Genomic DNA, 223,574 nt, shown 5'->3' on the forward strand with positions numbered 1-223,574 from the left:
TGGAGCTTTCCAACAGGGAAATCAAGAGCATACTGGAGAAGATTGTGGTACTAAGAGGAAGACTGGTCAGACAAGCTTGATGATGCACTTTGGGCTTATAGGACAGCATACAAGACTCCCTTAGGCACCACACCTTTTCAACCTTGTCTATGGAAAAGCTTGCCATCTACCAGTTGAGCTTGAGTATAAGGCAATGTGGGCTGTGAAACTGTTGAACTTTGACATCAGAGTGCCAAGGAGAAGAGAATGTTTCAGCTACATGAGCTTGATGAGATAGATGGATGCTTTTGAGAGCTCAAGGATCTACAAGAAAAGACAAAGCTTTTCATGACAAGGGCATTTTGAAGAGAGAGTTCAAGGTTGGAGATCAGGTTCTCCTCTACAACTCTAGGCTGAAATTGTTTCCGGGAAGCTCAAGTCAAGATGGTCCGACCTTTCAAAATCAAGGAAGTGAGACACAATGGGGGCAATTGTGCTATGGAATAAGAATGGAGGGGAGTTCACAGTCAATGGACAAAGAGTCAAGTTATACATGGCTACTACACCAGAGGAAGATGGATTTCGGTTCCACTTTCTGATCCCACCCCAACCTAGTCCTAAAGGAAGCAAAGTCAAGCTAGAGACTTAAACAAGCTCACTTGGAGGAAGTCCCATGTCTATCCTTTACATATTCCTTTAGGATTTTCTTTTTTCTAGCCCTTTTGATAAGTGGAGTCAGTGTGGTTTGCTGAGCACATTCCGAGTTGTGAGAAAAATGGAAGCTATAGCTGCACAGCGGGTACTCAGAGCGGGGTTTGAGGTCGTTTTCAATATAGGCGGGGTAGCGACGCGGGGTCATGAGGGTCGCTCCAGCCAAAGAGCGGGGATACTGCAGCGAGAGTATCATGGGCGCTCGGTGTTTACGACGAGTTGGACAAAAAAACGACGCAGCGGGGTCTCACCGCGGGGACACGACACCGCTCCACGCCCAGGTAGTGTTTCTTTTCCCTTTAACCGGATTTAACCGGTTCGAAACCGCTTAAATCGAACCGGATCGTCAAAACCCTGCACCTCCCCACTCGATTTCATCCCTCTCTTTTCATTCTTCTCCTCACAACTCTTACACTCTCTCAACTCCTCTTCACCCAAAATCTCTCAACTCACTCAAATCCCCACCAAATCTCTCCATTCTTCTTTCTAATCCGAGCTTTAGCCCCTGTAATCTATTTTTAAGCTTCATTTCGCCATTTCCTTTTCGCCTAGAGCAAGGTATTGATTTAAAATTTGATTTTCGTGGGTTCATGAACCCTAATTTTTCAAAGTTCAATTTTGATTAATTTCTTGCTTGATTAGGCTTCAAATAGATTTGGTAAAGCTTATATATGTGTGTGTGGGTTGTTGATTTCGTGGTGGAATTGAGTTGGATTGAGTTTGAGAAATTAGGGTTCTTGAGAATTGGGGATATTCGAAATGGTGTATAATTGAGTCATGTTGGAGTTTGTTTAAGCTTAGTTTAAATGTTCTAAAGCTTGTGTGAGCTCTTTTGTTCAATAGATTGCTAAGTTGATAAGCTTGCTCTCATTTCTTCAAGCTTTTATCTTTTTGACTCTTGCCAATACTAAGTTTTCTTCAGGTTTAATTTGAAGGTACAATGGTGAGGATAACCCAGGCCCAGAGAAAAGAAAAAGAGCAAGCAGCTGCAGCAAAAGAACTGCCTTGAGAGGAAAAGCTCTAACTTCCATACCTACTGGAGGATCATCTCGACAGCAAGCTTTGGCAGCTAAGAAAGCAAGCGACCTAGAGAAGAAAAAGGGGAAGATGCCAGCATCCTCTACCAGAGACGAAAGCGATGATGACAGTGAGGACGAGCCAGCTCCACCAAGAAAGCTAAGAAGTCTACTGATCACGGAGAATGCCATATGCCGACAGAGATAGAGAAAAGAAGCCAACCCCTGCAGTGTTTCTGGACTTCTTGAAGAGAGGTGTGACATGGTCTCCTACACGGTTTGGTGACACTGAGCTGATGGAGGAGATTGGTATCGATGATGACATCAAGGCCATGCTAGGCAACATGCACATGTCAGACTTCTACTCCTTGGCCTATCCCACCTACAAAGATCTGGCTAGTGAGTTCTTGGCTTCATTGAGGGTGACTTACCATCAATCTGTGCATGTGAGGCAAGGATGGGGAAAGATTACATTCACAGTCGAAGGCAGACCTACAACATAACCTTCAAGAACATTGGGCGCTCTTGGTCTCAAGGATGCAGGAACTTTCGTCTCCCCAAGCTCAGAGGACTCGCAAAGGAGGCAACATCCCGGCAAAGGTGTGGAACTTAATTACTGGTACACGCCACAGCTCTGGTGGAGACAAGAGCTCAGCCATTAGGAACCCAGCTATTCGCTACCTTCATAGGATGCTGGAACATGCTTTCTTCCCAAGAAAAGAGCCCGGCAATGTGATGAAGAGGACTTGAAACTCCTTTGCCTGGCTCTGAAGCGTTTTGCGCCAAAAGACATCCCCTTTGATGTTGATGAGCTCTACAAAGACTTCGGAATGGTAGGGTTCTTCATGACGCGCCTTGAGTATTATAGGGATTGGGCTTGGTCTTCTTCTGATTCAGAGCTTACGATTGGAATTGGTGGCATGATTACACCATTGCTTCAGTTGGCGTATATAGACTTAAAGCGTGATGCAGCAGGACCTACTTTCCTTGATGCCACTCATATGAAGGTTGCTCAATACTTCAGTGGGAGATACTTTGGTTCATGTGTCTACTTGTACAAGAATCAAGGCAATCCTGTTGAGTTAATCCTCCCCAACAAGAGTATCACATGTCTAGAAATTCCAGGAGCTGTCAGCTTTGCTATTGGAGAAGAGCATTTCCTTGGACCTCATGGAAAGTTAGGCCCCATGGCTTTAAGCAAGAGGAAGCAGAGTATGTCAGCAGCTCAATATGCACGCTTGCACAAAGATGAGATTTCTGAGGACACCACTGAAGTAGTCTATGGTCCTCGTCGATACCACTTTCAGCCGTATGCTGGAGCCTTAGCCCCCGGTCCCCTCCGTGACGCTCACGAGCACATTGGAAAGCTTGAGCGATGGAACAAGCATCAGGATAGAACAATCTTCAAGCTCAAGACCAAATGCAAGGAGCTCAGCAAAGCCATGAAGAGGCAAGCACAAGCTTCTGCTAGGTTCATGAAGAAAGTGACTGAAGTCCTAACTAGAGGAGCAATAGCTGGCTGCAGTGCAGCAGACTTCGACCTTGGAGACACTTCAGCTCCTCAACCTCATCCTGGTCCCCTAGCCCTCAGCCTCCCTTTCACAGCCAGACAGATCAGGAGACGGAACAGAAACCCAGACATCCTCCCCTCTAGTTCAGGAAACAAATCTCCATCTCTAAACTCTACTGACGGTGGAGAAGACTCCGAGGAAGAGGCCACCGCCTCTACTCACACTCCATAGAGGTACGCCTACACTCTTTCTTTGTATATATCAGTTTTTCTTTGCATTTAGCTTTGTCTTTGGGTATCTCCTTCAGCTTAATAACACAGAGACTGTGTGATTTAAGTTTGGGGGAGGTACCAAGCATTTGATCATGTTTGCTTTGTTGTCATTGCATTGATGCCATGCATTGTACATATCTATTTACATATAAAAAAAAAAAAAAAAAAAAAAAAAAAAGAAAACCAAAAAAAAAAATAAGCATGTAGTTGCATTAGCATCCTTTAAGATTGAGTCTAGAAGCATTCATATAGATTGCATCCGTCTGCATAGGGAGCGGTGATTTAAAATGCCTTGCAAAGGGCTTGTTTAGCACTCAAAGTGACGCCCTAGTTAAGCATATCAAGTAGCCTAAGCATCTCTTTAAATCCTTGCACGCTTCGAGCCTTGAAAACTCTTCTTGAAACATGTTGCTTGCTTGATATTGACATTGCTCTTGAAAGCCAACTCCAATTTGAACTTGAACTTAATGAACTTAATCTCTCTTGCATATGGGCACTTGCATACTTGATCATGGATCTCATACACATTTGGGTTATCTTATTCCATTCATTATCCTTTGTTAACCCAAATGGAACTCTCCTACCCTAAACCCTTAGCCATTCTTTGAGACCAACATTGATTTGCTTGAGTGAGGCCTCCTTTTGATAGCTTGTCATGTGCAAAATCTTGAGAGTATTGGGAGCGACATAGATTTGTTCTCATCTCTTGCTAGCATAGGATCCTCGTTTGAGTTAGCATCTAGGATGGTTAGTGGGTTTGTTTAATCTAAAGTTTGTTATCTTGGGTTTGGGAGATAAGAAAGATGAGAAAAATGATCAAAAAGTTGAGAAAGAAGCCACTAAGGATCAAAAAATAAGAAATCTCTAGAATTAATCTATTTGAACCTTCCCAAAAAAAAAAAAAAAAAAAAAAAAAAAAAAGAAAAAAAAAAAATGATGAATCAATAAGATGGTGGGAAGGTAGATAGAGCTAAGAGTTGTGGAAAGTTAATAAAAAGATCCTTAGATGGTTAAGTTAAAGAGTTCATGAGGTGAGTGTGATAAAGTGGGTTACTTTGGGTATTGGGATGAATATGAAAAGGGGTGAAGCTTGTTATATCACTTGGGAAAGGGTAGAATGATGAGAATGGATCTATGTATGCATAAATTGCTCCTGGTCTTAGATAAATTTTGCATAATGATCAAGCTCCTTGTTCTTGAGTGATTGCCACTTTGACATGATTTATTTGAGCCATTGTTTTCATTCACATTTGACCACTTTGTTCACCAAGCCAAATGATTAGGATCATGTGCCCATTTGCAAGTATTCACCTTATGTGTTTGTATAAATGAATGTGAGAGTTGGTCTAAAGAGCTTGTTGATGGATAAGCATTGCAACTTGTGTAGAGGTATAGGGGTATTGATAGGCCTAGAGAAGCTAGAGTATAATATGATAGTGTGCTTTTGCTACTTGCTATGTTTCTTTAGGATGTTAAGTTGAGTGTTAGGAAGTTTCTCTTTTGGCTATGAGCTCCCAACTTCAAACCTCTCTCCCTATGAGTTCTTGCAAGTTCACTTGAGGACAAGTAAAGAACAAGTTTGGGGGAGTTGATATCTTGTGCATTTGCATGTTTTTAGCTTTGATATCTTGCACATTTTGATCATTTAGAATAGGATTTAGGCTTCTTTAGCTTGCATTTTGCATGCATAAGTCCTTGTCAGGTGTTGGAGCATGCTATGGAGTTTTTGGAGGTGTTTGAGATGAGTTATGGATCAAAAGAGGTGAAAGGTGGGGATTGTGCAAATTAGCGTCTGGAGCGGGGTGTTTGGAGCGGGTTCGCAGGTCCGCTGTGATCCAGAGCGAGGTCGGAACGAGTACTTGGAGCGGCGTAAGTAACACCGCTCGGGTTTACGACGAGAAACGGTGTGAAGTGGCTGGAGCGGGGTCTTGGAGCGGAGTCACGACACCGGTGTGAGGTCCGGAGCGGGGTTGAGCAGCCATACGGAGCGGAGTCACCAAGGCCGCTCGGGTTTACCACAGGAGACGAAGCAAAATGGCCGGAGCGGGGTTAGCCAGCGGGGTTGCGACTCCGCTGCGTGTTTTTACTTATGCGACTTGTAATGCTTTTAAGGGCTTTTTAGACCTTTTATTATCAACCATTAGGGTTTGGAAGGATCATATAAATACTTTTTAGACCCAAATGATGGGATTATCTTATGATCTCTGAAGAAAACACAAACCTTTTGGTGATAAAGTTCTTTCCTTTGAATCAAATCATCATTTTGTTCTTGTGTTCTTGAGTTATTTTGAGTTCTTATTTTCTTTCTTTTCATGATTAAGCTTGAATCTCTTATGGGTTTGAGAAGGATCATGGTGATTAGTGAGTAGTCCTCTTAGGATTCATGGGTTAGGGAGATCAAGGGTGATTAAGCTAGATCTAAAGGGTTTTATGTTCTATCTATCTATTTCCTTGCTATTAGAGTAGTCTTATTGCTTCTTTTGAGTTGGCCTCTCAAAGGTTGATCTCTAGACATTTCACACCCGGAAGGTGTTTGATGAAATGTCTGAGTCAACTCTTCTAAGCTCTTAACACACTTTGCCAAAGGAATTTGTTGTTAAAGGTGTTAAGATGGCTAGTAGGCTTGTTTTTAATGATTGCTTTAGCAATATTCAACCAAAGGAATTTGATGCTTGAGTTGCTTTAGCAAATGAACATTCATCTAGGGATAGAGCTTGTTTAGCATTGTGTCTAGGCCTAAGATTGCTAGATTGATTGAAAGTCATCCCCTTTAGTTCAAAACTTGATCACCCAAGATCTAATCCCTATTCCCATGAGTTCTCCCATCTCATAATCAAAGAAAGTTTACAGTTTTACTGCATTTTAGTATTACTCTAGTTTAAAACTCATCTCACTTTTGGTTGCGCTTAGATTAAGCATGGATTTGTATTCTCAGTGCATTGAAATCACCTAGGATTGGTTCGACAACCTTTTATACTACTGCATTTGATAGGGACCCGAAAAGTCCTGTTATCATCATGTTGTAGGGACTGCAATGTCACATGCCATCAACCCATGATCTCTTCAGTTTTGAGTTTTGGGTTTGAACTTCAAATTTCGTTTAGCTATTGCTCAGTATTCTATGGTTCCCACTAATCTGTCCCACTTGGGTTTTAGGTGAATGAAGAATATCAGGTTGTAAATGTGTCTCTCAAGAGTGAGACAATGATCACCGAGGTTAGTACATCTTATTTCCAAAATAATATCCTCAATGAGCTGTTGACTTTTGAATGTTTAAATAGAACTGGTATATTTCATTGTTGTTTTGCAAACTGATCTCTGCTATTGTCTTCAATGGCATAGATAAAATAAAATCACAATGACATCGATATGGCTTGTACCTATTGTGGTCATCAAGGCTGAACTGTAGAATAGTGTCCTGGCTTATATAGGTGTCAAACCTGCTAGTAGTAGAAATGGTGCTATAGTATACTCTGTCTTTGTAGTTTTTCCAAATTGATGATTATTCTTAGCAAAGCTTTCTAAATGTAATTGTAAAATAATAAAATCAGATTAATGAGGACGACCTTAACGTAAGGAATGAAACATACTTTTTCTCGTAAGTTTTTTTTTTCTTTTTCTCGTAAGTTGTCTGGCCTATTATGTTGACTTTACTTATCTTACTCGCATTTGGGTGCCAATCTTACGTAAACCATTAAAAATTTACAACATATAGCAGTACAAAGAAATCTAGACGTAAGAGGCAGAAGAGTCAGGTAGGGAGTTCAAGGCAGGGGTTCATCTTGGACTAGGCTGCGAGGTGCTAGTAAGACTGACGGTATGTTTGATTGTAATGAATCTTATTTGGATTTTTAGTTTTGGGATCCTGTTTAATTTTATATTTATGACTAATTTACTTTCTTATGTGCATTAGACAACTTTGGATCATTTCAGTTGTCAATTTAACTCATTTTGCTTTAGTGTTTAATTTGACAAGTGTGTCAGAGAAGAAAGTGGGTTTGCTGATATATTTGAGTATTTGTGTAGGTGTTGGAGAATGTTTATGGTGAAACTGTGGAACCATGGCCTTCTTTACGGCCTAACCATGACAAATGTAATGTCTTTTTCGAATAGCTTCCAAATTGAAGACCCCAGAAACCCTTATTTTAAATAAAAGTAAACAATACTCATAAGAACGAAATGAGAGAAGACGAGTTTAGCGTTTTAAGTACTTTTGATCCTTTTCGTATTGGGTTTGATTTACACTATTTCTTTTACGTTCTGAGTGCTATTGATTTACATTTTATTTAGGAATTGTTAATTTGCTTTACATAACCGGGACGAGTTAGTCTGGTTCTATACCGCTTGCAGCTGCACGTACGGCCCCGGGTTCGACTCGCAATAGTCACCAAGACTTTCACTTGGTTTTTTCGGCCTGAGAAGACCAACACGTTGCCTGATCCATAATACTCGTAAATATTAGAGCATCTGTAGAAGAAAGCTCTCAAGACAAAAAAAAAAGAAACAATAACAAAAAGAAAAAGAGAAAGGAGGAATGTAGTTTCTCGTGTAAGAGATTTTTTTTTTGGTTCAACTCGTGGAAGAGATTCAACGATAACATTTCTTCACTTGTTCTTATATAAATAGCTCTGCCAATTTTGTAAACATAAGTCATGCTACTGAATCTTTTCATTTCTTTACGACTATTTTTCCCGAAAAAGTTAGTTGAGTCTTCTCAATGTTGATGATGCTCTTAAAATTTTCGGAAATATAATTAAGGTTATTTGTCCATCAGTTTTGTGACTTTTCCATCAGTTCTGTCGAGCGATTGGAGTAAATGGTTTACCTGATCTCTTAAAGAATGAGGAGGATTCACCCTCTTTTTTTTTGCCAAAATGTGAATATTTATATTAATGAAACTGGTTTGTAAGAGTTACAAATGAATGATTCTAGCTAGTATTAACCTTCCCGAAAAAGAATAAAAACCATGTTAGGACCAGATTTTGGAATGAAGCTGATGATGATGATAAGTCAAACGCCCTCAAACGTCATACGTAAGCCATGATTGCATCAAGTGTTGGAATCTCTTTTCTTTTCTTTTTCCCAGGATTGTATCCCTGACCACAGGATCAATGTATTTAAAGAGGCAGGTACCGCTCTTGGATTCACTCTTGGTTTCATGTTCGTGTTCCCCGTTCTTGGTGACATTTGAGAGATTGTTAAACAGGTGTTGGACATCTTCATGCAAGAATGTGTAATTTCGTTTTCTTTCATGAAAGTGCTATATTAAGTCTGCATAACCAAAATATCGATTAGATAAATGAATATGTTATCCCAAACAGCCGGTGATTTCTTAGTTTAAGGTTTAAATCATTCACTTTTTCTTATTTGTTCTGATTTCCGTTCATTCATTTTGTTTTCTTTTAATACTTGACTAGGTGATCACCCGCACCCTGTGCGGGGCGAACGGACCAAAAGAAATTATAAATTTTAATTATAGATATTAAAAACATAAAAATGACATATGGTATAATTAGCATAAGTAATGTTGATATACAGATTAATGTAAAAAAAACCAATTTGGAATTAGAGGTTTATTGAATTTTTCAATCAACAAAAAATTTATTGAAGTATCCGGATAATGATAATTTTATTATGGTTGACAAACGTAATTGTCTTATTATCGAAGTTAAATCGTTATATTTCATTAAAATCATATTGATTTTGAAGTACATAAAAGTTGTAAGAAGAATATAAATAAATTGAAGTAAATTTAGTGGGTTTATTAGAACTCAAAATTGTAAAAGAGACCATTATCGAACCTTAATATCCATTATGACTCAAAATACGTATGAGTTTCTTTTGATTTATCTTTTATTTATAAAGAGTTTTTTTACTAAAAATCTTGATGAGACATGAGATCATGGGCTACGGTTCGGATGTTGGATTCGATCTCTTTTCTCATCAGCTGATATATTTAGATATTGCCACAAAGTAATGTTGTAAATTCCTAATTGTTCTTTGATTTCTAGACAGTTATATAAAGTATTATATGTATAGAGCGAAAATTAAGGAAGTCCACATTAAAAATGATGTTTTTCTTAAATTTAATCGGAAATAATTATATGAATTTCCAAATTTAATGTCTGTAACCATTTATGATAATTTAGTAAAAACATTTATTGCACAAAACTAAGAGATTGGAAGAAATTTAATACGAAATTCTTTTTTGAAATGTATTTTATAATATTTCAAGACTGCTCAAAAAAATTTATATACAAAATTTTGATTTTACAATATAAAACAGTTTATATTATCTCAAAATAAATGTCATGTATCCCATAAAATACAAAAAAATATTAATAAAAATAAAAGTCACATACCAAAGTTTTATAATCATAGTTTCCAGTCCCTAAAGAATGTTATGAATCATAAAGAAATTAAATATTATAAAAATATGAATCGTATATATATAGTCAAAACTCTATCAGTTGTGACTAATATATAAACTATCCTATTAATTTCGTTTAGGATTATAATTTTAGATTTCAAGATAATAATAGAAATTATTATAAACATATGGCGAAAACTAAGGAATTACACATTAAAAATGGGTTGTTCTTTAAATTTAGTCGAAAAGAATTATATAAATTTACAAACTAAATGTCTATCACCATTTATGATAATTTTGTAATCAACAGTATTATTGCAAAATTTAAGGGAATGCAAAAAAATTAATATGGAATTCCTTTTTGAATGTAAGCTCATAATGTTTTATATACGACTTTGATTTTACAATATAAAGCAGTTTGTATTGTCCAATCCCAAAATAAATATCATGTATCTCATAAACTAAAAAATATTATTCAAAATAAATGTCGTGTACTAAATATTTATAGAAGAACATAATTATGATTCTTGTATATTTTCTAATCTCTTAAAAGATGTCATGTATCATTTATTAATCGTAAAGAAGTTAAATATTATAATAATATGAATTGTATATATAGTCAAAACTCTATCAGTTGTGACTATATATATTAGACTATCCTATTAATTTTGTATATGATTATAATCAGAGATTTTCAGATAATCATAGAAAGTGTTATATGTATATAGCATAAATTAAGGAAGTCCACATTAAAGATTGATATTTGCCTTAAATTTAATCGAAAAGAATTATATAAATTTCCATTTTCAATATATATGTCATCATTTATGATAATTTTGTAATCAAAAAGTATTTTTGCAAAAAATTAGGGATTGCAATAAATTTAATATAGAATTCATTTTTGAATGTATTTTATAATTTTCAAGATTGCTCATAAATTTTTATATACGACATTTTGATATTATAATATAAAACAATTTATATTGTCTATCTCAAAATAAATGTCATGTATCCCATAAAATACAAAAAAATATTCATCAAAATAAATGTCATGTACTAAAGTTTTATAGAAAAAGTATGAATTATTTATATTTCCAGTCCCTGAAAAATATCATTTATAATTTAGAGTCGTAAAGAAATATAATATTATAAAAATATAAATCATATATATAGTCAAAACCCTATTAATTGTGACTATATATATCATTTACTATCATATTAGTTTCGTATAACATTATAAAAACCCTACCGGATTTGATATTATCGTCCATATCAATGCACATAACCAATTAATATCAATTAATATGACTAAAACATTATGTTAAGCTACTATTAATTCACAATGGCAAAAAATTTAATAAGTCTAGTAAGAAGAGGATTTTTACACAAAGAGGTTGAGAAGGAATATGGTGTTGCCACATAGGAAATGACATTCTTGTTAATAACACATGAACATAAGGCTAGTCTCTAAAAGTGCTTCTATTTTAATATATAAGGGATTAAAATAGAGAATCCAATTATTGCTGCCATAAAAAAACAAAACGTAGACATTATAATAATAAATTATGAAAAGTAGAACTTAAAAAAAAAGTTTCGCAGAAAATCAATCAATAACAACAACTGATGTGAAAAGTATCTTCAAAACTCTCCGTTTGTAATCCTATAAAGAACATAACAAAGAATATAAACTTATCAAATTACAAAGAATTATAAATGGGAAGTAATTAAGTGAAATATATTACCTCTTTCTGAAAGCATCAATTTCTAGAACATCATTAGGCTCAAATGTTAGTCAAATTCTTGAATCGACCTTATCATGATAAAAAAAATTTTAAAAAAATATACAGATAATATTATCTCAACCGGTTTTAAAAAATATAATAAATTACCTTTTCCCCAATTAATTTGCCGAAACTGTAAAACAAAAAGTACGTTAACATTTGTCGAATTCCATAAATTTTAGAAAACATGAGTAAGTGTTCCATAAGCAACACACTTAATGACGACATTACTGTAAGTTTTGAAAAAAATGAATTAAATCAGTAATCAATCGCATATTTTTTTTTTAATTTTGAAAATTTATTAGGTTACTATCATGTATCACAATCAATCCTTATATTTTCATCTAAAATTGGTAAGAATATAATAGACTACCATAATTGAAATACCGAATATAATTGATTGATAAAAATTACTTTACTGTGAAAGCTTGTCATAATGTTGCTGTTGTTATTGTGATCATTTTCAGCATGTGATTTACGTTTCTACATCAGTCTAGCTCTAAAATAGGAAAGAATACAATATAGACTAAACATAATTGAAATCTCATATATGATTGATTGACTCAAATTTTATGACTAATATTTGACTTGACATCAAGATTTACTTCATTAAGTTTATTTTTGATTCACGTAAATATAATTCATTGACTCAAACATAATTGAAATCCCGAAAAGTGGCTGACGATTATAAATGTTAATAATTTACGAATATTATTTTAGTTTTAAAGTTATCTTTGTAATCATGGTTCTGAAAACATTATACATTGACTTAACATTTTATAAAATAGTGTAAACTCAAACTCTCAACGATTAGAGTACTCAAAATATTGTATATAATATAAACAATAAATTTCACGTTTCGGAAATCGATCCAAAGTTTCCATTGTCTTAAAACATTTTTTGAAAGAAACAGAAAAGACACCCACAACTAATTCATTTTGTTTTATTGATCTCGAGTATCCAATTTTTTTTAAAAAATGGTTAAATAATAACCGAAGAATATAATTACTGACAATATTGATATTTTCCTGATTTAGCAACTCATTAAATTTCATTGTTTGTCTTTAGTGAATATGCATAAAATGAAACATATACTATATATTAATTGTAATGGCATGATATGTAATTAGCCTAGATTGAAGAGGGTTTTTTCAAAAAAGTTGTGAGGTGAATTGTGGTTGTGACATCTAAGAAATAGCACACTTGTAAATCCCACATGAGATAAAGGTTTATTGTCAAATGGTCTCCTCAAATAATAAGAAGGGGATTTGATACTTCATGAACAAAAAAAAAATTGAATTACCAATCAGAATATGAGGATTATGCGATCCATCTAGAATATTTTTGAAAGGCACAAAACAAAAGACATCCATTTTTGTTGGGTATGAACGAAATGTGAGAAAGAGTGTTTATAAGAAAACATAAGACATAATTTACTCACCTGTCTTTCCTTTTATAACAAATTTGACAAAGATTTTTTTAATTATGGTAACATCAAATAATTGTTAATGACGAAATGATGGATGTTAATTTTTTTTATAAATATGGTAACCTCAAAAATGAAACATTAAAAGAAATATCACTAATCATATCAATCATGCTTTGCGAGATTTCATATTCAGGAAAATCAAGAAACATAAATCAATAATAATGTACGATCTGATTATGGACTTAACATAAACCAATCATAACCGAGATTTCATATCCAAAAATGACATTTATTGTATCATTTAATCCCTCTAAATTATGCCTTCATTGTATTATAACAAAATACAAAAGTAAAAAAATTAATTTTCACGAAATGATGGATGAGTATGAAAATATGAGCATTATATTAACAATATATATATTCTAGGATCAAAATATATATATATATATATATGTATGTAATATAAATATATAAGTTCTAGGATCAAATGTATATATATATATATATGTTCTTGGATCGAATATTTTATAAACATAAAAAAATTTAATATATATATGTTCTTGGATGGAAGTTATAATGCTGATACTAACATAATATATATATATATATATATATACATAAAAAATGATGGATGTTACATTATTTCTTATAAATATGGTAACCTCAAATATGAAACATTAAAATTAAAATCGCTAATCATATCAATCATGCTTTATCATATCAATCAAGAAACATAAATCAATAATAATGTACGATCTGATTACGGACTTAACATAAATCAATCATAACCAAAACGTTCATATTCAATAATGACATTTATTGTATCATTTAATCCCTCTACATTATGCCTTCATTGTATTATAACAATACAAAAGTATAAAAATTAGTTTTTTTCACGAAATGATGGATGTGTATGAAAATATGAGCATTATTTTTTTTTATATATATATATATATATATGTTCTTGGATCAAAAATATAAATATATATGTTCTAGGATCAATATATATATATATATATATATATATGTTCTTGGATCGAATATTTTATAAACATACAAAAGTTTAATATATATATATGTTCTTGGATAGAAGTTATAATGCTGATACTAACATAAAATTTATATATATACATAAAAAGCATTGGGTATAATATATATATACATAAAAAAGCATTGGGTATAATATAAAAGTTATAATACGTAGAACATTTTCTGCGAGCAAGAATTTATAAACATAAAAAAGTTTAATATAAGAGAAAATATGTTCGACATTAACTATATGCACATCACGTATAGCACATCAAAAGCATTGATTATAACATATGTGCACTACAATGACATGAGATGTAAATGTTCTAGGTAAGGATGGGCTTTTGAAAAATTGGTGTGAGATGAAATGTGGAGATGCCACATAGGAAATGGCACACATGTAATAAACACATGGGCAAAAGGTTATTTTCATAAGTGGTCTCCTCAAATAATAGTAAGGGGATAAGCTGACAAGTCTTTATATCTTAATATTAATACATCTTATACAAGTAAAATAGATGGTATGGTCTACAGTCAATGATGATATCTAAACATATCATTACGATCTATATATGAATTAAAAACCATGATTTATAGTTGACGATCAATGATATTATTATGTTGCTTATGAATATAGACTCTAAAGATGGATTGTGCAACGGTACAAGGTTACTCTAAATATAGAATCAGTGATCTTGTTATGTTGCTTAGAAAATTGTTGGTCATATTTGTTTTTTTTTTGTCGACAAGATTACAGACTCATGATGACTCTGTAAACCAAACTGGTAGCTCTGTATCCATATGGACAGTAAACGACGTTTGTTGCCTCACACCACGTGCTAAGCTATCCGCCTTGTTGTTTTGCTTCCTTGATATATGAATAATCTCCGAGCTGTGAAAACTTCTCTTAAAACTTCTGTTGGTCATATTGTATAAAGAGGGTTTCCAGAATACTTGCACTACGTATGTATTTTCGGGATTTTAGACAATAAAATATATATATTTGATGAACAATAATTTATTAGAGAACTTATTATGTTCAGGGCTGATTATGTTGGCTTTTGAATCAATAATCTAATAAATATTTGCAAGGGTTCTTTTCTATATTTTTATTTTAACGAAAAGATGTTTAAAAGTATATACTTGATCAAATACCTACCAATTTTTAATAAATAATATTTGGTCGATAAATAAATTAAAATCAATCACAAAAATACAGTTTGGGTATTATAAAACAAGCTAAGTAAACATATATTATTTAAGTAGTAAAATGAGAAAAAGTTGTTTTCAAGATATTATTAGCATTTTTAGATTATATATGATACTTTATTATATTTGACCAAAAGAAAAAAAGATAATTTTCTATAAAGAAAAATATACTTTGAATTTACTAACACATTTCTTTATTGCTACAAATACAGTGTTCTCAAGTTAGTGTTCTTGCGTCCTTTCGTTCTTCTATATTAGAGGTTTTTGTGGGTTAACTGTGATATTGACCTTGTAGCGAGAATGCCAGACACTCCTCTCATCATTCGTAAAACCTCTTCGTATGTTTTCTTCCACTTATAATTCATTTCGCCTCCATTTGATTAAAAGCTTAATAAGGCTTTACATCTTTAAGTAAAATTTAGACAACTTTTAAATTCATGAGTATGCTTATGGATTTGATCGTCGGTGTAATAGTTGAAGACTATTTATTGAAATTATTTTTGAGTTTCTGTTTTGACATTTTTGGTGGCGTATGAACTGCAGACGTTGTTCCAGAATGATAGATCAGATGCACAATGAATACTTCCGTGCACATATGTCGGAAGAGGAGAAGATTGCTGCTGAAGAGAGCTTCAACGCATATTTCTATCCTACTCAACTCTACACGAGACTTCAAGATCGTGCTGAAAAGAATGTATGTGTTTCTTTAGCTGTTACCTTTCCATAGAGAGGAATGTGTGTAATAATGAGTGACACAAACATTGGTTTTTCTTTTGACATAGAAAATTCCCATGGCTGTTTATCTTGTTTTGCAGTTGAGTCTAACTGTTTTCTCTTATCTTTACCGTGTAGCCTTTGTTTCTTCAGCGAAGTTTGAATTATCAGATTGAAGCCAAACATCAAAGGAGGTAAAGTTTATTTTCTTTGTTTCAGAATCTCCATTAGTTTTGCGTAATTATAATTAGTATACAACTGAACCAATAATTGGGAACCTGAATGCTAAGTGCTTGTTTGGGAAGAAGTTTCAAAGACTTTACCCCCTCGTGAATAGTAATCTAATCAATATTTTATGATGTGCAGAATACAAATGAGTTTGTTACTTTCCGGCAGTATAGATGCTGCTGGTATACAAACTCAAAAACTGTTTCCTCTTATTATTATGCTGGCAAAACTTGTTTCTTCTAAGCCTACTGCAGAGGTAGGCTTTTCAACCTCAGACATAATTGGATTGATCTTTGCCTAATTATGTCACTTGTCATTTCATCGCCTAACATATTTTTAACTCTCAAAATTATAGGATTCTGCAGTATATAAGTTCAGTCGTACATGTAGCATAACTGGAGTTGATGGACAAGCCAACTTTCTTCTCCCTGATATGGGCAGACTCGCTTTGAAGTCAAGATCCCTTGTTATCTTATTTATCAGCTTTGGTGAGTAAGAGTGATTGTTGTGTACTAATTTATGTATATATACAGTATTCAAGATAAACTGATCAAATTATTTTCTTTCTTGTAGCTGGTGCGCGAAATTCTCAATTTGTCATTGATTCAAGCAAGATTCATTCAGGTATTTCCAGTTATAAATGTTTTTAAATGTCTCTTTCTTCTATAAATCAATCATTATGAGAGGTTCTATTTACTTTGTTCTGGCAGGAGGACAATGCCTATGGAGCAAAATACACCTGGAATCTCTCTATTCGTCGTGGCAGAAATATCCAAATATGGACTTGGGAGAGAAAGCCACTTCAGTCTCTCTTGTTGAAATGCAGCCTTGCTTTTTACAGGTAATCTCGTCTTAACCGTTTTCTTAAATTAACTTAGGTTTTATTGTTTCCATTTTCATATTCTTTAATTTGTTCCCTACAATGGAATGCGGACTCTCTGGATTTAACTTCTTTCATGTAACTTGAAATGTAAAATAGGAAACACTTGCTAATGTGAATTTTGTTATAGTTTACTATATTCAGTTATTCACCATTACTATGGAAACATTATACTTGTATGACTTGTCTATTTCTGCAGCCAATGTCTATGAGTCAGAAGTGTGTCGTGATTCAGGTTCCCAGCAATCCTCTCACCTCGGTAACTTTTCACACTTGGAACACTTCCATAATTTTAATTGTGTTAAAGTATCTTATAATTCTTGTACTTTTTTTTCAAGAGCTCACCGCAGCAAGTCCAAGTCACCATATCTGCACAAGAGGTTGGAGCAACGGAAAATCTTCCTTATAGTTCTTCATTTTCATTGAAGGACATCCCTTCCTCTTCAGTAGTGTTGTCCATTAAGCGGTAACTTCAGTTAAATTTACAATTCCTTTCCCTTAATTTTATAGTTGTCAGTTTTCCTTGAATTTTGGCTTCCCCTTACTATTAATAGCAAGTGTTACCTACAACTTGATAAGTTATAATGTCCACCTCTTCATGTCGACTCTAAATCACTCCTCTACATCCATTGCTTAGGTTGAGAAAAGGACAAGTAGCTTTCAGTTACAAATACTATAACAACAAATTACAGAAATCTCAAGGTATACTTGTGTAATCATTAACCTTTTACATACTCATATATATATATATATATATATATATATTATATATATGTGTGTGTGTATCATAAATTACATTTTGGATTTTATTTTTTCTCAGTAACTGGAGACTTTACTTGTCCATTCTGCCTCGCAAAATGTGTCAGTTTTAAGGTGGACTTTCATTTCTACTCTCATTCATACCTCTAAGTAAAATATACGAGTGGACTATATTCTATGTAGTGATGCAATCTTTTCTTTTGTTCCTAATCATACTTTAGGGCCTGGAATGTCACATGCCATCAACCCATGATCTCTTCAATTACGAATTTTGGGTTTGTAACTTCAAAACTCATTTAGCTATTGCTCAGTATTCTTTATGGTTCAACACTAATCTGCTCCTCTTGTGTTTTAGGTAAATGAAACATATCCGGTTGTAAATGTGTCTCTCAAGAGTGAGACAATGATCAACGAGGTTAGTACATCTTATTTCCAAAATAATATCCTCAAAGAGCTGTTGACATTTGAGTCTTTAAATAGGAGAACTATCCTTGTTATTTGCAACACTATGATATCTGCTATTGTCTTCGATGGCATACAAAAATTAAAATCACAATAGTGTCAAACCTTCTAGTAGCTAGTAGAAATAGTGCTCATAATATATTCGATGTCTTTTGTAGTTTTCCAATGTTCATAAAAAAGAAGTTCAAATTAATGAGGGCGACCGTAATGCAAGGCTGGAACCATACCCTTCCTCGTAAGTTGTCTGGCCAATTATGTTGAATTTACTTATCTTGCTCGCATTTAGGGTCAATCTTACTTAAACCATGAAAAAAAATTACAATAACAGTTCAAAGAAATCCGGACGTAGGAAGCAGAAGACTCCATTAAGGAACTCAATGCCGGGGCCTCTTAAGATCACTGACGGTATGATGTGTTTGATTGTAATGAATCTTATTTGGATTTTTAGTTTTGGGAACCTGTTTAGTTTTATATTTATGACTAATTTACTTTCTTATGTGCATTAGACAACATTGGATCATTTTATCTTAATTTTTTTTTATCTTCAGATGCTGACTCTGTTAAAAGTGAGAAGAGCCAAATACCACCTGGGGGTGCTGAGTCGTCTACTCAATTAGTTCCTCCTAGAAGTCCTGCAGAATTGCAAATGATGCAAATGTGGAAATCTTATGTGAAGGAGCGCCGGTATATGCCTTCTCTCTTTTCAGTACATGTGATTTCTAGTCACATGTGTTTGATCCTGCCAACTTTTTACATATAAAAAGATAATGATAGCTTGACACTAGTTGTTCACACTATGCAGAATAGTCGAAAATGGTCGCATCTCATTGGGATGTGAGGCGTTCTCGAAACTACACGGACCCCTCATGGCCCGAAATCCGGACTTGCGCTGGTAATTTAACTCTCGTTTTCCTTTTATCTGACAAGTGTTTCAGAGAAGAAAGTGGTTTTTATTGATAAGTGTGAGTACTTGTGTAGGTGCTGGACAAAGTATATCTGGACACTGAAGATTTACGGCCATATTGACGACCGAACCGTGAAGAACTGTACTTTGTTTATCGAACATGTTGCTAAGTGAAGGACCTAGCTAGAAGCCTTTATTTATGTTTTAAGAAAAACTCTAAACAATAGGAAAAGGAAATGAGAGTAGATTTTAACTACTTTTGGACCCCTTTATTATCCTTTTTCGTGTTGGATGTTATTATCTTACATTATTCCTTTTCCGTTTGAGTGTTGTTATTAGAGTACTTTTATTCTGTTTTGGAGTTATTAATTTGGTTTACAGAAAATTGTTATATTACATTTGTCTGAAATGAATTTATTCTAGGATTATTTAATTTAATATTTTTTTTTCTTCTTCTTTGGTTTAGTTTGAGGTTTTACTTTTACCCCATTCATTCTTCTGTATTCATTGACCATTGATATAGTCGTCCCCAGCTCTTAACCTACATAAGATCCCAAGCTCTCTCCATACCAGCTTTTTTTTCGACGACCATGCCAACTTAACTCTTTCTAACTTATACGCTACGAAACCAACTTAACTATCCTGTTAGGCGCGCAGTGAAACCCATCTTTTGATGGTTCTTAACAAGCGTCCGTACGTGCCACTTAATTAAATCAGTGGTGTTTAATTTATGTTCTTTGGATATGTTTACTTCTCTGACAAGACCAAATATATTCGGAACACATTCAATAAGTTTTTTAATTGATATAAGATGGTGAATAGGGTAGTAGAGATCAACTGACCATAACACTTTACATGAATGTAAATTCCACCCGAGACCGAATCAAGAAGATTCACCACAACCAAATCATCTTTTACTAAAAGATACACATAAAGGTATATAAACATTGTAGGTTTAATGCCTTGTATAAATGTATCATCAAATTGTTCAAGAATAACTCATAATTTTTCTTCCTCGCTATGATTATCATCATTCTTCTCCTGCTCTGTGTCATTAGTAAGACCTCCGTGACTTTCCTTATTGATATTTTCATGTGGTCTGTGCCTCCCCAGCACTACTCCAGTAGAGTTGGGGGCCATCAAGGGAAGCTAAATTTACAGAGAGAGATTAATTCAGGCTAGTTTTGAGATTATAGTTAATTTGTCCGAAAATTTTCAGAAGAATCAGTTGCAGGGATCAGATTTATTACTGGTGGTTTCTCCAATTATGTTTCAAAGTGCGCTGGTTAAAAAAAGGCCACGAGTATGATCAAGCTAAATCTTGAAAGTTAAAATTGCTTCTGCAGATTGCTTGGAGCTTTTCATTTGATTAAACGTCGAAATTCTCAACAAGTTAAAAGTGCTCCTGAAGGTCTCGCTTGAAGCTTGATCCAGAAGCTATGTCAATGGAGCTTCTCAAGGTCTTCACTAAGGAGGAGATGAGGCCTGATCCAGAGGTACTAGAGACTGTTGTGGAAACTATATATATCACCCAAGTATCACATCAGATTTTATTTTTCAAGAAGATGAACACTGCAATCTCTCTCCAGAACCCAAAATGTTGCACAGTACGGAGAGACAAGGCAGCGCTGAGTTCATATATTGAATTAGTAACGTTTACATACATTGAATCCCTTTTAGAATGATATTATTGCCATCTCCATTATCATACTTAATTATCTAGTTTCAGTCTCATATAAGGTTCCACTTAGGTCCGACCATAGTCACATGCATGTTTGTTATACCTCGGGACCAGAGGCGAACAGAGGTATAAGACCACGCAAGACTTGAGCTGATAAATGGTGAGCCTCAAAGATCTCTCCATCCAAGTTCCACACACTCTCTGCTTCCCCAATCGAAGTAAACGTGAACGCTCGTGTCTGCATACATTCCCCCCAATACATTTGAGCTAGAGATGATCAGAAACAGACATGGGGATCTGAAAAATAAAATGTCTTTCAAAACAAAACAAACCTTGTGATATTCCACAAACTCAAAGTTTAAAGGTTCCCCGCCTTTCTTCGCAAGCTCAGTGAGGTGCCTGCAACCATAAAGAAACCCATAAGGAAAAGAAGAAGCAAAAGAAAGATGAGAAGGCATTTATTACCATAAGTACTTGGGGCGTGAACAATCTTTGATGAGTATGAGATGAAGGAAACCGTCAGAGAGGTGTGCATCCACGACAAGACCGTCAGGTGCTCTTTCATTTCGGTTTGACATCACTGCCGCACCTATACTCAGAAACCGCCCTTTCGTTCTACACCATCTTGTTTTTTCTTGACGCGCACGTATGATATTCCCATCCTCTGCCTTGCTGCTGCTACAAACGCTGCATTTTGCGCGACATAGTATCTTCTCTGTTCTTGTTGTACTTCGAAATGGCCATGTCTTACTCCGCGTGAGTGGTGAAACTTTAGCGTTCTCTGCTTCTTCAAACATCACCTCTGCCTCATATGTTCTTGCATTTAACATATAAACCACCATTGTTCAGCACATCTTGGCAGCGTAAATTGTTAAATATGTTAAGGAAAATACCTGTGCTTCAAGAATACTTTAGTTCCAACATAATCATAGCGTTTAGGACCCATCCACCGATACTTTTCACTTTCTGAAATGACATCACCGTAAAACCCGTATCTGAACTAATCAATTGTACAGAAAACTCTGTTAGAGATCAGAACAATCCATTAAAGACAGTAGAGGTGATTCATTAAACAAATGAGAATGATTGACACCAACATCAAGGATGAAAAGTTAGAGCTTCATGACATAAATGCAAAGCATTTCACTAAAAGGATTTAGTCATTACCCAGCAAACGAGGCTGCATAACGAATAAAAGGTTCAATCGCTGATGTTGGTGTCGTTTTCCACCGCACGACCTGCATTGCATCAAGGAAGAGCTTTCTACCTAGAATGATATGCAGCGCAGATGTTACAGGATCACGCGCTCCTGTGGTGCTGTAACTCGACAGCATAAACAGTAGTTTTAAAACTTTAAGCTAACACAACTGATGCATCTTCTAATATATGGCACAAGATCAACTTTTGCTAGTAGAAGGAAGGATTAGAATTAATACACGATGGTAAGAAAACGTACCAAATAACTATGGCATCGGTTGAACCTGCCGGGATGAGGCCAAATCTAGGCCTTTCACCACTGAAGGGATGATCAGAATCTTCAGTTCCTGCAAATTGTTAAGAAAAGGAGCAAGACAAATAGAAAATAAGAGGATAAAATAAGAAACGGAGGAGATACTTGGCTAACTGAATGTCTTGTAGGGAATAAAACTCACTGACCTTGACATGAGCCATTGACTGTCCCTGTAAGGATAACAGTAACACCAAAAGATTACAACTAGTTAAGAGTCTTACAGCCAATTTGAAAAAAAAAAGATGAGATAAAGTTGATTCAAATACATACTGAAATTCATGACCTCTTGAACTGAATCATGAAGAAGAGGGAAGTGTTCCTTTTGGTCACTCTCATGAACGGCATCTCCTGATTCTGGAACTGAGGAGCTACCTCTACTTTGGACAGTACTAAAGGAATCAGAAGGACTTGGTGGAAGAGGGACTTTAAGCCTTGACAAAAGATATCCATTGAGGACCTCGTTGAAGAAACCGTCTCCACCCTGTACGTAGATCGAATTTTCCAAGATATCAAAATAGTGACAATCGTTTAACAAGAAAACAGATATATGATCCACAAGTAAGCCTCATGAGGAAGAAAATGTGACAACAGGAGGGGAGAAGTTTCATCAACTTTTACTAAACCATAACTTGACTCATAAATGTATTAAATTGAAGGTTATGTTATGTCACACCACTAAAGTATTTCACAGATGCACTTAGCGAATCAATCACTCAAATTATTGTTGAAAGATCTACAACTTACAACAGCTATGATGCCATCATATGAACGGAGTTCTTTGTTTTGGATAGATGCCATTACATCAAATGCATGTCCTGCTCGTTCTGTTACAATCACCTGATTTCAATGGCAAATCAAGAATATCAAACTAAGGAAAGCTATAGTATGCACAGTGAGCAAAACACGTATGTCTTTCTGTATGAGAGAGTTATATGAACACAAGAAACTACGCAAAATGTTGTAGAGACAAAGAAGGTCTCATTTGGCCAACACAACATTTCTCAACTAGCAAAAACTGTGGAAGTGATTGCTGCAATGTCTACTAAAACAATACATATACACATTACTACTCACTTTGCTGCAGGTATAAAATGTGACTACAGAATAAACAACAAGTAACTATTGATCTTGACAAACCACAACGAATCAAATACAATAATTGGTAACAACATTTCCCCTAATCCTCTGCCGTAGTACACAATCAAAACCGCAAGAAGTAATATCCCAATGCCTTTCTCCATCAAAGATTAACCTATAACAACTCTCATAAAGGCAATTACTAGATGATCATTCTACTAGTAATGTGATGAATAAAAAAACAGACCTTAGTATTAACTTTAGCGCGGATGAAAATCTTGGAAACAGTTTCCCATATCTTAAGACCACTTGCTTTGCCACTTCTCGGATGTACGAATACCTAAAGAGGTTGCAAGAAAATCATTCATAAGAATAAGAGCAACAAAGTGCACACAAAAAAATATATATATATAAATACCAATAGATTTCTTGGTCTTTCAACTTCCTTGATCAAAGAGTAATTCAACTGATCCATCCAGCTCTGGCACGTCTCCAAATCCATATGCCCAAAAGTGAATGCGGCGAGTTTCCAAAGGCAAGGCTCCTTGGGTGAAGTTTGAAACCCGTGGACAGTGAACCGATACATCTAACATCAAAAGCAAAACTCTCATTACATTGTAGTCTCTACAAGAAGAGAGAAGAAAGAAAAAGGTAAGAAAGAAAGAAAGAAAACCTGTTGAGTAGAAGTTAACAAGCGTTGTTTCCGGAAACATTCTTTGGCATGTCCAAGGCCTGACTTGGGACTATGCACCAAGCCATAGCTATCAAACTCCACAGCATATATATCAGAGAATCTGATCTCTGTTTCAGTGTTCTCCCAACTTCCAATTCCCAAACAAGCCGTTCCTTCCTGAACACACACAAAAAAAAAAACTAAATTTAAGAACGTTATCATCTATTATATATGACATGAATTTGGAAAGAGCATAAAAATATAAAAGTCAACGAAGAGAGTCGTCTCTCTGATTTAATCTTGAGGAAAGAGATAAAACACATATAAATCAATTGACGAATCTTACGCAATCTGAAGAATCCAAACATTTCCAGGACAAACCATGTTGATTCCGTGTAAGCAAAACATCTCCGACATGATCCAAGTGAAAACATCCGCTCATTACCGACAATTCACAATCCCGATCCACATTGCTGCCGGAATCTTCGTGCCCATCGTCCATTGTACTCGAGCTATAAAATCGAATCGATGTTTGCTTCAGCTTTCAAGATTAAAAGTACACAATTCGTCAATGAATTTGATTTTTTTTTGTCTGTTTACGACGATGATCGTCAACGGTCGTCGTTGTACGAGGAAAGAATATGTTGAGCATCAGAGAATTTCTAGATCTGAATGGGCCATTATGGGCTAATTGCATAGTTGGGCCTCTCTTTTATAATGGGCTCATTTTTTAGAAACATATAAAAGAATACTAGATTATGACCCGCGCTTTAGAAGCGCGGAATATTTTACGATGAAAATTTTTCACTAATAACTTAACAAATATTTTGGTAACTTTTAAAGAGTGTATTTAAAATATTCTTGCATTTAAATCAGTGTTTCTAAATTTAACCGATTATGATTATACCGGTTAATCCGGAGATCTGACAATTCAATTTAGGTTTTTAAAATATTCATATTAACAAAAATCACTAAAATCCGAGACTAACCGATTGAACTGATTGATGACCAATATGTAATCTAATTTGATTTAAATTGTAATAGTTTCATAATTTGTAATCTTATAATCCAAATTTTGAAGTTCATTATTTTGCAATTTATGAAATTATGATGTTTTTATAAAATTTTAAAGAGAAAATGATAAATATAAAATATTAAGATTAATTATTGTATTGTTTGAAAACATTGATAGTAGTATAAAAATATATTGTTTGGAAACATTGATAGTAGTATAAAGAAATAAGTATATTGTTTGGAAACATGGATAGTAGTATAAAGAAAGGAACATTAGTGATTTAATGTAGGTTTAACTATAAAGTATAAAGGTGTATTTAATTTAAAAACTTACAAAATAAATGTTAGGTCCAAAAGAATGTTTCTGTTTTAATAAGATAGACTAGATTTTGACCCGCGCTTTTGAATCGCGGGATATTTTACGATGAAAAATTTCACTAATAATTTAACAAATATTTTGGTTATTTTTAAAGAGTGTGTATTTAAAATATTTTTGAATTTAAATCAGTATTTTTAAATTCAATCTGATTGTGATTATACCGGTTAATCCGGAGATCTGACAATTCAATTTATGTTTTTAAAATATTCATATTAAAAAATCACTAAAACCCGAGACTAACCGATTGAACTGATGGATGACCGATATGTAATCTAATTGGATTTAAATTGTAATAGTTTCATAATTTGTAATCTTATAATCGAAATTTTAAAGTTCACTATTTTGCAATTTATGAAATTATGACGTTTCTACAAAATTTTAAAGAGAAAATGATAGATATAAAATAACTAAGATTAATTATTGTATTATTTGGAAAAATTGATAGTAGTATAAAAAATATATTGTTTGGAAACATTGATAGTAGTATAAAGAAATAAGTATATTGTTTGGAAACATGGATAGTAGTATAAAGAAAGGAACATTAATGACTTAATGTATGTTTAACTATAAAGTATAAAGGTGTATATAATTTAAAAACTTACAAAATAAATGTTAGGTCCAACAGAATGTTTCTGTTTTAATAAGATAGATGTTGAGCATCAGAGAATTTCTAGATCTGAATGGGCCATATGGGCTAATTGCATAGTTGGGCCTCTCTTTTATATGTTTCTCATTTTTTTCAAACAGCTCGTATATAATTGTATAGAGTTAATTAGCTTGCTGTAAGTTAAGTTAAATTACGCGTTTAAGTTCACCTGTCATCTAATTAGTGTACTCTTTGTTTTGATAATAATTACTAATATCTATGAGAAAAACTTTGCATCTGAGAGCCGATCCGATGTGTTAGCAAATGGATAAATAAATTATAAATAGTATCTAAAATCCAATCTAAAATATTTTTAACCTTCTATGCAAGATCAGTGTTTAAAATAATAATAATTAGATATCAGAAAATTTCTTGTTCTCTAAAGAAATGTATGTGTTCTTCCGAAACAACGCCTTCACTTAACAAAAGATACAGTAACACCGTTGGCTCAGACAGAGGTTTCCGGTTTGCCAATGGCAACGAACTGGACAAAAACGGATGCGCAACTTCCTCCATACGAATATGTTCCCATGAGAATATCCCTACTATCATCACACCACTTACCAAAATTGTTAACGTGAGCGCACACAATTAAAACATTGGTTTCTATGGTCAGTCTGCACCTAACTTATTAAAAAAGCTTTCTATCACACAAAAAAAAAGTTCAAATGATCCAAAGATGTATCAGGAACTAGATATGATATGTCGACATATGATATGTCGACACCAATACCACCAAAAGTTTCGAATCCCAAACTGAAAAAGTACAGAAAATAAATTATTATCAGTAAATAAAATATCTTATGGCATTTATGAAGGAAACAGTGTGAACTGGGAGCTTCCAGCCTGAATCTCTGCATATTTCACAACAGCATAGCAAGGGGTTAAGACGTGAGTCCCAAACTTCCAACAAGAAAGATGTAAGATAATCACGGTACAAAAGGAGGCTCCAAGAAACATCACACCTGTAAAAAAGTTAAGACAATAGAAGAAAACAAAAGGTTCATGTCAATAAAAAATAAGAGGGACAAACTTCTGGAACCTATGCTACTGGTACTATAGATCTTGTCACATGGAAACGAAACTGAAAACAAATGCGGGCCAGAAAACACGTTAGGAGTTACTGAATAAACAAAGAAGACGAAAAATAATAGAGATTGAAAAAAAATCAGATTGGTAAAATATTTTTGATCATCCAACTAGCAAATTCTATGAATTAGAGTCGAATACCAGAACAGATGCTCCTTTAGCCGTGGGACTGCTCACAAACACAACAGTAACCAGATTAAATGAGCTTACATCAATTAGTTAACATCTTACAAAACTATAAACAGAGAATTACATAAAAAACGAACATAAAAGGAGAAAAACTTTCGAAAAAGGCAGTATCACACAACATACTCAACTTGGTTCATCCTGCAACTGCAAGTCTAAAAATGATAATTCCGGAAAAAAACATTTCTAAAACGTATAACTTTTCAGGATGAAAACTTTTATCATATGTTTAAAGCCAAAATGACCAGTTTCAAATTCCAAAATTTAAAACCCGTTAGCCAAAAAATATCAAATGAGGATATCTTACCTCTCCACTAAGGAGTTTATCCTTAGAACACCACATGCTACTTCATCTCAGCCATGAACTTCTCATACTCAGAATCTCCAACAGTGGATGGATTCTCTGCAGGTGGCTGAACTGGAGGCTTGGGAGCCCAGGGTGCGTTCCCCATGCTCTGGGGATATCCAACAGAAGGTGGCAGAGGAGGATTAGGTGCCCAAGGTGCATTACCTAGACCTTGCGAGTGATCAGATGACGGCATAGGAGGATTGTTCGCCCACGGCATATTACCCATGCTTTGGGAATGATCAGCAGACGAGGTCGGCACTGGAGGTGGAGGTGGAGGTGGAACAGCAGTGTAATAAGATGGATAACTCATATACGGAGGCTGTCCAGGCACACCTGAAAGCGAACCACCATAGACATTTGGTGGCACAGATGAAGGAGGAGTACCACTCTCTGCTTGTACTCCTGGTGGGAAGCTTTGCTGGCTTTCACTAGTAGTAGTGCCAGGTGGAGGAGCTTGTGTCACATGAGGAGGTGGTGGTGGTGGTGGGTAGTGCATTCCATAAGGAGACATATGTTGACCAGGGACGGGATGGTAAGAACCAGGAGGAGGCGGAGGAGCATATTGAGAATAGGAAGGAACAGGAGGACCCCAAGGAACTGGAGCCGGTGAATATGAAGGATTTGGCAGTTGCCCACCAGCGCCATATGGTTGTGATGGTGGAGGAGGATAAGATTGAGTAGGTGGGGGAGGTGCCGGGGGCCCAGGAGGCGGTGCCGGTTTACCAGCAATCCTGACAGCAAGTGTTTTACCTTCTAACCGATAACCATTCATTGCCTGTATCGCCGAATTGGCCATCTGGACATCTGCGTACTTAACAAAACCATAGCCTCTGCTCAGACCAGAAATATGGTCCTTGATTACCTTTGCCATCACAATTTCACCAAAGGGTGAAAAAAGATTAATCAAACCATCGTCCTCAAGCATCGTAGGTAAGAACCCAATGTAGAGATTTTTTTCATCATATTCTTTGGAGGGTTTGGCTGGATTTGACCCTAAGCCAGGATGCGCACTTGCCCCACTGCCCCCATTGCTAGCCCATGGAGGATTACTTCCCCCCGAACTTCCCGGTCCAAGAGCCAAGGTATTAGTACTCTGTTTGAGAGAAGATTCAGGGAGAGTTCCTCCTAACTCAGCCAAAAAGTTCTGATATTCATCATCCATTTTCTTCCCATTAGTATCCTTCACGGGGCAATCAATAGTAGGGTGTCCACCATCACCACAAATCTTGCAAAGCACATCACTTTTAAAGGTATTCAAACGAGATGGACACGCGAACTGCCTATGTCCAGGCTCACCACACAGCCTACAGAATTCTTCATCCCTTATAGTACCATTCAAGGTAGCAAGCTCCCTCAGCTGTTGCCTCTTGTGTTCGTTCAGCACCTCATCAACAGGCTGAAGAAGCTTCTCGACCATACTAGCAGCAGCTTCAAGTGCCTCCTGAGTCTCAGCCTCAACCAAAACATGCAAATCCTCATTTTCAGCAGGGTCGTACTTCATATCCTTCTTCTGCAGCCTACCTTCCTTCATAGACCCTTTACCCCTAATCACAATCTTAGCACCAGTCTCCCTCTCCATCCTCTTCTGAGTATTCCCCCTGGGACCAATAATAAGACCAATGAAATTATAACCGGGATAATCCTTCATCGGAATGAACAGCTTCTTCTGGAGCTTGGGAGGCCTGTAATCCGCCGGTGGTTTAAAAGCAGGATTCTTTTTAATAATCTGAGATATAATCTCTTGCCTCTCTCTATTCAACCTCTCCCTCGCTCTGTACTCCCTAGTGTTGATCCTAATCCCCATGTTATCATACACAGGCTCTGGGGAAGGCGACCTCTGCCCCTCGGGTCTATCATCCAAAGCCATACCAGACTGAAGCAGCCTACTGATATCAAGCAACCTGCTGTTCAAAACCTGAATCTCGGGATCGAACTCGATACCTCCGACGATCTCCTTGATGTAATCGGGCAGCTGAATCGTCGGCTTCGGCTCGTCGTCAGCCCATCTCGACTTACGCTTCCTAGTACCGGAATCGCCGCCGCCACCATCGGCGCTCGTGTTGTTAACCGACTCGGAAGGAGGAGGATCCCACCTGCTCCGACGCTTCCTCCGGGTTGTGGTGTCCTCGGATTGGTTCTTGTCGTCACCGGTAACGCCGTTAGAGGAGCCGTTGGTAGCTTCGGGAGCAGGAATCTGATCGGGGGCGAGGGAAGCAGAGTTATCGTCCTTGAGAGAAGCTACGGTTTCAGAGGAAGCAGGAGGAGAAGGTTGATCGAGGGGATGAGAAGAAGGATTCAATTCGACGGAATCCATGGCGAGGTCGAGAACTAGGGTTTCGGATTTGGGAGAAAGCAAAGAGATGAAAGAGGGCTATGTGTGTAGGTTTAAGTTATGACGAAGGTCAAGTTGCAATTTTAGATAGGCGACAAAAGTAGAAACGAGGCTCGGAGATTAACAGAGGCGGCTTTAGCTCTGTTGGGCTGGTACCAGACTTAGGCCCATTTTAAGCCCAGATTATTATTTAACGACACTATATTTGATCAAGTGGGTGGGGACGGGTTCGGATTCAGTTTGGTTCGGATAGATGGTTTTAGGTTTTTGGGGTCAGATTTCAGGGTATTTCTAAATTTCTGTACAAATCTTTGTGAGTTCGGTTTGAATTCGAATAACCCATTTAAATTATTTTAAATTGGTTATATATTTTAAATTTTTGAAAATCAATAAACAAAATATTGCATATATATTTGAATAGCATATGTCAAAATATCTAAATTTAACAGTGTCGATCGACACGGGATGAACAGTACGCATAATGAACAGTGTCGTTCGACGCGTAATGAACAGTGTCGAAATGAACAGTCCCGGGATGAATAGTGTTTTCTGACACAGAATGAATAGTATCGTTCGATGATTAGTTCACATTGTCGATCGCTGTGCTTGGAGAGTGTCAATCGGCTCTAGAAGATCAGCGTCATTCGATACCTAGATTTCTACGCTATTGATTGCTACTTTGAGGCTATCCTCTTATACTTATGGATCACGCATACTGGATCATGTGGCTCTACTAGTAAGAGCGTTATCTCATCGTTAAGGTTTTTTTTTTTTAAATGTTAAGATTTTCTAGCTAAATTTTTATTGATGTTTTTTTCAAATATGAAAACCTAAAATAGGTAAACCATATAAATGCATAACCAATTGAGCAAAATACAATAAATAACAATTTAATCCGTAAAATTTAATGAATATCTAAGTAATAAAATAAAAAATTGAGAAGAGAGACAAAAAAATAATATTTTATTTAAGATATAATGAGATATCCATTAAGGCTTTTAATTAAAGTTAAATTACTATATTTTAAAGATTGAAATTAAACTAATTAAATTTTTATTAAAATAATAATCTTATTTGATTTAGAACCTCTTTTTAGGTACTAGAGTAATGAGGTTGCACTTATATATTTTTATATATATAGTCTCTATCGTACATCCCTAGGAAATACAACCATCAAGTAGCAAACTAACAAATCGTTTATTAGAAGAGTATTACGATAATGTTATCATCATATGTTACTATCATATGCCTCATCATGATTTCTCTCGTTCCTCTACATCAAAGTATGTACAATGCAAGGATTCATATACAAAAGATATTCAATTTTCAATAATTTATATCATGATATGCATTGCAACTATGCATATACTATTAGATTCTCATTTTTAATCCTAGTTTTTTATGCAGTGGCAAACGCAGCTGATTTAGAATTCGAGAGAAAGTGCGTCCATATTCGTTGGTGTAAAGGAAAACGTTGTATTTGCTGTGACAACGCAACGGAAATATTAAAATGTTATGATACGCTAGCAGCATGCATGCCTCATTGTACGAATCCAACTATTTGAGTGGCTTAAGAAAGTTTTAGAAAATATAATATAATCATGTGGAATATCTTAATAAGATAATATATATATATATATATATATATATATATATATATATATTATAAAATAAAGATATTAATGAACTATTGCTTTGGGTATTATATATATCATCTACTTTATAATATACATATGATTAAGAATAATACAAGTTTATGCAAGAGAAAATCTTCCTTGTGGTATAAGAATAATAAAATGTCCCCTAAAATAGAATATATCAAATACACACTGCAAATAGAAACAAAAAGAACTGATCAAGAAGATAAATTGCAAAGATAAAAAGAGAAAAAGGTGAATGTAGAAGATTTTCAATGCTATTGAACACAATGTCATAATCATTTAATCTTTTAAAGAATCCCAAAGTAAATGACGATTCAGAGTTCCAACAAGGAGAAGTCTACAGAAGTTCACATGTCGATGACACGTTTTCTACAGTCTCTTCAACGACAATTCGTTGATAGACAATTGCATCAACGACTGAAAGATGATTTGATTCAATATATATGGCATAGATTTGAACATGACGAAGACAACAATTGATCTCCGAAGTTTCTTTCAAATAAATCTTGTTAATTTTAATGATCTTTGTTTCATGTTTTTATTTAAAAATATATGTTTAAAATGTTATCTTTATTATATTTTATTTAATAAAAAAAATTTAATTTTAATAATAATGTTTAATATTATTTTATTTTTAAATAATCCTAAAATAAGAATTAGCAATGGAGACATCAAAATCTCAAGGTTTTTCACTAAGGAGGTGTTATTCGATTGAGAGTTTAGTGAATTGAAAATAACCGTAATTAGGATTCTTTTAATGGATTTGAGTGGATTCTTTAAAAGATGAGAAGGATTTAAATAAAATGGTTTGTAATGCATTTTGATTTCTGTGAAGGATTTCAATGGAATACGTTTCCGCAATTATTATGGGTTCCCTTTGAAAAAATACTGCTAGATTAGAAGATAGTGGCTGCATATATTACAAAATAACTTACTTCAGTTTGCAGGGTGATTTTTTCTTTATAAATTGCATGTTGGTTTGGTTGTGTTTTACGCTAGTTGCTGTAATCTAGGTAAGCAAAGTATGTTCAGTCAACAACTCAACCATAATCTGTGGAGAAGATTTTGAAAGGAACGGAAACTTGTTTCCTACTGTTTAAAGCTCAACGGCTTTTGATTTTCCTTTGCTAGATTTTGCTACTTGATTGCAGCAACCTCTTTGATTCTTTCCTCAAATGTATCAGAGAATGGTTCACGTCATGCAAGAGCTGGCCAATTAATAACCAAAGCGCTTGAAGAGTATAGGAACCATCATGTCCTAGTTAACCCATCTCTCTCAAAATCACTCCTCAGCTTCTTCATCTTCTGGCTCACCACACTCTCCACCGATGTACCACTAAACGTAACCACGCCGTATTTTCTCCCTCCTGCCTCCTTAATCACTACTCTCTCGTCCATTGGACGCGGTGCATCCTCCGCCTTCTTGTACATCTCCGACAACAGAAACTGCATGTCACCGTCTTCTTCTTCTCTCCTCCTTCTTCGTTGGTCACAGCCGGAGCAGTTTGCCGACGCCCAGGTACTTGGCCAAGAGGCCCAAGACCATAAAGCCGCCGTCTTTGTTGCCGAATTCAGAAGGATCATAGATTCTGGTGAAGAAGGATGATATTTGAATTCATAAGGATCATAGATTATGGTGAAGGAAGGATGATAAAAAAAGGAATGGTGGTGCAGGAAGAATTTGAAATCCACGTAAAAAAAGCTAGGATTTGTTTCCTCTTGTTTTTTATTAAAAAGTCCATCAAAATCTATTATAACTGATTTCTCAAGAAATCTATTGGGATATTGAATAACAGGGGAATTTAATTCTTTCTAAATTCTATTTGACAAATCCTCAATCCAATAACACTGGATTTTAATTCACTTTGTGCAATTCCACAATGAATAACACTGGATTTCATGTGAGACTTAAATTCCATCAAACTCCATTAAACTACCAAATTCAATAACACCTCCTAAGTCTCTTCAACATCTTTATTCTTTAAAATTTATTAAAATTTGATCAAGAAACTCTTAATGGGTATGTGGGATAAACATGCTGTAAGGGTCCATACTTCCTTTACTGATGAACATTGTATGAGAGGGTTAATATTTTTAGTTAGCGTGTTGATTTATAAGCTTAATAGAGATTTTGAAGCGTATACTTCACAAAATGAAATATGAATGAACATTCCCTTGTAGAACGTCCGACTTAAGAGCAGAAGCCATACCAAGGAACTAAAAAATTGACTATTTGACCCCACTTTAGAGTTTAGAGCAGCTACAACACGGGTTGTTAATGCAATCCTTAGGTATAATTCTTAAGCTTAGGGGATTTAAAAACAATATAACACGCGGATGAGCTACGGAACAGTCCTTAATTAAGAGGATTAAGAGCACCTCTAATGGTGTTACCCACCATTGGAGTCCTTAGAAATAGAATATTGTTTTTTTTAATAGTTAAGAATTTTTATCATAATTTTATGTTTAATAGTGTTATCCATTATGGTGTTTTTAGATTTTTTTTTTTACCATTGGACATACAATTATGATAAGATTTTTAACTATTAAAAAAATAATTTATTTTAAGAACTCCAGTGGTAGGTAACACCATTGGAGATGCTGTTAGAAACTATTAACGTTCATTTAGAAATAGTAAACTATAAACATATTCCCAGCTTTTCACACAATCTCCAATAGATGGTTTAATAATTGAGTAATAGTGGGTGTTTATATTCTAACAAGTAACAAGTAAGTAGCATTATTGTTTAGAGTTAAATCGTAGAATATGGAAACCACATTAATAGGCAGCTAAACTGCCGTTGTTTAGGGAGTGTGTGCACAAGTGGGAAACCTGAAATTAGGGTATCTGTTACCGACAGCAACATGTATCTGTCTTACTGGATTAATCTTAAAAAAAAAATTTTTGCCACCTGAAATATATAAATTAAAAAGTGTAAATTACAAAGGCCCAAAACCAGGCCTAAATAAACACACCAGACTACAAGCCTCCGAAACAAAGCAAAAGCTCAAGTCCAAAAGAAAAAAACCCGAGCCCAACAACCACCGCTCAGCCCAGCTCATCCCCCACGTGGAGAAACCACAGATCCACGGGGAGACGCGTGTCAGACGCCGGGACCTTGTCATCTCGATCGGCTAGAACTTGCCGTCGGGGCCGCAACCGCACCTTCACCGGATTTTCAAATCACCAACTCCATCCCAACGGAGATCGACGCTGACGTAAACGGAACCAAACCACCGGAATCACCGGGAGAATACCAAAGACCTCTGATTCCACCTCCAACGACAAATATTAGAGGTAAAGGAATCATCGGCATGCAACCTGGACTCGATCTTCAGAGAGTTTCCACCGGCACCGCCGAGAACTCCTCCGAATTCAGCCCCAACCACCATAACAAATCACCTCACTCTCAGCCCGAACACATCCTTGGGAGACAGAAACCGACAACCAATACCAAAGGCGAGAATGGTACGGCCCCAGAGGCATACGCCGACGACAAACGGAGCGTGAGCTTCCGTGTTCCGGGAAACCGACGGCGGACCACCATCTAAGAAGAGAGGACATGGCCGCAAACTAAGACAAGACAAAAAAAAAAAAAAAACTAAAGCTGATGCCGGACCGGCGGCGGCTAGAGAAACCAGAGCCGCCGGCCGGAGACGAAGTCGCAAAACGAAGGTGGTTGAAGAGAGAAGGCAGAGGAAAAGTTTAGAAAGAAAAAGCTTTTATAAAATCTGGATTAAACTAATTTGATACTGTGTTTCCATTAAATTCTAATTTATTCAGTGACGTAGTCGTTTATTTAGTACTATGTTTATTGTTTAAGTGCATATTGCAATATCCTCTCTAATTCATAAATTATTTTGCTTTGAATTTTGTTTGATATTTCAACTTGTAATTTTTTTATACGTTCAAGATTAATTTAATCTTATTAAACTTATATGTATTTTATTGCTTTTAATTATTCGTGTTATTTTTAATAACATTTTCTGACATTTTATAAAATATGTCTTAATTCTTATTGGCAATATAGTGATTGTAGGAATGGTAAAATATGTTTTTGTAATGAATGAAATTACATGTAATTAGTCACTAGTGACTATTCCAAGAAATTATCAACTAATTGGCAAAAAAAATTGATTCCACGTATTCATGTGAGATAAATAAAAAAAAATATGTTGACAAAAATATAAAAATTATAAATCAAATTAAAATCATTTTATAATTAAAAAGAATGGATGGAATAAGATAATTTAATAAGACAAATACATATACTAATTTCATTCAAATAATCATATTTCATTCTTTTGATTTTAATTCCATCTATTACATATAAGTCACCAGCCTTAATGTTTAAGGATAGTTAATTAAGTGGAGTGGACCCCTTTAGATAGTGGGGAGATGTGCACAAGACTTATCTATTGTCTTATTCTCTCACAGTCAACTCTAATCCCAGCGTGATACCCATTAACTGCTTGCTCCTTCATTTTACCCCAAAAATAAAAATAAAATAAAATTCGAAACCTCTTCTCTCTTTCTTATCTCTCCGGAAACATCTCTTTCCAAGTATCCGTTGTAACAGTTCGTGTAAACACAAAAAATCGCCACTCAGAATTAAGAAGCAGAGTCGAAAGAAAGAATCGAATCGAAGTTTCGAAGAAAACGATGTCGTTTCGGGAGAAGATGCCGACGAGTCCCAAATCGCCTCTACGGAGGAGACGCGCGAGCTGGACCGGGTCATGGCTCAACCACCCAACGACGTCGTTCAAGGAAGTCGTCTCCGCCGTGATCCAGGCCCAGTCACCGAGATCCACCTCTAAACCCCGAAACTCAGATTTCAATTTCGACTTCGATTTCGATTCCGATTCCGATTCCTTCAAGTTCGTCGTCGATCGAACGCTCTCCTTACCCGACTCCCTCCTCCTCAGAATCCTCCAGAAGCTCCCCGATTTCCAGAACAACAACGACGTCTCCCTCGTCTGCAAACGGTGGCTGAATCTCCAGGGACGCCGTCAACGCGCTCTCAAGCTCCTCGATTGGGACTTCCTCTCGTCAGGGAAGCTCGCCTATCGGTTCCCGAAGCTCACCGCCGTCGATCTGACCAACGCGTGTATGAATCACCCAAACTCCGGCGTCCTCCTCTGCCACAGATCGATCTCGTTTCGCGTATCTTCCGATTCGTCGAATTGGGAAGAGAATCTGTTACCGAGCGAAGTGATCGACGCAGGGCTTAGGGTTTTAGGAAGAGGAAGCTGCGATTTGCTAAAACTCGCGGTGATCAACGCTACTGAGTTAGGTTTACTCGGTTTAGCTGAGCACTGTTCCGATCTGCAGGAGCTTGAGCTGCACAGGTGTAACGATAATATCTTACGTGGCATCGCTGCTTTCGAGAGTTTAAGAGTGTTGAGACTGGTGGGAAGCGTTGGAGGGTTGTATACTTCGTCTGTTTCTGATATTGGTTTGACGATATTAGCGCAGGGGTGTAAGAAGCTGGTGAAGCTTGAGCTTAGCGGCTGTGAAGGTAGCTTTGATGGGATTAAAGCCATTGGGCAGTGCTGTGAAGTGCTTGAGGAGCTTACGGTTTGTGACCATAGGATGGATGATGGCGGTTGGATATCTGGGCTTTCGTATTTCGGGAGTTTGAAGAGGCTGAGAGTGTTGTCTTGCGGGAAGATTGATCCTTGTCCTGGGCCGGAGAAGATGCTTAGGTCTTGTCCGGGTCTGGAGAGTTTGGAGATCGAGAGGTCTTGTTTGAGTGATAAAGAAGGGGTGAGAGCTTTGTTTAAGGTGTGTGATGGAGTGAAGAAAGTTTGTATTCGGGATTGCAGGGGGTTGGATGGTGATTCTTTCAGCTTGGCTAAAGCTTTCAGGTATCCCTTGCAATGATATTAACTATTCTGCTAGTTTTTTTACTTCGGCTTTAGATCATCTTTTTTTTTGTTTGTTTGTAGGAAGGTGAGGTTGCTGTCGCTGGAAGGATGCTCAGTACTAACAACAGGGGGTTTAGAGTCGGTCATTTTGCACTGGGAAGAGCTCGAGAGCATGAGAGTAGTGTCGTGTAAGAATATAAAAGACAGCGAGATTTCACCGGCACTCTCGTCTTTGTTCTCCCTTCTCAAAGAACTGACGTGGAGACCAGACACAAGGTCTCATCTCTCGTCCAAGCTCGAAGGTGCTGGAATTGGAAAGAGAGGCGGCAAATTCTTCAAGAAGAGATGATGTATCTTATTTGCCCACAAAATTCTTTAGTTATCTTCTTCCTGGGACGGTATTACTCTGTTTGTATAATCTTTCTTTAGTAACAAATATGCAGTCAATGTTGAAAACTCTTGTGTATTGCAATTGTTCTATTATGTATAATAATTATTAAAAAAAACTATTCACGTCCATATAGCATCAAATTTCAAAGATTATTATGGCTTTTCATTCAAATTGGGGAAATTAGTATCAAAGAGCCATTGAAGGTCTTGGTCCCAAATGAATTCAGAAACTGCAAGTCTACAACTTCACAGGATTACAAGAACTGCCCAAGTGCGGTTGATTGAAAGGTAGGAGAGAGAATTTAAAAGGGCAGAAGAGATGCATCTATTGCAAAATGGACCATTGAACAAGATACAAGTGAACGAGGATCTAACCATCGTAACTTTTATTGTAACTTTACCAAATTTTATTCAATCATCACGCAGATCCATCCAGTCTGTGTCCTGTATTTGCAGAGACTCCTTTGTAAAATAAAGTCTTTTTTGGTTGCAAGCAAAGACTCCAGAAAATAATAGCTAACCCCAAAAAGCTTATTCTTCCTCCTGCGTATGTATACACCTAAGTGTAGACACAGAACTCGAAGAATAAACAAAATTACTGAACCCAACTTCTAATAAAGAAACTTCTGTTTCGTATAAATTTGTTACCTCAATTAGGCATCTGTCATTCGAGCCCACTAGATTCTGTAGTCTTTGAATCAGAATCAAACCACAAGGTAGAATAAAAGAAAGCTATAGCATCTCCAATGTCGAGAAATACAATGAAAAACGTAAAAAAGGTTATACAGGTTTTACCTACCTCAACGCTTTTGACCTCTTAACAAATAACCGATGGAGGTTGGATAAAGGTCTTAAACTCTTACAATAGCTGTCTGAACGGGTAGAAAGACAATATTTTATCCTTCAAATTTTAACAAGTTCCAAATAAAAGAAAACACACATGCCAATGAAACTTAGGGAGAAGACACAAGTTCTACCTCATGAGTTTGCAAAGTTCTCTCAAACTAGTACTGGCGAACCGGACTTCTCGACGCCCTTCTGCGACCAGACCTTCCATGAGGAGAACGAGACCTGCTTCGGTCACGACCATCTCTCCCACTCCTGGGTCTCCTGTCATAATGCTTTCTATGATTTCTACCATGATCTCTGTGTCTGTCCCTATCTCTATCATTATCACGGTATCTCTCTCTATCACTAGAACCACTCCTCCTACTCTCGCTTTCCCTCTCCCTCGGTTTCCTCTTATCATCTGCTTCTTTCCCTCTGACTAGCCTTTCTTCTTCCCTTCCTTTATCTTTAGCAGCCTGCATTTAAAAAAAAAATTATAGATCTTACAAGGAGCAAGGGATTCAAATATTAATTCAGACTTACCTTTTGTTCAGCAAGAAAATCTCGGACCATGCCATAGCCAACATGCTGCTTCCCAGTGACATGAGACTGGGTCCTTTCTACAGCATCATTAGAGACAAGGAATGAACCACAAACATCACACAGTGCCATCTTCTTCTCCTGTACCATCGCTAGCACCTTGTCATTTGGTCGCTGTATCAACATTGCCTTCTCCGTATTAAGCCCTTCCACCTACAAAAATTACAAAAAAGATTTAGTTAAATGTGTCAGATAGAGAGTAACTACAAACAGGAAGGAATCAAGCAGATCACACAATTTTACCCAAAAAAAAAAAAACTCAACATCACAAAAGAAGAGTACCTTTCTCATTAGGGCTTCAGCTTCATCCACCTTGCCTTCTTCACCAAGTGCTTCCACTTGCTCAAGAAGGTTCTTAATCTTCTCCTCCAAAACAGAGAGCTGCTCAGCTTTCTCACCAGACAGAGAAGGTGGTGGAGGAGGTTCAAGCTCTTGCGCAAGGCGCTCTTGTCCACGCCTTACCTTCCTGTCAAGATCATTCACCTGTGTAACCAATTCCAAATCTATAAGCATACAGAAGAAACCGATACTAACGAGAAAAGTAATCATTAGGCACCAGCTTCTCGCAGAATTGAACAAGCTCAGCCTCGAACTTAGGAACATACGAATCATGCCTCGGAGAGTTCTCAAAGCTGAAACAATCAAATCCAAAAACACCAAAACTTAAAGACTTATTGAATCGAATCGAATCGAATCAAATCAAATAACAAAAAACGATTCAGATTCGGGAAAAAAATCACGAAATCAAATCAAATCAACACAGTTGGAGATTGTTTTTGAATCGAGAGACTCACCTCTCTTTGAGCTTGGGATCATGAATCCTCGAGCACGCACCGAGATCGCTCTTGGTGTTGACGAAGAGGTCATGAGGGCAAAATCGAACCATGTAGAATGCGCAGACCTCTCTGTCATCCCACTTGATCTCTTTGAATCCTCTCCTCTCTTCGTCCGTCAGATCACGAGCTGCGACAATTCGTTTTCGTTAATTGGCTAATTCAAAACACACAAAATCTACTTTAGATTGATTGATTGATTGCTATTCGTGAAAAACAAAACTCACCTGCGCCCATAAGTTCGTCCAGCAGAGCTCGTTGAGCATCCATGGCGGATTACGAAGAATCGAATTCGAGAGAGTGATGATTATTAGGGTTTCGTTCGCCACGAGATTGGCTAAAGGGCGTCGTCGTCTGTCTACCGTTGAATCTATGTATTGGCAGAAACTGAACCAAAATCAATCTAAACCGACTTGAAAACCGGTTTTCAATCGGTCCAAAACTTCAATCTACACACCCAGATCTGGGCCCACATGTTATGGTCCGTGCAGAAAATATCGCTTCGTATATTTTTTTTTGTTAACTTGGCAACCACGTACTTCTAGAACGATCCTTAAAACAGAACGACCACTTTCTACGCTAGGGTAGCTTCTTCTTCGCCTTGCTATATAAATCCTCTCTTCACTTTCACTCAAAAAAAATATAAAAAAAAAATCAAATCGAGTTTTGTTCTCATTTACAAAAAAAAAAATGGCGTCGTCAACATCGCTAGCTCTGAGGAGACTCGTCTCTTCCCCTCGCACCTTTCGTCCGGCGGTTTCTTCTCGCCTCCTCAGTACCAACGCAGCAGCTAAGAGCTATGAAGAGGGAGATGAAGGCGTCGTCAATATGCTCCATCGCTCTAACTGGACAGTTACTTCTCCCCGCGCGCGGTGGATATGTCTTTTCAGGTATTCTTCGTCGTCTCATCTACGATTCGTTCAGTTAGATTAAAATGATAATTCATTTTTAATCACAGACGCGTTCGATCGGAGGAGATACTTGAACCAGTATAATTTCAAGGATCAGTGGTGGCAAACGCCGACTCGGGGGGGACGCGAAAGAGAGAGACGATGCGTTGCACCTGTCGTTCGATATGCCGGGGCTGAGCAGAGAAGATGTGAAAGTTGCTATTGAACAGAACACTGTGCTCGTGATCAAAGGCTAAGTTGGGGGTGGTAGTGGTGATGAAGATGAAGAAGTTGGACGGAAGTTTTCGATCAGGAGAGATTTGCCTGAGAACGTGTACAAGACGGATGAGATAAAGGCGGAGATGAAGAACGGCGTGTTGAAACTCGTTGTTCCCAAGTTGAAAGAGGAGGAGCGTAGCAATGTTCGCCACATCCACGTTGATTAGGAGTTAGTTTGTGGACGTGTGTTTTTTTTCAGTTTGTTGCCCCCGCGTAGGAGGCAACTCGGTGTTATCCAAAAAGATTTTCTTCAAATCCGATTTATACAGTTTATACTATTAAATTGGTTTAAACGGTTCAAAATCGGTTTAAATTGGTTAAATTGATTTAAATTTATTTAAATATGCTAAATTAAACAACAATATTATTATATATTTACAAATTTGTCTAGTTTTTTTTTTGAATGTCTGAATCGGTTACTATCGATAATTATGCTATTACAACGATGAGAATATTACAAAGACGATTTTACAGCCGACAATTCTACCATTCTATGAGAATATACGCCTGACTGCACCACTCTGAGCTGTCCTATGAGATCCATGTTCAATGGTACGCCATACACCAAGCTGAAGATCTTCTGTAACATGTTTCTCCATAATTTGAACCCCAGACCTGCGGATGTAGAAGCAATTGAACCCTTAGTCAAACTACTGGACCAAGGGGGCTTCCACCAAATTTGTCTAGTTTCTTATATTTTGTACATCTAATTTTGATAATTCATTACAATAATTTTATAGTTAAACATAAAAACTAAAATATATCATATAAATGTATAATATATATAAAATAAATCAATAATTTATTAATATCTAGGTTTCACCTATGCCTTTGCTTAGTAGCTACTCCTCTATCAAACGCCTAGTAAGGGCCTAACGATTTTTAGAACATTAGTCATGGGTACACATGAGTGATGCGCATAGTTTATCGTGAAAGCTGTGTAGGTTTATGATCTAGTACAAAGCATAAGCTTTAGTATGTTGTGAGAGCGCATATGTTGCGCATAGTTTGTGGCACTATTATACTTGTTGTTACTTTCTGATCCATGCAATGTAGCTGTTGAGATCTTGAAGGTACATGATTAAGATTAGTTGTATTCGTTGCCCTTATTTGCAACCATGCCTAACAAAACAGAGGAAATTTCTTTTTTTTTAAAGGTGTGGTGTTCACCTTTTCTCATGTCATATAGGAATTCAGGTCTGGATCCAAGCTGGTTGCAAACACGGTCAGATCAGGGTGTTGATGAGGCATCTTGCATCTGCTGAGGCAGGTAATGCTCAGACTGCACTTGATGATGCTTCTTGGGGTCTTTTGCCGCCTTCTCAATTATCAAATTCGTTTATAAATGTTCCTCCTAGTGCTGGTGGGAAGAACAGGTGAGACAGCTTCTGAGAACTGTCTCTCACCAGACAACATTGCAAGTACATAATCCTTGGCAGTTGGCCCAGACGGTCAGGGAAGTCCTTCCACATGTACCCAACGAACTAATTTTCCAGGTAAAATATTCGTCGCAGTCAGTATATCTGTTTACTTTGATGAACAATCGTCATTTCTGGTTAAATTGGTAGGTTATTTAGTTTTTTTTTGCTGCATCAAAGGAAAGGAAATCATTTGCATATACGTATCTGTGAAGCAGAGTTTTCATCAAGAACCGATGGATTCAATTTGCGTGAATCTAATGGCATTTGTTATTTACTTGTTAACCAATAATATGATATCCTTGTTGGATAAATAATTCTCTGATATTTGCAGAGCCTTGGGGGTCTTTTAAAATATCATGTTGCAGTCTGATGATGTGCTCTGGAGGTAGTAACCAGTCTTATGTGAATGCACTTTTGGACTGATGCTAACTCCACTTGTATGAGAACGTGTAACTTTACAATAAATAAATAAAGAACTTTACTATAGAATGTACTGTCATTGTTCCAAATAGATCTTCTCCGGTGTAATCAAATGCTCAACTGTTTGCAGTCTGACTGTTTGTTTCCTTAAAGATGGGTCATCTCTGTCTACTCTGTTCCAGTTTGATTAGCTTGAGTTTGCTGGTTTCTTGGCTTCTTGGAGCAGAGGAAATATATTATCGGGGAACATTCTTGGTCCAGATGTTTGGTTCTTGAAGCTCTTTTACTTTGTAACTAACATGTATTATTTGTTTAGAAACATGCATGATTTGAGCAATTCAAGATGACTTTTTGAAGACAAAATGTCTCGTGGATTGTGTCAAATCTCAAAAAGTGGTGTTACTTAAATCCGTTAAAGAGGCAGACGATAGTCATCGTCAACCTCCTAACCACTCTAGAGGCAGACAAAAACCATTGAGGTAATTAAAGTAATGCCTTCAAAAAGTGCTTTTAAGTTTTTCATACATTATATAATAATAATAAACTAGAAACCATGGACCGTGGTGGTCGGTAAGTTTTGGAGACTGCTCAAAATGAGACAAGAAGTAGTAAATCGCTCGTTTTTCACCGAGGTTTAAATGTCCTTTTCCTTTTGTTTTTATTCTCTCCTCTTTGACTCACCTTTGGCTTTTCCCATGAGCTTTACCAGCACGTTCATCTGGATTGATAAAATAAAAAATCTTTATTTATTCTGTGTTTTTTTTCTTGGTTTGGAATTTTTCAAATACTTATGTGTGAACTTTTCACATATTATATAGTGACTACTACTTGCTAAGAGTCCTTACACGTTGAATAATCGTTAAGCCTTGTGAGTGTTGACCGTTTTTCTTTTGTGACACAATGAGCTCAGTTCATGCCGTTTCGGTCCTTCTCTTGTTTCTGCTGTTCTTGCATCTTTCTGATTCTCGCCACCTCGACAACGTTCACATCACAGATTCTCAGTTTTCACTTGACAAGGTTCGTGATTTACACCAGCTTTGAATATTTACTTCTTCCAATTAGCGGAATGTGTCTTTCACCTTTCTCTAAACGGCTTTCTTTATGTTTTCCTGTGGTAGGATCAAAATGGTGTCCCCGGTTTGACATCTAAAGAACCGGTTAGAGTTTCTAGGATTGTTCTGGGCGTAAAGAAGAACCACCATCGTCGGCAGTCGCTCTTATTTGCAGATTATCCAAAGCCGTCCACTCGGCCTCCACGCCATAACTGAAACCTCTCTCTTTTGTTTTTCAACTTTAGAAGTTTTTTTTGTATGTGAGAGAGTAAATAGGTCGTCCGTAATAGTTCCATTGTGGAGTATATTTTTTGAAGTATAGATTCATGTAATCAGAGCTGACAAAATCTATCTATTTTCAGTAAGTTTCCCAAAAGAGACGCATCTATTTAGCTACGTCATAAATTTGACGATCTGGTCCATTCAATGTCCAACCAATATTGGTCCATTTACTATCTCTCTATCAGTTTTATTTCCAGTATTTCAGACTATCTTTAATTCTTTACCCTGATTGTCCACGACATGGTCACATACTCACATGGATGATTAGATTGTTACTAATTTTTTTTTTTTTGACATCTGTTACTAATCTTTTCTTATGAATATATATATATATCCTATAAGAAGGCATAAATGATGTATATAGCCAAAAACAAGATAGTTTAACTAAGTTCAACAATTCAGATCTAACATTCAAATTTTATCTTGTCAAGAAACAAAACAATCGAAATCCAACAAAATTTTGGAATAACAAACAAGATTGACACAACACAACTATTATATTAATTAACTGCTTGGGTCATGACAAATTGATGTAGCCTAACAGAAGATATACTTAAATATATTGTTATGATTCATCACACATCAAAGAGGTAGAGACTCAAGAATGAGGTGGATCGAGCCACTCAGTAATGTTATATTTCTAGATTGTGGAATGTGTAACACCACCAAAAAGGTGGAACTCTTGGTTTTGGTGTGGGTTATGTAAGCATGATGGTCATTGGGTATACTAATGTGGTCTTTGAAAGAGACAATGCTACTTCAACCTTGGTTTTAAAAATCGACTCCCTCCCTCGCCATGGCCCTTGGCGAGGTGTATTGTGCTCATCGCATTACCACCGCAAAACCATGTGAAGCACATATGGCGCTCGCTATTAAGAGCATTACTATTAGTTCTAATGTCCCTCTAGTGACGACCATTGATTCTTTTTAAACCAACTTTGTTTTTACGTATCTAGGTTACTAACCAATTTTGGTTAACTCATAAGCTGTGCCATCTAATATAATCTATCAGCAAAATCTAATCGAGTCTACTATATTATAGTTATACAACTCCTAAATTTTTCACCAGCTCTTTCTTTTGTTCTTCTTCTTTCCTTTTACTGGTTAGTTCTATGTTCTCGTATACTATATTTTCTTATCAAGCAAAACTTTGAATCACAATGTGGAGTTTCAGGTTTTCTAGTTCTGCTCTGTTAGATTTTACTACTTTTGAATTGTTTTTTTTGTTTTATACTATTTATAGAATTGTTGTTTTGGTTTTCTTTTTACTGTCTTTATCAATGGCATAGCATAACTTAATAGTTAGAAATAGATCATTAGTTCATTCCCATTTTGCATGTGTCTTACACATGGCGATCAACTTGCCTCGCCATGGCGCTTGGCGAGAGTCGAGCACCTTATCGCATTTGTTCGCCACAAGCTATTTAAAACCCAGCTATCAACACCATACTAATAACCTCAAGCTTCAACATTTCAGATACACTTCAAGAGGCTGACAATCTATGTTCATCCCAACCATGTTTGCACAAAGAAAACAATCAACCAACAAATGTGCTGATTTCTTAGCCAGGAAAGCTATCATTTTCAAACTCAATGAAGTTTGTTTCATCATTTTCCTAGTAAGTTTTGTGGTTATGGACTTTTGTAATCGGAAACATATCATATTATGTGTGGGTAAAGCTGTCGCCACTGGTTTTATTAGAACTTTCCTGGATACAAAAATGGATATAAGACCTACTGAAAGACTGAGAACCAAGTAGAAACAAGACTAATGGTTGAGGGCAACTTCCTCTGAGATCTTGATAGTAAATCCAACCTGCTCCTAAGAAACAACTAAATTCTATCAAAGATGATGCAGGTCTGCAAACCTGAGTATGGAGCCGAGATTGCGTTCTTTCCGTAGAGCATTATGAGAATAATTAAGAGAAACAGTTTGGTTCTCAGCAAGAGGATACTAAACATTCGGGGCATACCTTTTTTAATAATTTTTTCATTCTTTGAAGTCTTTAAAAACAAAGTCACGATTATTGTCAAAAAAATGTCTTTATCTGAAGAATTTTAATATTCACTCAGAAAAACAAAATTAATTAAAGGTCGAATACTGGATTTGATGTTTTACAAGATCCAATCTGCACTATGCATGCTCAAATTTTAATTTGAGTGGTGATGCAACGACAATAGTACCAGTAAACTACATGTTATGGTCTAAATTCAATTTATTTGATTGTACAATCTTAATTTATATAGAGATGTCGTTGGATAGTTAGACATAGCAATTCTATCAAAAGATCTTCAAATAATAAGTTTTCTTCACCAAAGAACACACCCTAAAAATGATCAAAAGAGATTTCATTATAAAGTTAAAAAAAAATCTATTTTTATTCTATAGATATATAAATATAAATGATTATTTAAAAATAAACAAGAAAATTATTATTTTGAATAATACATTTTTAATTCAAACTTTTTACATTTTCGATCTTTTATCAAATTTTTATTTTGAAATCCGAGAATTCTTTTTTCAAAATATTTATTTTAAAATTTTAAGTATTTCTTAATTTATTTTAAAAATCTTAATCTGAACCCCCATAACCACACCCCTTAAATTTAAACCTAAAATTTAGATTAGCTAACCTTAAAATATGAAGTAGCAATTATAAAAATGTAAAATGTGCAATAAATAGTAACTAGACAGTATATAATTCTGAGCATTTGACTACGTAGCAGTTAGTTAATCCTAGGTGATAACATTAAATTGTTTAAGTGTAATAATCCGGATTAACGAGGTGTAGATCCATTTTTCAAGGATTATCGAGATTTTCTACATGGGAAACTGCATATATTTCAAATTACTACATTTACATGTGTGGAGTGTGAATTGGAGTGGAGAAGCGTGCATTCGTTCAAACTTGCTCCTTACGTAAAGGTAGGTCATATGTAGAGCTGCATGGGGACTTGATTAATTAATACTCCCTCCGTTTCAATATAGTTGATGTTTTAGGGGGAATTTTCAAAAATACCACTTTCAATGTACCATTATTCATCTTTACCACCACTAAAGACACATTTTCAATAATACCTTATTTATTAAAATGGTAAAGACTTTTATATCTTTGTTTTTATATGTTTTTCAAAATTCTAATCCCAAATTCTAATTCCTAAACCTCCAATTCTAAACCCTAAACTCAAAATCTTCAACTCTAAACCCTAAACCCTAAACTATATACCCTAAATTCAATATCCTAAACCCTAAACCCTAAAGTCTAAACTATAAACCCTAAATCCTTAACTCTAAACCCTAAATCTTAAACTCTAAACCCTAAACTATATACCTTAAACCCTAAAACATCAAATCTAAACCCTAAATCCTAAACCTTTAAATCTAGACCCTTCATTAAAAGTAGTGGTAAAAGTGGTTAGTGTAAACATGAAAAGTGGTACTATGAAAATGGTATTTTTGGCAATTTCTCATGTTTTAGAATGATAATTTTGTTTCAAATTAGATGAAGTTTTGAGATTTTAAGGTTAATTTTAACTTTATTGGAAACTGTTCAACCAATTAGATTTTACTGTTTTTTTATTATTAGTTAATTGATTCTAAAATACTCCTTCTGTTCCAAAATAAGTTGAAGTTTTAGGCTATGCACAATTATTAAGAAATTTGTTATTTATTTTAAAAAGTGTGATTAAAATATAAATTTAAAATTATTTAGCCAATTACAAAAGACACTGTTGAGTATGATTGGTTACACAGTTTTTAATAAAGTAAAAAGTAACATTGAAAGTTGAAAACATCATGTATTTTGAAACATCAAAACTTCCTAAAACTTCATCTATTGTGAAACAGAGGGAGTAATTCTTTAAAAATAATTTTTTTTGAAAAATCTAGTTTCTTAATCTTTGTGCAATAATGCAAAACATCAAGTATTATGAAACAGAGGGAGTAAATAGTAAAAATTACTCCATCTATTTTTAAAAGATCTATATTCTAAGATTTTCACACATATTAAGAAAGTATATTAAATTTACATAGTTTTTTGTAATTATCTTTTTCCATAGTTTTAAGTCAATAAAAATCTAATAAGTGCAATTAAATTTTTTGAAATTTACAATTATTTAATAAAATGCATTGAAAATGTAAAAAATAAATCTTTTAGAAACAAAAATTTTCTCTAGAATAGATCTTTTAGAAACGGAGGGAGTAAAAACAAAAATTCGTACAGATTCCCTACGGTATTTTCCAATCTCACTCAATCTTTTACTTAAAATGGAGAAAAATAAATTACAAAGAAAAAAGTTCAACCTTATTTCATTTCTTATTCTACACTGAAGTTTACTCCATTTATGAAATTTCTTATTATATGATGAAGTTTACTCTATTTATGAAATAACCTATTTTTGTTTATTCATTATTCCATTATAAATGAGAAATAAAATAGCTAAATAGGATTAAAATACTTGTACTCTAAATTTTATTTTATTCAGTTTTGAAGAAAAAATTGAAGTTTTATATTAGAGATGTTCTCAACATATTTTCAGAGTTGTTTCACACGTTTTCCTAGGATCTAACTAACTTTTTGTATAGTTTAGTCAAACAAATCAAATCGTTATTCCCGCTTGAGATTTTATAATGTACCATATGAAGTATTTTAGTAAACGTTAAACATGCTTCGATCACAATCTATCAACTTGTAATTTTTATACTTTACATGGGTTTGTAAAATTAACATTTGAATATACATAGCTATTATCTTCTCTGACGTGAAAACCCGGGAAGTTATGAAGTAAGAACTATTATAGTCGACGTGTGGTTAATGTTATGACTTATGTGTAAATTTTGAAAGATCCAATATTAGAAAAAAAAATTAAAAAATAAGATAATAGTCAGTATTTAAGAAGGCCCATGCCATGTTTGCATGATGCCATTGACGTGAATAAGATCAGAGTTCTCGAGTTTCAAATTGGCTGATAACGCCATATAAAGAGAAGGTTTGTTTTTGTTTTTACAGACAGACAATATCAATATGTCAATATTCATGCCATGACTCTATTATGCTGAGCGTTTAACTAACTAGATAATTTTACTCTATTGCTAATTTGCTGTCTGATGACTTATTTGATTTCAGGAGAACTAAGAGACAACTAAATATGAGTATGTGGTCTGATCTCAGCGACAAATTAGACGAGAAGGTTTTGGAAGACTTGACGTCTAATGTGAAGCAAATACAAGACGATGTATTAAGGGAGATACTCACACTTGCTAACACTGAGTGTCTTAGGCCTTTTCTCAATGGGAGTTCTGATAAAGATGCTTTTAAAAAGAATGTTCCCGTGACGACCTACGACGATGTGAAGCTTTTCATCGATCGTGTCGCAAATGGAGAGCCCTTTGATGTAATTTCAGGCACACCTATTACCGGATTCTCACTAAGGTATACACTTTAAGTCTCTTCAATTAGTTTGTTTTTCCCTTATTGATTACTATTTGATCGAAATTATTGCTCTAAAATTGTTTTTTTTTGTTCTATTGTAGTTCCGGAACTTCCGGAGGAATACGGAAGAGGTTTCCATGTACCAAGGAATACTTGGAAAACTTGAACTTCATCTATTGTTACCGCTCACTCGTTATAAGCAAGTAATGATTAAAAAATGTTTTTTATTTTGTTTTAGTAAAACAATTGTGTATTTGTAAAGTAATGATCAGAGTCTCTTTTTGTTTCATAGACATTTTGATGGTCTTGAGCATGGAAAGGGAATGGTGTTTAACTTTTGTGTTCCAGAGCACATAACTCCCTCTGGGTTGCCAGTTTCAGCTGCCACGACGCTCTTCTTTAAGAGTGATTACTTCAAGAACCGACCATCATATTGGCATTGGTCATTCACAAGTCCTGATGAAGTCATATTGTGTTCAGACAACAAACAGAGTATGTATTGTCATCTTCTCTGTGGAATAGTTCAAAGAGACGAGGTTGTGAAGGTTGGTACAGCCTTTGTTTCTACATTGCTTCGTGTAATTACATTTCTTGAAAAACATTGGAAAGAAATCTGCACTAATATTCGTTATGGTCGTCTTAGCGAGTGGATCACTGATGTAAGTTGTAGGGACTCTGTTTCAAAGATCCTTGGAGAACCTAATCCTGAGTTGGCTGATCTCATAGAAAATGAATGCGACCAAAAGTCATGGGAAGGTATAATTCAAAGACTTTGGCCTAAAACCAAATTCATCGAAAGCATTGCAACTGGCCAAATGGCTCAACACATCCCGACGTTGGAGTTTTACTCTAACAAGCTGCCTTTGATTTCTTCGAGTTACGTTTCTTCGGAAACAATGTTTGGGATTAATATGAATCCTCTATGCAAACCACAAGATGTGTCATACACGTTTATGCCCCACTTTTCATATTTCGAGTTTCTACTTGTTGATGCTGGTGATGAAGTCGAAATTGTTGATCTTGTGGATGTCAAGCTAGGGTGCCATTACGAGCCTTTGGTCACAAATCACTCCGGTGAGTTAAACTTTTTACTTGACAAAAAAATTGCATATCTGTATTCTCAACTAATCGATTGGTATTTTTATTCTTTTTGTTAGGCCTACACCGATATAAGATGGGTGATATTGTACAAGTGACTGGATTTTACAATAGTGCACCACAGTTTAGATTTGCCCGTAGAGGAAATTTGGTTCTAAGTGTTCATATGGAGACAACTACGGATCAAGATCTTTTAAATGCGGTGACACGTGCAAAGACGGTTCTTGAATCATCAAATTTGATGTTGTTGGACTTCACAGGCTATGCTGATATTTCTTCCATTCCAGGTCACTATGTTCTTTATTGGGAACTCAAAGGAAAATATAACAATAATGACATTGCTGAAATTGATAACAAGATTTTAGTAGAATGTTGTTACGTGGTGGAGGAATCCCTGGAGAATTTTTACAAAGAATATAGGAGAAACGGATGGATTGGACCTCTAGAGATAAGAGTGGTGTACCCAGGAACTTTTGATTCTCTCATGGAGTTTTTCATCAGTCAAGGTGCTTCTTCAACTCAATACAAGACACCCATTTGCATCAAATCTACAGAGGCCATAGCAATCTTAGAAGAAAAGGTTCATGCTCGATTCTTTACCGGAAAGTCCCTTTCTTTGAAGTTTTCATCTTAATAATCATATTTGTATGCATTTGAAGCAAAAAATCGCAATAAGAGGAGACAAAAACTCAAGCTTTTCAATCTTTGTTTTTAAGTTAATCTTTACTTGAAGATATGCAATTTGGTTTTTACTAGTGTGGCTGTGTACTATTTTCTCTAATGCTACTTTCAAGGATTAATGTCCTTGCCAACCACCTTTTTAAGATGAAAAAAAAATTGTTGAGCATGGAGCCTGCTGCTGTTTTATTCAGAAAATCATAAAAGTTAGGCCCCACGATTGTACAAAGGAAAAGAAATGAAGAAAGTAGAAATTATATTTGAAAATTAAGCGATCTGGTACCGATTGCTTGCTCGAATCTCTCTTAACTATAGCGGATTGCTATTGATCTAGACGTAGGATCCTGCAACTCCAGATAAAACCACTCTGGATTTTGAACAAAATAAACAAGATTTCCATTAAGCGAGACCTTGAATGGATCGACTTATACGTAGATCGTTACTTCAAAATCTTGTTTATTTTGTTTATAAGTTGGACACACATCATTGCGGAGACATCATTGCAATAAGAAGACTCAAAAGCTGTTTCAGATTAAGATAAGGAAGTAGCATCGTAGTTGTACGTAAAAGGAACGAAAAACTGTGTAGTTGAAATCGTCGTGTATGAAAATTTCTTTAAAAACATAATTCAATATCGATTGTTAGTAATATTGGACTACTTAGATTAAACGAAACTATGTTGTAAGTTGTCATTATATGATTATGTCGGTGATATCTAAGCCCTTGTCATCTTAACGTTTATAATTGGATGGGAGAAACCATTCAGCATTTCTTCTTGGTATTTCTAAACATTGTTTGGTTTTAAATTTGGTACCAATCTAGATACCAAAATCTAATTAAGATCTTAATAAATGTATATAGAGCTCTATAATTGTTGGTTATAGTACTCTTATTCACTATATATGATTCAATATCGGAGAAAATATATAAAGAGAAGATGATTAATAAGATAATATTATCATATCTTAAACATAACTAAGACACAATAAGAAGCAAAAGATTACAAAGTAACATGGCAAACTTTTCAACGACCAAATAAAAACCAGACAAACTAGGACACGCTGAGGTCAACGTAGATAGACCCTCTTTTATTTATGCTAGACCATACTGTTCATCTTCACGATTATATATGAGTTCCCACTTCACTTGACGCTGCAACATTACAAACGACCAAGACAGTAAGTTAGGCTCATTAAGAAAGAAGTATGTCAGGGTCTATCTATATCGAGTAATTAATCACGTAAAAAAATAAAACAAAAAAATTTAGCCAAAAAAAAGGAATGTGAAATTGCACTACACAAAAAGAGAACAACAAGCTTACGTGTCGCAGTTAGTGTTCATGGAGATGGGATAGGGAATGCTAACACGGCACTTTCCAGGAAGGCTAGAGGCTAGACTTGGATTGATGCCCTTTGCAGCGGCCTTTAGGCATTTACATGCTTGTTGACGGTCCGGTGTGGTTTTAGCCATACTGTTCAATTTTGAAACTCCGGCGCAGCATGGAGCTGGCACCGCCCCGCCGTTCACTAGGTAGCCGGCACATGGAGCCAAGCTACTCCCCACTGTGCCACATGAGATTGCTGCATCAACTGATGCAACTATGCACACCGTTAAAACAAGGCATGTGAAGAACTTCAGAGCCGAAGCCATTGTCTTTTGCTTTTTTTTTGGTGAGAAGAAGATAAGAAGGAGACTTAGTTGCTTTGTGTCTTTAAGCTTGTGTTTTGCTGTTGGATGTGAGAAAAGTGTGAGTTGATGATGGGTTTATATAGGGATTTCAGATGGGGGAAAAGGATGACTAACTACTAACTACAATATGTTAGACTGTTATTAGTTGGATTTGCATTTAATTCATTTCATTCCTTCTAGTAGTTTTGTCTACTGACGAGAAGAATTTGTTTCTTTTTCACAGTTTTTATGTACATGTATATTAGTCTATCAGAGACTTTTTTTTTATCAACATCTGCCAGGGGTTACGTACGTAAATATCTGATATTATACTTTTGAGAATTTATTAGTTTGTAAAACTTTGGTCATTTTTAGAAAACAGTAGGTTTAAGCGATATTACAAGATTTACAGTAATCGTATATTCATATTTATTTATTTTCTGTCTTAACATTGACAAAAAAAGTTTTTAAAAAGATATATAGCGATATAGTAAAATTATGAATAAAGAAAATGCAAAAATTGTAAATTACATTAAATAATTATTTTGGCTTCGCATAATAAGTCAATAATTTATCAACTATTCGTAGTTCGTACTGTGCGAATTAAATTTGAATACCGTCCAATTAAATAGAGGGTCTAGCAGACGGACACGCGTATCCAACAGCAAACATCAGGACTCTCTCCCAACTAGCCCCATCACATTCTCCAATTACATTTCGCCACCTTTATGTTTTCCCATTAATTAACTAAGAAAAAACTAGAACGATATATGGCCATTAGATAGTACTATACCGACAAAACAATTTTGCCCAATTTTTTTTTTAAAGATACTTTCTCTATTTTATAATATTTGTCGTTCTAGGTTTATTCACATATATTAAAAAAATATCTAATTTTACATATTTTCAAAATAAAATACTATTACCAATACACCTAACCATATATCAACTAATAAAAAAATAAAATAAAAAATATTGTCAATAAATTTTGCATTAAAAACTGAAAACGACACTTATTTTAAAACGAAAATTCTACTATAAAATGACAAATAATTCGAAACGGAGAAAGTACAACACATATACTAAGCTATGGACCCAAGTTGTTTTGCCCAAAAACGTAAAATAATAAAAACTATATTCTACCTGCATCACAGAAGAAAAATTATACAACCTTGAAGAGTTTTTACTTTACGCATCAATATCGTTTCCCATCATACAGCGGGAAAATAGGTTTGGTTCTCCAAGCATCTCTATTCGGTAAATCTATCGCTCTCAAGATAGTCTTCTACTTATAAGTTAATTGTGCAAATTATGGTTGAAAATGTCAATCGCTAAATAATTAACGGAAAATTTCTACCAATAAACATAGTCACAGTTTTATGCTAAATTTAGGTATAACAACATATTTAATTATTTGCAATCAACAGATTTGTTTTTTTTAATTGTACATAAAGTACTTCAAATTAAAGCTAGTATGTGCACAATCTTTTGATCACATAAGTTTTTTTTTAAACCTTGTGATCATAAACATAGGTTCACAAAACAGATAAACTGATACATAAATTCAAGTTGATACACAAAGTCACACATAATGTCGTTCAAATATACACACTAAACAAATATTGTTATTTTAAACAGTTAATTTTTTAATATTTAAATGCCAAATAAATCGTATTTTATGCTGTTTAGTTTTGAATTATTATATCTTTTAAAAAAAAAATTAAATTACCTTATAACATTATTATTTTTTAAAATTACTTTGGTATCTAGAAGTCTTCGAAAGAGATCCAACCAAATGCACCAATGCCTAATGACCATATACTAGAGTTAAGTCGAGGAATCCGCCAAAAGTATCCAAATAAGCCACTTTTTCACCACATTTTAATTGATGATGTCCGTGATTCAAATCTAAATGGCGAAAATCACAGCCGTAATTCTTTTACCACCAACCATAAACGCCCGATTATATAATATTATTTTATGATTATATAAATTATTTGATCGCCTGTTTTTATTAAAAATATGATGGAAAATGAAAATACAATAGTTAGGAATTATTAGTGATTAATAGGCCTGAGCATTCGCGGTCCCGATCAGATTTTGGTTTTGTTCAATCGGGTTTCAGTTTTTCGAGTTTATCAAAATCAGTCACATTTGGTTATATTAAAGTTCGGTTCGGGAACGGTTCATGTTATATCAGGTTCGGGTCGAAGTTAGTAAATCTTCAAAAAAACTGTTATAACTCGATGTATTTTCAGGTTCGGATCTCAATCAGTTCTTCGGTTTAAAATACCTAACTATATCTCGACCCGCACAACCGTGCGAATATTTATTTTCAAGTTTATATATATATATATATATATATTGTTTTTATATAATTAGTATATATTTTGAAGGTTACTTATATATTTAAATGTGTATATAATTTTTTAAATACAATAATTTTATTTTTTTATGCTGCAAATTAATTAATTATTTCAAATAATAACATATATATATAATATTTTTATTGTTTAAGTTTGTTTTATTGATATTTTGGGTTTATAGTCGAAATTTAATTTGACTATATCTTATACCATATGTGATAAATCGATTTTAACAAAAAGATACACCAATTACATTTTTTTAAATGGTTAAAGCAAGTAGATATAAAATATAATGATTAGTATTAAGTTAGTTACTAGATTTTGATCCACGCTTTCAAAGCGCGGATTTATTTCCTTTATTTTTTTTTAAATTGACAAATATTTAGGAAATGTCATATTTTCATATATTTGTTTTTTTTATAAAAAACTTAAGCTTTTTATCTTTCTTTATCGTGTTTCATTTTAAAAGAGTATAGGCATGAGCACAATATCCGGACCCGAAGAACCAACCCGAAACCGACCCAAAAATCAGGGTCCCGAACCCGAACAGACCCAGGGTAAATATTCGAATGAGTTCTAAATTACTATATCCGAAGAACCGGTCCCGAGCCCGATCCGAACCGAGAACCGAATGAGTACCAGAAAATATTCGAAATGTGAATATATATCTAAAAATATATGTTATAATTATATTTATAATTATTTTAACATTTTAATTTAATATTATAAGTTAACTATAGTAGTTATTTTCGGTACTTTGAGTATTTTTGGATAAAATATGATAGTTTGAATAATAGTTTACCCAAAAAACTGTATAGAATGGATATTTTTGGTTATTTTTGTTACTTTTGAGTAATTTGGATACAAAAATTTAAACCGAATCAGATACTTTGGTTACTTTGAGTACAAATAACCGAACCCGTTTTAGATACTTTGGTTATTTGATTATTTTTCAGGTTCTTATGCATGAGAACCGAATCCACCCGGACCCGAAATTTTATAATACCCGAATGGGGTTTAATTTCAAAACCCGAAAAACCCGATACCCGAAAGAACCAATCCGTACCCGAATGTGTATCCGAACGTCCAGGTCTAATGAGTATTTATGTTTAGAAAATTAAACTTTAATGAATTAAGTTAGTATAACTCTGATAAATTAGTCTTATTATGTGCTTAATCTTTTAATAAAAAATTATATACTTTTAATAAAGATTTATACTTTTCAATAAAAAAATCAAATTTTTATGAATGCTTAAATTATATTAAAAATAAAAATATAATAATTAATTGATTAATTTTTGTTCATTACACAAAATATTAAGAATGATTGAAAATAAATTATTTGAACTTGGAGAAAAAAATAAGAATTGAATCTGATTTCTTAATTGGCCCAAATGGCCCAAGAGAGATGATGTGGCAGTGGGCTGGATCCAAAAAAAAGACCCAACATAGATGTGTTATTAATATTAGTTGATTGCCCTAATGAAATATGTAATGTTAGTAAATAAAAGGGTATTTTTAGTAAAAAGATCAATATGATCCTGCTTTAATAGTATAGATAATTTGATTAGAAAAATGAATAATAAGGGAACAAACACTTCCTAAATTTAATGATGAGAATAAATAAGGGAACTGAAAATATTGTTAGGATATTATTATGCAAAAACAAAAAGTAATGTAAATAAAATTTTAGAAGAAGGTCCATTTTAAAATATCACACATGAAAGAAGTCATGACTTCTCATTTAATATAATAGATTTGTACCTACTTTTTAACCAAAATATAAGTAAAATCGGTTATTCGATTTTAAAATATCTGATTAGTGTGTATTTTGTAACCAAAGCATAAGTAACATTGATTCAAAAATAATAAAGAAACATCAATCGTGATCATTCAAAATCAAATGAAAAGTAAATATATTTATTCATAGAAAGAAAACCAAATAAATGAAAGCATAAAAAAATTCTGATGAAATGAGAAATATTGTTAAATGAAAACAAGACCAAAATCTAAAAACTTCAAATTCAACCGCCACCTTTAAACCATCAACATTCATGTAATAGCTTGGCTTCATGTAATAGATTAGTTCAAATTCATTTTTACCGAATCGGGTTTGGTTTGGATTTTCGGTTCGATTTATTGTCCAGCCCTGATAATTAACGCGTATAATTATTTGTTTCATCTATTGAAAACGATAAATAATTTTACAACTGAATAAAATCACTTTAATTTACATTAATGTTTTAGTAAATAACATAAATAAAGAGAGAGAAAAAACTTACTTCTTTTACCAAAAAAAAAAACTTACTTGTCCAGTTAAGTGCTATGGGATAGGAAATGCTAACACCGCACTTTCCAGGAAGTATATCTATTTTTTCTCATAGTTTATTTTTAGATACCACATGATCAATGTTCTATTGGAATTGCTCTAACACAGAACTTGTGTAGTTGAGGAAAGTTTATGGATATTTTAAAATGATTAAGTGTAGGTTTCATGGGTATTTTAAAAAGATTTAGGCATTCAATAGCGCGACCAAAAGGAACAAAAAGAAAGATGAATTTTTCTTTCCTCTTTAAAATTACAGAATATATAAAAAATATTTTAAAAGATTTTTTATTATAGCCAACTATTTTTAAAGATTTTTTTTGTTATAGCCAACTATTTTTAGTACCTTTAAACTAATAGTAATTCTATAAACTAAATTGTTTTTGACATTTACAATTTCTCATTAAAGTAATTTTTAAAATAGAGGAAGTAGTTATTACATTTTCAAATATCAACTAAAATGCTTTATTTGTTATGTTTTGATTGTATTGTAAATTGTTAGTTTTAACTTCTAACAACAACAGAAAAAGGAGTTTTTGAAAAATGATTTACATCAAACGGGGAAATGCTATACTCCCTCTGTTTTTTAAAGATCCATGTTCTAGAAAAAAAATTGTTTAAAAAGATATATTTTTTACTTTTTAATGTATTATTTAATGAAAATCGGTTAACTTCAAGAAAATTAATTGTGTTTATTGGATTTTTATTGGTTAAAGATTATGGAAAATTGTTATTCACAAAAATCAATGCATTTTTAATGTGATTTCTTAATATATATGAAAAGTCTAGAATATGTATCTTTGAAAAACAGAGGGAGTATAGCATTTCCCCGTTGTGAGTTTTAAGTTTAAGAATTCTAAAGGAGTTTTAAAATTTTGAGAATCCACTATTATTGGTTTATAGATTTTAAAAGTCTTATCAAAATCCATTGTTATTAGTTTGATGATTTCTAAATTTCACTCAAATCCTTTGTTATTCATAAAGTTTAGTTATTATGGATTTTACTATTCCATTAAATTCTATTGTTATTGGAAGGTGGATTCCTTATATTTTTACTCATGAGACTAGATTTTGAAAATATCACCTATATTCATAAAATTTCTGACATCTGTGAAGTGAGAAAAACATACACATATTGAATATTTATCAACGTAAACACACTAAACCAAACTCAATAATGGTGAAGCAACCAAACTCACATGATCTGTAATTCATTATATTTTTTTATAGTTTCATATTTGACAAAACAACTGTTTGATTTAATAATGGTGAAGAAATATAACTCATACGATAACTAGAATAGTGTTTTGAGAAAATCACAAAAGTCAAAGAAAACAAGACTGATTATTATCACAAGAAAACCAATAAGAAGAGGAACTCACCAAACATAAGGAAAATGAGAAATGTGTATCATTGTATCAGTTGATGTTTATATATATATATGGTTTTTCGAGATTTTATTTTTGGAAAAGTTCTAAAGAGATTGTATACATTGCTTTATAACGAGAAATATTTTGAAAAAATATATTATGCAAATCCATGATAATTAATAAAATATGTTGAAATCAATACAAAGTATTTGATATAAATTTGTCAACTCTACTTAACTTCTAAAAATCTGTCAACTTTTAAAATCACTAAACTCCTTACAAATTCTGATTCCAATAACCCCTCCTTAATAAGTAAGAATCCTCTTACAATTCCAAAAAAACACTAATTAATGGTTAGAAAAATGGAAGCTTAGTCAACTGATAGCAATTTACACAACACGGTAGGTAATCAGTAGAAAGAATCATTGCGTTTTGAGCAAGTATCCAATTCACAAAAGTTGACAACCACTTACATAATAGTGCACGGATCAATTTAAATTTCGAAAACCGATAAATCAGCATCCGAGCAACTACAATTTAAAAAAGAACCGGTTAACTCGGTAAACCAGTAAAATTAATAAATAAATAAATAGAGAATAAAACCTTCCACATTCTCCACCTCCTCTTCGTCAGAGAAGAAGTTTCGAAAACACCCCCACACACACACTCTCACACTTTACACTCTTCTTCTTCTTCTTCTTCTTCTTCGATTCAGACTCATTAATGTCGTTTTCGTAAAAGGAAAGGAGAATCGATACAATGGCGTCGCGGTTATCTATCTTCGTCTTCTTCTTCGCCGCTCTTCTCTCCGGATTCTCTCTCGCCGAGGATCCTTCCGTCTTCCACGTCTACGAACTCTCTTACATCACAGCTTCTCCTCTCGGCGTTCCTCAACAGGTTTTTCGTTTCTCTGTAATCCGATCCTTCTTTTCAGGCGTCCATGTAACTGATTCTCAAGCTCGTGTATCGATTCCGTTTGATCTGATTCTGTTCGATGCAGGTTATAGCAGTCAACGGAATATTCCCAGGCCCCGTTGTAACCGCCACAACAAACTACAACGTCGAAGTCAACGTGTTCAACCGTTTAGACGAGCCTCTTCTACTCACGTGGTGTGTGATGATCATCATCATCTTTTTTTACCTCACTGTGATTTAATAATTTTACCGACACTAACTTTCTGAAAATAAATAAAAGGAACGGGATCGAGATGCGGCGTAACTCGTGGCAAGACGGCGTTCTCGGCACCAACTGCCCCATCCCTCCCCAGTGGAACTTCACTTACAGCTTCCAAGTCAAAGATCAGATCGGGAGCTTCTTCTACTTCCCTTCCCTCAACTTCCAGAGAGCCTCCGGTGGTTTCGGTCCGATCGTAATCGATAACCAGGATCGTATCCCTCTCCCCTTCGCTAACCCTGACGGCGAGATCACCTTCATGATTGGTGATTGGTATACTCACAACCATACCGTAAGTAGTGTGTAACTTGTTGAGGTCGTCTTTTGGTGTTTGTTTATTATATAAGTGAAAAGTTTGTTGCGTTTTTTTTTTAATTAGGTGTTAAGGAGGAGACTTGACTCTGGTGAAGAGCTAGGGATGCCTGATGGAGTCCTTATCAACGGGAAGGGTCCTTACAAGTACGACGCCACCGTACCTGATGGGATTCAATACGAAACTGTCAATGTTCATCCAGGGAGAACATACAGGATCCGTGTTCACAATGTTGGTACCTCGACGAGCTTGAACTTGAGGATTCAGAACCACAAGCTGCTCTTAGTCGAAACCGAGGGTCGTTACACCTCGCAGACGAACTTCTCGGATTTCGATATCCACGTGGGACAGTCTTACTCTTTCTTGGTCACCATGGACCAGAACGCCTCGAGTGACTACTACGTCGTTGCGAGTGCTAGGTTCGTGAACGAGACGGTGTGGCGGAGAGTCACGGGTGTTGGCATTCTCCGTTATTCTAACTCCAAAGGTCCTGCTTCTGGTCCTCTCCCGGTTCCTTCGACCGATGTTTCTCACCCTTGGTCTGTGATGCAACAACAGAGAGCCATAAAGTAATAATGTCTACAAAACTCTTTAACCAAGTGTATAATATACTTAAACGTATTAATTGTAATCTTCTTCATGTGTGAGCAGGCAAAACACATCTTCGAGTGGAGCTCGTCCAAATCCTCAGGGATCCTATCACTACGGACAGATAAATATCACAGGCACGTACATTTTCAGAAGCACTCCTCCGACAATGATAAATGGGTCGCTTCGTGCTACGCTTAACGGGATTTCGTTTCTGAATCCAAGCACACCTATGAGGCTTGCGGATAAGCATGGGGTCAAAGGAGTTTATAAGATGGATTTCCCATCCAGACCTGTTGACAAGAGACCTCCCCGTTTGGATAGTTCCATCATCAACGCAACGTACAGGAGCTTTGTTCAAGTTATATTCCAGAACAGTGACACCAAAGTACAGAGCTTCCATATTGATGGATACTCTTTCTACGTCGTTGCGTAAGATTATCTTCTTTATTTGCATTTTGATCTGTTTCTCTGGTCTGACATGGAAATTTCAAAAAAATGTGATGTAGAATGGACTTTGGTAACTGGACTGAAGACAGGAAAGGTTCTTATAACAACTGGGATGCAATATCAAGAAGCACAATAGAGGTTGATTCACATGTCATCTCTTATACACAGTATTTGGTTGTTTACTTTGTTTTTGTTTTTTGATGTTTGCTTTCAGGTATACCCAGGGGCATGGACTGCTGTACTAATGTCACTAGATAACGCCGGCGTTTGGAATATCCGAGTTGAGAATCTTGACAGATGGTATCTTGGTAGGGAAACATACATCCGAATCGTAAACCCCGAGGAGAACGGTAAAACAGAAATGGGTCCGCCCAAAAATGTTCTTTACTGTGGTGCTCTCAAGAGCTTGCAGAAGTGAGCCTTAGAAACTTCACTCATCTCTCCTTCCCTCTCATATCACCTTTTTGATGATGTGTGAAAATTTTGAGACTTTTTTTGTTTTTGATTTCGTGCAGGCAACAAGTCCATAGCTCTGCATCATCAATGGTTAATGGAAATTTGATTCGAATTTTCAGCTTCGTGATGGTTCTGCTCGCCTCACTCTGCTGAGTCACTTTCTGATCTCCCATTGGTTAGGTCGTATAACTGTAGGACTCTCTTATTTTCTTCTTCTTTGATTTCATTAATTAGTTGTTTCTGTAGTCAGATCTTTTTCTTCATAACAACTTTAGTTCGTGGGGGTTGTTGGTTTGTGTCTCAAGCATTGTAAACAACTAAATGTTTTTTTATGGGTCTTCCACATATTCCTCATTTTCCTTTATTTTATTCACGTTTGTTCATCCATAGTTATAACTTTATTTTATATTTAAAGAGTCGTAGAATTTTATATCGTTGTAGTTTAAGCACGATAAGGAGAAAACAAACCCATAGATAGCCTTAGAGTCCAGAATTGAAGGGTACACCGGTTCCTGGGAGCCATGAGGTACCGGCGATGAAGCTTCCAACGGTGAAAGCATATGCATCGGAAGCTCTATTCAACACATGAAACCCTTTCCAACGAACACGCCCGCTAGTGGACGAAGCTGGTCCGATATTATTATACTCAGCGTAGAACAGCGTGTCTAAACCGAAATCCGAACCTCTTAGCCACGGCGACCAACCTAACGGACTCACAACGCTATCCAAATACGTCTCAAGAACCACGGTGCGCGAGTACTTCATCCACGGCCTACCCATGTACGTCTTAACGGTACCGATCACCGGTATTAGATCAGGAGCCGGTAGGATAGTTGAGTTATGAATAGAGATTCCAGTGTTCTGAAACGGATCTGCACGAGCTTGCGCGGTTATTACGTTGGCTTGACCCTTGAGCGGGCGTCGAGGGAGGATGAGACAGCTTTGGAAAACGGCGGCCGCGTTTCCAAATATGAAATCTACGGTTCCGTAAATGTAGCAGTCACGATAAAACTGGCGTTGGGAGTGGACCAACAATGTGTCTTGGTATCCTTCAATTGAGCATTGGTAGAAGATAGATAGGTCTGAGGATGACCGGAGTGCCACTGCCTGGCCCTTTGCTGGACCTGCCGTGTTCTGGAATGTTAGGCCTTTGGCTATGAAGCGAAGTCCCTCGATACCTGGATCACACGCAGTGGAGCCAGTTGTTAAGTAGCGAGTAAAAAAATGAAACAAAATTTTCAAATGGTAACGCTTACTTATTTTGCGGGAAATAAAGCACCCGTTACATTTTTATTTCTTTTCTTTTTTTGCTAGTGCTAATAATTGAAACCGATCGCAATGTATGATTTAACTTGAAAATCCAATACGTACGAAAATATTCGGATTTATTTTAGACATAATAGAAACTTTGTTATGTAAAAAACTAGAAATTTTGTTAGATCCATTCGATTGATAAATAAGAAAAAAAATAAAATAAAATAAAATAAAGGAGAATTAATAAATTTATTTACTAGCAGTGGCGGAATTGAAAGTGGTGTAACCATCTTTGACACTACGATCACCGGTGATAATCGTGGATCCTATCCCATCTCCGATCAACATTACGTCATCGTTATTGCGACGTACGTTTATGTTTTCTTGATATACTCCTCTCTTCACATATATAACGAACTTCCCTGACGCCACCTTTCTCCTTCTCGCCACGTCGATAGCCGCTTGCACCGTCGTGACGTGTCCCGATCCGTCTTTGGCCACCACGAGGTTAGCTCGGACAGCACGCTCAGACTGCAACTGTAGAAGTCTTCTCTCTCTCCCGGAAAACCACGTCGGAAAACCCTTCCGATCAGCCGTGCTTGTGGGGGTGGTGGTACCATTATTGTTTGGGAGGGCTCCGTTGACGGCTAAGCAGTTGCTTATGAGATTGGATATTTTGGTGTCTGAAACGATAGGTGTGATGAAATCGGAGACGTTGAAATCTGTTGTGCCGTGTCGGCAGGTCTCGGTGTTTGTAAGTGCGGTGCTCAGCCACGTCTGAGCATCGAAGTCGGTGCAGTACTGTCTTCCGGACACGCCCTGTAGCGTCCGGTTCAGCTGCATGATAGTGTCTTCGTAGAGGTGGATGCAGTCGGCGAAAACGGCTTGTTTCTTCTGGCAATCAGTAGTACAGTTAAGGAGGGAATCAGCCAGCGCGTCTCGAGCAGATATCGCCCGATGCATGGCTGCTTCAACCACTACAAGAAATCAATGTCAACGCCGACGACATTTACCGACTACATCTCTCCTCGGTAAATTTATGATGGGTTTCTGATCAATTTCCGAGAACATATGATTATTCTCGGAATATTATCGGGACTTTGCGATAAATCAATATTCTCGGTGTTTTGTCATAAACTAAAGTCGGTAAGTTGTCGGAAAGAAAAGAAAATAGCGAGGAGCTTGTTTTCTCGGAAAGTTCCTAGAATATGTTGTCGGTATCTTCTCAGGCCATTCAAGATCCCGACGATTAATTTTCTTCTCGGTACGTCGTCACAAAAACTGACAAAAATTCGTCGGAGTTCTCTTGGTTTGGCAACTGAACTGTTTCCTACCATTTATCGATTTAGTTGAGATCCCACATCTCTATTTTTCCCAATTCGATTTCTCTTGATATCTTCAAAGACGGTATAAAATTAAAAACACGTGGCTTACCCAGATGTGTTGTTGGAAAAAAGGAAGGGTCTGGATGCAGAGCTTGAAACTTTTGTGGAGATCGTAAAGTAAGAAAAAGATATAGTATTTAATTTTTCTATTTTTTCCCTATTTCTTTTACTTAGAATAGATCTGTCACTGTGACAAAAAAAAAAGAATAGATCTGTCAAAGAATAGATCTTCCCTTACGCAACGGTGTAAAGCGACTCTTCACGAGCTTCGGTTTCGTGTCTTCGGCTGGCCCCCTAGCAGTTGCTCTGTCTAGTGATCTCTGCCGCCGGTTTAGTTTCCGTTCTGGACAGGGAGTTGGAGGAAATGGTGATGCTGCTTGTACTGATTCTTCCAGTTTGGCCCCGGTTAGTGTTCTCTGTCTAGTATAATTGTTTTCTCCTTTCTCCTTCTCTCCTCTTTCCTTCTTCCCCTTCTCTGTTTATTTTAGTGCTTTCAGATTTGTTTTTTCTTTGAAGAAACTCTACCTAAGACCTCTTTACACCACCGCCTAAACTCCTTACACTGCCATCGTCACCGCCAACTCCCTCCACCGCTATTTCTGCTACCCCACCGTTACCGGCACCTTCGCATCCTACACCAACACCGTCGCATCTACACCAATTATTAATAGGTTTATTTTTATTTCATTTAGTTTTTGTAGACTTCTAAATTTAATTTGTTTATTTTTTATTTCGTTTAATTGTTTTAGACTTTTAAATTTAATTTGTTTATTTGTAATAAATATTTGATATTTAATATTATTGTGAGGTTTTTTATATTTCATTATTTGTTTTTTTTTATTAAAAAATATTGATTTCTCGGAAGCTCATCGCCAATATTTCTCGGAAATTCAACGGTATCTTCCGATCACTTCCCGATATATAATCCCGAGAATATTTGTTAACGGAACGTACAGATAAACTTCCGAGAACCCGAGATTTCCGAGACCCAAACTCCGACTAAAGTTTCATTGTCGGGAAATTATAGGAAACGAATGTTACCGACCAACTTGCGATTAATACGTCCGTCGGAGTATGAACTGTATTCTTGTAGTGAACAAGCATTACTCGAAAATCCGATGGTTGTGTGGGAAGTCGAAAACCGTTACGGTCTATAAAGTAGCATTTGCATGGATCAGGGTAAGGAGTTTTGTCGCACCACTGGTCAATGCCGGATACAGTGGTGAGAAGATGGAAAGAGAATAGAAATGGCAATAGTAAACGTAGAAGATAATATATTTTGTGCATCATCTTATGATCCTAGCTAGCTTCCTTTGTTACCTGATTTTGGGTTGAGGAATTGATTGTAATTCAGAGTAAACTGCTTAAAGACTAGAGGATGGGAACATGAATCCAATCTATATTTGATGTATTGTGGTGGTGTTAACATAATAAAGCAAGCAAAATTTATATTGCAAGGTCATGACTCATGAGTGAGAGATCTACATTTGCGTCAATATTGTTTAGCTCGACGGCTGTTTTCTTGTTACGTGAACGTTTGTATCACTATTAATTTTTGGGATTGTCTTTTAATATACCGGTAGATTTTTCTATAAATACTGGTAGAAATACGAATACCCATTTAAGTTATTTCTTTTTGACGTTGGATAGTTATGTTTATTATAAACTATAAAAAATATTACAAATGATTTTACAACTGATAATTCTATTTCCCGTAATGAAGATTCATATTTTGACTACATCACATGAGCTATTCTATCAAATCCACATTTAACAATATTTCTTGTCTTGTGCTGTAAATCTCTTGTAAATATTTTTTCTACTGATTCATATAATTTCGTTTTCTCTAAAATTCGAAACTCAGACTTCCTGATATAAATCTATTAACGAACAAACAGTTAAACCATTGGACAAATGATTTCTCGAAAAATCTTATTAGAGAAACTATTCTTTTTTCTTTCCTATTTTTCTTTTATTTTTTTATTTATTTTTAAATATCTAGATATGCAAAAAATATCCCCTATTAGAGGTGTTCTTACAAAATGAGGTTTTATCAACATATTAAAAATTTATAAAAATGAATACAACATTTTGCTTTAGTAATTATGAAATTTTGATATTACTTTCGTTAAAAAATAGGCTTTCCAAATATACGATAGCAAATATTTCTAAAAATAAATATTTTGAAATATTGCACGATGAAATTCAACAATACATTGTCAAAGAAAGATCGGTAAATTATCAAAGAACCAATTGCTCCAACATGGGCTAAATATCTTCGGACCATCCTCAAACTTTGGTCATTTTCATTGCGTTATGTTAAACTCTAAACGCCCTGCCGTTTTCATGCATATAAAACAGCACGATTTCACGGTAGCACAGAGCTTTTTTGTCCCCTACCAAAACCTTGAAGTCCCCTCCTCCCTCCCTCCGTCACAAGCCGCCACACAAAGAAGCAGAGAATGTGGAAGCTGACGTCACGATTCCGGCCACATATCAATTCGAACCAATGGTTGATTCGACACTTCAGCAGTGGAGAGGCCACCGGTCTCTACGGCTTCGAACACCTTAAAACAGCCGATGGGTTTCAACGTTTCGTCGCTGATGCCATTGAAAGGTTTTATCTCTCTCTTCAATAGGGACAGTGTTGTTATGTTATTTTAGTTACCGAAGAAATCTTGTTTTCTTCTCAGGTCAGGGGAGTTAGTGAGCTACATATCAGGAATGCCTTCCTCTCCAGAGATTATTAAAGCCATGGATGAGATTTCAAACACTGTAGGTTTTATGTTTCTTATTACAATCTCTCTTTGCGTTCTTGTAGTGATTATTGCTGTCTTATGAAAATCTTTTGTAGGTTTGCTGTGTTGTTGACTCTGCTGAACTCTGTAGACAAACCCATCCTGACAGGTCTTTATTCTCTCTATCTCTCAGTACTTGGTTGGTTTAAGTTGTATTCATTTTTCCTTTAAACCGGGTTACTTTGCTCCCCATCTAATAGGGAATTTGTGGAGGCAGCTCACCAAGCAGCAATTGATATGAATGACTATCTACATGTGAGGTGACCAATGATTTTACTCATTTACCATTGTTCTTATTAAGACATGATTGAACTTAACCTTTTTCTAATCAGCTTTTGACCATTGTTCTTGTTAAGAAATGAGTATATGTAGCTGTCTGAAAAGATCTGCAATTTTGTTCTTGGGATTAGCTTAACCTTTTTTCTTTTGTATTGTTTGATTTTAACAGCAACTTAACACAAATCATACTTTGTATGCGGCGGTGAGAAAAGCAGAGCAAGAATCCAACTTGCTTACAGAAGAAGCAAGTAGGACAGCTCATCACCTCCGTATGGACTTTGAACGCGGTGGCATTCATCTAGACCCTGGTTCGTTATCTATATTTTTAACCCTTTTATTATGTATGTGCCTTTTTTTTTGTAATTTACATTCCTTTTTGCAGAGAAGCTAGATAAAGTGAATAACTTAACAACCAACATTTTTCAGCTGTGCAGCGAGTGAGTACCCCCATGAATGAATATAAACACAATTATTGAGTGATTCTTTGTGCTGTTAGTACTAACATCCTTTATGATTTAATATTCAGGTTCAGCCAAAACATTGCTAATTATCCAGGATATGTTGATATATTTCCAGTATCACGCATCCCTCGACACCTCCATCATCTTCTCACCCCTGCCTTCGGAGCGGGTCTAAAAGGGTCTAAAAAATCAGCTCATGACTGGAAACAGAGGGGATTCCATATACCTACTGATCAACGAACCCTTTCTTCCATTTTGCAATGGACACCAGACGAAGAGGTTGTCTCTCTTACATTTTACCTTTACTGATACACAAATGTCATTTTTTAAATTACTTTTTTTTTTTCAGGTTAGAAAAAAGGTGTATATTAAAGGGAACTCTGTTCCTCACACAAATCACAGTGTTCTTGAGAAGCTGATTGCTTCACGCCATGAGCTTGCTCAGGTTAGTGCTTATTTTAATCTGTGTGACTGTATTCCACTTACTGTAACTTTTTTCTTTCTTTCCTTTTTTTTGTGGTTGATGTCTCAGATGATGGGGTGTAATTCTTACGCTGACTTCATGGTAGAGACAAGCCTAGCAAAATCGCCAAAGGTTGTAACATCGTTCCTACAAGAACTGAGCGAGACAGTCAAACCAAAGGCGGACCAAGTAAGCTCTGGCATTTTTTGTATGATATATTCTCGTCATGTTAAAATTATAGTTTCTAAATAATATGTTCCAATCTCCTTGTAGGAGTTCATTGCAATTAGAGACTTTAAACGAGAGAAAAGTGGTGATAAATCAGCAGAACTAGAGCCATGGGATGAAACTTATTACACTTCAATGATGAAATCCTCTGTCAATGATCTAGACACTTCTGTAAGTTTGTTTCTCCTATTTGGTTTCTCTCTAATGTGTTGTCTTATCATTGCTCTGTTTTAAATTATTTACTTTTTACAGGTTGTGTCATCATATTTTCCTCTGCCTCAGTGTATTGAAGGACTAAAAGTGCTTGTTGAATCATTATTTGGTGCAACGTTTCATACCCTTCCTATGGCTCCAGGCGAATCCTGGCACCCAGATGTGATTAAAATGTCTCTTCATCACCCTGATGAGGTGGGCCCATCTTTTTTCCATAAGCATACCATCTTTTGGTGGCCTCAAATTCTCACAAATGTCGTCTCCTTTAGGGTGATCTAGGGTATCTTTACCTTGACTTGTACTCAAGAAAAGGCAAGTACCCTGGCTGTGCTAGCTTCGCAATCAAAGGAGGTCGCAAGATTTCTGATACAGAATATCAACTTCCTGTATGTATCTTGGATCACATTTCATTGTTAAACCATATTCTTCTTTACAACTCTGCGTTTGCTGATGATCTGATTCTCTATTGCAGGTTTTGGCTCTTGTTTGCAATTTTTCTCGACCTCGTGATTCATCAGCGGTGGTGAAGCTTAATCACTCTGAAGTCGAAGTTCTGTTCCACGAGTTCGGCCATGCTCTGCACTCTCTTCTCTCACGAACGGTGCTTGCTCAAAAACTTATTAGTCTGTCTTAATCCTTACTTAACTGATTGTGCTGTGTGTTCTGTGGATGTTGCAGGAGTACCAACACTTCTCCGGTACCCGGGTGGCTCTTGACTTAGCAGAAATGCCTTCAAATCTATTTGAGTGAGTTAACAACTCTCAACTATTCTATAGAACTGTTGTGTTGCAAAAACCTTCTAATGAATGTTCTCTTCCTCAGGTACTATGCATGGGACTATCGCCTCCTGAAGAGATTTGCTCGGCATTACTCAACCGGTGAGACAATACCCGAGAAGTTGGTGAGCTCTTTACAAGGTGCCAGGAACATGTTTGCTGCAACTGACATGCAACGCCAGGTCTTATTATTTGATTCAACCCTCAAATATATATATCAATATTCAAGAAATGGCTCAGAACAGAGTACCAGCATCCGTTTGTTTGTTTTTTGGTAGGTGTTTTATGCGTTGATAGACCAAAAGCTATTTGGGGAACAACCAGAGACATCAAGAAACTTGAGTAAACTCGTGGCTAAACTGAAACGAGAACACAGTAGCTGGAACCATGTCGAAGGAACACATTGGCATATACGATTCAGTCACCTACTCAACTATGGAGCAGGTCTCTCTCTCTCTAACATAAAATAAATGCATCATCCCAAGTGTTTTTTTCTATTTTTTCCTGTAACGTTGTTGGTGTGTCTATGTGCGGCAGGGTACTATAGCTACATTTACGCCAAGTGCTTCGCGTCGACCATATGGCAATCAGTATGCGAAGAGGATCCGCTTTCGTTGAGCACGGGAACGTTGCTGAGAGAGAAGTTCTTTAAACATGGAGGAGCTAAAGATCCAGGGGAGCTGCTCGAGGATCTTGCGGGGAAAGAGATCATCAGTGTTCATGGTGAATGCATAGTTCCTGCAACCACATGCCTATTAAATGAGCTGAAACTGTGAAACAAGAGATAAAATAGTGGAAAAGAGAAGTATGTTGTATTCACATGGCAATTATCCTCATTGTTAATGGTTATGTGAGAAACCATCGTCGTCACTTGTGAATTTTGAATTTTGAATTTTATATTTTCCATTTTTTTTAAAAAAATTGTGAACTTTTTATTTAGTTATTTTCTATTTAAATTTAATTTTATTTATTATTAATTTTTAATATATTTATTTAATTTTCTAAAATTTTTATTTTTTTTAATTTTTTTTGATTTTTTAAAAATTTTATTAAAAATTTTCGATTTTTATTTATTTTTTGGATTTTTATTTATTTATTTCGTTTATTTTATTAATTAAATAATTATTTTTGAAAAATTACCTGCTGAACTGGTCAATTTTTTTATTTAGAGATTTTTTATGATACAAATATCACTTTGAAGGTTAAAAGTGTTAGTGAAAAAACTTCAAGGTTTAAAGTGCTAGTAAGTGACACTTTAAGGGTTTTTTATGCGATTTTCCCTATATTTATTTACAATCTTTTTTTTTTTTTTGGCAACGATTTATTTATTTATTTACAATCCTATTAATGGGTCTCGACGTCTCGTACTCTATTATTTTATACAAGTTTTCTGCTTTCAAAAGTTTTATATATTTGGCAATAAAGTTTTTGGTTTGTGTTTTGATCCACAACCATAAAACACTTATAAAATCTACTTAAATTCAGAATATTATTAACCAAAACCTGATCTGAACATATAAAGATCAAAGATAATATAAGAGGCTAAACCCGAAAATCCTAAATCCGAGCATGTTTAATATCGACTAAACATAATAAACAAAGACAAAAAACAAGCGAAATTTGAACTGAACCTCAAACAGTCAAACCCATGTTAACACATTTAGGCAAACCTTAAATGACGTGTAGTGTTTCCTTGTGAAGCGAAAATGAAATGTAGTTTTTAAGAAACGGCGCGCACTGTGGGTTATTGTACGGTTTATACGACGCCGTTTAGGGTTAGGCTGTAGAAACAATATCCTCCTCAATTATCCGACCGCAAAACAAACCAACTGACAAGAAAATGGCGCTACAAATCCACTCTTCGTGTTCCTCCTTCTCCGCGAGACCCTATCATCTCCACCACCTCTCCACGAGCAGAAACCCTAGATTCGCAATCAAATGTCAGAACTCCCAAACCGAAACCGAGACGACGGAGGATCCGTCGCAACCCAGGAAACCGAGCTCCTCCGGGGTTGGATTCGGGTCGCCGGCTCCTCCGTCTTCTCCGGCCAAGAAAGGGAAAGGAAAGAAAGAGGTGATCAGGCGATCTCCCGTGGAGAAACCGGTGTTCATCAGCGAAGAAGGAGCGGCCAAGGTAGAGGAGCTGAGACGGAACGAGAATGCTTTTCTTCTTGCTTGGCTTGGCCTCGGTGGCGTCATCCTCGTCCAAGGCCTTCTTCTAGCTGCTTCAGGTACCCTATTTTCTTTAATCTTGGTTTGGTTTAATTGGTATAAAAATGTTTGGGCAAGAACAATAGAAGAGTGAAGTTTTGTCTGAATTTCGACAAGATTTATGTCCCTTGTCTCTTGAATTTCCAAAGTGTATAGACTTACAGTTTATAGCCGAGCTTTGTTCCTTCATTTGTTGTTTATTGTCTTATCCATCTGTTAGATGTGTTGTATTTTCCCTGTAAGTATAGTTTGTAATGTCAGAGAGATCGGTCTGAATAACACCATCTACTTGTGTTCCTGTTGCAGGCTTTCTTCCAGAAGAGTTGGATAAGTTGTTTGTGAAGTACGTGTATCCGGTGTTCACTCCTTCTGTTGGATTATTTGTGGCTGGAACTACTGCATATGGAGTTCTTAAGTACTTACAAAATGAGAAACTCAAGGATCAAAAGTGATACACACACACACACACCTTTGGATATTTTGAGCTAGCCTGTGATTGTGAGAGGTTGGTTGTTCAATGGTTTAGGGTAAGTGTGTTTGTGTGTTGATCTGATCTTTGTTCTTGTATATGCAAAGAGATGGTTATGTTAAATTAAAAAAATATGTTGGGAGATATATTCAGGTGCTATTATCATTTTATCCTAAACAAAAATCAGACTCAAACTATCTTGTGCCATAAAACTAGAAAAAGAAAACTCACGCCTAACCTACATCAACTGATATTATAAACTGTGTGGCAGTAGGCCAAATACCCTGGAACTGATCTCATCGCTATATACTCAAGTTGAAAACTGCTTAGTTCATAGTCTGTGAGCTTCTGCAGTCGGATTTTGCTATGATTCAAATATCCAGCATCAACAAATGCCTTTTCTTAAAATTAACATAAAGTCTTTATGAATTTTTGCAACCACATCGACCTAACACCCAAAGAATGATGTATTTCACATTCTGAGACTAATATGCAAACTTAAATTAGATATTTTAAAATACAACTACAAATTATATTAATATTTCAGTTGATTTTTTTTTTAAAAGGTAAACTTTGTGATAAATCTTAAAAAGGATAATTTAGTGTTAAATTTTGTGTTTACTATTTACAAAAAAAATTAATACAGATTTTTAAAATTCAAAAATTTATTTAATTAGATATTAATATAATTTATGACAGAGAGTGAGTATAATTGAAAAGTTATTGCCCAACAAAACCACATGGGCTCAAATCGTGCTCTGATATATGGGCTCAAAAAAATCTAAAAGGCCCATTAAGGAGTACGCCAAAGGAAAACCTAGTTTAGTTTCCGTGTCTCTTAGTTTATAAGCCAACACCATCTGTCTTCTACAAAGTTGTCGCCCAGTTTCTTCATCAACTCAGCGGCTCCTATCTTCTGTCTTCTCTGGTAAAACCTCCTTTTAAGGATCTAATACAGTCTTAACTCTCTGTAGGCTTGTTTGAATCGAACTGTTATGTGGAAATGGTTTCTGAAACGAATATTTTTTGTCTATAATTTGGTTTCGATTTGATATACAATAATTTTGTTTTGGTTTTGGATGTGTATGATGTTTAGCTTAAGGAACTTGAAAAGAAAAGTAGAAGATAGCTATGGCATACGCACCACCAATGAAGCAAGGAAAGGCAGGATTTGAGGAGACACAAGAGCAGATTCACAAGATCAGAATCACTCTCTCCTCCAAGAATGTCAAAAACCTTGAGAAGGGTTAGATTCCTTTTTTTTACTTTAGATTTTTTAAAGGGTTTATCTGCAATATGTATATATAGCAGTACTGGAACTGATTTTGGTCATTAGCAATACACTGAAACTTAAATCATTACTTATGGATGTGTTTGTGTTTTTTGATGGGGGTAGTGTGCACTGACTTGGTCCGTGGAGCAAAAGACAAGAGGTTGAGAGTCAAAGGACCAGTGAGGATGCCAACTAAAGTTCTCAAGATTACCACCAGGAAAGCTCCTTGTGGTGAAGGTCAGTGCAATCAAATCTCTCTTCTCTTTTTCAGTTGCATTGCTGTGTAAATGCTAGCTAGATTGTGGATGCTATTCAGAACTGTCTTCTCCCTGAGTTTGATATTTGGTTGCAGTTAGAAATGCAGTAGATTTTCACATGATTAGCAGTATTATACCTCTCTGTAACAATGGAAGAACCTATATTTATGTAATACTCTCTTGTGCTTTGTATTTGTAGGAACCAACACATGGGACAGATTTGAGCTCCGTGTGCACAAGCGTGTGATTGATCTGTTCAGCTCTCCTGATGTGGTGAAGCAGATCACTTCCATCACCATTGAGCCTGGTGTTGAGGTCGAGGTCACCATTGCTGATTCTTAGATTCATGCTTTTTTTTAATCTACAAAACTTGTCTTTGAATTCCAGCGACTTCTCAGCTTTTTGTTTGTTTCAGACTTTTGTTTTGTTCCTATATATGTTATCCTTTTGAGTTTATTTTTGTTGAACATCTTATTCTGTTTTGCTAAATCCTTGGGCCTTAATATTATTTAGACATTTGAATTATAACTGAGGATTCATTCTTAAAGGTTAGGGAAATGCAATTCATCATTAAAGCTAGTTATGTGCACATTTATACGGAACTGAAAAACCGAACCAAAACTTGTGTTTGGTTTGGGGGTTTGGATCTTGTGAAATATACTGTTAGATCCTACATTTTTTTTTTTGGTCAGAAAAATTGAAACCGAATTGGAATTAAACTTATCATATTAAGTTTATAATTTTTAAAAATTTCTCATTTTAATCATCAAAATTAGCAGAGATTGTGATTGCCTCAGACTATAGATAATTAGTGGTCCTCCTCAAATTTCTTCACTCAAGCTATGATTCACTACTACTACTTTTCAGGTAGAAAATGTAGTGAAAAATTAAATAGTTCGAGACACTGCCAAGAGTGTGTTCTTCTGAATGGTCGGTTTCAATCATATTTGGCGTGGTTACATGATCGTCTCCTCAAATTTCTTCACTCAAGCAATGCTTCATCGAACATTGCCTTTCGTTCATTTTATTAATCACAGACGTTCCCTAAAAAACCATCATATTATGTTGACTATACCGTTTTGGATAGACTAAAACTTAAATCTACTGTAAAATAAATTCAATACGTAAAATGAATTTCAAACTTGTATTAGATATTTTTTGAAATATAAAATTCAAATCATATTAACATTTCAATTTATTTTTTCATAAGTTCAAATTTGTGATAGACTTTGTAAAAGATCATTTGGTACGAAATTTTTAATTTTATGTTTAATCATTACAAAATATTTTGGTACAGAATTTTAAAGGTTTAGAAATTTCTCTTTATTAAATATCAAATATTATTTTGTGACAGAGACTGAATATATAAATTCAAACAATATAGTCCAACAAAAAAGCACAGGGCTAAATCTTGTTCTGAAATATCGGCTCGAGTAAAAAACTAAAAGGCCCATTAAGGATTAGCAAAAGAAAAACCTAGTTCAGTTTTGTGTCTCTCTGTTTATAAGCTTACAACAAAGTTTGTCGCCCAGTTTCTTCATCAACTTAGCGGCTCCCATCTTCCGTCTTCTCTGGTAAAACCTCCTTTTAAGGATTTATACAGTCTTTAACTCTCTCTGTAGGCTCGTTTGAATCGAACTGCTGTCTAGAAATGATTTTTGAAACTTAGTATTTCCTCTTATATTTTATGGTTTCGAATTGATTTTAAGAAGCTTGTTTTGTTTTGGATGTATGATGTTTAGCTTAAGGAACTAGAAAGAAAAAAGTTGAAGAAAAGCTATGGCGTACGCACCACCGATGAAGCAAGGAAAGGCAGGATTTGAGGAGACACAAGAGCAGATTCACAAGATCAGAATCACTCTCTCCTCTAAGAACGTCAAGAACCTTGAGAAGGGTGAGATTCGTTGTAATAGCGTAATAGAACTTGATGTTGGTCATTAGTATTAGCATTACACTGAAACTTTAATCATTACTGATGGATGTGTTTGTGTTTTTGATGGGGGGTAGTGTGCACTGACTTGGTCCGCGGAGCTAAAGACAAGAGATTGAGAGTCAAAGGACCAGTGAGGATGCCAACTAAGGTTCTCAAGATCACCACCAGAAAAGCTCCTTGTGGTGAAGGTCAGTAATCGAATCTCCCTTCTCTGTTCTCATAATTAGTGTGTTGTGTATATGTGATTCAGAACCGACTTTACTCTTATTTTGTCATTTAGTTGCAAAAAAACTGCAGTAGTTTGTGTGGACGTTTTCTGTAGTATCATGCTTTGCTAGAAAAGCCTAACATGTTTTGTTTTTATGGATATGTAGGAACAAACACATGGGACAGATTTGAGCTCCGTGTGCACAAGCGTGTGATCGATCTCTTCAGCTCTCCTGATGTGGTGAAGCAGATCACTTCCATCACCATCGAGCCTGGTGTTGAGGTCGAGGTCACCATCGCTGATTCTTAGATGCTTGCAATTTAATTTACAAAACTTTTGTCTTTGAATTCCAGCTACTTCTCGCTTTCCTTTTTTGTTGCAAGGTTCAGACTTCTTGTTCTCTTCCTTATATATGTTATCCTTTGGAGTTTTACTTTTTGTTGAACATGCGACTTCTGGTTCTGTTTTGCTAAAGCTTTTGGGCCTTAATATTACAATCCTAAGAAACCAAACATGAAAAATTGATCGAAGTCTCATATGGATGCTTTTACATCATAATAGTGTTGTCCGAAAAAAAAAATCACGTATTGAAGTTGATAATCGTCACAAAAACACAAAGTAATTGGTCAAAAGTTTTTTATTTTTAATTGCCGACTAGTCAAAAGGATTGATTAATCCTTCCCACTGGGATTTTGATTAATCAGACATCGAAATATCTTCAATAATGGTGACGTGGACACTGTTACAGCTAATAAATCGGTCAGTGATCGTATCCGTCCATTACTTCTAAACCGCTTGATCGAACAGCCCCAAAACAACGTTGATTCCTCCGTAACAAGAACGGACACGATATAATAATAATAATATTTGACAAAGAAAAAGAAAAAAGCGAATCGTATAATAAAATAATAAACACGAGAATCGGTCTAAAAGGTTGAAACTTCTTCTGGATCAATCAAGGGATGGGGAATACGAATTGCATACTGGGAGGTTGCATCGATCAAGCGAGCGTGGGTGTGGTAGAACGCTGGGGACGATTCGAGCACATAGCCGAGCCTGGATGCCACTTCTTCAACCCTCTCGCCGGTCAGTGGCTCGCCGGTGTCCTCTCCACGAGGATCAACTCTCTCGAGGTCAAAATCGAGACCAAAACCAAGGTAAGGTTTCAATTTCCGTGTTCCTCCTTCCCGCTGCGATGCGATGATCACAAGCAAGAGAGAGATCTTGGAAGTTTTTATAAATGTTTTTGTTTTGGTTTTGGTAGGATAATGTGTTTGTGCAGCTGATATGCTCGATTCAGTACCGTGTGGTGAAAGCTAACGCTGATGATGCTTTTTACGAGCTTCAGAACCCTAGAGAGCAGATCCAAGCTTACGTTTTTGATGGTGTTACTTATCTTCCTTTTTGTCTTTTTGAATTATTGAATTATTGATTTTAATTCTATGTTTTGTTTTCCATATATATCATTAACAGTGGTTAGAGCTTTGGTTCCAATGATGACGCTAGACGCTCTTTTTGAACAAAAGGGAGAAGTCGCCAAGTCTGTTCTTGAAGAACTCGAGAAGGTTTGTTATAATATTATATAATCCCTTCATTATCTCATTATATTGTTTGTTTGGTTTTGGATTGCATAGAGAAAAGTAGTAGCATGCTTTCAAGTGTGAGGTTTTGTTAATGTTCATGAATCATAGATTGTGATTTTTCTCTCTTCAGGTGATGGGTGCTTATGGATACAGCATTGAACACATTCTCATGGTTGACATTATTCCTGATCCTTCTGTTCGCAAGGCCATGAATGAAATCAATGCAGGTTTAAGCTTTATATTCCTTTTATTGCGGCGAATTAGTTTCTCAGACTTTTCATGGCTATCTATAACTATGCATAGAATGTTGAGATTTATGGGACACTTGGTATGTCCTTGTGAAGAGTTTTGTCTTGATTTGGTAGCTGTTTTCATCACCTCATGGGAAAAGTTTTGTACTTTTAATGATGGGGCTCCGTTTCTCATTAGTGTCTCAAACCCCAATTTATTTGAAAAAAATGCAGCACAAAGGCTCCAGCTCGCGAGTGTTTACAAAGGAGAAGCAGAGAAGATTCTCCAAGTGAAGAGAGCGGAAGCAGAGGCGGAAGCCAAGTACCTGGGCGGTGTGGGTGTCGCTAGACAGAGGCAAGCGATCACAGACGGACTGAGGGAGAACATAATGAACTTCTCTAGCAAAGTAGAAGGCACTTCGTCCAAAGATATCATGGACTTGATCATGATCACGCAGTACTTTGACACCATGAGAGACCTCGGAAGCTCATCTAAGAACACAACCGTGTTTCTTCCTCACGGTCCGGGGCACGTGAGGGATATCAGCGACCAGATTCGTAACGGTTTGATGGAGGCGTCCAGTGCTCGTGTCGGCGACGAGGTTTAAAGTGAGATTCACTTGGGGTTGTGAATCTATTTATATTCGTGGGTTTTGCTTTCTTTGATTATGGTTTAAATTACAGTTTAGCACTTGGGTATGTGTGAATTTATTTGGATGTTGCTTCCTTTTATGTTTATGGTTTTAATTTATTAATGATATAAATAATAACCCAAAGTACTTTGAACTCTTATTGTAATTAATATATTCTGATTTTGTTAAAAACGGTGATGCATAAAGAGAGCTTATAGTGATCTTAAATAAATTTTGAGGATCACAAGAAAAAGAAGGACAAAACATGTGTGAAAACAATTGGTTGAAACATTTAAGTAGTGAGAGGTTTTTACAACGAACATTCTTTTGCATGTTTTACCATATGTCTAATAATGGAGATTATAACAGCAACCACCATGGAAGGGATGCAACGGTTGTTGAAGATTGAATTAAATAATGATCCATGAGAAGTTGGATCGAGTTTAAGAAGATATACAGCAAAGGCAATCACAAAATTGGCATTACCTGTTTTTTTTTTGTAGAGTAAAACCAAATGAAACAAATGGGTTATTTTAGTACAATTCGTGGTGATCACTCATTGTCATTGATAGAAACCCGAAGGGGACATGACGGTCAAGTCCACGTCTGTTCCCCCTTTCTTTGTGTTTGCGGGGATATGACGTGGTCTTGCCGTGATTTATGAATGTTGTGGAAGCATCGTGGTCTAGTGGTCAAGGTTTAAAGGTTTCTATACCCAAATCTGGGATTCGAATCCCAGGCGACGCAATTTCTACACCAAGAAGTTTGGGTTTCAATTCCCAGAGAAGGCAAATTATGCAGAATATTGGAAACAAGTCTTACAAGGGATTTTCAGCATGGCGCAATAAATACCGTCAAGAATGGATCTCATAGGACGGCTCAGGGTGATGCAGTCAGACATGAATTCTCATAAAGCAGGTAGAATGATCAGCTGTAATATCGTCTATGTAATGTTTCTCGTTGTTTCTAATAGCATAATAAACCCGACAAAAAAAAAAACCCGAAGGGGACTACCACGTAAAGGAATCTGATCCACACAATCGTGCTTTTAAATAATATAAGAAACCCTCTGTCTCACAGGAAAGGTTTGGGAGCTCAGATTTCATTATTGAAAAATGTTGCATTGGTTACTTGAATTAACAAAGACCCATGTGTCTTAAAAGACTTAGATGTTATAGTTGCATATACTATTGTACAACTTAGCTGGCAAGGAGTTTCTTCTTTGGTAATAGTTCACTTGTTTAAATTTAATAATTTATGCATCTAAAGTTTGAACTACTTTATTCACCAGTCGTTGTCAACTACTACTTGTCTAAGAAGTATCGTCTTCTATTTAAAGAGTCTCTCAAAGCTATCTCTTTCGCACAAACAACAACTTTTCTTCTTCTTTCTCTCTCCTCTCTCCACTCTCTCTCTCTCATTGCGAAGATGATAGATTCTACCTTGGAGTTCGTCAACAAAACCACTTCCAATTCTTTATTCATGTTTCTCTTCTGCAACGTGATCATCATCTTAATCCTCATGGGAAACTCTAAACCGGGTTCAGAAGACAAGCTCGGTTCGAAGGAACCCATGCTGGTATCTGAATCGGTTCTCTCTTCCAAGTCCATGTTGTTATCTGAGTCGAGGACCCTCAACTCAAAGGCCGATTTTAAGAAACCCGTGCTGATACCTGAATCGGTTCTGTCCTCCAAACCCGTGCTAGTGTCTGAATCGGTTCTCTCTTCCAAACCCGGTTTGGAGAAACCAGAGTTAATATCTGATTCTACTCTCCCGTTAAATCCCGGTTTACAAGAACCGGGAACGATATCAAAGTCGGTTCGCTCCTCCAAACCTGTGGGTTCTGATCAATCGTTGACTTCTAAATCCGGTTTGAATGTAATATCTTCGGGGTTGAAACTCGGTTCAGACTGTTTAGAGAAGGATGACGAGAGAGGGAGAATGAGAAAGAAAGAGAGCTTGGAAGTAGAGAATGAGAGCCTGGAAGTGGAGTGTGTGCTTAGAAGACGAGCTGAAGAATTTATCCGTAAAGTTAATACTCAATGGAAATTAGAGAATACTTGTCTCCGATACTAATCAGAGTTTTGTTTGTAATTATCGAAATGCTCTTTTTCAAAAACAAAATGTTTTTATGGAAATACTTTTTTAAAAACAACTAAATTTAGATATGTGTTTCAACCGCACAGATTTTTTTTTGAATTGTATACAAAATTTGTGAATTAATGTTTTGAAATTGTTATAAATTATTACGTTATAAAATCATATGATGTCGAAGAAGATAAAATTTTAATTATATAATTCATGAATTAGTGTTGACAAAAAAAAATCATGGATTGAGTTTATTTATGATTTTGTATATACATGTTTTTATATAACTCTTTTTAGACATGAAATTTACCAAATCCGAAAAAAATCAAACGGAAATATACCATGTGGTTTGTATCCAGGTCAGGGTAGTGTCCATTTTCAATTTTTTGGGACTCTCATGTTTCTTTTCGATTCAAGATTATATCCGAAACATGTCGGATAATATTTTGTGTATATTAGATACATTTGAGTATTTTACATATGTTTTTGGTATTACAAATACTTTTTAAGTTCTGAGTTCAGTTTTTCGATTTCAGTTTAGAGTTTCGAGTAAAATTTCAATTTTAAAAAATAATTTCGGATATTCGTAAAATTGGTTTTCGATCTCTCGGATCAGAACGAATCAGTTCATTTTGGATATTTCAATATTTTCGAGTTGTTTGGGTTTTGGGATACTTTCATGTTTCAATATTTTTTTGGGTTTTAGGTATTTCGAGTATTTTTGGTCCAAAATAATAAAATTAATTTGGATCCATTACATAATCAAATATTACAAAATTTTTATAAATATTTGAATTATGGATTTGAATCAATTCGGTTCCGAAAAGAACCAACCCAAACTTAAACCACAAATTTTCAAATATCTAGGTATATTCAAATATTGAAATCCAAAATGAAACGATTCGTATCTGAGCCAAAATTTTGATGCTTATGCTTACTCTCTTATATTATATTTGGTGTGTATTTTATGAAAATTATATTTGTTGAGTTGATAGACTTAAGATCTAGTTGACATAATTTGTCTAATTTAATAATATCTTAAACACAATTTTTTTATAAATACTTTTTATAAAAAAAACATTTTTAGGATAGGAAGAGGACGACTATAAATCCACTGTCTCAAATAACTTGTCAAATGTTTACATAATGAGGAAGATTGGTCATCTCGAGTATCCGAACTGGACAAATACGATAATAGCCCGATTAGTTTCTTTGACGCATTTCTTAGAAGCTGCGGCAACGATGAGCGACTACAAGGAACAAACGATGGTAAATAACAGTCGTTGGTAACTGACGCCGATGCTCTTTCATCCATTTTAATGGACGCGGTAAAAAACATCTTCAATCGATCTGTTTGCTAACGTGGCCTTTGATATTTTTGATCGCACGTTATTGTTGCCGCGTTAACGAACATGGCTAATATACCATTTTTTGTAAAAGAAAAGAGGGTTGGAAGAAAATACAATATACTTAAAAATATAATTCTTCATTTTTTTTTTATGTTTTCCGTTCTTTAAATTTTTTTGGGGGAACTGCCCATATTAAAAGAGCCTGTTTACGCGAGATAAAGTTTTTTTTTCCGTGTAAAACTATGAAGATACAAATTGACTAGCTCATAAAGCTTGCCTAGCTAAACCAAATTAGCAATAATATATGTTGTCTGATGTAAGAAAAATCAAATTAACTAAATTTATGTATCGAAACTAGATCACATCATATCACGTTTTAATTTATAAGTGTTTACATAATTATCTTGCTATAAAGCTAAAGTTACAAAATAAACAAGCAAAATGACGCTGATGCCAACACACAGAATCAAGTCAGAAAGCATATCATATATTTCCTGATCCGATTCAAAAAAAATTTGTGTGAATAAAGTGCAGCAGCCATAGTGTTCTCCGTTAAAATAAAATCAGATTAGGATTAAGCTCTTACACAGCTAACAAAAAAAATTTGGACGAGAGAAATAAAAAATACATTATCCATGAGTCGCATAAATTTGGACAGGTAGTTTAGTTTGGTTGGTGGAAACTGCATTTTATATTTAAGGTTTGTTCGATAGAGAGGAGAAAAAGCATCTTTCTAGTTCATCAAATCCATAAGTCAATAGAAAAATAAAGTTAACAGATGAATCAATCCGAAAAAATAAGATATGATTTCCTGACCAGATTGATTTACACAGATCACATTAAAACGCTTGCCAACTAGAGATAGTATCAAACTTTACAATTGTTTACTTGAAAATTGATACTTCTGTTGATTAATCCGTGTCATCATTGTCTCTAAACTATACATATTTGAGCTAAATCATCTTTGGGTACTTAAAAAGCAACCTACAAAATATAGTCATTCACTTGTTTAACAAAACAAATATGAGTGCACCTCATATTTTAGCAAAACTGAACCAAACTGAGATGGTAGTTGTTGATTATGGTTCGGTTACTTAAGGCTAAGCGATCAACTACATGTCAAAATCATTTCAGTTATTAGTTCGGTTCGGCTGAACTAATCGCCTATCCACTGTTTACATTAATGGGATCTTTGGTTGCTCGTTCACCATATTATAAATTCAATGAGAAAAAACATGTTTATAAATCAGGTAGTTATAATATAATGCAGGTATGATTCTCTGAAGACGAACCAATAAAAGTCACTTGATTTGTCAAAATGAAAAGTCATTAACGAGCAAACTGAATGAGAGACGGAGAGAGAGCAGACATAAGTACGAGCAAACTGAATGAGAGACAGAGAGAGAGCAGACATAAGTTTCGCAATTCTACAACAACAACCACTTGGGGTAGAAACCAAGTCAAAAGAACCCTAAAGATATTACAGATCCTCTCTCTAATAAACCCTAACTCTTTAGTGAGAGACATCTCTGTTTAATAAAATACAACTAAAATCTGAAGAGAATGAAAAACCCATTAAGACTGTAAAGAATCCCAAAGAACAAAACGCAGCAGGAGCTCAAGATCAAGAACCATCGAATGTTGTTCGGATTCACTCTCTCAAATCTCAAATAATCATCAGCTTGGAACCTCGTTGTCGGATTCAGTGTGGCCTCCAAATTCCCCATCGTCTTCACCTTCTAAGTTCTCATCATCTTCTTCGTCGTCATCCTCTCCTGGGAGAGAAGAGAAGAGATCCCTGATATGGTCAGCAGCAGTGTTGTTTCTGTAGTAACCTTGGACCGCGTTAGTAGTGCTCGGCTCATGCTGAAAGGACATAGGTGGTGGTGCGGACACTGGTGGTGGCTGGACAACAACAGGCTTGTTTGGGACGCCGTTGTATCTAGCCTTTGGATCTTCAGCTGAGCCACCACCGAATGAGATGTTGGAACCTTGCGTTGTTATGGGGATCCCGAGTCTTTCTCTTCTTTGCTTCTTTATCTGCTGCTGCTGCGATTCCTCCTTCTGACCCCCGGCAACAAAAGTCCCTACCATTACCTGAAAAAACAGATAAAAATGCTTCAAAACAAGAAGGCTCTAACTGGTAACCAAAAGAATGATTAGGAATGGCTAATTACTCTTTATTCCTTACACTTGACACCATTTATAAGGAATGAGAATAACCAATTCCTTTTCGTTCCTTAAATCCGACACCATTTATAGGGAATATTTTTTTTCTGTATTCCTTCTCATTCCTTTTAATTTAAGGAATCAAAGAAGAAATATGTTCCTTATGAAATCCGAGAAGGAACAGTAGGAAACAATATTCCTATTATTTTTTTCCTTTTTATTCTTTTCCTCGTTGTTCCTCTGATTCCTTACTGGTCACCAGTTAGAGCCGAAGAAAAAAAAAAACCTCGAGTCACCATTAGAAGGATCAATAGTTACCTGAACAGGACCAGCGGCAATAAAGAGACCAGCGAGACCACCACCAAAGACACGACCATCAGGTCCTGCAAGAGACACACTCATCCCTCCAGCTCTGCTTCGGGTTCCTCCACTCTCGCTTGGTATAAACGAACCCGTCAAAGAAAGAATCTCAAAATGACCCTGACCGAACACAAAATTGTTATTATTTAGAAAAGATTTAAATGAATCTAAGAGAGAGAGAGAGAGAGAGAGAGAGAGAGAGATCTTTAACCTCATAAGTGAGAGTGCCACCAGAAGTGGTAGATTGGCGAAGTGTAACATTTGAAATGGGACCGTTTGCGGAAAGAACGCAGATGGCAAGAGAGCCTTCTTGCTGAGAGAATGTCATTATCTTCATTGTCACATCCTAGTAATCAACCATTGTGCCCAAAAAAAAAGAGAGTTACAAATCATAGTGAATCATCATCATAATACTTAATAAACATTCAGTAAAAAAGTACATTACCTCGCCAGCATTTACTGTGAGCACATGAGGAGTAAAACTTGCACTAGTAACAACTTCTCCAGTTCCCACAACTGCAATTAGTAAACAAACAAACAAACAAATGACACATTGCTACTTACAAATTCATTACGCATCTTAATCACACAATACGGCATAAAGATCCGTTAAAACGCAGCGTATTGATTGTAAAATGTACAAAGATTCATCCATGTAATAATAATTGAATAGAATAGAAATGAGATGTGTAGACATTACCAGTAGGAGAACTGTTGTCGAATTCGAACATCCGAGGATGCTTGGCCCAATTGTTGTTGTTGTAGGGCTGCTGCTCTACACGTCCGCCGCGACCTCGTCCTCCTCTTCCTCTTCCACGCCCTCTTCCTCGTTGCCCAGTTGCCAACGGAACGGAGGAGGAGATTGGCATCGGAGAAAGAGTCACGGCGAGTGAGCCGTCGGGGTTATACTTTCTCGGTCTCCCTCTCTTCTTCTTCGCCAGCTCAGAAGAGGAATTCTCCACCGGCATTGTTAAGCTGAAAGGAGGAGCAGCAGCAGCAGCATTCTCAGTAGCTTTAACCGCCACGGCGGAGACGGAGGCAGATGCGGCGGTGGTGTTGGGTAGTAGCCCCACCGGAAAAAAGTTAGGGTTTTCGGACCGTGGTGGGTCCATTTGGTAGACACCAGTACTAGGAGGATGAGGAGGAGGAGCTACGTGTTGTTTCAGACCAAAACTGGTTAAGATGTTGTTGCTGGTTCCTTCTCTCTCCTCCATCGAAAGATCCGACAGTTAAAAAGGAGAAGTAAAGACAGTTGAATGAATCTTGCTGACCACGACAGGTTTCAAGCTTCTGAGACAAAAAGACTTTATAAAGTACAGAACAATAGAGAAAAAAAAAGAAGAGATCTAGAGAACGTAAGATTCAGAAGATCAAAGCAAAAAAAGAAAAAGAGAGACAAAGATGCAGTTGAAATTAAGTAAAACTTAGTGAAGATGAAAGATCAGAGCTTCCATGGCCGAACCTTAATTTCACTTGTATTTCTCCTAAACCATTCTTAATTAACCTGCACAAAGAGAAAAAAAAAGGAAAAGTTTTGTCTCTTTTTTTTCTTCTATGGATTGGGTTAAGTTTATGGGGAAATTTCTTTTACAGATGTGAGAAATTAGGGTTTTGAGAAAGAAAATGGGAAAGATAAATAATAAAAATAAATAAATAAGAGGAGCGGATATTTTATTACATTATTACATTTTGATATTTTAAATTAAAATAGGGAAAAATGGGAGAGAGACCAGAAAAGAGAAAAGTGTAATTCAAAAAAAAAATTGTAATAATGGGATTAATTAGAAAATTTTCGAAAAAAGTTACACGCCACTCTTTAACAGTCTTGGAATTTGGGATACAGCTAAAGCTAAATTAATTTAATAAAATGCGTAGGGGACAATTTTTTAATTATATACAGTTGGATTTGGTTTTTGAGATCTAACTCTATACTAAAAGGAGAATAACAAAGCCTATGAGTGTGTCCACGTTGGATAGAAAAATTAGCCAGTAATATTGCAGTTTACGTCCATGTCATCATCGATTTTATTTGGGTTTAGTGTGGGCTTCAGTTTCTGATGTGTTTTAACATTGCCATTTTCAGCCCCTATCTTCTTCCCGTTTTGAGATCCGTTTGAGTGTGGTTCATCTTCGGGCGAGTCGTTTTTTATTCTCGATCTCTTCGATTCCTCAACCGATCTAAACGGACGAAACGACTCATCTTCACCTAAAGCGTTCTCCATCCTCCTATATGTATATAGAGGTCCTGTCTCCTAGATTTTCTCCTCGGAAGAACTGCTCAGTCAGTTGTTACTGGCCTTATCCTTATCCGTTTCTGGGAAGATCTCAATGTCACTCATAAACTCTTTTTTTCTTTCTCTCAGCCACAGTATCACCGGAGATTACGCCGGAACGGCGAATGCGGCGTCGATTGGCGCATAGTTCAATCCAATATTCCAGAGTCGGGTCATTGGAATCATCACTCCCTCTCGACTCATGAGCAAGCACACATGCAAATCATAGGCAAACCCATGATAAGGTTCCTCCTTTAGCTTATTCTTTCCATCAATTCCGTCTCTACTGAATACATATAAATATTTCTATGGCGCTTTCGTTTATTTCTATAATGCCAAGTTTGTAATTCACGTTTCAAAATAATCACTAATGCCAAGTTTGTAATTCACGTTTCAAAATAATCACTTTTTAAAATTATTTCTTGAACAGAGAATCTGGAAGATAAGGTTAGTAATATTGTTCAGCTCTGTACTCTTTTTGGTTCTATACATAAGAAAGCTGGGTGCTTTGTGGATCAAAAATCTTTTTTTTTTCCTATCAAGATGATTGATTTGCTGTTGTTTTAAAATTTTATTGGTTATCATTCAGATAAGAAGATTAACTGGAAGATGGACATGAGGCGTAAGAGCAACACCAGCGTAGAAGATCTGAATAAAGTTTCCATGGCCACCACTTCTGTCATTTATGACTCAGCAAACTTCTCCACCTTATTTGTGACTTTTTACCTATCTTTACTTTTTGCCTCCTTGGAGGTCGTTTCATCATAGTGGCTGCTCATTTGAACGCTACGGTTGACCTCTGCGGCAATAGACACTGCGAGTAGTTCCCAGTAGCAAGAACTGAAGAAAGTTGCGGAGTATTCAGTGAAATATCTTTTGGGCGTAGGCTGCTGTCACAGACTAACAGGTTTGAATTTTCTGATCTTGCATATCATTTCCTTCCGTGAAGAAGATGACATCTACCAAAGATATCAAATTTCTTGACATTAGAACTTGAGAAATTTTTATGTTCTGACTACACAACAAACATGGAATCATTCTTTCATATTTGTTCAAAATTTGATTGTTATAGTATTACTTACATGTTTAATTTTGTCCCTTTTTCTTTACCAGGAGCATTTAGATCACATAAGATTCAATGCTACATATGGAAGCTTAGGAACGTTTCCGTGAGAAGATCAAGGTAATGATGTCACCTGCATAGCTGCTAAAACTAACTTTTGTCTGCTTTCTAACCAAAAAGAGTATTAGTCCTATTATATATGTTGTTGTTTGATTTTAATGCCCAGATACAGTGGTCCTTGCAATTACAGATTGAAAACATGGCGGTACCTAGAAATGGTGTTTGAGAGTACAACAAAAGTTACAAGAGAGACCCGGACCTCTTCCTCAATGACATCACCAAAGCAATGCAATGGCACATTTGCGACATCCAAATTTGGTTTCAAGACACAAAATTTTGAACCAAACCGTATCTGCTGTTGGTGTCCATGAAACTCCATTCAACTTTTTTTTTTCAATTCGAGTACAATTAAGGAAATGTTTTATTCTGGAAATGAACCTATGTATTTTAGATGTGTGTAGAAGCGATATTGAGCACAAAAGTTAAAATGTGTTAAAGTTTCAATTAGACAAACTTTTGTCTAAACAGTGAAGAGACGACTACAAAAAGAATACAAAAATAACAAAGCACCACATACCCAGGGAAGTTTAGTAGATTGACATTCAAGGTTGATTTCGTTTGGCTATTTGGTGGAAAATAATTTAGGTAGTTTGTTTCTCAGAGATACAAAAATTCCAATTGTGTTATAAGAAAAGTATCTTCTCCTTGCTTCGAAGTTCGAAGGTTCTGTAACACAACTGAAGTAGCGAAGATGATAGCCAACTGAACAGAAACTTTATATTTATTATGAATATTAGAATAAGTCATTGTTTTATTTTAAACATTATGACACGTATATTTAAAATTATAAATAATATTAGCTTCATATATCATACTAGGTAATTTTGACAGTGGGTGTAAATATTTATAAAGTAAGCACACTACAACAATTCATTAATAATATTTTTACTTAGTTATAAATTCTTTTGTAATATTTGACTGTGCGTGTAAATATGATTTACTTCAAACAATATTATTTTATTTTAATTGGTCATGTCGATATAAAGTATCTGGATAGTGTATATATATATCAGATTGTATATACTTTTCTGAATTCACTCATAACATTATTATTTTAATTTTTATTAGTTTTTAATGTGTTTAGTTTGTTGTCTTAGATTCATAAATTTTATTCTAGATAAATATATGATTTGATAAATATTGTATTCAGATTTTTTAAAAATAAAATATTGATCAATTTGAAGTTTAAAAGCTCATGCACACATATTTAAATTTTCAAAGTAGTTTAATCATAACAGTTAGTTAAAATTATAGTTTCATTTATTAATATATCTTGAGTTTCTGTAATTTATATGTATAATAACAAATACAATTATTACAAGTAACAATATTTTGTTTGTTTTAGTTAAATTTTGATTTTAGTATAAGAATTTAGAATTGTTCGGTTATAAGTTTCAAGATATATTAACTTACATATAGTTTCTGTAAACTGAATTAAAATATTTCTAATTTTAATTAGCTAAAAACGGATCTACTTTTATTCATTGCATTTGGTTAGGTTCTTTATCTAAGATAAGTAACTATACTTTCATAAATTTTTGTGAAGTTTTTTACGTTTACATATATTCTGATATAATTATAAGAAAAATGTACATCAACTTTTCTTTTTGAAAATTTATATGAAAAGTAAGTAAGTATGTTCAATAATTAATTATATAATTAGATACAAATCAAAGAATTTATTTATATTTTATAAAAATAAACATTTTAATAGACGCATATAAGATAATGAGTTAATATATTATATTTATATTTTATAAAAACTGTAAATTTATTATGCTTTCGATAAAAACTAATTAAAAGTAACCAATAAATTAAATTATAATGTAAATTATTTTGTTGTATTTTAGATAATTTCAAAGCACAAAAACTCGCAAAAATGAAGTTGTCTTAGCCAGAAGCATTAAACCATAAATTATCAAAAGTAAAACATGTATTATTTCAAAACAGAGAGAGTATTATTTTGAAATGAATGGAATATAATTTATTTCTCATTTAATCCTATTCAAAATGATTAACGCTAAATTTACCATAGCATTATGTGCAGAGTAGTACTTATATACATGAATTTAGTGTTATAAATACAATTTGCACCAAAATGAGATCATCAGCAAAACATTAACAAATGGACAACAAAATCTTATCATACTTCAAATAATCCAACTATCAACAACATATATTCATATTCATCTTAAAAATAACATAAATATATAATCCGCGCGTAGCGCGGACACGAATCTAGTTTGGATAGTATTAAAATATGAGAAAGAGAAAAGATGTGAGTCTTTTTTTTTTTGTTCGAGTCATAACGCCATTTTGGCATTTTAAAATATTTACTTGTTTCTTTTTTTCCAGTCTACTGTCTACCCACTTTGACTATTAACCAAAACCAATTGTCAGCTACGTCCGATATATCTGATCTTGCGACTCTCGTCCTTGCCATTAGGTGTTGCATGCGACTCTTGTCCTGCGTGGTATAGTTCCAAAAGATCAATGATGCTTTTTAAGCTTTTTAGCTTTTTTGGCTCTAAGGGTAGAAGTACATACTTTGACAAAAATAACATAACCCAAGAAACCAAACAAGAACCAAACTGAAATATCCGAAATACATGGCCAACTTAACAAAACATAAAACACGGTCTGGAGGTTTAGTCTCTAACAAAAATAACGTTGCATTCACCCTCTTCATAGTTTGGAACATACTGTAACTCTGTTTCCAGGTTCTGTCTAACAAGTTTCCCCCAGTCCCCACTATGCTACTAGCTCTGAAACCAAGAAATAATGCTAGTTACCTAACTTGACCAGAAGCCAATTTATGTTTAATAAATATATCCATGTGTTTAGGCCCAAATCTAGTCCAGGAGAGATATTTCGGCCCATAAATGTTATAGCGAGTTTCAAACCACCGGAAAACCGCAAGTGTTGGGCAACAATAATGTCCAGAGCCGGATTACAATTTGCAAGTATAGAGTTCACACCAAACGACGACGTATAAAGTTTAAAACTGTAAATTACAAAATACTCCCAACATATATTTCATAACTTCGCTTCCACCCTCAGCTCGAAGATCGTCGCAGGAAAGGAAACTGGTCGGAAGTACTCTGTTCGCATCACACGATCTCTCTCCATATCATCCGTCACTCAAAAACCTCTCCGTCCAATCCTCCTCCGATCCGCCACTAGCTATGGCGGTAAGCATCGCCGGATCTCCAAGATTCGAATCCAAATCACCTTAATTCCATTTTCCTCTTTTTTTTTTTTTAATTTACAGGAATCGTCTGGTAAGACGCTGATGGATCTGATCTCGGCGGATCCAACCCCAGTTCCAGCACAATCTACTTCTTCTTCATCCACGCCGTCACAGCCGTCCCCCGCAGCAGCCGTATCATCGGCGAATATGCCAATGTCGACGAAGACGACGCTGGGAGAGAAGAAATCGAAGAGAGCGACATTGATGCAGATCCAGAGCGATACTATCTCTGTTGCCAAAGCTGCTCTGAATCCTGTTAAGGCCAATATCATGCCTCAAAGGCAGAGACAGAGAAAGAAGGTACTGTTTATCATATTTGATTGTGAGTATAGATTGGAACACTGTTAATAGGAGGAATAGAACTGTGAATAGCTTGAGGGGATAAGATCTACTTTTGGATGTAGTTTAACAAGGTTTTTTTGTATGTTTGAAATGACTTTGAACAGCCAGTTTCATATACGCAACTTGCAAGGAGCATTCACGAGTTAGCTGCCACCTTGGACCAGGTTTAGCTTTTGCGCTTATACTCTTGCCTTCTTCTGGTGAAAAAATAGTATCTGAATGTTTTCTTTTTTTCTCTCGGGTGAGCAGAAAAGTTCCCAGAAGCAACTAGTGAATCACGTGTTCCCTAAGCTTGCTGTGTACAACTCCGTTGATCCTTCTCTGGCCCCATCTCTTCTTATGGTATATAGCGGTTCATGCTGGTATCATTTTGTTTTTTTTTAACTTTATAATGGAGCTTTTAAAAATGATTCGTTCGGTTGGACTTCTTTTTACCCATTAATGTTACATGAATTTTCAAGGGTTTGCGTTTCGAAAGCTTATCTGTCTAGTAGAAGTATCATGTTTTTGCCATTCTTTTCTTCTTTGTGATTGATACAGCTTAATCAGCAATGTGAAGACCGGAATGTGCTACGCTATGTCTATTATTACTTAGCTAGAATTTTGTCCGATACGGGGCTGAGTCCAGGGGGTGGTATCCCCACTCCTAACTGGGATGCTCTAGCAGATATTGATGCTGGTGGAGGAGTCACAAGAGCTGATGTTGTTCCTCGGATAGTGAATCAGCTAACATCGGAAGCTTCTAATTCTGAAGTTGAATGTGAGTTTCACTTAGCCGTTGGTTTGGTTTCAAGCTTTCTTATATATAGAAATTCTGCCTTATGGTTGAAATGTTGTTTTAGTAGAACCGTGAGGACTGTCCTTATCTGATTTATTTTATAATGATATAGCTTGTTTAATCCTTCTTAATGAATATCCGAATAGCCTTATAATCTTCTTTTTGATGGAGATGATTAGAAATAATGAGAGCACTTTGTAGCATTCTCTTGCAACTTTCCTTCTGTGATGTGACTGGGGATGATTTTCTAACCTTAGCATTTGTTGTTTTTCAGTTCATGCTCGACGACTGCAAGCTTTAAAAGCTCTGACATATTCACCGTCAGAAAATTCTGAGCTTTTGTCAAAGTTGTATGTGATTGTATTTGACTTGCTTAATAAGGTTTGTCTTTCTACTAATGCTCTCTGTGGTTTAACAAGATACTTTGCTTATTTTCTAGAAGTCCTGGCGTAGTTGCATTCCTTTTTTTTTTTCTTATCAGTAACGTGGGGTTCATTTTAAAGAATATTTCTCCGTTCCATGCAGAAGCACTGATTGTATTTCATGTTGCTTTCAGGTTGCTGATGTTCCGCATAAACGAAAGAAAGGCGTCTTTGGGACAAAAGGGGGTGATAAGGAGGTATCTTTCTCAACTCTTAGGTTCCTCCAGTAAAAGGCTTAAGGGTTCTAATAAGTCATGTTTCCTGCATTTAATAGTTTTGTTTTCATTAGCTTGAGCGTTCTGTCGTCTTTTTTTTTTGCTAGTCAATCATTCGGAGTAACTTGCAATATGCTGCTATGAGTGCACTAAGAAGACTTCCTCTTGATCCAGGAAATCCAGTTTTTCTGCACCGTGCAGCCCAGGGGTAAGACTTTTTTCTGTTCTTTTACCTTCTACTGAAGTGATAAGAGTATTGGAATATTATAGTTTTAGGTGACTTTTCAACTCTTCACAGGAGCAACTTTTTTTTTAAGTTATGCATGGATTGAAAACTTAGTCTGGTATCCATACTATTTGCAGTGTTTCATTTGCTGATCCTGTTGCGGTGAGGCATTCGCTGGAAATTCTAGCTGAATTAGCTGCAAGAGACCCCTATACAGTTGCAATGACATTAGGTAAATAAGTTATTCAGCCAATTCCGCCTTCAATTTTTTTTGCCATTCTATATCTGTGTAGACACATAATTGTTAATCCTTCAAAATTTGATTTGTCTCGATCTTTGCTGCAGAAAAGCTTGCATCTCCAGCAGGTATGCTTTACAGGCCTAATCTCTTATTCATTTACTTGTCTGATTATAAAGAAGTCTTTGGAACACGAGTTTTTAATGCATTCTACGAATTGATTTGCTTTTGAGATGTACTCTCGATTCTAGTGACAAGCCAACTCTTCTTAACATAATCATACAAGAAAGTTAGAACGAATGTGGGTTAGTTGATTTACCTTTCTTGGCTGCACTAAATTAGGGGCTTTGCAAGATATCCTACATTTGCATGATGTGCTTGCTAGGGTTGCCCTGGCTAGGTTGTGCCACGGTATAACCAGAGCTCGAGCTTTAGATGGTAAGCATATCAAGCTCTTTATCTCACTACTGCATGTCCTCGTTAGCTGTTATTTACAAGTTAGTAGTTTCCTTTCCATTTTCCTACAGAGAGACCTGATATTAGAGCTCAGTTCAACTCAATTCTCTACCAGCTACTCCTAGATCCAAGCGAAAGGGTATGCTATGAGGCGATTTTGTGCATTCTAGGAAAATACGATAACACAGAAAGGCATGGGTTCTATGACTTTGCTTTCTCTTGATTGATTCTTTCGAGGTCTTGATTGACCAAAATTTACTGCATCATTTAGGATGGATGAGCGTGCTAGTGGATGGTACCGCTTGACCAGGGAGATCATGAAGCTGCCTGAAGCGACATCCAAGGATAAATCTAATAAAACCAAGCGACCACAGCCCCTTATTAAGCTTGTAATGAGAAGGTAGCCTAGCTCGATGGAAGATTGTGTTTAGAATTGTAGATCTTATGGATTCCCTTTCTTCGCTAGAATGTTTATTTAAATTGTATGATTGTGTTTCCTGTCAAAGAACTTTACTAATTGATCATGTCCTTTCAGGTTAGAGAGCTCATTTCGCAGTTTCTCAAGACCAGTACTTCATGCAGCAGCAAGGGTTGTGCAAGAAATGGGAAAGAGCAGAGCTGCAGCGTTTGCTATGGGATTAGAGGACATTGATGAATCAGTTCATGTAAATGCATTTTCTGACGCTTTGGATGATGCTGAAACAAATGACAGTTCTCACCCAGAAGGTACATTATCGTCATGTTTTTGTTACAAATAGAATTTCGGAAAACTATTTTTATAGCTAGTACAACTGAACTACAAATTCCTGGAGATGTTGATAGTGAAGCTTCTCCCACTTCCTCTTACAAACCACCAACATGTCTATATAAACCCTTCCCCAACTCTCTCAGACATTATGTAGTTAGAGACTAAAGAGCCAAAGTTGAGAGTAACCACAGTACATCTCAGTTACCCTATAATAGTTAGATCGCAGTAATAGAGCCTTCCTTAAAAATCTAAAACCACTGCTTCTTTTAGTTTGGTATATTTATTTAGTTAGATGTATACAGATGCATTTTGATAAAAAAAAAAGATGTATACAGATGCACAAATATCTTTCTAAATTTATATGGAGTATCAAAGTTCATGCAAGTTTTCGGTCACTTAATTGATTTAATACAGTTGATGGTCGCCAACCAGAAATATAAATTAAGTAATTGCATCTATGCTCTGATGGTGCATCAATATTATTATCTGACTGTTTTGTTGTACCTCGAATCGTCACAAAACTGAAAATGTGAGTGAACTCAGTGCTGTAATAAAATGCTATTATGGTTTACCAGTCTTCTTTGTAAACCTAAACAAAGGAACATGTTCTTCCTATCACTTTGATTTTCATTTACATAATTATTTGAATATGGAGGGTATCTCATAATCTTTTGAGCTGTAACATGTCCTATATCACTTTGTATTTACCTTCTGTCATCTCTGTTGTTATATACCCTTACTATAATCATTTTAATTATTGGACTGACTTTACAGGGATACGGAGAACATCATCTATCTCCGCAGGGCCTGGTCGCAATGAGACAATCGCAAGTTTGCTCGCTTCATTAATGGAGGTGGTTCGAACAACAGTAGCATGCGAGTGCGTGTATGTGCGGGCAATGGTTGTCAAAGCATTGATATGGATGCAAAGTCCACATGAATCGTTGGATGAATTGAAATCAATCATTGCCTCAGAGCTTTCCGATCCTGCCTGGCCTGCAGCTCTAGTTAATGATGTTTTGCTTACTTTGCATGCTCGTTTTAAGGTAAGTACGATATCTTCTTCTTTTGCAATGGGACTTGTGACAGATTTCATCTGTGAAACTGAAGGCATAATTAAACAAATTCGTTGAAGAGTCATGTGAACTGTTTTTTTTCTCTAGCTAACTTTATTTATTTGTCTTTCACAGGCAACTCCAGATATGGCTGTTATTCTTCTCGAAATTGCCAGAATTTTTGCTACCAAAGTCCCTGGGAAAATTGACGCTGATGTCTTACAACTGCTCTGGAAGGTATTCTCTTCTCTCTAACGTAACCTTAAAGTTATTATAATTTACTTAATCTGTTTATTGTATACTATAATCTTCCTGTTATGCTGAAATTTTATTATCTCAAGTAGTTTATTTTACATTATTTACTTATTTATCAACTTCTAGACATGTCTTGTTGGAGCTGGTCCTGATGGTAAACACACAGCTCTGGAAGCAGTGACGATCGTACTCGACCTACCACCCCCACAGCCAGGATCCATGTCAGGACTGACATCAATTGATAGGGTCTCTGCATCAGATCCGAAGTCGGCTCTGGCGCTGCAGAAATTGGTGCAAGCCGCTGTAAGCATTCCTCAGAAGGGTTTACATGCATTTGGTAACGGTTTCAACAGACTAACTTAGAACGAATACTGTGGCGTGGCAGGTATGGTTCCTTGGAGAAAATGCAAATTACGCTGCTTCAGAATATGCATGGGAATCTGCAACTCCACCAGGCACTGCACTTATGATGTTGGATGCAGATAAAATGGTTGCTGCTGCCAGTTCTCGCAATCCTACTCTAGCTGGTGCATTAACTCGCCTCCAGAGGTGTGCCTTTAGTGGTAGCTGGGAGGTATACCATTATATTTTGTTAAACTATATGAGTATTACTTGTAGGATTTCCTGCCTAAGTGTTTATGTTCTGTGGATAAACAGGTCCGAATTGTTGCAATTCAAGCTCTTACGACAATAGCCATTAGATCTGGTGAACCTTTCAGGCTGCAGATATACGAGTTTTTGCACACTTTGGCTGAGGGTGGTGTACAGTCTCAACTTTCTGAAATGCACCTTAGTAATGGGGAAGACCAAGGAGTTAGTGGTACAGGACTTGGAGTCTTAATAACTCCGATGTTAAAAGTTCTGGATGAAATGTATCTAGGACAAGACGAATTAATCAAGTAAGGAAGAAATTTCCTTCTGTAATACATGCATGTAAGTTACTTGTATATGATTTATAGCTGATATGTGATTTTTCTTGACAAGGGAAATTCGCCATCATGATAATGCAAACAAAGAATGGAAGGACGAGGAGCTGAAAAAACTCTACGAAACACACGAGAGGCTGCTGGATTTTGTTTCCTTGTTTTGCTATATTCCAAGAGCCAAGTATTTACCCCTGGGTCCGATAAGGTACATTCTGAGTTCTGCACCCATTTTATTAATCAGTGACGGTTACTTAGGATACTAATCCTGGATAGAGCACAGGGAGGCAATCATAGGGAAAATCAAACCCTTTTTATTGTTTTCGAGAGACTTTTTGCGTTAGCTTTTTATGTTATATGCATACCTAGTTCAACACAACCTCAATCCTGACATAAAAGGACTGTATTAATTAACAGAAAAATTAGATTCTTAATTCATGTTTGGTGATCTTGCTGTGGACCTTTCTTGTATGCATTACATGCTTGTGTCCCCTTTCCCGGGTTTCTTTATGTGATTAAGTGCTTTTCTGTCTCTAGTGCCGTTTTATATGAAGATTCTGATTGTTCTTTTGTTTTTCTTCCACCTAACCTATGAAGTGCAAAGCTCATTGATACATACCGGACAAAGCACAATATCACAGCATCTTCTGGGTCAACCGATCCAACTGTTGTTGCTACTGGTATTTCGGACTTAATATATGAGTCCACTCAGCCTGCCCCTGCTGCGTCAAACTCCAGTGGTTTGGATGATGATCTGGTGAATGCTTGGGCTGCAAACCTTGGTGATGATGGCCTACTCGGAAACAACGCCCCAGCTATGAGCAGGGTCAGTTGCCATCTTTATCTCAGTATTCAGTCGTACATGATTACATTATAGATGGTACCTATTTTTCTGTGTCTCCAAATGAATCTCGGACCTATATAATACTTTTCAGGTTAATGAGTTCATTGCTGGAGTTGGAACAGATGCACCAGACGTTGATGAGGAGAATGTCTTCTCTAGACCTTCAGTTGGGTATGATGACATGTGGGCTAAGACTCTCTTAGAAACTAACGACCAGGAGGTATAAACTAGCGGCTTTCTTCAAGTTGACTGGAATAAACTGTTTCTTAGTTTTAGGGATACTAAATAAATGATTTTCATTTGCATTTACAGGAAGATGATGTGAGATCAGGTTCATCGTCTCCAGATTCTACTGGATCAGTTGAAAGCTCTATATCCTCTCATTTTGGTGGAATGAATTACCCATCACTGTTCAGTTCAAAGCCTTCCTCACAGCCAACGGTAGGATACACCCACACTCTTCCTTGTTACCTAGTATGCTATTTCTGAAAACTACCGGCCATAGAGTTTCATGCAGTTATACAATGCTATAGTTGTAGAATATCATCATTGAGATGGATTATTATGTCTTTAAGCTCCTAAGTCTGAGTTACAATGAAAACTGATAACAAAAAGACCGTTTTAAAAGGTAAAGGCATGTTCATAGGTTCAGCATAAAGAAGCTTGAACTCTATATGAATCATCATAACAACTTTTGAATGATCTGTGCTTGTATGGGATGCAATCCAGCTCTCAGCTAATTGAACTTATATTATGATGAAATTGCAAACTCAAATAGGGAAAAACGGGTGGAAGCAAATACCAGTCCACATACGAAGGCTATGGTTCCCCGGTAAGCTGATATTCTGTTTACGTGTCTTGTGTGTATGTTATGCGCTGACACGAGCTGATGATTCCTTATTCTTCTTTTTCAGATAAGGGAAGAGCCTCCTCCACCTTACTCATATTCTGAGCCACAAAGTCGTGAATCGTTTGAGAACCCAATGGCAGCAGGGTCTGGATCTCGAAGTTACGAATCAGATGATGAAGAACCGAGGAAATCTACTGGTACAAGATTTGGAACAGCGCTCTATGACTTCACCGCAGGAGGAGATGATGAGGTAAACTTTTGCTATTTTCATTTTCTTTGGTATGTTCTGAGAATATGGATGTGATTCAGTCAAAGCATATCCTTCTTCATTGGGCTTCTTCAATGTTTATACGGTAATCTTGTTTCTGAAAAACAACTCTGTTATGATTAAATGCATGTTGGTTTGTGTTGCAGCTAAACTTGACGGCAGAAGAGGAACTGGAGATAGAATATGAAGTTGATGGCTGGTTTTACGTAAGTTTCAAATGACAAACGCATGTCTTTTTTTTTTAGGGGAATAATTTTTTTTTTCCAAAACTAAGCCTAACTGGGATGTGTAACTTATAATCGGACAGGTCAAGAAGAAGCGACCTGGCAGAGATGGGAAGATGGCTGGACTTGTACCCGTTCTTTACGTTAACCAGTCTTAAATTTTTGTCGAAGCCGATGGTGAGTACTTAGATATATGCCCAGCAAGTTCTGATCCATAATTTCTTTGAAAGATAATGCTAAATCAGTGTACATGAATGAATGTATTTGTTTGGTTATGATGTGTACGTGTATGTCTTTGGTTTTTTTTTTTTTGAACAACACGTGTATGTCTTTGGCTATTTATTGTTCCAAAATGCTTTTGATTTGTTAACTTTGGTTTTTGCTCAAGTTTTACTCAAGTTATTGTTACTATTGCTATATTGGAATTCAAGAAACAGCCAAATTCATACATGGATTATGTCAAACAGGAACTATAGTCACGCAAATTCATAATTGAGTTATGAAAGTAATATACATTTCTAACATGGTTAGTCAAACCATTAGATATGTTAAGTAGAAGTCAGAGAACTAGGCATTACTGGTTTATATTTATAAGATGGCAGTTTACTCTGGCGTCGAGGCGAGGTTTCGGAGTCATGGATCAAGGTGGAGTTGGATTTTTCAGGCGACAGTTGGGTCTTGCGTTTTTCAGATCGTGGTTCAAAATGTGGTTTTCTCTAGAATAATCTGTTTTAGATTTTACTTGTTTTATACATTTTGAACTCATTCATTGTCATATTTTGTATTTAACTTTCTTTTTTGTTTTCTTGGTTATTTTTGTTCATATATATATATATATATATATATTCCTTAAGTTATTTATATAATTATATTTTCTGAATAGATTTATAACTATACAATATTGTTTATCATGTTCATAAATAGCTTAAAAATACTGAATATATAATGTATTATATATTTTGTTGCTATAACAATTATATATGTCACAAAAACATATCTTGTTATAAATTTACGACATTATAAAATATAAATTAAAGGTTCAAATAAAATACGATATCAGGTATTGCCTTAGGCCCTGAAAATCCAGAACGCGGCACTGATCAAGATCTGGATGGTTCAGTAAGCTTCTTGATCCGTCCCATGACCATTGGTATGTCTTCATCAGCTAAAGCGGTGAAACAACACCTGAACCATCCTGGTTCCACACAATAAAAAGCTGTTCCCGGAGTGGCATTAATCTTAGCAACACTCAACAGCCTCTCAAACAAGTCGAGCTCTCCTTTCTCGCTGTAAGACGTCAGCAAACCGCTCATGTCAACCCAGCAATACAACCCGCCACCACTCTCAGCACATGGAATCCCTAGCCGCTTCAGACCATCCACAAACCGAACATGCTTATCCCTGATTCTTTCCCTGTGAGCCGCCAGGTATTCCTCGACGAACCTCGTATCCGACAGCAGAGAGACAAGTATCCTCTGGACAGGAACTGGCACCGATGAAAACCTCACCAGCTTCTTTGCCGCGCTCACGACGTCTTGATGAAACGAATAGATGACAGCAGCTCTAAAACCGGGAAGCGAGAAATCTTTCGACAGGCCGTAGATGATATGAACCCTACTCTTGTCGCATTCCGAACTATTAGCTACCTCGGCCATGCTAACGAACTCTTTGTCCCCGTAAACAGAACCGGCGAATATTTCGTCGGATATGATGTGGATGTTCTTCTCTTGAGCAAATTTCAAGATGTCATGTAACGTCTCTCTTGACATTATGTTACCGACGGGGTTCGACGGGTTTGAGAAGAGGATGGCTGAGACTTTTCTTCCACGTTTGCTAGCTTCGTTCAAAGCTTGCTCCAGCGCGGAAACCGTTACAGTGAAATTTTCCGAGCTCCGGGTATGTACTGGTATAAGCTCGACTCCTGTCCGAAACTTTATATCCCTATCAAAGCTGCAATGCAAAGTAAGGCCATCCTCATCGGTTAGTAATTTTTTATTTATTTAAATAATAGAAAAGGATGAAAAGAAAATTAACGTAGAAAGAAGAAAAGACAGAATAATCTTATTGTTTGAGATCAAACCTTTTTTATTATTATTTTTGTGGAGTTTTGTTGTATAATTAGTTTTTTTTCTCTAATATTTGATCAATAATCAAGTGTTATTCGTGAATGGAATTCTACAAATGAAATATAGTTCTTACCTTTTTCTCTTTTTTTTTTCTTCTAATTGTTTAATTGTTAAAAAATCCTACCTCTGTAAGTGCATTTCTAAGGGTTATGTAAACGTCAAAATCATTTCTTAATCAGAAAACTCTTGACATGTTTTTAGGAAACTATATCTATACATGGCTAATTTGTACTGGTTTGAATATACTGTAAATTTTAAAATCAATTATTACCAATATATTAAGAATAAATTAACAATATAAATCTAGGAAGAAACTCTCAATGAAAGACTCAAAGCTAATCATGCTCTTAGTGTTGGAGGTGCTTTTAGAAAAGAAACAATGACAGTTTTAGAGAGACCCTAAACACAAATGCCATGTTTAAGTGGCTCATTTTTGTTTATAAAAAGTTAATTAAAAATAAAGTATAATCCAGCATAATAATATTATATTTTTCAGAAACCATGACGAGTTTCTCCATGCATTAATGATAATACACTGTGGAGAAGTATGTGTTACCCTGAATAATACGGCGACGGGACTAGAATAGCATTTCCATGATCTACCAAGCTGAAAGCTAACACTTCGATAGCAGGATTCCCACCAGCTATTATCACCATGTTCGAGGGATCAAAGTAAACGTTACCTCCCATTATTCGTGACATGAAATCAGCAAAAGCCTACAAATTCCAATACTGTGTGATTCATAACCAAACATTAATTTTATTTTTTCTCCTTAGAAAAAGAAAAAAAAGTTTATCATTACCACTTTGAGTTCCCATAATCCTTCGAAAGGTTGATACATGGCGATGCGCCTGATGTCGAACTCACCCTCATTAATTTTCATCATCAACGAATCCATCAGATTATCAGACATCCATCTCGTGAGCAAGTCGAAGCACATCTAGACAAAGATTCAAAGAAAGCAAGAATCAGACAGAAACACACAATTCACAAAGGACGAAGTTCATCAAAATCTCACCGTACTCTCCGCCAACCCTAGCTGTATAATCCCATCCTTGTTACTGATTCGATCGTACGGATCCGTTTTGGCCCTCTCTAACCCGATGTAATACTGCGAAACTAGAGGTTCCGTTAGTGGAACCGCACGAGGGGACAGTCCAACAGGTGAAGCTGTTGACGGCGAAGACGTCCTCGGTGAGTCTGAATCGGGAGGAGGAGGAGGAGAACGGCGTTTGAGGTAAAGCTGGAGACAGTAGAAGATACAGCAAGGGATAAGTGAGCCAACGAATAGGCCTCCACGGCCTTGGACGACTCCACGGAGAGGTACTATCAGCCTCATTGTTAACTCCGGCCTGAAGAGTTTCTTGCCTGCCTTTGAGATTAACGAAAATAACAGATACATGCACATATTTATCATATTGATTTTTGTTGGAGGGAATATTACATTTTGACATTTTCTGAGGGATGAACCTATAGGAATTCATTATTTCATATCTAATATCTTTTAAAAAAGGTAACAAAATATTGTCAAATTATTTATGTTTTTTAAATAAAAATATACTCGTTGTAATAGCATAATTTCTCGTAGAAACCCCCTTGGTCCAGTGGTTTGACTAAGGGTTCAATTGCTTCTACACCCGGAGGTCTGGGGTTCAAACCCCAGAAAATACCAAATTATGCAGATTATGGAGAAACATGTTACATGAGATCTTCAGCTTGGTGCAGGGCGTACCATCGGACATGGATATCATAGGACGACTCAGAGTGGTGCAGTCAGACGTATATTCTCACATGGTGGTAGAATTGTCGGCTGTAAAATCGTCTTTGTAATATTCTCATCGTTGTAATAGCATAATTTCTCGATAATAATCGATTCAGACGTTAAAAAAAATATAATAATTAAATAAAAATAATAGTAGTTACAAAAAATGTTTAAAATAAATTTAATACTGTCAGCAAAATACTAAATCTTAAACCATAAACTAGAGTTTAAAGTTTACTTTAGATTTAGGATTTTAAAGTTTAAGATTTAGTGTGTAGAAAAAATATTAAAAATATATTTTTTAAACATTTTTTTTGTAACTACTATTATTTTTATTTAATTTTTTTACCTTTTTATTTAAATATATAATATAATATAATAATATTTTATTTTTTAAAAAAAATATTAAATATGAAATAACGAATTTATATTGATAAGTGAACATACCAGTTCACCTAGATTTAAACACAAGAATAACTCTTTCTTCTTGTGAACAAAAAAAGTAATATTTCTTTTACCTCTCCCTTATTCTCAGTCATTTTATCTCGTTACAATTTTGTGGGTTTTGATTGTAGCAACAAAAATCATATAGCTTATACCTTTATTCAAATTCATTTTTTCTTCTTAAATGAATAGTTTTTAATTCCTTTTATTCAGTTTGAAATTGTTTTATGGAATGTTCATAGTAAGAAAAAGGACAACGACGCTGCACAATTTCAATGTTATTGAATTTTTTTAATAGGTTTTTGGTTTATATGGATATTATACAGAAGAGAGACTGCTCATCTTTGCTATCGAGAATAATATATATACATTTTCTTGATATATATATATTATTATATCAAAAAATCATAAAATTTACAAAATAAACACCCCTATTAATTACAATATTACGTATTACCTTAAATTTTTTCAGACACATCACCACCGATGTGTTATGACTTTTATGCATATATAAAGGAACACTCTCAACATCTCTCGACACTCAGGGATAGAAGGAAACAATTTATATGGGACTAGTACATATTTAACTCAAAAATATAGTTACAAAATACATGTTAAAATTATATGTTAATTTCTTATAAAATTAAAGAATTTTACCCGTACGCAGTACTGAACACTAGTATATAACAAAGTGCAAGTCGTTTGGTAGATAAAAAACTGATATGTGGAATTTTTTTTAAAATATATATAATATTGACCAGAAAAACGTTTTTCGATTCTGATATTTCTAAAATTCCAATAATCATTCCTAAAATTTCTCACATTATCACCACTCACTATTTAAAAGTTGAAACTGTTTAGCTTTTATAAATTTTTATCTATTTATTTTATTCTCTATTTTTTTTTTTTTTTTTTTGAAACTGATTTTATTCTCTATTCTCGCCTCTCTCCTTTCTTTTTCTCTCTTCCATGTCCTCCATTTCTTTTTCTTTTGAGTTCTTGGACTGGAAAAAAAACATACAAATTTATGATTATTTTGATTTAGATTCATTTTCCTCTTATTCTCAATTAATAATCTATTAATTTTTTTATCTCTTAATTTTTATCTCAGTTAAAAACAAATGATATATTTAGTTCTTCTCATATGTTTTTTTTTTGCAACTTTTTTAGTTCTTCTCATATGTTACCCTTTAAAGATAGTTATTTCTGTTTTTGTAGCTTTAAAGAAATTATATATCGTGGGGTAACAAACTATGATGCCATTATACCAAGTAAAACGAATATTGATGCAAATTAATTATTTACAAATTTGTTTGTTATGGTTTGACTGTTTTCAAAAACCTATTTTTATAACAAATCATATCGATTTACAATTCATTTTTTGAAAGCTATTATAAAGTCAAATTTGATTAACAAAACAACAGATGAAGAACACAAATTTTATTTTCTTTAAGAATTTAAATGCAGGCACAAACTGATCCGTTCAAGAAGAATCGACCTGGCAGAGATGGGAAGATGGCTGGACTTGTACCCGTTCTGTATGTTAACCAGTCTTAAGTTTTTGTCGAAGCCGATGGTGAGTACTTAGATCTATGCCCCAGTAAGTTCTGATCCATGAAAGATAATGCTAAATCAGTGTACATCAATGAATGTATTTGTTTGGTTTTGATGTGTACGTGTATGTCTTTGGTTATTTATTGTTCCAAATGCTTTTGATTTGTTAACTTGGTTTTTGCTTAAGTTTTACTCCTGTTATCATTACTACTGCTATATTTGAATTCAAGAATTAAATTTTATATGGAAAAACAGTTCACACAGATTATACAGTCACACAAATTCATGGATGAAGTATTTTAATCATTCTATTGACTGAATCATGAAAGTAATATACATTAATTTTAACATGGTTTAAGATGAGACTGGCAAGTATTATTATCGGTTATATATTTAACTTCACAATGTTAAATGTCATCCTTCCATACACACCTTAGTTTATTTGCAACATCAATTATGAGAGAGTTTGGGATACTCTCTGATCTGATAAAAAAAAGACTAGAAGAAGGTTGAAAACTTCAAAAAAGACCAATCGCTCTGATAAAAGCAGAACCAAACTAAGATTTGTTGTGTGCATTTGTTCAAGGTCGGGGAAAATTGAAACAACAAAAACAGAAGAGTATTACATAGACATGGACATAATCTGTCGAGCGATGCCAGGTTCTTGCTGCAACAGCTCCCTCAAGCTGTTCTCCACCTCTGCAATCTTCTTCTCCAAGTTCTCCTTCGATGTCTGACATTAATCATCATTTCAATTCTCCCTCTTACTATAACTTATCAGAAGTCTTTAAATCCTCCAAGAAAAAGAAAAAAACACAAGATTTGTATCTCATGTTACCTGAAGAGAAGCAATTGTAGCCTCGCTATCCTTGAACTTCTGCTCTTGTTCAGCCTCTAGTACACTCTTGGGCTCTAGAAGAAACCTGTTCAACCCATGTAATGAAGCAACAAAACTCTTTTAAAATCAGCCTTTGGAAAAATTCTTCTCCCAATAGCCTAAGTTGGACGGGGGAAATATTAAGTAAACCACTCACGTTCTTCCTGAAAAAAAAAAAACAGAACACAACAAGTCAGACGAAAATGAAAAAAAAAAAAGCTACTTGTCCTTATGAAACAAGAGAAAGAGGGTAAATCAATTTAACCTATAGACTTGAAAGTGTTAGTATCTTCAGGCAAAGGGCGTAGCTCCTCCAAGGTTAAGTAAGCACGTTTTCTATCTCCCTCTTTGTTCCGCATCTGTGTCTGCACCTAAAAGAGAAAAAAAACGCAATAATACACATTCAGACATATATTTCTATCAGTTTGATAACCATATGGCAAGTCCTAGGAAACCAAACTACAACTATAATAAATCTAACACTCATTCCAATTTCAAAACTACTGTTATAAACAGGTGGTCCTAACGACAGAATCCAGTATTATTGTACATTGTCTCTCAAACGAACAAACCTTTGTAATAACAAAATAAAATTAAAAGAAGAAGGAGAATGATTGATTGATTTACACCTGCTTGAGCTTGCCGGTGAGATCGATCATGCTTGCTTGAATCTCTAGAAATGCCTGTAAACATAATTGATTGATTAGAATCCCCACTCGGGAGCCAGCCACTTAACAAATTGAGCTGACCTATTAGATCGTTAGAGAGAGATACTTACAGTTCGGGTTGCTTCGTCCGCCATATCTGCAGATCTTTAGCTCTTCCCACTGCAGAAAATAAATAAAAGGTCTTTCTTCTTTCTCGTTTTAGGGTTATAGCAAAAGAAAAAGAAACAGACAACTTTCGGTTGCAGTCCCTTATTGTTGGCGAAAATGTCAATTGAACCCTCAAGTATTTAAAATCGCAAAAATAAACCCCAAAGATTTTGTTCTAAACTAGTCTGATAAGCGAAAATGATGACACAAGTTAATAAATGCAGAGCATGAAAATGAATGACATGACACCAAATGGTTTGTGTGATTATTCATGTGAGGGGATGCCTTGGGCACTCTCAGATGGAGTATTTGTTTCTCGCATTCTCTCTTACACACCACAATTGTATACTTCATGTTCATAGGTAAATTCAGTTGGTATTGTTGACAATTGCCTTTGGTAAACTAGCAAAAATTGACGAACTATATATGGAGCGAAGCCTCTTTCTGTCGGGCATCAAAATGATACATGGACTAGAAGTGCCAAAAATGCTAAAATGGGGATTCCAGAGGCAAGGGAGTTGGCACGGAAATGGGCTTGTTGACTTTAGGAAATGACGTGGGCCTTGGTGACTTTGTTGAGCCCATTTCCGATTGTTGATGTTGCTCCAGTTTTAGAGGACATGACAAACAAAAAACAATTTCTAAAAGATGTAAAGTGATGTCAAAAAAAAAAAGATGTAAAGTAGTGGATAATACTTAAAAGAGCGGTCAAATGAGTGTTCAAATGTTTCAAAATGAAAATTAGATTTGATGTGAATGTGATCATATAAATAATTGGTTTATTGTTTTTTTTTTTTTTTTTTTTTCCTCAAAAGTAAAATTGATATATCGAAGATTGTAAAACCTTTTACATAACCTATTTACAATACCAGGAGATGACAAACTCCCTTCGTATACCAAAAAATGATAAGCGACTAAGCCAAAAGTACAACAGAGATGTTAAAGTTTCTCAGCCGATAGTAAGCTAGATATCCAAAGTGGTGCACCTGAAGCTACATATGATTGGTACCACCTATCCTGCACAGCACTATCTGCAATGAGAAAAGCACATCTATTCGCACTTCTTGATTCAACTTTGCTTTTCCAGCAACCAAACTTGCACAAAAAAATTTCCAGTTTTTGGGAGAGAGATGTAAAGGAAGGCCAAGCTTTTGGTCTCTCCATTACTTTCAGAAGTAGTGGATCTTCACCTGCAATAATCACATTATCCACCTGATGAATAACCAGACACTGCAGAGTCCATTGAAGTGCTTGTTCCTTAGCCTCTTCCAACGTCTCAATTCCAACAAAAGATCTTCGACTATGTAATAGGGATTCACCATTACTGTCCCTAATAAGCCAAGCAACTCCTGCCACCTTCTTCTTCTTTAACCACTTCACCCCATAGTTTTTTTTTTAATTGGTTTATTGTTTTAAAACGACAAATAATTATCTATTAAAAACGAGAATGAAGTAAGAATGAGGGTGAAGTAAATATTGTAGCTTCCAGTAGTTTCTACTTTTAGAATTCCAATTTGCAAAAAAAAAATGAGAATGAGGTAAAGGTAGCTTCCAGTAGCTTCTACTTTTAGAAAATCCAAAAACGAAGCAAGAAGATCTGTGATGTAAAAGGGGCAAGTCCAATGCCTCTTGGTTTCCGTTTAGGGCTTAGGCGGTGAATTGCAGCTAGGAAAGCTGCCATACGACCACGTTAATGTATTTCAAGATAAGTTTCTCATCTCCTCCTCTTAAACTGAATATTCTTTTATTATTAAATTTATTTATAGAAAAGGTTGTTTACAAACGTATGACCTCATCTTTATATCTGGATAATACGATATTTGGAAGATCTAAAATGATAATTTTTTTTAGAAGATAGATAAAAATTCATTAGAACTAATTCAGTATAGAGAGATTGAGTGTAAAGTTTGATTCAATACAAATGGGATGGTGCCATATATTCCACAAAATTATAGTTTTGAAGAATCCCACATCTTAAGTTTTGATACTTTCTGCATGATATATGAATTATGGATATTCTCAATTCAGTTCATCGGATATAGATAGACCTAAATTGACAACTTAGAGAAATTTCAACTTGTGGAAAGAGTAAACTATATAAGAATAGAGTTGTCTTTCATTCAGAAGTAGAAATATTACGATGGATGATGAAGAGTATATTTCAACATTCGACATGTTAAATTTTTCAAACATATTATAAAGACTTAATTTTTATAATTAAAATTTTTCATATTTGATCAATTTTTGCAACAAAACTGAGAGGATAAATTCTGCAGATACGTTTTTCAGATTTCAAGATAATTCATATTCGACGAACGCAAAACACGATTTCAAATTCTTTAGTTAAGACTACGAATTTTCCATCGAAAATTTTATTTTATTGATTGTTTTATTATCTTCTAGTTATCTAAACTATACAAAATTCGAATAATAGAATAGACGTTAGTTGTAAAAAACAAAAACAGCTTATGGCCTCATTGCTTAATCCAAGGTAACAAATATGAAGAAATTTGGTGCAGTCTACTATCATTAGATCATTTGTTTGGAAGAGTATTTTGCTGGGATTCTCTTTTTTGTTTTGCTGGGATTCGTTTGCTGTGTAAATGCAAAGACTGATTTATTTTTATAAAAAAAACAGAACTTGTTTAGCTTCGGTAATGTGGACGGATTTATTAGTTGTTGATATAATATGCGGTTCTGGGCTTTATGCTATACTTTTCCCTCCTTTACAAAATATTTTAGAGGACTGTGTTCAAAAAGAAAATTATATAGAATTTTAGCTTGATATGATTTTGAGAATTTTCATTTTTAAAATGTACGTACTATTATGTATGGGTTGATTTCATCTAGATATATTATAATGATATTATATATGTATTGACACTGAAATGTCGTACTCTTAATATGCTATACCAAAAATTTAAAACACTAAAAAGAAAGTATATAAATATAATGAATTTGTAAGAGATTTCATATCGATGAGGCAATACCACGTATCAAATATAGTCTAACCAAAAAAAAAGTCTTAACCCAAAGAAAATAATTTCGAATATTTAATATGTCAACAAAATAACGAAAAAAAACAATCTAGGAACATCAAGTTTTTTTCAAAGATTTCCATATATTGAGATCATAATAAAGCTATGTAACCACACAAGTGTGTTCGAGTTTCGAAAGATGTTAAACACTAGAGATTTGAAATTTACCAAACTCAGAGTTATCCATTTGTGTGGTCAGATGACATAAATATCTAATTTTCGTTTCGAGCAATCGGATCTGTCTAACACGGTTAAACAGATTTTTGGAATTAATCGGTGGGTCTCGGTTCACCGAATAACCCTAAATTATCAAAAAGAAAAGAAAATAAAGCTACGTACTACATAGGCGTCAAACTGAATTATGAAAGGACGAAGAGAGGATTAGTTATGCATCGGGCCAAAAGAATAATCCAGAGCGCAAGATGAACCGAGAGGAAAAAAACGCACCATTTTTCGAGAAGTAGAAAAAAAATTTCTATTTTTTTTTTTTATAATCCTAGAGTTCTTCATTTCGTGGGTTATTCCTCAGGGTCCGGTCAGACAGCGGTCCACTTTACCTGAAAAAGTATTACTTGGGCTGAGGACAAGGCCCAACACCCAGTACCGCTAGTGACACGGAAGAGTAGTTCCTCCGCCTGGCGTCGAACCCGGGAAACTATTATTTAATTATTATGTCGTTTTTTACACCTATATTGTTTTTTCTGTTAAAACAATCATATTGATCGACGTGCATAAGCAGTTAACATTTATCTCTCTCTTCGACACCGCTCTAACTTCTCTCTAAGAACAACCGCCGAGATCTGTGTTCTCCGGCCGACGGGTGGGTTTTCATAGCCACCGTCGGTCCGACTTTCTCTTTCCTCGCCTTATGTTTTTTTTTTTTGCGCCTTAGATGGCAAAAAAAAAAGCAGTTAACATTTTTTATACACCAGTGTTTTTATAAATTATTAAGATATTTCAGCTTCAACCCACTTCAAATTCAGCATTTCTAAGAATGTTGAAATACTGACTACTCTTAATTAATTTTTGAGTAGTCAAATAACCATTACATGTATGATTCCTCTTTTAACCTTAGAAAAAGAGATATACTACACATTGCGCCGCTTTTCTTCCTCTCTAGGAAACCAATTAAAGATTGATAATATGGCTTTGACGACGGAGTGAACTGGCATAGCTATGCCACGTGTTTCCACTGGTACAAGTTGCACAACCTGAGGAATCGAGATGTTTTAGTTAATCAACATGTGTAGCACCGAAAAAGAGTGACTAGTGTGACTGACGATCCATAAACTTTTCTCTCCCACGGTTTGGGTTGAGCAGAAAACCTTGCTCGAGATTTGGAACATCATTCGACATTTAAAACTTTCTCTATGTTTGTAAAATTATTTTTTTAGATTTTACCTTTATATTTTAAAAACTGATATTTTAAACTAATTAGTATATTTAATTTTAAACTAAGACATAAACTAAAATCTAAAAATATGATAGAAAAATCTCATAAATACCACTATTTTCATTATAGTTACAAAAATAAGAGTAAACAATCTTTGAAGTAGCATTATTCATCAATAAAAACACTAAACTATCCTACATCCTAAACTCTAACCCTAATTCCATCTCCCAAATTCAAAGCTTAAGCCCTAGTCATCAAACCATAAACTCAAATATATAAATGTTAATTTATATATCTTCTAATGAATGATATTTAAAAGGTTTTTTGTGTACTATTTTCAATAAAACTTGATTTATTTTTATTGGAAGATATTTTCAATATGACTGGTAATATTTTATAAGGAAACTAGTAAATATAAAAAACTAATAAAATATGTATTTAAGTTTTATTAATGTGTACAAATCGTAGAACATCACTCTTTTAAATAAGGAGGAAACATAACCAATAATTTTTACATTGACATGAGGTGGAATAGAGTTAAGAATGTTGATTTATGTTGATGACTACTTGTTTACAGCAGTAATTTTTATTATCTGAAGATTTGATGAATACCTTAAAAGAAATTTACAGGAATGATCTGGGAAAGTGTTAGTATATTCTTGGTTTGGAGTTCTTTTTGTTGTTGATAGTTCATTATTACTTGATTAGAAGGTATCTACTTGTTTAATGTAATGATGCATGAGGTATATTGTTGTCAAAATAGTCACCAATGGCAACGGTTCAGCATCACTGGCGAGGCTTGATGAAGAGTCTACTTCTTTTTGCAACCTAATTATAGACGTCTAGTTGCACATCTCATTTATCTTACGATCATGAGATCAGGCTTTTGCTTATTGAGTTCATATTTTCATTAAGTTTGCATAATCTGTCTAAATGATATTGGAATCTCCATCGAAATATATCTCAAACGGATGTTTATTCAGGAAATTTTGTGAAGTTCTAAACTGGATTTGCAATTTGATATATATGTGATTGACTGGACTGCATGTCCTATCAAAGGGGCGAAGCTAGGGATTTTTTTATCTGGGTGCAAAATAATTAATAGGAGGGAATCGAACCTAGGTTATTAGGAAATTGTGGGTGCACTTTAACCAAATCACCACATTTTCCTTATATGCGGTGATTATAGCCATTAATGTAACACATATTTTTGAAATATATGTTAGGAGTTCTTTTAATAGGATCCAAAACAAAAGCTCAAATGCAAAAGTGATTTATGATTTTTTGGAATTTTTATTTGATATGTTCATCACAAAAATTTGGGTTATTCATAAAAATGATTTTTTTTGAAGATGTTTATTTTATTGGGAAATTTGGAAAAAAAAACAAAATAACTATTCTTTTGCCCCTTTGGAATTAAAACCGAAAACATTTTCTCTATAATTATAACATTGTTATTGTCATCAATTCACCACTACTATAAACAACCAATTTCAAATTCTAACTACACATAAAATAAACATCTTCATGTTACTAATTTCATACACATACAATTTTTTTCCATTTTACTTCCTCTCTTATTCTATCCCAAAATCCCAACTTTTATATTTCAATATTTATTAATTTGTTAGAGTTATTCAAGTTCATGATTTTTAGTTAGGAAAGAGTGAATAAATTTTGTTAAGAATTATATGTACTTGGAAAAACTAAACATGAATCTCATCGGATCAAAGAATGATCTTTGACTTTTTCAGATCTGTTTCGTGAAGATTTTTTTTTTGGAAATCTTCTGTTGAATGCATATATTAGTCTTGAAATTAATTTTATGTGTTTTTTAGAATATATTTTCTGAAAGTCTTCCAACTTTTATTTGTTAATGAAAATAAGTAGACTTTCATGAAATTTGTTTTTCGAATAAACAGATAAGTTTTGCAGTTGACAAAATTGTATCAGAAATTTTCTTTATATAGAAGATTTCCTTGGATGTTCTCATTGTCAGTGGAAGACTATGAGGATCAGTTTTATAATTGAAAATTAAAACTTAAACATTTAATTTTACTTAGAAGATTTTCAGGGAATTCTTCGTTCCATACTTTTATTATGTGATTCTGGTCAAACATTTGGTTATGATAGAATATTTTCATGGAAGTCTTCCGTCAATCTTCTCTTGAAAAATCAAATATGGTCAATTGAAAAAGTAACTTACATAGACTTCCACCATGAAATCTACTAAAAAAAAATTCAAATATCTTCAAAATTTTGGTCAATTGCAAAAATTATCTTTTTATCCAAGAAGAGTTTTAGGAAAGTTTTTTTCTAACTTTTAGAAAATTTTGAAATACAAAAGTAAGCTAATATTTTAAAAAGAAGAATTCTTAAGAAACTAGTCTGCTATAGAACATATTTCTATGAAAGTCTTCTTTTGTAAGTCTGCAATTGCAAAAACTAAATTGTTTATCCGAATTCTTTTTTAGTGAAATCTTCTCTAATATTTTGAGAATTTTTCAAATACAAAAGTAAATCAATATTTAGAAGAAAAAAAAACCTTCTTAAGAAGTCAGTCTGATGTAGAGCAGACTTTTCTTTTGTAAATTTGCAATTGAAAAATGACTTAAATGGTAGATTTTCTAGAAGTCTTCTAACAGAAGATTTATGTAAAAGTCTTCTAAGTCAATGTTTAATAAATTTTCATTTTTTCTAAAATTAAAAACATTTTAAATATTTTCTTGTTAATTCATGTATATTAGTCAATATTTGAACTATTAAATAAAACTGATAACTTAATTGGTGATAATTATTAGGTTACCAACATTCGTACTTTATTAATGTTTATTGCTAATGTGAAAAAACTTCTTAATAAGACTGTTAGTTTTTGTAAAACTTGTATTTTCAAGAGTGTTAAGTAACTTCATGAAATGTTTTCAACTTTCAAAAGCATTATGTAATTTCAAAAATATAAAATCACGTGGTTTAGTGTGTCTTCTTATATATAAGATATACCTTTATAACTTTCATAAGATTTGAATTCCAGTTTTCACATAAAATTTAACTTTCTTGTTTAAAATTTAATTTTCAGCTTAATTTTTAATTTTTCGCTTAAAATTTTCTGCTTTAATTTAAGTCTTCCAAGAACAGAGACTTTCAGGAAGACTTCTGAAACTGTTATATGTTCTCAAATTTATATAATGTTTGAATTTTACTAAGGTTTTTAAGTATTTGTTTTCCTTAATTTTAGTAAATTTGACTAAAATTTTGTGTTACTATGTTTTGTTATTAAAATTGTTTTAATAAATTCAATAATGTCAAGTACTTTTGGAAAGATAATATTGTAGACATGAACATATTTATCAAATTCATTTCATTAATATTTTTAAAAATTAACAAAAAAAATCACAACTAAAAAAAGTCACATACAAATCACAAAACATATCGTAAAAACTATTACATTTGGATTTAAATCATTCCTCCACATAAATAAGTTTGAGTTCCACTTGACATCATAGCAAAATATGAATAAAAAGGTAAGAGCTTTAAAAAAATTTAAACATGGATACTTATTAAAAACGTTCAGATCTGTTTTGACTCCACCATTAACTTCAACATACAAAACCTCTTATACTTTGACAATTTTGGCAACAATTTCCGAGACATCTTCCTTCAGCTTGGACAGCTCCTCCACTTTGATATCTCCAAATCTGATACTAAAAAAAAAAAATTAGAAAAAATGAAAACTTATCAAAATGCTTAGATCTGTTATGAATGAGTAGTCATGAAAAAAGACTATTCCATATGACTTTTTAAGAAAAGCTTCTTATGCATTACCTATTAGAATACTTCCTAAAAAACTTCTGAGAAACTTGACTATAATCTGGAAAATATGCACATCCAAAAATGTTCGAATAGCTTCAATAAAGAGAAAACCTCAAAAATGTTTTATGCCTAAATAATAAATAAAATAATTACATTACGTTTAATGTATAACTTTTAGAATCTAAAATATAAACACACAAAAATACATTATATTTAATATATTTTTAAAAAAGTGGAAGAAAAACATGAAAGGAAAAATCTGTAAAAACAAGATAAAATAGTTGAGAAATGCGTGAGACTAAAAAATGAGAAATTGATAGAAAGTTTGGTGTTTTCAAGTTCAAATAGTTTAGGGAGAAATCAAAGAATTTTAGAGTAAGAAACATCACATTTTTCTTGCAGCCATTGAAAAGGAAATATAAAAATTTATAACTTTTTTATATGAGACAAAAATTTCAATTAAGTAAAATATTTCAATTTAGAAGACTTCCAAGGGAAATTTTTAACAGATGACTTCCTAGAAGTTTTCTAACCCCAAATTTACTATTCGCTAGAAGACTTTTTTCTCAAGAAAATTCTCAATAAGTTTTCTACTGCTTTATTTGTTAGAAAATTTTAAGTCACCTAAATCCTAAAATTAAATAATTAACTAAACATAAAAATAATTCATTAAAGTTAAATACAACTTAAAGTGTTTAAGATATGTAAAACTAAATATATATACATCAAATTTAATTTTTCAAAAAAAAAATTGAGATTCCAAAATCTAACAAAATACAAACAATAGTATACAAATGAATATCATGACTTAGTCTAAATGTACTCATCTATTTTAAAAATAATTCAGTTTTACTAGATCTTAATTTGTATCTTTTAAAAATATTTGTAGTTACAGATTTCAATTTTCCTCCCATAAAAATATTTTAATAAAAAATATAAATTATTTTTAAGATCTATTATATGAAAATACTTACAAAATCGTAAAAGATTTCTTGAGATTATATTCGTCAAACTGCATACTATTTTTTTTGTTTAGTCAATGGATTAATTATTATTTCATTAGGTTTTGAGTTACTTTTACATTTAATTGAAATTGAAATATAATTTTGCATTTCTTTTTTTGGTACAGTTATATACTTTTGTATTTAAAATTAAATTTTAAGTTATTATAAGTTGTTGGTAAATTATTTTTAAACATTTGATTAAAATGTTAAACAATTCATAATGTTTTTGGTAAAAAACAATTCATAATGTTTTTTTTTGGTAAAATCAATTCATAATGTTTAGTATATACAACTATACTTTTACAATTCCGCTAACAATATTACGTAAAAAAATTCGCTACGTTTTTTCAACTAGTATTGAATTAAATTCACGAGTAAATAAATTTTCTATAACAATCTTTTAAGATCGATACATTAGTCTCTCGAGAGTAAATATCGTACAAACCGGAGAATATTACAAAAGAACAATACTTAGGTTCACCCCTGAGGTGAACTTATGAATTCACCTCTTTCCTTATTTCAATCATATTACCATAAATATTAATATCACATAAATAAATAAATTATAAATTACAAATAAAATAAATTTTAAATCATAAACTCTAATTCGAACCCTAAAACCAAATCTTAGATCTTAAATTTTAAACCCTAAACCCTAAACCCAAACCTATACCCTAAACCCAAACTATATACCCTAAATCCTAAATCTAAATTTAAATCCTAGACCTTAAACTCAAACCATAAACTCTAAACCCAAAATCCAAACTCTAAACCCTAAACCCAAACTCTAAACCCTAAATCCTAAACCTTCAACCCAAACTGTAAACCATAAACCCGGACTCTATACCCTAAAATGTATTTGAAAATACATTTGATGATCATTAACCCAAAGGTATTTGAAAATTTTGGGTTTATAGTTTACAGTTTGGGTTTAAGGTTTAGGATTTATGGTTTAGAGTTTGGGTTTAGGGTTTGGGTTTAGGATTTAGAGTTTGGATTTAGGGTTTATGGTTTGAGTTTAGGATCTAGAATTTAGATTTAAGATTTATGGTATATAGTTTGGGTTTAGGGTATAGGTTTGAGTTTAGGGTTTAGGTTTGGGTTTAGGGTTTAGGGTTTGGTTTAAAATTTAAGATCTAAGATTTGGGTTTAGGGTTCGAATTTAGAATTTATGATTTAAAGTTTATTCTTTTGTAATTTATAATTTATTTATTTATGTGACATTAATATTTATGGTAATATGATTGAAATAAGGAAAGAGGTGAATTCATAAGTTCACTTCAGGGTGAACCTAAGTATTGTTTATTACAAAACATGATGGGTTTATGAAAACCGAAGGCGTCTCCACGCGGACAACAAATTAACACCTGAGCCTAGAACCTAACACGCCAATGCATCTATAAGCTGACACGTATCTCCTCTTCCTCGTAAGCTTTCACTTTCAAAGCTGAGTGTCCCTCTCTCCCTCGTCCCGACCTATATAAAGCAGTCCTCACTAGTCCACATAGACAAAAGTTTGAAATCACCTAAACGCCCTTTCATCGGCACTTTTTCGATGAGATGACCGAAATCTACCGAACAGTTTCCACCGGACGACGAAGAGACGACGTTTCGCCAACTAAATGCCGTGAGCGCCGTCGTCGGAGAATCGAGATGCGGAGGCAAGCGGCGGTTTACGGCGAACCAAGTTCGTCTTCTTCGTCGTCTAAGAACCGTGAAGAGACTATCTACTCAGGCTTTGTTCCACTGAGAAAACATGCACGGATGGCCACGACGGCGGCGGAGATGAGCGGTCTTCCGGCGGACGTCGGAGGTGTCTTTCCGTCTCCGACTTCCTCTCACAAGAAACCCGAAGCTATAGTGTGGAAGGGAGAAGAGGCAGACGATGAGCCGATGTACGGAGTAGTTTCAGTGATGGGAAGATCACGTAAGATGGAAGATATGGTTACTGTTAGACCGAGTTTGTGTAAACCGGAGATTAACCAGCAAAACCCGGTTCATTTCTTCGCTGTTTACGATGGTCATGGCGGTTCTCAGGTAAAGGCAATAATAAATAATAATTTCAAAAGTTTTTAAATTTCCGATGCTAACCGCTTGAAACAATAAATATTTAATTTTATAAAAAATTCAAAAAAAAAAAAAATTCGTAACAGCCGTTTTGGTAAATTTAACAGGTGTCAACATTGTGCAGCACGACGATGCACACGTTAGTCAAGGAGGAGCTGGAGCAACAACCAGGTTGCAAGTTCGAAGGGGCAGGAAACGACGTCGTGGAGGAGAAATGGCGGGGAGTGATGAGGAGGAGTTTCGAGAGGATGGATGTGCTGGCGATGGGGACTTGCATGTGTATGACGAGTGCGTCTCTTTGCAACTGCGACCCGAGGGAGGCTGCGATTTCGGGTTCTACTGCGGTTGCGGCGGTTCTGACGAAAGAGCATATTGTCCTAGCCAACACTGGTGACTCACGTGCGGTGTTGTGTCGGAATGGAATGGCTATTCCTCTGAGTAGTGATCATAAGGTGGTCTCATTTATTTTATTCCAATCTTTGGTTTTGGTATCTGTTTGAGCTCATGTAGGAGTTTCAAGAACGTTATATGTCATGAAGTTGAGTTTTGTGCAGCCGGATAGACCGGACGAGCGTGCGAGGATTGAAGCAGCTGGTGGTCGAGTTTTAGTAGTGGACGGAGCTAGAGTTGAAGGAATTCTAGCCACTTCGAGGGCTATAGGTAAATATTTCTTAAATTCTTAGACTTGGTAACATAAAAGGTTATTTAAAAGTTGTAACTTGTAAAAACAGAAGTCTTTAAGTTCTTTAAACTTGGTTTTAAAAAAGGTTAACATCATATGTTTTTGTTTTGGAACAAACCTCAGTTTTTATCAAAATACTCACTCCGTTTCGTTTTGAAAACTGTCGTTGGTTTCTTCTCTCGTTATATATGATGGTCTTTATACTTTTTAGAGTAAAAAAAATGATTCATTTTTGAATTTTTACTCGACAATTTTGCGTTGTATCATTAACTTTTTTTTTACTCGTCAGTTTTGTGTTGTATTATAAATTTATAACTATGGATTAAGAATAGCTGTTTCAGGAAAAAAAAAGAATAATTGAATCATTAGGTGAAATCATGTTATTACATACGCACAAAAAAAGTCATGGTAAGTCATGGTGTACCATGACTCATGGTGTACTTTCAATCGAAACATCACATACATTGGAAGAGAGACGTAGTGTATGTACTTTGCTTTGAAAATAATTTAGTTCTCTTGTCGATTTTATTCCGAAATTGTGGATCGGCTTTTCAGTTTGGATCGATTTTTGCTTTTAAAGAATAAACATCAGGATTTATATTAGCAAAATGTCGCTAATGATATGTTACATTCCATTTGGGCAGGAGATAGGTATCTAAAACCAATGGTAGCATGGGAACCAGAAATAGCCTTCATGAGAAGGGAATCTGGAGATGAATGCTTAATCTTAGCAAGCGATGGCCTCTGGGACGTGCTCTCAAGTCAGCTAGCTTGCGACATAGCTAGATTTTGTCTCCGTGGAGATACTCCCTCGGGCCTTGATCTGAACGAAACGGCTCAAGAAGACGACAGTGAAGGACAAGGATCAGGACAGAATCCTTCAAGGAGTGTATTAGCTGCAACGTTACTTACGCGGTTGGCTTTGGGTAGACAAAGCAATGACAATATAAGTGTGATTGTCATTGATCTCAAGAATAGCTCTCCATAGTACTTAATGCCAAGTAATAAGAAATGGTGATATACCGATGCGCTTTAATTAGTTTAAGGGTTTAGCACTTGTCTCTTGTTTGTTATGATTGGGCTTGCGAAACATTAACAACGGCGAATGTGAAGAAGTAAGAAGAGTGGGTTGGACTTTGGGCATGGGCTATGTTAAGGTTATATTTGCTTATAAAATACAAAGCGTTAACTTTAAAAATATGTGCTCTCTAATTGTGTTTACTTCTGGGTTTGGCAACCATCTTGAAGTTACTAGTTAATTTAGTTGGCATGTGTTTACTAAATTAAGAAAATATCAATGTAGTGCGTTTCGTTGGCGTTTAAGTTTCACTTGACCGGTCTAGATATTGGCGTCAATGTGTTCTTTGTTTTTAAACATAACTTGAATTAAACTATTCCCGATGCTGCAAACTTAGTTTTACAAATTTAAATCATACAACACATCAAAACGTTAAAAAGTAGACTAGATAGTGTAGTTTAGTTTATGGAATAGGCTAATAGCATTGCTGGTTCTCTATGCGGACTGAATAAAAGAAGGAAGATAATACAATTTGAACTCCTGGCTACTTGATACGAAGTTTGAAACGCAGCTCTGGAATCAAGAATTGTCTTTTAAAGTTAAAAAGTGTGAGTAGGAGAATGTTCACAAGAAATATTCTCATTTCCTTTTGTTCTTTTCTTTTTGGGTCATTATCTGAACCAAGAATCGTCTCAGTGTTCGTGTCGCACTTTTCTTTGAATCATGATTGTGTTTGTGGGCCTTAGGGCTTTACTCTACGTCTTGCTTTGTTTCAAGAGTGTAGGACCAGAAAAAGCGTAAGTATCAAGAATCTTGTTTTACCTTTTGTAATTAATTTGTTTAATTTCTGTACTTAACAAAAGAAGTAAAACAATTGATAAGCTTAAACCAAATCAGAACACCTATTGCTTTTCCCTCCCAACTTTATTTTCGTTATTTTCTATTATATCTGTGCTTTTCCCTCAGGAGTATTAGTTTTTTTTTATTATATCTGTGCTTTGAATTTGAGTAAAAGTTCCCTTACCTGAATGTCAAAAGTTACTCTGAAATTAACAACTAGTACAACAATATATTGTCAAGAAAATTATAAATTACCATTTTGGTGGTCTAATTATCTACCTAATGAGATATAGTTGATTAAGTCACATTTAGGTATGGGATTTGTAGGATGTAATCTTAGATCAAAATCTAAACATTATTTGTAACTAGTTTTGATGTAAAGATTTAAGTACTTTACATCTTATTTGGTGATTATAGTTGATTAAGTCACATTTAGGTATGGGATTTGTAGGATGTAATCTTAGATCAAAATCTAAACATTATTTGTAACTAGTTTTGATGTAAAGATTTTAAGTACTTTACATCTTATTTGGTGATTATGATATATACTATACTCATAAATACACTCTCAGTTTTAGTTTGTTAGATGTTCCGTTTTCTTTTTTCACAATATGTATCTCTTATGGTATGGATAGTTAGTACAGGTATAGTTCTTAACAATCTATTGCATTTTTTCCTTAAGAAATTACTAGCTTTTGACCCGCGCGTCCGCGCGGGTTTTGTTTTCCAATAGTTATATTTTTTAATTTTTGATAATGCCATTAATTTAATTGTTTAAATTCTTGTATTGATTTATAGGTTATTAAGTTGTAACATTGGTGTATCTTGTTTAATGTGTTTACCTTTCATTCATAAACTATAAATATTTTTTTATTGTGCTTATATTCATTTTATTTGGTAAAATAAACATTAAAGTGTAAAATATTAAAGTTCTAATCATAATCGTGAGTTTTTATTTAATTATATTGTAAACATTTTGATGTAAAGTTGATTACAAAGTTCGAATTTGAAATAGAGATTTATTAAAAACAATACATTATTTAGACAGAAACATAAATAAAATAGTAAAAGTTTTAGTTTTAATAATTATATGTTTTTTAGATTTTGGACAATGCCATAAAGTTCAAATTTGAAATAGAGATTTAAAAAAAAAAGCAAATACATTATTTAGACAGAAACATAAATAAAATAGTAAAAAGCAAGTTACAAAAAACCATTCAAAAATAAGTACAGCTTGTTGAAAATTTAATTTAGCAGACCTAATTAGTTAAGTGGACGGGACCATTTTGTAATGATTAAAAATTTGTTACATCATAATTTACAATTACTTGTGGATCATTATATAATAGACCCAAACCCATATATTATTTTTTTTTCTGAAAAAAAACAGAAACATATTTCCTTTCTATTAATTCACTTAGAAAGTGTTGTGGGGAGAATGACGTGATTTTGGGTTTTTCTTTCTGTTTTTTTACCGGCAATAGAAGTTTTATTAATGTGTTGGGTCAATTATACCACAATTAGACCAAGATCCAAAACGAAAACACAATGTGAGGAAGCAAGTTGAACATGTTACCCACAGCTTCGAACAGTCTTCGACTCCGACGATCACCACCGTTCAAATCTCATGCATCTGAATCTTGACCTAAAACTCCGGCCGTTTCACCTTCGTCGCTTAAATCATCCTCTTCATCGGTTATGCTCAACTGCTTGGAAAGCGCAACCCTCATCAGAAAAAACCACCGCGAGGATATTAAGACCACCACACTCAGTACTGACAGCAAAGGGATGTTGCTGATATCACTCCCTAGAAACAGAAGAGATTCACCAAGAAAAGTAAAGAAATAAAATCAATTGAAACCGGTGAGATGCCATTAAATCTAATCTAAGATCGGAATTGAAAATTAGTTTTAACCGAGAGAAATATATTACAAACAAAACCCATTCCAAAAGACTGAAACTTTATTTAATCAACTTCAACCGATGAAAGAAATATAAACTTGAAGGAACTGATGGAAAATTGAAAATCACAACATAAAATCGATCATGGATCGAAATATAAAACAAAACAGTCCGGCTATGGTCGGAAGAAATTCCGATGTGCCAAAAATCGCTCTCTCGATCTCTCTTTTAAAGATAGAGATGTGATCAGAGAGAAAGAGGCGACTTGTGTTCTGAGATTTGATTTTAGGTTTAAGATACACGTAATTTATGATGAAGTAATGTCAATTTATTTTAGTTGGTTTAGGAAAAGTCTAAAACGACAGTTTAGTAACTCAGTGGCATATCATTGTAATTTATGTGCAACTATTAGGGCTTAAATTTATTTGTACTTTAGTCTTAATAGTTTAGATACGTTTGATTAAAAACTGATAGAAGCAAAAAAAATTTGCAATTGAGAAATAATATTATACACATTATGACTTTTAATAGTTTTAAACGTAAGGAGTATATGTGTGTCTATACATTGTGGCTCAAACAATAGACCAAATTTTCTTTGAACAAAAGCCATAAACATTCAAAAGTTAATTAGACTTGAAAAACATATATCTAGGTGATTAACAAAGACCAAGACTCAAAGATTTCCATTCATAAATTAATATTCCTGAAGTAAGTTTCACGTCAAGTCACATTAAAAAATTAATAGGATTTACACATACATTGATCCTCAGAACATTAATGTAACATTCTTTTTTTTAACCAACACTAATGTAGAAACACGTATATGATGAATAATAATTCTGTAGTTTATAAACAAACTTTAAAATTTTATCAGTTCACGTTATATTTATGTGCACTCATTACATTCTTCATCCAAACAAACATGCAACAAAAACATACTAATTTCTTTTTAATATATTTTCCCCAAGAAAGGCTCGCTTAATCGTCTTTCATATTATCTTTTTAACATGCGAATTATTATTTGATGCAAACATATAATTTTTTTTTATTGTCAACCAAACATTTAATTGAGTTTGGTGATCCAATATCAAGAAGAATGGTGTTGTTTATCTATGAATTATCTTTCACATGAATGGTAAATAGTAAGAAAGGCTAATGTTTTTTTTTGCTAAAACTTGGTGCATAAAAAGGCTAATATTGTAGTTGCAAATGTTCTTTTTCTCTTTTTGTTGTTGTTGTTTGTTGTCTACGTCATTTTTTAATAAATAGGCAAGCAAATGGATTTTTAAAAAAGTCATCAGGTAATAATAGCATTTTCTCTTAACAATCCATATATTCCCAACTCAGTTTTTTTTTTTTTTTTGAAGATAACTCAGTTTGTTTCTACACACTATGCAGCTTAAACCAATAGTAAGTCTGTGTAAATGTTAATTAAAGTCGTAAAAGATCTGCTTGCAACAAAATACACAAGTTAGTCAAGTCATCTAAGAATAATGGTATGCCAAAAAATTGACAATCGAGGTCGCCGAGCCCATAGTGCATTTAAAAAATAAATATTACTGTTCATTTGATAAATTATCAGCAGAGTTTAGTGCCATTTTATATTTTGGTGGACCGAATTTTAACTTGTGTATTTTGTGCCAGATAGATTCGATTACTTGTAATAGGAATTAAAGACCAATGTTACCTTGTCACATATGTTTAGTATTGTGAAATTGCTTCAAACTTGAATCGTTTAACCCACCAAAATTCACATATCACTACCACCCATATGTGGTTAGTTTAGTGCCATTTTCATTGTTGAATTCCTATATCTAATTAAATAAAATCTGTTGTCAAAAAAAAATTAAATAAAATCTAGTGTCAAAGAAAATTAAATAAAAATCCAAATGTTCCAAATGATTTTCTTATTACACTTGACCCTTCTGGCCCCTATCCAACCTTAGTGACCCATGTGAAATTAAACTGTTTAATTATACATTCTAAGTTTAATACTATTAAAAACACCAATGACATTAACACATGTACGTGATAATACGGAACTTAATCACTAAACTAACATCTCCAAGAGTTCATTCTATTTTATATTCTAAAATAGAGTGACTCTATAATAGAGATGGAGTTTGCTCCAATAGTACTATATTTTAGAGTAGAAAATAGAGTGATGAACAAAAAAAAAACAACTTACTTTATATTTGGAGTAAACCTATTTTTCACTCTATTATAGAGTGAGAAATAGAGTACTATTAGAGCATTTCTTATTTTAAACTCTATTTTAAAGTGAAAAATAGAGTGGAATTGGAGATGCTCTTGATAAAAAAAAATTATTTAGTAAAAAGTCACAGAGTGTCAACTGTCAAACATTAATAATAGTCGTTGCGTGATGCAATAAAGAAAAATCATTTAATGTAAGAAAAGTCATTAACTACTGTGTGACCACAAACATTTCCTAACAGCTCATCTTCAATGTGTTCCTAAAAAAAAGAAGAAAATTCATAAATAAATATCTTCCGGTTTATGGTTCCGCTTCGACCAATCAAACCTTATGCCGTCGCGAGCAATCCCGTCGCCGTCACCGGCGACCCAACCGTCGTCAACTCACCGTGACTCAACCACTCGCATCTCCGCGCCGCTCATAGCCGCCGGCGTGGGCCTCTCTCTCTTCTTCACCCTCTCCCTCTGTTTCTGCAAATCCAACAACCGCAAACGCCGCTCCTCCGCCGCGGTGGTCTCCTCCTCCACGCCGCCTCAGAGACCTCCCCTCCAAGAATTCTCCTACACCACTCTCCGGAGAGCCACCGCCTCCTTCTCCCCGGAGAACAAGCTAGGTCAAGGCGGATTCGGCTCCGTGTTCCGCGGCGCCTTACCTTCCGGCGGCGGTAGCGTCGCCGTCAAGGTGATGGACTCGGGATCTCTCCAGGGAGAGAGGGAGTTTCAGAACGAGCTCTTCTTCGCCGGCAAACTCGATTCCTCTTCTCCTCACGTGGTCTCCGTCGTCGGATTCTCGCGCGACCTGAAACGGCGCCGTCTCGCTCTCGTCTACGAGATGATGGAGAACGGTAACCTCCAGGACGCGCTTCTCCGCCGCAAGGCCCCCGAGCTGATGGAGTGGAAGCGGCGGTTCCTCGTGGCGGTCGACGTCGCGAGAGGGATCGAGCATCTCCACGGATTGGATCCGCCGGTGATTCACGGCGATTTGAAGCCGAGTAACGTTCTGTTGGATCGCGGATTCAATGCTAAGATCGCTGATTTTGGTTTAGCGAGGTTGAAGTTAGAGCAAGTGGCGGTTACGGTGGGGCCCGAGAGTGAATCTGTAGAGAGTGTGATGACTAATGGTACTGAGTATGATGTGGAGTCTAACTTTGGATTAACTGATCAGTCTCCGGTGAGTGTTTGTAAGGTTAATGAGTCCCCGGTGCCTATGACGTCACCGGAGACGACGATGACGAGTGTCTCTGTTTCTCCAGAGATGGAGGTGGTGAGAAGAAATGGGAAGGAGATTGAGAATAAAGATTGGTGGTGGAAGCAAGAAGGCAATGGTGATGGTGGTGGTGGTGGAGGAGGGAATGTGAAGGACTATGTGAGGCAGTGGATTGGATCTGAAGTGAAGAAGGAGTGGATTGCTGAAACCTCTGAAGCAGCTTCGTTGTCGAGTGGCAAGATGGAGAAGAAGAAGAGTAGCAAGAGACTAGAGTGGTGGCTCTCGTTAGATGAGGATAAGAAGAAGAAGAGAGAATGGTGGAAGGATGAGTATCGGAAAGAGTTAGCTAAGAGAGTGAGGAAGAAGAAGAAGAAGAAGAAGAATACTTTGGAGTCTGAGTTTCAAAGCGATGATGTGAGTAGCAGTAACAGTATTACAAGCAGCAGCATAGATTGGTGGTTAGACGGGTTAACCGGTGAGCAGTGGAGAGCGCGGCGGAAAAACAGCCGCGATTCAGCTAAGAGCTGCGGGGTGAGTAGCACGCCGAGCATGAGAGGGACGATGTGTTACGTTGCTCCGGAGTGTTGTGGTGCTAACAACATAGACGACGTTTCTGAGAAGTGTGATGTGTATAGCTACGGAGTTCTGCTGTTAGTCCTGGTCTCGGGACGGCGTCCCCTGGATGTGTCGGGACCGGCGTCTGAGATCATACAGCGCGCGAATCTCATGTCGTGGGCGCGGAAACTCGCCAGGAGAGGTAGACTCGGCGATCTGGTTGATGAGAAGCTGCGGTTTTTGGATCAGGAACAAGCGGTTTTGTGCATTAAGGTGGCGCTTCAGTGTCTGCAGAGATCACCGGTCTCGCGACCTTCTATGAAAGATGTTTTAGGGATGCTTACAGGAGCGATGAGCCCACCGGAGTTGCCTAGAGAGTTCTCACCATCGCCGCAGTCTCAGTTCCCGTTCAAAACACGAAGGAAGCAGCGTCGATAAAGCGTTTTTCGGTTTTGGTGATAGAGAACTTTACTGGTATATTATTTATTGACTTAGAACATGTGTTTGATGTCTTGTTTCTGTAGTTACATGTTTGCGATGTACGGTACAACACTGTCTTTGTCAGTATTGTTTAGTGTTAAGCCACTGTCTTAGCTCTGCTGTTCCTCAAATCCAAGTCTGGTCTAAATTGCACAGTCGAATATCTTATTCTAATTAATCTAATTACATTTATACGTTTACTTGAGTCACAGTGATTTGTAATCCTAATACAGTTGATGATGATTGATACAGTATTACTCCAATAACATTCGCAGTGTCTAAAATGCAAAAGCGAAGAGATGTTTTGTCAATAAGGTTGAAGTGTGGGCCCATAAGGCTATAATTTAAAGTCTTTAAACTCCTCGAGTGTCTTTCTGCTTCGAAAAACTACAGCTTTGTATCCCAAATCCTGAACACTTATTCATCCAAATAGCTACAGCCTTTATGTCAAGTAACGAGGTAGCTTGCGGTAAGGCATGCTCGCCTACACAATTTTCTCAACCGGATAGTATCGTTATTAAACATGTAAATGGCGTTTGAAATCGGGCCCAATTCCATTAAATCCTTGTCCATGTTTGGGAATGCGTGAGTCTTGTCCATGTTTGGGAATGCGTGAGTCTTGTCCATGTTTGGGAATGCGTGAGGAAGGAAACCACAAACATTACGCCAACACTAAGACGCGTGATCTCTCCACATGAGAAACATTCTCCCAACATGCTCTTGATAGGAGCCTTATCAAGGGTGGACTGGTGTCATATTTTGGAACTAAGCCCTTTGGACTAGATATTTTGTACTTAAGCCCTTTGGACTATACCACCCAAAAACCCAAAACTTTATATTTTAGTTTAATCATTATCATTCTTGCAATTAAAATTATTTTAAATATTAATATACTATTGTTAATATTTTTGATCTGAACTCTATTAAATCAAATATAAAATATTTTGGGACCGGACCGGACGGACTCAATTAACGAGTATAACGGTTTTGGATCGGCCGGACAGGACAGTCGGAACTAACACCCGTAAACTCAGCTATTAGGAATTTAAAGTTTCACTTGGAAAACACGTCGCAAGAGATTTAAACATTTATTTTTCCTTCTATTTATGAAAACAATTTCTATTTTTGTCGATCCAGGTTTTACACTCACACCATCGTCACACGAGCTACATATAGCCTATAGGTGTGTCTGTGTGCATGTGTTTGTTGTATTAAACCGGGAATATTCACAATGTGTGTGACGTCATTACATATGATCACTTACTAAAATACATTAACAAACTTCGCCTCTTCATGCTCTCTACTAACCAATTAACGAAAACGAACTTTCAAATCTTCTCCTCTCCTCTCGCTTCATCTCCCTCTGTTCCCGTCTCGTCTTTCGAATCTGAACGTAAAAGAAAATGGGTGAGAACGCCATCTCAGGTTCGTTTTCTTGCACCGCTTCTCTCTTCTTATGTTCTTATTGATCTAACGATCTTGACCAAGCTGGATTCGAATTGGGTTTTTGAATATAGTTTCTGGGTTTTGATTGTTCCTCCGTAAAGCTTTAATCTCTGATGATATATATCTTCAGGTAATCTCAAGAATCTCGTGGTCTGTTTCGGTGAAATGCTGATTGATTTCGTGCCAACGGTTGGAGGTGTTTCACTCGCTGAAGCACCAGCTTTCAAGAAAGCTCCAGGAGGTGCACCTGCAAACGTAGCCGTTGGTGTCTCTAGACTCGGTGGCTCCTCTGCTTTCGTTGGAAAGGTCTCATCTTTTTTTTTTCTCCTTTCCTCACAATATTTGATTATGATTTTATTAAAATCAATTTTGATGATTTTTTTTTTTCGTTTTTAGGTTGGTGATGATGAGTTTGGACGAATGCTAGCTGAGATTCTAAGGCTCAACAACGTGGATAACTCCGGGATGAGATTCGACCATCAAGCACGCACTGCTCTCGCCTTTGTTACGTTGAGAGGTGATGGAGAGAGGGAGTTTCTGTTCTTCAGACACCCTAGTGCTGACATGCTTCTCTTGGAGTCTGAGCTTGACAAGAACCTGATCCAAAAGGTAGAAGAGAGTACTTTTCCGTTTCTTGATCCGCACGTTTCTCAACGAGACTTAACTTCTTTACAGGCAAAGATCTTTCATTACGGATCTATCAGTTTGATCGAGGAGCCGTGCCGCTCGACTCAGCTCGCAGCTATGAAATTAGCTAAAGACTCGGGGAGTCTCTTGTCGTATGACCCGAATTTGAGGTTGCCGTTGTGGCCATCAGAGGAAGCTGCAAGGAAAGAGATCATGAGTATTTGGAATCTGGCAGATGTTATAAAGGTAGGTGTGTACATTACAAAGTATCAATCAGATCATTCACTAGTACTGTCAATGACACAAAGAGTCTTGTTGTTATCAGATAAGTGAGGAGGAGATAACATTCCTGACCGGTGGAGATGATCCTTATGATGATGAAGTTGTGTTGCAAAAGCTGTTTCATCCAGATCTTAAGCTTCTTGTTGTCTCAGAAGGAACTAATGGCTGTAGATACTACACTCAGGTTCGCTTCTCTTTCTAACATCTTGTCTTCAATACCAAATCTATATTTAGATAACTTATTCTTGTAGCTATTAATATTATTATCTTGTAGGAGTTTAAAGGTAAAGTTGGTGGAGTAAAAGTGAAAGCAGTGGATACAACCGGTGCAGGAGATGCATTCGTGAGCGGTCTATTGAACAGCTTAGCTTCTGATCTCACTCTTTTCACTGTACTTTGCTCACTCTTTAGTTGTTACATTATCTGGCTCTTTTAAACTTATATAGACTGAAATCAATGATGTACTAATGTGTGATATATATATATATATATATATGCAGGATGAGAAGAAGCTAAGAGAAGCGCTTCTATTCGCAAACGCTTGTGGAGCTATTACTGTGACAGAGAGAGGAGCTATTCCAGCTATGCCCACCATGAATGCTGTTCAAGACCTTCTCTCTTCTTCCTCTCGCCCCTGAAAATGCTCAAGAAGTCTTTTTTTTTAATGACTCAACTCATTACCTTTTTCACTGTATCTTTGTTCCTAATTTGATAGGAACTCGAGAATGTTGTGTGTTTTCTAGTTTGTTAATCTCCTGGTTTTATGTTAAAGTTGGATTCTGCTACTAGGAACAAAAGTTTTGCTCCATGAAATGTGTGCCGTTTTGTTTTGTCGGAGAACGACAAGCACTCTCTTTAATTGAAAACGACAAATTCTCGTTAGTGTACAATACCGAAGCGAACCATTAATGAATTAGTATTAGTCAAAAACCGGTTTACGAGGCGTATTACGGTGAACAGGACGTTGAGTAGCACGTGACACCTATAAGTCAAAATTGAAAAGTTTGGTAATGAGGCTGGGGTATAACCGACATTCTACATGTCTACCGGCGTTAAGAAACGGAACGTTGAGTCTTTGGGTGAAAACTTAACGAACTTTGAACTTTTTTTTTGTTTGGCCGTCAAAATCCGGGACGTCAGTTCTCTCACGTTCTCTCCATACATCATCACTCTCCTCGATCCAGACTCTGAATCGGAAACTCGCGGATGTGAATCAGTGTTTGTGGAGAATATTTGATTTCGAGAGGAGATGATGGCTTCGGATCCAAAACTGAAGGCTGAGATAGGTCCCGATGGATTAGCAAGAGAAGCTCCTGTTATTGCTTACACAGAGAAGGTAATCTGTAATTTACTCATCTCGATGTATTTACAGGTTCTTCGTGTGATTTCGTTTGACTGATTGATCGCGAATATCTCTCTTGTTTTTTGATGATTCGGAAACCAGATAATCGAGGAAGAGCAACTTCAGTTGAGGAAGTGAGTAAGCTCTTCTCTTATTTCGTTTGATCGATTTGGTTGTTTCCGAGCATGTAGTGTGCATCTTCCGATCTGAGATTTTTGCAACTCAGTGTGATTGATCCTAGTCTCTTAGAGAATAGTGGAATATGACTTGAGGAAAACATGGATACTCTTTAAGAATTGAATGTTTGTTGTTGCTTTTAGCTCGTCTTCTGTTGTATGAGAGATTCTTCTTTTGTGTGTCAGATACATTGAGGAGAACTATTCAAAGATAAGGGATGTGGAAAGGGAATTTGGAAACCTCACCTTGGAAATGAAACTCACTGCTGGTCCTAAGAAAGCTGGTATTACCAAGTCTATCACTCTTTACTTGTTTTTGGGTTTGCTTCATCGATCACGCTGATTAGTTTTCTTCTCCTTTTTTTTTGGTTAATAATCTTTTAAAGCATTGGAGCACTTGAGAAAGAAAATTGAAGTCTGTACTGAAAAGATCCATGCTGCTAAGTTGAAAGAAGATGAAGCCAGAAAGGTCTATCTTCTCTTCATTTATGTATCTTAAACGTTTCCTCACGTCATGTTTTTGTCTGAATCTAGTTTGGAATATATAGTTAGTAGTTTTAGCTGGATGTGAGCTTTTTCTGTGGGCTGTCTTTCCTCTATAGCACAAGTAGATATTTTACAGTTTTATGCTGTTGTTTTTTACATTTAGAAAATTCTATTATGCTCTTTGACTTTACTTTCCATTGCATCTCTTGTTGTTCTTGGGTTTGATTAGCCAGACCTTTGAAGTCTAGATATTCTTAATTAGTCACACAATTTCTTCTCTTTTTTATTTGAGTGGGCTTCTTATATATATTATATTTTTGTCTTCTTAAGGCATATGAAGCAGCATCAAAACTTGTCAAGGATGAAGAAGCAATAAAGCAGAGCCTTTGCGATGATTTAAACCGCCTGGTACATAATTTTTGTCGATAACCAATCATGGGAATAACTTTTTTCCCCACTGAAAGCCATTCAAATCATAAATTTTTTTTTTCTATAACGGTAATTATAGGTTCAAGAAAGCAGCAATACTCAGTACGCCAGACTTGAGGAACTGAAAAGAAGACTAGAGGCGCTAAATCCAAACAGATCATCTACTTCTGTTCAGCAAGTAAGCTTTCTCCCCTTCTAGTTTATGTATACCGTTGTTTATTTCTCCTGATGCAACTTCTTCTAACAAAAATAGAAACCTGATAAATCCTGCATGAGTATGTTCCTAATCATGGCTCAAACTTTGCAAATGTTAACACCGAATCTATTTGCTTGTTGATAAGCGGATACATGGATGATGTTGAATGTTTGTGTTTTTAGGTCCATGAACCGGAGATTAAATCTGTAGCCGACAGCTCAGCAGCAGCAGCCAATGCTAATCAGACTCACCCGGACAAACAAGAAAATAATCACGGGAAGGAAGAGGGAGGTAAAGAACAAGGACAGAGGCCTCCTGATGGAGAATCAAAAGCGAAAAAGAAACCACAGATTCAAGGAAGGGGAAGAGGGATTGGAATCATGAACAAAGGCAGAGGAGGTTGGACAGGTGCTGGATTCGATGTGGATGGTAGAAACTGAAAAAAGTTGGAATATATAATATTACAATACACACATCCAAAAAGCTGCATATGTTGTTGCCAGGTAATGTCTCTTAATCATTTAAATCGATGGACTTGTAGCTACAGAGACCCTCTTATTTACTCGTATGTGTTTACTGAAAAGAAACACCATTCATTCACATTTGGCTTTGTTTAATTCAATCATCTTGAGTTTAGGTCTCTAGTGTTGTGTTATTGGTTTGATAATCTGAGAACAGTCTAAGATGTTTAGGTTTAGTTGGTAAAGATATGTTTCAAAGTGACTCTTTTAATAAATACAATTGTATAATTATGGATTTTAATTTGTGTTCTTCTGGAACCAGCCAGAGATAACTAAAACTGATAGCAGATTGAAGAATGTTTTGTAAATGAAAGAGGTAACAGCGAATTATGAATTCTTCTCTTCCTCAAAGGGGTCAAACAGGAAAAATCAAAAGAATGTAACTGGCGATCATGTGCCACAAATGGGAAAAAAACCATAAACCGGTCGGTCCTAAGCAGAAGCAGATTTAGAAGGATCAAAGATCTGACCAACGAACAAAACAGTTCCAGTTTTGTCTTCTCTAATAATAAAAAGAAATGGATGATTAGCCACAAAATCTATCCTCTTACCACTAAAGCCTCTACCACCACAGCTAACAGTAACAGCCGCAGCCTCTGCACCATCTTCATCGATCTCAACCAAAGCTTTATGGCGCAGTGAAACCGAATCCAGATTCAAAGCACTTGAAGCCTCAAACCCGAATTCTATCTTAAACTTTGGGATACAGAACTGACCAACTTCAACTTGTTTTCTTGGAGTGTGACTATCCAAGAATCCACAACTAGATGATGATGATGATGATGCCACCCTCTTGACCAGACTACTCAATCCATCCTTGGCGTCCGGTAGGTAGAAATACATTGAGTATTGGCGATTGATATCACCGGATTGTCGAAATGGCAGCTTAAGGACCTTGAAACCCTCGTACTGCTCAACGTACTGATTCTTATTGTTCCTCATGAAAGGCACAGTGACTGATCCGCCATTGAGAAGATGAAACTCTAAGTCACTTGTCAAAGACTTTGGGAATTTTTGTTCCCAGGTTCCTTTGAAGTAGAGTGCGTTTCCATAAATACGGTCGGTGTCGCTTGTAACCATTCCAGGAAGAAGAATATCTTTGATGAGACCATTAGTGTGCCTTGAAGCCCAAGCATTCACCTCCTCGCGCACTTCTTCAGCCTGTGTTTCAAATAAAGCTCATTTATCAGAAGTTGTATGGCTAGAAAATGAAGATACATATGATAATGAGATAGATCACAAACTCTTAAACTGATATAGTTTCACACAAACTCTTAAACTAACCTTGAATCTGAAATCAACTAGAGCGCATGTAGCCTTGAAGAAATTCTCAAAGAGATCCTTCAACGAGGGATCAACACCCAGCGACTGCTCCAACCACACTCCATTGACGTTGGAGATCTTAGGGCCACCGCTTGCGCTTCCGTCTGCGAGGACGGTGGTAGCGATCTCGCTGAAAGCTGCTTTGAGCTCATCCATTGAAGAAGACCTAAGGAAGGATAAGATGGAGGATCTTAGTGTTTCGTCTGGTGAGCTAACAGCGAGCATGGTGAGAGCGGCTTTGATTGATGCAGGAGAGAAGACGAAGTTTGAGTTTTCAGCTACCGCAGCGATTACTTTCTGTCAAGTTTGGAGGAAACCTAAGTAGTATAATAGTTTCTCTTCTCTTATTAACTTAGCCAATAGACTTATTTATACAAATTACATAACTTGTCTAGCAAGTTCTTTACATAATAGAATAGGAAACCTAACTTATACATTAATGATATATTTCCTAATAGTTACATCCAAATATATTCGGGGCGATCTCGTAATCTCCGAGATCTCCCAATACTTTCTCCGCAAGAAACATAGCAACGTCATTTTGCTTCTTCATCGCTTTTTCCACGTCAACCTTTGAGATTAGAGAGGGGCTTAGGGTTACCAAATCCTTCTCTGAGTGAGAGGGACTTGTTGTTATTAATGATTTGCTCACCTTCTTCTTCTTCTTCTTCTTCTTTAGATCCGTCTTTGAGAGAGAGGGACTTACGGTTTCAGATGTGCTAAGCTTTTGTTTCTTCTCGGTTGGAGCCATCTTTTAGGGTTTCTGTAAGAAATTTATGGAGCTTATACATACATATATATATAGAAGATATCAAACGATAAAGATAGAGCTAGGGTTTAGTGTATCACCGCCTTTTAGAAGTAACAAAAATGTATATTTACTATTTAATGTGTATTACGGAGAAAAATGGGAGCAAAAATGTAAATCTTAGTTAGTTAATGTGAACAAATTGGCCTAATACCTATCTTACTCCAGGCCGTCGGCAAAAAAAAAACCTATCTTATTCCAGGCCAGCACAAAAAATGGCCCAACAGGTGAACAACGTCGGTTTAATTTCTACAAAATTAAACTAATTAGTATTACATCTATAATTTTATGTTTAATATAAATAAAAAATAGTATAAATTATATACAAACATCACCCACACCAAAAATTTAAAACATCTCAAATTTTAATTTTCACAAATGTATTTTTATCTTTTTATAAAAATAAAATACCTGAAAATAGATAATATATTTATGTTTAAAATGAGTTAAAATTTGGTAATAATATACAAAATATATCAGAAATAAAATTATTAACTTATTTAAGATTATTATTAAAAAGAAACATTTATATAAATTTTTAAAATTGAATATATTTATTAAATTAAAAAATTTATATAAAACTAATTTCACGATCTAGAAACACATACTCCCTCCGTATCACTTTAAGTAGTGTGTAGAAGAAAAAAAATTATTTCAAAATAATTGATGTTTTCATTATTCTACGTAGAATTTAATATCATTTGAATTTTGTGAATAATTATAAAATACTGAATTTTTTTATTGATTGAATTAGTTTAATTTAATTATAGTTTTATGTAATCAAGATAAATTGTATATAAATTTGTGTTTTCTTAATTTATGTGCAAAAACTTTAAACCAAGTATAGTTTTTTTTCCAATATCATCGTACAACAACTTGCTCCCCATGCTTCAATTTCTAAATAGTTTTAGATAAAAACACTAATATTTAAGAATTTATTACTTTTTAAAAAGTATCATTTAACTAATATATTTTGATTAGTTACACAATGTACAATAAATGCAAAAGCTACATTGAAATGTCAAAACTACTTATATTTTGAAACAATTTTTTTTTTCTAAAACTACTTATAATATGAAACCGAGGGAGTATATCCACCTGGATTTTCCGCTTTCCCGCAAATCCAAGACATATAGATTTAGTAGTCTAATTTGGCCTCTTGGGAACGTAAAGGTTCATATACTCAAACGTTTGAGCTAAACAACGCGGACATCTATAAAAAACCAACGGAGAGATTAGTGAACATGGTCTTATTACTGTTTGTGGGGCGAGCATTTTCCAGAAATAAAATGTCAAAATAATTCCAAAAATTTTACCAAAAAAAAAAATTCCAGAAGAAAAACTTGAGTGACAAATTATACAATTCTGATAAAAATGTCTTATTACTGTTTTGGAATTATGTGACAACTTATACATGTCGAATTATTTCCAGTTTATACACAAGAGACGGCCAAAACGCTAAGAAAATTATAAACAAATTATTAGTATACAAACATCGAATCAAAGTTATAAAACAATCAGGGAACTTTTGTCTTACTTTGAGTAGACTTAAGGAATGTGTGAAATACGTTATAGTCGAGTAGCGGGCAATCCAATAAATAGATCGGTTTCGACCTCTGATGAACGTTTGGACGTTCTGCAGGCACCTATGGTTTCATTTTTCTCAGTATGTAAGGTTACTGGCAGCATTGGCCGTACCAGTGTTTCTCTTATTTCCTGAAGTACCAAGTATAAAATTACTTTCATAACAGTATGAAATACGACTTGAAAAGATGTACTGTTGGTTTTTATTAATTTAACAAAACCAAACAAATAATAAGCCTTTGTAATACAATCTAATTCTAAGAGAGTTAAAAACTTATATAATATTATGAGCGATCTCAAATTAGTGTTTGTATAGAATATATCCTCACATAACTTTAGAGCATGATTAGCCCATAGGAAAGTGGAAACTTAGTGAAACTAAAGATCTTAATGAAGCTCAATCCCTTCTTGATATAAAGAAGATCAATAGATTAATCATATTTCAGCTTTTAACCGCAACATTTTACTGTTTCTGTTTACATGACAAAGGCAATTCTATGTTTTTCTTTTAAAATAAACCTTTTCTAATTTCCATAAAATATTTTTGCAAAATGATGGTAAACTCAATGTAAAACACAGGTAGTCTGTTTGGAACGAGTGTATAGGTCTACGACTAACGATGGAATTTAAAGCAACCACAAACAAACAGTCAGTTCATGAATAGTTCTCAAATCAAACAATCTTTTAGGTCAACCACGTTTCTTCTCATAAGAAAAAGGTCTACAAAATGCGATGAACATTCTATGTAAGCTAAACTTCTTGCTAGGCGTTGAGATATATATGTTTCAATTGTAAAAGTGCGTTTATGTGTATCCTGGGATGAGTATGTACGTATTTACCTCTTCACGTAGCCTTCTTCTCTCGTCCAAAAGTTCTCTCTCCTAGAAACAGATATATCAATAAAAATGGCATGAAATATAAAAACGATCCATAACTTACTAAGTGAAAAGTAGCTGCCTTGTCTTTTAGTTTCAGTAGTTGATCTGCATATAAATCAGCCTACATACCAAAATAAACCAATGAAGTTATCATTCCTATTTGTGTATGCGTGTGTGTTTTTGGATTGTACCTTTCTTGATCTGATGATTCGAAGGCTTTTCTCAATCTGAGTTTCTATATCTTGAAGTTCTGCCAGTGAACATGAACCCAAACCTTTCCCCATTAGTTTCCTTCATATATAAAGGCATTCACATTAGATTTCAGGACTAAAGCAAATTATGTTTATAAAGAATGCTTAAAGTAACGGTAGAACCGTAGAAATAGTGAGATACGAACATTTGATGAACTTCAAGGAGATCAATCTTCTTTACCATTATATCCATTTCCTTCTTGAGCTCCTGCACGCCCAAAAAAAATGCCCAGTATTTTAGTATACATCAATCTTTTTAAATAAAGAAGAAACTAAAATCAAGAATAGGTATACACATTTATAGAAAACGAACCAGCATGTATAGTTCTACTTGGGGCCTCCCTGGCGCAAAGTAGTCATTACTAAACTTGCGATACCTTTCTATGGTCTTCTCCATCCTGAAAATGAAATTCATGAAAGATGCTTACTTAATAGTACTCATGATGCTTCCTTTACCAGTGATGATCATTGTAACTTTCATAAGATGAAATATTATGGGTTTTTAAAGTAATATAAAGCAGAGTTCTTCATAAAGTCACGAAAAGATGAAAATAAAACAGGAAAAAGAGATCAACGGCAATATATTATTGATCAACAAAGTAAAATACAATGTTGGAACCAAGCGCTCGTAGCTTGGTGGTAAAAGAGGTACAACTGTACTGTCCGCCATCCGGGTTCGAGTCTTGGCCACAACGGATTTAACATCCTTTCCGTTGGAACGCTGTTGGATCTCTTTCGGGGATAGTTGGGAATGTGACTGTCCAGATACCAGAGTTATAAAAAAAATACAACGTTGGTTTATAAACCTTAATTCTAGTTGCTTCCTTCTATGTCGAAATTTGAATAGCTGGTGATTCCCATCTTCTAGGATTTACGAGTCCCTTTTAGAGGTCATTATAGAGTATTACATGTGACCATATATCATGAACGGAAGCAGCTCATACGTTTATAAAACCAGGATAGATATTTTCATAATAGATACCTCAGGATATGGAAATTTTTTCTTTTATGTAGAAGTTTTTCAGTATAACCAGAATCATGAGAGAAAAAAGAAGCAGGAAAACTTTTATGAGGGAAAAAGCCAGAGTCCTACTCTAAGCAATATGACTTGCTTCCTAGTAGAATAGCTAAATGGGTGAACAGATTCACAGTACATAGAAGAATCAGTTGTCAAAAATGATAAAATTGATAAACAGGGACAAAATGTAAAAAAAAAACATGAAAAATGGTACACAATTCATCACTATATATGCTTAAAAGCACTTTTAAATACAACAATATTTTAAATACACAAAATTCTTACAAATTAACAAATATTTATTAAATTATTAGTGAAATTTTTTATCATAAAATATTCTTAGATATAAGTTTAGGTATAAGTTTAGACTAAATATACAAATACATGACAACATCATTGTCGATGTAGAGTAGATAAACGTTGGTAGCTAATTTGTAGAAGTTTATATGTAACTGAATTCGTTTTTATACTCACAAACTCCAATATATTTGACAATTCGTTTTGTATCAAATCATTGTTTCAGAAAAGTCAAATAATAGCTAGCAGAAAAAGAGGCAAATATTTAACGTATTATTGCAAAATCTCTAGGTACGATTCGGCCAGAAAGAGATAGAACGATTCACTACAAAAGTTCAGGCATTAGACAAACATCTATTTGCAGAGAAAGATTTAGACATATGTAAAATTAAAAAATAATTAGATAATAGAATCTTACTCGGAACTAGAGAATTCATATAATTTTCCGCTCTGAGAGAAGACAATGGCGGCGACTTGTGCATCACATAAAACAGATAGCTCATGTGCCTTCTTGAAGAGACCGTTCCTTCGCTTCGAGAATGTGATTTGTCTACTTGTCTTGTTCTCGATCTTCTTGATCTCGATCTTTCCTCTCACCATTTTCCTGCAAAACAATGAGATTCAAAAGCTATAAGTCAAAGTTAGGAAACTGATGAGATTCACTTCTTGATTCGCTCCAAAAACCCTAAACTACATGATTTTCCAGATGAAAATCAGATGAAGAAGAAGCTACTTTTTCTTTAGAACTTATGATTTTTTCTTATGATAAACAGAAAACAAAATGGGTAAAAAGTTAAACCCTATAACTAACATTTCAGAAAGAGGCAGAATCTAGATCTTATGATTCTCTGTCACTATGTTTACCTCTATCTGGTTGTACAAGAGCCACAAACCCTAAAGTCTAAGCTTGCTTTTTGTTCTGATAATTGGACAGAGAAAAAGGAAAAAGGAAGAGAAGAGATTTTTTATTTTCTTCTTTTGGTGATACTAGTTGGATTAATAATTGATGAACAACACAACAGAGAAAATAATAATTAAAGGGAAAAAAAAACAAGTTAGTCCCAGGTTTCGATTAAAGAAATGACCACGACTTTATCTGTTTTTGGTAAATTAAGAATCGATAGCAGAAAGACATATTTTAAAAATAAACTTGGGAAATTTTAAAGATTAAACTATTTAAAATTGTTTTCTTGGAACCAGAGTGGGTGGAATACTAAAACGATGGGCGTGTCGACATCCTCGTACAAAGACGTGTACTGTCACCATTTATGTTTCGACACGTATGTTTTATATCCCAAATCAAATCAGCTTTCTAATACAATATTTATTAGCATTTTAAATTTTATTTTTAACCTTTCCCATTTTTTCTATATTACTCCCTATAATTAAACACTTATTCATGTATTTAGAATATTTTGTTAATTATCAGATCATATTATTCTGTATTTTAATTTTAACTATATATTAATAATCATCATAAATTAAAATAAATTTTAAAAATCAAATTGATATATTTTTCTTTTATTTATATTTTAAAAGATTAGTTACGAAAACAAAAGTAAAAGTGGCTTCACTAAAACAAATAAAATCACAAATTTTTTAAAATAATACAATTGATTGTTGTTAGAATGTAGACAAAATTAAAATTAGTACAGTTTTGAACGTTGAACTGATTATTTTTGGAATATATTTAACTAAAATAATATCTAAAATATATATATTAAAGAAAATTATTAAATATTAATAATATATAGTTAAACTATTTTATATTTAAATTAAATGGAACAGTCAAATATTTAAATAAATTAAAATAAAGATTAATAAATTAAATAAATGAAATTACTGTAATATTTAATTTCAAGCAGTTAAAAATTTAAGAAAATTTTGAAGTTTGATTTATTGTTGTAAATTGCATATTTATATGATAGATGAGTATTCTTGGATTTTTGTTGATAAATGAGTATTCTTTCAGAATTTTTCATCAATATGTTGTATTTTTAAATATATATTTTTTTAAACTGCTATTTTTGGAAAGTTTTCATTTTATAGAGAACTATTGTAGATTTGAGATTGTGATTTTAAAATTTGGATAAATTGGATTTTTGTTGATAGATGAGTATTCTTTCAGAATTTTTCATCAAATATGTTGTATTTTTAAATATATATTTTTTAAAACTCCTATTTATGGAAAGTTTTCATTTTATAGAGAACTATTGCAGATTTGAGATTGTAATTTAATAATTAGGATAACATGAATTTTTTTTGATAGGTGAGTATTTTTTCAGATTTTTTCATCAATATGTTGTATTTTTAAATATATTTTTTTAAGCTGCTATTTTGGGAAAGTTTTCATTTTATAAAGAACAATTGTAGATTTGGATTGTAATTTAAAAATTAGGATAACTTGGATTTTTGTTGATAGATGAGTATTCTTTCAGAATTTTTCATCAATATGTTGTATTTTTAAATATATATTTTTTAAAACTGCTATTTTTGGAAAGTTTTCATTTTATATAGAACTATTGTAGATTTGGGATTGTGATTTAAAAATTAGGATAACTTGGATTATTGTTGATAGATGAGTATTTTTTTCAGAATTTTTCATCAATATGTTGTATTTTTAAATTTTGTTTTTAAAACTACTATTTTGGGAAAGTTTACATTTTAAAGAGAATTATTGTAGATTTCGGTTTGTGATTTAAAATTAGGATAAATTGGATTTCTGTTGATAGATGAGTATTCTTTCAGAATTTTTATCAATATGTTGTATTTTTAAATATTTTTTTAAAAAACTGCTATTTATGGAAATTTTTCATTTTATAGAGAACTATTGTTGATCTAGGATTTTGATTTAAAAAGTAGGATAACTTGGATTTTTGTTGATAGATGAGTATTCTTTTTGAATTTTTCATCAATATGTTGTATTTTTAAATATATATTTTTTTAAAACTGCTATTTTTTGAAAATTTTCATTTTATAGAGAACTAATGCAGATTTGAGATTGTAATTTAAAAAGTAGGATAACATGAATTTTTGTTGATATATGAGTATTTTTTTTCATTTTCATCAATATGTTGTATTTTTAAATATATTTTTTTAAAACTGCAATTTATGGAAAGTTTTCATTTTATAGAGAACTAATGCAGATTTGAGATTGTAATTAAAAAGTAGGATAACATGAATTTTTGTTGATAGATGAGTATTTTTCAGATTTTTTCATCAATATGTTGTATTTATAAATATATTTGTTTAAACTGCTATTTTGGGAAAGTTTTCATTTTATACAGAACTATTGTAGATTTGGGATTGTGATTTAAAAATTAGGATAACTTGGATTTTTGTTGATAGATGAGTATTCTTTCAGAATTTTTCATCAATATGTTGTATTTTAAAATATTTGTTTAAAAAACTGGTATTTTTGGAAAGTTTTCATTTTATAGAGAACTATTGTATATTTGGGATTGTGATTTAAAATTTGGATAACTTGGATTTTTGTTGATGATGAGTATTCTTTCAGAATTTTTTATCAATATGTTGTATTTTTAAATATATATTTTTTTAAACTGCTATTTTTGGAAAGTTTTCATTTTATAGAGAACTATTGTAGATTTGGGATTGTGATTTAAAAATTAGGATAACTTGGATTTTTGTTGATAGATGAGTATTCTTTCAGAATTTTTCATCAATAAGTTGTATTTTTAAATATATATTTTTTAAAACTGCTATTTTTGGAAAGTTTTAATTTTATAGAGAACTATTGTAGATTTGTGATTGTGATTTAAAAATTAGGATAACTTGGATTTTTGTTGATAGATGAGTATTCTTTCAGAATGTTACATCAATATGTTGTATTTTTAAATATTTTTTTTTAAACTACTATTTTGGGAAAGTTTACATTTTAAAGAGAATTATTGTAGAATTCGGTTTGTGATTTAAAAATTAGGATAAATTGAATTTTTGTTGATAGATGAGTATTCTTTCAGAATTTTTCATCAAAATGTTGTATTTTTAAATATACATTTTTTAAAATTGCTATTTATGGAAAGTTTTCATTTTATAGAGAACTAATGCAGATTTGAGATTGTAATTTAAAGTAGGATAACATGAATTTTTATTGATAGATGAGTATTTTTTTCAGATTTTTTCATCAATATATTGTATTTTTAAATATATTTTTTAAACTGCTATTTTGGGAAAGTTTTCATTTTATAAAGAACTATTGTAGATTTGGGATTGTAATTTAAAAATAGGATAACTTGGATTTTTGTTGATAGATGAGTATTCTTTCAGAAATTTTCATCAATATGTTGTATTTTTAAATGTTTTTTTTTTTGAAAACTGCTATTTATGAAAAGTTTTCATTTTATAGAAAACTATTGTTGATCTGTGATTGTGATTTAAAAAGTAGGATAACTTGGATTTTTGTTGATAGATGAGTATTCTTTCATAATTTTTTATCAATATCTTGTTTTTAAAATATATATATTTTAAAATTGCTATTTTCTGAAAGTTTTCATTTTATAGAGAACTATTGTAGATTTGAGATTGTAATTTAAAAATTAGGATAACATGAATTTTTGTTGATAGATGAGTATTTTTCAGATTTTTTCATCAATATGCTGTATTTTTAAATATATATTTTTTAAACTTCTATTTTTGGAAAGTTTTCATTTTATAGAGAACTATTGTAGATTTGTGATTGTGATTTAAAAATTAGGATAACTTGGATTTTTGTTGATAGATGATTATTCTTTCAGAATGTTTCATCAATATGTTGTATTTTTAAATATATTTTTTTAAACTACTATTTTGGGAAAATTTACATTTTAAAGAGAATTATTGTAGATTTCGGTTTGTGATTTAAAAATTAGGATAAATTGGATTTTTGTTGATAGATGAGTATTCTTTCAGAATTTTTCATCAAAATGTTGTATTTTAAATATATATTTTTTTAAAACTGCTATTTTGGAAAGTTTTCATTTTATAGAGAACTAATGCATATTTGAGATTGTATTTTAAAAAGTAGGATAACATGAATTTTTGTTAATAGATGAGTATTTTTTCCAGATTTTTTCATCAATATGTTGTATTTTTAAATATATTTTTTTAAACTGCTATTTTGGGAAAGTTTTCATTTTATAAAGAACCATTGTAAATTTGGGATTGTGATTTAAAAATTAGGATAACTTGGATTTTTGTTGATAGATGAGTATTCTTTCAGAATTTTTCATCTATATGTTGTATTTTTAAATATATTTTTTTAAACTGCTATTTATGGAAAGTTTTCATTTTATAGAAAACTATTGTTGATCTGGGATTGTGATTTAAAAAGTAGGATAACTTGGATTTCTGTTGATAGATGAGTATTCTTTCAGAATTTTTCATCAATATGTTGTATTTTTAAATATATATTGTTTAAAACTGCTATTTTTGGAAAGTTCTCATTTTATAGAGAACTAATGCAGATTTGAGATTGTCATTTAAAAAGTAGGATAACATAAATTTTTGTTGATAGATGAGTATTTTTATCAGATTTTTTCATCAATATGTTGTATTTTTAAATATTTTTTTTAAACTGCTATTTTTGGAAAGTTTCATTTTATAGAGAACTAATGCAGATTTGATATTGTAATTTAAAAAGTAAGATAACATGAATTTTTGTTGATAGATGAGTATTTTTCAGATTTTTTCATCAATATGTTGTATTTTTAAATATATTTTTTAAACTGCTATTTTGGGAAAGTTTTCATTTTATACAGAACTATTGTAGATTTGGGATTGTGATTTAAAAATTAGGATAACTTGGATTTTTGTTGATAGATGAGTATTATTTCAGAATTTTTCATCAATATGTTGTATTTTTAAATATATATTGTTTAAAACTGCTATTTTTGGAAAGTTCTCATTTTATAGAGAACTAATGCAGATTTGAGATTGTCATTTAAAAAGTAGGATAACATAAATTTTTGTTGATAGATGAGTATTTTATCAGATTTTTTCATCAATATGTTGTATTTTTAAATATTTTTTTTAAACTGCTATTTTTGGAAAGTTTCATTTTATAGAGAACTAATGCAGATTTGATATTGTAATTTAAAAAGTAAGATAACATGAATTTTTGTTGATAGATGAGTATTTTTCAGATTTTTTCATCAATATGTTGTATTTTTAAATATATTTTTAAACTGCTATTTTGGGAAAGTTTTCATTTTATACAGAACTATTGTAGATTTGGGATTGTGATTTAAAAAATTAGGATAACTTGGATTTTTGTTGATAGATGAGTATTATTTCAGAATTTTTCGTCAATATGTTGTATTTTTAAAATGTCTTTTTTTAACTGGTAGTTTTGGAAAGTTTTCATTTTATAGAGAACTATTGTAGATTTGACATTGTGATTTAAAAATTTGGATAACTTGGATTTTTGTTGATAGATGAGTATTCTTTCAGAATTTTTTATCAATATGTTGTATTTTTAAATATATATTTTTTAAACTGCTATTTTTGGAAAGTTTTCATTTTATAAAGAACTATTGTAGATTTGGGATTGTGATTTAAAAATTAGAATAACTTGGATTTTTGTTGATAGATGAGTATCCTTTCAGAATTTTTCATCAATATGTTGTATTTTTAATTTTTTTTTTTTTAAACTGCTATTATGGAAAGTTTTCATTTTATAGAGAACTATTGTAGATTTGAGATTGTGATTAAAAATTAGGATAAACAGGATTTTTGTTGATAGATGAGTATTCTTTCAGAATTTTTCATCAATATGTTGTATTTTTAAATATATATATTTTTTAAAACTGCTATTTATGGAAAGTTTTCATTTTATAGAGAATTATTGCAGATTTGAGATTGTATTTTTAAATATATATTTTTTAAACTTCTATTTTCGGAAAGTTTTCATTTTATAGAGAATTATTGTAGATTTGGGATTGTGATTTAAAAATTATGATATAACTTGGATTTTTGTTGATAGATGAGTATTCTTTCAGAATTTTTCATTAGTATGTTGTATTGTTATATTTATATTTTTATAAAAGCTTCTATTTTTGGAAAGTTTTCATTTTATAGAGAACTATTATAGATGTGGGATTGTGATTTAAAAATTAGGATAACATGAAATTTTGTTGATAGATGAGTATTCTTTTAGAATTTTTCATCCATATGTTGTATTTTTAAATATATTTTTTTTAAAAACTGAAATTTTGGAAAGTTTTCATTTTATAGAAAACTATTGTAGATCTAGGATTGTGATTTTAAAAAGTAGGTAACATGAATTTTTGTTGATAGATGAGTATTCTTAAAGAATTTTTCATCAATATGTTATATTTTTAAATATATATATTTTTTTCAACTGCTATTTTGAAAAGTTTTCATTTTATAGAGAATTATTGTAGAATTGGGATTGTGGTTTAAAAATTAGGATAACTTGGATTTTTGTTGATAGATGAGTATTTTTCAGAAATTTTCATTAGTATGTTGTATTGTTAGATATATTTTTAAAAAAGCTTCTATTTTGGAAAGTTTTCATTTTATAGAAAACTATTATAGATTTGGAATTGTGATTTAAAAACTAGGATAACATGAAATTTTGTTGATAGATAAGTATTCTTTCAGAATTTTCATCAATATGTTGTATTTTTAAATATAATTTTTTTAAACTACTATTTTTGGAAAGTTTTTATTTGGTATTGTGATTTAAAAATTAGGATAACATTGATTTTTGTTGATAGATGAGTATTCTTTCATAATTTTTCATTAGTATGTTATATTTTTATTAAACAACTATTTTTTGAAAGTTTTCATTTTATAGAGAATTATTGTATATTTGGGATTGTGATTTAAAAATTTGGCTAACTTGGATTTTTGTTGATAGATGAGTATTCTTTTAGAATTTTCATCTATATGTTGTATTTTTAAATATTATTTTTTTAAAACTGATATTTTTGGAAAGTTGTCATTTTATAGAGAATTATTGTAGATTTGGGATTGTGATTTAAAAATTTGGATAACTTGGATTTTTGTTGATAGATGAGTATTCTTTCAGAATTTTTCATCTATATGTTGTATTTTTAAATATATTTTTATAAACTCCTATTTTGGAAAATTTTCATTTTATAGAGAACTATTGTAGAACTGGGATTGTTATTTTAAAAGTAGGATAACATTAAATTTTGTTGATAGATGAGTATTCTTTAGAATTTTTCATTAATATGTTGTGTTTTTAAATATATTTTTTAAACTCCTATTTTTGGAAAGTTTTCATTTTATAGAGAATTATAATAGATTTGGAAAGGTGATTTAGAGATTAGGATAACAAGAATTTTTGCTGATAGATGAGTATTCTTTCATAATTTTTCATCAATCGGTTGTATTTTTAAATATTTTTCTTTGAAAAACTGCTATTTTTGAAAAGTTTTCATTTAATAGAGAATTATAGTAGATTTAGGATTGTGATTTAGATATTAGGATAACAAGAATTTTTGTTGATAAATAAGTATTCATTCAGAATTTTCATCAATAGGTTTTATTTTTAAATATTTTTTTGAAAATACTGCTATTTTTTGGAAGTTTTCAATTTATAGAAAACAATTGTAGATTTGAGATTGTGATTTAAAAATTATGATAACATGAATTTTTGGTTATAGATGAGTATTATTTCAGAATTTTTCATCAATAGGTTGTATTTTTAAATATATATATTTTTGACTGCTATTTTTTGAAAGTTTGTATTTTATAGAGAACTATAGTAGATTTGAAATTGTAATTTAAAAATTAGGATGACATGAATTTTGTTGATAAATGAGTATTCTTTCAGAAGTTTTCACCAATATATTGTATTTTTAAATATATATATTTTTAAACTGCTATTTTTGGAAAGTTTTCATTTCATAAAGAACTATTGTTGATCTGGGATTGTTATTTAAAAACTAGGATAACATGAATTTTTATTGATAAATGAGTATTCTTTCAGAATTTTTATCAATAGGTTGTATTTTTAAATATTTTTTGAAATACTGCTATCTTTGGAAATTTTTTATTTTATAGAGAAATATATTAGATTTAGGATTGTGATTTATATATTAGGATAACAAAAATTTTGTTGTTAGTTTCATTAATAGGTTGTATTTTTTTTTTTTAAACTGTTATTTTCTGATAGTTCTCATTTTATAGAGAAATATTAGAGATTTAGGATTGTGATTTAGAGATTAAGATAACAAGAATTTTGTTGATAAATGAGTATTCTTTCATAATTTTTCATCAATAGATTGTATTTTTAAATATTTTCTTAACAAACTGCTATTTTTGGAAAGTTTGCATTTTATAGAGAAAATAGTAAATTTGGGATTGTGATTTAGAGATTAGGATAACAATAATTTTTTGATAGATAAGTATTCTTTCAGAATTTTTCATCAATATGTTGTATTTTTAAATATTTTTTTTAAAAAACTGCTATTTTTTAAAGTTTTAATTTTATAGTGAAATATAATAGACTTAGGATTATGATTTATAGATTAGGATAACACGAATTTTTGTTGATAGTTTCATCAGTAGGTTGTATTTTAAAATATATATTTTTTTAAACTGCTATTTTCGGATACTTTTGATTTTATAGATAAATATTGTAGATTTAGGATTGTGATTTAGAGATTAGGATAACAAGAATTTTTGTTAGGATTAAAAAATACAATCTATTTATGAAAAATTCTGAAAGAATACTTATGTATCAACAAAATTTCTTGTTATCCTTTTTTGGTCAAAAGGATAACAAGAATTTTTGTTGATACATAAGTATTCTTTCAGAATTTTCATAAATAGATTGTATTTTTAATATTTTCTTTACAAACTGTTAATTTTGGAAAGTTTACATTCTATAGAGAAACATAGTAGATTTAGGATTGTGATTTATAAATTAGGATAACAAGAATTTTTGTTGATAGATAAGTATTCTTTCTGAATTTTTCATCAATATGTTGTATTTTTAACTATTTTTTAAAAACTGCTATTTTTGGAAAGTTTTCATTTTATAGAGAACTATTGTAGATTTAGGATTGTGATTTAAAATTTTGGATAACATGAATTTTTATTGATAGATGAGTATTTTTTCAGAATTTTTCATCAATATGTTGTATTTTAAATATTTTTTTAAACTGCTATTTTTGTAAAGTTTTCATTTTGTAGAAACTATAGTAGATTTGGGATTGTAATTTAAAAATTAGGACAGCATGATTTTTTTTTATAGATGAGTATTCTTTCAGATTTTTTCATCAATAGATTGTATTTTTAAATATTTTTTTGAAAAACGGCTATTTTGTAAAGTTTTCATTTTATAGAGAAAATATAATAGATTTAGGATTGTGATTTAGAGATTATGATAATAATAATTTTGGTTGTTAGATAAGTATTTTTTCAGAAATTTTCATTAATATGTTGTATTTTTAAATATTTTTTTAAAAACTGGTATTTTTTAAGTTTTAATTCTATAGTGAAATATAGTAGATTTAGGATTATGATTTATATATTAGGATAACAAGAATTATTTTTGATAGTTTCATTAATAGGTTGTATTTTAAAATATTTTTTTTAAAACTGTTATTTTCGGATAGTTTTCATTTTATAGAGAAATATTGGAGATTTAGGATTGTGATTTAGAGATTAAGATAACAAGAATTTTTTTTGATAAATGAGTATTCTTTTATAATTTTTCATCAATAGATTGTATTTTTAAATATTTTCTTAACAAACTGTTATTTAATTTTGAAAAGTTTACATTTTATAGAGAAACATAGTAGATTTGGGATTGTGATTTAGAGATTAGGATCACAAGAATTTTTTTGATAGATAAGTATTCTTTCAGAATTTTTCATCAATAATTTGTATTTTCAAATATTTTTTTAGAAAATTGCTCTGTTTGGAAAGTTTTCATTTTATAGAGAAATATATGAGATTTAGGATTGTGATTTAGATATTAGGATAAGTAAAATTTTTGTTGATATATGAGTATTAGTTCAAAAAATTTCATCAATATGTTTTAAATTTTTGTTTTTAAAACTGCTATTTTTGAAAAGTTTTCATATTACAAAGAATTATAGTAGATTTGGGATTGTGATTTAGATATTAGGATAACAAGAATTGTTTTCAAATATTATATAATAAGACTACACATTAAGATATTTTTTGAAAAGTACGAAATTTTTTAAAGTTTTCATTTTTCCAGCGAAGTCTGTAGCGAGATGGAAATGGTGGGCTTCCCTTATCCGTCTCCCTTACTTCCACTCGATCAAAAAGATATTATGATTAAAATCGTTTAAAAGGTTATATATTATTAGCATTAAAAATATATTTAATATTTTTTTAAAAAAGTGGTCCAAATAAAAAGATCACACACAAAAGAAGTCATGACTTCTTTTTTAATATAATAGATATTTTAATAAAAATTTCTAAGTGATGGTCCAAATTAAAAAATCACAAATGAAAGAAATCATGATTTATATTTTAATAGATAAGATTTTATTATATTTAGCTCAATATAATAATTTTCTTTTAATAGAATAAATATGTGTACTAGATACAACTTACAAGCAGATGAAGAAACAATGATACGTTTACTACGAGATTTCTTACTTTTTAAAACAAACTAGATTTTGACCCGCCCTTAAAAGGGCGGGTATTTTTTTGTTTTATATTTTAATTTTGATATTTTTTCGTTGTGTTTATATTGTATTTTTTGTAATTATATTTGTGTATAAATTTTAATCAAAATATATTGTATTAAATAATAGCAATTTAAAAATTTATCCGGTATACGCACGGTTAAAGCTGGATTTCAGGTCGAACTTGCCCCACTGATCCACCTACCCGCGGGTTTTCACTTTTTTAGTTAAAAATATGATCCGCACAACCCGCAAACAAATAATTTTGTACTTCCTCTGTTAATTTGTGATTATCCGCGAGTTATATATATATATATATATTTTTTTTTTTTTGAAAATTATTATTTAATTTAATTATTATAAAAATTATTTATGATAAAAGTTCTATACATGATTTTAAATTTTCAATTATTATTTTTAAATTTCTGTATTTTAAAAAAAAATTACCTTTTGATTTTTGTTTTTTAAATACTTTGCGGATTGACGGGTAGCCGCGATCCAAAATCCACCAACCCACACTCACTCTACATAAAATACTTATGACCCGCACCCGCAAATCGATTTTTCAAATAGTTGGACCAAACTTATGATCCGTCCTTAAAAGGATGGATATATTTTTGTTTTATATTTTTAAGAAATATAATTTTTTATAAAATCTAGATTGTAACCAGCAACAAACAACAAAATATTGTCCATTGAACAAATTGCCACGTGTCAATTCAGACTATTTTGAAAAATGTTGCGTAACTATTTTTTTGATCAGTTAATTATTATTTGCGTATTCCTAAAAAATAGTAGTTTTTTCGACCAGTTAGTTGTTGGTATTAGTAGAAAAATAGTACCTATAATAATCAAAATTTATGCTTCTTGGCATTGTTATAAGGTGTAATTAACATATCATTATAGAAAGATGTGTCAATAATATAACTGTATACATAAATTAATTATATACAGTAACGCGTTATATTAATCAAAGAAATAATTGAAATCCTCTGAAAAATATTAAGATTATTAAATAACATAAAAGTAATTTGGATGGAATACTTACGAAAAGAGAACGTAACCGAATAACATCTATCAAAATTTAATCACAATTTTAGTATTTTAACAATCTGCATTTGGAATCAACCCAGAAAAATGTAACTGTTATTATATATAAATATCGGTATATACATGCAAAAAAAGAAAGAAGTGGTACCGAGAATTATGTGGACTGGAAGTTACATTTTTTTTTCTTTATAGAAAATAGGAGTTACAATTTTTGAACTTTAATTAAACATGAAATAATTAATTGGATACAACCTCATATCAATAGGTCATACTGCATAATTAATAGAATAGACTAGATTTTGACCCATCCTTTAAAAGGCGGGTATATGTTTTGTTTTATGTTTTTTTTAAATGATTTAATTTAATTTTTGTGTGTTTTATAATTATATTAGTGTTTAATATTAATTTAATTTAATATATTTTTGGTGACTATATTCAATATGTTAAGGTGCATAATTATACACTTGTACCATATGCATTTCAGAAACCATTTTAAAACTTTATTCCTAAAGTTTGTAACATATTATATTTATTTAGTAGTTACCTAACATAATTTAGTCAAGAATATTTATATCCCAATCGCCCCAAAAATAAAAATCTCATACTCTATTAGACATGATCTATATACTCGAACAGTTCTTAAATTATTATATTCGAAAACTAATATCAAACTCAACCCGCAACTAAAACCGAATAAATTTTTTGAAAAATGTTTAAAGAAATATTGTTTAACATATTCTGTTATATATATATATATATATATATATATATAGTTGGGTTAAAATGGTCTTCACTAACTTTAAGTAGAATCACATTTAATAAATTTTTTTATTCGAATAACCTATAAAAACCCGTTAAAACTAAATGAGTTTATATGAATATTTATTTCTATTAAAAATTCACTTAAACCGGTTAAACTCCGTCAATCATAAAATTAAATTTTAATAGTAACCCGCTTCTACCATTAATTAATATTAATATTAGTTAACTTTTTAAAGTTTCATAAAAAATATAATATCCTATGTACATCACGTCGTTTATTTTCTAAAAACTGTATCATGGAAATGGTACTTCGTTTATTTTCCAAATCACAGACCTGTCTGATAAATTCAAAACTTAATTTGAAAGAAAAAAGTAACTGTTTTTGGTAGGAACAGTTATAACGTAGATTTTTAATAACTTTTACACCAACCCACACTCACTCTACATAAAATACTTATGACCCGCACCCGCAAATCGATTTTTCAAATAGTTGGACCAAACTTATGATCCGTCCTTAAAAGGATGGATATATTTTTGTTTTATATTTTTTAAGAAAATATAATTTTTTTATAAAATCTAGATTGTAACCAGCAACAAACAACAAAAATTTGTCCATTGAACAAATTGCCACGTGTCAATTCAGACTATTTTGAAAAAATGTTGCGTTAACTATTTTTTTGATCAGTTAATTATTATTTGCGTATTCCTAAAAAATAGTAGTTTTTTCGACCAGTTAGTTGTTGGTATTAGTAGAAAAATAGTACTATAATAATCAAAATTTATGCTTCTTGGCATTGTTATAAGGTGTAATTAACATATCATTATAGAAAGATGTGTCAATAATATAACTGTATACATAAATTAATTATATACAGTAACGCGTTATATTAATCAAAGAAATAATTGAAATCCTCTGAAAAATATTAAGATTATTAAATAACATAAAAGTAATTTGGATGGAATACTTACGAAAAGAGAACGTAACCGAATAACATCTATCAAAATTTAATCACAATTTTAGTATTTAACAATCTGCATTTGGAATCAACCCAGAAAAATGTAACTGTTATTATATATAAATATCGGTATATACATGCAAAAAAAGAAAGAAGTGGTACCGAGAATTATGTGGACTGGAAGTTACATTTTTTTTTTCTTTATAGAAAATAGGAGTTACAATTTTTGAACTTTAATTAAACATGAAATAATTAATTGGATACAACCTCATATCAATAGGTCATACTGCATAATTAATAGAATAGACTAGATTTTGACCCATCCTTTAAGGGCGGGTATATGTTTTGTTTTATGTTTTTTTTTAAATGATTTAATTTAATTTTTGTGTGTTTTATAATTATATTAGTGTTTAATATTAATTTAATTTAATATATTTTTGGTGACTATATTCAATATGTTAAGGTGCATAATTATACACTTGTACCATATGCATTTCAGAAACCATTTTAAAACTTTATTCCTAAAGTTTGTAACATATTATATTTATTTAGTAGTTACCTAACATAATTTAGTCAAGAATATTTATATCCAATCGCCCCAAAAATAAAAATCTCATACTCTATTAGACATGATCTATATACTCGAACAGTTCTTAAATTATTATATTCGAAAACTAATATCAAACTCAACCCGCAACTAAAACCGAATAAATTTTTTGAAAAATGTTTAAAGAAATATTGTTTAACATATTCTGTATATATATATATATATATATATATATATATATATATATATATATATATATATATAGTTGGGTTAAAATGGTCTTCACTAACTTTAAGTAGAATCACATTTAATAAATTTTTTTATTCGAATAACCTATAAAAACCCGTTAAACTAAATGAGTTTATATGAATATTTATTTCTATTAAAAATTCACTTAAACCGGTTAAACTCCGTCAATCATAAAATTAAATTTTAATAGTAACCCGCTTCTACCATTAATTAATATTAATATTAGTTAACTTTTTAAAGTTTCATAAGAAATATAATATCCTATGTACATCACGTCGTTTATTTTCTAAAAACTGTATCATGGAAATGGTACTTCGTTTATTTTCCAAATCACAGACCTGTCTGATAAATTCAAAACTTTATTTGAAAGAAAAAAGTAACTGTTTTTGGTAGGAACAGTTATAACGTAGATTTTAATAACTTTTAGAAGGTGGTTATCTAAGGTGGTTATATGATATTTAGATAAATCATTTAAATACAGTTATAAAATATGTTGGATCCAATTACTATCAATTGGACATGTTGAAGAATTAATAGTATTGATTTGTTAGAGGTTAGAACAGAGCTGACGATTGAAAGAAACCCTACACAAGGCATCAATTTTTAACTTGCATTTATTCCCTTAAACCATGTCCAAGAATGTTCGTGTATTTGTATACTTGCTCTGTTCTCTTTTTCACTTTATTTGTCCTATGAATTAGAGAGATGCACTTTCTAATTAATGGCTATTAGCCGCCATTACAATCGAACTAATCATAAAACAAACAATAGAGAACTCAAATTGCAAAATCAAAACCAAAAACACAAACCGGTCTATCATGTACTGGATCCTGACTGTACCATAAACAGGACAAGAAAATGAAAGATCAAAAAGAATGTAACTATTTCGTCAAAAAAAAAGAATGTAACTGGCGATCATGTGCCACAAATGGGAAAAAACCTTAAACCGGTCGGTCCTAAGTAGAAGCAGATTTAGAAGGATCAAAGATCTGACCAACGAACAAAACAGTTCCAGTTTTGTCTTCTCTAATCATAAAAAGAAATGGATGATCAGCCACAAAATCTATTATCCTCCTACTGAAGTTTATACCCATGCCATCACCATACAGCTAACAGTAACAGCCGCAGCCTCTGCACCATCTTCATCGATCTCAACCAAAGCTTTATGGCGCAGTGAAACAGAATCCAGATTCAATCCCTTGAAAGCACTCGAAGCCTCAAACCCGAATTCTATCTTAAACTTTGGGATACAGAACTGACCAACCTCAACTTGTTTTCTTGGAGTGTGACTATCCAAGAATCCACAACTAGATGATGATGATGCCACCTCTTGACCAGACTACTCAATCCATCCTTGGCGTCCGGTAGGTAGAAATACATTGAGTATTTGTAGGAGGAGGATTACATCCCTCCAAAGGCCCAGCGAACAGCGAGATACGGCCCATTCTTCGAGGAAGGGAAAAAGGATCTGCGAGTTAAGGAGACGTCGTAAGAAGCTACCCGCGCTGGTATGACGACCAAAGCATACAAAGCCCATTAAGTCGGCCCTGCGACTTAAAGCCTAGCAAGACTAGCGGACACTAGGGCGAACGACGAGTAGCTGCCTATAAAAGGAGGAGGAGTAGCAACATGAAAGGGATCCACACTTTTACACACTCACAAGGCGGCTAGATCTAGGGTTTTCACTCCTCTCTATCCGCTATCTTGTATTGTTTCCCGGCCGGCTCTTCGAGCTCTGCCTTATCTTTCTCTTTACACTTCCTCTGTAACCAGGTCCTGATACTTTCATCTATAAAACGTCTTTGTTAGACCCATAGACGAGTTTTTCATCTTCTCTTTACTAGTTTCGACCGAACTCGGTTCTAACAGTATTGGCGATTGATATCACCGAATTGTCGAAATGGCAGCTTAAGGACCTTGAAACCCTCGTACTGCTCAACGTACTGATTCTTATTGTTCCTCATGAAAGGCACAGTGACTGATCCGCCATTGAGAAGGTGAAACTCTAAGTCACTTGTCAAAGACTTTGGGAATTTTTGTTCCCAGGTCCCTTTGAAGTAGAGTGCGTTTCCATAAATACGGTCGGTGTCGCTTGTAACCATTCCAGGAAGAAGAATATCTTTGATGAGACCATCAGTGTGCCTTGAAGCCCAAGCATTCACCTCCTTGAGCACTTCTGCAGCCTGTGTTTCAAATAAAGCTCATTTATCAGAAGTTGTATGGCTAATAAATGTACATATATCTCCTTCTATGACCAATGAGAAAGATTCCACAAACTCTTAACCTAATAACAGTTTCACGCAAACACTTAACCTAATCTATCTATGATCAAAGAGATAGATTCCACAAACTCTTAACCTAATACAGTTTCATACAAACACTCAACTTAATCTATCTATATATATATATATATATATATATGATCAAAGAGAGATAGACTCACAATATCTTATCAACACATACACAATACAGTTTAACACAGACACTTAAACCTATCTAATCAAAGAAAGTGAAACTAACCTTGAATCGGAAATCAACTAGAGCGCAAGGAGCCTTGAAGAATTCTCAAAGAGATCCTTCGACGAGGGATCAACACCCAGCGACTGCTCAATCCACACTCCATTGACGTTTGAGATCTTAGGGCCACCGCTTGCGCTACCATCGGCGAGGACGATGGTAGAGATCTCGCTGAAAACAGCTTTGAGCTCATCCACTGAATAAGACCTAAGGAGGGATAAGATCAAGGATCTTAGTGTTTCGTCTGCTGAGCTAGCAGCGAGCATGGTGAGAGTGATGCTGATCGATGCAGGAGAGAAGACGAAGTTCGAGTTTTCAGCTACGGCGGAGATTACTTTCTCCGCAAGAAACATAGCAACGTCGTTTTGCTTCTTCATCGCTTTTTCCACGTCAACCTTTGAGATTAGAGACGGACTTACGGTTTCAGATGATGCGCTAAGCTTTTGTTTCTTCTCGGTTGGAGCCATCTTTTACGGTTCTGTTGGAAAATTATTGAGCTTATACATACGTATATATATATAGAAAAAGATGAGCTAGTGTTTGGTGTATCACCGCCTTTTAGAGTTGGACCAGAGAAAAATGTACATTGTGAGAAAAATGTAAATCTTAGCTATTAGTTTATCGACCAAGAAAAAAAGTTAGTTTATGTGAACAAATTGGCCCAATACCTGTCGTATTCGAGGCCCACATAAAATGGCCCAACAGGTGAACAATGTCGGTTTATCCTTAAAACTTTTTACGTTTGGATAAAAAAAGGTCAACGCATTATCAGATTGGGAGAAGGATGATTTAACCAAAACAGTACGAGACTATGATTCATTTGCTTATGAGTCATCAACGATTTGGATGATCCGGTGAATAAATAATCAGAAACACAAGAGAAGCATAAGAACAACGAGGGAGTTGGGAAATAGATAATATAATCAAACTTCTTATGTGCTACTTATAGCTTTAAGCCAAAATTCTCATCAAGATTAATTAGCTAAACTGAAACGAAAACATAACTCCAAATGAAAACAAAACAAAACAAAGAAAAATATAATAGAAACACGAAAACATAGTACAATCCCGAAAGGAAAAAAAGCATGTTCACGCAACATCAGTTTTGTCTTGTACAAAATGTGAAGTGATTTATTTCGGGAACGAGAGTATTTACCTTCTAAACTAAAATTACTAGATTATCATCAAATTTGATGTAAAGTAATATCGTTGGCTTTACTTTCGCAGTTTAGTGCTTACTTAATTCAGTATATAATCGTTTGGTTATACGAAAACACCCATAAACTGGGGAAGTAATAAAATTTAACCAAGACAGTCATACAGGCTACAGTTATACTTCCTCTTAGTATATAAAGCGTATGAATTGTGTAGCCTTCTTGTTTGTGTCTCCACAAGATTAAGAACAGCGCAAATATAATCTTACACTGTAATGGGTTTTCATATGTTTCCTTCTGTTCTCGTCATAATTTTTATATTGCATGGCTCCTGTTGTTATTCCCATAAAGATAAAGGTAACATCTTAGCTTCATGGATCATCCATATTCAATGTATGATGAACCAAATATGTTGCATCTACATCGAGAATTCATATGAAAAAACAATTTGAAGTTGTTAGATTATTATTTATACGAATTTTAAATGTAATGAAAATTATTTTCGTAAAAACAGAATTTTATGGATTTATGAAAAATGCAAAATTAGCACCAACGTATGCTCGCTTCGACTACATAGTCATCGGAGGAGGAACCTCCGGTTGTGCACTAGCTGCAACGCTCTCTCAAAACGCTAGCGTTTTGGTTCTCGAACGCGGCGGCTCTCCCTACGACAACCCGAGGGCAACAGACATCGAAAACTTCGCCAACACACTCTTAAACATCACACCAAAATCGTGGTCGCAGCCTTTCATCTCCGAGGACGGCGTTTACAACACACGTGCGCGCGTCCTCGGAGGTGACTCGGTTCTGAACGCTGGGTTTTACTCACGCGCAGAGGAGTACTACGTAGAGGAGGCTGAGTGGGAGATGGATGAAGTGGAAGCTGCTTACGAGTGGGTCGAGAGGAAACTTGTATTCGAGCCACATGTAACAAGATGGCAATCTGCGTTAAAAGATGGACTTTTGGAGGCTGGTGTGTTACCATACAATGGTTTCACCTTGAAACATATCATTGGGACGAAGATTGGCGGTACCACCTTCGACCCTGCTGGCCATAAACACTCGGCCGCTGATTTGTTAGAGTATGCTAATCCGGACAATATTGCTGTCTACTTGCACGCTACTGTGCACAAGATCCTCTTCACCACAAAAGGTATTTCATATATTTACAAAAAAAAAATGCAAGCTTATATATATACTTTGGTCCTTGTATATGAAAACTCATATTAAGAACAGGAAACCAAAGACCTAAGGCGTACGGAGTGATATATCAAGACATGGATGGAGTGTTCCACAAGGTAGGGCTTACGAAAAACGCAATGAACGAGGTGATTTTGTCAGCAGGTGCACTCGGTAGCCCTCAGCTGTTGATGCTGAGCGGTGTAGGTCCTAGGGCTCATCTCGAGGCCCAAGGAGTGAGCCCCGTGGTTATAGATCACCCCATGGTTGGACAAGGGATGGGAGATAATCCCATGAACAGTGTGATTGTCCCCTCTCCTCAACCTGTAGAATTGTCCCTCCCTCAGGTCGTTGGAATCACCAAGTTTGGTAATTTCATTGAAGGTTTTAGTGGATTGAGTCTCTCTTATAACTTGACACGTATGTTCTTTGAGGTATGATATAAATACATTGATGGATTTTTTTTTTTGGTTAATTAATCATGAGACTATGTTATTTACTTATGAAGCATTGTGCAGACAAGGCTCTCCACTCAATCAATCACAGATTTTTTCAACTCCAGTGATTTTCTATTGAGTTTGATTGAAATTGATGGCATCATCTTCCAAAAGGTCGACGGTCCGTTGTCTAGAGGTTACTTAGAACTCAGGAATAACAATCCAGATGATAACCCTTTTGTGACATTCAACTACTACCAAGAGCCAGAAGATCTTGAGAAATGTGTTAAAGGACTTAAAACAATTATTAAAGTGATAAACTCGAATGCATTCTCCAAATACAAGTACTTGAATGCAACCGGACGTGAGTTGCTCAATCTCATGCTGGGCCTTCCCACTAATCTGAGGCCGAGGCACGTGGCTTCAGTGTTCAACTTGAGGCAATTTTGCATCGACACCGTGATGTCTGTTTGGCATTATCATGGAGGTTGCCAAGTTGGAAGAGTGGTCGACAAGGATTACAAAGTTTTGGGAATTGATGCGTTGAGGGTCATCGATGGATCCACTTTTCTTAAGTCTCCTGGGACTAATCCTCAAGCCACGGTAATGATGCTCGGAAGGTAAGATGCAAAAACCCAAATGATCCATATATACATGTTTATAGACTTAAATCAGATATGATTATTAATTGTAGTGGTATGTGTAGGTACATGGGGCAGAAGATTCTTCGAGAGAGAAATGCTTCCGGGGACAAAAGGGACTAACCGATCATTAAAGATGAGACCAATATATGCTCTTCATTGTCCAAACAAATGAGTGACTATTGTCTTATCGATGTTGTCAATTACTAGTTATGTTTTTAAGTACTAAGATGATTAGTGCCATCTTTTTAATATGATGCGAAGTTATAATGTTAGGTAAAGTTGGTTCTTTCCTTGGTGTAAGAGGAACCATTAGTGACTTCAACTAATTTCATACAATGCAAGATCTAAAGTTATAGTGCCAATACAAGTTATACTTACTCGCCACGTATAGTTAAAGAATATAGTACTTCCCTCCCCTTGCAATAGCCAATAACTAGATAAAGATATGATTTGTTCATCACAAGCCAAATCAAAGAAGTAGATATCTATTATTCACTGAGATATAACTGCTCACACGTTGCATCATGTTGCGTAATGTGGTTAGCTCATGTTCATCTACGGACAATGGTAACTCGCCACCATTGATGAAAATGGTTTCAATTTATCTCTTGTAACCATCTGGTTCTAAAGCTATTTAATTGTATTAATACTTGCTACACGGATGCATATAAGTATTCTTTCCAAGATTTTAGTCATTTTCAACCAAAGTCAGTTTCATATTTATGGCATTGATTTGTAAATATTATTATTTTAGAATATATTATTTATAATTTTAGTTTTAGAAAAAAACATAATTTTCATATTAGTAATAGTAAATAAAATTAAATTGTAAATGGTAATGCTCTGTGCGTATGAATCATTGAACAGAGAGCATTTGGATAATTGAGAGCATCATACTATTTCAAATGCTATGCTATGTAAAAAACACAAAGTGGAACAAAATGTTCTCCAGAAACTTTTTGATCACTAGATTTATGCTAAAAATGGTTGCATGCATATTAAATCATTATATAATTACTAAAATAAATATTTTATCTAACGATTACTTGGTTATGTATCTCTGGTTTAGCATTCGTTTAATCTCGACAATATGCCCCGGTCTAGAAAGACATTGGTAAACAACCAAATAAATAGGATCCACTTTTACGTTACTGGTTGTGCCTTCCACAAAATATATAAAACAAGCATTCAAATAAGAGGTAAAAGCAGTAGAAATTAAGTAGAAGTAAGTACCATGTGAAGAAGGATAAGGGTATATGATTTGCACTTACGTTAAACACAATCAAAAGATAGAACAGTAAAGGGCAACTCTCCTTTGGCAAAGACTCAACCTCAAACTTGTGAGCAACATGTTGTGTAGCTCACTGATTATAGTTTCTTTGCCAAAGTTGAATTTCCCTTTTACTGACTTCTTTCATCTAACAATTTTCTCCTGATATTTTGTGGAAACTAACAACTTCTGCGCAATTTATATAGGGTAACCAGAAACAAACTAATTGGGCAACCGAATATGCCCAAAGCATTATCCTTCTTTACATATAGCATATGCTTCACTTTCCAAGCCACTTCTTTTGAAAGTGTAATAGGCAAGTTTCTAATCAAAGCATATTCTACGCACAAGATCTATCTGAAAGTAATAGCTCATGCTTCTTCATCCTTTTTGTGGAAAGCTTCCCTCTCTCGAAGAATCTTTTGTCCCATATACCTACATATAACAATCAGAACAATGATTTCTTTAATTAGATGCAAAATGTTTTGGAGCACTTCTTTATTGAAATTTATGCATTTACCTTCCAAGCATCATAACCGTCGCTTGAGGGTTAGTCCCCGGAGACTTGAGAAATGTTGATCCATCTATAACCCTTAAACTATCAATACCTAAGACTTTGTAGTTCTTGTCTACCACTCTTCCAACTTGGCAACCTCCATGGTAATGCCAAATAGTCATCACAGTGTCTATGCAAAACTGTTTTAAATCAAACGCCGAGGTTACATGTCTCGGTCTCAGATTAGTGGGAATGCTTAGTATTAGATCGAGCAAGCCATGTATGGTCGCTTCGGGGTACTTGAATTTTGAAAATGCCTTGGAGTTAATCACTTTAATAATAGTGGTAATCCCTTCAACACATTTCTTCAGATCCTCTGGCTCTTGGTAGTAGTTAAATCTGACTGAAGGACTATCATTTGGGTTTGCGTTCCTAAGCTCCAAGTGACCTCTCGAGACCGGTCCAGCCACTTTCTGGAGGATCAAACCGGCTTTTGTTGTTGCACTCAGTAACGGATGTATAGATTTGAAAAAATCTGTGATGGATTGAGTCGAGAGTGTTGTAGATGTATTAGTACGGCTTGTCTGCATCTAGCGCAATGAAAAAATAAAAATAAACATTAGCATATAGTTAATTTCATTAGTAAAAAGTTTAGTGTGTTTATATATACGATACCTCGTTGAGATAATTTAAAACACCATCAAAATAATCACGTGTCCAACTATATGAGAAGATTACGCCACTTGCTCCTTCGATGTAACTATTATATTTTGTGATCCCAACGACTTGTATTAGAGAAACCTCCACGGGGGTAGGAGAAGGAATAAAGATGGCATTCATCGGATTATCTCCCATCCCTTGTCCGACCATTGGATGATCTAATACCACCGGTTTAATCCCGTGAGCCGTAAGATGAGCCATAGGACCCACACCGCTCAGCATCAGCAGCTGCGGGCTCCCGATGGCACCCGCGGACAAAATCACCTCGTTCATTGCGTTTTTCGCCAGCTCTACCTTGTGTAACACTCCATTTGCGTCTTGAAATATAACTCCGTATGCTTTTGGCCTTGGCCTTCCTGTCAAAAACAAATTTTCATATTCAAAAGTAGAGGTGAACATATGTAAAAACCAAAATTAAATCGTAATGTTAAGATAAATCAAACCGGTTTTCGTATATATAGTTTAAACTAAACCAAACCAAAATTCCTTAAATTTTATTTTTAGCTACATATCTTATACAATATTATATAGATATAGGGAAAAATTCAATCTATAATTAAGTAATTTGATTTTAGTAAGTTTCTAATTAATCTTTAGTCGAGTTACAAATCTATTATGAGTTGTGTTAAACCATTCTAAAATCTCATTTATAACTATGAGTTTTAAATACTTAACAACACTAGATTTAAAAAGAAATATGAAAATCATGTCTGATTAAATAATTGCTTTGTCATTTTAATACAATTTATCTTGACCTCTCTCGTTGAATACACCTCCCTAATACTATTTCAGCCCCCAACCGAAACCAAAATGTAGATTGAAAGAAAAAAAAATGTAAATCATTCAAATACCTTTGGTGGTGAATAGGATCTTGTGAACAGTAGCGTGTAAATAGACAGCAAGCGTCTGTGGATTAGCATACTCCAACAAATTAGCCGCGGTATGTCTATGACCGGCTTGATCAAAGATCGTACCGCCAATCTTGGTCCCATTGATATGATCGTACGTGAAACCATTATACGGAAACTCTCCAGCCTCCAAAAGCCCATCTTTAAACGCCGTTTGCCATCCCATCACCGGCGGTTGAAACGCTACTTTCTCCTCGACCCACTCGTAAGCAGCTTCCACTTCGTCGCTCTTCCACTCAGCCTCCTTCACGTACTCATCCCCGGCACGTGTGTAGAACCCCGCGTTTAGCACCGAGCCTCCGCCGAGGACGCGAGCACGTGTGTTGTAAACGCCGTCTTCGGAGATGAACAGCTGCGACCATGACTTGGGTGATGTGTTTGAGAGTGTCGTGGCGAAGTTTCCTATATCTGTCGCCGACGGGCTATCGTAAGGCGAGCCGCCGCGTTCAAGAACCAAAACGCTAGCGTTTTGAGATAGCGTTGCGGCTAACGCGCAGCCTGAGGTTCCTCCTCCGATGATTATGTAGTCGAAGCGAGCGAACATTGGTGCGAGTTTCGCATCTTTCACAAAACTATAGCACCATGCTTCACGGGACCAAAAAAAAACAAAGGTTTTAATACTAAAATACATATTGTCACGCATTGAACGATGTATACGTAAAATAACATTTAAACATTGTACCTTGGTCTGGAAAACATGAGCCACTGGAGATGAATGTTACGATGAGAACTATGCGAAATAACCATAATATTTGAAAACTCATTATGGTGAAAGAGTATGTGTGATTCTTTGTATTTAGATCAGAGCCAAACAAAAGAGTAAGGTTTGATGGGGTTTATATAATAAGATCATATGAAGCATGAGCCTCTTTTCGTTATCTTTATGAGAGGAAAGCTTTGATGGTTCACCAACACTTATTTATTGGTCTTACATGCATTCATATAAAGATTTTGGATCTTGTTAATTATTTTTAATGAAGATTGGATCTTTGGTACTTTGATCTTTATGAGAAGAAGCTTTGCAACTATAATTTTCTTTTATGTCAACCGTAGTATATGTAGGATCTAGGAGAATTTTTTTAATATGGGATGATGAACTTTAGGTTAGTTGAGGAGGTTTAAATGGCTTATATTAGTCATTTGAAAGAAGATAAAAAATGATATAAAATTGATCATTGGCTTGTTTTATGTATACATACAGTGAGAGACTTGTTTGTTATTGCTTCGTGTGTTTAGTCTCACATGGATATGTAAATTGGTTATTGCAAGATTTGTTGTTCTCATATAAAATTGCAATTGATAGAACTGAAGAGATGAAATGAGTGCTTGGCAAATCTGCTGGCTAGTTGTTAGGCCTATTCGTATTCCCAAGGTTTACCAGTCTTGATCATGCAATGCATTCACATTTCCTCCGGGATGTAATGTAAGCCTACTCTGGTTTCTTCATTTCCTTGGACAGATTTTGGATCACTTTGGAATAAGTGTGATCCTCTTTGTTTGGGAGCTGGACCTATCGGTCTTGTCACTATGTTTGGCTGCTCGAGCTTTTGGTGTGCCTAGAATTGTGATTGTCACTATATTTACTTTCTTGTAGGATGTTGGTTTATGTAATAAGAAGGCTTCACTCTAGTCACTGTACATCAACTCCGAATCTTTCTGGAATAGACCAATCCTTTTATTATGACAATCTGACCATACAAATCCAAGCGTTACAAGACAGAGAATGCTGAAATTTGACAAAACAGGGACCAAAACTCTCCCAACTCTGTCTCAAAACTCCTAACATGACACAATCTCATCAGATCATGGCCTTTACTAGGAGGGAGGGATGACATCAATAAGAAAGAGAGACAACTCAATAGACCCCAAATATATATAATGGCACAAGAACATCGTAGGAAAGAACTCTGATAAGATTTCTAACTTCTCCTCAAGACATAGCCGCCGCTGGTGCAGTGGACCACTTCCATACTTTAACTTGACCGGTTCCATCACCCGTGAAGAATATGCCACCTGGACCTATCTGGATTGACCTTATCTCTTGCTTTGCAAAGATTTTGCCCCTCTCCGTAAATCTAACAAATGAACTTGAGCTATTAAGAAAACAGAATGAAGATGTTGTAGAGATTTAGAAAACAAACAAGTGTTGCAAGGACTTACGATGGTAAGTCGTAGAGACGCAATGTATTGTCGTTGCAAGAGCACAGCAAAACCGGCTTGGCTTCTGCATCATGTACACCACATAAAGCTAACACCCCCTGAATCCATAACATTCACAGAAGTTGTTAGTTACTACATTACATATAAGATTAGGACCAAAAGTGAGAGGATAACAGGTGTATACATGTTCTTCTTTGTGAGTGTATGTAACTTCCAAGTTGCCTCCTTCAACTGCAGCCCATATCTAAAGCCAAGAAAGAAAAAAACGTCAACAGGAAAAAAAAAAAACTTTCACAAGATTATCCGATCTGATAGATAGCTAAGAATGAACCTAACCTTGACCGTGTTGTCCAATGAGCAAGACAGAAGAAACTGATCCCAGCAAATGAGAGACATCACAACTGATGTATGATCCGTGAGAGTTTGTAAACACTGAAGATTCTCAAGGCTCCAAACCTGCAAATGTACAAAACCGAAACAATTAGCTCAAAACCACGATAATGTGAGTTCTCATCTCAAGCATAGGGAGATGATACTAGTACTTACTTTTATAGATTTGTCCATGGACCCTGAATAGAGCCGGTTAGCTCCAACATATAAGGTAACAACCGCAAGTGTGTGGCCCATCAGTGACGCCGCCGGTTCAAAGCAGTTAGTGGCAGCATTATATCTCCATGCCAATATAGAACCATCCTGCACAGAAAGTCAACAGCTTACGACTTATTTTCACCAGAAGAAGCTGATATGTTTATAGCAAGAAAAAGAAGAAAAAAAAACTTGGAAGCTTTACCTGTGTGCCTGCAAAGAGTAGATCAGTGCCCACAACAAGAGAATACACTTGGCCAACAGGTCCACTCAGACTCTGGTCTACATTCGTTTCCATATTCCAAGCCTGTATCATCAACAACAATACTGTTCCTTAATACCGTGACAGTAAAGAAAAATAAATGGTAAGAGCAATCATACTCAGAACTGACCTTCACAAGATTTGGCATGCCAACCAATAGCCACGGGCCTTCACTAATCACACACCCAACTTCCGCACCAAGGTTGAGTACGCTTGTACACTGATCCAAATAGTAGCCCATGGTAAGTAAACTAATTAAGGAAGGCTTAAAACAAAAAAGAAATCACATACTTTCTTTCCTAATTTAACACCTAAAGCCCATCAGTTTCCACCAATAAAGGTTCTCAAAACATGCTCATTACTCTTACAACATCAAAAACCAAACCAAACAACGATAACTAATCCTTAAACAAAACATCATATACCTGTCCAGAAGCACAGTCCCAGACACGAACAGTCCCATCTTTACTCCCAGTGTAAAGCTTATCAGACCCAGCAGGCAAAGCGATCCCACTCACAAGCTTCTCATGCCCATCGAGCTGAGTCAGCAACGCGAACCCATCTCCTTTGCTCCAACAATGCAAGAACCTACACTTGTCGCCGTGGCTACAGCTCCCATCCACCCAATACCTGCAAACCTTCTCCGTCTTCGTCAAAACCGTCCTGTTCCCACCGAACCTCCCCCACGTGTTGTTGTTATTACTATTCCCGTTGTTGAACCCGGGTCCTCTCCGGTGACTCGGACCCGCGAAGCCCGATTCGTCCGCGATTCTTTTGTTGTTGTTCGTCGTGTGGCCCGGATCCGGACCCGGTAGCTCTCGGTGGAGGAACTGGCAGGGGTTTCGGTAGCACCGACCCGATCGCCAGTGGTAGCAGACTTGTTGCTGCTGACGTGAGCCGGTTTGCGGGGAGGGGCGAGTCGGCCCGCCGCCGAGTCGGTTGAAGACTCGTTTGTTTCCTCCGTTCGAATCGAAATCCATATCGCCTCCGTCTCTAATCTCTCTCTCGATTGCAGTTAGAGGTACGATCGCGAATTTGAATCGAAATTAGGGTTTTTTTTATTTCTTAATAATTGAGATAAAAAGTGGAGAGGAAAAATAAAAACTCAAAAGTGGATTTGTGTAAGCTTCGGATCTTTCTTGGAGCGGACAGAAGTAGCAGCGAGAGAGAGAGAGAATGAGACAACAGTCGCGTCAGCTTGACGTCGAATGTTAAAATACTATTTTAGCCCTTATGAAGTTTCCGTTTTGCAGAATTACTTTAATGCTTGTTCGTTTTTCGGTTTAAACCGGTATAATACATTTCCAATTTGAAATTGAGCTGGCATTATTGGACTTGCATGTGTGTGTGTGTGTTGTTTTATTTTCCAACAAAAAAAATTGTTATTCTTTTGGATGGATTGTTTTATTTATGGAATCAAAGGAAGAATTGTTCAAAAAATAAAAAAGGAATTAAAGGAAGAATTGTTCAAAAAATAAAAAAGGAATTAAAGGAAGAAACATAAAACTTCACAAACAATCAAACCGGTTAAACCGAAAAATCAACTAACAAATTGTTATGAACTATACTGTAGACGTTTTTTGACACTTGTGTGAAAAGCTTTGTATCCACTCAAATGAAATGTTGCGAGTTTGGCAGACTCTAAAGAACCCCCCCCCAAAACTTCTCCAGTGAAGGATAACTGAGATGGTGCCCTGCGGCTTTAAGAGTTGCAAATCTAGAAGTGTAACATTGAGCATTTGTGCTATTTTGAAGTCGAAAGACACGTTACAAAGTACACAAATCCCAAACACGTGAAACAAAACAACACATTTTCCCAAACACGTGAAACAAAACAACACAATATAGGTAGGCTAAAGTGGCAATCAGCAAGATGAAAATATGCGTCTACCCATTAATGAGGATTAGAAACAGAGGCTAGCTAGTTAACAATAGTCAATTGTTAGACCACGAAAAAGCAACCTATGAAAAGTGAAACTACCATTTTCATCACATTCCTCCTTTACAACACAAACTCCAATTTTATCACTTTAGCAAATAGCAGCTCCTTTACAACACCAGCAGTTTTCAGACTGGATCAACGATGAGCCTCTAGAAATACCAGTCAAATCAAACAGCTCTGCAATATGCACCAGGAGGGTCTACTCAATGGTTTTTGTGAGTGGGTTTATTTGATTGTTTTGCCCACCAGTAGTCTCATTCATTGTAGTTTTGCTTGGATTATGTTACTCTCCATCTAAACTGTAACTCTTTTATTTAATTTAGATAACTTTCAGGAAATCACCAACCTAACCCCCAATTATGGACGAATATGCATCATTGACTCTTTCATCTGATTCTGTTAACTTTCTTTGATACGAATATTATGACTTTTGACCACATCATGGATATGAGTTAAATCTCTGATTGTTCACCAGTTGAGCTGTGAAAGAATGGGCCACTCAGCTTTATACCAGCACTATACCAAAACAAAACCCTAGATCCCATAACTTACAACAACCAACCAACCAGAGATAAACCGTTAGTTTCAGAAAGCAACTCATCCAACAATGTTAACTTGAATTCTCATGCTCATGGCTTTCCTTCACAAACGCACAATATCTTTGCTTACGCAAAAGATTGGTTATACTCTTGATTTCAGATGTTTCAACTCGAATTTCCGGTTTGACCAAAACCGACTGAAACATCCACACCTAAAACTCAGAAGCCGAGCTCATCGTCACTATCATCATCATCACTATCACTCAACGCAAAGTCTCCCTCATCCTCCTCCACCCACTCATCTTCCGAAAACGCAGACACACTAAACCTCCCAAACCCATCGCTCTCCACCCTCATCTCCCCCCTCTCATCCTCATCATACGACAACGAAAACAACTCCTCCACCTCCTCATCATCATCAAACCGCCGTCTCTTCTCCGGCACCAAATCCTTCTCCCCAATCTCCCCATTCTCCACCCCCATCCAAGGCACCCACAAATCAGCCTGCCGTCCCAACACACCATCCCTATCACTCACCACAACCGTCCCGAGATCAGCCTCCCTCGCCTTCCTCAGCATATCAGAAAAATCCTTATCATCCGATACCAAAACCAACCAGTCAATCCCACGCGTCATCGAATGCTGTATCTGCCTCTTCACCGCCCAATCCGCCGCCTGCGGCTTATCCTCCACCGTCTTAACATAAACCCCCGCTCTCCTCAGCTCCGCCTCCAGCCCGTACCCCACCTTCGGCGTCAGCAGCCTCCTCGCCGCCTCGTTGTACTTCTCGTTCCCGGAGACGTACCGCTCTTTAAACTTCTGACGCTTCTTCCCTTTCAACGACCTCATACGGTTCACCTTCTTCTGCCTCTCCCTCTCGTGTAGCTGCTTGAAATGCTTCTTCAGGTCGAGATTCGTTTTACACTTCCGACCGCAGACCCCGCAGACGTACGGCTCCGCCTGGACCACTTCTCCTTTCCTCTCCGCGAAGTCGAGGCTCCTCCTCGAGCGCCGCTCCTCGACGACCCAGTGTGGCAGGTGGATGAAGGCGTGGCGGTTCGCGTACGCGGAGATCTCCACGACTCGGCCGAGCTTCTCGGCGACGCGACGGAGGGCCGTCGCCGCCTCGTAAGGCGGGCCGCGTGGGGGTTTGTTGTCGAGGTCCCACAAGACGACTACTTTCTTCTCCTTTGGGGCGAAGATGCCTTCTTTGTTCCTCACCATGTCGATTTCGGAGGAGGACGCGGGTTTGAGGCATGATTTGATGGTCGGGGGTTGTTGGCGGAGACGGCGGCGAGGGAATCCGGCGAAGCTTGGGTTTGTATCGGGGAGGGAAAAGAAGTGGGGTTTGTGGAGGAGACTGGGTTTTGGGTAGAGGGTCTCGATCGAATTGCAGAACAGACTCATTGCGGAGAGACTCAGAGATGGTGTTTCTGGGCAAGTTTGGATGTTGAGGAAGACGACGGATATGCGGATATCCTTTTTTTTTTTGGATTTTTAAGTTATTGTTTGAGAGTCTCTAAGACAGCCAGAAGGTCCTGGTAAAGAGACTCGTTATTGCAATTGTTCAGTATATCAGCTGGTTAAGACATTTTGCTTGGTTTACGGAATTAAACAGAGAGAGGCGGGAAACAGATTACGAAGTATGCGTTGACTCTGGTTTATTTTAGAACCGAGATTGTCAATGCATTTCGCCGTTAAGTCTCCATGTTTGAACAAAATAATATTCGAGTTCTATATAGAAACCTTAAATCAGAAAAATACATCCTTCGGTCCGATTTGAAACAAAAAGAAAATCTCCAAACCCCCCCACAGTTTTGTTCACTTGGATCTTTGTATGATATTGCTTTCGTTGTTGGCTATATTTTAAGAACATTAAAAATGAAGAGGTTCCTTCTTTTCTTTTCTTTTGGCTAATGTTTGTGATGATAGAAAAATTGTATACCCAAAATCCAAAAGATATATAACAATAAAGAAAATACGAGTGTAGATATATGATTCTTTCTTCTGCTAGATTTTGTCAAAGTCAAGTACACAGCCATTGCAACAAGTACAAATACAAAAAGCAAGTATTTCTTTTTAATTAACTTTTGTTTGAAATGTTGTATCGGTTGCTGGACAAAAGTGTTTTGTTAGTTTAATGTTTTTGACGTCAATAATTTGCTAGCTGCATAAGATTTGTTAGAAGGTACAGTTAATCAGCTTAAATATACATCCTCAATATTTATATTTGATTAAAATTTGGGAAGATATAAGTTTGTAAATAGATATACATATTACAATACAAAAACAATATTTAGTTAAGCATCATTAGGATTCATATCTCAATGGTTGTTTTTGTGAATTATAAAACGTTTAAGCAAAAACTTAATATATTTGATAATTACTCTTTTTGTCTTGTCAAGATATATATCTCAAACAGTTATTTTTAAAATTTCATCACAAAAATAATCCTCCAAAAATAAAATGACCAAAATAGTTTTTTTTTTTTAAAAAATTAATTTTAGTTTTACCTTTTAAAATTTGAAATTTCATTTCCAAAACTCCACTATTTGATTATAAACCGTAAATTTAGATTATCTCAAGAATATAAATGCATATTTATCTTTTAATTAAAAAAAGTTTTGATCATTTTTTAAAAAGTTATTTTTTTGTAAAAGCAAATTAAAATTGATATCCAAAAAAAAATAAAAACGTTAATCATATATATATATATATATATTAGAAAGAATCTCAGAATAAATAAAAATTTAACTTGTGAAATTTGTAGTTAATAAGAAGAAAGTGTATGTTGTCAAAAAAAATAAGAAGAAGAAATTGTATTCTTTTTTTTCCAACAAATTGTATTTAAATTAAGGGCTTATTGCAAAAGTGACTCAAAACTTGAATTCAAACAGAAAACTAACCTTTTCTTTTGACTCATTTTTTTTTTGAGTTTTTAACCCCACATCTGCATTTTATCTACGAAAATGCCATTAACCCTTTTTTTTTTTTTTTTTTTTCGAAAATGGCTTCTTTACTGTCTCAACCTCATTTTCTTCAAGTATTTACAATATTGCCACTGCCATGAATAGTGGGAACAACCTTGTACGAACTGTTTGGAGCTTTTAATGCCCTTTAATGCACGTAAATCTCTTTACACTCTCTCTGTTTCAATTGTTATGAACTAAAAACAACATTTCTTTCACTTTCTCTCCATATTCATCCAAAAAACTGAAGCTTTTGATTCAAAATTGTTTGGAGCCATATTTCTTTCGTTTTGACTTACGGTTGCTTTCGTTTGAGGTTCTGGGTGGTTGGAGAAGACCCTGTGTGCAAACAAAGTCATCTCACCTAGTTGAAGGTACGAATTTGAATTTTTTTCAAAATCTGTTCGCGTAGAAGACTTACAAGTAAGTCATCTGTATGTAGAAGACTTACTGATGAGTCTTCTGGTCAAACGGACGACTTAAACTAAGTCGTCCAGCTTTGTTTGGTGAAAAAAAACAGTCCAGACGACTTATATATAAGTCGTCTACGAGAAACAGGCTAGTTTTGCATTTGACCGAATCGTGTCAGATCTTTGACTATTTCTGGACGACTTATAATTCAGTCGTCTCTCGGAAAGTTAAAATTTCAATATTTTATTAAACTAGACGACTTACGTGTAAGTCGTCTTAGGTTAGTTTTGTAGTTGAAAAATAAAACTTCATAATTTAATTTTATTAGACGACATAATATAAAGTCGTCCCGTCAGAAGACTTAATTTAAAGTCGTCCGGGGAAAGCAAAGTCGTCCAGAATTTTTCCCAATTAAGTCGTCCAAACCTTGCTTATCCCGGACGACCTTAAATTAAGTCGTCTAGCTGGACGACTTTTAGTTAAGTCGTCTGGAGAAAGTTAAATTTCAAGTTTTATTTTTCAATTACAAAACTAACCTGGGACGACTTACGTGTAAGTCGTCTAGTTTGAATAAAATATTGAAATTTTTACTTTCCAGAGACGACTGATTTATAAGTCGTCCAGAAATAGTCAAAGATCTGACACGATTCGGTCAAATGCAAAACTAGCCCGTTTTTCGTAGACGACTTATATATAAGTCGTCTGAATTTTTTTTTTTAACAAACAAAGCCGGACGACTTAGAATTAAGTCGTCCCTTTTAATTTTCAATTGCAAAAGTGACCTCTTTAGACGACTTACCTTTAAGTCTTCTGGACGACTTAAATCTAAGTCGTCTGCGATAATGTTTGTTGAACTTCTTCATTTTCTCTATGTTTACTAATGTGTTTTATTTTGAATATTTGCAGATGATTTTTAAGTTACATGCAGTGTATGGAGAATGGTTGTTGAGAGATTTCCGTTGGGATTTTGTGGTTGATGATCTCAAAGGAGCAAGATTGTTTTTATTGAATGAAGATTCAACACATGCTGAACTTGTTGCAATGGCTCAAGAAGATTATAACCTGGACATGAGATCAGTGACTGTGGAGATTAGCTACTCATTACCAGCAGAAATGATGATGACTCCAAGCAGTCCTCCCATTCATGTTACAAGTGATAGACAAGTTCGAAACTTGCTCGAGATACTCAAAACGCATAGAGTATGTCTTTGTGTATCAAGCCGCAGCAAGGTGGAAACGGTTTCAGAGAAAAGAGAAGAAGCTGGTGATAATGATGAAGCTGGTGAATGGGAAGAAGATGTTGGTGATAATGATGAAGCTGGTGAATGGGAAGAAGATGTTGGTGATAATGATGAGGCTGATGAATGTTTTGAAGATGTTGGTGATAATGAGTCTGTTGAAGATGAAAATCAAGATGGGGAGGAGGAAAATGGGGAGGAGGAAAATGGGGAGGAGGATGCTGATAACACTATTGTTGGTGAAACGGATCAGAATGGTGGGGATTACAGTCTTTATGGAAAGGTTCTAGATGAGGACGAGGAAGATGATGATTAATATTTGTTTTGAAGAAATTGAAAGACATATGCTAAGACAAATGCTATTGAAGGAGGAAAATCGGATTGTACCAGCATCTATGTCAACCAGAGTTTTGTTAGCAAGGATGCACTGCTTTCAGAGCTGCGGTTGACAGCAGTGAGGGGTAGGTTTTCTTTCAGAATATACAAATCAACAAAAACTCTCCTTGTGGCAATATGTCGGGTTAGCGGTTGTGGATGGAAGATCAGAGCGAGTGTGAAACATGGGTCAAACACGTTTTGGGTAACAAAGTATGTGGAAAAACATTTATGCTCAATTGGAGACCGAATCGCTCAGCGGAGACACTGTACTCCAAAGTATGTTGGTAGTCTTTTCATTGATCGTGTGGGATCATTGATGGGATAACTCCACAGCATATCACTGATGCAATGAAGAACATGTTTGGCATGACGCTTGATTACACCACTTCATACAGAGCACTGTTATATGCACAGAAATTGGTGAGAGGATCAGCAGAAGAAGGGTATTCGCGTCTGCCTTCATATCTCGAGCAAATCTCCATTGCAAATCCTGATTCTATCACGGCTATAGAACTTGATTCTGAGAAAAGATTTAAGTATCTATTTCTCTCTTTTGGAGCTTCTATCAAAGGTTTTAAGTATCAGAGAAGGGTCATTGTGGTGGATGGAACTCACCTAAGTGGAAAGTATGGAGGTGTTATGTTAGTTGCAGCCGCACAAGATGGCAATTTTCAGATATTCCCATTGGCTTTTGGGATCGTGGATGCTGAAGATGAACCTTCTTGGGAATGGTTTTTCACAAAATTGGCTAGTTGTATATCTCATGACAAGCCTCTGGTGATAGTCTCTGACCGGCACGCGGCCATTAAAAGTGCGTGTGAGAAGGTGTTTCCTTGGGCAACCCGAGGAATATGTTATTATCACCTTCAAGATAACATTGTCAAAAAGTTTAAAGGGAAACATCTCATGTACTTGGTGAAAGGGGCTGCTTATGCGCACACGGTTCACGATTTTAACCGGTACATGGCTGAGATACGGAGTGCAAACCCGGAACTTGCAACGTATTTGGAGAAGGCCGACGCCAAGCTATGGTCAAGGGTTTATTGTAAGGGGAACAGGTTCAACATAAAAAACAAGCAACATCGCTGAATCTATTAATTCCGCACTGAAGCGAGCAAGAGGATTTCCGATTCCGTTCCTGCTGGAGTTCATAAGGCAGAAGTTAGGAAAATGGTATTGGAAAAGGAGACAAGATGCTTTGAGTCTCCCAACTGTACATAGCCGGGGTGTTGAATACTTGCTTGCTGTTCGATCAGAGATAGCGGATACGATGACGGTCGAACCAATTGATGGATGGCGTTTCTTTGTCAAAGGTGGCAAAATGGACTGTGCGGTTGATTTGGAACATGTAAAGTGTGGTTGTGGTGTCTATGGAGTGGAGAAAATACCTTGCTCTCATGCTATAGCAGCTGGAACACATGCTGGTGTGCATATCGACACACTTGTATGTCCACTTTACTCAAAGAATCATCTGTATGCAGGATACTCAGAGAATATATATCCTATCGTGTCACAACATATTGAGGAACGAGAATGCTTTCCTCCAAACGTAAAGCGTGGTCCGGGGAGACAGAAGAAATCAAGATGGCAATCTTGGTTGGAGCTATCTAGGATGAGGGGACACAAACCCAGGAAGAAACACAGGGCACGGAGATGCTCAAACTGCAAGGAAACTGGCCATACGAAACCACAATGTACACAACCAGTTGACTAGTTGTCCAGACGACCTAAATATAAGTCGTCCAGTCTTGATTACCCGTCCAGACGACTAATTTCTAAGTCGTCCAGTGTTTCGTCTACCTTCTACGAAGTCGTCCAGTGTATTAGACTACCTTCTACTATCCCTTCAAGTGTATTTTTTTAGACGACCTTTTACGAAGTCGTCCAGTGTATTTAAGTCGTCCAGTGTATTTAAGTCGTCCAGTGTTTAGACTACCTTCTACTATCCCTTCAAGTGTATTTTTGTAAGTCGTCCAGCTGGAAAACCTTCCAGACGACTTATTTGTAAGTCGTCCAGCTGGAAAACCTTCCAGACGACTTATTTTGTAAGTCGTCCAGCTGGAAAACCTTCCAGACGACTTATTTGTAAGTCGTCCAGCTGGAAAACCTTCCAGACGACTTATTTGTAAGTTAGAAAATCTATACAAGTTAGAAAATCAAATAAATCATACATGCCCACAAACATACAAATAGATTTGTGTAAACAAATAGTTCAAATATACAAATAGATTTGTGTATACAAATAGTTCAAATATACAAATTGATTTGTGTATCTATACAAGTTAAAAAATCTATACAAGTTAAAAAATCTATACAAGTTAAAAAATCTATACAAATTGATTTGTGTATCTAATCATACATGCCTACAAACATACCACCATCCTCATTATCTTTCAGATGCTGATCAACAAGCTCCGTCCATATAGCCAAAGCCATAGTATCCCTCATAGTCTTCGCATTGGACCTAGCAAAGTCTTTAGGGCTAAAGGGGACCCAAGAGCATGACATTCAATGTACTTTGCAGCGTACACGCCACAATCACCATTGTTGGCCGTGGGTACATCTTTGAGGAGTCTCTCATAAGTGTATCGCTCCAACCCATGCATCTGGTCTCCGCACTCCACAATCAGATAAGGGACCATCTCGAGAAAAGGCTCCATTATCTCATCCCATCTTTCTGGTATGGTAGTTGAAGGTATGCTGTCCCAGACGACTATGTGCCTCTTAGGGATCGATATCCAAATAGCCACCCAATGTTTGTTGTCCAAGTTCAGTGGCGCATAGATATCATCAATGTCCTCCCCCACTTCTTGTTTGATTGGCAAAATGAAGGCATTGATCCGTCATACAAACTCGCCGCCCCACTAGGTAGCATTTTTCCTAAACCATTGTGATCAGACGACGATGTTTTGAAGACCAGATACTGTTCTCTCCAAGACTGGGTAAAGTTGTGATCCAGGAAGCACATTCGCTCGCTCCGGAAACATTGTGGGTTCTCCTTATACCTCTGCCTCAGCACATTCATCCAAGCATCTATATGCTGCATATAAAATAATACAAGTTAGAACCTTCCAGACGACTTACAAATAAGTCGTCTGGAAGGTTTTCCAGCTGGACGACTTACAAATAAGTCGTCTGGAAGGTTTTCCAGCTCGAAAACCTTCCAGACGACTTATTTGTAAGTCGTCCAGCTGGAAAACCTTCCAGACGACTTATATATTTACAAATCTATACAAAGACAAGTTACCAGACGACTTATTTGTAAGTCTTCTGGAAGGTTTTCCAGCTGGACGACTTACAAATAAGTCGTCCAGCTGGAAAACCTTCCAGACGACTTATATATTTACAAATCTATACAAAGACAAGTTACCAGACGACTTAAAGATAAGCAGAAGACTTACTACGTCTTCCAGCCATGCTTGGATGTCCGGAGTTTTTGATACCACCAAGTTGGTGATGTACGTGGTTTGTCCTCTTCCTTAGTGAAATAATCACTGCAAACAAAAAAGCAATCAGTTTTGGTAGACTAAATCAAGCTATTATGGGTAAAGCAATCACTTACGGATCAGTTTTCAACCAATCAGCGAGCTCCTTCATCTTAGGTCTGTTTAGTGTGGGAAATGGATTATACTTTCCCACTCTAAGGAGTTTCCTTCTCTCTGCCGTATAAGGAGATATCTGCGTGGGAGCAGGTTTCTTCGTTCGTTCACTCCTTGCACGCACAGAAGCAGTGGGAGCTGTTTGGTCCAATACAACCAGGCTCGGTTCTGAAGCTGAAGCTGGATCGGTGGAAGCGAAGCTCGGTTGTTGATCGTTGGAAGCGAAGCTCGGTTGGTCAGTGGAAGTGAGAGGAACAATCTCTTTGGAGGTGACACCATCTGCTTTATCCTCCGGCAAGATCTTATATACCGAGATCGCCTCATCTGCTGTATCCTCCGGCAACAATCTCTGCAATAAAAGAGAACAAGTTAACCCTGGACGACTTAAATAAAAGTTGGGAGAGGATTTGGTTCCAGCTGGAGTTCAGACGACTTATTTGTAAGTCTTCTGGAAGGTTTTCCAGCTGGACGACTTACAAATAAGTCGTCTGGAAGGTTTTCCAGCTGGAAAACCTTCCAGACGACTTATTTGTAAGTCGTCCAGATGGAAAACCTTCCAGACGACTTATATATTTACAAATCTATACAAAGACCAGACGACTTAAAGATTTGATATTAACCTCTTTGGGCAGAGGAGAAGGCTGTTTCTTTTGTGGAGAAGGCTTTTTCGTTTGAGGAGCAGGCTGTTTCGTCTGAGGAGCAGGCTGTTTAGTTTGAGGAGCAGGCTGTTTCGTTTGAGGAGCAGGCTGTTTAGTTTGAGGAGCAGGCTGTTTAGTTTGAGGAGCAGGCTGTTTAGTTTGAGGAGTAGGCTTTGCCTTTTGAGGAGCAGGCTGTCTGGTGGGGGAGTAGGATGATTGGTTTGAAGTGGAGGCTGATCCTTTTGAGGAGTAGTCTGTTTGTTACTAGCCCCGGTTTCTGGGGCTTGTGGGGTAGGGTGTTTTTTTACTAACCCCGGTTTCTGGGGCTTGAGGGGTAGCCTGATTGGTGACACCAAACTTCTTCTCCACAGCTTCCAATCTATCGGAGATCTTCCTAATCTCCCTGATGCACTTCTTAAACCCTCTCTTTCATCATGTCACCTAAGTCCTTGAACATGTTTTCTAACTCCTCTCTGGTCACCCAACTAGCCTCTTCTCTACCTCTTCTGTAGCCTCTTCTGTAGCCTCTGTAGGAGCACTTCTCTTCTCTAGCCTTTAGGAGCCTCTTTAGGAGCCTCTTTACGAGCTTTCTTCCGAGTCTCTGATTGTCTCTCCTCCACCTCCTCCACAACCATCTCTTTGGCTCTTTTCGATGGAGTCACAAACTTGGGTTTTGTACCAGTGACTTCCCAGCAATCCATGGTCCACTTCCACGGTCTCCGATCATACATCACTTTAATGATGTTCTCCGCGGGCACGTCATCAACCTCAGAGTCCCATTTTGGCCACATTTCACTAATGTTCCTTCTCAACAAAGTTGATCACGCGGGTCTGCAGTAAATAGAAGAAGAATCGAGTTAGATATTTGAAACAAAATACTAAATAGACGACTTAATTATAAGTCGTCAACTAAGTCGTCCAGCTGGACGACTTCCAGACGACTTATTATAAGTCGTCTACTAAGTCGTCCAGCTGGACGACCTTCCAGACGACTTAAATAAGTCGTCTACTAAGTCGTCCAGCTGGAAGACCTTCCAGACGACTTATAATAAGTCGTCTACTAAGTCGTCCAGCTGGAAGACCTTCCAGACGACTTATAATAAGTCGTCTACTAAGTCGTCCAGCTGGAAGACCTTCCAGACGACTTATAATAAGTCGTCTACTAAGTCGTCCAGCTGGAAGACCTTCCAGACGACTTATAATAAGTCGTCTACTAAGTCGTCCAGTTGGAAGACCTTCCGGACGACTTAATTAAGTGAAGATGGAAAGGTACCTGACTCAAGATAGCAGCTTTCATGAATCTGCGGCCTCTGCTGCCGTCGTAAGCCAGAATCGGTGGAGACGGACTGTTTGCTCTGGGTAGACCAATACTAGCACCCAATCCCGGAATAGCTTCGTACGCCCAGACCTGAAGAACTTGTATAAAGCCATCCACGGTGTAACAGCCAGTAATATCTTTGTTCCACAAAGAGTCCATCAGCACCTTAAACGCGACTCTCCCCCATGGATAATTCTCAAACCTTTCTAAATCCATCACTAGCCTTGCGAGAGTAGCTCGTGTAGCGCTTGAGAACTTTTTCCCTTCAATGAATCCAGTGAAGATGGAAAGGTACGCGAGTCGCTTGCGATCTTCCCTGGACCAATCCCCGCATCTCTTCAGTGCTGCTATTATCTGATCAGTACTTGGCCCAGCTTCCCGATGAACTCCCATCATCTCCCAGAAAGAAACCATCTGTGGGGTAACTTCACATTCTGGTGTCTCAAGGTCCTCGATGTAGTCGCAGTTTAGACCAGTGATGTTTTCAAACTCTAACAGTGAAAACCTCGCAGGTTCTGGACCAACGAGACACCACATCTCGTACTTCTTCTTAATGTCCAGCTTTAAACCGAGCAAGTGGTGAACCAGCCTTGAAGCCCAACCAAATCCCTGCTCCTTGAACTTGATGAAAACTCCCAATCTCGACTCCTTGAGCTCTTCAAATTCAGCATCAGTGAGAGCTTCCCTAAGAGCAGTATGCAACTTCGTGTTATCCGTATGATACGAAATGCTATTGTGGGGTTCTGGCTCTTCCCCTAATGTGTATAACCTACGGGGGAGTTCTGGAATATCCATCCTTTTTGTCTGCAAAATAATCAAAGACAACAATAGAAGTCAGAACACAAGCTAAATCAATCACGCCTTAATTGTTACTCCAGACGACTTAGTAGACGACTTAAATATAAGTCGTCTAGAAAGTCGTCCAACTGGACGACTTAGTTGACGACTTATATTTAAGTCGTCTGGAAAGTCTTCCAAATGGACGTACTAAGTCGTCCAGGTTGAAGACTTTCCAGACGACTTACTTACAAGTCTTCCAGTAGAAAAATTTCAAGCGGACCTGATTAGTCGCAGAAGGAGTTCGAGTACTCGTCATTGTGGTTATAGATCTGAAAAAATAAACGTGAAACGGTGTGAGAATGAGTAAATTGAAAGAGACAACGTTTTATGTTCATCTTTTCCACGAGTTTGATGACTTACCGGCGTTAGGGTTTACAGAGAAACGGCGCTACGGTTTACAGAGAAGAAGCGGCGGCGCTAGGGTTTAGAAGAAGCGGCGGCGCTAGGGTTTAGAAGAAACGGCGGTGCTAGCTAGTGTTTAGAGTAAGCGGCGGTGAGAACGTTGGTGAGCACGGTGGCGAGGGCGACGGTTTGTTCGGAAATAGTGGAAGCGGGGGCGCTAGGGTTTAGAGGAATCGGCGGCGCTAGGGTTAGAAGAAGCTGCGGCGACAACGGTGAGAATGAAGTGAGATAGATAGCCGACGTTGAGAACGATGGTTGTTCGGAAATAGTGGGAATTCGAATCGCCTTTGATATCGCCGGTGAGAGAGAACTGTTAGGGTTTCTGTTCGCGGAAAATGAAAAAAAAAAAAAAAAAATCACCTTATATATTGGGTAAATAATCCGGTTAGCTTTAAAGTACATTGGTAAACTTTAAGGTTTGGTCCGGTTTAGACGACTTATTCTGGCTGATAATGTACATCAGACGACCTAATATTTAGTCGTCTGGGAACAGAAGACTAAATATTAAGTCGTCCAATACCCTAAAATGAACCCCTAAACTAAAATGACTAAATTAACTTACTAACCACGTTATAAAATCAAATTATACTTCAATAGTGTTTACTATACACAGAAACGAACACGCCTAGGTAATTTTAAAAATTTTCAAAAACGGTTTTAATGCTTTCCAAAATCTAACCCTAAGAACACATACAATACTACAACATATGTTGATGAAACATAAACTAAAGAATATCATGACTCACTACTTTCACTCATCTGGGCTGAAAACAATTGAAATTTGTTATATATTAATTTATATCTCTTAAGACATATGTTAATTACATAATTCCAATTTTTCACTTATCAAAATATTTTTTACAAAATTTTTAAATTATGTTTAAGAATAACTGTCCAGACGACTTAACTTAAAGTCGTCTGGACGACTTATTTTCAAGTCGTCTGTTTACAGACGACTTGCGAGGGGTAGAAACGTAAAAAAAAATCCGTTTTTTTGTTTGTTCACAAGGAGATAGTTGTAATTTCAATAGCCTTTTAAGTTACTTTTGCCTTTGACCCAAGTTGGGGTACTCTTTTGGGTTTGACTCCAAGTTTTGAGTCACAATTGGTAATTCTCCCTTAAATTAAAAGCGATAAATATCTCCAAAAGAAGAAAACTTTAAAAACTTAAATATTAAGAAATATATCAGTTTCACACTTTCATTATCTTTGGCGAGCCTCGAAGAAAGCCAAAAAAACAAATCTAAAGAGCTTCTCTTCTTCTTCTTCTTCTTCTCTCCTAGGGTTTCGACTCTCGACGGCCGGCAAGGTTTTCAACCTCTCGTGAAAGGTAAAATCGGAAAATAGATTTCATCGTCTGAAGATCTTTGACTTCGATATCTCCTTTCAATTGTTCCATCCACCTTAAAAATCCGCATCTGCATCGTCTGATTGTTGTTTGCTTATGCGATTACTCCGTATATAGCTTATCTTACTTCGATTGGATATCAGATCTGAGTTTTTTTTGTTTATCTACTGTAAAGCTGAGTACTTTAGCTGCCTTTCCTTTTGATTATAATGAGATTTTGATTGGGGGGGTTTTGAGTTTGAATTTAGTAATTAACTTCAAATCTTGAAGTAGGAATGGAACTGTGCAGTGAAATTTAAATAAATCCATATGCTTGTGATTGATTACATGCTCTTTTATTTACTTGCTAAGATTGTTGCTTAAATGGTGTTTGTTTGTGAGTGTAGGGGAAAGATGAGGCCAGTGTTCTGCGGGAACTTTGAGTATGATGCTCGTGAAGGTGATCTCGAGAGGCTTTTCAGAAGATACGGCAAGGTCGACAGGGTTGATATGAAAGCTGGTTAGTAACCTCTCTTCTTTCTTACTCTTTCTTGTTAACTCAATGAAACAAACCTCGATGAGCAAGCCGAACTCAGATTCCATCATTCATAAACTTGAATCCGTACCATCTCTGGAGTACACCGTTCTCACCCTCCTATCCAAGCGTCTTGCCCTTCTGATGCATCCCCCCAACATACGTATTCCCATCTGTCCTTCAGTCATCATCACCCACGCACCGAAGCAGACCGGCATGAAGTTCAAAAGAGAAAAATATCACAAGTCATTTTAGGGGAGAAAAAAAAAACGGTATACTCAACATTTTCTTTGACGCAGGATTTTTTTTCTTGTCGATCTTGGGATGCCCTTTGATGACCTGTCCCCCCTCTCATCCGCGATAGCACACTACCTTCATATATCCATTTCATTCCCCCCCCCTCGTGACTACTTTTGTACTCGTGCGCATACCAATTTGGTAGAATCATACCAACCTCTCACACCAGCTCAAAATGTGGAGTATGCACACCACCTTATTTCCTGTTCACAATTCCGTCTATTGAATCCCCAACGTTTTCACTTGTCGTTCCCCTTGACATATTAATCCCGTAATGCAAGGTCTGTAAAACTGCTTTATTAGTTACTTAAATAGTTTGAAAGAGTTTCTAGGCTCTCTATTGAATGTTCTCAAAATTGGAAGGAGAGGACAAGGTCTTCTTGTTGGAATGAGGTTTGTAATTTATTTTGATTCTTCTTTATGTTCTGATTCTCTGCCTTTTTTGTTTTTTCTTTTTGTTTTTCTCTTTCAGGGTTTGCTTTTGTCTATATGGAAAACGAGAGGGATGCTGAGGATGCTATCCGAGCGCTTGATCGCTATGAGTATGGCCGTAAGGGACGCAGACTCCGTGTTGAGTGGACTAAGGTAGTAAAGTGTTTGACTTATATCAGAAGAGAGTTTGTGGTGGTATACTGATTTTAATGGGTTGGTATAGAACGAGCGTGGTGCTCCTGTGAAATCAGGTGGTTCAAGGAGATCATCAAGCCTGCGTCCTTCCAAGACTCTGTTTGTGATCAACTTCGATGCAGAGAGCACTAGGACTCGTGACTTGGAGAGGCATTTTGAGCCGTATGGGAAAATCGTTAACGTTAGGATCAGAAGGAACTTTGCTTTTATCCAATACGAGTTGCAAGAAGACGCCACCAGAGCATTGGAAGCTACAAACTCGAGGTTTCCTTCTTGTTCATTTCACACTCTCGTTTCCTTTTGGCTTGAAGCTCTCATGGTCCTTTTGATTTTAACTTCTGTTTTGTATTTGCAGTAAGCTGATGGACAAGGTGATCTCAGTGGAGTATGCAATGAAGGATGATGATGCGAGAGGAAACGGATACAGTCCCGAGAGGCGTCGTGATAGGTCTCCCGATAGGAGAAGGCGATCACCTAGTCCTTACAGAAGAGAAAGAGGCAGTCCTGACTACGGTCGAGGTGCTAGTCCTGTTGGACACAGGAAGGAAAGGACTAGCCCTGATTACGGCAGAGGAAGGCGCAGCCCCAGTCCTTACAGGAGAGGCAGGGTTAGCCCTGACTACAAGAGGGACGATCGCAGGAGGGAGAGGGTGGCTAGCCCTGATTACAAGAGAGATGACCGTAGGAGGGAGAAGGAGGCTAGCCCAGAGAACGGAGCTGTGAGGGACCGTAGTCCAAGAAACGGACGTGGTGAAAGCAGGAGTCCTCCTCCGTATGAGAAGAGGAGGGAGAGGGAGAGGGAGAGGTCAAGGTCGAAGTCTAGCCCTGAGAATGGTCAAGTCGAAAGCCCTGGACCGATAATGGAAGAAGAAGAAGCTGGAAGAGGATATGATGGTGCAGAAAGCCCGATACGCGAGAGGTACACCATCGATAAACTATTTTAAGATTTTATATTGTTTGTTATCAATATCATAGTTTAACACTCTTTGTTGCTTTGAACTTGATCAGCCACTCTCGTTCGCCTCCAGCAGAAGAATGATGGGACTTGTCCCTGTATGACCAAGCAGATGATCGCGAAGTAGCTGTTGTGTGAAGTCTGTGCTATGATGTTATGTTTAGTTACTAGTGTGCTCTTTCGAGTCTTTGTTCAAGTGCTTTTGCAAACTTCATTTACATTTTGTTTCCAACAGATTCGAATTCGATTATTGTAGTACTGGTTAAAACTGCACTTTACTTCGGATCACGATTTCTCTCAGTAATGGTTTTATAAGCGCTTTTTGTGTATTTTCTAATATGAGGTCCCTGCATGTTGAATGTAGACCCAACCAATGAGACTCGACTGAAGTGGTCCGGTCCATTAGCCCAGTAACCTAAGTGGAAATTAGACTTTCAGTTTAGCCGGCCTAATCAGCGATGGTATTTAAGATAAGACTTGATACTGTCTAACGTAATTTTGCGTTTGTGTTTAACTCTCAAATCTGGTTTTTTTTTTGTCAACTTTGGTCACTTTGGACCGAAATCCTCAAACTGATGTAAAGAAGGGTTGAATCCCTAACGCCAAGATCCGAAAGAAGAGCTTAGTTGTCACTTGGCTACGAACAATCCGGTAACTCTCAAATCTGATTTAATGTTACAAATTACAAATATAATATGTTTTTAGCGTTTGAAAATGTATTTTTACATAATGCTAAATGAAAGAAGCTAATGGTTAGGGGTTTAATTAGAAAATTGTAATTCAAACAAACAATTGAAACCATACTAGAACGTAAGATGGGATTTATGGAGGAATTGCCTTTTTTCATTGGAGGAATTGTTGGTGGTCAAATAAGCACCTGTGAACCAATATATGGTGAAAATAAAATGATAAATTTCTGGTGCTAGCGTCATATATTATATGTGATGGGTAACTAACTAAAGATGAGGATGAAAATAGGCGAATATAAAGTTAGGCGGAAACATTACAACAAGTGAGAGGTGCTGCAAAGAGTGAGTGGGAGGGTGGTTACTTATTAGGCTAAAACTACTAGAAAAGGTAAAGAAAAGGAGAGTGTCTCTATTCTTGAGACATGAGAGTCTAGAAACGCAACTCCAACACGTTATTATCGATCACATGCAAATTCAATCAGCGAACGCAATCAACTATTCTATCTTAAAAGGATCTTTGTGATAGGTACGTCAACGCTTAGCTTGTTCTCACCAATCCGTTTTCATGTTCATGAAACATGTAGAGTTAAAAATGTCATCAAACGTCCAAGATATTTAAGAAATTTTAAACAAAGAAGAAAACTTGGAAAATTGGGGAACTGGCATCTACCTTTTTTTCTGCAAACAACTGGCATCTACTTATAACGTCTCTTTCTCTTGAAAACTTTCATTTCGGAGACATTGCCTCCACTACTCTACTGGCACAGTCGCACTCGGTCACCCTCTTTGGATGTTACAAATTTCTTCAACGTTGGAGACAGTATTGTGGTGTTTGGGTTCTAGGTAAATCTGATAAACCATTGTTTTAGTCGACGTGGCCTGTTATTCACGAGTTATTTTGGCTCTAGGTTTCCTATTTTGTAAATATTTACTCTTTGTGGTTTAAAGATAAAACTGAATTCAATAGAGAATATAAACTAAATGTATTAATTATATATATATTTTTTTTTGAAGAATATTAATTATATATGTACACACATATATATACATATATTTCACTATTCAATTTGTCTTGTATATTAAAACAAGAGTTATTTTCACTATAGGACAGTTTTAAATTTTTTATTACATAATGAATCAGTTTATGCTACTAAGGTAGTTTCTTCTAACTATTTTTCTTTTTTTCTAAATGAACTAGTCAGTGCAACTAACTCTTTGTTGACTAATTTAACATCTGATTCTGGCGATAATGAATCACATATTTTTATTAAATAAAATAAAGTGGATCACATGTATTTTTTTCATTTTTTATTTAGTTCTTTATTCTTCTTTTTGTGAAGTGAATGTTGTTTTTTCAGAACTTTTTTTCCAGAAAATATGTTTATAATCAGAATCTTTATTATTCAATCTACATTTTGAGATCTGTGAAGCTATAGTTCTGAAATATATATTAGATGTCAACATGTTATAAAATTGTGTACATTCGTTAGTGTACATGTGTACATTAAATGTTGGTTATCTACTTCGACTTAAAAGTAAGATGTCGTCGATGTTAGATATCGTCCACTGGTGGTCGTTGCTCTTTGTCGTGTCTCGTCAATATGGGATTTTTTAGGCAGCTCTTCCACCACGTTCTTCCATTTCAATCAAGCACTACCATGAATCTCAACCATCGCCAATCTCCGCACCACCAGACTCTGCACCACCACAGACTCCGCACCACCTCATACTATTTAAAGAATTTTCTGAATTCATGGCCTCACATTTAAATGTGTACAATCGTGGTCGTGTAAACATGTGTACATTCATGTTTATTTACATGTGTACATTCGTGGTTATGTACATGTGTACAACTGTTTTTATGTACAATATTATATATTATTTATGTACACATATGATTGAAACATGCTTATTGCACATCACATTCATTAGTGTACATGTGTACATTAAAGATTGGTGATCTACTTTGACTTAGAAGTAAGATGTCGTCGATGTTAGATATCGTCCACCGGTGGTCATTGCTCTTTGTCGCGTACGTCAACATGGGATTTTCTAGACAGCTCTTCCACCACGTTTTTCATTTCAATCAAGCTCTGCCATGAATCTCAACCATCGCCAACATCCGCACCACCAGACTCCGCACCACCACAGGCTCCGCACCACCCCATACTATTTAAAGTATTTTCCGAAGTCATGGTCTCACATGTAAATGTGTACAATCATGATCGTGTAAACATGTGTACAGTCATGGTTATGTACATGTGTACATTTGTGGTTATGTACATCTGTACAACCGTGGTTATGTACAATATTATATATTATTTATGTACACATATGTTTGAAACATGCTAATTGCACATCAAAATTATGGTTTTATATTACAAAAGTTTTACAAAATGCACAACCCATGTGTACACCTATTTTCATGTACACCATATTCAGTTTGACATGATTTATTTTATTATGTATTTTGGTTTTTCAGTAAGCAACCGTCAATCCACCTACTCGTGTACAACTTCTTCACATATATTGGTCCATTTTCGAAGTACACGTGTACATGTCACAAAGTGTACACAAAATAACCAACAACCTCCTTGATTACTCATGCCAGTACTTCTTTATAATTGCACGATGATCCTTGTTTTTATTGCTTTCATTTTTATCTCCAAAATTTCAAAGCTAATAAAATGTATTGGAAAATAAATTAAATGAACTAAAGGTAAAAATCATTAGATATGAATAACACACAAAACCATTTGTACACCTATTGTTATGTAGTTTGTTATGTTTTAGTAAGTAACCACCAGTCTACCTTATGAGTACAACTTATTCACATATATTAGTTCATTTTGAATGTACACGTGTATATGTCAAAAGCGTACACGAAATAAAATGTGTACATTAAATAAGGTGTACACCAACATCGGAGATGCACCTTCACAGATCTCAAAAGATAGATCGAATGATGGAGAAAACGATTTCATAAAAAAAATTGAAAAAAGAAATTTAAAACTCATATTTGAATTTTCTAAAAAAAATAGAGATTAAAGGAGGAAGAAGACGAAAGAGAAAAAAGAAAAGGTGAGAGAAAGATGTGTGGTGGGGATAAGTTCCAGCTAGTAGAATTTCTTTAGTTAGTCAAAGAGTTAATGGTTAGAGTTGTTAAGTGACTAGTTAGTTTAGCATAAACTATCTTTGTAGCAGAAAGTGCTCTTTTATGTAAAAAGAAACTCAAAACTGTTTTGGGGTGTAATTGTTTCTTCAAACCGCCCTCCCCCCCCTCAAAACTCATATTTGAATTTTCTAAAAAAAATAGAGATTAAAGGAGGAAGAAGACAAAAGAGAAAAAAAAGGAAAGGTGAGAAAAAGATGTGTGGTGGGGATAAGTTCCAGCTAGTAGAATTTCTTTAGTTAGTCAAAGAATTAATGGTTAGAGTTGTTAAGTGACTAGTTAGTTTAAAAAGTAACGAAAAAGGGAAAGCTGTTAGCATAAACTACCTTTGTAGCAGAAAGTGCTATTTTATGTAAAAAGAAACTCAAAACTGTCTTGGGATGTAATTGTTTCTTCAAACCGCCCTCCCACCCCCCCCCCCCCTCCCGAAATTAAAATTAGTGCTCTTAACAGAACTGGGTTTAAAAAAAATGGCTTTAATTTAGAATTAGTTATCTACATACATAAATCATTCATATATTCTTTGATTTTTCTTAAAAAATTGATGTTAAATTCTATATTCTTTGGTTTGACATTAGCCAATACAAATCATCATTTATATTAGTACTTTAGAAATATAACAAAACGTAGGAAAATATATAAATTAAAAATCTATTTATTAGCTCAATCTTTATCATTCATATATTCATATAAATCATTTATATTCTTTGATTTTATTTAGTGCATTAAAAATATAAAAACGTAGGAAAATATATAAATTAAAAATGCATAAGTTGATACATCTACTATTATTATATTATTTTTTTTTTTTTGATAAACTCTATCGACTGATCCGGTCGGCCCCGGGAGGAACACACTTAGTGTTATAGAGTGGACTGGCTACCACACTGTCTAATCCGAGTTTGGAATACCTTCTGACTAATATCAGGAGGTGAACCGATCATCTGTTATGATCCACCATGTAAACCACTTGGGCTTTGGTCCAAGTCCAGACTGGCCAAGTGATGACAATTTAGTTTCCAAGAAAAAACGAACCCAGTACTAATGTCGGTATACACCAAGCCCCAAGAGATTGCCACTAGACTATCACCACTTGGTTTATTTGTTTATTTGAAAACTCTAAATTTAGAATTACTGGAAGGAGACTGTATGTTTCCCTGCTTCAAATTGAATATTCACTTTGCCGACTACTTAAATGCGTATTATAAAATATGGAAATTTTAAATGTGAAGTGTGATGCTAGGGAAATGTCGACCGTTGGCTGTGAAAGCCTCAAGGTGCGTGAATCCCCCCTTGACAACAATTCCTATCTTTGTTGCTTTTGCTCCAACAACGCTTTACTTTTTGACTTTCTCAACTTCGAAACCATTTTTGTTTTTCGGCTACATAGAAAACCTTTTCTTTTGTCTCTTCTTAAATATATTAGGATATATTTTAGTGATGATTATCTTGTGTAAACTGAAGGAAAAGACTATCTGTTATACACACCTAATATCATTTAATTAAATGTTATCTGAGCTGTAAAGATCGATTAAGAAGATTTTAAAAGGATTCCATATTTCACACAGTTTTACACAATTAAATGTTATCTGAGCTGTAAAGATTGATTAAGGAGATTTTAAAAGAATTCTATATTTCACACAGTTTTACTTCATTGATTAGTCCTATACGCGTTTTAGATACTCAGTTTAAACCTATACTGTTTAGTCAACATATTCGAATGACTAATCTTGGTAGCGTCCACCTCCAATTCTCGCGGTCCGGCCTCTGAAAACAGACGCCATAGAATGATTACTGAGCGTGTTCAAAATATATAATTTAAAACACATCATTAATTCGTTTAGGGACTAAAACTAGTTCTTCAATATATTATTATATTATACGACTATTCCGTAGATATTGTTTTACCGAGTCTATTTCCAATCATTTTATTTGATCATTCCACTAAATTATCTTATATGCAAATCAGGTCTCAGTTTTTTAGGTTTTTGTTTGAAATTTCCCCTCTCTTTTTTTTTTGAATTTTCACGTGAACTTTCCCCTCTTAGTTGTATACTGAACCATATAGATGCAGAACTAAACTTAAAAACTAACCGAATAGAAAAAACTAAGCATATCATTAGTTTTATTGATTTCAGACAAATTTTGCAAGTAAATGATGATAGAATGGAAAAAGGAAATGACAGGCAGTGAAAAAAGTGAAAAAGTGAAAAAAGTGAATTAATGGAAAAAAGGTTCAGTTATCTAAATTATTTACAGAGACAAATTTCGCAGAACAAGTTTTTTCTTCTGTAAATCATTAAGATAATGCAAAAAAAAATCCTGTAAACAACTTAGATAATTGAACTTTTTTTTCTTTCCATTGTATCATCATTTACTTTTGTTATTTTTCTCATTTGGGCCATTTTCTTGATTATATATATCTTGATCGGAGCAACACGTGTGATTCTTTAGTACATGACTTTCAGAGAAGATCTTACCGAAAGGCGTTTTATATATTTGACTAAATGTACTTTTATGAAATCATAAAAAGAGCAGAAACAGGCATATGTTTTATATACATGTATGAACTTTTTATTGTCAGCATTTGGACAATATGTTGATCTGTAGTAGATAACTACAGAAGAAGACAAAATATAGGACAACAAGGTACGGCAGAAAAACTTACACGAAGTCGACAAGATAACCATGACCACCTCCCTTTTTCATCAAAAACCTCCCTTTTTCATCAAAAAGTAAATTAAGATGCTAAAGTTTGATATAAATATTTTAATATAGTTTTAATATAGTTTTCCAAAAAAATATCCTTGAATAATGCTTGTACAAAATTCCAACTAGGAATGGACACAGGTAATATCAGAAGTATTTAGTTATCAAAAAAAATATATCAGAAGTATTTGTACTATCCAAATCCAAACCCAAATTCACCAATAGTTATGGATCTCTAGATATGCAAGCTAAAAATAATAAAAGTAGTAATGTAATGTTTTCTAGAAATAGATGAAATATTAAATAAAATAAACTAAAAATATCATATAATTTAAATTGATTATATATATATATACACACACATTAGAGCATATTTTATAAATATATATACTGAAACTATAACAATGCTTATATAAACAAATTTGAAGTTTGTGAATATATGTGAAAATATCCGAATTATATTTGGACATCGTAATCCTTAAACTAAACTTTTTTAGTACCTATAAACTAAACTATATGAATCCTGAAATTTCAAACATGCAATGTTTTAGGCAGAACATGATTAGGTCTTAGCTTCTGAATAGAGTAACATTTATAAGAAAAAAATCAATACTGAGAAACATAAATAAGAAAATTTATATAGATTAAAATATTTATCATATAGATTCTCAGTTTTATAAGTGTGTAAGATTTATCATTATAAGAGGAAAAATACAATTACAAAAGACCAATATACAATTTCAAATACAATTACCCTTATGAATTTTCTTGAGCAACGATTTGTTTTGATTATATATACTATCAGTTTTTTTTTGAACATTATATACTATCAGTTTGGCGAAATAAATCTGAAGTAGTTAGTTATATTGCTGGAGCTGGAGAAAATAAAAATACAACTACACCCTCTTGTTGACAATGACATGAGATACGACTGTGAATGGTGATAATTGGTCTACGTTATCACTCACACACTATGGGACATGGACCTGAATGTACATATCATCCATATTGTTATAAATAATCAAACCATATATATTGGTTGGATGGGGATGACAAGTAGTTGAAAACTAATTAGGAAGAAGCAAGATTACCACAAATAACTGCACATGATAACATCATGCCATTTGGTATGCGCATGTTGGAGTGATAATCAACAAAACATGTGGTATTGATGATGATACGAACATTTGTTGGGAGTCCAAGTTAATTTTGCATTTTGCAATTATTTTTGTCTGCAAGTTAAAGTGAAATTTTACAAGGTACAAATCTAATATCTTGAAAGCGTTACACAATTATTTTTTAAATTAAATTAATCTAATTTAACCATTAGGCTATGGTGGAAGCACCGTAACCTAATGATTAAGGTATAAAAGTTTCTACATCTATGTTCAGGGTTCGACTTTCAGACTACAATTTATTGTAGATTATCTCAAATCCAGGTTTCAAATCCCGGAAAGAACGCGATTTATTAGGCAACTATGCAGATTATAGAAGAAATGATTACAAGCAACTATGCAGATTATGGAAAGAATGATTATAAGGGATTTTTAGTATGGTGTAAGTAAATCTGGTCAGACGGAATCTTCATAGGACGGCTCAGATGATGCAGTTAGACATAGATCTTCATAAGATAAGTAGTATTGTCGGTTTTCGAATCGTCTATGTAATTTTCCTAATAATTATAGTATTATAATAAATCAGCTTTAAAACAATAATTTTAAAACTAATATTTAGAAATCGTAATTTTGAAAAGGTTAAATTCGTAAAGGAGACGATAAAATGGATGAGAAGCTATACATTTCTAAATGCTAATTTGTTCGACTAAAAATGACGAAACGTGTAAGAAATAAGGAAATTGTAAACCACCAAAGATGTCATTACAAATTACAGGTTATCCAATGTAAAAACACGACAGACCAATTTTAAATGTATGGGTCCAGTGAAGACTTATATTGGTGGTTTATTTATATTTGTTCAAATATGGACAGATCTATTTTCAAAACATCACAATGAGAAAGAGAATTCAAATAGGAAAAGGGAATTGGGTATGGACATTTTGTAGCATCATCAAGGTTTGTGATATATTAAAAAAATTGTAAAAGGATGTATTAAAAATTTTAAAAGAACAGATCAATGTATTATGCAGCGTGCAATTTTATTCGATGGACCAAATGTTTATTTATTTCTCTATTGGTAATTTTTTCACTAAGGTGATATAGTATGTACATTTTTAAAAGAAATTATACATTCAACAATATATTTTCATATAGTAAATTAGATATAACCTTTGCTTTAAACCTTGATTTTACTAATTTAAATTTTGTGATACAAAATGTAGTATATATTTTCTCTAATAAACACTCTTTCTGTTTGTAAAAGATAAATGTCTAAAATACAAATTATTTTCAAAAATTTATATTTTTAGTCTTGATACAAATTTTATTTGTTAATAATGGTGAACTGTAAATTTCAGAAAAAAACTAATTTCACTTCTTAAAATTCTATTAATGTTAACTTATAAAATATCTAATTAGAAAATATAATATATTTATAACATCCTGAGTTGTGTTATGTGAAAAAACTTAAGATAATTGATTTGGTTATATATGTTACCAAAGTTGATTTACGTACCTTTTCTGGAGCACATCATTAAAGAACTTCAAAATTAAGCGTGCTTGAGTTGGAGTAGTGGAATGATGAGTGATTTATCGGGAAGTGGTTCGCGATAGCGTGTGATTGAGGTCAAAGCACGGAGAAATGTCATGTGGTGGTTGTAGAGTCAGTAAAGGACGATTTCGAGCTTTGGGAAAATTAACGACTCGCCTACGGGTCGAAAAAATGAATGTGGATGGTCCATTAGCCATGGACGGTCGGAACATTACAATATTTGTAATTAATTATTTTCATATGTATAAACACACAAAAACTTTTTTTTTTAAACACACAAAAACTTAAAATAGAAAAAGTGTAATAAAACATAAAACTAGTAAACACTAAAATAGATAGATATCCGTAATATGATGACAATATAGTTCAGAACGCATTAAAAAGAAGCTTCACGACAAAGCCAACAAATGTAATATTTTGTTTGACATCAATCCCTATCTACGGAATTCATCAAAATGAATCCGATTGTATCAAAAATTTGTAATTAACTTTTCTGGACGATTTTTTCTGTAATTAATTACTTTGATAAATTTTAGTATGGAGCATTTGACACGAATAAATTTCTAAAATTAGTTCCTTTTTATTATAGAAATGTAGCAGCATAACTATTTTGTTTTTTTCTTGTCCCAAATTACAAGTTCTCTTCCTTTCATTGCTTTTGGTCCCAAAACGAAATTTCAGTTCTTTCTCCAGTGTTGAATACTATTTTGCCTGAACACTGTTTTTCCAGGTCAACGTCCTACCAGCCAATCCCACTTTGCACATTAACTAACTTATATGATTAGCTTATATTTTGATCCGCGTTGATATTATTTTAATCTTTATAAATATGTATAAAAAATGTATTTTCTAGCAAAAAGAACATACGATTAAATTATAAAGATCAAACTAGTACAAAAATGAAGAAAGGAAAATCTATGGCACCCCCCTTTTTAGAAAAAGAATATGGGACCAAAATTTATGTGAAAAGCCTTCACAAAAAGTGTTATATTTCTCTCTTTATTTTAATTATATTAATTCATATCTTTTTGTGTTGTCATGTAACTCCAAATTCCATTTGGCCCTTGACTCTAAATCAACTGATGGGGCGCACGCGCACCGCGTGTAAATTTGCGACTTTTTCAAAGTTAAGACAGGTATATATGAACATGAAATGATGTAGAGTAGCGATAGAGAGAAGAAGTTTCTATTGAATAGGTTTACTTCCCACTCGTCTAAGCACTAGTCACTAGTGGTATGTTAAACATGAGGAATTTGACCCGTCCCCTTTTATTCTGTATGTTACTATGTTCCGTGTTTATTAAGTTAAACCCCACTCACCCTCCTTTTTTCCCTCTATATATAAAGCCAATTCTTAACCAATCTTCTTCACACCCAAAAATAAATAAATCATCCTCTCTTACATTCTCTCTCTATATCTTTTTTTCTCTCACAGGACATTTGACTAACAAAACAGAACAGAATGTGTAAAACAAGTTCTGTCAGAGATGAAGTTACAACACCTTTACTACCAAAACTCTCTCACCACGACAAACCACATTTACTTAAAAACCACTCTCCCCCTCTCTCCCTCTTCGCGAACGAAGCAATCTCAATAGCCAAAATATCTCTCCCACTAGTCTTCACAGGTCTCCTCCTCTACTTCCGCTCCTTCGTCTCTCTCTTCTTCCTCGGCGGCCTCGGCCGCCCCACTCTCGCCGGAGGCTCCCTAGCCCTCGCATTCGCCAACATAACCGGTTACTCTCTCTTCTCCGGTTTAACCATGGGCGTCGAATCAATCTGCTCCCAAGCCTTCGGCGCAAAACGCTATAACCTAGTCCATTCCACGATCCGGCGAGGAGTCGTCCTCCTCCTCCTCACATCTCTCCCCGTCTCACTTCTCTGGATCAACATCGTGAAGATTCTCGAAATGCTGAAACAGGACGAGGATCTCGCCTCCGAAGCTCACACTTTCCTTCTTTACTCTGTTCCCGACCTCCTCGCACAGTCTTTCTTACACCCTTTGAGAGTTTACCTCAGGACACAGTCAAAGACTCTGCCTTTATCGATCTGCACGGCCGTCGCGAGTGTGTTACACTTGCCCATCACGTTTCTCCTCGTGTCCTATCTCGGGTTCGGTATTAAAGGTATCGCCTTGAGCGGCGTCGTTTCGAATTTCAACCTCGTCCTCTTTCTCTTCGTCTACATACGTTTCTTGGAAGACAAGAAACGTATCGACGAAGAGGTTTTAGAAGAGGAGGAGGAGGTTGGAGATGGTATGAGAGAGTGGAAGAAGCTGCTCGCTCTAGCCTTACCGAGCTGTGTGTCCGTTTGTCTCGAGTGGTGGTGCTATGAGATTATGATTCTGCTTTGTGGGTTTCTCGTAAACCCTAAAGCGACCGTTGCTTCGATGGGGATACTCATCCAGATCACTTCTCTCGTCTACATCTTCCCTAGCTCTCTAAGCTTCGGAGTCTCGACTCGTGTCGGAAACGAGTTAGGTTCGAACCGACCGAAGAGAGCGAGGAGAGCGGCTGTTGTCGGGCTCGGTCTCAGCATCGCCCTAGGGTTCACTGCCCTCGCGTTCACCGTCTCGGTCAGGAACATATGGGCTAGGCTTTTCACGGACGATGAGGAGATCGTTAGGTCGACTCTGATGGCTCTGCCGATCGTTGGCCTTTGCGAGCTCGGAAACTGCCCTCAGACGACGGGATGCGGCGTTCTTAGAGGGTCGGCGAGGCCGAGGATCGGAGCTAACGTTAATATGGCGGCGTTTTATGTGGTCGGGATGCCGGTGGGAGTGGTTTTGGCGTTTTGGTTTGGGTTTGGGTTCAGGGGACTTTGGCTAGGGATGCTCGCGGCGCAGATGTCGTGTGTTATTGGTATGATGGTGGCGACGTGTAGGACTAACTGGGAGCTGGAGGCTGAAAGGGCTAAGGAGCTAACGGCTGTGGATGGAGTAAGCAGTGGTGATGGTGTAGATGTGGAGGTTGGGAAGGTTGATAAATAGGGAGGATGAGTGATATAGAAGATTTGCTCTGTTTCATGACTTTCTCTCGGATTAACTGATAACTTTGTTCTTTAATTGGATCGAAAGCATTAAATGATTATTAATGTAAGTTTTGTAGGATAATGGTATCATCATCCCAGAGATTAGTCGTTACAAAATTTGGTGTATACATTGCAGTTGTAAACTTTAATATCAATCACGAGAAACATTTTTTTTTCTATTCTATGGAACATACCGAAGTCGATGCAAATGCTACTTTCATATGTGTTTCATATAAAACCCTCCTAAGACATTAAATTTAAGATATCTAAATTAATTTTATATAAGTATGGGGTAATGCATTCCACTCTTCACCAATGAAGATTCAATTTTTATCAAAAAGATCACCAAAAATATTTGGCTTCACAAAAACTTTAACTTCCGAAAAGATTCAATTTCTGTTTCCACCTGAATGTTATCAGCTAAAGGTTTGAATAAATCGACCTGAACTTGAACTTCTCTTGATGGAATTTCTGACATCAACTGGATAGCCTAAAGCAAATAAACCAACCTTAGTAATCAAACCGCATGGAACATTGTTGAGTCTAAATCAATTTGGAATAGCTTCTAGATTAGGTTTCGAGTACAATTGTGAAACAAATCGCATGGCAACAAAGTCTCATTTTTTCTTGGCTAAACCCTGTAGAAGATGGACCCCAAAAAAGACAAAAGCAATCTGCAAAATCTAATGTATTCCCCCTACTGGGGCGTAAGATGATCAGAACAATGGAAGAAAAAAACTAGAAAGTTATAATAGCTACTATTTTTCAAAAGAAAAAAAGTTATAGTAGCTTCTGATATCTACTTAGGAATACTATCAGAAATAGACTCCTCTGTTTTCGTTTTGTCAATGAAAAAGATTACGAAAACCTGTGTCTTCAGAACTTACTATAGAATCTCAAATGCTAATATAATAGTCAGGATCAACTCAAAGATTTCAAATCCAAAATGTATTTTCCCGGATAAATAAATTCTATTATTCGATTACAAGCTGACATGAGGCCGACGCTTTGGACATAGATGTCACATCCTTCATTATAATCTGCCCATTATCCATGCACGTTGTATGTAATCTGATCGTAGCAGTCTTTAAACGATGAGCGTTTTTCAGAATGTAAGCTGCGGCTTCTCTCTCATCTAGTGTTCCTCCCTAGCCTTTCCATTGGATACTCTCCAGATGGAATCTCAAGCATTTAGGAACAGAGCTCGGTTCCGAGCCTAAACAGTACAGTTGATCCTCACGATCTTTGGGATATGTCTAGGAAACATAAAAATGCATGGGATTAGATCAATTCAAAGTTTCTTGAAACTGAAACAAAAACATGGGATTAGATACGGGCAAAAAGTGAACTTACGCGGCCTAGCTTGAGAGATTGTAAATTAGGAAAATATTTCAGAAAACTCAACAGTAGATTAGAGCGAAAACTGTTGCAAACATCTAGTTCAAGATGAAGAAACCGGTTGAAGATTGAACTATCCGTTAGATCAAGAACCTATACACACAAAAAAAAATAACGTTACTTAATCTTGAAATCAAATGATATCTTCAAATAAAATGAAACCAAAATTGCGGAAAAATAAAGAATTTAAGGGTCTTACCATTGAAGGATATAAACATATCACAAGATGCTCAACGGAAGAAAGAACTCTCAGAAGCTTTTCATTTCTGGACATATCAATTGATACATCTGCCTCCACCAGTTTAGGCATATCCTCAAGAAATTTATAATAACCACTGCGATCGAAGATCTTTAGGTAATTTAAAAAAGGAGTGTTTATCTCGAGTCTTGGTTCATCGGAATTATAATAGGCAGGTTCTGAAGTAATGGATAATCTCTGTAGAGAAGGGACTGACATGTTGAACAAAAATCGACCACGACGGCAAAGTCTTTGGAGGAAGAGATCTTCAAGAACAGGACAAGACGATAAAATTCTTGTGAAAGATTCTTCGCACCCGAAATCCACACATTTGAGGTGCAAAATTTTCAGGGAAGGGAAACAAATAGGAGAATCAACAACGTCCAGAACAATCATGCCTTGAAGTTTCAAGACAAGGAGTGTTTTGAAGACGTTGAGGTTATAGGGAAATGTGATGGGAGTGTAATAACCATAATGATAATTCAAATTGATTGTCATCTCTAGGAGATTGGAACGGATGTTTGGGAATAATAGAGTATCTATGGAATCGGTATACTTCCCAAGTTTGAGATTTAGGGTTTTGAGAGCTTCATGTAATGGCAAGGACACGCCACAAAATTGGTCAAATCCAAGGGGACCATTAATGTAAGGACATGATTCGTCATACACAAGCGTCGGCATCATCTTCCACACAGGTTTCCATCGTTTAGACAATAAGCTTGTGGACATGGCAGTTCTTAGTGGAACCAATGATAGGAGTCGTAAGAGCAAATCGTCAGGTAGGTGACTGATCCTATCTTGATACGTAACCTCTTCACTTCCCAAACTTTCAGCTTTCATCGTTTTAGACCTGAAAGAGTAACCTAACATTTGGAGCATAGAGGAAATGAGAAATATGAAACCTTAGTTTTTGTCAGGTTACCTCTCTTTGTCGCATATTATTTGTGTATTTATATGAAAATATGTTTCATAGCAATAGTTTATTTTAACATTCATAATATTGATATTTTTTTCAAATTTAAGTATAAGTTGATTTCTTTGCCCAAAAAGTTATGATTTTAATAGGACTACTAGATTCTGACCCGCACGTTCGTGCGGATATTTTTTATTCTATAATCTATATAATCATAAATATTTAAATATATGATTTATATTTTAATATTATATATTATGTAATTCTATCATCTTGTTTTTAGGTTTTTATTCGATATTATTAGTATATAATAATCTCTTTTACACATTTTATTTGTTATTAATTGTTAATGCATACAATACATTTTAAAATATACTTAGTTCCACTCTAGAAAATATATTTGTGTAGGATAATTTAATATTTTCATGTTTTTTAAGAAAATATATTTTGGCATCTATCTTTTATATATTTTGTAGAAATTTTTAAGTAAATACATTGTTCTGTTTAAATAATATGGTTTATTATTTTAGTATATTTTATATGTAATATCATCTATTATATTATTTTTTTAGTAAATTTTAACGATATAGTATATTTTGGATGTTATGGTATTAAGTTTTCTGATTCTTTTGTTATTAAATTAAGTTATGGTATTTTAGTAAATATATTACTTTGACTTTTACAAACATAGTTTTTTTGTATTGCATTTCAAAAAATTATAGTTTTTATGGCATTTCACAATATTACTTTTGATTTTTACAAACATAGTTTTTTTGTATTGTATTTCACAATATTACTTTTGATTTTTACAAACATAGTTTTTTTTTTGTATTGCATTTAACAAAATTATACTCTAACATCTATGATGTTATCTTTTGTAAAAATAAAAGTAATATATTTACTAAAATACCACTAAGAAATGTTAATTAATACATAGATTAATTGATTAGATATGTCTTTTGTTAAATTATGTTATTACAATATATTGTATTAAATAACCGATTTTTGTTTTGTGTGGTTATTTTTTTTTTTGTTATTTGTATAGATTTTCCAACCATATAACATTAATATAATGTAAAAGTCTCATTACGGTTCTTGTATTTTTAATGTAATAGTAGAAAACCGTGGATTTTGTTATTGTATTGTTAAGTTTACATAGATTTAATGTTGGTTTTGTTTAAATTGTCCAGTCCTATAATCTTGGTAGCATATAGTAATAATTATAGTGTAATTAACTTGAAATGGTCAACAAATTAAATAACATACTACCAAACTTGAAACAGTGTGAGAACTTTTATAGTAGATAAATTTAGAACTCTATTTTAATAGAATAGATATATTTACATAAGATTTCATACATATTTATTATCTTATCAATTAATGTCATATTTTAAAATTTTGATATTCTTTTCAAATTAAGTAATAGGTTGATTTCTTTGCCCAAAAAGGTGTGATTTAGTAGTACTATATTTACATAAGATTCCATACAAATTTATTATCTTATCAATTAATGTCATATTTTACAAATTTGATATTTTTCATATTAAGTATAAGTTGATTTGTTTTCCCAAAAAGTTATAAATTTAATAAGTTATATATTTACATAAAATTTCATACAAATTTATTATCTTATCAATTAATGCCATATTTTACACAGATCGATGAATTTTATTAATTTATTAGTTTATTTATTTATCAAATATTTATTTATACAGAGTTCTACAGTTTTCAAATATTTATCAAATAATCAATCCGTTTTTTGTCAATCACATGGATGCCGAGCTACCAGTTTGGTGTGCAGAGTCTATATGAGTCTGTATATTTGATGACAAAAAAAAAAAACTTTCCATAATATTTTGATTCAATAAAATTAACTTAGTTTTGTATTTGTTAAGATATATTTACATTTACTTTGATAAAATATAGATATTATACCGAATTGGGTAATATTTTATTACTAATTTGATGTCATTAAAGTTATGAATATATGAGGTGTTATAATAAGTTATAATAATAATTAAAAATAATTATAACATGACCTTCTAGGAATAAGTCCAGTTTAAAAATCTCACATAAATTAAGGTTGTGACTTATGTTTTAATATATTAGATTAGGGCTCGACTGATTCAAACGCAACGGTTGCGGTTGCAGTTGCAGTTTCGGTTGCAGAAGTTTGCGGATGCGGTTTCAAGCGTTATTCAGTGTTTTGTAGAGATGTCAATTGGACCTCTTGTCCATGGGTGATCCATGACCAAACCCATTTGGACTAACCAAATTAGATCCACAATTAAAACATGTCCAATTGTGTTTAACAAAATTATACCAAAATTTAATGGGCTTAAATCAAATGGACATTGGCGGTCTAATGATATAAAATTCCTAGGGTTTTCATTTTAGGGAAAAATCGAGGTTTTCGCCAAAACCATAAATCAAGATTTCCCGTCAAAATAGTAAATTGAGTTTTTTTCCACCAAAACCGTAAATCGAGTTTTCCCACCAAAACCGTAAAATTGAGATTTTCCGCCAAAATCGTAAAATCGAGTTTTCGAGTTTTTCCATCAAAACCGTAAATCGAGTTTTCCCGCCAAAACAGTAAAAATCGAGATTTTCCGCCTAAATCGAACATTAGTTTTCGAGTTTATCCGTTAAATATCGAGTTTTCCCTCCAAAACCGCAAAATCGAGATTTTTTGCCAAAATCGTAAAATCGAGTTTTCAATTTTTTCCGTCAAAACTGTAAATCGAGTTTTCTCGCCAAAACCATAAGTCGAGTTTTCCCGCCAAAACTGTAAAATCGAGTTTTTCGCCGAAACTGTATATCGAGTTTTCCGTCAAAACCGTAAAACAAGTATTTTGCCAAAACCGTAAATCGAGTTTTCTCGTCAAAACTGTATTTATGCTTTTGAATTCTACAAAACATAAAGGAATTATGGTAAATATGATTTTTTATACGTTAACACTGATTTTTTTATTACACTCCGCGGAAAACCCATTTGGAATGGTCTAATATCTCATTTGGAATGGTCCAATTTGGTTTGGACAATTTGAATTGGGTACAATTTGGGCCTAAAAATATAATGTCCAATAGACTATTTTGTCTATTTGGACAGCCCAATTGACATTCCTAGCGTTTTGTATGACTGGCACAACGTTTGAAAATTGTTGTGTTTGCGGGATATTTGTGACTTATTGATTATGAAATATTGCAACGGTTTAATAATAAATTATCAATATAACATATTCTAACATTACAAAAAATATAAAAATATACTATTGTGATAAAATATAATAATTATTAATATATTATGATTAATAATAATATTTTGTATATTTATTTTTAATTAGTTGAATGTTATAATTTTAATAACTTATTTTTGAAGATTTATGTTAAAAATTAAAAAAAAAATTGTTTCGTTTTATATGTGTATATCTTTATATTTGTATGTATATTAATTTTTTAAAAATTCTAATGAATAGCTATTTTAAAATTTTTATAAACACATTTATGATACTGTTTGTGAATTTAAATTAATATGTATATATTTTATTTATAATAATTTTTTATTTTTCAATTTTTAATTATAAATTTTAAAATATTTTTTTAAAATTAATTTTATATTTATTTATTTATCAACCGCAACCGCAAACATTAGCTGGAACCAGTTTTTGATTTTAAGAGGTTCGAAACGATCTGAAGTGAATTGGTTTGTATGATTATTTTGAAATGCTGTCAACCGTTACCAATCGCAAAAGCTGAAAATGGGTGGTAGCGGGAAAATAAAGCCGTGAAGCTTTGGACATATATGTTGAGTCCATCATCATAATCTCACCATTATTCATGCCCGTTGTATGTAATGTCATCACAGGGTGGATTATTTTATAGTTTACAGCATAAAATTTAATTTATTTCCTTTTTTGGTAGATACAAGTGTTGTTCTGAAAAATAATCATCTTGAACCATGAAAAGACAAAAAAATAATATTATCTTGCAACCAAAGAAACTCCTCCGTTTTATTTCAGTTTCATGTAAGAACATTGCATCTTTGGACTCGCATCGAATTGTAGTTGTGTGTGAGAGCTAAAACAAAAAAAGAAATCCAAGGTAAATCGTCGAGTTACAAGCATACATGAAGTTGAAGCCTTAGGCATATATTTCAACTCCTTGATCATCAGTGGCTCTTTCTTCTTGTATCGCCGACCGTCTGAAGATACAGAGATCGAAGCGGTTTTTAAACAACGAGCGTTCTGCAGGATGTAACGAACGACTTCTTTCTCTTCCATTGTTCCTCTGTAGCGTGTCCATTGAAACGTTTCTAGACAGAATGACAAGCAGTCAGGAACCGAACTCGGATTACAGAACGAAGGTGGTGGATCATTGAACTTTTCTAAATAACACAACCCATATGTATCTGTCGGTAAAGGCTGTATTAGCATCTCATGTATCTCCTGAAGCTTGAGAACTCGTAATTTAGGGGAATGTTTGAGCAAATGCAATAACATATTACGCGAAATTTTGCCGTAAATACATAGCTCTAGATGAAGAAGCCGCTGATAAATTTTATCGGCAAGAAGCAGAACCTGCACGTCAAAAACATTACAAGGTTTACAAAAACAAATGAAATTAAAGAGTGATAGTCTTTTCAAATAAAACAAGACCAAGATTACCTCATCAGCATATAAATTTATCGAAAGAAACTCGACGGAAGTAAGAATTCTGAGAAAACCATTAGTTTGAGAAGGATCAACTTCAAGGGTAGCCTCCACCAAATTAGGCATAGCATTAGTAAATATGAGACGACCAGTGATATTTTTGATCTTTAAGTACTTCAAACAAGGAGTGCTTATCTCGAGTCTCTTTTGAGGAGGGGGGAGAAAAATAGTTTTGGGTGCGCAAGTTCTAACTGTATCCAAGAAGAGATCTTCAAGAAGAGGACAAGCCGAGATTAGCCTGCAGAAAGATTGTTCTTCAAGGAAACCCACACGTGTGAGGTGCAAACCTTTCAGGGACCGGAAACAAACCGATGGTTTACCTGCTGAAAAGTATTTTCGTGGTGGTGAATCATCAAATACAAGATACCTGATCGCGTGGAGTTTCAGGACGACCAGTTTTTGGAAGACTGTTTCAGGAAAACTACTTGGGAGTATAAGTGGAACAGATTGTAACTTTAGTTTGATAATTAGGGTTTTGAGAACCGGAGCTTCATGTAATTGCAACGACCTGCGGCAAAACTCGACAAATCCTTGGCAAGTCATGTTCGGACAAGATTTTTCAACGTATTTAAGTACTGGTGTCATCTTCCATAGAGATTCCCATCGTTTAGAGAGTAAGCTTGTATTCATTGCCTCACTTATTGGGACTAATGAGAGAATTCGCAAGAGCAAATCGTCTGGTAAATTACTGATCATATCCGAGAATGTAACATCTTCTCTTCTTAGTTTTGCAGCTGACATCTCTCCCCCAAAAAAGCTCTGTAACTAGACTTAGAAATTGAAAAGAAAAAGATTGTATAGGTTATGAAGGAGAGCTAAAATCCTAATTAGACTTTGTGAAGCAGATAAAACTTGACAAACATTTTTAGACTTTTTATTTTACTTTATTTAATACTAGGGTCGGCCCGCCCTACGGGCGGGATATACTTTATATAAAATTTAAATTGTTATTTTTATATGATTTTGTGGTTGGCGTTTTAGGTTTGCATTTGCAATAGATGTTTATGATAATGACGTTTGTCTTTCATAAAACTTTAGGTGAAAAAATTTATATGTGTAAAATATGTTTTGTTTGTTTACAATAGTTGTTTGTCCAGTAAAACAATAGTTGTTTCTATATCAAAGGGACTTTGTATTAATATGTTTTGAGGACTTCAAATGGTCTTTCTTGTGGTAATCTTTTTGTGTATGTTGTGAGAATAATTATTTTTTTATGTTGAAATCATAGTCTTTCAACATGTTATTGGAGTGAAAGAGATGATTATTTGAAGTTGTATTTTTTATTAAAATTATAATATATATTAAATGCGAAGAAGGTATTAAAGCAAAATTAATCAAAATAAAAAAACAATAAAACCGGAAAGTGTAAAAATTGAGTAGTGGTTGATGAGTGTAAGCACTTGGTAGTCACCGTAAACTAACTCCAAAAACATTTCCATGTGTTTATACTAATATCAATCAGTGCATTGATTTTCCAAATTATTGAAAGGACACTTTTTAGTGGCATAATAAAGATTATATTATTTTTATAATATTTCTTTTTCAATATAGAAATGTCGTGTAATGAATTTTTGGTAGTATTGATATATAATATTTTATTAATTTAAGTTGTTGGTTAGTTTGTTCGTAAGTAATTTTTGTTTTGATTTTTTTTTGCTATGGCATCATCATGTGAATTGTTATGTTTTGAATAATTTGTATCTAACAATCAATGTATATGATTTTTTTGAGGTTCTTGTCAGCCGTAAGGACTTTGCATAATTTTTCAAAAGGAGATCTCAACTTTGGTGAGAAATTGGCAATCCAAACATTAGCCATCCAGTTGGATTGGAAATAGTGTTCTGGGTTGGAATGTTGTTCATAGTATTCATTGGTTCATTTCTTAAGTTTATTGTTGGGTGATACTCGGTTTTGGTAAAATAAGCTTTTATTGTTTGTTAGGAACAAATATGAACATCTCTAAACCGCTTCTTGCTTGGACGTAACTCTTAAGCATATGATTTCAGATTCTACGGGGAAGAAACTCATAATGGTTTCTATGTTCCATTCGAGATCAGTTACCAATATATTTTTTGAGATTTGGAGGACCAGTTGGTAGAATTTGGTTTCTTTGAAGAGATCGAAGTTGCATTCGAACAAAACTAAGTATTCTTTGTTCTATAAATAGAGAGTTTATTTTTTTCCCAAAACAACTAACATTTTTTTCTTAGAAAACTGAAATACATAATATTTGGATTTCCATTATCGAGGTATTAAAACTTTTACTTGGTTGGCAGGGATTTTAATCATGCGTATTTTGCACGTATCTGTATATTTTTTATTAGTCAAAGATTGTTGTAGAGAAATTTTATATATATAGAGTAGGAAATTATTTACAATCAGATAAATGGGAATATAATCTTTTGTAAGATTTCAACAACATGACGTAGTATCTATGTTTTGATACATCAACACTTAGGGGGATGTATTCAACCGAGAGTTTTAGGTGATTTGTATTAAAATGACAAATCCACTGTTATTCAAACATGAATTTTAAAAACTCATTTAAAATCCACTGTTATTGAACTTGACATTTCGTAAAGTACTCTGAAATCCAGTGTTATTGAAAATATTTTAAGTTGTGGAGTTTTAAAGTTTTGAGGTGATTTTAGGGTGTTTGGGTGGAGTTTCTTAGTTAAAAAAAAATTAAAACTCAAATCCCATGGTTTTAAGTGATATTCTAGAGTACTTTAACAAAAATCACTTAAATCTCTGCAACTTATTAAAATCATCTAAAACTCCATTTAAAATCAAATCACATCAAATGTTAAATTGAATACATCCTCCTTACTATTTACCACCAATTAGCATGGTAAGTTTTTTTTTCATTTACTTGATGTATTTTGTTTCTTACAAAAATTGATTTTTATAATAAAATATGAGCAGGTATGAGTTATTAGTGGTAATGAAAAAAATAAGAGTTGATCCTTTTATCCTAGAGGTTTCTATACATCTATCCTTTATGTTGTATTGTCTTATTGTAATGCTCGTAGAGCTAGAATTATCTCTTCTTCAAAGTGTAGTCCGATTGTTTAAGTTTTAATGAAAGTGGTGTTTCAAAAAAAAAAAAGAGTTGATTTCGACATCTTTAAGATATTTCTATATTTATATATATAATAATATTTAGGGACATATATATATGTTTTAACCCAATTATGTTTATTAATTTCTGAAATAACTATTTTATTTTTTTCTATAAACATAATATGTTTTTTACTTAATCATGAAATGTTTTTTTACAGAAAATAATTAGTGTAAACTTAAATTTTATTATAGTTTCTTTTAACATAGAGTAAAATACATTAGAAATTGTTTTATGTTAACCAGTTGATGATTATTTATGTCAGATACTTAGACTATGGAACTTTGTAGCATAAGTGAAATTATTTTTCACTCAATGGCAATATTCTTTTTTATGAAAACTATTAAAATATGATGGAAAAAATACCAATCCCTAGGGAATTATTTGATGAACCTAACAGTAGCATGCGATACTCAGAGTCGTGCCTACCGAAGATAAAAAACAGAAACCTTGGCTTTGGGTATCATTGCAACATATAAACATATTTTTTCTTATTTATAAAACTATCAAATAGGTATAGTAAAAGAATATATAATTGTAAATGAACTCATAAAAATAGATAAGACTAAGGTCACAACACAACAGAAGTTTTATTGTTTTGGTCAACAAAAAATATTACTACACAACACACAGGATACACATGATGAAGATTATATCCATGGCACATCTGATATCTTCCCATCTTTTTTCTCTCGTCTGTTGGAACCACAGAATGACCAATCGAGAATCTTGTTCACTCGTTTTAGATGCTTGGTCTCACGTTCAGACGGCTTGCCAGCTTCTGTCCCAGTGACTTATCAGCCTGGTTCACACATCGTTAGCCAATCAGTCTTAAAAACGTTAAAAAAACTTCACAAACTTGTTTAACTATTAAAGGCTCAAGGAAAGATACAATGACAGTAAAAGAAATTTTTCAGATTATATACCTGGGACCTGTAAGATATCCAGATGCTGCAGATTTCATGTGTGATGGGAGGGGGTGACAGAGCATCAATCCATCGACCGACGTTCTTGCCTGAAGTAGAAAGCAACCATAAGACAATAAACATGTAAATGTATTGAGTATCACCAAAAAGAAAATATTAAAAATAATGTGTACCTCTCTGGTGTGAAGGAACAATTGCAATCTCTAGACTCCTTGAAGTTGTTCTCTTTCTCAATAATACACTGCAAAACAGATTTTGAACTTTTAGATCATTTGTTTTCTTGTCTGAACAATCCTTATGAAACTGAAACAGAGTTTCTTAAGTTTGAGTTGATTACTGGCCCTCCACGTTTTACATAGCAGACTGCAGGTGGAGTTGGATAATTCTCTGCATGGCGAACTGGGTCATACCTTGAAGGGAAGTAGTTAACCTGCACCAAACCACCTCTCATAAGAAAAATATATTCTAGCTTCGTGGTTTCATAAGCTACTTGCCTGGGTCCTTGTGAAGTTAGTTATAAGGACTTCAGACCATACACATAAATAATAAAGCTTTCATTCTCTTACCACCAGCACTGACTATTTGCTCAGCCCAGATATCAGAACCGGGTTTTCTGCACCAACAATCTATAAACATAGAAAAGGCATTTAAGCTCTCATTTTAAGACACGATGTAGAAGTAAAAATGATACCGAGGTACTAAGTACTAACCAAGAGAAGTTTGTCGTTCAGACTGTAGATTAGGCCTGGGCGTTCGGGTACCCATTCGGGTTCGGTTTGGGTTTTTCGGATTTTGGTTCTATTTTGTAACACCTTCTAGGTCCCATTCTAGTAAATCTACAAGTTCGGTTCGGGTTCGGATATAACACATCGATTTCGGTTCGGTTCGGTTAATACCCGAAGTAACCATATATCATTCGGATTCGGGTTATATCAGATCGGTTCGGATATACCCTAAGTAAAATCTAAAATTCAATAGAAAAACATAAAAATATATACTTATTTATATATAATAGAGTATTTAAGATATTTTTTAAAAAAAATTAGATACTTATTGTTAGATATCATGTTGAAATAAACATGAAATTGAATATTTGAAGTACATTTTTATGTTTTAAATATTTATATTATATATTAATTCGGACATTTGGATCGGTTTGTTCGGATATTTTTCGGGTTTTTGGGTTTTCGGGTTTTTCGGATTATCCATTCGGGTTCGGTTAATAACACTTCGGGTTCGGATATGTTTTGTAACACCCTACAAGATCCATTCGGATATTTTTTAGAATTTGGATTCGGTTCGGATCGGGTTTTTCGGTTCGGGTTCGGTTCGGATTTCGGGTTACGGGTTTTATGCCCAGCCCTACTGTAGATCATCAGCCACTACCATAAACAGACTCTCCAAAGATATCGGTTTTTTTTTACTCTTGCCTCAGATTGATCATCACTGTTTTATCTTCACCAAGACCTGCACAATCGTCATCGTTCTCATCATAAACCATCAAACTCCAGAATCGAAACCGAGCAATCATTCCATTAATTAACCAAACAAAATAGAGCAATCATTCAATTGATTGTTTTAAGAAAAAACTAAGAAACCATACCATTGACCATCTCTTTGGGTTCCGCCGGAATTGATCTGCAGCTCCCTGATTCGAGACGGAGAAATACGTAGCTTATATAGTGGTGGGGGAGCAAATAAATGGGATTAATAACGAAGCCTTTACTCGGAATGTTTGAGTTGGTGAGAAGAAGAGCAAACGGCATCGAGTCGCCGTCACAGAATGATGAAAGACGACCACAGCTGATTAGGGTTTGGAGGTGAGATATATTCTTTCGGGCCAGAAACAGTTTTAAATTTCACAGCCCAAACTCAGAACACGCAAACGCCCACGACGGTGAGGAATAAATGATACGGTGCGTTTGGCGTAGGTGGACACATGTCAGTTTCTGGAGAGGCGAATTATCTACATAGATTCCTATGTGGAGCTCTATGGAGAGATTAAACTGTTTTTTTTATAGTAATAGATGTGGGCTTGAAAGCCTGGAAGATATTAACCCCAATAAACTATTTTAGTAGAATGCTCTAAAATAAAAACTACATATTTTTTATCAGTACTTACACAATAGTAAGTAGCATGCACGATTACACATTTAGATGCTATCTTTAGTTTAGGATATTTCACATTTTATTCTTTATAAAATATTTTTAAATCTTTTATGCGTATATATGTATACAGAAACATTCAAATCAAATATATATTTGTATATTCATTAAATTAATTATTGGAAAGACAAATTCTGCAGTATGAAAATACTGATGAGAACTAATTAAACACAATTATATTTACAAAGTTAACCGTACAAAATCCACAAGGAGGCAAGAGAAAACAAAGCATTCCACTTTTTTCTCTCCTAAACCTTGAACAAAACGGAAGTTTGAAAGGTAAAAGCAATCTACAAAGCGAACAGGGCTAATGTCGATTTTACGGTTTTATAATAGCCATGTTCTTTACGTTGTCGCTGCTGCGATCCTTTACCGAACAGGGCTAATGTCTTTCTACTGCTTGTGTGTAAGATGTTCAGAGCAGTGGTATTAAAAACTAGAAAGCTACAGTAACTTCTGTTATTTTCTAAGGGATCTTATTATCGGAAAGAGACTCATCTGTTTTCTTTTGGTCAAGAAAAATATGAAACACTTTGTCCTCAAATGCAAATATAATACCTTTTTTACTAAGAGAAGGTTGTAATCGAATGCCAATATAAATTCTATTAATTATTCGATTACCTTTTGATGAAATGTCAATTTCAAATCCAAAATGTATTTTCCCGGAATGATAAATTCTATTATTCGATTACAAGCTGACATGAGGCCGAAGCTTTGGACATATACGTCAAATCCTTCATTATGATCTGACCATTATCCATGCACGTTCTATGTAATCTGATCGTAGCAGTCTTTAAACGATGAGCGTTTTTCAGAATGTAAGCTGCGGCTTCTCTCTCATCTAGTGTTCCTCCATAGCCTCTCCATTGAAGAATCTCGAGATGGAAGCTCAACCATTTAGGAACAGGGCTCGGTTCCGAGCCTAAACAGTACTGTTGATTCTCGGTATCTTTGGGATATGTCTAGGAAACATAAAAAGGCATGGATTATATCAATTAAAAGTTTCTTGAAACTGATTACAAAGACGGGACAAAAGTGAACTTACGCGACCTAGCTTGAGAGATTGTAAATAAGGAAAATATTTCAGCAAACTCAGAAGTAGATTAGAGCGAAAACTGTTGCAAACTTCTAGTTCAAGATGAAGAAGCCGGTTGAAGATTAAACTATCCCTTAGATCAAGAACCTGTGTACAGTGGCGGAGGCAGTTCACTGTCACGGTGGTCATATGACCCACGTGAAATCATGAAAACATTATGGCTTTTATTAAGAATTTTAAAATGACCCTGGTCCAAAATATTTATTGACCCAGTTAAAATTCTTCTGACCCCAATCTAAATTACTTTGACCCTTGTCCAAATTATTTATGGACCATAATCTAATAACTATATTAATTAACTTGCAGCCCACCAAATTTTACATAAAGAATTATAACAAATTAAGCCCACTAAATAAAATAAACCCATTAACAATATTATTTCAATGACTTAAACCTAATTATTATATTAGTTTAGCTATTAGACGTTTAGTTTTCTTCTTCTCTTCTGAAACTCGTCGACTACAACAAGCAACAGCAGTAACGACTAGCAAAGGTAATATATATTGTGATTTGTTAAATATTTAATTTAAGCTTTCTTCTTCTACTAGATATAATTATCGTATTATATTTTTATAAAAGGGAAAAGATCTTAAGACTAGTTTTTATTCTGGCTTGTTGCCTTGTTCCTTAGATTTTTAGATTATTTAACACTGAAATTGTTATGTTTCATAGTTTCAAATAATAAAATACCAAATTTCTATATATAGGATGCCATTTGCACAAAACAGAATGATTATTCAACATACAAATTTTGTAACTATCGACATAGAGAAGTGAACATTGTCTGCAGTACTGATTGTCTGCTATATTATATATTTAGTTTGATATATATTTTTATTTTATTTTTTGCAGGTACCATCAAACAAAATGGAACGGTATTTGAATTTGAACAAAAGAAAAGCTCCTGATATCAACTTGGAGGATTTGCCGTGGGATCCAGCTAAGCGGAAAAACATTTTAGACTATCCTTATAATCAAAGAGATGAGGTACGGCGCAAGTATTTGACTAGAGGACCTTGTCAACCTAGTGGTCATACTTTTCAAAAAAAATCAATAGGAGGTGTATTACGACGCTTTAATCCACAGTGGTTTGAGCAGTACTCTGATTGGTTAGAGTATAGTGTGGAACAAGAAAAGGCTTTTTGTTTGTTTTGTTACTTGTTCAGAGTTCAAGCTGGAAAACAAGGCGGAAGTGATGTTTTTGTGTCAACAGGGTTTTCTAGTTGGAATAAGGCTGATAGTTTCAGTAAACACATGGGAGATCATACTAGTTTTCACAACGATGCTAGAAATAAGTGTGAAAACTTGATGAGACAAGGTCAGTCTATCAAGCATGCTTTACATAAACAAACCAATGCTGTGAAAAATGATTATCGGATCCGTTTGAGTGCTTCAGTTGATGTTTCTAGACACTTGTTACACCAAGGATTGTCTTTTCGTGGTCATGATGAGAAAGAAGAGTCAACAAACAAAGGTAATTTCTTAGAGCTTCTGAAGTATACGGCTAGTCAAAATGAGGCTGTTAGGAAAGTTGTGCTGAACAATGCTCCTAAAAATAATCAGATGACTTCTCCTCCTATCCAAAAAGACATTGCTCATTGCTTTGCCGAAGAAGTAACTAAGTCTGTTATACAAGAAATCAACAATGATGTCTTTGGCTTGCTGGTAGATGAATCTGCTGATATTTCAGATAAAGAGCAAATGGCTGTGGTTTTTCGTTTCGTTGATAAGTTTGGGCTCGTAAAAGAAAGATTTGTTGGCCTTAGTCATGTGAAAGAGACATCTTCTTCAACTCTGAAGGATGCTATTGATGATCTGTTTTCGAAACATGGATTGAGTTTGAAAAAGGTGAGAGGTCAAGGTTATGATGGGGCCAGCAATATGAAAGGGGAATTCAATGGTTTAAGATCTTTGATTTTGAGAGAAAGTAGATCTGCATACTATGTTCATTGTTTTGCTCATCAACTTCAGTTGGTTGTTGTGGCTGGTGCAAAGAAGCATTTTGAAGTTGGAGAATTTTTCGATATGGTTCATGTTCTGTTGAATGTGGTTGGAGCTTCTTGTAAGAGGAAAGTTATGCTCACTGAAAGTAATCGCAAGAGAATGGAAGAAGAGATTAGTAAGGGTAAAATGAAGACTGGAACTGGGCTGAATCAAGACCTTTCTCTTAAAAGACCTGGATATACTCGTTGGGGTTCACATTACAAGACTTTATTACGTCTTGTTGTGATGTTTCCATGTGTTATTGAAGTTCTTGAACATATCGAGAAAGAAGGCACAGACGGCAACAAAAGACAGCAAGCATATGGTCTCCTCAAATATTTTCAGACCTTTGGTTTTGTCTTTCATCTTCACTTGATGCTTGTTGTTTTGGGACTCACTAATAATTTGTCAAAGGCTCTACAGAAAAGAGACCAAGAGATCTTGAATGCAGTTTCATTGGTTGAATCTACTAAGCGACAGTTACAGAAGCTTAGAGATGAAGGATGGGATGATTTTGTGGCTGAAGTTTATTCTTTTAGTGAGAAGAATAATACTGAAGTGCCTAATATGGATGAAGACTTTGTTGACTCAAGAAGACCAAGGAGAAAAACTGGCATCACAAACTTGCATCATTATAAGGTGGAGTGTTTTTACACTGTTCTAGATTTGCAGCTTCAAGAGTTCAATGATCGATTTGATGAGGTGAATTCTGAACTACTAATCTGTATGGCATCCTTAAGTCCGATAGATTCTTTTGTTCAGTTTGACAAGTCATTGTTGGTGAGACTAGCTGAGCTTTATCCAGATGATTTTAGTTGTGTGGAGCGAAGATCTCTTGAGCAACAACTTGACATCTACCTTGATAATGTGAAAAAAGATCAAAGATTTTTTAATCTAGAGAGTATTGGTGATCTTGCTCGTGTATTGGTGGAGACAAGGAAACATCTTTCTCATCCTTTGGTTTATCGTCTTTTGAAGCTATGTTTGATTCTTCCTGTTGCAACTGCAAGTGTTGAAAGGTGCTTCTCTGCCATGAACATTGTGAAGACGGCATCGCGTAATAGTATTGGTGATGAATTTTTAAGTGATTGTCTAGTTTGTTTTATTGAAAAGCAAATTCTTGATACGGTGACAAACGAAACAATCATAAAACGCTTCCAAAGTATGAGTGAGCGTAGAGTACATCTTTGAATTTCAATGTATCATGATTTTTTTTTTCAATGGTTTATGTACTTTAAGCAAACTTATATTATGACCCTCGTCAACATTTTTTCTGCCTCCGCCACTGCCTGTGTACACAAAAAAAAACACTGTTACTTAATCTTGAAAGCAATTGATATATTTTCAAAGCAAATGAAACCAATATTGCGGAAAAATAAAGATTTTAAGGGGTTTACCAGTGAAGGATACAAACATATAACAAGATGCTCAACGGAAGAAAGAACTCTCAGAAGATTTTCATTTTTGGACATATCAACTGATACATCTGCCTCCACCAGTTTAGGCATATCCTCAAGAAAGTTATAATAACCGCAGCGATCGAAGATCTTTAGGTAATTTAAAAAAGGAGTGTTTATCTCGAGTCTTGGTTCATCAGAATTATAATAGGCACGTTCTGAAGTAATGGATAATCTCTGTAGAGAAGGGACTGACATGTTGAACAAAAAACGACCACGACTGCAAAGTCTTTGGAGGAATAGATCTTCAAGAACAGGACAGGCCGATAAAAGTCTTGCGAAAGATTCTTCGCACCCGAAATTCACACATGTGAGGTGCAAAATTTTCAGGGAAAGGAAACAAATAGGAGAATCAACAACGTCCAAAATAATCCTACCTTGAAGTTTCAAGACAAGGAGTGTTTTAAAGACCGTGAGGTTATTGGGAAATGTGATGGGAGTGTAATAACCATAATAATAATTCAAATTGATTTTCATCTCTAGGAGATTGGAACGGATATTTGGGAATAACAGATTATCTATGGAATCGGTGTACTTCCCAAGTTTGAGATTTAGGGTTTTGAGAGCTTCATGTAATGGCAAGGACGTGACACAAAATTGGTCAAATCCAAGGGAACCAATGTAAGGACATGTTTCGTCATACACGAGCACTGGCATCATCTTCCACACATATTTCCATCGTGTAGACAATAAGCTTGTGGACATTGCAGTTCTTACCGGAGTCAGTGAGAGGATTCTTAAGAGCAAATCGTCAGGAAGGTGACTGATCCTATCTGGATGCAGAACCTCTTCACTTCCCAATCTTGCAACTTTCATCTCCCAGTCGTTTGAGATCCGAAGGAGTAACCTAACTTTGGAGCGTAGAGAAAAAGAGAGATATGGAACCCTGGTTTTTGTTAAGGGTTACCTCTCGCAAATTATCCTTTTTTTCGGTTAGTCCACCAAGTTTTGTATTAAAGCCCATGAAGGAAACATTGTACAAGCCTGATATTACAACAACTTGACTTGACACATCACATTCACGTGTTAAACATTATCAGGAATTCGCCTGGATTGTCTGCCGGCGACGCTTGGTTCTTCAGCGACGTTTCATCATCATACATACCATAACTTGATCCTTTTGTATGTGATCGCTGGAGTCAATAACAAGATCTACAACACCCACCATAGCTTCAATTACATAACTAGGTATATGAAATCACATACACGATTAAAATAATTGGAAAGGCTTTGCTTGAGAGATATAATTAAACCAAACCTGGTCGTTACAGTTTATTACATTGTGGAACCAGTTGCAATATTATCGAACATTTTGATCTTTGCCGTCTCACTTGTGATGTTCTGAAACGCTTGGATTTCGAGGAATCTCTTAGAAAGAATGGTTCAGGTCCTTACGGAAATAGATGAAACACGGGCTCTCTTCAATCTAATACCGCACCAAGCTATTGATAAAGACAAACTGCTTCTCTTTTTATTTGCTTTTGTTCTTTAGCTAATTAACTGCATCAAACCCAATTATCTACTTTTTGTTACTTCTTTCGCCATTTCCCATTTGCTTATAATGTCTCTCAAATTTGGTTTCCACTACTGACTGAATGAGTTTATTAACGTAAATTTATGTGTCCTCAGATTGTTAACTTTCATCTCCCCTTCTTATGTGTTAGGATAATGCTTAGGGTTTGATGATAAGTCGTCTTGATATGTTACAGAGATACATAAAACTTCAGAGCTAAAACTTTGTCAACATTTTTAAATTGTTATTACCGGTCCAAACAGTTAGTTTGATCGGCTAATGTTCTTGCCATCATTCGAACCTTTCTTTATACAATAAAATCCGTTACTTTATGTCGTACTTTTAAAAACAGTCTTTAGACATTACATTCTCGTTTTTTATGTACACAATATCTAAACGTAAGTTAGTAAACTACCTCAGAAAACGCTTTCCCATTAGTATTCATGGCCTAATTCCGAAAACCCAGCTTGATGAGCATTGGGGTGTCAAATTTGTTTAGCCTCATGAAGTTACGTTGATCAATTAAGTTGTTCATCTTATAGGTTCATCAATATCCACTGGTTCTCCAAAATTCATTAGTTTGGTAACAAAATAGAAAGGTTACCTTTGTTAAGCTAAAAATGGGGGCAGAGATTATGGATCTCTTGCTATTACTGGTACTTTTCTTTACTTTGTAATGCCAATATTACTGGTACTTTTCTTTACTTTGTAATGCCAATTTTGTCTAAAGAACAAGTTAGGTCGTCCCACCAACATTTTACATTCACTTCTCAGTCTGAGAACTACCGGAATGTAATATTGTACGGATCAGCCATATAACTTCACTGACCTCAACGTTGTTTGCCTTCTTCACTTTATCTGACTCTGATTGTCTGACTACTACTACTTCTTCATAAGGTTAATGTTTAATATAAACAAGAACACAAAATGAATAAACCATGTTCCAGTTCCACATTTGGATTTAAGTACATTTGCATCTCAATCTTATTTATTCTTACGAGGAAATAATATGAAACGAGATCAATTTACATAGGCTTGATAAAGAGGAAATTAACTTGTACAGGCTTGTTCACCAACTCTGTGACATAGTACATAGTGGGTGGAATTGGAGTTTTCATTTTTATTAGCCTGCCAAAATAGAGTCCTTCCGATCTAAGGCTAGACTTAGTTGTGTTCCATAACCTTTGTTGTAGACTTAATAGAAAATAGTATAGCAACTCAAAGTTTATTTAATATATAAGGATCTAACATAATTAAGATTTGTATCCTCCTATCCTAATATTCAAAAAGTATGACAAAATAGTTTCATGAAACTTTCATCATTTCATGCTACTCTTTAAATATTTGTAGCATGAATGATTTGAAGTCGTTTAGACGGCGATTAAACCCACACATCAACTAACTTAACCTTGATTATATATATTTTTATAAAAAATGTCCAAATAGCATTCCATGATAGTTCCATTCATACGGAAGGGACATCATAGTAAATAGAATACACATAGCCGATGAGTATGTTTTATCATTTATATAATTTGGTATTTTCAAATAGCATTATTTTGTATCTAAACAAATATATTCATTGTCATCGGTAAAATTCTCTGCTCACGATGCTATTCTTTTTTTTGCCTTTTTAGCAAATGGTACCAATTATTTTTATTTGGTTACTTTCCTTTCAATAATGTTGTGAAAATCCATATTTATCAAAAAAACATTCTCCTAAATCTAAAAGTTATTCTCAATTAAGAACAAACATCTTTTCCGACGACATTTCCTTCATATTTTACAATAAAGTTTTTTTTTTTGAGAATTGGTCACATTACAATATATATAGTTTGTGATGATTTTTTCAATGAATCTAAAGAAAAGGTTGAGGACAAGCTTTTGAGGCCCCAGTAATGTGGGGAAGACGCATGTTCATGTTTTACTGTAATGTATTGTATTGACATCTTTGGATGTAATTACAATAATATTTGTCACACTACTTTTCAAAGCATTATGCAATTGATCAATGAAAATGCGTTTTTATCTGTTTGTTTCGTTTTGTTTGTCAAATTTTATTGGCTACACTCGTTGATATTGCGGTATTCACGTGATGATTGTATAACGATTTATCTGAAATATGATATATTTCTTGGAAAAAAAACAAAAAACAAAAAGCCTTCACTACTGATTGCGATGCTTTCTTTGATATTTCTTTCTAACTACTTACTTGTTATGTCCTCTTCTACCGACAGTCGACAATTTACTTTAGCCTCTATCGATTTTCTTAGTGAGTTAGCATTTTCGTTTGATGATTACATGTCTGGTCCACAACACACAGCACAATCCTCTAGTTGGTCGATTCTCTCGTGGAGACATCACAACCACTGAAGTTATATACAATATTATGTTTCATGTCATTCTAATATTATATATTTATATTTAACTTGGTCCCACTCCCATCCATGATGATTCTGCTTACTGATTAGAGTCACGAAGTCTGAGTTATTCTTTACTCCCTCCGTTTCATATTATATGTCGTATTAATCTTATACACAGAGATTAAGAAAACATTTAATTTTACATATTTCCAAAATAAAAACAATATTACCAATATACCTAACCATGTATCAACCAATAGAAAAATAGAAAATAGAATATTGTCAATAAATTTTGCATTGAAAACCGAAAACGACACTTATTTTGAAACAAAAAATTTCCTCTAGAACGACATATAATTTGAAACGGAGAGAGTATTATTGTAGAATATATGGTTTTCTAATGTCACGAATGTTTCATCTTGTAGTAGCTGCACAATGATTACAAATCTCTCATTTTTTTCATCTTTTTACATCGATTATTTGTCATCTATCATAATTATGCATATAATATGTTTAATTGCATCAAGCATATCGTGATTTGGATATGATTGTCGGTATACAGACGCCTGTTCTTTTTATTAGTTTAATCAGGAGAGTGAAGCTGTACTTTATGCCAACTAGCTAGATTGCATGATTATTTCTCCACATGATTATGTATGATTGACTTCATATAAAACTCGGTTATTAAAACTCACATAATCATACAACTTGGTGCTTACTGCTTAATGCTCTCCAACGTAGTTTTATTAGAATTAGTAATTAATTCCAAAAAATATAGAAGTGATTAATTCAAACAAAACTAATATTGTTGATCCAAAATCCATGCAATGTCGATTACATAAGGACTCAGATCTCATATGTTCCACAGAGCATTTCAACCTTATACTGGAGGTAGCGCCTCTCTTTCATTCATCCTCGCCAAAATCTCCGATTTAGATCCAGTCCATCCAACTGCATCCACTTTTTGAAGAAGTTTTTCTTCTTATTAAACTACACGGCTAAACACCAAGTTGGACCTCATACTATTTCTTGATAATGCCCAAAACTAAACCGTCTCTGTTTCCCCCAGTTTATACTCTCTAGTCAGTTACGTTACTATATTTAGCTTGAGCGTTGATGATTATATGATTTAGTTGTTATTCATTTTCATTCATTAACTTTTAGTTCGGGTGATTGCATTTCTAGTAGTCCCTAGTTAAGCCAATGAATGTTTTGTAAAGATAAAACCAATTATCCTCATCATTATTGCAATGTCAAAACAACTTAACACACGATTCTCATCTTAACCCAACTTATAATTAACCATTTACTTCGAATAAGTATTTGGCTCTACGTGGAAATCTCTGAAATGACGTTTTCACCTCGTTTTCGTTTATTAAAAAGGAAAAAAACAAACAAATGGCCCACTTTGTATATAGTATGATTTTCCCTCGATCCAAAAGAAAAGTTAAAGTTGTCCTTATTGACAAAAAGATGAAAGAAGATTTTCACTTATTTTTTGTTCAGCCTGAAATGATAATAGGATTTCTGAGTTAGAAGACCCACTCATTCTCTACTTTTGAATCCTTCGAAGTTGATAAAAAAAACAACCGACAGAGAGAGAAAGAACTCATCAAGTAGGTTTTCAGTCCCTTGCAACAAAAGTAACTCTAAGTGAAGAAGAAGAAAGAAAACAAACATGATAAAATTATCTGTAGTAGCGTCTCTGTTTATTTCTTATAACGCACAACAACAACGCCCACAAGAATCTAAATACATGAAAAGAATCATGATGATGATAAAGAAGAAGAAACAAGTAGAAGATGAAAAAGGAAAAAAAAAACACCTCCACACAAGAATTAAGCATACAAGTAAGAAAAAAGGTCTCATCAAATTTGAGTTCTTTAATCAAAGAATTCCCAATTGAACCTGGGTGGGATGACATGATTATTTGCAGTATTCGAGCTCAATGGAGTAGTTGTCGTCGCGGTATGATGATCAAATGTTTCCCATTTAGTAGAAGAATCCATTAGAATTGGTCCTGCTCCTGGCTCCTCCTCAATCTCTTGCTTCTTAGGTTTGTAGTTTATAGGCATGTCCATAAGAGATTGTATCGGTTTCTGTTCTTGCCTATGTTCTTGAATTGTTGCAAGTCTCTGACGACTAGACTGTTTCTGCTGCCCATTAGCTATAGAGTTCTTCACTTTCAAAACATCAAGTGCTTCCACATAGTTCTGTACTCTCTTCACCTACACATAGATAAAAAAAAACATTTACAACTAAACATAACCCAAGAACTAAACGTCGTTCCTTACCTGCATCTTTCTTTGTAACTTAACGTCTCCCTCAGCTACAATCCCATCCAGTTTGATCAACTCATTCATCAACAGCTCAATCACCGTTACAAGATCTTTCTCCGCAACTTTCCCTCCTTTTTTAATAACCATTTCAAACGCCGAAACCTAAAAAAAAAGCGCAAAAACCACAAAAACAATTTTCAAAACTCGTCCAAAAAACAAAACAATCCAAGAAGAAAAGTAGAAGAGCATCAATCATTACACGTCCTCCGAGCCTATCAACTTCGAGGCTAATATCGGAAATCGCTTTGGACGCCTTTTCGGTTTTGGCGAGTTTCCTCATCTCCAAGAAACGTTTCTCTTGGCTAATCGGGTCTTCGATAAGCACCATCTTGGATTTATCTTTCACTCCCGAAACGTCAAGAAAGGCCTTTGAGTCTCTTTCTTTGTCTTTATACATTAGCTTCTGGTCTTGATGGTGTATGCCCGTTGGTCCACTCAACATCTTCTTTAGCTCCCCTGCATCAAATAAACAAAATAAATATGATTCACACAAGCAGACACACACACACACACAATCATTAATCTCTTAAAAGGGGATGTAAAGAGACTAACCAAATGAAGCGTGGGAACTAATACTGATCTCATGGTAGACCGAACCGTACTTGACTCTGACTCTAATCATCGGCGGCGGTTTAGCTCCGACAGGATCCGAATCCGGGTTCCGTTTCTGAACCAACATTCCTCCGGGTCTCATCTCCCAATCATGACCGCCTGACTCCCTGCCGCCACCGCCACCGGAGACTCTGCCGCCGTTAGTCGCCGGAATATTTGTCGGTTTGTTTCTCATCATTTTTGCTGCTGTCTCTTTCTCTCAGTTCAGCTGAACGGACCAAAGGCAAAAAGAAGAAACGAACGGATCTGAAGATCTCTCTCTCTCTCTCTCTCTCTTGAAGTATCAGAAACAAGACAAGGGCATTGGAGACAAAAGAAGAAGAAGAATGTTAGACGAACTCGGGGACTTGTACATCATCAATATGACTCCATACCCATTACGCCACGTGTACCAAAATGATCGAAGTAGAGTGACCTTTCTGATCCACAAACTCGAAACTAACTCTCTCTCTTTCTCTCTCTTCAAATCTTGACTTCACAGATCTCCTCTGTCCCTGAAGACAATCTAGAGTTAAGATGGAGTTTAGTGTTTTCCCGAGAAAATCTCAGAAAGGCATCTTGATTCTCTCTGTTCGAGTTTGAGAGAACCAGTTGGGGGAAAAATGGAAATATTAATTATTTATAAACGAAAAGAGAATAATAACGAGTGGCCAGCTAATATGTCATCTCTCTTGTGCCGCCTGTGACTTATATGTCACACATATACTTACACTTAGTTGTGTCTATATATTTATTTTTTTTGTTTTGTCTTTGACCTTTCCATTATTTCCAAAACATTTTCCAGAGTGCCAAAATTAATGTCTTGAAAATTTAGAATACGTCAGGATTATGTTACGGATGACTTACTTTTAGGCTTAGACCATGATTATTGGTGGGATTGGGACAAGTCCCTTATGTAAGGGATTTTTTTTCTTTTTTTTTTGTTTGGTTAGATAAACCCAAGGGATCTCCCATTTCTTCCCTTATATAAGGAACGTTTTCCCTTTCTTCCCCCTTCTTTCCTCTCTTTTGTGGTCTCCCCCTCCCTTAAAGGATCTCTTAAGGGATACTGATAATCTTGCTCTTAGACCTCTACTTTCTTTGGGTCAGTATCGTGTTGGTTTCGTGGCAGGTGCGAAAGGATATACCCTAAAAGCATCTTTATTGCAATATTTCATCACATCTTATGAAAATATAATAAAAGGAAAAAAAGGAAAAACTAATGAGAGATGTGTTTTTTGGTTACTATGCAAGAAGTGTTTTGGTGAATTTTGTATTCATTAAATAAAATATTTGTGTACTTTAATTAATATGTTTGTTTCTTTTTATGTTTTTCATTTCTATGTTTCATTTTTTTTTCATAATAAGTTGAAATTGTATATTGGGTATCTTTTTATTTTCAAATAAAATTTAGTATTACTTTTTTATGTTTTCAATTTAAAAATTATTTTTAATGTTTTAAAAATTATTATATGTTTTAACATTATTAAATTATATAATTATTAAGATACAAGTTCTATATCCTCCCACTTATCCCACTACTAATTATTACTAAACTTCATCTCTTATATTATTTTATTAATTTTTCACATCTAAGCTATATCCCCTCACTTATTCCATTAAGGATGCTCTAAGCGTAAGATTTATTATCTATCTTCTTAAAACATA

At 34.7% G+C, this 223,574-nt stretch overlaps 35 protein-coding genes, 4 long non-coding RNA genes and 5 pseudogenes across 47 annotated transcripts; 24 read left to right on the forward strand and 20 right to left on the reverse strand.

Annotated features, from left to right (window-relative positions):
* Positions 1–7,602, forward strand: part of LOC130510087 (polycomb group protein EMBRYONIC FLOWER 2-like) — a 26,885-nt pseudogene extending 19,283 nt beyond the window's left edge.
* An 8,005-nt stretch (positions 7,603–15,607) lies between these two features.
* LOC108845453 (polycomb group protein EMBRYONIC FLOWER 2-like) lies at positions 15,608–19,428 on the forward strand. The gene is made up of 18 exons (XM_018618660.2): positions 15,608–15,645; positions 15,863–16,001; positions 16,160–16,215; positions 16,388–16,505; positions 16,605–16,737; positions 16,823–16,873; positions 16,936–17,090; positions 17,329–17,388; positions 17,468–17,595; positions 17,767–17,831; positions 17,950–18,002; positions 18,110–18,163; positions 18,244–18,303; positions 18,509–18,585; positions 18,679–18,755; positions 18,899–19,034; positions 19,153–19,242; positions 19,329–19,428. Exons 1-18 carry the CDS (start codon positions 15,608–15,610, stop codon positions 19,426–19,428), a joined length of 1,590 nt encoding a protein of 529 aa, XP_018474162.2.
* Positions 19,429–20,870: 1,442 nt separating this feature from the next.
* Positions 20,871–24,827, reverse strand: LOC130509213 (ceramide kinase-like). Its single transcript, XM_057004956.1, has 13 exons — positions 24,542–24,827; positions 24,196–24,372; positions 23,941–24,108; positions 23,770–23,862; positions 23,190–23,282; positions 22,716–22,926; positions 22,592–22,615; positions 22,392–22,479; positions 22,103–22,252; positions 21,829–21,930; positions 21,401–21,751; positions 21,268–21,334; positions 20,871–21,173 (listed from the first exon to the last, which is right to left on the reverse strand). Exons 1-13 carry the CDS (start codon positions 24,695–24,697, stop codon positions 21,033–21,035), a joined length of 1,821 nt encoding a protein of 606 aa, XP_056860936.1. The 5' UTR covers positions 24,698–24,827; the 3' UTR covers positions 20,871–21,032.
* Positions 24,828–26,489: 1,662 nt separating this feature from the next.
* LOC108830171 (splicing factor-like protein 1) lies at positions 26,490–30,269 on the reverse strand. Of its 3 annotated transcripts, XR_008943357.1 has the most exons (3): positions 27,817–30,269; positions 27,465–27,492; positions 26,490–27,199 (listed from the first exon to the last, which is right to left on the reverse strand). XR_008943357.1 is itself a non-coding variant. In XM_057004954.1 (2 exons), exon 1 carries the CDS (start codon positions 30,170–30,172, stop codon positions 27,854–27,856), a length of 2,319 nt encoding a protein of 772 aa, XP_056860934.1. In that variant the 5' UTR covers positions 30,173–30,269; the 3' UTR covers positions 26,490–27,199; positions 27,817–27,853. The 3 variants fall into 3 exon arrangements, 2 of the variants coding, with proteins under 2 accessions (XP_056860934.1, XP_056860935.1); XM_057004954.1 differs by lacking the exon at positions 27,465–27,492; XM_057004955.1 differs by having other exon boundaries at positions 26,490–27,492.
* A 6,093-nt stretch (positions 30,270–36,362) lies between these two features.
* On the forward strand, positions 36,363–38,238 carry LOC108847481 (F-box protein At5g51380). Its single transcript, XM_018620724.2, has 2 exons — positions 36,363–37,719; positions 37,801–38,238. The coding sequence occupies exons 1-2, from the start codon at positions 36,515–36,517 to the stop codon at positions 38,066–38,068; spliced, it is 1,473 nt and encodes a 490-aa protein (XP_018476226.1). The 5' UTR covers positions 36,363–36,514; the 3' UTR covers positions 38,069–38,238.
* A 588-nt stretch (positions 38,239–38,826) lies between these two features.
* Positions 38,827–40,744, reverse strand: LOC108847482 (uncharacterized). Of its 2 annotated transcripts, XM_018620726.2 has the most exons (7): positions 40,598–40,744; positions 40,332–40,500; positions 40,094–40,169; positions 39,820–40,020; positions 39,481–39,690; positions 39,087–39,413; positions 38,827–38,981 (listed from the first exon to the last, which is right to left on the reverse strand). In XM_018620726.2, exons 1-6 carry the CDS (start codon positions 40,638–40,640, stop codon positions 39,114–39,116), a joined length of 999 nt encoding a protein of 332 aa, XP_018476228.1. In that variant the 5' UTR covers positions 40,641–40,744; the 3' UTR covers positions 38,827–38,981; positions 39,087–39,113. The 2 variants fall into 2 exon arrangements, with proteins under 2 accessions (XP_018476228.1, XP_018476227.1); XM_018620725.2 differs by having other exon boundaries at positions 38,827–39,413.
* A 111-nt stretch (positions 40,745–40,855) lies between these two features.
* On the forward strand, positions 40,856–41,913 carry LOC130510088 (23.5 kDa heat shock protein, mitochondrial-like; annotated as a pseudogene).
* Positions 41,914–42,675: 762 nt separating this feature from the next.
* On the forward strand, positions 42,676–43,339 carry LOC130509219 (uncharacterized). Its single transcript, XR_008943360.1, has 3 exons — positions 42,676–42,809; positions 42,898–43,035; positions 43,292–43,339. It is a non-coding gene; the product is annotated as an uncharacterized LOC130509219 (long non-coding RNA).
* An 869-nt stretch (positions 43,340–44,208) lies between these two features.
* Positions 44,209–44,824, forward strand: LOC108846968 (protein GOLVEN 10). The gene is made up of 2 exons (XM_018620142.2): positions 44,209–44,397; positions 44,499–44,824. The coding sequence occupies exons 1-2, from the start codon at positions 44,281–44,283 to the stop codon at positions 44,646–44,648; spliced, it is 267 nt and encodes an 88-aa protein (XP_018475644.1). The 5' UTR covers positions 44,209–44,280; the 3' UTR covers positions 44,649–44,824.
* Positions 44,825–49,862: 5,038 nt separating this feature from the next.
* LOC108846584 (4-substituted benzoates-glutamate ligase GH3.12) lies at positions 49,863–51,878 on the forward strand. The gene is made up of 4 exons (XM_018619805.2): positions 49,863–50,146; positions 50,248–50,349; positions 50,439–51,220; positions 51,304–51,878. Exons 1-4 carry the CDS (start codon positions 49,863–49,865, stop codon positions 51,876–51,878), a joined length of 1,743 nt encoding a protein of 580 aa, XP_018475307.2.
* A 971-nt stretch (positions 51,879–52,849) lies between these two features.
* On the reverse strand, positions 52,850–53,669 carry LOC108844612 (non-specific lipid-transfer protein 4). Its single transcript, XM_018617895.2, has 2 exons — positions 53,244–53,669; positions 52,850–53,074 (listed from the first exon to the last, which is right to left on the reverse strand). The coding sequence occupies exons 1-2, from the start codon at positions 53,570–53,572 to the stop codon at positions 53,065–53,067; spliced, it is 339 nt and encodes a 112-aa protein (XP_018473397.1). The 5' UTR covers positions 53,573–53,669; the 3' UTR covers positions 52,850–53,064.
* Positions 53,670–60,291: 6,622 nt separating this feature from the next.
* Positions 60,292–63,022, forward strand: LOC108844213 (monocopper oxidase-like protein SKS2). The gene is made up of 8 exons (XM_018617436.2): positions 60,292–60,549; positions 60,653–60,762; positions 60,848–61,118; positions 61,206–61,708; positions 61,791–62,159; positions 62,237–62,315; positions 62,392–62,591; positions 62,693–63,022. Exons 1-8 carry the CDS (start codon positions 60,412–60,414, stop codon positions 62,784–62,786), a joined length of 1,764 nt encoding a protein of 587 aa, XP_018472938.2. The 5' UTR covers positions 60,292–60,411; the 3' UTR covers positions 62,787–63,022.
* Positions 63,023–63,106: 84 nt separating this feature from the next.
* Positions 63,107–66,562, reverse strand: LOC108844214 (probable pectinesterase/pectinesterase inhibitor 59). The gene is made up of 3 exons (XM_057004957.1): positions 66,373–66,562; positions 64,145–64,864; positions 63,107–63,811 (listed from the first exon to the last, which is right to left on the reverse strand). The coding sequence occupies exons 1-3, from the start codon at positions 66,560–66,562 to the stop codon at positions 63,114–63,116; spliced, it is 1,608 nt and encodes a 535-aa protein (XP_056860937.1). The 3' UTR covers positions 63,107–63,113.
* On the forward strand, positions 64,867–66,090 carry LOC130509217 (uncharacterized). Its single transcript, XR_008943358.1, has 2 exons — positions 64,867–65,677; positions 65,770–66,090. It is a non-coding gene; the product is annotated as an uncharacterized LOC130509217 (long non-coding RNA).
* A 1,097-nt stretch (positions 66,563–67,659) lies between the features above and the next one.
* On the forward strand, positions 67,660–71,451 carry LOC108844096 (mitochondrial intermediate peptidase, mitochondrial). The gene is made up of 17 exons (XM_018617302.2): positions 67,660–67,889; positions 67,966–68,047; positions 68,127–68,179; positions 68,271–68,325; positions 68,519–68,657; positions 68,732–68,786; positions 68,876–69,089; positions 69,160–69,255; positions 69,343–69,462; positions 69,547–69,672; positions 69,754–69,909; positions 69,984–70,100; positions 70,187–70,315; positions 70,393–70,460; positions 70,537–70,672; positions 70,769–70,934; positions 71,028–71,451. Exons 1-17 carry the CDS (start codon positions 67,735–67,737, stop codon positions 71,264–71,266), a joined length of 2,106 nt encoding a protein of 701 aa, XP_018472804.1. The 5' UTR covers positions 67,660–67,734; the 3' UTR covers positions 71,267–71,451.
* An 823-nt stretch (positions 71,452–72,274) lies between these two features.
* On the forward strand, positions 72,275–73,364 carry LOC108845869 (protein LPA2). The gene is made up of 2 exons (XM_018619063.2): positions 72,275–72,721; positions 73,008–73,364. The coding sequence occupies exons 1-2, from the start codon at positions 72,331–72,333 to the stop codon at positions 73,151–73,153; spliced, it is 537 nt and encodes a 178-aa protein (XP_018474565.1). The 5' UTR covers positions 72,275–72,330; the 3' UTR covers positions 73,154–73,364.
* Positions 73,365–73,977: 613 nt separating this feature from the next.
* On the forward strand, positions 73,978–75,156 carry LOC108843890 (40S ribosomal protein S20-1). Its single transcript, XM_018617040.2, has 4 exons — positions 73,978–74,098; positions 74,267–74,416; positions 74,567–74,680; positions 74,900–75,156. The coding sequence occupies exons 2-4, from the start codon at positions 74,302–74,304 to the stop codon at positions 75,040–75,042; spliced, it is 372 nt and encodes a 123-aa protein (XP_018472542.1). The 5' UTR covers positions 73,978–74,098; positions 74,267–74,301; the 3' UTR covers positions 75,043–75,156.
* Positions 75,157–76,116: 960 nt separating this feature from the next.
* Positions 76,117–77,330, forward strand: LOC108843891 (40S ribosomal protein S20-1). The gene is made up of 4 exons (XM_018617042.2): positions 76,117–76,274; positions 76,443–76,594; positions 76,708–76,821; positions 77,008–77,330. Exons 2-4 carry the CDS (start codon positions 76,480–76,482, stop codon positions 77,148–77,150), a joined length of 372 nt encoding a protein of 123 aa, XP_018472544.1. The 5' UTR covers positions 76,117–76,274; positions 76,443–76,479; the 3' UTR covers positions 77,151–77,330.
* A 392-nt stretch (positions 77,331–77,722) lies between these two features.
* Positions 77,723–79,478, forward strand: LOC108844004 (hypersensitive-induced response protein 4). The gene is made up of 5 exons (XM_018617188.2): positions 77,723–77,998; positions 78,106–78,226; positions 78,315–78,406; positions 78,555–78,651; positions 78,889–79,478. Exons 1-5 carry the CDS (start codon positions 77,804–77,806, stop codon positions 79,260–79,262), a joined length of 879 nt encoding a protein of 292 aa, XP_018472690.1. The 5' UTR covers positions 77,723–77,803; the 3' UTR covers positions 79,263–79,478.
* A 1,162-nt stretch (positions 79,479–80,640) lies between these two features.
* LOC130510183 (uncharacterized) lies at positions 80,641–81,548 on the forward strand. The gene has a single exon (XM_057006580.1). The coding sequence runs from the start codon at positions 80,715–80,717 to the stop codon at positions 81,360–81,362; it is 648 nt and encodes a 215-aa protein (XP_056862560.1). The 5' UTR covers positions 80,641–80,714; the 3' UTR covers positions 81,363–81,548.
* A 2,547-nt stretch (positions 81,549–84,095) lies between these two features.
* Positions 84,096–86,874, reverse strand: LOC108843976 (AT-hook motif nuclear-localized protein 4). Of its 3 annotated transcripts, none has more exons than XM_018617152.2 (6): positions 86,715–86,874; positions 85,953–86,542; positions 85,698–85,768; positions 85,464–85,598; positions 85,211–85,372; positions 84,096–84,820 (listed from the first exon to the last, which is right to left on the reverse strand). In XM_018617152.2, exons 2-6 carry the CDS (start codon positions 86,464–86,466, stop codon positions 84,401–84,403), a joined length of 1,302 nt encoding a protein of 433 aa, XP_018472654.1. In that variant the 5' UTR covers positions 86,467–86,542; positions 86,715–86,874; the 3' UTR covers positions 84,096–84,400. The 3 variants fall into 3 exon arrangements, with proteins under 3 accessions (XP_018472654.1, XP_018472657.1, XP_018472656.1); XM_018617155.2 differs by having other exon boundaries at positions 85,953–86,539; positions 86,715–86,865; XM_018617154.2 differs by lacking the exon at positions 86,715–86,874 and having other exon boundaries at positions 85,953–86,708.
* A 1,437-nt stretch (positions 86,875–88,311) lies between these two features.
* On the forward strand, positions 88,312–88,952 carry LOC130509765 (uncharacterized). Its single transcript, XR_008943728.1, has 3 exons — positions 88,312–88,432; positions 88,639–88,708; positions 88,815–88,952. It is a non-coding gene; the product is annotated as an uncharacterized LOC130509765 (long non-coding RNA).
* Positions 88,953–91,740: 2,788 nt separating this feature from the next.
* On the forward strand, positions 91,741–100,172 carry LOC108847207 (uncharacterized). The gene is made up of 27 exons (XM_018620394.2): positions 91,741–91,899; positions 91,980–92,258; positions 92,405–92,464; positions 92,550–92,642; positions 92,841–93,060; positions 93,353–93,459; positions 93,635–93,697; positions 93,823–93,923; positions 94,079–94,173; positions 94,287–94,307; positions 94,522–94,617; positions 94,707–94,827; positions 94,907–95,035; positions 95,171–95,361; positions 96,158–96,429; positions 96,574–96,675; positions 96,820–96,996; positions 97,079–97,267; positions 97,351–97,592; positions 97,678–97,824; positions 98,214–98,442; positions 98,552–98,680; positions 98,773–98,901; positions 99,239–99,292; positions 99,375–99,560; positions 99,725–99,784; positions 99,886–100,172. The coding sequence occupies exons 1-27, from the start codon at positions 91,894–91,896 to the stop codon at positions 99,958–99,960; spliced, it is 3,573 nt and encodes a 1,190-aa protein (XP_018475896.1). The 5' UTR covers positions 91,741–91,893; the 3' UTR covers positions 99,961–100,172.
* Positions 100,173–100,747: 575 nt separating this feature from the next.
* Positions 100,748–103,294, reverse strand: LOC108846836 (probable aminotransferase ACS12). The gene is made up of 4 exons (XM_018620034.2): positions 102,948–103,294; positions 102,732–102,869; positions 102,485–102,645; positions 100,748–101,752 (listed from the first exon to the last, which is right to left on the reverse strand). The coding sequence occupies exons 1-4, from the start codon at positions 103,266–103,268 to the stop codon at positions 100,903–100,905; spliced, it is 1,470 nt and encodes a 489-aa protein (XP_018475536.1). The 5' UTR covers positions 103,269–103,294; the 3' UTR covers positions 100,748–100,902.
* A 2,909-nt stretch (positions 103,295–106,203) lies between these two features.
* Positions 106,204–107,479, reverse strand: LOC108845883 (prefoldin subunit 1). Its single transcript, XM_018619080.2, has 6 exons — positions 107,345–107,479; positions 107,196–107,249; positions 106,832–106,937; positions 106,724–106,730; positions 106,528–106,612; positions 106,204–106,422 (listed from the first exon to the last, which is right to left on the reverse strand). Exons 1-6 carry the CDS (start codon positions 107,366–107,368, stop codon positions 106,312–106,314), a joined length of 387 nt encoding a protein of 128 aa, XP_018474582.1. The 5' UTR covers positions 107,369–107,479; the 3' UTR covers positions 106,204–106,311.
* Positions 107,480–118,114: 10,635 nt separating this feature from the next.
* Positions 118,115–120,636, forward strand: LOC108836333 (probable protein phosphatase 2C 75). The gene is made up of 4 exons (XM_018609501.2): positions 118,115–118,663; positions 118,801–119,145; positions 119,248–119,353; positions 120,020–120,636. Exons 1-4 carry the CDS (start codon positions 118,187–118,189, stop codon positions 120,361–120,363), a joined length of 1,272 nt encoding a protein of 423 aa, XP_018465003.1. The 5' UTR covers positions 118,115–118,186; the 3' UTR covers positions 120,364–120,636.
* Positions 120,637–125,557: 4,921 nt separating this feature from the next.
* LOC130509221 (receptor-like serine/threonine-protein kinase At4g25390) lies at positions 125,558–127,716 on the forward strand. The gene has a single exon (XM_057004963.1). It carries the CDS (start codon positions 125,681–125,683, stop codon positions 127,547–127,549), a length of 1,869 nt encoding a protein of 622 aa, XP_056860943.1. The 5' UTR covers positions 125,558–125,680; the 3' UTR covers positions 127,550–127,716.
* Positions 127,717–128,725: 1,009 nt separating this feature from the next.
* Positions 128,726–130,601, forward strand: LOC130509475 (probable fructokinase-7). Of its 2 annotated transcripts, none has more exons than XM_057005532.1 (7): positions 128,726–129,016; positions 129,168–129,343; positions 129,434–129,646; positions 129,713–129,910; positions 129,990–130,130; positions 130,221–130,337; positions 130,447–130,601. In XM_057005532.1, exons 1-7 carry the CDS (start codon positions 128,995–128,997, stop codon positions 130,582–130,584), a joined length of 1,005 nt encoding a protein of 334 aa, XP_056861512.1. In that variant the 5' UTR covers positions 128,726–128,994; the 3' UTR covers positions 130,585–130,601. The 2 variants fall into 2 exon arrangements, with proteins under 2 accessions (XP_056861512.1, XP_056861513.1); XM_057005533.1 differs by having other exon boundaries at positions 128,726–128,998.
* A 456-nt stretch (positions 130,602–131,057) lies between these two features.
* On the forward strand, positions 131,058–133,219 carry LOC108844333 (uncharacterized). The gene is made up of 7 exons (XM_018617573.2): positions 131,058–131,282; positions 131,391–131,422; positions 131,651–131,748; positions 131,851–131,933; positions 132,281–132,358; positions 132,459–132,557; positions 132,758–133,219. Exons 1-7 carry the CDS (start codon positions 131,196–131,198, stop codon positions 133,013–133,015), a joined length of 735 nt encoding a protein of 244 aa, XP_018473075.2. The 5' UTR covers positions 131,058–131,195; the 3' UTR covers positions 133,016–133,219.
* A 199-nt stretch (positions 133,220–133,418) lies between these two features.
* LOC130509283 (serpin-Z2-like) lies at positions 133,419–135,326 on the reverse strand. Its single transcript, XM_057005072.1, has 2 exons — positions 134,381–135,326; positions 133,419–134,257 (listed from the first exon to the last, which is right to left on the reverse strand). The coding sequence occupies exons 1-2, from the start codon at positions 134,642–134,644 to the stop codon at positions 133,529–133,531; spliced, it is 993 nt and encodes a 330-aa protein (XP_056861052.1). The 5' UTR covers positions 134,645–135,326; the 3' UTR covers positions 133,419–133,528.
* Positions 135,327–136,781: 1,455 nt separating this feature from the next.
* LOC130509067 (MADS-box protein AGL71-like) lies at positions 136,782–140,324 on the reverse strand. Its single transcript, XM_057004627.1, has 8 exons — positions 140,120–140,324; positions 139,674–139,859; positions 138,254–138,338; positions 138,087–138,148; positions 137,881–137,980; positions 137,769–137,810; positions 137,651–137,692; positions 136,782–136,943 (listed from the first exon to the last, which is right to left on the reverse strand). The coding sequence occupies exons 2-8, from the start codon at positions 139,853–139,855 to the stop codon at positions 136,797–136,799; spliced, it is 660 nt and encodes a 219-aa protein (XP_056860607.1). The 5' UTR covers positions 139,856–139,859; positions 140,120–140,324; the 3' UTR covers positions 136,782–136,796.
* A 14,970-nt stretch (positions 140,325–155,294) lies between these two features.
* Positions 155,295–157,560, reverse strand: LOC108808721 (serpin-Z2-like; annotated as a pseudogene).
* Positions 157,561–158,672: 1,112 nt separating this feature from the next.
* LOC108847952 (protein HOTHEAD-like) lies at positions 158,673–160,635 on the forward strand (annotated as a pseudogene).
* Positions 160,636–161,645: 1,010 nt separating this feature from the next.
* On the reverse strand, positions 161,646–164,647 carry LOC108847951 (protein HOTHEAD). The gene is made up of 5 exons (XM_018621333.2): positions 164,487–164,647; positions 163,748–164,389; positions 162,852–163,252; positions 162,201–162,766; positions 161,646–162,115 (listed from the first exon to the last, which is right to left on the reverse strand). Exons 1-5 carry the CDS (start codon positions 164,566–164,568, stop codon positions 162,052–162,054), a joined length of 1,755 nt encoding a protein of 584 aa, XP_018476835.2. The 5' UTR covers positions 164,569–164,647; the 3' UTR covers positions 161,646–162,051.
* An 810-nt stretch (positions 164,648–165,457) lies between these two features.
* On the reverse strand, positions 165,458–168,013 carry LOC108847953 (zinc finger CCCH domain-containing protein 63). Its single transcript, XM_018621336.2, has 8 exons — positions 167,237–168,013; positions 166,942–167,031; positions 166,755–166,856; positions 166,511–166,657; positions 166,301–166,420; positions 166,149–166,208; positions 165,965–166,062; positions 165,458–165,879 (listed from the first exon to the last, which is right to left on the reverse strand). Exons 1-8 carry the CDS (start codon positions 167,789–167,791, stop codon positions 165,735–165,737), a joined length of 1,317 nt encoding a protein of 438 aa, XP_018476838.2. The 5' UTR covers positions 167,792–168,013; the 3' UTR covers positions 165,458–165,734.
* A 1,215-nt stretch (positions 168,014–169,228) lies between these two features.
* Positions 169,229–170,784, reverse strand: LOC108844493 (uncharacterized). The gene has a single exon (XM_018617758.2). It carries the CDS (start codon positions 170,697–170,699, stop codon positions 169,512–169,514), a length of 1,188 nt encoding a protein of 395 aa, XP_018473260.2. The 5' UTR covers positions 170,700–170,784; the 3' UTR covers positions 169,229–169,511.
* A 6,934-nt stretch (positions 170,785–177,718) lies between these two features.
* Positions 177,719–179,160, reverse strand: LOC130510089 (uncharacterized). The gene is made up of 4 exons (XM_057006429.1): positions 179,146–179,160; positions 179,065–179,078; positions 178,508–178,721; positions 177,719–178,236 (listed from the first exon to the last, which is right to left on the reverse strand). Exons 1-4 carry the CDS (start codon positions 179,158–179,160, stop codon positions 177,847–177,849), a joined length of 633 nt encoding a protein of 210 aa, XP_056862409.1. The 3' UTR covers positions 177,719–177,846.
* A 3,094-nt stretch (positions 179,161–182,254) lies between these two features.
* Positions 182,255–185,147, forward strand: LOC108847649 (serine/arginine-rich splicing factor RS41). Of its 3 annotated transcripts, none has more exons than XM_018620950.2 (6): positions 182,255–182,415; positions 182,820–182,932; positions 183,717–183,829; positions 183,900–184,135; positions 184,227–184,790; positions 184,880–185,147. In XM_018620950.2, exons 2-6 carry the CDS (start codon positions 182,827–182,829, stop codon positions 184,908–184,910), a joined length of 1,050 nt encoding a protein of 349 aa, XP_018476452.1. In that variant the 5' UTR covers positions 182,255–182,415; positions 182,820–182,826; the 3' UTR covers positions 184,911–185,147. The 3 variants fall into 3 exon arrangements, with proteins under 3 accessions (XP_018476452.1, XP_018476453.1, XP_056860945.1); XM_018620951.2 differs by lacking the exon at positions 182,255–182,415 and adding an exon at positions 182,520–182,542; XM_057004965.1 differs by lacking the exon at positions 182,255–182,415 and adding an exon at positions 183,247–183,525 and having other exon boundaries at positions 182,814–182,932.
* Positions 185,148–195,414: 10,267 nt separating this feature from the next.
* On the forward strand, positions 195,415–197,272 carry LOC108843903 (protein DETOXIFICATION 50). Its single transcript, XM_018617059.2, has one exon. It carries the CDS (start codon positions 195,526–195,528, stop codon positions 197,050–197,052), a length of 1,527 nt encoding a protein of 508 aa, XP_018472561.2. The 5' UTR covers positions 195,415–195,525; the 3' UTR covers positions 197,053–197,272.
* LOC108846893 (putative F-box/FBD/LRR-repeat protein At5g56810) lies at positions 197,099–199,609 on the reverse strand (annotated as a pseudogene).
* A 4,019-nt stretch (positions 199,610–203,628) lies between these two features.
* On the reverse strand, positions 203,629–205,182 carry LOC108845456 (putative F-box/FBD/LRR-repeat protein At5g56810). The gene is made up of 2 exons (XM_018618663.2): positions 204,307–205,182; positions 203,629–204,219 (listed from the first exon to the last, which is right to left on the reverse strand). Exons 1-2 carry the CDS (start codon positions 205,090–205,092, stop codon positions 203,653–203,655), a joined length of 1,353 nt encoding a protein of 450 aa, XP_018474165.2. The 5' UTR covers positions 205,093–205,182; the 3' UTR covers positions 203,629–203,652.
* Positions 205,183–208,004: 2,822 nt separating this feature from the next.
* LOC130509625 (uncharacterized) lies at positions 208,005–209,138 on the reverse strand. The gene is made up of 6 exons (XR_008943643.1): positions 209,109–209,138; positions 208,965–209,024; positions 208,736–208,828; positions 208,572–208,639; positions 208,399–208,487; positions 208,005–208,274 (listed from the first exon to the last, which is right to left on the reverse strand). It is a non-coding gene; the product is annotated as an uncharacterized LOC130509625 (long non-coding RNA).
* Positions 209,139–211,244: 2,106 nt separating this feature from the next.
* Positions 211,245–216,605, reverse strand: LOC130509777 (putative F-box/FBD/LRR-repeat protein At5g56810). The gene is made up of 4 exons (XM_057005970.1): positions 216,359–216,605; positions 215,041–216,252; positions 211,610–211,747; positions 211,245–211,526 (listed from the first exon to the last, which is right to left on the reverse strand). The coding sequence occupies exons 2-4, from the start codon at positions 215,914–215,916 to the stop codon at positions 211,245–211,247; spliced, it is 1,296 nt and encodes a 431-aa protein (XP_056861950.1). The 5' UTR covers positions 215,917–216,252; positions 216,359–216,605.
* Positions 216,606–220,655: 4,050 nt separating this feature from the next.
* Positions 220,656–222,581, reverse strand: LOC108847780 (BAG family molecular chaperone regulator 1). Its single transcript, XM_018621112.2, has 4 exons — positions 221,868–222,581; positions 221,515–221,771; positions 221,271–221,417; positions 220,656–221,204 (listed from the first exon to the last, which is right to left on the reverse strand). The coding sequence occupies exons 1-4, from the start codon at positions 222,103–222,105 to the stop codon at positions 220,860–220,862; spliced, it is 987 nt and encodes a 328-aa protein (XP_018476614.1). The 5' UTR covers positions 222,106–222,581; the 3' UTR covers positions 220,656–220,859.
* Between the last annotated feature and the right edge of the window lie 993 nt (positions 222,582–223,574).

Source organism: Raphanus sativus, chromosome 3 (assembly GCF_000801105.2).
Source record: "Raphanus sativus cultivar WK10039 chromosome 3, ASM80110v3, whole genome shotgun sequence".
NCBI lineage: Eukaryota > Viridiplantae > Streptophyta > Magnoliopsida > Brassicales > Brassicaceae > Raphanus > Raphanus sativus.

Bases quoted from the DNA above. Each gene is read 5' to 3' on its own strand.
- LOC108845453 (XM_018618660.2), top strand. From the start codon at position 15,608: ATGCCAGACACTCCTCTCATCATTCGTAAAACCTCTTC. The intron at 17,091-17,328 runs GTAATCTCGTCT...CTATTTCTGCAG, and splicing joins TGCAGCCTTGCTTTTTACAG to CCAATGTCTATGAGTCAGAA. The intron at 18,003-18,109 runs GTGGACTTTCAT...ATCATACTTTAG, and splicing joins CAAAATGTGTCAGTTTTAAG to GGCCTGGAATGTCACATGCC.
- LOC130509213 (XM_057004956.1), bottom strand. From the start codon at position 24,697: ATGGACGATGGGCACGAAGATTCCGGCAGCAATGTGGATCGGGATTGT. The intron at 23,283-23,769 runs GTCTGTTTTTTT...CATTGAAATCAG, and splicing joins GCGCTAAAGTTAATACTAAG to GTGATTGTAACAGAACGAGC. The intron at 22,616-22,715 runs GTATGTATTTGA...TTATCCTTACAG, and splicing joins TCAAGAGGTCATGAATTTCA to GGACAGTCAATGGCTCATGT.
- LOC108830171 (XM_057004954.1), bottom strand. From the start codon at position 30,172: ATGGATTCCGTCGAATTGAATCCTTCTTCTCATCCCCTCGATCAACCT.
- LOC108847481 (XM_018620724.2), top strand. From the start codon at position 36,515: ATGTCGTTTCGGGAGAAGATGCCGACGAGTCCCAAATCGCCTCTACGG. The intron at 37,720-37,800 runs GTATCCCTTGCA...GTTTGTTTGTAG, and splicing joins AGCTTGGCTAAAGCTTTCAG to GAAGGTGAGGTTGCTGTCGC.
- LOC108847482 (XM_018620726.2), bottom strand. From the start codon at position 40,640: ATGGATGCTCAACGAGCTCTGCTGGACGAACTTATGGGCGCAG. The intron at 40,021-40,093 runs GTGCCTAATGAT...TTGGTTACACAG, and splicing joins TTCAATTCTGCGAGAAGCTG to GTGAATGATCTTGACAGGAA. The intron at 39,691-39,819 runs GTACTCTTCTTT...TAATTTTTGTAG, and splicing joins CTGAAGCCCTAATGAGAAAG to GTGGAAGGGCTTAATACGGA.
- LOC108846968 (XM_018620142.2), top strand. From the start codon at position 44,281: ATGAGCTCAGTTCATGCCGTTTCGGTCCTTCTCTTGTTTCTGCTGTTC. The intron at 44,398-44,498 runs GTTCGTGATTTA...TTCCTGTGGTAG, and splicing joins CTCAGTTTTCACTTGACAAG to GATCAAAATGGTGTCCCCGG.
- LOC108846584 (XM_018619805.2), top strand. From the start codon at position 49,863: ATGAGTATGTGGTCTGATCTCAGCGACAAATTAGACGAGAAGGTTTTG. The intron at 50,147-50,247 runs GTATACACTTTA...GTTCTATTGTAG, and splicing joins ATTACCGGATTCTCACTAAG to TTCCGGAACTTCCGGAGGAA. The intron at 51,221-51,303 runs GTGAGTTAAACT...TCTTTTTGTTAG, and splicing joins TTTGGTCACAAATCACTCCG to GCCTACACCGATATAAGATG.
- LOC108844612 (XM_018617895.2), bottom strand. From the start codon at position 53,572: ATGGCTTCGGCTCTGAAGTTCTTCACATGCCTTGTTTTAACGGTGTGC.
- LOC108844213 (XM_018617436.2), top strand. From the start codon at position 60,412: ATGGCGTCGCGGTTATCTATCTTCGTCTTCTTCTTCGCCGCTCTTCTC. The intron at 62,160-62,236 runs GTAAGATTATCT...AATGTGATGTAG, and splicing joins TACTCTTTCTACGTCGTTGC to AATGGACTTTGGTAACTGGA. The intron at 62,316-62,391 runs GTTGATTCACAT...GTTTGCTTTCAG, and splicing joins TATCAAGAAGCACAATAGAG to GTATACCCAGGGGCATGGAC.
- LOC108844214 (XM_057004957.1), bottom strand. From the start codon at position 66,562: ATGATGCACAAAATATATTATCTTCTACGTTTACTATTGCCATTTCTA. The intron at 64,865-66,372 runs TTGTTCACTACA...GATTTCTTGTAG, and splicing joins ATCGGATTTTCGAGTAATGC to TGGTTGAAGCAGCCATGCAT. The intron at 63,812-64,144 runs GTAAATAAATTT...CGTGTGATCCAG, and splicing joins TTTCAATTCCGCCACTGCTA to GTATCGAGGGACTTCGCTTC.
- LOC108844096 (XM_018617302.2), top strand. From the start codon at position 67,735: ATGTGGAAGCTGACGTCACGATTCCGGCCACATATCAATTCGAACCAA. The intron at 67,890-67,965 runs GTTTTATCTCTC...TTTTCTTCTCAG, and splicing joins GTCGCTGATGCCATTGAAAG to GTCAGGGGAGTTAGTGAGCT. The intron at 69,463-69,546 runs GTAAGCTCTGGC...ATCTCCTTGTAG, and splicing joins TCAAACCAAAGGCGGACCAA to GAGTTCATTGCAATTAGAGA.
- LOC108845869 (XM_018619063.2), top strand. From the start codon at position 72,331: ATGGCGCTACAAATCCACTCTTCGTGTTCCTCCTTCTCCGCGAGACCC. The intron at 72,722-73,007 runs GTACCCTATTTT...TTCCTGTTGCAG, and splicing joins CCTTCTTCTAGCTGCTTCAG to GCTTTCTTCCAGAAGAGTTG.
- LOC108843890 (XM_018617040.2), top strand. From the start codon at position 74,302: ATGGCATACGCACCACCAATGAAGCAAGGAAAGGCAGGATTTGAGGAG. The intron at 74,417-74,566 runs GTTAGATTCCTT...TGATGGGGGTAG, and splicing joins TGTCAAAAACCTTGAGAAGG to TGTGCACTGACTTGGTCCGT. The intron at 74,681-74,899 runs GTCAGTGCAATC...TTGTATTTGTAG, and splicing joins GAAAGCTCCTTGTGGTGAAG to GAACCAACACATGGGACAGA.
- LOC108843891 (XM_018617042.2), top strand. From the start codon at position 76,480: ATGGCGTACGCACCACCGATGAAGCAAGGAAAGGCAGGATTTGAGGAG. The intron at 76,595-76,707 runs GTGAGATTCGTT...GATGGGGGGTAG, and splicing joins CGTCAAGAACCTTGAGAAGG to TGTGCACTGACTTGGTCCGC. The intron at 76,822-77,007 runs GTCAGTAATCGA...ATGGATATGTAG, and splicing joins AAAAGCTCCTTGTGGTGAAG to GAACAAACACATGGGACAGA.
- LOC108844004 (XM_018617188.2), top strand. From the start codon at position 77,804: ATGGGGAATACGAATTGCATACTGGGAGGTTGCATCGATCAAGCGAGC. The intron at 78,227-78,314 runs GTGTTACTTATC...TATCATTAACAG, and splicing joins CCAAGCTTACGTTTTTGATG to TGGTTAGAGCTTTGGTTCCA. The intron at 78,652-78,888 runs GTTTAAGCTTTA...AAAAAAATGCAG, and splicing joins CATGAATGAAATCAATGCAG to CACAAAGGCTCCAGCTCGCG.
- LOC130510183 (XM_057006580.1), top strand. From the start codon at position 80,715: ATGATAGATTCTACCTTGGAGTTCGTCAACAAAACCACTTCCAATTCT.
- LOC108843976 (XM_018617152.2), bottom strand. From the start codon at position 86,466: ATGGAGGAGAGAGAAGGAACCAGCAACAACATCTTAACCAGTTTTGGT. The intron at 85,599-85,697 runs GTAATGTACTTT...GTTGATTACTAG, and splicing joins TCACAGTAAATGCTGGCGAG to GATGTGACAATGAAGATAAT. The intron at 85,373-85,463 runs GTTAAAGATCTC...GTGTTCGGTCAG, and splicing joins GTGGCACTCTCACTTATGAG to GGTCATTTTGAGATTCTTTC.
- LOC108847207 (XM_018620394.2), top strand. The intron at 97,825-98,213 runs GTACATTCTGAG...TAACCTATGAAG, and splicing joins TTACCCCTGGGTCCGATAAG to TGCAAAGCTCATTGATACAT. The intron at 99,293-99,374 runs GTAAGCTGATAT...CTTCTTTTTCAG, and splicing joins ACGAAGGCTATGGTTCCCCG to ATAAGGGAAGAGCCTCCTCC.
- LOC108846836 (XM_018620034.2), bottom strand. From the start codon at position 103,268: ATGAGGCTGATAGTACCTCTCCGTGGAGTCGTCCAAGGCCGTGGAGGC. The intron at 102,870-102,947 runs GTGAGATTTTGA...ATCTTTGTCTAG, and splicing joins TAGGGTTGGCGGAGAGTACG to ATGTGCTTCGACTTGCTCAC. The intron at 102,646-102,731 runs GTAATGATAAAC...TGGAATTTGTAG, and splicing joins GATTATGGGAACTCAAAGTG to GCTTTTGCTGATTTCATGTC.
- LOC108845883 (XM_018619080.2), bottom strand. From the start codon at position 107,368: ATGGCGGACGAAGCAACCCGAACT. The intron at 107,250-107,344 runs GTAAGTATCTCT...TTATGTTTACAG, and splicing joins CGGACGAAGCAACCCGAACT to GCATTTCTAGAGATTCAAGC. The intron at 106,938-107,195 runs GTGTAAATCAAT...TTTCTCTTTTAG, and splicing joins TCACCGGCAAGCTCAAGCAG to GTGCAGACACAGATGCGGAA.
- LOC108836333 (XM_018609501.2), top strand. From the start codon at position 118,187: ATGACCGAAATCTACCGAACAGTTTCCACCGGACGACGAAGAGACGAC. The intron at 118,664-118,800 runs GTAAAGGCAATA...TAAATTTAACAG, and splicing joins ATGGTCATGGCGGTTCTCAG to GTGTCAACATTGTGCAGCAC. The intron at 119,146-119,247 runs GTGGTCTCATTT...AGTTTTGTGCAG, and splicing joins CTCTGAGTAGTGATCATAAG to CCGGATAGACCGGACGAGCG.
- LOC130509221 (XM_057004963.1), top strand. From the start codon at position 125,681: ATGCCGTCGCGAGCAATCCCGTCGCCGTCACCGGCGACCCAACCGTCG.
- LOC130509475 (XM_057005532.1), top strand. From the start codon at position 128,995: ATGGGTGAGAACGCCATCTCAG. The intron at 130,131-130,220 runs GTTCGCTTCTCT...ATTATCTTGTAG, and splicing joins GCTGTAGATACTACACTCAG to GAGTTTAAAGGTAAAGTTGG. The intron at 130,338-130,446 runs GTACTTTGCTCA...ATATATATGCAG, and splicing joins CTGATCTCACTCTTTTCACT to GATGAGAAGAAGCTAAGAGA.
- LOC108844333 (XM_018617573.2), top strand. From the start codon at position 131,196: ATGATGGCTTCGGATCCAAAACTGAAGGCTGAGATAGGTCCCGATGGA. The intron at 131,283-131,390 runs GTAATCTGTAAT...TTCGGAAACCAG, and splicing joins TTATTGCTTACACAGAGAAG to ATAATCGAGGAAGAGCAACT. The intron at 132,558-132,757 runs GTAAGCTTTCTC...TTGTGTTTTTAG, and splicing joins CATCTACTTCTGTTCAGCAA to GTCCATGAACCGGAGATTAA.
- LOC130509283 (XM_057005072.1), bottom strand. From the start codon at position 134,644: ATGCTCGCTGTTAGCTCACCAGACGAAACACTAAGATCCTCCATCTTA. The intron at 134,258-134,380 runs GTTAGTTTAAGA...TTTGAAACACAG, and splicing joins TAGTTGATTTCAGATTCAAG to GCTGAAGAAGTGCGCGAGGA.
- LOC130509067 (XM_057004627.1), bottom strand. From the start codon at position 139,855: ATGGTGAGAGGAAAGATCGAGATCAAGAAGATCGAGAACAAGACAAGT. The intron at 138,149-138,253 runs GTTCGTTTTCTA...TTGGGCGTGCAG, and splicing joins AAGTAGAACTATACATGCTG to GAGCTCAAGAAGGAAATGGA. The intron at 137,981-138,086 runs GTTCGTATCTCA...TTATATATGAAG, and splicing joins CTCCTTGAAGTTCATCAAAT to GAAACTAATGGGGAAAGGTT.
- LOC108847951 (XM_018621333.2), bottom strand. From the start codon at position 164,568: ATGAGTTTTCAAATATTATGGTTATTTCGCATAGTTCTCATCGTAACA. The intron at 162,767-162,851 runs GTATCGTATATA...TCATTGCGCTAG, and splicing joins TTTTAAATTATCTCAACGAG to ATGCAGACAAGCCGTACTAA. The intron at 162,116-162,200 runs GTAAATGCATAA...TGTTATATGTAG, and splicing joins ACGGTTATGATGCTTGGAAG to GTATATGGGACAAAAGATTC.
- LOC108847953 (XM_018621336.2), bottom strand. From the start codon at position 167,791: ATGGATTTCGATTCGAACGGAGGAAACAAACGAGTCTTCAACCGACTC. The intron at 166,658-166,754 runs GTAAAGCTTCCA...CTTTCTGTGCAG, and splicing joins TACTCTTTGCAGGCACACAG to GATGGTTCTATATTGGCATG. The intron at 166,063-166,148 runs GTATACACCTGT...TTATGGATTCAG, and splicing joins ACACTCACAAAGAAGAACAT to GGGGTGTTAGCTTTATGTGG.
- LOC108844493 (XM_018617758.2), bottom strand. From the start codon at position 170,699: ATGAGTCTGTTCTGCAATTCGATCGAGACCCTCTACCCAAAACCCAGT.
- LOC130510089 (XM_057006429.1), bottom strand. The intron at 178,237-178,507 runs GTTAATATCAAA...CTTTTATTGCAG, and splicing joins CTTCTCCTCTGCCCAAAGAG to AGATTGTTGCCGGAGGATAC.
- LOC108847649 (XM_018620950.2), top strand. From the start codon at position 182,827: ATGAGGCCAGTGTTCTGCGGGAACTTTGAGTATGATGCTCGTGAAGGT. The intron at 182,933-183,716 runs GTTAGTAACCTC...TTTCTCTTTCAG, and splicing joins CAGGGTTGATATGAAAGCTG to GGTTTGCTTTTGTCTATATG. The intron at 184,136-184,226 runs GTTTCCTTCTTG...TTGTATTTGCAG, and splicing joins TTGGAAGCTACAAACTCGAG to TAAGCTGATGGACAAGGTGA.
- LOC108843903 (XM_018617059.2), top strand. From the start codon at position 195,526: ATGTGTAAAACAAGTTCTGTCAGAGATGAAGTTACAACACCTTTACTA.
- LOC108845456 (XM_018618663.2), bottom strand. From the start codon at position 205,092: ATGTCAGCTGCAAAACTAAGAAGAGAAGATGTTACATTCTCGGATATG. The intron at 204,220-204,306 runs GTAATCTTGGTC...TTTGACGTGCAG, and splicing joins TAAATTTATATGCTGATGAG to GTTCTGCTTCTTGCCGATAA.
- LOC130509777 (XM_057005970.1), bottom strand. From the start codon at position 215,916: ATGAAAGTTGCAAGATTGGGAAGTGAAGAGGTTCTGCATCCAGATAGG. The intron at 211,748-215,040 runs GTAAACCCCTTA...CACTGTACACAG, and splicing joins TATGTTTGTATCCTTCACTG to GTTCTTGATCTAAGGGATAG. The intron at 211,527-211,609 runs GTAAGTTCACTT...TATGTTTCCTAG, and splicing joins AATCTCTCAAGCTAGGTCGC to ACATATCCCAAAGATACCGA.
- LOC108847780 (XM_018621112.2), bottom strand. From the start codon at position 222,105: ATGATGAGAAACAAACCGACAAATATTCCGGCGACTAACGGCGGCAGA. The intron at 221,772-221,867 runs GTTAGTCTCTTT...TATTTGATGCAG, and splicing joins TAGTTCCCACGCTTCATTTG to GGGAGCTAAAGAAGATGTTG. The intron at 221,205-221,270 runs GTAAGGAACGAC...ATCTATGTGTAG, and splicing joins AGTTACAAAGAAAGATGCAG to GTGAAGAGAGTACAGAACTA.